The sequence below is a fragment of the Sciurus vulgaris genome (assembly GCF_902686455.1).
Source record: "Sciurus vulgaris genome assembly, chromosome: 2".
Classification (NCBI taxonomy): Eukaryota; Metazoa; Chordata; class Mammalia; order Rodentia; family Sciuridae; genus Sciurus; species Sciurus vulgaris.
Window position 1 is genome coordinate 1,869,992 of NC_136462.1, and position 273,085 is coordinate 2,143,076.

Consider the following 273,085-nt stretch of genomic DNA (forward strand, 5'->3'; position numbering starts at 1 on the left):
TGCCCTGCAAAGGGGCTCCAGCCTTGGAGGGCCCTGAAAGGTCTTCCAGGGGCAGTGGACAACAGTGCCTTCTGCAGTAGGCAGAGCAAGCACCCTGGGAGTCCCCAGATGTAATTTCCTTCCACTATGCGATAGCACACAGTGTGCCCAAGTGCTACTCTCACACACACACACACACACACACACACACACACACACAACAGGTCTTCCATGTATTCAGGTTTATTGAAGGCAGGCGGGGCTACTGAGAGCCCTAGGTGTCTGGGGTAAGGCCTGGCATCTGCTGAACTGGCAGTGGCCCGGCAGGTAGCCAAGGATAGGGTCTCCACAACCTGTTCAGAGAGATGGAATTCCTGAGTACACCTCCCAGCCCTGCCACCCAGCCCCCTGAGTAGTCAGACCTGGGGGACATCTGCATCCTGAGAGGGACACGTTGGATGGGACTAGAGGCAGGACTATACCTGGGTTTACTTGAAAGTGTGGCTTTCCGCTCCACCACGCCCAAAACCTGCAAAAAGACAGAGAGGGTCAACCGGGTGGGGAGGTGAGCAGGTGGGGGTGAGGGGCAGCGACAGCGTACCTTTGGGCCCAAACATGGCCGAGTAGCAGGGGTGGTTGCAGTAGGGCTTGCCTTCATGCTGCAGAGAAAGGGTCTGTGAGGAGCTGCCTCCGGCCCCAGCAGCCCCAGCATGAATCCCCTCGAGCGTACCGCAGCCCGCACCTACCTCGGCGTGGCCCCCGGAAGTCAGCGTCTTTCCACATTTCTCACACTTCAGGCAGGGCCTATGCCAGTCCTTGCCCAGCGAGGTCACCCGCTCCGCTGCCAGGAACACGCCCGCGTGAGACTCCACTCTCAGGCCCCGGCACACCCACCCCTCACACCCCTCCTCCAGTCCACCCACGCTGCGTTCTCAACCTGGCCGCCCACGCTGGTCTCATCGTGCCGGGTGCCTACAAGGGGAACACCTCCAATCCCCGGCACAACCACGCAGAAAGGTGCTGGGCCTGGGCCCGCCCCGAGGGCGGCCTGAGGGCTGGGGTGGAGAAGGCGGCCCGAAGGCCTGGGGTCAGGCTGGCCGGGCGCCGGGGCGGGGTGGAGCCTGCGGGCGCCCTTTTCCGCGGGCGGGGACCGCCCACTCCCTCCCACCCCGCCCCGGGGCGCGCGCGGGGCAGGAGGCGGGCGCTCCGCTGCGAGCGCGCCGGGACCGCGCCCGGGGCGTCGGTTTCCGCGTCTGTTTCTACTTAGCGCTGGGAGGGGAGGCCCCAGCCCCGCGTTCCTTCCGAGCCCTTGGGGACCCCGCCCAAGGCGCGTGGACGGAAGGTGGAGACGCAGCGAGGCCAGGATCACGGAGGCAGGGGTCACCAGGTCAGGGAGACACATGGGGGAGCGGGGGGAGACAGAGACCCTGAATGCGAAGAGATGCCGGGACCGTCCGACGCCGGGGTCCCACCTCGCACCCGGACGATCGCGGGACAAGCGGGCAGGTCGGCTCCGAGGCGGCGCCCAAGACTACCTGAGCGGCCCCCTCCGGGTCCCCGGGGTAACCAGTACGCCCCACCCCCACCCCGCAGGGTCGCCCCCTCGGCCGCTCTTCCGCGTCCGGCCTGCACGGCGCGCGCGGGGAGGCCCCGGTGCAGGACTCGCTCACCGAAGTACACCTCCTTGTCACACTTGGGGCACTTGGGCATGGCGACGCCGAGCACCGACGAGCTCCTAAGGCTGAGAGGGAGCAGGCTGTGGGCGCGAGACTGGGTGGTGCCCGCAGGTCCAGGCCTTTCAGGGACCCCGGCGCCCCGCCTCTTAAGACCGCGCCCCTGGAGTCCCGCCCCCGAGCCAGGGACTTAGACCCCGGGGACCTCTCCACCAGGCGGACCCGCCCAGAAAGATCATCTGGTCCACGCCCGCCTCTGGGCAGGACTCCGCGTGGCCGAGGGTCGAGCAGAGGCGTGGGGTCCCTCTGAGAGGCTAGGCTGCCCCAGCGGGTCCACACCCCACGCCAAGCAGCCCACAGTCCCAGATCTGGGGCAAGGGGCTCTCCACTCCTGGAACACTTGCCCCGCCCCGGGTCGCAACCGGCGGGCACACGCCAAAGCCCCAGATCAGCGGGAGCCAGGAGGGGACGGGTCAACTAGCGTGAAAGATTTCTCCTCGCGTTCTTTGACCTGCCCTCTCCCAGAAAGAGGGCTGGGGACGCATTCCCAGAGTCAGCCTGGTACCTCTCCAGGAACCCCACTCGGATATCGCAACTCCTGCGGAGGCCAGGAGGCTCGCCCCTCCCGGCCCGCGCGGGGCACTCCGGCCTGTGCCAGCTCCCGAAACCCAGCTGCTCTCCGGGAAGTCCACTGGACCACAGTCGGAAGGTCCCTGGGGAACTTGGAAGAGGGGACTCCAGGCCAGGGCAATCCCTCCTCCACAAGGATAGAGGAGCCCAGGCGCGGGGACCCATTGCCTGGGGGGCTGGAGGTCTGGGCGGGTGAAGGAGGGTGCGGCCATTTCCAGGCAGATGACCCGCGCGGGGGCGGGGGGCGGGCCTTATATCTGCGGGAGGCGCCCCAGCACCAAGAGTGGTCCAAGTCCCCGCCTACCACGGGGACCTGCAGAGGACCATCTGACCCAGCCTGTTGAGAATAAGGGCTGGGACTCGGCGCTGGCCTACAGACTCCTGGGCTACGAGGTTGCTTCTGCAGCCTGGCCCAGGTGACACTGCTGGGGCTCCCATCCTGCCTTAGCCCAAGCCTCACCCTGGGTGGGAACCCCTTGGCCCATCCCTCTATGGAACCCTCCGGTGCTGGGTCACTGTCAGCCAGGCCCACCTCTCCCTGGGGCAGAGGGCTGCCCTCTGTAGAACTCCTTCCTGCTGTGGGGCACCCACAGGAAGTATCCAGCCTTGTCTCCATCCTGGCGCAGCACATATGGCCCTTCCTCTTCTTTTACTGCCCCCTCATTATTCACCCTGTTACCAGCATCCCCACCTCCTCTCAGACACCCATCTCAGAAAACAAGGTATCACCCTGGGCCTCTCCAGTCCTGTCCCTGCAGCGGTGCAGGAGGCCATGCTCCCTGACACCCCAGGACCCTGGCCTTGCCCCAGGGCGCTCAGGGAATAGAAGCCATGGTGCCAACATCCCAGGATGCGCCCTACCTGCTCCTCACTGAGCCACAGCTGGTGGCGTGAGGGTTGGAGTTCCCAGGGCTGTGGGATGACCAAGGTCCCACGTGTCCCTTGCAGAGGCCACACTCCAGGGAGTCCCCCATACCTGCAACCCAACGCCGTGTCCTGCCCCTGACAGTGCTCACCGGTTCCCACCTTCCTCCCTGGGACCCCTCTGAGGCCACAGTTCTGCCCAGGGCTGAGGTACTACTGCAAGTGCTGGGGTCCTTAGGACATTCTAAAGCCCCTTGTCAGCTGGGTTTTCCAGAGCGGAGGTGCACACAGACTGCAAATGGTAGGACCCCCAGTCTTCAACCTGAGACCTGGACCACCTTCCTATGTGCCATTGTGTGGTTTCTGGACTGAAGGCCACCAACACAACCATCTTCCTCTCCAACACACCCCTTAGAGTTTCCTTGGCTAGTCTGATACAAGAGGCCAAATCCTGACTTCCTTTACCCGCTGACCTCAGTCCTGAGCACAGCAGGGGCAAGAGAGAGCAGGGGCCAGGAGGGCAACAGGAGCTCAGTGAGGGCAGAAACGGAGCAGAACCAAGCAGTGGTCCTGGCCACAGGAGGGGAGGCCGTGGAGAGCCAGGACAGTCATGGGCAGAGGGCTCTCGCTACTGCAGGCCCCTGGAACCTGACCACATACGTGACACACTCACCTTGCTGTTTCTGGAGAAGGCCAGCCACTACCAATCCTGGGTGTGTGTGGGTGGAGGCCATGAGCACCTGGCACAGCTCTCCCACCTCCACCAGGATGATGTACTGCAGCAGTGGGAGGGACCAGGCGCCTGTGACACACACACACAAGCACGTGTGCGTGTCCGGGGGCCTGCAGACATGGCTGTGTGGGCTGTGTCCATCAGGTGTATCTGGTGTTGTGCACAGGGTCTCTCAGATCACATGGGCACACACATTTCTGTCCTGTCTCCACCCCACCTTTCCCAGGGCTCCTGGGAAGGTGCTCCACAGCTCTCTCCTAAAGAACATTTGCTGGACCAGGTGGAGGCAATGACCTGGTCCTTGTCCCCCTTCCACTGCCCCGCCCCAGGGATGGCTCTTTCTCCCATACCCGGACTCCAACCCTGCCCTGCCCAGGGCGCCACTCCCCCTGGAAACTGGCTCGGCCTTCCCTGCTGTTATTTCCCGTTACCATGTTCACGGGGTGGGGAGAGCCATGGGGCATGCCCCTGGCTGGTACGCAGCAGTTTTTCCAGATGCACACACACACGCAGACCACATCCCTGCAACTCTCCCGGAACTTCAGCCACAGGCTGATGTGGCCTCACCCTTTCTCCTGTGCGCCCCACCCACCCTACTGTGGGGGTGGATACCCCTCATCGGTTGCTGACCACCAGTCCCATCATGCCCATCTCCAGCCGGGGCCCTACAGCCTCCCTGATACGCCAGCCCCCACCTAGGTGTAAGGCCTCTCGCTTCAGTTCACCTAGCCCCTCCTGACCCAGCTTCCTGTGAAAGGGGACCACTGACTAGGTCCAAAGGGTCACCCTGCCTCAGGACCACTGGTCCGGGTAAAGGCCCTGGCAGCTCCAACTCCTGCAACTGCCAGGTGCTACTGGAACGTGTCGCACAAATGGAAGGCAGAGTGGTGGGCAGGACAGGACGCTGAGCTCCCTAGCTGCCTCGCTGGGTGCCTCTGTGCCAGAACATTCTGCCCTGTACCAGGACAGCACGAGGGCACTGAGACCTGGAAGGGTGGGGGTAGATTCCTCCTCCTCTGCCCAGCCTTCTCTCTGCACACGCCCCTGCGCCCTCAGCTGGCCAACCAGAGAAGGCAGGGCCAGGCCCCTTGGGGACTAATGACCGCTGAGGAATCCCGCCACCCACCCCCATCGGGAAAGTTCAGCTCCACAGGGAAGAGCCCTGGTGGCCCCTTCCTTTGCAGACTGTGGCAATGGCCTCCAGCCTCCCCTTCACATCCCTGAAGCCCTCACCCAGCACCTAGCCTTGTGACCAGCTCAGGGTGTAGACAAGTGTGAAGATGTCCCCCAGGGCTGGAGGTGACTGGACCTGCCCTATGTTCTCTGCACCCAGATGCATGCTCTGCCAGCACACGCTGCTGGGAATGATGCTGAGCCCGGGTACAGACCAGGCTCAGGCCGACCCAGGGCCACCCTCCCGCCCCACCCCTCCCTGCAGGCCCAGTCCAGAACATGCACAAGTTCCCAGGCCTATTTTCAGTAGCTTGTCTCCTGGGAAGCCTGCTGGGCCAGAGATCTGACCCCAGGGGGGTCTACTGGGACACACACTGGGGTGGGGGTGGGGAGGGACTGGACACTGTGCTTCCCAGACCAGCTTCCCTGCCCTCCAGGTATCATACCTTGGCCCAAGTGGACAGTTTTTTCCTTTCCTGAAAGTGGTATAGCCATGGGGGTGATGTGGGGGGGGGGGGCTCTGCTTGTGGGGCTGCACCCTCTGCCTGGGGCCCAGAGTCTGACCAGATGGGGTGTCCTGCCCTCCCTTTCCTGTGGCTGTGCTTGATGCCCAGTTGGCTTCCTAGAACCAAAGCCCAAGCAGAACCACCTCAAATTCCAGCCTTACAGCCCAGCAGCTGAGGCCCTGTTTATGGCTCTGAGCCCAACCCCAAGCCAGTCAGGCCCTGGGAAAAAGGGCTGCCCACACCTGGCCACTTTGGTCCCTAGCCAGTTCTGCCCTGTGCTCACTCAACAGCACAGAGCCCAGGGCCCTGGAACATGGTAGTCTCTTGATGCCCAGCCCCCTGGGCTGCAGTCAACAGCCAGTCAGCTGGACCCAGGGGCGGGAAGGAGTCATGCCGCCCCATTCCTTCAGAGGCTGGAAGAAGCTACCCCGAACTGGGATAGGGTCAAGGAGCCAAGAACTGGGAAGACTCTGGGGAGAGGGGTGCCCAGGGTTGATGCCAGGGTCGCTGGCCCAGAGGAAGGTGGGATGAGCCTGGAGGGTAGGCACTGGGAGCCTGGAACTCAGGGGCAGAGGGAGCCTCAGGCTGAGCTTGAGTCAGAGGCAGGAGGAGAGGGTGCAGGCAGGGGCTTGGGGGAGACCTGGCAGGGAAGGCAGCCCTTGGACTGCAGGGTGGGGTGGTGAAGGAGGTCCAGACCCAGCACCGCTCTCCAGGCACAGCTCATTGGGCAGAGTAACCTGGGTATGAGGGTCCAGGTTTCCAAGGTCCTGAAGCAGGAGCGAGGTGGTCAGATGGCATTTTGGAGCAGCCTCACTGCTGCAGTGTGAGTCAGAGGGTGAGTGGAGACCGCAGAGGCAGCCTTTGGGCCGGCGGGAGGAGGGCGCCAGCTCCCAGAGACAAAGGCACCCATTCCCCGCCTCCCGACCATCTTGGGGGCGTCGGAAGCTGGTGCCACTAAAAGGGTGCTTTGGTGGTACAGCGGACACCGCCCAGCAACAAGGCCCAGACAAACAGTAGCTGAACCGCCCGGTTTCCATGACAACCCCCTTGGAAACAAACATGACAGCATCGCCTTCCCGGGCAGGAAACCGGCAGGTCCTGCCCTGCTGAGCCTGGGTGGGGGAGCAGGCCGGCCCCTCAGTCACCGCCACGCCTGGGGCAGGGGGATCTCCTCGCCCCAATATGCCCCCGCCGCGCTCAGGACTCGGGGAAGGCCCCTGCAGTTCCCCGGAGGCTGCGGGGCCTCCAGGAGCCTCGTCCCTGCCGCTGGGCGCCAGAACTCCTCCAGCGGCGGGGCGACAAGAGCCGAAGTGCGGGTCCCAGCTGCGCCTCTGAGCCGAACCTCCTCCGCCTGGGGCGGGGAGCGGCCGCCACCGTGGGCCGCTAGCCGCGCGTCCCGGCAGCAGTCCAGACGCGGGCGGGGGAGACACTGCCAGACACCAGAGCCCGGGGCGGAGGCTGCTCGCAGGACAATGCGCCCGGCTCTGGGCTCAGCCACCCGCTGGCCGATGGCCTGGAGATCGAGCTGAGGACCTGTCCCCGAGGTGACCAGGCCTGGGAGCTGCTGGCTTCTTCAGGAGGGCCGGGTATCTGCGCGGGGTGCGAGGCGGGAGCAGGAGCCGGCAGCGCGGGTTCGGCGGGGACGGGGGCGGGTCCTGCGACGCCCAGAGCGTGGAGCCTGAAGGGCAGGGGCGCCCCCTGGTGGGCCCGGAGGGTGGTAAGTGGAGGGAGCGCAGACTGAACGGGTTTCCCTAGCTGCCCGGGCACCCTGGTTGGAAGGGCATCTGAACCACATGAGGAGGCCAGGGCTCTATCATTGCAAATCCTTTTGGGCAGGGAAGGAGCCCGCGGACCCTCACCTGGAAATGACCACCCTCGTTCTGTCCGTAAGTCACCCTGCACACCCGAGACAGGCCAAATTCATGAAGGTGTCATCCTGCGGATTGCTGCAGGGCAACAGCCGTGCCTGGGTCTGGTCTGACTGCAAACTCGCAGCCCGCCTCTGGGCTGCCTGCTCACTCTGGCCCCTACACACCCCTCTGCCAGGGTTCCTTCTGGCCACCAGTGCCTGTTCCCTCCATTGCTTGTTCTCAAGGCCCACCCCTCCTACACCACCGGTTTCTGATGCCTGCAGCTGTTTCCAGGGTCCAGGTTCAGCCCCAAGGGCACCACCCTTCCCCCAAAACTTCACCACGACCCAGGGCTGCATCCTGCTGAATCCCACGCATCTGCCTCTCACCTGGGCCCCTCCCCAGGAGCTGCCCTCACCTCCACACAGTTCTGCCCCCTCCGCTGCCCACTCCCCCCAAGTGTGCCACCACTGCCCAAGCCAGGTCCCGAAGCTGGGGAGCTTCAGAAACATCTCAACCCCACCAGGAGCCAGGCCCAGGGACACTGGTTGGAAGCGTCTGTGGACGACAAAAGGACTTTGTGCTGGATTCACATCCATCCCACAGCCACAGACGGTGTATGGTCCTGTGATCCTCAAACCTTTTATTGACAGCAAAAGTCTTAGCAGCTAAGTGTAATAGGGGTGAGTGGGCAGTGTGGGAGCCAGGCAGAGGGCTCCTGGCAGGGGTGTGCCCCGCCCTAAGAACATGGTGAGCTTGTGGCCATCACTGGCAAGCTAGAGTATAAATAATACTGGTGGGCAGGGATGGGCAACAGGTAGGGAGCAGCACAGCTTCCTCAGAGCACCAGGGACTGGGGGACACGTGGGGACAGACACACAGAGAATGCTGGGCATGGGGACACACAGGGCAACAGAGGGGGCAGTGAGTAACACATGGACACCACAAGGGTTGGACACACCAAGAATCAGGGCTGGACTTGAGTGCTGCTCTGGGGACGACCTGTGCCCTGCTTCCAACTCGTGCCCTGGGCTGGCAGGCAGGACGCGTTGTCTGCCACAGAGCCAAGAGACCCGGGCAGGGTCAGCAGACGGCAGGCAGGCCCTGCCCCACGAGAGGCTGCGCACCTAGGGCTGAACCGTGCCTTCGGGGTCCCTGTCGTAGATGTAGCTGCCCACAGCCCCAGTGTTCACTCCTGTGGAGAGAGGCCGGGCACCAAGAAGATAGGAGTAGGGGCCTGGGCAGAGGAGGGGCACCCACACCCACAACCCCTGGCCACACTCACCCTTGGGTCCAAACAGTATGCCATAGCAGGGCTTGTGGCAGTAAGGCTGGCCGTCGTGCTGTGGGCAGGGTGACAGGGTGCTGGCACAACCTCCCTCTGCCCCAGGCGGGTCCCTACCGCCTGCAATCTCCTCCCTGGGAGCGCCAAGTCCAGGCCTGCTCGCTTTGGCAGGGTGGGGAACAGCGCCTCCACACCAGCATGTGCAGCATGAGTCTCCACTTGGCCACCAGGGGGCAGCCCTCAGCCTGCAGTGCCCTCCCGGAGGGCCTCTCCCAGGGCTGCGGCCACGGCCCACGGACCCTGCCTGCAGTGCCCCTGCCTACCCTCCACCCGGCCTCTCCAGGGTCAGGTGCTCCTTCCCGCTCCCTCGGGCTCCTGCCCAGTGACCCAGCCCCTGGGTCCTCACTCACAGGGCCCTCCTCACCTCCGCATGCCCACCCGGGGTCAGCGTCTTGGAGCAGCGCTCACAGCGCAGGCAGGGCCGGTGCCAGTCCTTGCCCAGAGATGTCACCTTCTCGGCTGGAAGGGAGAAGAGCCATGGAGCCCAGCGCAGCACAGGACACAGGCTCCCGGCAGGGGCAGGGCTCCGTCACTCACCAAAGTAGACCCTCTTGTTGCAGCGAGGACACGTGTTGGGCTCCCCAGTGAACGTGGTCACGCTGGAGGCTGGAGGGCGTGGGGCCAGGTCAGGGGGGCCGAGGCCACCCACCCGCCCCCCGCCCCCCGCCCCCGGCAGAGCCAGGCCCACCTTTGCTGGGCCCCTTAGGGGGACCGCTGGCCTTCCGCTCCTCAGCTCGGGCCACTGGCACCTGGATGGGGCCCGTGGCCTGTGGGCCCTCGGCCAGGGGCTTCTCATAGATGTAGGAGCCGGCACCCCCGATATTCACGCCTGCGGACGGCAGGCTCGTGGGGCTGTGGCCGTGGCCGTGCCCATCCGCCCTGGCACACGGAGCTTCTCAGAAAGCACCCCTCCCACAGCTCCTGGCTTTCCAGGCCACCTGGGACCCCAGCCCTCCCAGGGGCACGCACCTTTGGGTCCGAACAGCGTGGCGTAGCAGGGTTTGTGGCAGAAGGGCTTCCCGTCGTGCTAGGCAGAGAGGCTGGGTCAGGGCCAGGAGCCAAGACGCTGCCCGCCTCCCCAGGGCTGACCTTACCTCGGCGTGGCCCCCTGGCGTCAGTGTCTTGCTGCAGCGCTCACACTTGAGGCAGAACTTGTGCCAATCCTTGCCCAGGGAGCTCACCTTCTCGGCTGCAGGCGGCAGAGGGTCAGGGCAGTCACCTGCCCTCCCCTTCCTGGCCCGCACCTTCCAGGCCCCGCCTGGATGCCCGCTGCAGGGCTCCAAGTTGAGCAGGCTTCCTGCCCAGGGAAATTCCACCCCTGGGCCAGGCCCTGCTCTCCCTCCAGGTCCCTGTCATCTCTAAGTGGTCCCGAAACAAACACCTTGTAACCCCCTCAATGCCTGTTCTGACTGACCCTGCTTACACCTGACCCTCCCTGAAACACCTGTCTCACACACACACCTGCCTCCCTCACACGTCACCAATCCCCCCACCCCACAAGGTGCTGGAGCTGGCAGAGGCCGGCTGCAGGGGGAGCAGCCCTGGGCCTCCTGTGGGACCCCCAGGCAGGACCCATCTGTCTATATGTGGCTCCATCTTCCTAGGCCCTAACCCCTCCCCCACCCTGTCTCCTGCGGCTGCCACTTTGGCGCCAAAGGTCTGAGACCAGCTGCCGAGGGTCGGGTGCCCACTACCCCCACTCCCGGAGCTCAGGCTGCTGAGCCACCTCCCAATGGGCGGAAGCGTGGGCCTCCCAGTGGACAGAAGTCGGGCCTCCCCTTGGGAGTAAAGCAGGAAAAGGGTGGAGAAGAGGGCAGGAAGGAGGGCTGGAGCAGAGCCGGAATTCCAAAGGGAAGGGGCCAAACAAGAGGTGAGAGGAGGGGTGTCGTGGCACTAGCTCTGGCCCTGCTCAGCGAACTACCGGCAGCTCTTTAGGTTCCCATCTGCAGTGCACGCGGACCGCCAGACCCGGCAAGAGGTGGGAGTGGAGCCCCAGCAGGGCACAGCGTACCCTGAGGCCTGGGGGTATGGCTCTGGGTGCCCCAGATGCCTGGGTACAGAGCCCTGAGTGCTGGTTCTCCAGGGTCCAGGCAGAACCTGCTGAGCATGGCCAGGCCAGGGCCATCCTCCAGGACCACCCACCCCTCCACAGAGGAGTACCTGCTTATCTCCCCTGACACAGACCAGTCAGGGGCCCCACTGTGTCCACCCAAGGCAGATGGGAGCTGGCTGGGTGGAAGGGGGGGCATGGTCCTCACCCAGCCTGGCATCTTTTCCTAGCACTGCGATAAGGAGGTTGTTGAGATGGCCAATGGCAGTTGTGGCAGCTGCAGTCCAGGGCTGCCAGAACCATGCTCCTCTGGCCAGCTCTGGGCCGTGGGCCATGTGGGGGCAGGGAGCTGACCCTCAGACCCACTGGCTGGGTCGATGGCCACATCGACTTGAGTTGGGAACACAGAATCGATTGGGTCTAGCAGCTTGGAAGGGAATGGGCTCCCCACCAGGCCCCATGTGTTCTTGGGGACACAGTCACAACATCCTGAGGTTCCTCTAGCATGTCCTAGCTGGGATCTACTTAGGTGTGGGCTGCTGGGGTGCAGCCAGGTGGTGGAGTGGGTAGGGTTCTGGACCACCCCCCAACCCTGGCCTGGCTTTCTGGCAGGACAGAGCCTACTGGGCTGAGAAGCCTGTTTTATTTGGGCTTCCAAGCAGGCAGAAAGCTTTTCCGGGTTGGCCAAGGCTCCAGAGAGTCCCGAGTTAGGGACTGGGGCAAAGTCATGTACAGTCAGACTGCAAGGGCCCTGGGACTGGCTCCTCACCCTGAGCCTTGAAGGGACAAGCCCTCTTTGGACAGGGACTGAGGGCTGGGCCAGCTCCTGAGGAGGAAGCAGGAAGCCCCTCAGCTCCTGGTCATGCCAGAACACTCCAGGCCAAATCCGGTCCCTCCCCTCTGGGAACAGCAAACAACAGTGTGGCCTCCCCCCCCCCCCCCCCCCCCCCCCCCCGCCCCCCACTCCTCCTCCTGTCGGCTGGGGAAGCCCAGTGGCTTCCTTCACATTCTGGCCTCTGACCACCAGTGGCAGACTAGGGAAGGGATCTTATCTGTCCTACCCTTCTTCTATCCTCATTTCTGATGCTAAGTTGTCCCTCTGTCAATAGGCAGGGACTTTGCTACCCTGGGAAAGTGGGGACTCAATCAGAAGGAGCAGGTCAGGAGAGGCACAAACCTGGGACGTCAGTGATCAGGTCAGGGGGCTGAAATAAGGGACTGCCTGACAGAGACCAGCTCCTCTGCCTAATACTGCCTCCTGCCCTAGCGGTCCTGCCGCCCAAAAGGTTGGGGTCTAGGCCACCCATAACTCTAAGTCCGTGAGGGCCTGCGAGTCACCCCCACCTCCACTCCACCCCACCCACCCCGGTGTGAAACCGCGGGGGTAACTCGCCAAGGAAAGGAGCTCGTTGGGACATGCAGGAGGCGCGGGAGGCCAAGGTCGCCCCCGCTTGGACTGAATCCCGACGCAGCCCAGACCTAGACCAGCGGCCTGGGTAGAAGCGAGTGGGCTCTGGGGTCACTGCTTGGAGCCAAGTGAGCCAGAGCCACGGGTCTGGAAGGGCTGCCGGCCGAGACCCGCGGGTACGACCAGGACCCACAGGAGCGCGCGGGACGCGTCCGGAGAGTGCCGCCCCGCCCGACCCCGCCCCGGGCGGCGCAGCCCGAGACCAGCGATGTGTCCGCGTCCCGAGCGCGCCCAAGACCCTGGCCCGCGGGGGCTCGTTCCCGGAGGGATGGCTTTACCGCTCAGGTTCCCGCGCCCACCGCCCCCACCCGCAGCTCCAGCGCTCGGCGTGGCCGCCCCGGCCCCGCGGCCCCACCCTCCGGCCGCACCCGCGTGGGTCGCTAGGAGAGCCGGGCTCCGGCCGCGCGCCCCGACCCCGGCGCACGGCGGGGCGCGGCTCGGCACCAGGGGCGGGCGGCGGGCCGGAGGCCGGACCGGCACTCACCGAAGTACACGGTCTTGTAGCACTTGGGGCACTTGGAGGCCATGGTCGGTGCGCCGGGTCACTCCGCGCCCTCCGCCCGCGCTCGTCTCCGCGCCGCCGCCCGAGTCCGCCCCGCCCTTCGGCCCCCCGCCCGACTCTCGCCCGCCCCCGGCCCGCCATTGGCTCCGCGGCCGGGCGGGGCCTCGGGAGCCCGCCCCCCCGGGTCGCGGGACGCTGGGGGCGCCGCGGGCGGGGCGCACCTGCCGCCGGCGAAAGGCGAGCCTGCGGGCCACCCTGCCGCCGCCGCGGCCCGCGCGTTCCGCGAGTCCCTGGGGCCCACCCCAGCGTTTCCAAGGCAACAGCGGGGCTCCGGGCCGGCGCGTGCCCCTGCGCTCGCCCCCGGCCCCGGGCCCCCGGCCGAGTCGCGGCGGGAGGGGTCGCGCGCGGGGCGCCGACCCGCCCCCGCCCGCCGCGCGACACCGCCCGCCTTTGTTGCCCGGTTTCCACAGCAACGCTGCGCGGCGCGAGGCGTGGGGCTCGGGCGGGGCACCGCGGTCCTGTCTGTGGTGCTGAAGGCGGGCGGGCGGGGCTCGCAGGGAGGCGCCGCCACTTCCAAAAACAGCGCGAGGCGCGGCTGGAAGGGTGGGGAGCCGGAGGGGGCGGCGGCGCACTGCGCGCACTGGCTCTTCCTCCCCACGCGCTCCCACCCGGAGCAGCGAGCAGCTGTGCGTGCCCCCGAGCCAGGTGCTGCGGCCGACACGCCCATCTGCCGGCTCCTGACACTGTCCTGCCGAGGCCCAGGGCCCCAAAGCGTTCTCTAGGCCCCAGAGATCCTGCCAATCAGATCGTGTCCCCCACCCTGTCAGAACCATCCCTCCTGCACCTGCCTGATCCTTCCAACCTTTCCTTGCCTCCACCCTGGAGCCCAGCAGGATCTGGCTCCAGGAGGAAGGACTCACAGGACGTGGGCAGGACCCTTCTCAGTTTCCTGGTCCCAGCTGGGCCCTAGGCCTGGGGAACAGACAACCCCCACCCTGCTCAACCAAGCCCTGATGACCAAGCCCAGTCTGGGCAGCCACCTCCGGACACACTTCACAGCTCTGTGCCAGACACTGAGGTCCAACCTCATTTCCTCTGCCTGGTGCAACCATCCAGCCTGAAGTCTGGGCCAAGTGGCTTTGTCACCTCCTCCAGGATCCAGGTAATTGGACCTGCCCTGGCTCCTTTCCCCCTTCCTCGCACACACACCAGGCAGTGCTGTTTCCTTGGCAACAGCAGTACCAAAACATGTGCCCCCCCCATGTCCCCCCCCCCCAAGCCTGACTGACCAGCCTGACCAGCTCCCCCTGGGCACCTCGGACCTGTGCCAGGTGAGGTGAGCCATGGGGGCAGGGAGCACTCAGCCAGTGCCTTCTGGGCAGGGTCCTTTCCTTCACTACCTGCCCACTGCTCAGCCTGGGTTCATGTCCCCACTCCCACTTGTTGCCCATGACTGTGCCCTCTAGCTCCTTGCCCAGCTTGGGAGCCATGGGGGAACTTGGGCACCACCTCCTGATGGCACTCCACCTCTGCTGTTTTATGGAAGGTTCCCTGAGGGTGCCCAGCCCTGCCTGCAGAGCAGCCCAGGGCAGAGGCCCTTCTAAAGGGTGGCAGCAAAGGACTGGCACTCAGCACTGGCCAGATGCCCAGGGTGGGGAGGTGGTGGAATGGGGAGAGCAAGGGGAGTCCTGCTCGCTGCTTTCACCCTGCCCACCCCCAGCTGCAGTCCTGGGTTAAGGCCAGAGGCTCCATGGTGTTATGGAGCTATATCCTGGGCCTGAGAGGAAGGGACGTGGGTCAGTGGACACAGAGCAGTAGCCTTGACTTCCACCTCTGAGGCCATGAAGAGCTACAGGCTGAGGCAGTGAGAGGCCTGGTGTGGAGGGCAGGCGGGGGCACCTGCACGAGCTGAGTGGAGGGCGGCAGGTGGCAGAGCAGGGTGTTAGGAGCCTGGGTGACCAGGCCAGATGACCAGCAGTAGGGCAGGTCCCTCCCCTGGGGCCCCAGCAACATAGTGTCCTACCATCCAGTCACCCTGCTGCAGGGAACCCAGGGCTGGGCATGGTGGTGGCTGGGAGACTCCAGAAAGGGTGAACCCTGGGCTGAGTGGCTCTGAGATGGGCCTCAGCTGGAGGCCTCCAGGCCAGCCCCAGGGGATTTCTGCCACCTGGGGATGGCCCCTGCCCCTGTGGGAGATGCCAGCCCTTTGCCCCACTAGTAGTGCCTTGGGAGGACAAGGTAAAGCTGAGAAACCCTCTCCTGGGCCCTCGTTCTGTCCAGCCTGTGCCCACCCTCATCCTTAAGCCCCAGCTCAAACCCCAAGCAGCCCCAAGAAGGTGGGCACACAGCCAAAGCCGCCCAGGGGCAGTGTAGCTGGGATGTCAGGGTGGAGGGACCCCAGGATGTGAGTGGGGACCCAGCTGTCTGCCTGGACCCCACTGGCAGGGCTGGGGTCTCTGCCCCACCGCTGAGCTGATGTGAAGCCCCTCCCCTTCCTCATCATGGTTGCCAAAGGCCCGAGGCTTCTTTCTCAAGGCTTGGCAGGGGACCCGGGGACATGGGCCAAAAGAAGACCAAGATTAGCAGAGGACAGTCAGTGGCCCTGGGAGGACAGGTGGGGTGTACACTGCAGCCATGTCCCCCTGTTGGGCCCCATCACAGGCTCACAGGAGGCCAAGATGCCCCCTTATCTGTCCCCAGGGCAGCAGCAGAAGTGGCTTCTATTTTAACTCCCTGGCTGGGGGTGGGGGAGCAGGAAGCAGAGCCCAGCGGGGAAGGCAGAGCCCACTGCCTCCTGGGGAAGGCCCAGCTGAGCAGGCACGGCCTCCGGGTAGGCCCTAGAGCCAGGGCTCCTCCAGGGCTGGCCCAGCCTGCACCTGTCCCCACGCCTGCAAGGGTGAGGGCATGGGCTGAGGTAAGGTTTCTGAGCAGGGACTTGCTGAAAGCTGAGCAGATTCCCTTTGTGGGGAAGCACACCTGCTGGGCGGCCTGCCAGGACCGGGTTACCCTTGCTGTCCCATGTGGAAGGCGTGGGGGGCAGGGGACTGGATCAGGGCCCTGAAGGTCTCAGGACTGATCTGAGTGGCAGAGTGACCAGCCTAGGGTGCCCCCCAGCCCCAGGAAGTCTGTCTGGGTGGCCTCTGGGACTGCCCTGAGGTGAGCTGGCGGCGTCCCCAGTCACTGCCCTGGGGTCTGATGCTGGGGCTACTGTGGGAGGAGGTGTCCCAGGTCCTGCCCTGCCAAGGGAAGACCTGTGGGGGGTCCTCAGGTACTGAGGGAAGGGAAGGGAAGGCCCCAGGCCCAAGACGGAGAGGGGCTGGGAAGAAAAGACACAGGAAGGGTTGGGCTGGGTTTTTTTTCCTTTTTATGAGATTTTTTTTCTTTGTTTTTGTTTAATATGAAAATTACTTGAAAAGACAAGGGCCAACCCCGCCAGGCAGCTCGGCCACCACTGGCCGCTCCGATCCTAACGTTCCAGGTGTAAGTTACAGAGCTCAAGTTCATCTACAAAAAAAGTAATAAAAATAAAATTTAAAATGGCACCTTCAACAGAACACAACAGAACCTTAGGGCCCGGCCCGGGCAAGAGGCCCACGCGGCGTGCAGGCAGGGCGCTCCTCATCTGCTCCAGCCAGACAGTAAACACAAAGCTAAAAAGGACTCCTGGGCCTCTGGAGTGCGCGAGACCACACTTCCCCGGCCGACAGAGTCCTGCAGGTGAGGGCGGGAGGTGGGCACTACCGAAACGAGGAGGGGCGGGCAGCAGTCTGGCGGGGAGGAGACCGCCGTCTGTGTGGGCCTCGAGGGACACAGGCAAGGGCGGGTGGCCTTAGTCCTCGATGACGATGGGCTCGTCGTTGACCGGGGCAGGCGGGGGTGGCCGCAGCGGCAGAGCCTGGCTCTGGCGCAGGGCAATGGGCTTGTAGGGTCGGCGGGCGGCACGCTTGGTTTCCGAAGATGAGAGCAGCTTTCGGATCTTCCTGTGGGGGAGAGGCAGGCAGGCAGGCTGGTGAGTGCTGGACTGTGTGGCTAAGACCCTGGCCCTGCCCCGGGGAAGGCCCCACCTGGTCTCCTCCGTGGCCATGTAAAACACGTCATCTGGTGCATCGATCCAGTTCATCCGCCGCCTCTTGACGGGCGGCAGTGAGCCCCCGCGAATCAGGCGCACTTTGGTGGGGTATGACTTCCCATTGAGCAGCAGGTTCCGGCTTGGTCCCTGTGCGGGAGAAGAGCCTTGAAGGGCCTGCTAGGGAGCTGATGGGACCCTCCCCTGTAGCCCAGGAGCACTGCTTCCCGGTAGCCAGTCCTCAGCGGAAACCCCTGGACCTGCACGGGGTCCCGGGAGACCTAGATGAGTGTGCTTCACTGCAGCCCCAGCCCAGGTCAGGCAGGGAGCCTGTGAGGGCTGCTCAGTCCCTAAGAGGCCAGCACCACCTCTCTGGTCTCCCCCTTGGCACTGGCAGGGTGGACTGGGCCTCCTCCCAAACAGGCCGCAGCGGTTCCTCTTACCATGTGCCTGGTCTGTCCATGGTTTGCCAGACCTGATGAGAGAAGGACAGAAGGTGAGGCTGGGGCAGAGGGGGGGCGTCCTGCATCCACGCCGCCTGCTGACCACCCTCAGCGAGGCACAGGACACAGGTGGGGGCAAGAGGCGGGAGCTTCCCGGGGTCATCCCTGGAGATACAGCCTGCAGCAGGGGGCTTAGGGGACGTGGGAACTCAGTTCCCTCGGTCCCAGCCTGGCCCAGACATCCGTGAGCTCTTGGGGCCACCTCTGTTCTGGGTTGCAGGCAGGAGGCCAAGGGAGCTGGGGGCTGACAGCTGGCTCCCTGCAGGCAGACCACCCGCCCCGCCTGGGCCCCAACAAGCCAGGCCTGGCATGTGCCACGGCTGTCGTCAGGTCAGCCGCCTCAGAAGCCCCTCTGCAAGGCAGCCTCAGCCCACAGTGGCTTGGTGCCAGCTGCTGAGAGGGGCGCCCAAGGCTCCGGCACGGAGAGTCCCCCAAGGGATGCCACGGGAGGGGGGCTGAGTCCAGACTCCCTGTCACCTGTGCCACCTCACTCAGGGCTGCTGCAGCCTCCTGGCCCTGGCATCAAACGTGAGCGTGTGAACTAGAAGTGGTCTCGGGACAGCCTGTCCCTAGCACTGGCAGGACAGGCTGCCTCGACCCATGATGCCTGGTCAGGTCCTGCTGGCCCCACAGCATCCCTCCCGTCCCGTTTAGGAGTGGAGCAGGCGGGGTGCTCTGGGCCAGCTTTTTCTTATTTTCGAGCAGCGTGCGAGCAGAGTGCGTGCTGACGCACACCCGGGCTGCCTCCCACCCTCGAGGCTGCACACCGCAGGCAGTGGTACTGGTTGTGGCCCAGCTTGCTCAGCCCCCCGGGTGGGACGGGGCTGGGACCCGGCGTCTGGTCTGCAAAGCCTGAGCAGGGACAGCCTGCTTGTGGCCCCTGCAAGAACCCGCCAGTCCTGTGCCCGGGAAGCCACGAGCACCAAAGCTACTTACCCAGGTAAGTGCCTGCCAGGCAACGGGCGGCAGAGGAGGAAGACAGGGCGGTTAGAGCAGCGCATGCGGGGCGGGGCTGTGGGTAGGGGTGCGGCCCACGGGCTGGGCAGGCCCTCGCCCCAAGCTCACACCTTGCCCAGGCTGGACAGAGCGCCCCCCCAAGCCAGCCCGCGGCTCTCGGCCCTACCCAGTGCCCGGTCTGGGCACTCTCTCATGGCCAGCCCCCTGACCTGAGACCTGACCCTGCGGAGTGCAGGCCAGCGTAGTGCCCCACAGGGTTGGACAGGGCTCACCCTGCCTCCTAGGGAGGTGCACACCGCAGGACGCCTCTCAGGAACCACATACTAGCATGGAAAGACGCAGGCTCCAGAACACTCAGTGGGAATAAACAGACTTGACTAACTTGCCTGTGAGCGGCTTCCCACAGGGCCAGAGGCCAGCTCCTAGGACGGCCCTGCCACCAGACAGCCCCGAGGCCCTGTCCAGATGTGTCCCCATGGAAGGAACTGGCCCAGGGGTGAGCTCACCCTGCAGCCCCAGAGCTGCCAGCAGACCCCACAAGGATGTGCCTGCCTGGGTGTCCGGCGGTCTGCAAGGTCCAAGGGCCACCTCAAGGGGGTGTGTCCCTTGAGGTGTGGCTGGATGGCTGCCACCTCCCGGTGAGAGCAGCACTCCAGGCCTGACAGTCTGGGGAGGGGCCTGAGCAGGCCCACGCAGGCGGCCCCTCAGGGTGCCGGGGACACTGGGGTCCTGTGGCCCTGCGCCAACAGAGCCGAGCCTGAGCCCATCCTCCAACGGGAGGTGCCAAGCCTGGGCGTGGCCCAGCTACCCACGGCCTCCAGACACTCGCCCGCCCGTCCCCACCCAGCAGGGTGCGCGAAAGGATGGCAGGCAGCGCGGGCGGCCCAGGGCGGGGCTGAGGGCATGCGAGCAGTCACAGCACGATGGCAACGGGGGCACCAGGGCAACATGTGCAGGACAGTCCACCCAGGGCACGGGCCGGGGGACTCGGGTCAGAGGCCAGGGCTGCAGACTCTCGCAAGTGAAAAGCGAGGCCAAGCGGAGCGTGGGGTCGGGCCAGGGCCCAGGCCGGAGGACTGCCCTGCACACGCCCTGAGCCTCCCGCTGCGCGAGCAGACAGCACACACAGGCACCACACGGGCTCGCCACAGCACTGCAGTGGCCGCCGGCCTTACCCCTACTGGGCATCAAGAGGCGCTTCTTCATATTGCCTGGCCACGCCATGGGCAGGAGAGAGAGGGAGAGAAAACACCGTCAACGGCGTGGTCAGGGGCGCCATGGGGCCAGGCGGCCCGTGCGCAGCCCAGGGCGGTCGCCAGAACCAGACTCACCGTCCACGCCGTTGTGCTGCTCGTAGCTCCTCTTGCCTAGGATGGTGGGGGAGCCGTTGTTGATGACCGGGGCCGACTTGGCAGGGGTCAGGCTGCTGAGTACACTGGAGCTGCTCTTGACGGGGTCAGGCTTGGGAGGGCGGGGGTGGGTCTCTGCGGGAGCAGCAGAGGCCCAGGGTCAGCACCTGGTAGTGACCCCACCCAGCCCCCCACCCTGAGGGCCCATGAGACTTATCAGGTCACCAGGTGGAGACCAGGACCCAGCAAGGCTGGGGCTTCAAACATCCTTGGCAGGCAGGCTGCCCTGCCGGAGGGCCAGCCGCAGCCTTGGGTGCCTGCGGTAAGTGCCAGGGGCTTCCAGAGGACTCAAGACACAGCCCATAAACCCAGCAGACCCATCCAACGGTCTCGGTCTCTAGGTTGTCACCAAAGCTGGTGTCAGGGCTGGCCGCTGGCCAGATGTTGAACTGCTGGCCTAACTAAAGACACACCCCAGTCACTCTTCCACAGGACAACGGTAAGGCCAGCCCTGGGGCCTAGGACCCCAGAGACAGAGCACTGCCAAGCCAGTTTTGTCTGTGCAGAGCACACTTAGCTCATGGTTCCGGAATGTCCTTCCCAGGACAGACACCTCCACCCTGGGAAGACTGACTCATGAGCCCGCCCAAGCCTCACACAAGCGAGGCACCCGCTGCAGGTCCCAGAGCACACTGCTTCTGGCTGGACCAGGGGCATGGCTGGGGTCTTGGGCCTCCCAGCAAGACGCTGGCAGGTGTGAACTTCCTGCCCAACAAGGCCCAAAGGCCTGCATGCTGCCTGTGGAGTGGCTTGGGTCCAGAATTCTCCCTGTGGGCAGCAGGAGGCCCGCAGGCCAGGGTGTGCCCAGTCCAAACCCCAGCAGGGACTCTAAAAGGGATCTGGGTGTGCCTCAGGGAGGCTGGACCCTGCAGCATCTGGGGCTCACTGTGACCCTGGGTCGGGGGCTGCACATAGATCTGCCTGAGTTGGCACAGTGCAAGGTACCCCGGGAGGGCAGTTCCCATGAGCATTAAGGCCTCCAGATGAAGGGGCCGCAGGTGGCACCAGAAGCTACCCTTTGGCAGCTCCCAGGTGACACCCACGTCCCTGGCCACCACTAGCTTACCGAGATACCGAAGCACGGCTTCCAGGGGCTTCCGCACTGCCTGCTTCAGCACCAGGGGGCTCTGGGAGGCCTCGGGCAGCCGGGCAGTGCCTGTGGAGGGATGAGGTGAGTGAGGGGCTGGGCCCAGGTAGCTGAGCCTCACCCATACCCCACTTTGGGTGTTCTCCCCGGGCGGGAACGCTGCTGGCTGGGGGAGCTGCCCAGTGCCCCCGACGGCAACATCAGGAGGAAGACTCACACTCAGCCTTGATGGCGGCGCTGTTGATGGGCACGTATGGGTGCCGCGCAGCGTGCCACGGGCGCAGGATCTCGCGGCACAGGCGCCGGGCGATCCGGGTCAGCTTGGTGGTGTGCAGGTAGAAAGCCTGCCTCGTCTTCATGGCGAACTTGGGGCTCCCGCTGCTCCGGGCTGGGATGCCGTGGGGACTCTGCGGAAGGGGGGCGCACCGCCCCAACACAGCGCCATGACCGAGGGCCGAGGGCCCGTGGCCGGCGCAGCGCGGGGCGGCGGCTCGTCCCGCTTACCATGCTGCTGCGGTTTGGTCCTGGCCTCTCTCCATCTAACCGGGTTGGCATTTTCAAGCCACCATATTTCTTCCAATATGTCCAACAAGATGCGCAGAGGCGACACTGCATGTTAGGGGGACCCCAAGAATACCACTGGTAAGACTGTGTGGCTACGGACAACAAAGTTGGAAATAGACGGATTCTTAAGCAGAACCAACGGTGCACAGCATTCCAGTGTCCCCCGCCGCGCTGCCCCCACCCACCCGGGCACCCCCTGCACGCTCCCAGTCTCCCCACCTCACCCACTGCTGCAGCCCCACCGCTGGCAGGCCACCCAGGCCAGGTCACAGGCCCACCGGGACCCCGTGTGGCGCCACGGCAGCCCCTGCCACCCCAGCAGGTGCCTGGCGGGGCACTTACTGTAGCAGCTCTCGCAGGCCCGGCCAGCCCCAGGGCTCTGGCCTGGCGCCCCCGTGCCGTTCACCGCACTGGCCTTGACGCTGTTGACGCTGATCTGGTTCGGGTTTGGCTTGTTGCTTAAAGGGGGGAAGGAGCAGTCACAGCAGCCCTGCAGGCAGCTGGGGTCCAGACCTCGTGGCATGCCCTGGGCCTTCCTGTTCCAAGGAGTGGCCGCCAGGGAGGCGGCACGGTCCTCCATGCCCCCGGGTGCACAGCACTCAGCCAGCCCCCGGCCTGGGCCTCAGGGCCCACTCCGCCCACCCAGCCCCACAGGGCTTCCCCTCCAGGCCCGTCCTGACTGCCCAGACCATCCAGACTGCAGGCCAGACCTCAGGGACTCCAGAACTTACTAGTTGGGAATATAAACCTGCTTCAACTTGCTCTCTGCTTCAGCGGCTTTCAAGCGTTTCTTAAAGCAAAACAGAGGATCAGAGAGGTCAGCAGGCAGGCTGGGCTGCCTGGGAACCAGAGGGAAAGGGGCCACCACTGCCCCCTGAGCGCTGCCTCCAGGCAAGGCGTGCACAGAACCAGGACAGGACCAGCTCTCTCCGCTGCCCAGCCCAGGCTGCTGGGAAGGCCACTGCCCTCCCTCTGCCCTGCTGTCCCCTGCTCCTCCCTCTCCTCTGGTCGGGACAGTGGCAGGCGAGCCTCACCTGCTGGACGTATCTGTCCGTGGTCTTCCACATGTAGTAGTACTCAATGATGCTGGTGAGTGACTTCCACGGGAGCTGGGGCAGGAAGGGTGCATAAGGTGGGCAGGGACGGGGCCCAGGAGAGGCCCCCAGCTAAACACTGAACACAGCAACCCCTGGACTGACCCTCCCAACCCAAGCTGAGGACGATGGTCACTGGGACCCCGAGGATGGGCCTGGTGGCACCCTCACCAAGGCCTAGAGCAGGAAGGAGGAGCGGGGGCTGCCCTCTGCAGCTCCCTGGCCCTCTGCTTCCCACGCTGGGCGGCCAGCAGGAAGGTCCCGCCTGGCCGCCGTGGAAAGGTGCGACCGTCCCACTTAAACTACCTAGCCTCGGGTCTGCTGAAGGGGCACCCGGGACGAGGCAGGAGAGGCTGGCAGGGTGCCACGGGGCTGTGGCCGCGCCCTGGACCTGGTCCCAGTCAGGACTCCCAATGTCCCGGACACTTCCCTGCGTCAACGCTCGCTCTGGCCCTCCCACTCCTCCCCAGTCTCCCTGTGACCCCTGCGTCTCTGAGAATGGCCACGTGCTCATGTCTGAAGGTCTGAAAGCCGCTCTGCGTAGCGGCCTCAACCCCGGGCTCTATAAGCTGCGGCCTCTCCACCACGCCACCCTGGAGAGTTTGCGGTTGTGTCCCTGACTCCTGCCTCGAGCTGCCCTTAGAGCGGCACCTTCGATCCCCAGCCTATGCCTCCCACCTGCTTCTCATGCTCTGCTGGGGTGGAACCAGGGCCTGCGCCCTGCCCGTGCTCCATGCCGGCCACACCCGGCCCGAGGCTTAGCACCCATGCAGCACCTGGCCTGCAGAGCCTGTGTCTAACGCGCCCAACCTCCTCTGCGCAGATGTACCCAGCGCCCGGGGCCCAGCCCAGCAGCTCCTTCCCCGACCACCCATCTAAGTGTCCTTCCATTCCGTCTCCGAGGTTCTGCTCATGTGTCTGTTTCCCGGCCAAGTCCGGGTGCGTCTTGCCTGGCAGCACCACCCTCTCTGCAGGCTGGTGAGGGATGGCCGGCACCCTCCAGGCACATGTTCTTGCCACCTTCCACTCCCGCCAGGGATCCCCCGTCAGCAGACCCCCACCCCCAGACAGCACAGCATCCTCAGGGCCAGCTGAAGCTGCCCTCCGGGCCCACAGACTCTTCCAGCCTGCAACCCTCCACATGGCAACCTCCTGCCTCTGCCTCCCTGGCTTGGGCTCACTCCTGTTTTGCTGATGCTCCCAGCTGTCCCTGTGTCCTGGCCTGACAGCCCCACCATGCACAATGGGCTCCTCCTCCGTGGAGCCCTATGGGGCTTGGCCACAGAGCAGGGGCTGCTCCTCTTCCAGCAGAATGTAAAGGTATGCAATCCTGGAGCTGAGCTGGGGATCCACAGCAGAGCGCCTCCCTAGCATGTGGGAGGCCCTGGGTTTGAGTCTCAGCACCACATAGAAATAAATAAAATAAAGGTTCACTGACAACTAAAAAAGAAAATTAAAAAAAAAAAAAGAACCCAACAAACCACATTCAGGAGGAAGGGTCAGTGAGTCTGACCCTGGTCCTCAGCACAAGGTGGAGTGTGCACGCATGGCCCAGGCCCACGAGGGGTCCAGTGTCTGCTCAGCACAACACAAGAGGAGGACGGGGTACCCGCAGCTTTCCACGGACACCCCCACAGCCCTGTGGAAGGGCACAGTCGGCTGCTCTCCCTCCCAGGAACTTACGAAATCCTGCTGAATATCCGTGAAGTCTTTCCCGTATTTTTCCAGGGCTTCCTCAAAGAGATTAGCCTCGGACGCAGACCACTCCTCCATCTCATCCCTGCAGAGCACGGGCCCACCCTGTGGCACGAGGGCTGAGATGGCCCTGGAGATGTCATAGATGTTCTTGTGCAGTGTGTCCATGGCGTGGAACTGCAGCAGGACAGCAGGATCACCTGGGTGGCCCAGCACTCCCAGGACCCAGAGCATCCTCCTGCACTGGCACTGTGCCTTAAGGCACTGAACCCTGGCTGCCTGGGTGGAAGCCCTTCCCTGACCCCCTCAGGACACACTGGCCAAGTCTGGGGTGGACCGGGAGAGGCTGAGGTCCAGGAGAAGGGCCACCTTCCCATGCCCTGCATGCCTGAGGCGGGTGCTGCCCCGGCGTGGGGGGCGGGGAGACGGCAGTAGCCCACTTACCAGGGTGATGTCTCGGGAGGCCGCTGCGGCACTCATGTGCAGGCTGGGCTGGCGCACCGAGCTGCTGCAATCCAGGGCCCGGGCAAAGGTTCCCACAGAGCTGCGGAAGGAGGCGCACCGACAGCCAGAGTCAGACAGCAGAGGGGGGCCCCACCCTGCAGGCCAGCAGGGGCCCAGGAGACCAGAGCTCAGCTCCCGACAACCCGGGACAGCAGCCTGCAGGCATCACGGCCAGCCCTGAGCACATGCATCAGGGACAGAGAAAACACATGGAATGCCCCTCCATGCTGGAGGACTGCTGGCCCTGCGCCAGCCTAGCGGAGTGCGGCTTCCAAGCTCAGAGGCATGGGAGCAATGGCTGAGCTGCAGTGCATGCCCCCTCAGGCCGCCACCACACCCCCCTGGCCTGGCAGGCCCACAGTCCAGAACTGCCCTGCTCTAGAGGTGCTGCCCCAGGCTGACTGCTGGCCCCTGGTGTGGACAGTCCTGAGGCCCACAGGTTGGAACCCAGGCCCAGCCCTCAGAGCCACCCCTGCCCGGGGACCCACAGGAACATGGCAGCATCAGGGACACCCAGAGAAGGGCCCCGCTGGGTCTGATGCCCTCTGGGAAGCTGTCAGGAGTCTCAACAGCTAGTGAGGGGCTGGCCATCAGGAGCCCAAGGGCAGTGCTGGGGGCCTCACGTCCACATGTGAGATCTAAGACACCCAGTGCAGGAAGGTTGCAGGCTGAGCCCTCACATCCTGACCCTGGGGTCCAGGTGGCACCTGGCTGCCCTGTGGGTAGCTTACCGGGCCACCACAAGGAACTGGTCGATCTGCTTGTCCACAAGCGGGTTGTGTGCCTCCCACACCTTGGTCTCCAGTTTAGACTGGTCACGGCCATCCTCCTCACCTATGGGGAGAAGTACGGTTTGGTGAGGTCAGAGACGGCTGCTGGAAAGACCCTGGGGGCTTCCACCTCCTCCCCAGGGAGGTGGGGAAGGGCCTCATGACCCTGGAGGCCAGCCTGGTATGCACTCCACACACCTGGGCTGGGAGTGATCGTGACCTCATGGGTGGAGCAGAGTGGGATCAGAACTTGGAAGACCCAGTGAGCACAGGGAGGTACCTGCCCACTGCCCCAGGGTCCCCTGCAGAACAGGAGGTCCTGGCAGCCAGCTTCCACCCAAAGGGGACGAGAAAGGCTCATTTCTAATTTTAATCAAATTTTTAATTCAGAGAAACCAGGTTTCACGCAGTTGTGGGAAGTAGCATGCTCCGTGTGCCTTCAGCTACACGCGGCCTCATCCTGCCACGCCTGCCAGATACTATGGTAAGGGAACAGCAGGGAGCCATGGCTGAGGCACAGGCCCGCCTCCCCAGGACACTCGCCACTCAGTCACTGCTATTCTGGGTGCAGGAGGAGGTTCCTGGTAAAATAACCTTTCACTCACAAGAGCACGCAGCAGCCATGGTAGAGGCCCGGGACTCTTGTCCTGAGCAGGGCAGCCTGACCAGGGAGAGGCAGGGAATCCCACAAGGGCCTTTGTCCAACTCTCCCCAGCGCCACATCTGTAATTAAGTGAGGTATCACGCTTCCCGTTCTGCCAAACATCCACCAGCTTCCCTGGGGCCCTTGCAAGGATGTGCCCTGTGACCAAGGGTGAGGTCTGGGTCAGGACCTAGACCAGCTCCTAGAAGTCTCCAAGACAGATCTCCTGGGCCCTGCCCTGAGAGCAGCAGCCTCCCCACATGTCCAGGGGAGGTTAGGCCTTGTGACTAGACAGCTGGGCAGGTCCCAGAAGGGAAGCCCCGTGCTGCAGATGTGCAGATGGGTCTAGGAGGGGTCACAGTGAGGGCTAAAGGGCTTCTCTGTGCAGCGAGCGAAGCCCAGGCAGTCCTGGTCCGGGGCTGCTCCAGGCCCCAGGGGAACACACAGGGTTTCCCAGGGCTGCGGATGGGTCTTCTGGCACGGCCTCTGCTCTGAAGCCCCTCACCTGGGGTCAGAGGTACATCGTGAGCTGGGGTGCAGGCCAAGATGTGGTCCCCGAGCCCTACCTCCCAGCCCAGAGGGGGCACAGTCACGTCCCCTCTGAAGTCAGGAAGTCAGAAAGAGCAGGGCCACAATGGATGAGAACCGCTGCAGGGCTGGGACCCACGCCTAGTCGCTCTCCCACACCCGGGACAGCAGGGCCCCTGAGCCCTGCTCTCCAAGTCAGGCCCATGGCCAGCACAGGGACCCTGCAGGCTCTTCTGGCTTCCCATCCAGCAAGCACCAGTTAGGAACAGCTGGATTCAGCTAACAGAGGCTCCAGGTGAGGTCCTAACCCTCAGAGCCTCTTCCACAGGATGTGTCCTTGCAGTCTAAGCTCCTGTGGGATCCCACAGCTGAGGCCTCTGCGATACCCCTAGGCCCTCACCCTGGGCACAGACTGCTGCGGAAGAGGCTGCACCAAGTGGCAGCTTGTGGCCGGGTCCAGCTGCTCAGCAGAGGCCCCAGAGTGGCACAGACAGGGTCAAGAGGCTGAGCCACAGGACAGAGCAGAGGGTGGGGGCCTCCTGCCCATGAAGCACAGAGGGAAGTCCCCCCACACCTCGAGGGCCCCACAGGGCAGCCCCCTCAGAAGTGCGCGGCTCAGCAAGTCCAGGTCCCTAGCTGCCCCCTGCTTGGCTTGGCTTGGTGCCTCACACGCTCTCAGATCCAGCCAGCCCCCAAAAGAGCCAAGGAACAACAGAAACAACGAGGCAAGCGGCGGGCACTCAAAGGAAGCTGGGCTGCACACCAGCCGGCCAGCAGGAAGCCTGTGGGGTCTGGGCCAGGTGGAAAAAATTTCAACCCCCTCGGAGAGCCCCACACTCCGAGCACAGGAGGAGACCAGGACCAGAGAAAGGAAGTAGGCTGGATGTCTACAGCATGCTTGGGAAGAACACCAAGCAAAGCTGAGGTCAGCAGCATGGAAGTGAGCATGCAGAAGCATGCCTGGGGCACCTATACCTGACCTGTCTAAACCGAGAGCCAGTGGGCCCCGGCCTCCCAGGAGAGCTCACCAGAAGCCAGCAGAGGAAGACATCAGGCAGCTCCCTAGGACCTTGGGCCCAGCCTGTCAGCAAGGAGTCTGGGGACTCCAGCTTGCCCCTGCCAGGTGCTGACTCTGAGGCTTGGTCACCTCCAGTGTCCATGCAGGGACAACATGAGGTAAGCAGTGGGCAGGGCTACCAGGCCAGGAGGCTGAAGCTCCTCCTGACAAGGTCCCAAGGAGACGGAGGGAAAGTCAGAACCTATTCAGACAGGGCCCAGGAGGCTAGAGAGGCCAGACGCAGAATCCAGGCTGGGCCAGCACCACTCAGGAGACAGTGGAGCTGAGCCGGGGACTGACAGGTGAGGAGAGGGTAGCAGGCGCTTCAGAGTCGGGGACACGCTCAGTCCGTCGGCATGGAGGACAGTTGCGGGGAGGAGAGCAGATCCCCAGCTCCAGGAAAGGCAGCAGCCCCTGCAGAAGCTCCTGGTCCAGAGACAACAGCTGTTCCCTCCCCAGAGTGATCCCTGGAGCCCACGGGTGGCTCAAGCAAACCCCTCACCCGAGAGCCCAGCACAGGCCGCCATTGCACACGTCAGCAAAAAGAGCGCGTGCAAACACCAGAGCTGCACCACCGTCCTCACTCAGACATGTACACGTGCACAAGGGACTCAGAAGCCAGGAGCCCACCACCCATGGTCTCTGAGTCCCAACAGGGCTGCTGAACGGCTGCACGAGATGCCAGAGCCCCACGGTACAGCGGGGCCAGGAGTCCAGGAGCCGTCCGAGCTGCTCCCCTGGAGACGAAGGCCAGGTTCTCAGGGCTGAGGAGCAGGGGCTGCACTGCACTGCCCACATCCCACCAGCACAGGATCAGGCGGCCAAGGGACCCCGGAGCCTCCGGATCGCTGGGCCCAAGCCCACTTCAGGCACCCCAGGCCCGTGGGGGTTCGCCCACACATCAAGCCCACAGAACGCCACTGACTCGCAAGCTTGTCAGAGTGAAAGCTGCTTCTTTTTTTAATTTTTTTTTGGTGATTGTAGATGGACAACATGCCTTCATTGCATCTGCTAACTTTTATGTGGTGCCAAGGATCGAACCCAGTGCCTCGCACGGGCTAAGTGACTGCGCTGCCACTGCGTCCCAGTCCCAGGCCCTGCAAGGGTTTCAAATGTAACAAACACTGCCAAAGGGACACAAATACAGCATGCCAATGACAGGCCTCACGCTCTGCCCTGGGGTCCTGGGCTTCCAAGTCCCTATCCTGACACCTACCAGGGCAAGGGTGCCTGGGGCGCGAGCCTGTGCCCACGCCTGGCACTGTACCTGGCCAGCAACCTGCCACCAGCCCTGGCACGCACACGCCTCACAGCCACGGACACCGTGTCCCAGCCTCCTCAGCAGAGGTGGACACCTTGCAGGCGTTGCTGAGGGCCCTACCCTCTTTCAGTAGGTCGGTGATGTCAGCCTGGTACCGGTTTCCCACACGAATCTCCCCTTTATCAGCCAGCAGGGTCTTCTGCTGTGGGTCGTAGACTAGGGAATAGAAGAAGAAATCCTGAAAAATACCACACACAAGACAGAGGCATCAGAGGACACGCCTGCCTGTGACCCTGGGACGGACACAGGCTACTGCAGCAACAGGAGAAATGCACAGTGAGAATCAGCAGGGACCAGAGACTCCTGCCCAGGATGGTCTTCTGCTTAACAGCTGAAAAGCAATGGCTGAGGAGGCTCAGGCAGGAGGACCCCAAATCAAGACCAGCCTCAGTTAACTAAGCAAGGCCCTGTTTCAAAATTAAAAATAAAAAGGGCTGGAGATGTGACTCAGTGGTAGAGCACCCGAGTTCCATCTCCAGTACCAAAAAAAAGAAAAAAAGTACGTACGAGCAACAAAACAGCAGGGCCATTCTGAACAAGCCCAGCAAGCTGCAGATAGGCCTTCCCCGCGAGTCAGACAGCTGCCCCTGCAGCTAGCTTCGGCCGACCGCTCCTGCTCTGTCCCAGGTCTGTCTTCACCCCAGACAGGGTCACCAGGTCCCCCAGAGCTGGGGCTGGCGTGACACTGACATCTCCGACCCCATGCAGTCCTGCGCCTCATGCCCGAGGTCCTGTGCCTTGGCAGCCCCTGCCTCAGCCTCCGGAGTTGCTGTAGCCCCGCCTGTGCCCTCCTGGCTCCCCTGCTGACCCTAACACACTGCACTCCCGGCCGCCTGTTCTCTCAGCACCAGCTGCACACTTTCTGTACGACTCTCCCTGCTGTGAGGCCATCTCCGTCAGCCTCCTGTCTGGGACCTAGGAGGGGTGCCACCCCTACAGGCAGCTGCTCACACCTGCCAGGCCTCAGGGAGATACCCCAATCCCATCACTGGGTCTCTGGGTGGGGCTGCCCAGCTAACCTGCATGACGGTGAGAAAGGCTGTCCCAGTGCCCGGTGGCTCAACGGCAGCCTGGCCTTCCCACTGTGTGGGAACTGCATGCCTCAGGGACAGGCAAGTGGAAAACAGGAGTCTAGGGCTTTCCTGGCCTCTGCCTGGAGAGGAACAGCCCAGCCCGGCCACGCGCCACCGTGCCTGCCACTCCATCACCAGCCTGTCTGTTCAGAAGACTGTCCGTGGGTACCTCTCTGCAGTGCCACCCAAGCCACCCTGCGGCTGCCAAACTGCAAACAGCACTCTGTGCCCCTCAATGGACAAGTTCCCAAGGAGCTGCTGCACCCTCTGGTGGAGCCCCTCCTCAGGACAGCCTGACACACTGACCCCTGGCACGAGAGCACAGTGGTGGCTGGAGTGTGCCACAGTCCCACATGGCCCTTGCAGGACCTGAGGTCCAGTCAAGGCTGTCTGTTCCTGAGCTGTGTGGCAGGAGTGGGACCTTGGAACATGGTTAACGTCTCCTGCAGGAGTGTGGGCCGAGCTCAGGACACACTTGGCCACCTGGCTCCCACAGCACCTGGGCCTTGATGTCACCTGTTAGGAAGCACAGGGAGGTCTCATCCCTGTCAATCTGCACAGGCAGAGGAGCCGGCTGGACTGGACCTTGAGGGGAGCGTCAGGCCCCAAGGCTACGGCCTGGGCAGCAGAGCCCTGAAGGAGGCCAGGTCCCAAGCTGGGAGACGTGTGAGCCCTTACCTGACCCCAGGTGTTCCCTTAAATTGCCACACAACCTGCACACAACTGACACGTGCCAACAGTTCCAGCCTGTCTGAGCTCAGGGGATCTAATGTCCCCACCGGCCACATCCCACGATATCCTTAGCAATTTGCTCCCCAGGTGGCATTGCCTGGAGACATATATGGGTCACCACGGCCTGGTGGATGGCAGCTGGTGGGCAACACTCCCTATGTAAAACCTCCCTGCTCAAAATGCCAGCAGTGCCAGGGCTGGGCCAGCCTGGGGCCAACCTGGGCTGGGGACAGAGGTGGCCTCGGCAGGATTCCGTCCACTCTCCATATGTGGCCGACCAGGCCTCTTGAGACCCAGGAGGAGAACCCAGCAGAGAAGGCAGGAGGGGATGCCTGCTCTACAGATGGTCAGGCAGTGGGCACCCAGAAGGGAGGGAGCCTAGGAGCTGCTGCCACGAGACACCAGGAAGCGACCATCAACACTAGTCCCAGGACACTGTGGGTAAGGAAGGGCCCAGACCAGGTCCTTCCTGCCAGGCTGGGGGGGTGTGGGGTGGCTCACGGGCAGCCAGGCAGCCGGTGGCTGGGCCTCACCTCACGCTCGAGGTAGGACTTGAGCGACTCAGTCTCGTTGAGCAGGGTGACACTGCACTTGCCCCTGGAAGAGAAGGACGAGCAGGTGGAGGAGAAGCCAGCAGCGGGGCCCCGGGCAGGGGCCACGAGAGCTACCTGATGTGGGTGGCGGGCAGGGACTCCAGCTGCCGGGAGAGGAACAGCTCCCGGTGCCGCAGCTGGTGCTTCAGCTTCTCGGGCAGGTCCACCATCTCCGGGTTCTCCACCTCTTCCTCCACTTCCCCTGAAGGACAAAAAGGCCCCATCAGTGGGGCTGTGCAGACACCGGGCTGCCAGCCCCAGGTTGGACCCACGTGCAGGGTGCCACGTGCAGGAAGGCCGCCTCCCTGCCTGACACATCCCCTGCCCACCCAGTGCAGCCCGGAGCCCTGGACAAAGACCCCAGGGTGCTCCGGCACCCCAAAAGGCCAGTCTCCTGGGCACTAGGAAGAGGAGGAAGACATGGAGTCCAGTGTCAACCTGGAAAGCAGCAGGCCAGAGAGAGGAAGGAGAAAGGGGCGGCTACAACTCGTCTCGGACAGGAAGGCCAGGGCAGAAACCTTCAGCCCTGGACCCGTCCTCTAGTCCCCAGGGCCACCCGGCCCCACAGCCTCTGCAGATCTCCCTGCACCAGCAGGACTCCTCTCGGGGCCAGGGTCACAGCCGAGGTCGAGCTGCAGGCCTGACAAGGGGGAAGCCCCCTCCTCAGCCGGGCTGGCAGGGAACACAGGGGCGGGCATGCAGGCAGCCCGTCTGTCCAGTATGTCCGTCCCTCAGCGGTCGCCCGCCCCCAGCCCCGGGCACAGACACGAGGCCTCCTTGCAGAGGTCGGCTCTTACCTTCCTCGCCGGTGTCCGCCCCCGGTCCGGCTTTATAGCAGACTGACAGGGCTACATAACAGACAGACAGCACCCGGTCGGCAGGTGGGCGCCAGCTAGTTCCCTGCCCAGGGCCCGGACGAGGAGACACGGGGGCCATAGGCCTCCCAGTGAGGGGGCAGAGACCCCCCAGCCTCGGCATCCCACCCAGCCAGCCTCAGCCTCCTGCCAGAGCTCGGGTCCGCTGCCTCCACAATCACGGCCAAAGACCTCCTACAAGTGGCCTCGGCCATCCAGCCAGGTCTCCCCACCTCTGCTCCTCACACAGGGAGCAGGCCCTCCCCAGAAGGGCTGCTCAGACAGGAGGAGCAACAGTCGCTCTCTGAGGCTGCAGAGACCTTGGCCAGCACCTCAGCAACATGGCGGCTGCCCCAACCTGTGCTGGAGAACAAAGCACAGCCTGGCGCAGAGGGGCACACCACAACCCCAGCTACCCGGAGGCGGAGGCAAGAGGGCTCAAGCCTGAGGCCAGCCGGGCAACTCAGCAAGACTGTGCAAAAGGAACAAAAAGACAAAATACTCTGGCCTGTCGCACTCCCCAACGTGGAAGGAGGTGGAGTGGTGCGCCCAGGGGCCCACAACTGCCCAGGGCTGTCCACCTGAGGACACCAATGGTCCCTGTCACCCAGGCCACAGCTCCATCGCCCGGCCAGGCCTGTTGCTTTCTTCTGCCCCCCTGTGGACACTGCAGGAAGTCCAGGCACCTCTGTGCCCTAAGCCCCCACTCTCTCACAGCTCAGAGGCAGGGTGCGGGCCTGAAGTGTCCCCACCGAGCTGCTGGCCACCGTGTCCGTGGAGCAGGCAGGGCTGTGCACAGGAGTGCCTGCCCCAGCAGCCTGGGCCTGTGCTCATGCACCCTGAGCTCAGGACAACAGCAGGGTCCTGAGTCATGACTGCCCCAGCCACAGGCAACACTGGCTTCGGGTCCTCAGAGACTTGTTCACCAGCTCCTGAGCTCTGAGCGGCTCAGAAGTCCCAACCCCTCCAGGCCCTGAAGCAGAGCAAGGCTCCAGGGCAAGATGCTGTTGCAGCCACGTGTACACCTGGGGCCTCCAGCTGGCCCAGGACACCCCCCAGCTGCGACTCCTGGGGCGGGGGCAGTTTCTGCTCTTACCCCAACCCTTTCTCAGAGAAGGACGCTCACCACGGGAGGCAGGCTCTGCCTTCCTGCCCCACCCAGTGTAGTTCCCAAGCCCTGGCCTGGATGTGGAGGGCTCTGGCTGTAAAAGCAATGAGCCCTCCCAGGAAGTCATGGGAAGGGCTGCTGGGCCACAGGACTGAGTGCAGGCGGGCAGGCAGCGGCCTCCCGCCAAAGCCTGGGGCCAGACACCTCTGCCAGGTTGGAAGCTCCGACCTCAGACCTCACTGTGGGGCTTCAGGCCTCCCCAACTGTGCAGGGCCTTCCCAGGACTCCGCCCTCCTGTGAGAAGGGCTCCCCGCTGCAGGGCCAGGGCCATGGCCACAGGGATCTCAAGGCAAACGAGAGAAACACAGGCGCAGCCACAGCCTCGTGGCCTTGGCTCAGCTCTCAGTCAGAGGACGCCGGGCAGCTGGGGCGCTGTGGGTACCTTGGCATGCCGGCACCCAAGAGCTCAGGAGGCCCTGCCCCAGGCCTCCCTCGCCTCTCCCAGAGCCTCCTCCTGTTTCCCCACAGCCACAGGCTATCCTCCCCAGGACATCCTGCCCACTGGGCCCTGGCTCAGCAGCAAGGTCCTGGCCAGAAGCCCCCACAGGTGATGCCCTCTGGCAGGCTGGCCCTGTTCCTTGGGAAGGGACACAGAACAGCCAACATGGAGACAGGCCCCAGGCCTGTAGGAGCAGGACCATGCCAGATGCCAGGACACACAGCGCATGTGCCAGACCCCCAGCCTGTGTCCAAAGGGCACCCAGCACAGGGTACTCTGACAGGGGCAGGAGTGCCCTAAATAACCCATTCCTTTCTGACCACCTTTCCAACCACGGCTGTGGACAAGCACCAGACTGTCCCCCAGGCCACCAGAGCCCCAGGTGGAAAGGTGTGCTCTCACCCCCGGCCGCCCACCCCTGTTGGCACTGGCTCCACGCCCTCACCAAGGCCCAGGGAGGCCCATCCCTGACCCCATCCCAGAGGGGGAGAGGAGGCTGCCAGCCACACATCTGGCCTCTCGGAGGCCCTACAGGGGGCCGGGGCCGCGGTCCTCCCACCTACCCTGCACCACAGGGCTGGGCTCCTGTGGCATCTGGCCTCCTTCCACTGGAACCCTGGGGTGCTACGGGTGGGGTCTCTCTGCCAGCAAGCAACAAGAGACTTGGGGACAACACCTGATGACCTGAGCAGGCCAGTGCCTGCTGCCGGGTGGCGGCACCACCAGCCAGAGCCGCTGTTCCTCACCACAGGAGGACATCACCTGCACTGACCAGGCTCAAGGACCCCAGGCCCAATTCCACCCCAGGTGACCACGTGGCAGCCGTAAGTTGTCCCCACCTCTACCTGCCCTGTACCCACACCCAAGACCTGCACAGGAGGGACCACCTGTGACCACGGTATATGGATCCTGGGACCAGGTTCCACCTCCTCCGCTCCAGATGCACAGGGGCACAAGGTCAAGTGTCCAGCACCCGGCAGCCACCCCTGAGGCTCAGGCAGCCTGGCCCCAAGGTTACAACCCCCAGATCTCACGCCCAGTGTGCGGCGCCTGCTTCAGGGTAAGAGACCAGACCCGAGGATGACTAAGCCAGTTTCCAGGTACCGGGGGATAAATGTGCCTGTCAGTGCTCCTCAGAGTTCAGGAGAGAGGAGTCCTGAAGATGCTATTTCCAACATCCACAGAGCCTCTCAGAAAAGTGCAAATGGTCCTGGGGCGCAGTCCCAGAAGGACCCACTTCCGGCCCATGGAGTCCACGCCAAGACCCTACCTGCCCAGGGCCCTGCAGGCACACCATGGTAGCCCAGCCACAGAAGAGAACAGAGGACAGAGCAGGGGCAGAGGGTGGCTGAGCCGGGCAGCTGGGCCCCCAGCCCTCCCCGGGCACAGGCCGAGACTCACTTGCATGCTTGTCCGCCAAGGCGATGAGGGTGCTGGAGATGTCGCGCCTCCTGTAGAAGCACACCACCTTGGCTTCCACATTCCCATTGGCCGTCTGTAACAGCAAGGCAGAGGCATCTGAGTAGCCAGCTCCACAGAGGGGCTCCGGACACTGGGTTCCACAGCGTGGCCACACCCACCTCTCATGACTCCAGAACACGGACAGGTCCCCAGTGCCCCAAGCAGTAAGCAGGAGGCAGGCATCCCTCTGACCCCCGGCAAGGCCAGCATGGCCAAGGGGACCCAAGGACTCGGTCACATTTCGAACCTCTACTCACCCTTAGTGTGCTGCCAGAGAACATGTGGGAAAAGGCCCTGGGCTGGGCAGGACCTTGGCCAGCTCTGGAAGCCCAGCCCCTCCCCGCACTCCCATGACCCAGCTGGTGGCCTTGAGGAGGTGGGGGCCTGAGCTGCCGAGCCCCACGCAGGCTCTGCTTGCTTGCCCTGGAAATGCTCGAGGACGGCCCTGGCCAGAGTCTAGCCAGATCCTGCTCTGTCTTTGGTGGGAGCAAGTCACCATCCCTCCCTTCTTGAGCCCACCAGGCCCACTAGGAGGGCAGGTGTCAGGGGATGTGGACCACATAAGCAGCAGCATCCACCCTGGCAGGAGCGGGGACCCAGGGTGCACCTGGACCTGGACTGCCCTGTGCAGCGTCTACTCACTGTCAACAACGCTGCATGGGAAAGCAGCCCTGAGTGAACAGGAGCTCATTAGAGACACAGGGTGGTGCAGGGTTGCTGACCCCCACTGTGGAACCGACCAGCGGGACAGCACAGCCCCCACCAGGCGTGGGGTGAGGTCCCCACCCGGGATGGAGAGCCTGCGTAGACTGCTTGGAGTTCTCTCCCCCATTTGTCTGTCCCATCCTCCACATGCCTCAGTGTGGACCAGACAGCTGCTGCACTTACAGCTGGTTCTGGTTTGCAGCTGGAATGGCCCCTGAGAGCTCACGTGCTCAAGGCCTACCCCCAGCTAAGTCAGGTAGGGGCATGGCCTTGAAGGGGGCGCTGGGCCTCAGCCCCTTCCTGCGAACAGGCCCCCTCTGCTCCTGCCCCCATGAACTGCACCACAGGCCAAGACTGACAGCCCAACCAACCAGGGACAGAAACCTTTGAAACCATGAACCAAAATAAGCCTTTTCTCCTTTCAAGTCAATTATCAGTTACTTTGTCACAGCAATGCAAAGCTGACACAGCTAAAATCCACCACTACACCACCCTGTCCATCAAGCTGTCATGCTGTGACCACTGGGAGCTCATGCAGTTGGCTCCCAACTTCTTTCCACCACGGTGGAAAGAAGATGCATTTATCTATAAGTCTGGAGTTTATTAAAGCAACACACAGGCAGTCTGAAATGCCAATCATGTCATGGGATTCGCATGACATGACACACAACAGCCCCTGCCCCAGGGCAGCCCCCATTGTGCCCAGAATTCAGGTCCTAAGTCCACCACCTGTCACTGCAGACCAGCCTTCCCATCCTGACCCAGCCCTGCTCTCAACAGCCCCCGCGACATTGTGATTTTGATGGAACACTTCTGGTGTCTGTGTTCTGATCAGGTGCGTACAACCACACAGACCTGCCGAGCCCCTCCCACACCCCCTTGGCCAGTTGTCTCCTGAGCGCAGTGGTGGCATTTTTCCACCTGCCCCGTGCTGGGTGACTACCATGGACAAACCTGCGGGTCAGAGAGCCCTGGACACACGTCACGTTCTCTCCGTGGAGGTGCCCTGGCTGGGGCACCCTCTGCCTCCTTCCCGTCAGCTGACACAGAGACCAGCCGCACAGAGACCTCCACATGGACACGCCCTCCACCCAGCCCCACGGGGGCCACCGTGCAGCTGGGCCCAGGGTCTGCGGGGCTTACCAGGCCTTGGCCTGCGGACTGCAGAACCTCCTGGAGGGAGAAGAGCACAGCCATGTGCCCCAACACAACCTGCTCTCCTCTGAAACCACCTCATCGCCCACTTTCTGAGTTTTTTTCTTTTTGAGGTGCCGGGGATTGAACTCAGGGGCACTGTACCACTGAGCCACATCCCTAGGCTGTTCTGTATTTTATTTAGAGGCAGGGTCTCGCTGAGTTGCTTAGCGCCTCGCCATTGCTGGCTCTGAACTCAGGATCCTCCTGGCTCAGCCTCCTTAGTTGCTGTGATGAAAGCCTGGGCCTCCATCACAGGACCCGTCTCAGGACCAGGACGCCTCCCTGCCTCCCTTCGGGCAGGGAGCTCCCTCTGACTGCCATCCGTGGACACCGCCTGTGGGACCGGCCCGTGTTCTCAGGCTCCTCCTGGTCCTGCCGCCTCGTCCTCCTGCCAACTCCCTGCACCGCAGCCCTCGCCCGGCCTGCCTTCCTCTGCTCCTTCGCTGAGGACCCCACCGGGCTCCCTCCGCCTTCAGCTTTCTTCTTGCCCCGAATCAGCTAGTCTTCCTCCTACAGTAAAAGCCCTCCCCAGACGCCTCACTCTCCCGCCACCAAAGTTCCGTAAAAGTCGCGAAGCCAGACACGGGGTGCTGCAAAGGGCCGGGTGGGCTGGCACGCTGCGGGAGCTGCGGCTGCCCACGGTGGCGCTCCAGCTGCCCAGGGGGAAGCTCCTCAGGGGTTCCTGGTCCCCGAGTGTGGGCCCCACGGCCTCCGCTGCTCCAGTCCAGGGCAGAGCTCTGCCAGCTGCCTGCCCCTGGACTCCCGAAAGCCCTCATGGCTGGCAGCACTGCCCTGTTGCCGCCTGGACACCGAGAACGACAACGTGGCTGACGTCCAGGGCCATCAGCAGGTCCCCAGCCGCACTGACGTGGCGTCAAGAAGGAAGTGCAGCGGTGCCCTCACAGCTAGTGTGGCACAGCAAGGCAGCAAGGCCCCCGGTAGGCAGCCCTGTGGTGCCATGCTGGTCCGCTGCAGACGCCACACACCCAGGACGGGGCTTCCGACGCCCCAACTGCACACCGCCGTCTGCACATCGTGCTGAAAGGCAAGACCCCCTCCTGACAGAGGCCGCCAGCCTGGGGAGCGTCTCAGCAAGGCACAGGCACCTGCTGGTTGTGCACGGCCACCAGCTCCCCTTCAAGTCCGCTGCTGAGGGCAGGAGGGGACACGGCTGGCCCCGAGCCCCCCAAGCCATGCTCCGTGGCCAGGTGAGTCTGCTCCCTCCCGCCCACATCTGTGTAGGCGGAGGTGTGCAAATGGGGGCCTCCCGTCCCCCATTCCAGCTGAAGACACTGCCACTGCCCCTCGACCTACGCCCATGCCTCCCAAAGTCTACGATGAGGCCCTGCCAGGGCACCGGCTCCAACAGCCTCGGGGTCACTCTGGCCAGCTTGGGGCCCTGCCCCCTTGCCCATCCCCAGGTGGTGGCAGACATCACAGCCAAAGCTCTGCAACCAGCTCAGCCCAATTCTGGACGCCTCTTCCTGGGCACAGCCAAGTCTGAGGCAGAACATCGACCTTCCTGACCCTGCACTGTCCCTGCCAGGGAAACCCAGATCGTCACCACCACCACCAGCCTGCAGTCCAGCGGGGCTTCTTCAGCAGGCCCACGCTGCTCAGTGAGGTTAAGGCCACCCTGATGTCACCGTAGGCTGGCAGGAGATTGGGGGCAGGTCCCTGGAAGGAGGGCAGCTCTGGGCAGACAAGGTCCATGAAATGCCCAGCACTGCCCCTGACCACTCTGTAGAGGGTGGGAGAAGGGTCATGCTGTCTGCCCCAGCAGGTTAGGAAAGTCTAACCAGAAGCCAGCCTGAGCAGGAGAGGGGCCCGGAGTGCATGGTCCATACCTCCAAAGGGTCCACTCCAGCCAACCAGGAGTGGAGGATGCACCTGGACGTGTGCAGAGGGCTCCTGAGCCATCTGCAGTTCTGGCATGACCCCCAACCCCACCTATCCAGCTGCCAGGAGGCAGAGGCCACCAGAGCACCAGGGATAAGCACACTCCTCCCCTCCTGTGCCCCTGGGCCCAGCTCTGGCAGGTTCTGGGTGCTCCCTGAACCTTGGCTTATGGGCACTATCGTGTCCTCTGACCAACTAGCAAGCATCTGCCGAGGACTTTTGGTAGATGTGCCTGAGGTGGAGTCAGACTGTCCAGTGACTGGAGCGGGAGGCCACCAGCCTTCAGCACAGATACCAAGTGACCTCAAGGCTATGGTGGGCAAAGCGGGTGGCCCTGTAGCCCGCAGAGTCCTATGGCCAGAAGCCACTGTGGGCTGACAAGAAGCCAGGTGCAGCGTGAGGAGGCTGCGGCTGAGGGCTGGGGACTGGGGGAGGCGGTGGCAGCCTCCACACCAGGGCTGCCCACCGTGGGACCTGAGGGCAGCTTCCATGGGTCTTTCCTTGCCTGGTCTCCAGAATTGTCCAGCTGGACTTGCTCTGAGCACACTGGCTCTGATCAGGACCAAGCAGACGCCCCTCACCACATCTGCCGGGCAGAGTATCTGGGGTGTGCGAGGCCGCCCTGAGCATGTTCTCTGGAAACCCAGTCCTAACCCCAAAGAAGCCGCCAGGGGCTCACTCGGGCCTCTCCCAGAGGGACCCAGTTCAAGCAGGCGATGTGGCAGGGTCACCCAAAGGTCGTCTCTGAACCCAGAGGTGGGCCACCCAGACTGGACCGGTGCAAACAGGTGAGAGGCAGCTGCCCTGCAGGCCCGGCCCTCCCGGCAGCCCCAGCGCTACCTTGTTGAGCTCCTCAATCCTGCGGATCAGGTACGGGTTGCTGGACGAGTTCTCGAAGTAGACATAGTCTGCAAACAGAAGGAGAGAGCGTCACCTGCGGCACCAACCCTGGAACCCCAGCCCACCGACCTCCCACCTCACAAGGACCCTCTGCCTCGGCACCAGGGCCTCCGCAGCCCGCCCAGGGGAGCCCTGCTCAGCTCCCACAGGGCGAGCACAGGAACAGAAGAGGGCCCAGGCTGCTCAAGGAGGCAGCGTGACGACCTACCCCAGCAGGCAGGCGGTGCAGGGCCAGACTCAGCCAGCGAGGGTCCCTGCGGCCCTGCCGCAACGCCCTCGAGCCCAGGCCCTTCTGAGGAAGGCCAGGGGCCAGGCTGCAGCCTCCCTGCAGGGCCCAGCTTTGGCACTGCCCCAGACACTGCCCAGATGGGTGTGTCCCCTTAGGCCATCTCAGCCCAGTGGGTGCACCGGCCCTGCCCAGCTCCCCCCAAAACGAAAGCAACAACTCTATGGAATGCATGCCAGGGCCTCCCAGGCTGAGGCAGTCACCCCAAGACCACAGCATCAGCCTCACCCAAGCTCAGCATCTGGAGAATGGCAACCCTGAAGGTGGCACTGTGACCGACGGGGTCTCCTGGGACGTCAGGGCGCTCAGGCCTCTCTCCACCCCACAGACAGTGCCCAGGGCAGCCGCAGGCTCGGTTCTTGTGGGAAGTGAGGCTGCCATCCCAGGCGCCCTCTGTGACAAGGATGACCAGGAGGCCACCTCAGGTGGAATCGGCCCAAACGCCCATGAATAGGCAGAAGTGGCAGCTAAGGACCAGCAGACGAGAGCCCGGCCACCCCAGCCACTGGGTGGAAACGGCATGCTGGCACCGTTGGAGGCCCGGGAGTGAGTGCATCCTGCGTGCCAGGTGCTGCCCCAACCCCTGGGCTGGGACCAGGGCACAGCACCACAGTGAACAGCCAACTGGAAATGCAGGCTGCAGGCAGCGAGGAGCAAGGGCAGGAAGGCTGTGGACTCAGACAGGCCCTGCTGGACGCCCTGGAAGGTAACAAGATCCACCCAGTTATGCACTCAGCAGGTGTCCTTGCCCGAACCTTACATCTTGACAGAAGTGGATCTTTAAAAAGGGCGTCAAAGCAATCATCCTTCATTTTTATAAATCGGATACAGAACAGATCATAAACTGAGCAGGAGAGCTCAGGCCTATACTCCTTCTACTTGGCGGCTAAGGTAAGAGGATCACAAGTTCAAGGCCAGACTCAGCAATTTAAGAAGACCCTACCCCAAATAAGAAAATCATTTTAAAAAGAGGGCTGGGTGGTGGAGTGCCCCTGGGTTCAATCCTCGGCACAAGAACAAAAAAGGAGCAAACTGTAAAACTCAGAACCCAAGGCTGTTCCCACCAGCCGAGCACTGGAGGGGTGGGCAGTGCGTGAGGGGGCAGTGCCCACACAGGAAGGCCACTCAGGAAGGCCGTGATGTGTGAGGCACCAGGTGGGGAATGGGGCAGCCCCCATCGTGATGGAGTGATGTCATGGGGCCGGGTAGTGGTGATGTGACCGCGCACTTTGCCAAAGCAGAACCGTGGACACCCACCAACAGTGAGCCACGCCGGGAAGGCGGGAAGACAGGAGGCTGGGTGTAGGACAGAGGGCCACGGAGGAGCTCACAAGGACCAAAGGGCTCGGCCAGCTACTAAGACAGGCAAGAGGACTGCAGACCAGTCCCCAGCAAGCAGGCCACAACCACTGGGCACTCCAGCCAAGCCCGTGACCGCCTGGGGACACCTGCAGGCACCTAGAGGAGAGCCCACACCATTCGGCAGAGGCAGGAGGACACCTGAAAAACCCCACTGTGTGTCTGGGAACCCCAGGGCCTGCGCCAGATGAGCCAGGGGAGATGCTCAGGAAGGAGACGCCCCCTGCACGAGGACAGGGGCCTGGGAGCAGGCAGGAGGGTCCAGGGAGAAGCCAGGCCTGCTTCTGCGAGTTGCTGATAAATACTCAGATACTGCAGACACCTAAAGCGCCATTCGGTGGTGCCAAAAGAAACCAGGCAGGGCTGGGGAGATAGCTCAGCTGGAGTGTCTGCCTCACAAGCACAAGGCCCTGGGTTCAATCCCCAGCACCGCAAAAAAAAAAAAAAAAAGAAAAGAAAAAAACCAGGCAGGCTGGCGCAGAGGCGACCCAGAGCTACCAACATCTCCTCCGAGCTGGGCAGGTGCACCACCTCTGGCTGCGGCCCAACCCTTCCCACTTTATCTTGAGACCGGGTCTCCCTAAGTGTCCCAGGCTCCCCCTGCCTCCACCTCCTGAGTCCTGGGATCACAAGTGGTCACAGTGCCTGGCTTGACCTTAAAGGTCAAAAACTCTGTGCAAAGATGTATATGCTGAAAACCATGAAGTACTGGTGAGAGCAGCAAGAAAAATCCAAATAAATGGTAGCACACGAGGTGTCATGGATTAGAATACAGGGGATGAACTTTTATAAAATACAGAATACAGGTGAGAGACTTGGGCTGCGCCGGCCAAGGCTAAACCAAGGACATGAGGGAGGTGCTAACAGGATGATCTTCCAAAGGCGTTCAATGATGAAATGAAAAATAATGATTACCGTTAGTGCTAATGCTGGGGCTGGGCGGTGGAGCGCCAGCCTAGCTATCAGGCCCCGGGTTCCGCCCTCAGCACCAGTAGAGACAGGACGTGCTAACAAGACCAGAAGTGTCCCGGTGACTCCCTGCCTCACTGTGTGCAGTCAGCACCGTGGCAAGAGCTCCACGGCTCGCTGCCTAGAGGGCTCCCTCAGGCCCAGCCGACACAAAAGTCCACGGCACGTGGTCCCAAGAGAACGTGGCTGCTGTGCGGCTGTCTTCCCAGGACCACCTTAGCAGGTGCAGCAGGACTGGGCTGCCACCACCCTGACCAGGGAGGCAGCCTCGGGTCCTCCGCATGCCTCGATGTACCCGGGCCGCAGGCCATACCCGGTGGTCTGTGCTGCCACAGGACTCACAGTGGGGGGTGACCCATGGGGTAACTGGCTGAGCTCTGGCGGGGCTGCAGACAGTCATGAGCGGTCAGCCTGTAAGCACCCTGGACACCAAGGCTGGCATGTTGCACCCTAGGGAGGGCAGGACCAGCGCCGTCGAGCGACGCTGAGCGGGAGGTCCCCGGCAGCTGGTGCGCTGTGAAACGGAGAGGGCTCCCTTCTCCTGCAGCTAAGCCCAAACCCTGCTGAGCTGCCACCTGAGCCTGTAGACGCTCCTGCTCAACTCTGCGTGGGAACGGGGACCTGCACGAGGCCATCTGCGATTTAACACCCAACAACGCCACACGACTGGACCGCGGTGTCCTTTTAGCAAGCGTTGCACCACTTCAGGACAGCTCCAGGAAGGACCGCCAAGCGCCCAGCACACACCAATTCCCCGAGTGACTCGGGGCTCTGACAACAGTGGTGCCCAGTGCCCGCCTCTGGAAGCCACCCACGCTGGAGCAGGGAGCCACCACGCTCCCACTGCACACAAGGGCCAAGCATGGCAGGACATCCAGCTCCCACTTCGACAGAAGTCCACAGAACTGACTGCCAGGGCCAGGAGGTCTGGCAAATGTTGTGTGGACACGGCTGGTGTGGGGCTCTGGAAGACTCCGCGTACTCAGAGAACCCACCAACAGGCAAAACCGCTGCCCACGGGCTGCCCGCGCTGCACGATGTGCACCAGCCGTCCTCCTCGCGAGCACCAGCTCCATCACCCAGCACACCTTGGCAGGTTCCACCCAGGTCCACTGGGCGAGCTTGGACATGGGGACCGTTCCAGAAGCTCCTGCTCACAGGACCCTTGAATCAACGAGCAGGCAGCCCCAGATGGTCTGCAGCCGTTAGCGGCCCGCGCCGTCCACTCCTGGGGCAGCAGACCAGCTTCCTCCTCACAGCCCCCTTGGCAGCCACCCGGCTGGTGAATGAGTGACCAAGAACAACAGGACTACATTTTCATTTTCTTTTTCTGAAGCGTTCAGTGCTCCAACTTAAGCCTTCTCCCTTTTCTGGTTAGGAACGCTGTGATGTCAAGATACTGTGCTCCTCAGCACAGCGACCCCGTCCTCCAGTAATGGCGCTTTGCTATCAGAGGTGACAACCGATGACACACAGGCCACTGCACCTTAAAACCAGGGTCCCACACCCCCACCCTTCCGCTGACCGCCAGGTGTGCTGGGCACACATCCCAGGGGCACTGCACGTGCTGAGCTGCAGCTGGGCCCACAGGCAGGATCCCAAGTTCAAGCTCAGCCTGGGAAGCTCAGCAGGACCCCATCTCAAAATATAAATTAAGAAAGGGGGATGGGAATGTGGCTCAGTGGTAGAGCGCTTGGCTAGCATGCACAAGGCCCTGCGCTCCGTCCCCAGCACACCAAACAAAGGAAAGAAAAGGAATACACTTTTGGTCTCTGACCCCAGCTTCTGCACACAGCTCCCAAAACCTTTGGGGTCTCCAGAGCCTGCACTACGGCTTGGACCGGAAGGTGGTGGGCCTTAGGAGGTGGGCCCAGTGGTCCTATGGGTGAAGGGGAGGGTGGGACCCCAGTCTCTTCCTTGCTGGGACTCCCAGTCACCCTGGGCGAGTGGTTTTGCTTTGCCACCTGATCCTAACAGAGGAACTGTCTCGCCTCAAGACCAAAAGCAACAAAGAACAGCGGCCCCGGGCTGAGGCCAGAAGTGGGAGCCAGAATAGACCTGTCTACGTGGTCATCCAGGTGTTTGCTAGCAATGGAAACAGTGTGCCAGAGAGGTGTGGCCGCGGGCCTCTGGCCCACCTGCCTGGGCCCAGGGAAGGCAGGGGACTAGGGCTGAGGGCCACCCGGGGCCGGTGCACTGGATCAAGCCTGCACACCAGAACCTCCAGGAAGCCCGGGGCACAGGGCCTGGGTCGGGCAGCTCCCACTGCTGAACACGGGGGTGCGGGGGGGGGGGGGGGGGGGCACAGTAAAGCGGGGGCAGGGCACTCACCCTTCCCGTGGCCCGTATGAACGTTGGGCGTGTCCTCTGCAGTGAACCACCCATGATGGCAGTCCCGAGCTCTGGGAGCCGCACCAGTGACTCATCCCAAGAGGGTCGCGGGAACCCCGCCTGACAGCCCGTCGTCACAGGCACAGGTCACCTTGCAGGGCCTGGCCCTGGACCTGTCACCAGAACCCAGCTTAACTACAGAAGCCCCAGCGGCGTCCCCTGGAAAACTGGCTGGCTGCTGAGAGAGGAGCCCCACTCGCTGCTGACCAGATCTGAAGCTCTGCAGGCCATGCTCGCCAGCTGTGGCTCAAGAGCAGCCGCGGGCACCTGTGCAGGCATCAGTATGGCCCTGTTCCAACAAAACCTTCTTTATGGCACTGAAATCTGAATTTCACGTTCCCTGCACATGTCATGAGGTCTTTCCCTGTTTTTCCTCGAGCACTTAAACATGAACAGGCCATTCTCAGCTCCAGAGCAACACGGGCAGTCCGCCCCTGCTGCGGCTCAGCACGTCCGCGGCGGCCACCCCCACATGTGGCCGCGCGCCAACCAACCACAGCAGGGCAGGCAACACTCGCATGTGAACAGACCCTTAACCCCACCCTCACGCAGAAGGTGCCTTGAAGTGGGTAAGACACTAAAAAGTCAGACTCCGAACCAGGGAATCCCACAGCAGAACACAACGGCCGTGACCTAGGTAAGCAGGCCTCTCAGCTACACAGCACGTGCACGTCGGTCCACTGAAGAAGCATGAAACCCAGAGTACAAAACACTCTCGGGCTGGGGTGGTGCTCAGGTGGAGCCCTTGCTGAGCACACAGGAGCCCTGGTTCAATCCCCTGCACCCAAAAATACGAAAACAACAAAAACAACACTCCGGTTCAAAAAAATTCAGACAGAAGGAAGGATAGAAGCTTCAACCAAGGGACACGGATGGTGAAGACAGATGCTAAGCATCACCCGCCACCAGGAAAGGCAAGCCAGAACTCCACGTGTGCCCTGTGCCCTCCACGACACCTTGCAAAAGAGGGGCGGCCCAGACGGGCCAGGAGCAGTGTCCGGAGCAGCGACCCGCCGGTTCGGGTCCTCTGGACGCCTCCCACTCAGTCCTCAGCCCAGGCGGCACCCAGCAGAAGAGCCACATCCATGCAAAGCTCCAGCAGCCCTGCTCGGAACTGCCCAAAACATTCATGGACTGGCAGGCAGACCCACATCCACACCATGGACGTTGTTGGTGGAGAACAGGGAATCGGCCACAGGGCAGAGGTGACTCTCACCTGCAGCTCAGAGGGCAGGTCCATCCACAGGACACTGTAAGGCACAGCTGCAGGGCTAGAGCACAGAGGAGGGGCCGCAGGCTGGGCGGGCGGACCGCCTAGGACACCAGGGAAAACCTGTGAGGTCACAGAAATGGCGGGAAGGTCTCTGGCATCACCAGATGTTCGCGGACCCAGCTGGGAGTGGTGGTGTGCCCCTCGTCCTAGCTACCCAGGAGGCTGAGGTGGGATCAGTGGAGCCCAGGAGCTCTGGGCCAGCCCGGGCAACACAGCAAGACCACAACACCCGGTCTCAAGCGGGGAGAGCCTGTACACAGGAGGGCTGGCCACAGTAAAGCACAGTGCAGGGCGCCTGCCTTCACACGAGACGCGCTTCTGTCCACCAGGCCACCGAGGCTGACTCATGGACACAGCCCTGCTGCTCCCCAGGAGACGGGCACAGCCCTCAAGCCCCAGGCCCATGTCATCAAGCAATCGCCCATGGCCACACCTTGGGTGTTTCCGTTCAAAGACTCCGTCTCACATGCACCCTTGTTCACAGACACTAAACTCAAGCCGACACCACCTGCAGGTCACGGCACTGCGCACAGGGGCCACTGAAACAAAGCCACCACACAAGGCACAAACGGAGCTGGACAGACTGAGAGCAACCAGTTTACAGGCCCAGGGGGAAGATGACACCTTGTGCACCCTACAGGGAAGAACCACACAGCACTGCCCACGGCACTGTGGTCACAGGTGGACACAGGACTGACCTGGGTCACAGGTGGGTGACTTGGGCTGGGCGGAGCACAGATCCAGCAGGGGAGAGCAAAGCAGTCCTGGGCCGGACACCACGAAGGACAGGAAACACGCACCAGCAACACTGCAGGCCCGCCTTCCACATCCCGCTTCCCACAGCCAGGTCACTGTGCTGCCCCCTGGACAGTCCTGGGGCTCACCTCTCCGTCAGGAGCGTAACTGCCGTGCCTCATTTCCTTAAGACGGCAGGACACGGCTGCCTTCTCACTCCCTTTTTCTGGTACTGGGGACTGAACCCATGGCATATCACCAGAGTCACATCCCCAGCCCATTTTATTTTTTTTTTATTTTGAGACAGCATCTCGCTAAGTTGCTGGACCAAAGGACCCCTCCCAGCCCAGTCACAGCAGCAATCACAGCAGGCCCCTTAGAGACCCTGGGGCCACCAGCCACTCTGCACTGAGCTCCAGGGCTCCTGCTGGGCATGCACACACCTCAGAACCACTTTGGGGATGGCTCAGTGGGGAATACAGGCTCAGCGTGCCACCTGTCCCCGAGAGCAGAGCCAGGCTCCCTAGAAGGGCTGCCTCTCATCACCAGCAACAGCAGAGCCCAAAGGCATGAGGCCAGATTACAGGCGATCTCACGCCCCCATGGTGGAGGCTGCTAAGCGCTTCTAAGCAGAGACGTGAGCAGAGCAGATCTGCTCCTTGGAGAATCATCCCCCCAGGCAGGCCAACGGCCGCACAGCAGGGACTGCCCAGACCACACTCACAGGCAAGGAGGAAAGCCCGAGAGTGTCCTTGCTCTGACACACCAGACCCAGAACTGAGCAGCATTCTGTAGGCGTGCAAGGCCCCCATTGTGGAGGGGCCCTTGGACTCAAGTAAGCAGAGCACACAGGCACTAGAGCTTCCTGCCGAAGCCGGCCCAGAAGGAGGCTGGGGGCCTCACCTGGCCAAAGCCCTTCCCGGGCCCCCTCCAGTGGCAGCAGCCCCGCACACGAGCTGGCACAGGTCCCACAGAAAGCTTCGCCGCTGCCACCAAGGAAGCCCTCTGTCTGTGCCACTCACACACGGGCAGCTCAGGGGATGGAAGACTCAGATAGGGAAGTAAGGAAGGATATTTTCTAGAATCTTCAGTTCCCCAAGAGAAGGACGCTGGGGTATCAGGCAGGACCTAGGCTGAGTCAGGCCAGAGGCCTCACAACAAGTATCTTCTGGGAAGCAGAAGCAAGAGTCCTGGGCAGGACCAGGCCGAAATCCTGACGGGAGCACCCCAAGTTCAGTTGGAGGCAATGCAGAGAGGGATCCTACGCCCCCTCCAGGGCAAGTCATGCCATGACACCCAGCCAGGGGTGGGGGTGCTTGGGGGTCACCGCAGGTGGGCACCGGCCTCCAGGGACCCACAGGCCAGCTCCGAGTGTGGGCGCTGTATCTCTGTATGCTCCTCCTTCCCCAAGCCACAGCGTCCTTTTTATTAAAAGTTGTGTGGCCAAATTCTTCTCTCAAAACAATTAGGAAGACCGAAAGAAGGCACCAGGGTTGCCCCTGGCAGGCCAGGAGTGGTCAGCAGGTAAGGCAGGACCAAGAGCAGACCTCTCGGGGGCTGTGCACCACGCCTGGGCAGCAAAAATCCAGAGCCCTCCCCACAGTGGGAGCAAAAGGCTGCTGGCGCTGGAGGCGGCCCAGGCGTGCCCTCCTTCACCCTCTCCGACGACGCTCTCGGGCCCTGGCTGAGGCTGGGCTCTGGGCCCCCGGCCACAGACAACTGCTCACACCTTCTTGGGTCCTCCCTGCAGCTGTGCTGCCATGCAAGAAGACAGCAGGACCCAAAGGCCTCTCCAGCCCCCACGGCAGTCCTATGCTGGGAAGACCCCAGACCTCAGGACGTGGCACGGCCCAGCAGGCTCGGGCACAGGCACTGCCCTTCGGCGTCTGGAATTTTCATCCCCGGTCATCTGTTAGTCAAAAGTTTAAAACACAGGGCTGGGGAGGTAGCTCAGTTGGTAGAGGGCTTGTGTAGCACGCACAAGGCCCTGGGTTCAATCCCCAGAAACACCAAGAAAAAAAAAAAAAAAAAGTTTAAGACAAAAGACACCAGGGCTGGGGTTGCAGCTCAGTGGCAGAGTGGCTGTCTGGCAGGTGTGAGGCCCTAGGTCCCATCCCCAGCACCACCACAAAAAAATAGAAACAACAAAACCAAAAAAACCAAAGGGTTTCTGACCATGTGATAACATATGTATAGTGACACAATCGGAAAACTCAGGGAGCAAAAGCAGGAGGCTGAGCTCAGGCTGATAAAAGCTGCACGGAGAAGACTCCGCGGGGCTGGGCCAGTCCCACCTCACGCATGGCCCACAGGTCTTTGGTTTTCTGTCACCTTCTACAAGTACAATAAAGCCAAATCAAAAAGCCATCCATAAAGACGGGGTGCTAACTTCTTGTAACCAAAGAAAAAATCCAGAGAAAATGGCAACAGCCCTTCACCTACAAAACCCAGACGGGAGCTGGAGGTGCGGCGGCTGGGGACAGCCACTCTTCCCCGGAGACACCACCCAGGGTTCCGAGCCACATGAGGAGAGGCCTGCAGCTACCCAGGGAGCCTCAGCCTACCGGGTTCTGGAAGCGCCTGGTTCCACGGGAGGAGCAGGCTCAGGAGCAGAGGTCACGCAACCTGACCGCCACACTCAAAGACGCCGACAGAAGGCCTCTGTCAGGCCAGGCCACTTCCCAGGGAAGAAACCGGCCACGTCCTCTCCCAGGCTGACCACTGCGCCCAGCAGTCAGCTGGCATGCAGCTGTGGCTGCCCCACGTCCACCCCGCCCAGTCCACCTGGCAGTGGCTCAGGCTGCCCACCAGGTAGAGTGCCCCATGTGACACTTGGGACACACAGTGGGGCATGGCTGCTACACCTCCATGTGCCCCTCAACATGGAGGTCCCTGAGAAGACACCCAGGGGCAAGCCCTGTCCCAGACTTGGTCCCTGCCAGCTGCTCCCCTAGGCCAAGGCAGGCTGCCCAGATGACAGGAGACAGAACCAATGCGGAGCTCGGGGGGAGACACAGCTTCCTCCCCGCCACAAGGACTCAGGGACTCAGCAAGCAGCACGGGGCAGGTGCCAACCTGCCAATCCCTGCCCACCATGAGCATGAGGCCCCACTGACACCCAGGGGGAGATAACAGGGGTCCTGTCCAGAAACTTGGGGTCCATGTGGTTGCCGCTCCAGGGGCCAACACTGGAGGGGGAGTCCACGGACGTGCCTGGGGAACACAGCACATCGCATAGCAAGGCCAGGGCCACAGTCCGTGGCAGGCAGCTGGAGTATGCAGGGAGGGACAGTGATCCGACCTTTCCCAGCTCCTCAATACAGAAGTCTCACTTCTAGGAACATGGCAAGACAGGACCTGGCTTTGGGCAGCCACACTATGTCCACAGAGGTGCCAGGCATCCCCCAGGGCACCACCACAAGACACAGAAGGATAAAAGACAGACCCTCTCACACCAGGGGGAGATGGAAGCGGAGGCCCATACCCAGTTCACAGGCAGACCAGCCTGAGCACCAAGCAGGCCCACAGCTGTAGGGACGGAGCCGAGGTCCAGGCTGCCTCCCCTGCCTGAGCAGGGGTAGGGAAGCCTCTGCACAGTGGGCCCTGCTGATGCCCCAGGCACAGGCATCTCCCTGCCTAGGGCTGGAGGCTGGCAAAGCCTGGGGCTCCAGGAGCCCAGAGCCCTGCACGGCCTTGACCCCATCCTCCTCTTGCAGGACCCTGGTCCAGGAGCAGTGCCCCTGCCATCAGTCACTCATTCCCGTACCACGTATGATCCAGAACCAAAGACCACAGCAAGTAACGTTAGCTCAGTGGGACAGGGGGCAGAACAGTGGGGCCTTCACAGATGAGGGAGAACCTTCCAGAATGGGGGACTAGAGGCAAGGCTTGAGTGGGAACCCACCAGGGGCCTTATCTCGGGCAGAAAAGGGTCTGCACTGCAAAACGTGGTCCAAAGGGACACATGGGGGGACAGCATCTGGAAGGAGCAGTCACAGGACAGCCAGAAGCCAGGCAGAGCTGGAAGCCACCGCACAGGTAGGAACCTGTGGCCTCAGTGATCAGGTGCTCCTGCCCACTGCCCCTAGGAGGGCAGGCCCCTCCCTCACAGGGCCTAGAAAGCACCATGTAGAGTGCCTGGTCCACCTGTGTCCACTCAGGACCTGGCAGGAAGATGAGGTGTGAGGACAAGCGAGGAGGCAGGCTGACATTCCTGAGAAGGGTAGGGGGACCGAGTTCCTGCTGAGGGTTGGAGACTCATCCTGGTAGGGACAGTGCATGGCTGCTGTGCCCAAGGCCAGAGTGGGCCTGACTGGACCACACTTAGTGGACATGGCAGAAATAGAGCATCCTGGGTACCCAGGGATCAGGCCGATGGGGGGGTATACTGGTTCCAACTTGCTGTCCTGGCTGTGCTACAGGCAGAACCCACTGTGCAGGTGGGAAAGGAGCAGGAACCTGGGGAGGCATAGTCACACTGCCCCATGACCAGGGTAAGGGTCTGAGTCCAGACAGGGACGGGTACCATGGAATAGGTGGAGAGTCAGCGGGGGCCAGGCGTGTGCGAGGCCGCTGCCTCCCTCTTGTGAGAGCACCAGCTGTGGACAAGCCCAGGGCTCCACTCAGCATCTAAGCACACACCCCCACACACTCGCCAGAGCAAGGCCCAAGCCAGAGGCTTCCTGGGGCCCAAGCAGCAGGGGAACTGGCCCCAGGAGGAAGACCCCAAGGCCCCAGCCCAAGGGAGACCTCCTGCCTCTCCCCAAGGCTTGCAAAAACGGGATGGGGCAAGCAGGAAGCAGTGAAGAGTTTGGGGTGACTCAGAGGATACTTGGGATGATGGCCCCCGGCTGATGACCACCCCCCTAGAAAACCCCTCTGGGCAAAGCTCCTGGGGCTAAGATGTAGCAGGGCTCTGGACAGGAATGCGGCCCCCTTCAGTGGGACCCGGGGTCCCAGCACCAGGAGCCGGCTCTGCGCGGCCCCTCGGACACCCCACACGTCCTAGACCCCCAAACTCCTGCTCCCAGGAGGGCGGCCAGCGCCTCCAAGGCCACGTGCTCTGGCCCGGCGGCGGCAGCCGGCCGCAGCCCCGGGCCCGCCGACCCCCGGGACGCTCCTGGTCCCCAGCGCCGGCCCCGAGGGCCACCCGGCCCCCAACAGGTGGGCACGGCCCGCCGCCCGCCCGGCTGGCCAGCGCAGGCCCGGCGGCCGGCCCGCGGACGGGGCCATTTTGGGGCGAGCCGGGCGGGGGCGGCGGCGGGGGAGGGGCGGCGGCGGCGGCGGGCCGCGCGCATGGAGGCCGCGGCGGGGCCTTACCTCCGACCCTGTACATGTTGGCGGCCATGTCCGGGCCGGCGGCGGCGGGGCCGCGGGCGGGCGGGCGCGGGGCGCGGGCGGCCGGGCGGGCGCGGGCCGGGGCCGGGGCCCGGGCCGGGGCGGGGGCGGGCGCGGGGGCCGCCGGCGGGCGTTTTAAAGGGGCCGCGCTGCTCCGCCGCAGCCGCCGCCGCCGCCTCCGAGGCCGCCGAGGCCGCGCAGGGACGGGAGGGCCGCGGCGCGGGCGGGAGAGGAAGAGGAGGAGCGGCCGCGGGCGGCGGGGAGGGGCCTCGGGCGCCGCCGCCCACCGCGCGGGCCGTTATCCGACCCCGCGCCGCGCCGGCCCGCGCGCCCCTGCCCGCCCGGCCTCTCCGCACCCGGGCGGCCGGCCGCGCGCCCCTGCCCCGCGGCCCTCGGCCTCCCCGGGTGGCCGTCCCGCGAAGCGCCTTGGCCGGGCGGGCCCCCTGAACGTCCCCAGGTGGTCTGTGCGCGCGCCCCTGCCCTACGGGCCTCTCGGCGCCCCGGCGTGGCCCTCGCGCGCCCCTGTCCTGGTGGGCCCTCTCCACATCTCTGGGTGTCCCTCCTGAACGCCCTGGGGCCTCTTATGCCCGAGCCCTCCTTGTACCCCCAGTTGGGCCCTCCCCAGGCCCTCCGAGGGTCCTCCGTGACAACCCCGCAGGAGTCCCGGTGCTGCTTGAGCCCTCCAGGCATTCGCAGTCCCGCCCCTGAGTAGCCCACCTATCGTGGAGCACAGCAGTTCAGCCTGACCTCGAGGCCTCCACCCGACACCTTTCCTCCAGGGCTAACCTCTGCCACCCAACTTCGGGTGGTCTGTGTTGCTGCTCTTCATCTTCCAGCCCCCATGGTCATCTCTGGACTTCAGTTACTGTGCCCCCGCCCCCCAGGGGGCATGTTCATGAGCTTGTGCTCAGGACCCCCTGCTGCAGACTCCAGCTGAGGCCGAATCCCAGCAAGGCTAGAGCTCTGGGGGCAGTTCCTCTATATGCAGAGGGGCACTTCGCCCTTCCCAGCACCTCTCAGAATTTTTAGCTGTGTTCATTTTTGAGCATTATTAAAGCTTAGAGTAGATTGCCAGATACCACCCCCAAAAGCTGAGGACAGGGGTTGGTCCCAAATGGCAAGAATCACCTCCCTCCCCAAACCATGTGGGGGAGGTGAGGCAGAGGTATGGGAGGTCCGGGTTGGTCTGAGCAAGCCTGTGGTGCTGCCCAGTTTACTTGGAGAGTGAAGGTCTGTGGCTGCAGAGAGACTGTGTTCAGTTTGAAGGGCAACCCTATGGGATACCCAGGGAAGGGCAGGGTGTCTCTCAGAAGAGAGCCCTGGGTCACCTTGTAGGACCTGGGCAGGTGGTCAGGGGCCCAGGCCAGCACCCTGCACACATTCTCCCTGCATGATGCTGGGGAGCTAGATGGAAAACCAACAGGAGTGCAGGATCAAAGCCAGGAAGGGTCCAAAGAGGGCCAAGGCCACAGTTGTGTGCTAAGAATGGATAGGAGATGCCATTGGTTAGCAATTGGAAGTACCAGACCTTGCTGTGCAGGACTCCCAGGGAGAGTGGAGGTGTGCAGGGTTCCTTGTGTTTGATGGTGATTGGTGCATAGGTGCAGGAGGAGGGCAGGGAGAGTGGAGGTGTGCAGGGTTCCTTGTGTTTGATGGTGATTGGTGCATAGGTGCAGGAGGAGGGCAGGGAGAGTGGAGGTGTGCAGGGTTCCTTTTGTGTAATGATGATTGGTGCCTGGGAACAGGAGGGCAGGTGATGATACACAGGCCACGTCTCCAAAATGGGGCACGGTGGAACGGGGTCTCCCTCCCTCCCCACAGGCCTGCCCCTCACACTCATCCATAGTGTGAGATTTCCTTCTACCAATATCAGACTAATGGACCAACAACGTTAGAACTATCCAACAGTGCCCTAGCAGCTGTCAGCCATGGAGAGAACACGGAGACATCACACCCTGACCTCTGCATTTACCTCCATCCCAAACAGGATAGGCTTCAACAAAACAACCACATCCTACAGGCACCTGCTGAGGAATATGACCCTTTCCTTCTCCCAGTGTGGGGGTGGGCAAGAAATAATGGCTGCCAGATCACAGACCATCAGGGCTCATCTCTTGGGAGGTACCCAAATGAATTCCAAACCAGCTCCACCAGGCCTAGGACACACTCCTCACAGCAGTGATGCTCAGGAAGACTCATGAGAGGCCCAGGCCCCGCTGCTGCAAGCCAACTCACTCTGCCTTCCCCTCTCCAGATGAAAGGTGGACTGAATAATCGCCCTCCTCAACCTAGCTCAGAGGCGGTCAGAAAATATCCAGTGAGTTACAAAAGGGATTAATCCATTTGGAAGCAGAGCAAATAGACATTCAAGAGAGGAGAGAGTGGCTTGTGCAGAAAGCAGGCATGCTGGCTCAGGAGGGGCCCACTGACCACCAGGAAACTGAACAGGAACACTGGAGGGAGGGAGGGGCAGGCAGGTGAAAACCCCGCAGAGCAGAAAGTGCACCTGAAGGGACAGGCTCCAGCACAGGAGTGCTCTACATGTCAGGATCCTAGTGAGAACCTGGGTCCAACAAGGAAGAGCCCAGACGTCTGCTGACCAGAAAGCACGAGAGGGGAAGGTTTAAGAGCCAAGAGACACATCAAGGGCCCACATCACCCCTTCAGCAGAGTAAGTCAGAAGCAGCTAGGGCAAAACATCAGATTGCTAAGGGAAAAAAGTCTCCAGGTCACTTCAGGGCAAGTCAAGCAGTTAAAGCAACTGGCTCAGCTGTTATTTTCCGAACACATACGTTATGCTGCAGACCACTCTAGATGCTGGAAGGTGAGGACACAAAGTCTCAGCCCTGGGGAGTTGACAGTCTAGCAGCAGGCTGGGGGCAATTGGTATATAATGTCATGTGATGCTAAGTGCTTTTGAGACAAAATGGTGAAGGTACAGATTCAGAGCCAGGACAGGGAGGGGCACGCTCCATCTCAGGGGTCAGTGAAGGAGATGTGGGAGGGCCCATGCAGGTAGGCAGAGGCCCACAGGGCACTTGGCAGGGACACATCCCTGTGCAGGACCCTTTGGGGCCTGTAGGATTTGGCCTTTGGCTCTGGTGACCTGAGCTGACCATTGCTCAGAAGGATCCTGGAGGCTGCTGTGTGGTGGGGTTGAGGGAGGAAGCCCAGCACAAGGCACTGGGTTCTGGAGGCAGGGGACGCATTTTCAAAGAGGTGACAAGAAAGTCTCCCTGGAATAACAGCGGAGCCTGCTTAGGAAAGACCACAGCATGTTCCAGAAAATCAGAGTGGCATGATTCACACTGAGGCCTGTCTTGCCTGTTAACTAAACTTCGATGATTAATGGAAGTTTTTTTTTTTTTTTTCCCCCCTTCAGGAAAAGAGTATCACCTACAAGGACAAAAAAAAAAAAAAAAAAAATCAAATTGACCTCTGATTTTCCCAGCAGCATTCAAAGCTCCAATTCACAGTCCTTAGGAAAAGAAAGTAGAACATAAGAATTCTTTCCCCACTTTTGCATGAAAGTACAGACCTCAGGAAAACATTTCAGACATACAAGAATATGAGAAATGCTACTCAGGAAGATCACAAGTTCAAAGTGAACCCAGGCAATTCTGCCAAGATCTGTCTCAAAATAAAAAGGGTTAGGGATGTAGCTCAGTAGGAGAGCACTTGCCTAGCATGTGCAAGGCCCTGGGTTCCATCCCCAGTACTGAAAAAAAAAAAAAAAATTCTTTAAAATTTTAAAGCCATATGCAATAGCACAGTACTGTAATCCCAGCTACTTGGGAGGCTGAAGAAGGAGAATCACAAGTTTGAGGTCAGCCTCAGTGACTTAGTGAGACTCTTAGTGAAAAATAAAAATGGCTGGGGAGAGCTGGGGCTATGGCTCAGTGGCAGAGCACTTGCCCCGCATGTGTAGGGCACTGGGTTTGATCCTCAGCACCACATAAATAAATAAAGGTATCATGTCCATCTATAAATGAAAAAAAAAAAAAATGGCTGGGGATATAGCTCACTGGTAAAGCATTCAATTTCAATCTCCAGTACACAACACACACACAACCTTGACCTTAAGTCTAGCCAATAAAGACCTAAATCAAAAGAGGGAACTCGATGGTCTGGTCCCGGTGGTGAACTCACTGCAGGCATCGAGTGTGCGGAGTGTGCCCAGGCTCAGGGTGGGCTGTGAATACCATGCTCTGGCCAGTATGAAACAGCAGGGTGGGCAGAGAAGCTGGGCAGTTTCGGCAGGTCGTCGCACTCAAAGCCAGACGTCAGCCAGTGCGGTCTAATTAAACCACGCCGTTGAAAAACGGGACGCCCATCTCCTAATGATTCTTCATTCCTAAACATTTTTTAGGAGAATACTTGGAACTTGGGGCGAGAAGCAGTCGTGTGATTTCAGCAATAGTTTTTCTATCTTAACGTTTTAAGTATTTTAAGATGTCCTGGTGGTTTCTCTATGTCCATGTACCCTTCCATCTTGTACCCTAGAAATAGCTGCAGTAACCCCCCCCCAAGGTAACAGCAGTCATTTCATGATAGAATCGTGAGTTTTAAAACAACAGCAGCATAGTCTTTGTTACACTGTTTAACCACCAGCAAGCATTTGCAAAACCAGCGAAGCCATTTCTTCTAACGGCCGTGCGGGCATTGTGTAGGCACTCAGCAGGGCTGCAAACTACATCTCCCAGGCACCCCGACCGTCCTGCGTGCCGCGTGGGGTTGGCTCCCCGATCAGCCGCCGGCGCGAGGCCCCTTCTGCTTCACCGGAGGGGCCGCGCTCGCGCTCCCCATCCGGAGCCAGCGGGTCACAAGCCGAGAAGGGCGCTGGGGACCCAGCGAGGCTCCGCGGCCAACCCCGGGCGAGCATGCGCAGGGAGACCGTCGCCCTCGCAAGCCCGGGGATCCGTTCTGGATGGCTGCCCTGCTCGCGCAGGCGCTCGGCCGCCGGTCGCGACGGGCTGGGGGAGGTGGTCCCCGAACACTCCCGTGAGCCCCAGGGAAAGACAGGGACTGACCTGGCGGCCCAGAAGTGGAGGCAGCCTAGAAGCTTGGTGTTGCAGTGGCTGTGGCAGACCTATGGCACTGCTGCTGGGGACTTCGGTTGTCCCCAAGCACGGCTCCTCGGATCCTTCCCACTCACAAGCAGGCTTCTCCAGCCTCCCCTTGACTGGTGTCCTGAGATCTTTCTGTTCGTCCTAGGACGAGAACCCCCTGTTGCTGTAAACTCCTACTCACCCCAAGGTAGGTCTCCCCCAAGTGAGTGCTGACTCTACAGACACTACTCTGTCCTGGGTTTTCCAGCAGGGCCTCCCCTGTGCACTGGCAAACCTCAAGCAGCATCCTGGCCTCTGCCCACTGCATGCCAGCAGTACCCTGTGGGAGACATCAGGCTCCCCTCCGTAAAGCCCCACTTTTTTTTTTATGTGTGTTGGTTGGGGGGATATGCAGGGATCGAACCCAGGGGTGCTTACCCACTGAGCCTCATCCCCAGCCCTCTTTAAAATGTTTTTAGCTGTAGATGGACACCTTTATTTTATTTATGTATTTGTATGTGGTGCTAAGGATTGAACCCAGTGCTTCAGACATACTGGCGAGCACTGTAACACAGAGCCACAATCCCAGCCCCCCAGCCCTTTTTACTTTATGACACAGAGTCTCGACAAGTTCTTAGTGCCTAAGTTGCCGGAGGCTGGTCTGGAACTTGAGAACTTCTGCCTCAGCCTCCCCAGTTGCTGGGGTTACAGGCATGTGTCATAAAAAAGCCCCTGTCTTAATTTCCAGATAGGGCAAAGGTTTGACCTCAAAACAGGGATCATGGGCTGGGGAGATAGCTCAGTCGGCAGAGTGCTTGCCTTGCAAGCTACAAGGCCCTGGGTTCGATCCCCCAGCACTGCAAAAAAAAAAAAAATCCAGGGATCATCCTGGGTCATCTGGACCCAGTGGAGTCCTTAACCAGGGGCGAGGGGGGCAGGAGAGATGGGGAAGTGGGGGTGAGAGCAGGGCAGAGGCAGAGCAGCTGCAGCAGGCAGCCTCTAGAAGCTGAGAACGCAGGACTCGGTCCCCCAGTGCCTCCAGAGGAGCACGGCCTTGCCCACACCTGGACCCCCAGCAAGACTTCACAGGCGGGATAGTGTGCAGTTTGACAACGTTAATCTTGTAGTAATTTGTTACAGCAAAGGTAAGAAACTACAGGTGGCCCCCTCCCCTGACTGTGGTGACATGTCCAGGCACTGCCACCTCACTCTCCTGGAGGGCCATGCACTCGCTGCTGATCCCCAGTGAGAGACAGATCTCATGTTCACTAAGCAGGGCTGGCTGTGTGGCCATGTCCACCACTAGGGGATGGGTCAGTTCAGCCCCAAGACCCCAAGGCTTCGCTTGTGCTGCCGTGATGGGAAGGAGCCCTGTGGGAGCTCTGAGCCTCAGGGGACCCCCAGGTGAGACTGGAATTGGTAGCATGAGCCCAGGCCGCTCCAGCCATGAGTGAAAACAACAGTCTTAAATTCACTCAGAACTGCTCAGCACGCGACCTCCATGGTGACCTTAGCTCCCACTCTGCACTGTGACAGACCCTCCTGTTTCCTGCCCAGCACAAGGCCGGGCCCAGAGCACCTCCCACATCTTTGTCAGGGGCCTTAGGAAGGGGAGGGATCACGATGGTCCCACCTCTTAGATCCCCTCACCAGCCCCTGTGGCTTCATGGCCGGCCCTCCCCACTCTGGTCGTGATGAACAAAGAGGACAAAAATCACACTGAACTGGGAGGGCTGTGCCCAGCTCCCCTGGAGGAAGAGGACTTCCACTGCACCTTACAGTGAGGGAGGCAGAGAAGAGGAGAGGTGTTCAGGGGCAGCAGGCGCCTCATGGCTACATCTGTCTTACCTTGGGCTCTGGGACAGCACTGCCAGTTTGCCAGTGTGTACAAGGTCCAAGTGGCTGTCACCTCCTCTCAATCCAAAGCCCCTCACCAGCCCTGCCCACGCAGAAGCCCAAGCAGCCCGTAAGTAGGTCACTGAGTCCAGGGCCACCTGCTCACTCTGCATACTGCCAGCCAGCAGGGCTGGGAACCCTCCCTCCTTTCTCTGTCTCTCACCCCTGTCCCCTCCAGCTCCATCTCCTCAAAACACAGCCTGTATCGTCACCCCCAACTCAGAACCCTTCTGCGGGCCCCTAGCCTTGAAACAAGGCAGTTAGGGTTGCAGGCCTTGGGCCTGAGGGCCACCTGTCCAGCCAGCTTCTTAGGGCTACCCTGGACCCTCTGTGCACAATGCCCTCTCAGGCCTCGTCCAACTCCAAGTTCACACCCAGACCTGGGAAGCACCTCCTTAATCAGGAAGCCTCTCTATGTCCAGCACCTCATGTGTGCCTCTGCCCCAGTTGCCCGTACCACAGCAACACTGCTGGGTCCCGTGCCCACCCAGGCTTTAGGGGCAGGACCCAAGGCATAACATGGACACCCCTGCCCCTAGGCACCCACAGTGCTGATCAGCCCCAACAGCCCAGGTGCCCCAGTGCTTCTTTCTTCTGGCAGAGTAGAGGCAGGCCGGGGTTTTCCAGGGAAGGCCCCCTCCGCCCCTCTCCTTCCAGGTCAGGGCAGGCAGGGCAGCAGCCCTCCCCAGGCAGGCCCCAGGCATCAGGCCGGCAGTGCTTTCTAGGCCTGTTTTCTCCTCGGTGCATGGGCACAAGGAGGGCACGAAGGTCTCCCCCAAAGCCTTCCCCAAGGAAAAGCTCTGGAAAACTGAGGACTGAGAGGGCTCCTAGGAGCGGGGTGTTTGCAAGGCCCGGCTCTTCAAAGTCGCAATCTGCCAGAAAGGTGTGCTCCGAGCCGGGACGTCATGGAAGGCCTCAGTGGACCCCCCAGACCTGAGCGGCTGCATAAGGAGCACGTCCTTGACCACGTCCTTGGACACCAGCTCGGCCACCGTCTGTGTGATGTCCTGCAGGCAACGGCGGCATCAGGGCTCGGTGGGAAGGGGAGGCACAGGGCTCTGCCAAGGCAGGCCAGGCACAGGCCCGCCTCCCCGCCCACCACGCACCCTGCCTTGGGAGGGGGCGCCCACGACGTCCTGCCTCTCCTGGGCGCCCAGCACTGCCAGCTGCCGGCGCTCGTCGATGCTGATGCTCCAGTGGCGGCTCGGCCACCTGGGTTCCTGTGGCTCGCACACCTGCAGAGATAGAGCAGGATGGTGCAGGCCACACCTGAGGCCTCCGCTGCCCTTCCCCTCCGCACAGCGAGCTCACTTGGCCCCCTAGCTCCTACGCAGACTCCTCGTGACTCTGTGACTCTGTACCTGGATGAGCCCCAGCGGCTGCCCACCATCTGCAGCGTCTGCCCATAGACTGTGGGAGGCTTCAGTGGTGGCTGCAACATCTCCAGTTCTGAATGGCCTCCCAGAACCCTGGGCGCATTCACTACCCAGGCCCAGGCTGGGCGAGAGACAGGTCAGCCAGCCTATTGTGTACCCCCAGAAATGCTGGACTGAAGACCAACCCCATGCACCCCTCTCCCCGAGTCCCATCCTAGATGATACAGTGGGAGTAGGGGAGGGATACTGCTCATGAATGCAGGAGACAAGGACAAGTGCTGGTGAAGGGCCATCAGTGCTGTGCAGGAGATGATAAGGTAGTGACCAGCAAGCAGGCAGGAAAGGCCAGGGCAGACTGCAGGGAGAGGCCAGAAGAAGTGGGCCAGCAGGATGTCCCCACCTTCCCAAGTGGGCCGGCTGCCCCTGGGCGGTGGGGGTGGGTATCGTCTTCCCTTCTAGAAGGAGGAGACATGCCCTGCTAAAATCAGCGGATGAAACAATTCCGAGCAAAGTCCCCCTCACTTAAAAGATCAAACCTAGAACCCCCACATGATCCAGCCATTCTGCTTGTGGGTATATATCCATGGAATTAAAAGCTGGGACCTGGAAAACGTGTGCACAGCCCTCTTAGCATTACTTGCAGTAGCCAAAATGTGGAAACCCAACTCGGAGACGCCACATTTGGTGAAGCTGACCTCCCACAGGAGGCTGAGGCACAAGAACCACAAAAAGGCGGGGCTTGCATGGTCCCACCTACACGCCAGCCCCAGAACTGTCGAGCTCACAGGCAGAAAGCGGGAGGGCGATAAAGGGCCCCAGGAGCTGGGAACAGGAGCTGCTGCCTGGGAGATTGGTTAGGAGGAGGCCTCGAGACCCAGGTGACATCAGTGCAAACATCCTCATGCAGCTGGGCTGTGCACTTGCACTGGCTAGGATTGCAGGTGCCCAAGGAGAGAGATGTGTTCAGCAAGCACAAGGTCCTGGGGTCAAGCAGACAGAAAGAGCGATGCCAGTATCTGGCGCACACCTGGATTCCAGTAATGGAGGCAGGAGGCTCGTGAGTTCAAAGCCAGAGACCCTCTGTGGAGGGAGGTTGGGGTTCCTCTTGTTTTTGTTTTGGTACTAGGGACTGGACAGAGGGGCACTTTACTGAGCTACATCCCAGTCTTTTTTTCAGATGGGGTGTCGCTAAATTGCTGAGGCTGGCCTGGTACTTGTGGTCCTCCTGCCTCAGCCTCCTGAGCAGGGGGCTGGGGTCGCAGGCCTGCAGCACTGCATCTGGCTGTTGTATCTGTTCTCAACCCTCTTTCTGTAGTGGAACCGTACACCTCCCTTTCACATGTGGTCTCACAGTGCTTCCATGAGAGGTTCTCTTCCTCCCCTGCTTGTGTTACTCCCACAGGGGGCACATGCTCAAAATATGCTGTGTGACATGGGCGGGCCTCCTGTGTTTCTGCCAGGGGCCTGAGAACAGCAGGCCCTGGGAGGATCACCAAGAGGGGAATGCAGAAGACATACAACCCTGCTGTTCTTAGGCCCAGGACCGGAAGTTCACTGTGCATCACTAGAATCATGGAGTTGCTTGTTACAGAGCATGATCACAGCAAATGCTGACTGATACAGGACTGAAAACAAGGAGCAGACTAAGATCTAACAGATCAAAGAAAATGAGGAAGATGGAGAACCATTCTTGTTGGATCAATATCCAACAGACCTTGAAGAGAGACAGAGAAAGTGAACTCACACACACACACAAACATGCACACGTGCTTTTCCCACACTAAGGACAAGGCCCCAGACTGAGGGAGTTCACCCAGGGGAGTGAAAAGAAATAGCCTCACCAGAGGATGTTTCAGGATACTGGCAAGAGAAGGAAATGCGGAAAAGCTTTGAGGGAAACAGCACAGAGCTAGGGATCACAGCCTGTGAAGCACTTGCCTACTGTGCTTCAGGCCCTGGGTTTGATCCCCATCACTAAACAAAAGCAAAAATAAACATGGCACAGAGACTCAGAGGTCCAAAAGTTCAGGGCGTCACATAGCAGCCCTAGAAACCAGAGGTGATGGCACGATTCCCAGAGTCCTGCAGGAAGTCTCTCCCATCAAGCACTCCACCAACCATGCACGTGTGGAGCCGAGCACAGAAGCCTTCGCACCTGCAGACGGATGTCTCAAACCCTGGAGGAAGCTGCCGGGTGGTGTTCTCTGGGAGTGAACGCCAAACAGAAAACCAGGGGCCAAGAACCAGGCTGCTGAGGCAGACGGGAGGGTGGACAGCCAGGGCCTAGGGAGGGCCGATGCCCAGCCAAAGGGAGCTCCCAGCCACACGAGGTGCGCAGCCAGAAAATGAAAAAGAATGAGCAAGCAGGGCCAGAAAGGGAGGAGGGGAGACAGCTGTCACCTCCAAGGAGAACAAGGTGGGACAGTGCTCACCCCACTATAGGGCCTGTGCTGGCAGCTGGCAGGTGTGATCTGAGGGCTGAGGACAGACAAGTGTAGTGGTGGGAGCTGGTGGCTTAGTTCTCCGTGTCCCCGGCAGGAAGGCAACAGAACCTAGAGCTGAGAACTAAGAGCAGCAGCCGTGGGGCAAGCTTACCAGCCAGAGTGAGGCGCGGCTAGGGGCTGCTGCTCCTCAGGTGGACGTGGGCATTTTAAAGTCACACACGTTGTTCAAGTGTTAACCAGAGCGATCTGACAGGAGAACGTGCCCAGAGCCCTTTAACCAGACAACTCACGTGTTTGCCAAATACACGGACTACTCACAAAAGTTGGTCATGATGTAGGCCACAAGCAAACCAGATCCTCCCATGCACACCAGAGGCCCACAACAGTTCCGTGGCTACAGCACAGTACAATTAATTAAAAGTTACTAATAAGCCAGGCACAGTGGCACATGCCTACAATCCCAGTGCTTTGGGAGGCTGAGGCAGGAGGACACCAAGTTCAAGGCCTGTCTCAAAATAAAAAATTAAAAGGGCTGGAGGGTTAGCTCAGTGGTAAAGTGCCCCTGGGTTCAATCTCTGGTAATCCCCCCAAAAAAAAAAAAAAAAAAAAAAAAAACACACACCACTCCTATTGACACAGACATTCCAAAACACCCTTCTGATTGGCCCCAGAGTGAAAAAGAAAATCAAGGCTGAGATACAAATTTATTAGAAAGGAAGAACAAGAAAACAATGAGAGGAGGACACAAAACCCATGAACAGTGGCCACAGATGTCCTCTGAGGACACTCTACAGCTTGAAATGCATCATTAGAAAAAAGTCCAACAATGACCAAACAAACCATTTGAGAATCTAGAAAAAAATTTTACTGAAAGTTTAAAGATTGAATTTAGGGTAGATTAGTAAATAAGTATAAGAAAACATCATGGACAACCATCACAAATGGATTCTTCTCCACACGCTCACCAATCCCACGTCTCTCTCCCTTCGTTTCTGCAGCCTTTTAGGTTCAGTGTCTGCTCAGTTTCTTCCTCGGGAACTGCAGGTTCATCATAGGCTTTGCCCACTCTTCCATCCTGGTTTACTTTGGGGGGTTGCAGGGCTGGGAATGGGGCTTCCCCTGAGCAGAACCACACAGGCACTCTGGGCTTCTCTGCTCGGGATGCCACCGGTCTGCACGCTGTCTGAGCCCAGGGGTGCTTAGCCACCGCACCAGCTGAGCTGTACCCCAAACCCTCTGCTTCTTGCAAGTTTTCTGATAGCTTGCAAGCCTCTCTTTGTAGATTCTGCTGGTAAACACTTGAGTGTTGTAAACTGCAAGTACTTCCTTCCAGAGTGTCCTCTAACATCTTCATGTCCTTGATTTGCCATACTTTAAAAATCTGTCAGGCCCTTCCTCCAAGGGTTGTGTGCTTGGCCTAAGAAAGGTGCTTGTTACCCTAGGATTCTAAACACAGCTCTCAGGTGTCTCTAGTGCCGCTGCAGTTTGGGTTTGTGCTGTGTTTCATGAGAAGTGGGGTGCATTCTACTATGTTTTAGGTGGATGCCAATCATCCCAGTACCACTTACTGAAAAGTCCATTTTCCGCTGCTGTGAGATTCCACACAGATTTATACATGGGTCACTTTTTCTTTGTCCAGTACTAGGGATGGAACCCAGGGCCTTGCACACACAAGGCAAGTGCTCTACAACTGAGCCACCCCCCAGCCCACAAGGGTCACTTTGTGACTCATTTGTCCTATACTGTGCATGTATTTGCCACCTTCTGCCCAATACCACACAGTTTTAATTGCTAGAGTTTAAAGGAGGGAAGGACTTGTTTTTATTTTTCAAAACTATTTTTTTAATATTCTTTTTGGATGTTGATAGACCTTTATTCATTCATTTATTTTTTAATTTTTTGTTGTTGTTGTTGTTGTAGATGGTCACAATACTGTCCTTTATTTGTTTATTTTTATGTGGTGCTAAGGATGGAAGCCAGTGCCTCACACATGCTTGGCAAGCCACTGAGCCACAACCTCAGCCCTATTTTCAAAATTGCTGCACAGGCTGGGTGTGGTGGCACATGCCTGTAATCCCAGTAGCCTGGGAGACTGAGCCAGGAGGACCTTGAGTTCAAAGCTAGCCTCCACAAGAGCAAGGTGCTAAGCAACACAGTGAGACCTTGTCTCTAAATAGAATACAAAATAGGCCTGGGGATGTGGCTCAGTGGCTGAGTGCCCGAGTTCAACCCCCAGTACCCTCTCCCCCAAAAAACTGTTGTATTGCTTCTTTCTTTATAAAGTAAAAAAATTTTAATACCTTTATTTTGTTTATTTAGCTTTTTTTATATGGTGCTGGGAATTGAACCCAGTGCCTCATGCATGAAAAGCAAGAGGAGCTCTACCACTGAGCCACAACCCCAGCCCCCAAAGTAAAAATTTTAAACATATTTATTTTTAAAAATAAAAAATTAGAGTTTAACAAATATATTACCAATACTACTTTTTTTTTTTTTTTTTTTTTTTTTTTTTGGTGGTGCTAGGGATTGAACCCAGGTCAGTAGGTCAGTGTTCTTGCAAGGCAAACACTCTACCAACTGAGCTACATCCCCAGCCCCTTTTCCATGTTTTGAACGCCAAATAAACAGAGCCACCTGCATGCATGATTCTGTCAGTTGCTTCTTTCACTCAAGAACACGCCCATCAGACAGGTCCATCTCCGCATCCAGTATAGCAGCATTCGCACAGGCAGGTTTGCTGAGTTCAACACAAAGTGTGTGGTGAACTGAAGGCTACCTACAGTCCGTCTCCACTACCCTGGGTTCCAACCACACATTGGCATAAACCACACAGGCTTTGGTTGTTTTCAATCCCCACTTTCATTTGCCCAATTAAATGACACATGAGTAACTACGTCTGCTGTCTTGTCTTGGGTGCCTGGTTGTCTCATCTGTTTGAGTGTCTCCCTGGGTCCCCTGTAGTCCACTGTGTGTTGTTCTGTTCTACCTTCCCTCCGCCTGTGGGGACATAGCTCTTTCTGGTCTTCGGTGCAGTCACAGTGTGCATGCGAAGTCAAAGTCTAGTGTTCTCAAATGGCACAGGACCGGAGGCAGCAGTGGGTGGTGCCGGACCCTGAACGGGCCCTGTGACTGACGCAGGCCTGCCATGCCCACCAGTGCTCATTCCAACCTCTCCAAAGACTTCTCTCGTTCTCACCCTCACTCCCAGTCTACTTTACATCTTCTGAGGTCGCATTCTTGCTCTTCGAGGTCTGTCCTCAGAGTTGATATGAGAGTCTGTGGGGAACAAGTTCTTGTTTGCTTACTTGTCATTTTCATTATTTTTCTCATTTTGTGGTGCTGGTGATTGAACCTAGGCCCTCGTGCATGCTAGTCAAATACACTAGTCAAATACTCTACCACCGAACTACACACCTAGACTATTTATTTATTTTTTGCGGTACTGGGGATTGAACTTGCCTGTGCTTGCAAGGCAAGCACTCTACCAACTGAGCTATCTCCCCAGCCCTTTATTTATTTTTTGATACAGGGTCTCCCCAAATTGCTGAGTCTGGCCTTGAACTTGAGATCACCTGCCTCAGTCTCCTGAGTCACTGGGATCACACGTGAGTGTGAAAATGCTCCACATTTACCATCTGAAGTCAAATGATAACTTTGCCTTTTCTGTAGAAGATCCTACGTCAGGCATGGAACTGAAGGCTGATCATTATTTTCTCTGGGGCTCCACCTGGTGCCTTCTCTGTAATAAGCTTCCACAGTTTTTTTAAAGTCCCACTCTATGGCCCAGGCTGACCTCAAACTCTCTATCCTCTTGAGTGGTTCAGGTCACAGATTCCGTGGCTGCTGTCAAGCCTCTCTGCTCCTTCCAAGAGCCTCTGCCTCCCCTCTGCCTACCTCCAGGAGACCGGCCTCTGGAGCCTACAGTTGCACATAACAGCTTGGCTTATGATCCCTTGACTTCCGCTGCTGGGCTCTGCTGGGCCTTCACTGATGCATCTGATCATCACCTGGGATGATCAGCCTCCAGAGCACATCCTAGGACCGGCACCCAGGGTCAGCCTTGTGCTGCTCCTCCCAGGCTCAAGAGGGGTGACCAGGGTGACCAACAGCTGCAGAGATGGGGAGTGCGACTTCCAAGCTCACTGGCAGCAGCCACAGCCGCTTCTGTGTGCACTCACTTTGGGGAAGCGGCCACTGTGTGAAAAGATACACAGCCTGCTGTACCGAGATTCACGTGGGCAGGATCCTCGGCCTCTGCAAACATCCAGCCCTGACCAAGTGAGGGGGCACTGTGGACACAGACTTAGTCCAGCTTTAAGATGGACTCTGGCTCAGACTGACATTTTGACCACAACCTCCTGAGAGACCAAATCAAGGCCACCCAGCTAAGCAGCTCACAAATTCCTGGCCCACAGAAGCCAAGACAAAATATTTATTGTTTTAAGTTGCTAAGTTTTGGGGTTACTTTGCTATTCAAGAATGTATAACTAATATGCTACCAAAACACTATGTGTACCTAGAGTAAAATTTTCAAGATTCATGAAATTTTGTTTGTCCATTTGTCCCAGGGATGGAACCCAGGGATACTTAACCATGGAGCTACACCCCCAGCTCTCTCTATTTTTCGAGACAAGGTCTCACTAAGTTGCTGAGGCTGGCCCTGAATTTGTGATCCTCTGCCTCAGCCTCCTAAGCTGCTGGGATTACAGGTGCGCACCACAATGCTCAGCTTGTTTTTTTAAAAAAAAACTGGGATTGCACTGAATCATTTTTTTTAAACCTGGCAGGTTTAAACCTTAAATATAGAGCCAGGCATGATGGCACCAGCCCATAATCCCAGCAATTTAGGAGGCTGAGGCAGGAGTGTCACTGGCCAGCCTGGACAACTTAGTGAGACCCTGTCTCAAAAAATAAAAGGGCTCAGGGTATAACTCAGTGGTACTCCTCCCATTCTCAGTGCTCCACGCATGCACAAAGTAAGATTAAAACCTAAAAGTAGGGCTGGGGTTGTGGCTCAGGGGTAGAGCGCTTCCTCGTAAGTGAGAGGCACTGGGTTCGATTCTGAGTACTGCATATAAATAAATGAATAAAGGTTCACCACCAACTAAAAAAAACTTAAAAGCACGGCTGTGTTAAGTGTGTCCCCACCAGCTGTCTGCTTTGTTTAGCTATACTCAGTGCTTCTCGCAGAGGTATGAGGCCAGGACTGACTGAGTTCTGCTGTTAGGTAAGCAGGAGTCTTCCCATCCATTTTCAGCCTGTTTTTTTGCAGGTTATTGAAACTAGTTTCCCCTCCATAACAGCTACTCAACCAAGAGTATCTAGTTGTTAATTGGCTAGATAGATAATACACAGTCTCGAGTAGTGGCCATTTCAACTTTCCTACCCTTCCTTTCCTTGAATATGGGAACCGTTTCCATCTGCTGGTAGAAGCTGTTCTGGCCTCTTGTGCTTCTGTGGCCAGTTTGCAAAGCTGAAGGAGGGCAGGTGTTCAGCACTTTAAGTGCAACACACTTATTGTTCAAGGGTGCAGCTCTCTTGCCATCTTCAGGGCTCTGTGATTCTTTGGGGGTGTTTAAAAGTTACCCTCAAGAAGGCTGTGTAGGGGCTGGGTTGTGGTTCAGTGGTAGAGCACTTGCCTAGCATGTGTGAGGCACTGGGTTCAATCCTCAGCACTACATATAAATGAAATAAAGATCCACTGGCAACTTAAAATTTTTTTTTTTTTAAAAAGAAGTTTGTGTACACTTTCTCAATTTATTCCTAGTACCACTGTGAGCTGGCCTTCTTTGCATGTTATCTTCTTGAGCCTGCTATTGTGTCTATAAAGGCAGCTGACTTCCCAACCTCTTGCTGTGTATGGATTCCAGTCAATGCCATTAGACTAACCAGGAAACGGTTTCCGAGCAGGGCTGACTTCACATGCCCAGTGTTGCAAGGCTGGTCTCTCACCACTCGAGGGGAGGAAAGGCAGGCAATGGCATGTGTGCAGAGGGAGGTGTCCTGCTTCTGCTGCCTCCTGCACAACCCACCCAGTGGTAACGAAGGATGACCACCCCCAAACCTGTCTCCAGTCCTGCAGCTCCCAGCTTCCTTACAGCACTGCCACCCACTGCCGGCTCCACCCCTTCTTACCAGCTGTCATTAGGCATAAGCACTACAGTTGGAGCTTCACCCACTGATCTAGGCTGGTGGTCTGCAGACCCTCTGCTGGGGAAGGCCTCCTTGGACCTGGTCTCAGCCCAAGGTCGCCGTCATTGTGAGCATGTTCTGGCACCATGCATGGCCCTGGGGGCTGCAGTCAGGCATAGCAGTGGCAGTGGCTAAAGGGCCAGGCTGGGAAAGGGGAGGGATGAAGGACTTAAGTTAGCCAGGCCAGGGGCTCCCTGGGAGGTGCCACCTAAGAGGAGGCCAATTATGGGAAAATCTGGAAGAAAAACATTCCACATCCAGGGAACAAAGTTAGAGAGGGCAGCCTGGGTGCCTCTCAGCCCATGGCCAGCAGCAAGGGAGGGACAAAGGAACTTTGCACAGGAGCAACCCTGGAAGGGACCTAGGTGTGACAGACACTACAGCAACTCCCTACAGTGTGTAGACCCAATGTCTCCTCCTGACTCTGCCTCTTTTGCAGGATGGGAGCACACACCCACCCCGCCTCCTGTGTGCCTACTGACTAGACTGCCTGTCAGAAGACAGGTCTCACAGAAGCCAGAGGGCCTGGCTGGTCCCTCACACCAGTGGCCCGGCATTGGGTGCACACATAGGGGCCTGGAAGGCCCTGGGTCCTGGAAGAAATACCCAGGAGGGCACAGGTAGTCAATCAAGCAGCTCAGGGAGCCTGCTTTTTTTCCCACTATCTTTGACCTTAGTGAACACATGTGCTAGACACAAACCCAAATGCATGACTCAAAAGGCTCCCTGCACTGTTTAACTGCAGGACCAGCACGTGGCAGCCTGGGAGACCTTTGAGTTCCTATCTTACAGAAGCATGAACCCGTCTGGCCTGGCCTTGAACCTCCCCTAAGCAGAACCACACAGGCACTCTGAATTCCTCTGCTCGGGGAACGCTCACGGGTCTGCACAGCTGTGTCTGTCCTCACTACCGTGTGAACCAAGCACATCCCGGCCCTGGGACCTTGTTCTCCCTCCAAATCAAGACTCTCTTGGCCAGGAGTGAGGGGCACCAAACATCTTCCCGAGCTCGGTTGTCCCTCCACTCTGCCCAGCATAAGGGAGTGAAAAGGGTACAGAGTGGTGGGGACACAGCATATGTCCCCTCTGTCTCCATTCAGACCCCTGCGGTGCATCCCCTGCCTGGTTCCCTCCCCAGCCAACCCACCCAAAACCTGGGTTTCCAAAAGGGGTGTCCCCCTACTTACCCAGTCCTGTGTTTGCAGTCCCTGCTGGTCACTGCTCTGGGAACCTGGCTGGCCCCTGGCCACAGACAGGACCCCTGGGGGAGAGGGCTGCCTGTGCTCTTGGGTGAGCTGCAAGTGCTGTGCCCACAGCTGCCTGCTGTCCATTTTGACCCTCAACAGGTTGTGGGTCTTCACCTCTGAGGCTCTAGAGGAAGGAGCTGGATAGGGTGGGGCAGGGTCCCCCAGGCTCCCAGGGCCCCTCTGTCAGATGGCGGCAAAATTAGGCTGTGCTAGGGCCACCTTCCAGCCACTGACCAGACTGTTGCCCAATGGCTGGCCCTATGCTCCTCACTACTCCTGTGGCCACTGCCCTCCACATCAGCATCCCAGTGGGAAGACTCGCACAGTCTCCTGTCTACAGCCCCGGCTCCTAGCACCCACCAGGGCCAACCTCGCTCCTGTGACCCTGGCTCCACGTTCACACCACACCCAAGGCAGGCCTCAGTCCCCACCGTCTGGGGGTCTGCGCTGAGAGGGAGGGACACTGGAGGTCAGGACCCACGGTGGGGAGGGAAGAAAACGCACGATGGAGAGGGGAGGAATCGGCACAGTGGGGTAGAAGCAGAACAGGGGAGGGGCCGGCACTTAGGGTTCCGAGGGACTGGGACACGGGAAACAGGCGGGCTCCGTGGGGTGCTGGAAGGGAGGGGAATACAGAGTGGTTCGGTAGGGTTCTGCGGGGGTCACAGAGAGGAAGGGCGGGGTCCTGCGGGGTCACAGAGAGGCTCTGCGGGGCCCTGTGGGGGCGGGGCTGGCTCTGCGGGGCCCTGTGGGGGCGGGGCTGGCCTTGCGGGGTCCCGTGGGGGCGGGGCTGGCTCTGCGGGGCCCCGTGGGGGCGGGGCTGGCCTTGCGGGGTCCCGTGGGGGCGGGGCTGGCCTTGCGGGGTCCCGTGGGGGCGGGGCTGGCTCTGCGGGGTCCCGTGGGGGCGGGGCTGGCTCTGCGGGGGTCCCGTGGGGGCGGGGCTGGCCTTGCGGGGTCCCTTGGGGGCGGGGCTGGCCTTGCGGGGTCCCGTGGGGGCGGGGCTGGCCTTGCGGGGTCCCACGGGGGCGGGGCTGGCCTTGCGGGGTCCCGTGGGGGCGGGGCTGGCCCCGCGGGACCCGAGGCGGGGGCGGGCGCACGCACCGCGGTTCCGCAGAGGCGGACTCTCCCCGGAACTTCCGCCTGCAGGCTCCGCCCCATGGGCTTCGCGTTGGCCCGCCGCGCATGCGCCAGCCAGCCCTGGGGTGGTGGCTCCTGCGCGTGTCGGGTCTCTTGTTGGTAGAGAGGAATCACGCAGTTGGGCGGCCGCAGTGCCCTCAGTTTATTAGTGTCGCTTCAGCACCTTAAAGTCGTCCTCATGGTCACATGGGACAGGTTAGCATTTGCGCCTCGAAAAGCTATTTACATTAATTTTGCCTCCCATTAAAAAGGAAAACTAGCAACACGAACACTGTAGAAACCAGTCACAATGAACAGGACGGGATCTGTAGAAACCGGCGGGGCGCCCACCAGCCCAGTCCTCGGCCGCTGGCCCCACCAGGCCCGCACAGGCCGGGGAGGGTTGGGAGCCTGTAGAGTCGCCGGCCTGGCTCTGGAGGAAGTGGCGCGGACGTTTTCATGAGGAAGTCGTTTGGGACGCAAGCCAGAGACGGCCAGGTCTTCGTCCTGTGCAGGTCTCCACCTGCACAGAGGCCCCCCCACCTCGCGTCCAGCTCTGACCCAGCTGCTGCCCGAGGACACTGGCCTGCGTGCCCAGATGAGACAGGGGCAAGGTGACCAACCAGGAGGGGAGGGGTCAGGTCCCCACCTTCAGGGATAAAGGTGGAGCCTGCCCACACCTCAGGCAGCGATGGCCCCGCCTGACAGGGACTAGTGGCTTAGCCTCGGACACTGGTGGGGCTGAGAAATCCCTCGGGGTGCACTTGGGGTGAGGCCTGAGAACGCACACTTCTCACGCACACTCTGCACTGCCCTCATGGCCACACCGACTGAAGACGGATTTGGCTTCCGGTGGTCCTTCAAGGGGACAAAGTGCTTTTCCTTGAATTCTCATAACAGCTCCATGAGGTAGGCAGGGGAAATGTGACCATTCTCTTTAACCAACGGGAAACTGAGGCAGGTGGCGCATGCAGTCCAGGTCTCCATTTGTTCCTTCCTGGCACAGAGCCCACGTGGTGGTGGCAACATGGGTGCTGGACCCAGGGGCCAGCTGCTGAAAAGGCTGTGCCCTGCATGGTGGAGCCTCAGAGCCACATGAGCAAGAGTACCCTGGGGAGGTTTTCCCTAGGAAAGAGCTGCCCACAGCCAGGCAAACTGCACAGCCCCTGTGGTCTCCAGGACAAAAAGTTTTAAGTCATCTCTTCTACCAAGAGTGACCTTGGGAAAGAATGTGGATGGACTTTTGAAGTGACAGCCCTGTGCACTGCAGCAGGGTGCTCTCTGGGGCAGTCCCTGCAGGGCATTCTGCCCACAGGCCAACTCTGAGCCATGGACCCAGGGGCCAAACACAGGTTCTATCATTAGCCCCATGGCCCTTACTCTGGACAAATGGACACTGTTCAGCCCCCGGGAGAGGGGCTGGTAAACAGGTAGCTCACAGGTAAGAAAAATAGGCCATTCTCACCCCAAGGAAGGTGGGTCCTGCATTTGGCACTGTTTTCTGAACAGAGCCTATTGCAGCTCTTGTTCTTGGGGCACCAGTGTCCCTGGGAATGCCACAGCTTCCAAGGGAATGGAGTAGGTGGGCTGTTCCTGTGCAGCCTGCAAGGTTCCCTGTTGGTCTGTGGAGCAGGTACAGCCAGGTGGGTGACCCTGGTTGCCTGTCAGCACACCACTATGCTGCTGCAAGGGAAGGCAGAAAGCAGCGCTGCCTTCCAGGATGAGGCATAAATACACATGCTGCTCCAAGGAGCATGGCCTGGAGGGTGCACAGCCCTGAAGCGGGTGCATGGCCCCTGCAGTGACCTGTGATCAGGCTGGCCCACTAGAGCCTACAATGGTCACTTTGCTGCTGCAGGTGCCACCTGTCCCCCAGTTCACCACGATCCTGAATCTCAACCCAGATACCCACATGGCCAGTTCTGGACACTCTAGGCCAGCAGGCAGAGTAGGGGTGGAAGGGTGTGGTAGCAGGCTAGTGCCTGGGCACTTGGCTTCAACTTCAGACTAACCCCAGCCACAGCTCACCATTTCCCAGGCTGGACACTAGGACATTTGAAGGGAACAGGGCTCAATCTGGGACAGCACAACACGCAGAAGCCTAGCAGTACCTCGGGAATAGCTGAGGACCAGAAGAGGTGAGGGGGTGGGCAGGACCCGTGGCTCTGCAGAGCCCCAAGGGGGCTTCGTGAGAGCAACGTCTGTTTGGCAGCTATGTCGTCACATGTATTTGAGAGCATTAGAAGGATCTCCCCGGCGAGGCTGGAGTTTATTGGGAGCTATGCATGGGTGGTGCTGGGGGTGACACCCCCCAGGAGTCTGAGCATGCCTGTGACCCTCGGCCCCTGGTCACCAAGCTCCAAGGCCTGTGCCTGCCCTGGGCTCCCTGTGGAAGCGGAGTCCTGCCTTCCAGGAAGGAGAGGACATGAAGGCAAGAACCCTTCTTGTTTGTGGGCCCTGGGTGGCTCCTGAGCCCCTGCATGCTGCCCTCCCCTTCCCAGCCTCCCTGCTCCAGACATTCTGGTTAATAAGCACGGCAGTTACTTGGCACCCAGCAAGGAGCTGCCCCTTAGTTTTCAGGCTGTGAGCACACTCATACTTAAGATGGTTTGTGTTTTTGACAGTCTGTCTCTGTGGTAAACTGAAATGTTAACAGAAATGCAGCTGCCCCTCCCGCAGTGGCCACCATGGGGCAGCAGGTAGGCCCCTCGTGTCCCACACCACCCCCTTGGTGGGCAGGGCTAGAAGGTGGCCTTGGAGTGTCCGAAGATGCAGATGGGGAAGTGCTTCACATGGGAGGACCACTGAGCAGCCAACTGGAAGAACTTGACATCGCTGCACTCCACGCCATCGATGAGTACTGTGAGAGAGGGCTGCCTGACCATCTGCCCACCTGGCCTGCCCGCTCACCTAGCAGGGCAGTCACCCAAGAAGGTGGGCTGCTGGCCAGGGTGCAGGTCCAGGATCCCAAAGCTGGAGGCACCAACACCTCCAGGGATCCCCCTTGCCAGGCCCTTTCTGCTCTCTACCCTCCCAGGACACAGAGCCTCTGGGGGTCTCTGAGGAAAAGCCTGGCATGAGCCTCAGCCAGATGCTATTTGTCCACAAGACCTCCTCGCCTCGGGTTCAGCCTGAGACTCTGCAAGCCCCATTATGTCTCCACTTGGCAATCACCATGGGAAGACCAGGGCAGTTCCCACCTGGAGGGCACGGAACTGTGCTCACAGGAAAAAGTCCTGGGAGCTTCACACTGAATCAAACGTTGGCAGAATGCCCTCTGAGAAGCACCTTGAATGTACAAATCAATCTTAAAAACAGAGGAAGGGTTGAGAATTATTTGAACGTGAAGAACTGTCAGGTGCACCCAAGGGCCTCGTCCCCCATGTGGAGAGAACCATGTAATGGGTACATTACAGACCCTCAGTGCCCCCAGGCTCACTGCTGTCTGAGCATCTGGTAGACCCCACTGAAGGCCACCCCCGCGCCCCTTGAGTTTATGGGGCATCCACGTGGGGTGGTGCTGGAGGTGATGGTCCTCACCCCAATTATCACGAGCTGCCCCTTCCGCTGTGCAGCCTGCCCCAACCTCAGCCTTCTGCACAGCAGAACCAACAGCAGCGGTTCCTGTGCTGACTTAAAAAGTCACCCAGGGCTGCACTGCTTTGCCTTCCCGTGTGATAGACAACACCCAAGGGTCCCAGTGGGAGCAATCCCCAGCCACCGCCACCCTGCGAGAGCGAGTCTTACCCCGCAGCATGTTCTGCTGGTGCCTGGCTGTGCAGATCAGGCGGCTGATGCCCTCGATGCACTGGCTTTTGGACTCCACGTCCTTGTCCTTTGTTTTCTTGGGCAAAAACATCACTGGGAGGAAAAGGGCCCTGTTGTCATCCACTGCTCCTTCTGGGCCAGGCTGACCAGAGCCGCCTTGCAGTAAGCAGGACAGGAGAGCAGTGGCCAAAGGGCTGAAGAGGAGTTGAAGGGGCCTGGCTGGCCAGAGCCCTCAGACCCCTGCTTACCTAGGATGCCCAGCTGCCTGCTGTGACCACAGACAGACACCCTCCTTCTGTCCAGGTGGCCTCCACAGGAGGCTCTGGTCAAGGCTGCCAGACCCTCAGTGCTCCCAGGCTCACTGCTGTCTGAGCATCTGGTAGACCCCACTGAAGGCCACCCCCGCGCCCCTTGAGTTTATGGGGCATCCACGTGGGGTGGTGCTGGAGGTGATGGTCCTCACCCCAATTATCATGAGCTGCCCCTCCCGCTGTGCAGCCCTGTGCAGCCTGCCCCAACCTCACCCTTCTTGTTCTTCTCCTTGGTGACCACAGTCATGGACATGGTGGGTGTGGCTGCGGCCTCACCACTGCTGGGCAGCCTGCTGACCTGGAGGGACCGGAAAGTGCACTTGAGCGTGTTTTTGGTGGTGGGCAGGTCCTTCTTCTCGGCGTCCCTCTTCCTGTCTGTGGGCTGTGCTGCCGTCCAGTAGTCCACCTGTAGCCCCATGAGCTCAGCGCCAACGCCCTGGCTGCGAAAGGCAGAGGGAGGTGCTCACACTCAGGCCACGGCCTTGTCCTGGCAACATGCATCACTATCTGCATGGGCAAGGAGGTGTAGCCAGCACCTGTCCCAGTGAGCTGGATGGCAAGACGTTCTGTGGAGCTGTCTGTTCACGGGTCCACTGGGCACCCATTTGTGCCCATGGATCTATACAGTCACCATGCCAGAGAAACCCACCACCAGCTGAGAGCTCAGACCAACCACCCTACAGAGAACTTGAACTGGCAGCTGGAGAAGCCCAGGGAGGGTCTGCTGGAGCACGGAGAAGTGCTGGACCTGAGGCCTGTGCAGTGTGAGCACCCACATCCCACTCAGCTCTGTGGGTGGGTTTGGTTCTGAGAGACCCAGGGTGGCCTGGCAGGACATCGGCTGATCCTGGGTGCATGGTCCGGGAGCACCTCTCCTGCACCTCCTCCCCCAGCTACTCTCTGGAAAGCCTCGCGTGCACAGCCATGTTCATTTGTGGCGTGGTGGCTCCTGTCCTGGTGGTGCTCAGCAGAGAACAGGCACCCCTGATCTGTGGCAGCAGGTGCAAGCTGGGACTGAGCCCTCACACTCCATCGCAGGGTCTTAGCCTCTGCCTGCCCAGAGCGCTGGTGGGACGTGGGGTAGATGCCACCTCAGAACAAGTGGGAAAGGAGCTGTGTGCTTACCTGGGGGAGGACAGGCCTCCGCTCACTGATGGGGAGGACGGCGGGGTGGGCGAGGCCTCCTTGGCCGCAGGAGACGTGGACACAGAGGGTGGGGTGGAAGGGAGCACACTGGAGCCTGAGGGTGCTGCGTCATCAGAGTCGCCTTTGGGAGGAGTCAGGCCAGTGTGAGCCGATGCTCTGCCCAGTGCCCGGGGACTTCAGGCAAGGACGCAGGGAGGCGGCCAGCAGCTCTTGCTTAGCAGAAGCAGCAGGGCTGAGCTGCTCCTCAAAACCAGAGGCAGGTACCCCCTGGGCCAGGACACCACCAGGACCTGGGGCCTGGTCCACTCGCGCGGCCCTGGGGACGGGATTACCTGATGTGGCGGAGGATGGGTCCACAACCCCGACCTTCACAACCTGGAACAAGAAAGGCTGCTGGAGGGTGCTGGGGAAGAGGCAGGAGGCTGCTCCAGACCCACGAACCACAGGACCCTGCCCTAGGCTTGTGCTGCCCAGTCTGGTGGCCACCAGCCATGTGAAGCTGTGTTGGTTAGAGTGGATTACAATTCAAATTCAGGGCCTTGGCTAAATGGTGAAAGGCAAATGCCCAAGAGCACAGGGCACTCTTGTCACTACAGGAAGGCCCCTGGATGGGGTGTATGGATGTAGGGGACAGATCCACCCTAGACCCTTCACTGGGCTGGGAAGACACCTGCCACATACCATGTAGGCACCTCAGTTGGGCAGGCCACACCAGGTGGGAAAGGTGGCAGTGAACAGGCCACTGGGACTCGGGGCTGGGGGAGCACAGGCACCCCTTAGGCCCCTGCAGAGGCAGGAGCATCAGCCTCCAGACGCACGGCCACACAGCCCTCGTGCCTCGGCACTTCTGGACACTGGGTGGGTGCTATCTGACCCCTTGCTGGTGCTCAGGACAGGCTGAGAGCTGGACACTGGTCTAACTGCAACAGGGTCTCTGCTTCTTCACATCCGCTGGGGAAACCAATGATCCCTACGCCCTCTCCCCTCCAAACACACAGGACACAGAGCACTTCAAAGGCATCCCTGTGCTCACACGGTGAAGGTTCTGGAACACGCAAGTTAACATGAAAGCACCGTAAAGTCCCTCTGGCAGCCCGCCATTCCTTGCAGTGGAACTGCAGTACTCACCCCAACGAAGGGAATGAACCTCTGTGAGGACTCTTCGTCGGGGCTGTGAGCGAGACGGACAGTTAGACTCCCTTGGCACAGCCCCAGCCCCGGACCCGCCCACCATCCCAACTCTGCCAGCCAGTGCTTGGATCCCGTCCAGCAGGCTAACACGTGGGAGAGATGAGCAGAGCTCTGCACCCTGGCAGAAAGCCATGCAGAGCCCTGCAGCTGGGGAAGGGGGGACAGAGAGCAGGACTTCAGGGGAGTTCGCTCTTCCATCCCAGGTGCCTGAGGCATGGCACCAGCTCAGCCAGTCCTGCCTGAATGGCTGCCCCCAGCCTCCGCCTGGTTCCCTGTTCAGCTGGTTCCCTGTTCAGCTGGAGTGTCACATATCTGGACCCCAGAACATCAGGGGAACAGTTTGGGCCTTCTCCAGTAACAGGTGACTGCCCCAAAGCAGGCCACATAGTATCATCTCAAGAGGCCAGGCCTCTGGCCCTAGTGCCAGCATGGATGCCAGTTCTAACACCCAAACACAGCTCACACACGTGGTTCCCCAAGGAGCTCACGTGCTCAGCACCTAGGGAAGGGAGCCTGGACTAGGCTCTACACAGCACCCGGCAGACCTACAGCCTTTCGGGGAAGTGTTGGCCACAGCCCATTCACCGTGGAGATGCTGAGGGCTCCAGGGCAGGCACCAAGGCAACGAAAACTGTCTTCTCCTCCCACGCTCGTCCCACCAGAGCAGGCCACGCAGTTCACCTCCTCAGAGGCTCCCTGCCAGCTGATCCCCGTGACCCGACGAGCTCTCCCATGGGGTGTGGCCAGCATGGAGCCACAGCTCTACCCACAGCAGGAAAAGCAGCCCCTCCAGGCAGGGCTGGTCCCAGTGCTCGGTGGGACCAGTCTCCTCCGTGTCCTTCCTGCCTGCCCACCCTTGTAGCTCCCCGGGCTGCACTCAGAGTGTGCCTTCACTGCCCCAAGCGTGTCTTCAGCTGGTGCCATCTCTGGCTGGGTCTTCCAACTCCATTTTATCTGTCGTTTCACAAACTGGAACCAGAAGCCAGCACAGTTCTCCCAGATGGAGACTGCCTGTGCACATGGTTCCAAGAGGCGGCCTAGCACTGGGGGTGGGTGTGGGAAGATTCTTCCTGGATTTCAGGGAACCAGCCAACCTTTCAGGCTGGTGGGTGCCTCAGGGACAGCCCTGCAGCAGAGAGAAGTCTCTGCAAGAAGCAGGCTTGGGGAGGGCATGCGTCCAGCTAGCCACCTGCCCTGGCATTGGCTCCCAGGCACAACAGCCATCTCCCCAGAGCCCAGGGTGGGGTGTCACAAGGTGGACCAGCCCACAACATACAACCAGGGCACTGCCAGCACAGACTGGTTCCAGCAGGAATGCCCCCCACCCAGGCCTTCTACTCCCATCTGTGGGACCCACCCTCCCTCTGCTCCAAAGAAGACCAAGATGCCTTGGAACAAAACCCCTATAGGTTCTGTCCCTCCCACTGAAGACTAAATTCCCAACCTTCCTTTCCCTTCTAAGGAGAAGTGCTGAAAGAGAACCTCCCCCTTGTTCATTTCTAATAATAAATGGTCTACATCTTTGGCCACAGCCTGCTTCTGCCCCATGCAGTGCAGGGCATGTCCTGGTCCTGTGCACCATCAGACACGAGCTCCTGGGCAGCTAGCCACATGGGGGTCCCACCTGTTCTCTGGGGCAGGTCTGCGCTTGGAAATCTTGGTGATACCCAAGTCCTTCTGGGCACAGGAGGTCGCAGAAGTCAGGTGGGTGGTGCGGTCCCCAGTTCATGGGAAGGCTCAGACCCACAACTCCCAGGGCTTCCCACCCACCTCAGGGCCCCCAGGCCTGCGGCAGAGTGGCCTCTCATCCACAGCTGACAAGGGCCACATGTGACCAAGACATGGGAGATGGCACGACACAGGGAAGCTGCCAGAACTCAAAGCCAAGCTGCATCCTGGGCCATGCAGACAACACCAGCACAGGCAGGACAGGGTGACACCGGATCGCCACTGTGGCGCCCTAGGCCTTGGTCAGAGGGGCTGCCAGCACCTCAGCACACATGTGCTCCTGAGGGACAGGGTGACCAGCAGTGCAAAGCCCACACATCTGGTCTGTCCCTGAGACCTGCTACTGTGCAGAGGGCAAGCACCTCGGGCCTGAAGGCCCCTTCCACCCCCACCATTGCGCAGGTTGGGGCTTGTGACAGCAGGGCCCTCCAAGGGGCGACTCCCGTTCCTGGCCAGCCAGCCACACTGTGTGGGCCCGGGGTAGGCAGAAGCCACCCTGAAGAGCTGGTGGGCTACAGCAACTGGCAGACCCCTGGGCTTCTCTGGCCTCATGCTGTACTTGGTACCCACCCCACCTGGGGTACCGGTGCCACCACTGTATCACAGGCAGGAGGCAGGAGGCACGGGGTGGGTGTGGGTTACAGTCTCTTCAAGCCTTGTTTTGCCGTTCAGATGAGCCAATCCCAGGAGTGACAAGAAGCTGCAACTGGGCAAGAGCATGCTGTGCGCTCTGTCCGCCAGGCCACAGGGTCGGGGGCATGAGACAGCTGGTCTTTCTTTAACGTTCGGGGCTTGTTTAGCAGGACTGACATGGACACCTAGAGCCCTCCTGTGCATCCTGCCCATCTGCAGCTTGGGTGGCCCAAAGGCTGCATGTCTGCTACTGTTAACACTCCAAGAAAGGAGGTCCCTGGGACCCAACAACTGTGTCTTGGGGACAAGAGGTGGGAGAAGTTTATGCAGGAGAGTAGCTAGCCTGAGACAGGTGTGGAAGACAGAGGGCGAGGAGAGGGGCAGCTCTAGGGTTCCTGGGACTTCTCGGCTTGACAAGTCCGAGTTTTCAGAGGATAGAGCCATCCCTATGGGTAAAGGCACTCTGCCTCTACTGGGGGGTCTCAGTGGTCTGGCTGCCTCACTGGGCACAAAAGATGCTAGAAAACCCTCTCTGATTGTGGCCTGGGAGCGTAACTCTGCAGTGCAGAAGCCAGCTCCAGGCACGTCGCCCTTGACCTCCCACCTCCCTGTCCCTTGTGTAAGACCAGCAAGGACCCCTCCCTCCTAGGCTGTGTGCAGGTGCCAGGTTACCTGTGTGAAGTGCTCGGAGCCAGGTCAGCATGAGGCAGCCCCAGCATCGGTGCCAGCGACAGGTGTCAGCCTGCTCCTGGCCCTTGCCTCTGCTGTCACCATGCCCCAGAGTCAGGGACCCCTGGGGGCCAGACCTCCCGCAGTCCACACAGGCCTATGCCTTCAGAGCACAGGGCCCTGTGCGAGGGGCCCCAGCTGCCCTGGGCATCGGGGAGAGGGACTTAGGCAGTGGCTCTGCTAAACAAGCCTGAAGACCAGCCTGGGACAGAAGGGGCACCGACCAGAGAGCTGTACCTCAGGGTGAAGTCAAAGTGGAAGTGCCTTTTCCTTTTCAGAAAGCCACCAAAAGAGAAGACAGGCTGTGTTTAGGTGCCTGGGGGGCATGGAGAGCCCTCCATGAGCTTGCAGAGGACCCCATGTGGGGGTGGCTGTCCCCTCCACCAGCAAGCCCTAGGAGTGCTGGGCTCCCCTGGAGTGGGACCAGACATCTCTACTGACCTCCCTGTACCTCCCAGAGTTCAACCTGACTCTCCTGCAGTCTCAGGAAGGTGCTAAATACCCTTTAGAAATCAGGGACTGCTGTATCTGTCCCTGGCCAAGGCTCTGTCCTCTCCTGCTGCTCTTAGACAGGCCCACCAACTGCCTCTGCTCTTCTCATCTGCATGTGGGACAGCCTGTCCAGAGACCTGGCCACAGGGTGGTGTCCATTCTCCTAAAAGCATAGGACAGCCTCTGCTTTTGCCTGTCCAAGGAGCCCTGGCCAGGGCTACCCAGCCCAACGGCTCCTGGTCACTTGGTAGGACCCACACCTGGCCCAGGCTTTTGCCCACAGCTCCTGGGTGCTGTCCTTCTCTGGGCCATGAGAACATGAGCTGACTGCTCCCCAACAGGCTGAGGCCATGCCTCAGGGGCTCCAGCCCGGGTGTCCTAGGCTGCGGGAGGAAGATGTGCCAGGTCTGCAGGCCAGCCACTTGACAGCTGCCACGAGATGCACCGTGGGACACGTCAACGGGCACAGAAATAAAGAGGTTCTGAAAACCCAACCACGACTCTGGTCTGACTTGGGGCCAGTGGAGGCCCCCGCAGTCCAGGCTCATCTGGGGCTGTCCCCCCACACCAAGGCCAGGGCAGGCAGGTAGCCATGGAGGGACGGCGGCTGGCGGCGACCTGTGGTGTGTGGTCAGGGGACCCTTGTGCCCCAGGCCTGGGCCCATCGCGTTACCTCTTCTGCTTGTAGGTCAGCATGGCCTCCGCGATAGGGAGCTGGTGGGCGCAGTTGGCCCCCGCGATGTACTGGGTGATGCGGGATACGATGTCTGGCGTGTCCTGCACTGCAGGAGGAGGCGGCCAGGTTGGTGTGCGGGTGGGGTGGGTCAGGTGGTCAGGATGCAGTCTGGGCAGGGCCACTGGCACTTCTACTTTCCTGCTGGCCACAAGGCCCAAGTGCCCATCCACAGTGGTGTTGGGGCAAGTCCTCCACAAATCCTGGAGGCCTGTTCCTGGGCCTGTACCCTCCCCTCCTGGCAAGCCCGTGGCTGGGGCTGGGGAGAGGGAGCATCCTGGCAGCCCCGCTGCCCCGCCTGAAGCCAAGCCTGAGTAAGAGGCAGGCACACTGGGAGGTCTCCTGGGAAGGGAGGGCTCAGGTGCCAAGGAGCCCCTTCCTCCACTGAGGTGGGCTGTGGGTGCCAGCTCCCCACGGGTACCACGCTGGGCCTCACCAGCACTCTGGGCCTCCAGCTTGTTGAACAGGTCTCTCCAGGCCAGGTCCTGGAAGAAGTTGTGGTAGCGGTAGTCCACGGAGCCCAGGTACCTGGCCACAGGGTGGGAACCTGCATGCCCAGGGCAGGATGGTCACCACGTGGAGCTCAGAGTCCTGGACCCCTCTGGCGGGTGCTATGGAGAGGAGTGTGGCACAGCCACCTCCTGAGGATGCTGGCCCCAGGTGCATGACAGGAGGTGGGGCTCCAGCCCCTGCTGCTGTCACAGCAGGACTGGCACCGCGCTTGGTGGCAGGTGACTCAGTCGAGCTCGCCACGCAGCGGCATGGGCCCTCGGGGCTGAGCACTTAGCCCTGCACTGCTTCTCTGACAAAGAGCCCAGGCTTACACAGAGACCCGGGACAGACCAGGGGGACGCCTGGTGCAGGTCACCTCAGGTGGTGGCTCTGTCGTGCCCCCTTTCAGTGTCACTGAAGTAACACTGACACACATAAACCAAACCATCCCACGAAGACGCTGAAAACGAGACGTGGTGCCAGCACTCGGCACCTGGCCCCGAGTGACCCAAGGGCCCGCGGTGGCCTCACCCAGCGGGATGATGAGGAAGCGCATGTAGCCAAGCCAGTCGGGCGTCTTGTGGGACAGCTGGTCCACGAAGAGCCGCAGGATGGCGCTGAGGTACTGCTGCGCTCCCGCCACGGCGATCTTCACGGGGGGCGGGGGCTGGGGATTGCAGTTGCAGCTGCGACCCCCGGCGGGGCGAAGAGGGGACAGGCCTCAGGGGAGCCGCTAGAGCTGCCCACGGCCCCAGGCCACCCAGCTAAGCCCCAGAGAGCCTGTCCCCGAGCAGCCCTTCCACTGTGACCCCACATCTGGGACCCCCGGTGGGCACTCCCAGCAGGGGGCAGTCTGCCTCCACTTGACCAGATGGAGGACTGACTGGCTGGGCAGCCGCCCTGCCCAGGTCTCAGGAGACCCCTCGCCCTGGAATCAGAGCAAAGTTTGGGCTGGGGACCTGTGGGCAGCAGGTTAGGTGCCAATCATGGCCCCCAGGCAGAGGACACGCCCACCCGGGAACGGCAGCAGGGCGGGATGCAGGGACCCCAGCACAAATCTGGGCAACAGCCCACAGGGCAGACCCCAGGGAAGGGCACAGACTCACTATCTCTGAATCCGAGAGACGATGGTGCTGAAGGCAGCCTGGACGTCAGCTGCGGAGCACGTGCACACCACGGGGAGCGTGTGCCTCTGCAGCACGTCCGACAGGAACTGGGTGGTAAGGCACAGCGTGACCTCGCACAGCGCCTGCACACCCATCCAGCCCTCCCCTCAGGGCCAGAGCCCTGCTGTCCAGGAGAGCCTGACCACAGCACGCACCCGACACACCCCAGTGGGGGCTCTGCACAGCCCCAACTCAGCCGAGTCACACCAAACCCCTGGGGAGGACCAGCCCCGGGGCTGCGGCTCCTACCTGCCCCTGCCAATCAGAGGTGTTGACAAGAATGATGTTCTCCGGGAGCCGGTCATCAGAGATGAGGATGTGGTTCAGCTGGTCATACACGGTCTTCCTGGGGATCTGGAAACACCAAGGCTGTCCACACCCGAGACGTGGCACCAATCCTCTCCCCACCAAGACTGCAGCCTCAGCGCCCTGTGGCCCGAGCAGCGGCAGAGTCTCTGCAGCAGGAGGAGAGGCCCCCACCAGGCTGCCCGTTTGAAGGAGCCGTGCACTCTCTCCTGGTGGCAGGATGGTGGGAACGTGCGGGCTGCCACAGGCTTCCTGACAGGGACCAAGGACTCATTTTTTGTTCTGGCAGGCCCTCTAGGTTGCCCAGCAACCTGGACTTCTAGATTTCTCTCCTGCCCTGCCCTGGCAGAGCCCCCACTGGCACCTGCAGCTGGCTCCGTGTGTCTGGGCAGCGCTCACTATCCAGGCTGTTGGCCCGCTCGTTCTGTGGCCGTGCTGGCTGTCTCTCCTTTAGGGATGTGCTCCGGCCCCGGCGGCCAGCTGGCTTCACCTCGGACCTGCTGGGATCAGAGCAGGCTGGTGGAATGGGACAGGGGCCGGCGGGCAGGGCCAAAGCAGGCCAGCCACATGCTCGTGCAAGTTGCACACTGCTGCTCCAGGCAAGAGTGCCCAGCCAAGGGCAGGGAAGGATGGCCAGTGTCACTGGACAAGCCGCAGAGCCCCAGGCTGTGCAGAGCTGCCAGCCCTGTGAGGGTGGAGCCCTGAGGCCCAGGTGCCCATATGGGACCCAGCACTCAGCTTTGCTTCCTCGTGTGTGTGCGCCTCAACTGGGGACTCAGGGACACCTCCTCTCCTGGGTGAAAGGTAGGTTGGAGCTGGGGGCAGGCCAGCACTAAGCGCCGACTGTCAGGGCAACTGCCCTGGGCCCAACACAGGCTCCCGTGTGTCTCCTGCTGGGTAGATGCCAGTGCCCAGCCTCGCTGCTTCTGAAAGTCTCGAGGGCCAGAGGAAGAAGCAGTGGGGCTTGGGGGAAGGCATGTCTCTGACCCGGGGCCGCTCACTGGCTTAGGGGACACAGCTCCTCCTGGAGGAAAGCCAGAGTGTACGGATGCCGAGTGCTGGCTTCCGTAGATGGCTCTGCCCAAGGTGGTGAGGTGGCTGGGAGCAGGGGTGGTTTGGAAGGGTTACCGTGGAGGCGAGGGTGGGGAGTGCCTCCCCACGGCCCAGGCTGAGTCATGTGCTGACAGGCATGGGATCGTGTCTGTTACGTGCTGATAGACACATCTACCCTGAAGCCACCACAGCCTGGGCACAGTGGTGCTGGCCAGGGGAAAGGCCACATCCCAAGGAAGATTCCAGCAGAGATAAGGGACACTCCATGCTCTGGTGAAGGGTGAGGGCAAGGGGTGCCCCCCCCCCGGGGATGATGGGAGGTGGGTCTGGCATGCCCCAAGCAAGCAGCTTCACGCTGTGCCAGGTGAGACCAAGACGGCCGTGGGGAGCAGGCCATGGTGACCTGTGTTCACCATAATGACAGGCTACTGTGGCAACACCAGCCGCCCCTCAACTGTTCCATGCCTGTGTGTGCCGCAGACTGAGGGTCGGGGTGGGCCAGGACCCACCCTCCCTGGTGCTGCAGTCCTGCCTGCTACTTGTCTCCTCCCCCACCCGCAGACCCCCAATGAGCTGTCACTGTAACCAGCCTCCTCGCGCCCAGCTGCCCGAGGCTTTGCAGCTTGTCCTGAGGCTTGGTGGGTAAGAGTAGGCAGCACGGCGTGGGCATGTGAGCCCCAGGTCACAAGGCAGCCAGCTGTGCTCAGGGTGGGGCCCAAGTCAGGGCTCCTGGAAGGGACCCCAAGGACAGCAGGCCTCTCCCATGATTTCCATCAAGACAACAGCCCCAAGGGGAGCAGGCCAGGGGCACAGGCACCTGGTGGAGGGGATGACCAGCGACTCTGTTTTGGTGATCCTCCCGCTGGGCGGCAGCTGCTCAGTGAACATGTCCAGGGCGGAGGTCTCAGCCTCGGGGCTGTCCTCAGGCTGCCCTGATGGCTCCCGTGTGGCTGGTGCATTCTGCTGGCAGAGAAGGAAGCTGCACACCCTTCCCCAGCCCAGAACTACAAAACACCCACCTGGGGTCCCTCTCAGCTGTGCAGCCCTGGCTTGGGGGAATGGTTAAAGCCACCTTTGACCCTGCGCATCGCAGAACTGCAGGGAGACCACATCAGACCTGCCAGAGGCTCAGCACACCTGCAGCCCAGCATCATTCTAAGACCTTTCCAAGGGCAAACCCACTGCTCTGTTCTCGGGGAAACCCAATGCTTTTGGACCATGAATGTCAAGGAAACTGAGCAGCAGCACCCACCAGCTATCCTGACCACCTGGCAGCCTGGCTACCCCCAAGGGCTGGTGGTGAGAGACTGCTGTAGGTGTGAGGCCTAGGTAGGCTGGATGAGCACGTCTACACCTACTTACAAGGGCCACTGTGTCAGAAACACTGTCACTTGGCTGCTTGCCTCCTAGACACCGCGTCTTCTCCGACACATCAGCCTGGGGTAGAGACAGGAATCAGGCTGTGTTGCAGTAGGTGCTGAGGCAGCCTGACTGTGACAGGAAGAGGCCCAGGGGACACCAGATGGGACTTCCCTGGACTGTGGGCTCAGGGTCATCCCAGGACAGTCTCTTGCCACTGGGCGGGGCCCTGGGCCCAGAACACACCACAATCAGAGACATGCTTGCCAAGTGCTTGTCCAGCATGCCCATGTGACTCACGAAGACAGGAAGGATGAGAACACCTGACTCACCCAAGGGCTCTGTTGCTACACAGTATGGCTCACTCACCGGGCTTGGAGGCTCCTTCTGGCTCCGGACACTGTGGATGCTCCCGATCTCCGTCTGTGAACTGGAGTGTGACAGACCTTCGAAGTACGGCCTGGCTCAGGAAAGGCATGGCTGTTATTCTCCAAGACCCTCCACATACTGCAAGTAAGGCTCTCTGACCACACGTGACGGGGCAGATGGCAGGGAGCCCAGGGCCCACCCTCAGAAAACAGGCGTCCCTGAAACCCTGTCTGCTCATGGCTTTCAACCAGGGCAGGGCTGCCGGGCAATACAGAGGCTGAGGGCAGCTCCATTCTAAAGACCCTGCTGGAGGATGCCTGAGTCGAGAACCTTGGAACTTACAGTCAGCTTGCAGAAAGTAGAACATTCTCTACAGCACAGTGAAGGCACCAGCAGCAAATCCAGGCAAATCCAGGTTAACCAGGCCAATCTAGGCCTGCTCCAGACCAAAGAGGCCAATCTAGACCAACCAGGACATTACAGACCAACCAGGTCAATTGAGACCTACTCCTGACCAACCAGCCAATCGAGGCCTACTCCAGACCAAGCAGCCAGTCCAGGCCTACGCCACACCGACCTGGCCAATCGAGGCCTACTCCTCACCAAGCAGCCAATCGAGGCCTACTCCTCACCAACCTGGCCAAGCCAATCGAGGCCTACTCCACACCAAGCAGCCAATCGAGGCCTACTCTTGACCAAGCAGCCAGTCAAGGCCTACTCCAGACCAAGCAGTCAATTGAGGCTACTGCTGACCAAGCAGGCCAGCCTAGGCCAACCGGGCCATTCTAGATTAGCTGGTTGAACGTGCCCATCCCCAGCATATAAAGTGAAGAAAAAAGAGGGTATATACCCCAAAGATGTGAAAGACACTGCAAACTCGAACAGCGGCAGGGCTCCTGAGAGCCTGAGGTGCCTGCCTGAGAGCCGACACACAGAGACCGACTCTGGCCACCCAGGCTCGCAATCGTGGAACGTCCACGCACACTCTGTTGGAGACATGGGCACCAGCTGGCCAGGGACTCTGCCACCAAGGCTGACGTCACTGAGCTCACAATGGGGAAGAACTCGTGTCTTCCCAGGAGTACAGCAAGCAGAGAACTTGCTCAAGCCGAGGGTGGATGAGGCGGGAGGCCACCACATGAGGGGAGTCGACCCAAGACGCGGGGCGGCCACCAGGTGGTAGGGTGGTCTGTGGCTGCCGGGCCGCACACAGCTGCGCCCCCATCCCGTAGGCTCTGGACTGGGACTCTGCCATGCCTCGCTGGCATGGAGGGTGTCCCCGACTCCTGGTGGGAGCCAGTGGCCAGCATATCAGCCTGGGCGCAGTGAGACTCCAGCACAAATGAGGCAACGCCCAGGATGCTGCCCTCCAGAGCGGGGTCGTGCTCTTTAAAGCCACCACACTGCCTCTCCTGCTGGCCATGGAAAACTGAAGTGCCAAGTGTCGGCAGCATCAGGGTGAGATGGAGCTGCAGGAGCCAGGGTCAGCTGTGGACGGGCCTGATGACACAGGAAGCCCACCTTTCTTGGGTGTCCCTCTCTGTACCACCTAGGTTTAAAAGCTTAAAAGCAAAAGGCCCCAAACTCCCGCCTGCATCTGCCACCTTCAGCAGTCACACAGGCCCACACGCTCCATCCTGTGGGCAGTGCCTCCTGCCCCAGTCGGCCTCAGCCAGCTTTGCCGCCCCAAGAGGTGCCGGCAGGGACCCCCGTGGGCTCCTCTCTCCTCCCCGCTGTGGAGGGCACCATGAAAGCCCGCCAGCACCAGGGAGTACCCCTCCATCCTCACAGCCTGCCCCACATTCCACTTGCCCTACACAGAACGTTCCAGTCCACCCCACCCAAAGGTCTTGCCACTCTGAGAACTACACGGTCCATGGAAAGACACCTGCTGTAGCTTCCTGCCAGCCTCAGGACCCTCTGCTTGATTTCCACAAGCACACCTCTTTCTGAGCCCATGGCGGGAAGTCACCTGGCTCAGGCCACCTGCAACTGCCTGGGACTGGCTGGCCTGCCCCCTCCTGGCTGCCCCTGGTGGTCTGGCCTGTGGGAACCTCCAAGCTTTCAGACAGGTGGCCCTGCCTACAGTGCCAGGTCTCTGTGGCACACAGGTCTGCACTGAGAGCAGCAGCTCTGGGGACATCCTGAGGGTGGCTTGGAAGCCCCTCTGCAGGACTTGTCAACATGGCCATCTGGCCCGGCAGGCTCACCTGAGCTTGGGCTTAGGGGTGCTGAGGACGCTATCATCCTCCTCCATGTCAGGGCCACTGTCACTGGGGTTTTCCATGTCCAGCGTGTCGTACAGAAGGTCCAGGTCCTCCTCCACCTCAGGGACGTGTTCCGCAGGGTCCTGCTCTGAGTCCAGGACCTGTAGCGATGCCAAAGGTGCACAAGGGCCCCACAGAGGCCACACGCCCTGCTGGCTGGCAACAGCCCGAGGGTCATGATGGGTGCTCTGTGGGGTGGGGAGGAGGGCGCCTGGAGCCTCCAAGTGCGCTCCGCTGCAGGCACTTCCCTTCTAGTCATTTCCCAGTTTCTTAGGAACTGAGACCATCTCCCAAGACCTCAGGCCCTTGCACTGGGTGTGGTGCGAAGGCTCCTCGGCCCTCTCAGCCACTGACCAGGAAGTGCTTCCCGCACAGGAAGCGAGCAGGCAGTGCGGGGCAGGGAGCGCTGGCCAAGGCCTGCAGTGCTGCCGATGCCTCATCTGCCCAGGAAGGCACCACCTCCGTCCGGCCTCGCGAGCAGAACCGGGTCAGGAGGACATAGACTGGGCACGGTGTAGGTAGGCCCCTGTCCCTGTCCATACTGTCCCTTTCTGAATGGGAGCAGTTTCTGGGGCTGGCTGTTTCTCCTGCACATAAAGCTGGCAGCATGAGCCTGCAGGTCACCTTGGGGACATGTCCCTGCCTCCTTAGGGCTGACCAGGGGCGGGACTCGGGGTGTCCAGTGATTGCCCTTCACTGGTCCGTTCACGTGTGCCTGTTGTTGGGGGGCAAGTGGTGCCTCCCCTGACAACCAGCCGACCTGATGCCCACTGAGGACAGTCCTCATCAGCCATCTCTAGCTCTTCTCTGGCAAAACATTGATTCGGATCCTTTGCCCACCTTTTAATTGGATAGCACGTGTTTTAGACCAATGACAACCACCACCTTAGGGCAGTTGACAGCTCCTGCAGTGGTGGCTTCGCCCTCCACTCCAGCAACCCAAGGTCTCCTGGTGCCTCCAGAGGACGGGGAGCGGACCTCGCCCCAGGTGTTCCTGGTGCACCTCTGACCCCGCAGCATGGCCCTTCTCCATGTGGCCAGTGAGGGGCACCCTAGCTCTGCGTCCAGTCGCCTTGCCAGTACTTTAGAGCTGGCCCGTTCCTCAGTGACGGGGAGCTGGGAGTGGGTGCTGGGAGCATCTTCCTCAGAAGACAGACACCTGTCTTAGCAGGGCTACTTGAGTTGCATGGATCCTTCGTGTACTCTGAGCACACACTCTTTAGCAGTATCAGAGTTGCAAAGCAGCTCTTTCCCTGGGCTGCTGCTCTCGATGGTATCATTTGGAGGGCAAAGTCCTGACTACTGACTACTGTGATGTTTCAGCTGGTTTTCCTACTGACACCCTGCTTCAGGTGTCAAGTCTAAGAGCCGCTGCCTGCCGAGTGTCCTGAGTGACGTGGTGAGGACGGGTCCACGCCGGTCCTCCCAGCGGCATGTGTTGAGAAGCCTGTGCTCTTGCCTACAGGGTGGGCATGCGAGATCCGTCCTGAGTGCCAGACTCCATTTTGCTGACCTAGGTCTGTCCTGGTGTCAGTACCACGGTCCTGACCACTTCATCTTGGTGATAAGTTTTGAAACCCGGAAGTGTGGATCTTCCGATTTCTTTCTTACTCAGGGCTGTTTTGTGTGGGAAGCCCTTGTATTTACATATTAATGTTAGGATCAACTAGTGGTTTCTGTGCCAAGGCAGCTGGGGACTGGCGAGGGATAGTGTGGACCTGCAGACAAAGCCGCAGATGCTGCCACCTCAGCAGGGTGGCAGACCCTCTTCAGCACCTCCCGTGCTTGCCTCGCCCAGTGGGTGAGTCCCACCCACTCAAACCTTGGGCTGTCTCTCTTACCAGGTCTTGAGAGTTCTTACGCACTTAATAGAATTTTTTTTTTTTTTACGACCTTATTGTGCTGCTTTTAATTATGAAAGATGTAAAATGATGCATTATAAAACTTGGAAGCTACTTTATACAAATTCCAATCTTTAAATATTGTTTAACAATGGGCCCTGGGATCCAGGACACTGGCAGGAAGTCTGATTAGCTGCTATGATGGTCCCATACACAAAGCAATGGGACACACTAGGAACCACCTGTGCATAAATCAGAGGAGCCACAAAGGGTCAGAACCAAAAATGTCTTCAAATACGCGCATGGACCTGGATACACAACATTCCAGTTCAGGCCATACACAGTAGACTTAGGAGACAGGAAATAGGACAAAGGAGAATTTATGCTGATCTTGATCTGACCAAGAAAATTTTCTCCTGACACCCTATGTCCTAAAAACCACAACCATACAGAAAGAAAAAAATGGAAAGATAGGTTTGTAGTACTATGATTTTTAAGTGCTAGTAAATGAGAGCAGTGTGATTAATATCTTGTGACAAAACTAAATATTCAAAAATAGTTTTGTTTTTTTCCTGAAGTCTGTAGCCATTTCCGATGCTAAGGACCAAGACTGGCTTATTACAAAGGCAGCAGTGAGTACAGGCTTACATGCTGAGGGGCAAGCAACACTGCCCCCGGTGTCCCTAATACCATCTAGGCAAGGTGGGCGTTATAATGCCCAGAATCTTTTCACAAGAAAAGACCAGACTGATGGAGCTACGGGCAGATTTAATTCAGTTCTGAACCACATTGTCCTCATTAGCGCCTTTTAATAGGAATTTTTATCAAACACATGATTTACAAGTAGTTTGTCATTCTGTGGCTTGCTTTTCATTCTCTTAGTATTTTTCAGAAGGCAAATTACTACTTTTTTATTATGGCAAAAATATACAACATGGGTCTCGGGCTGTAGCTCAGTGGTAGAGCACTCACCTAGCACGCGTGAGGCCTGGGTGTGACCCCAGTACCACAAAAAATCAGTAAAAACAAAAGAATAAAAATTGGCCAGACTCATAAAATGGTCTACGGTGTGGAAAAACACACCACAACAACACCCACCACACCCTACCCACTCCAAGTGCACAGGCCAGTGGCTCTAAGCGCACTCACAGGGCAGTGCAGCCCTGGTCAAGCAGTCACAGCAGATGCCGGCCCCAGTCCGTCCACTCAGCACTGTGGCCCCGCCCTGTCACTGCTTCCCCCCTGCTGCCGGGATCTGACTGCGCCAGGTCCCTCCCGTGAGTGGGGTCACAGTGTCCATCCTGAGTCTTCTTCCCCTTTATGATACATGCATGCTTGGAGTCCTAACAGATCTTTGCCTAATCCACATTCACAGAGATGTTCCTTTATATTCTAGAACTTTGATAGGATTTAAATTTCTGGTGTCTAAGGTTTAAACCTTAAGTAATTTTTTTTTAGGTTTTAAATTTAGGTATATGATTTCTCTCAGGCTGACTTTTGCAAATAACGAGATTATGTGTTGAGGTTCATTTTCTGCTGAAAAGATCAAGATCATTTTTTTCTCCAATGAACCTGGCACCTTTGTTGAATACCAATTGACTGTGCAGGTGTGTCACTTGCAGGTAACATCGAGAACAGCCTCTGGGCTGAAGCTAGAGGCCCAGGGACACACTGCGCCCATCCTTCTTACACCTGAGGCTCTGTGGCTCTGCTGTGCGTGCTGATCACACACCCTGCAGCGCCTCAGCCTATGTCAGGGGCAGAGGCTCATTCCAGATTTGTGTTCCCTCAGATTCCTGCCGTGACCCAGCCTCCCAAGTAGCGGTGTGAGGAGGTGGGGCTGCCGGGAGGTGATCAGGGATGTGGTGCAGTCTTATGGATGGGGTTAGTGTCCCTGCAAATGGGGCTGGTGCTGCTTAGGAGGCTGAGGCAGAAGGATGGCAAGTTCAAGACCAGGCTGGGCAACTCAGCAAGACCCTATCTCAGAATAAAATAATAGGGATGTAGCTCAGGGGTAAAGCCCACCTGGGTTCAATTCCCAGTACTGAAAAAAGTGGGGCTGTGGGGAAAACCTCTCCTCCCTCTGCCCCCCTGGACACAGTAAAGTCCCTGGGGAACAGACCTTCCAGACTGGGCCTCTATGGGAGCCGAGGTCTCGGATTTCCCGCCCCCAGAACTGCAGGCAGCACATTCTGGTTGCAGCCAGGACGGGAGCAGAGGAGCGCAGCGGTGCCCTGACAGACCCCTGACACGGGGGAGGGCAGAGGCTGGAAGCGGGCTGGGGTGTGCCCGAGAGGAGAGCGAGGAGAGCTGTGGAGAGAGCCACCTCAGGGCTGGGCCTCAGTGGAAACGTGCCCAGCAAAGGCCCGGCAGAGGCAGTCTCAGGAGGGAACGTGTTACTGGAAATTGGAAGAAAGTGGCACTGAGCTTGGCAGAATCACGACTGTGTCCTAGTGTCTGGTGGGAAGTAGAACTTCCGAGAGACAACAGGAGAGAGGAATTCAAACTGTGCACCGAGGGCGCCACATGGCTTCTCTAGACTCACAGCAAGGTGCAGCGAGGGAGACGGATTCAAGCACAAGGCCCCGAGTTCAATCCCCAGTATCGCAAAAAAAAAAAAAAAAAAAAAAAAAAAAAAGAAGGACTTGGGCTGGGCTGGGCCTCAGGGGCAGAGCACTCGCCTGACACGTGTGAGGCACTGGGTTTGATTCTCAGTACCACATAAAAATAAATAAAACATCAACAACTAAAATTATATATATAATTTTTTTTTTAAAGGAAGAACTTAAGGTCTGGGAAATTCTCGGTGGGGGCCGGGCTGCGCAAGAATGAAGAAGTGTTTGCAAGAGAACATCAGGGGAGTGGCCAGTGAGCGTGAGGAGGCCAGTGTGCACAGGACAACAGAGAGTGGCCCGAAGGCACTTCAGAAGTCCTTGGTGCTGTCCTGCCCAGCACAGGCCCAATCTCTGCTCTGCTCCCTGCACTAGGGGGCACTGCTCCTCAGCTATGGCTCCAGTGTGATGGGGGTAGCAGCAGCCACCTCTCCAGGGGGCACGGTGGCAATCCTAGAGGCCCAAAGCCTCTGACCAGTCTTCACAGGATGCCCTGGGCCCAGGCAGAGGACTTCCATGGAGGCAGGGCTCTGGCAGAGAGCCCCCCACTAGGGTAAAGGCTAGTGGGAGTGGGGTGCCCAGCTGCCACAGAGCGGGGAGAGCTGCTCTGTGGCTGCAGCCTGCAGCGCCAGGAGGTGGGGCCGCCTGGGTCTGGGTCTGTGCCAGCCCAGCCCAGTGCCTGAGTATGGAGTATCAGGTCAAAGACGACTGAATTTGCCCTGCCTGGTTTTGACTTACTTGGGACAGCTCCCTCCCTCCTTCCTCTTCTTGGAAGGGGAATGTCCATCCTGTACTGGTCCCACCACTGTACTCTGGAAGCACATCACACTGGTTTCACAAGCTCATAGCTGGAGAGGAGTCTATCTCAGAACAAAACCCGTGGAATCTAACCCACCTCTGATGCAGGTGATAGTCAAATTTTTGTCTTTAAATTCTTTTTCTAAAATATATATATAGGGGCTGGGGAGATAGCTCAGTTGGTAGAGTGCTTGCCTTGTAAGCACAAGGCCCTGGGTTCGATCCCCAGCACCCCCCCAAAAAAAACATATATATACACACATACATATACATTTTCTTTTCTTTTTTTTTTTTTTTTTTTTTTTTTTTAGTTGTCAATGGACCTTTGTTTTACTTATTTATATGTGGTGCTGAGAATTGAACCCAGTGCCTCATGCATGCTAGGCAAGCGCTCTACCACTGAGCCCAGTCTGGTCTTTAAATTCTTGAGGCCAGAATGAGTTAAGATTTTGAGGCTACTAGGATGGAAAGAATGTATTTTGTATGTGAGAAGAACATGGATTTTGTGGGTTAGGGTCTAAATGTGACCCTTAAAATTCAGATGCCAAAGCCTGACCCCCAAGGTGATACACTAAGGGGTGGGGCCTTTGTGAAGTGATTAGTGACGTCATAAAGGAGGCCCGAGGAAGTGTACTCCTCTCTCCTGCTCTGCCATTTGCGGACACATGGACAGCACCCTCTGTGGACACATAGCACCGTCTATGGGGAACAGGCCCCTCCAGACACCTGATCTGCATGAGCCATGACCTGGATGTCCAGTCTTAGGACTGGGAGAACACATTTTGGCTACATCCTAGTTACCCAGACTAAGGTGTTAGTTACAGCAGCAGGAGTGGTCTAGGCAGGCCCGCAGCCAGCAGGAGGCTGCACCGTGCCAAGCTTCTCTTGCCTCTTCCAGGGTTGCTGTGAGGGCCACAGCTGGCAGCGCTGGGAGAGTTCACACTGCCCGAGCACCCAGACTCAGGGACGGAGCTGAGCAAGATGGTCTCGTCCTCACACCAGAGGAGTACAGTGTCAGATAAAGAGATCACATGGCTTGACCAGCCCATATGAATGTTGTATTACCTTGGGAGATTATCCCTAAGAAAAGGACAGTGTCCTTTACCCAAGTACAGTATCTGGGATGTTGGCCAAATTTCCACAATTTGAGCTGAGTTCCAGAAGTCAGAACCAAATCTGTGTAGGCATATCTGGGACTCGGTCCAGGGGCTGGGCAAGTACAAAACCCAAGGGTCAAGACCCAGCTGAGGACACACTTCTCCATCACAGGCACACGGTGAGGTCAGCAGAACCCCAAGCCAGGGGATTTGCCTTGCAAACTGGACTTGGGACTGTTCCCCTGCAAGAAGTGAGCTGAGCACTCGGGGCCTGTCAGCCGTGCTTCCCTAGAGGCAGGCTGCCACGCGGGTCCCAGGAGGGACGCTGGCCCCACGTGGCCAAGCCACACCACTCTCAGCGCTTATGCCTGAGCAGAGCAGCCACTGAATGTGGGTGCTCTGGGAACGCGGCCTCAGGCGGGCCGCGTGGTCAGCACCAGGGGCCTCCTCCACCCAGTCCAGCACCTCACCATGTCCAGCAGCACCAGGAGCCTCTCTTTTGATCATGGAAGTCATGCGAGCTTTACAGAAAATCTGGAAACTAGAGAAATGCTAGAAGAATTAAATCTAAGAAGCCCTGCCGAGCAGGCAGCAAGGGAGGCTGCCTGTGGCGTGGGTGCTGGGAACTCGGTGAACTCTTGCTGGGGTTTTCCGTGGGCCTGAAACAGCTCCCCAAATCCAACCTACCCACAAATGCTAACGAGCACCAGAACCTGGTGTCCCTCTTCCCCGCTGACCTTGACTTGGAGTTCTACAAACATGGAGCAGGTCATCCCTGGCCCTCCAAGGGCACCTCGGGGGCAGCACCACCGGTGCCCAGTCTGGTGGGCAGAGGGCAGTGCCCTGCAGAGGACACGTGCAGAGCCGTAGCTGCACAGAGCTGACCCTCCCAGCAGGCCACTCGGCAGGGAGGCCGGGTCCACTCACCTCCTCAGACACTCTGAACCTCCGCAGCAGCGCCACCACCTTCTGCTTGAAGTTCTGTTGCTGCAAGGCAGGCAGCAGAGTCAGGCGCCCCTGCGGGCCAACCTGGGCCTCCTGCTGCAGCCAGGCCTGAGGAGGCCCAGGTGGAACACACTGCAGCACCCAGATGCAGAGTGGCTCTCACACGAGCCCCCACATCCACCAGCCCAAGGCCACAGCGGAGGCCAGATGGAGCACGCCCAGAGGAGCCGACCATCCCAGACCCTGCCAAGGGGTGCCAGGGAGGGCACGTGCTGGCTTTGCAATTCTTCCAGAAGCCTCCACAACCTGTCCTGGCCTCCCGGCTCCCTCCAGAAGGAGGCTGCAGGGTGCAGCACTCAGCAGGCATGATGGACAAGGTGGCAATGCCCACTCAGTGGACAGTCTGAGCCCCCTGCACCCTGGCTAACCTGAGCTGCAGTGCCTCAGCTCCAGCCACTGGCCACCAGCAAGGGTGTGCCCCCAGCCCCCTGCAAAGGGAGGGCTTGTCCCATCCACCTCCCTTCAGAGGCTGGCCCAGGGCCCTGGAGCTGAGGCTTGGACTGGTGCTAACCGTGGTCCAGGACAACAGTGCTTCCCTGCAGGGAAGCAGCTGGCACAAAAGAGGCACAGCCTCCCTCTCAAATGCTGCCACAAGTGGACAGCACTCGCAAGGACTTCCCTGGCAACCCATGCTGCCGCTCCTGCAGGCGACAGTCCAGCGCTGGGGTCTAAGGATCTCCAGTACCCACCCCAAATTTTCCTCCTAGAGGAAGGCCTGCAGCACCCTGTCAGGCTTCTGTGCCCACCAGGCCAGGCAGGCCAGGCCCCAGGCACAGTGGACAGGCCACACAGCAGGTGTGCAGTGGTGCTAAGGCAGGTGGCAGCGCCCCAGGTCCCTGGAGCCCATGGCAGCAAGAGGCCAGTCCATCTAGCATCACTCCAGACCCTTGGGCCTCATGCATGTGAAGAGGAGTGAGACACAGGCAGGCTGCAGAGGGCAGCGCCTGGCAAGGCTGGCTACTCAGGGGTTGCCACAGGATGCCTTTGCCTGCTCATGCCCTCTTTGACTGACAATGGCCAGGGGCTAATTGCAGAGGACTGCAGCCCAGGGCAAGGCCGCAGCATGGGGTCTGACAGTGCTCCCCAGCTCACACGCCCACGGTACCCGGCCCACAGCCACCCCGCCCCGCCCTGCCCAGCGTGAGTAAAACCAGCTTCCACCAACCCTGGTCATGGACGTCGTTCTTACTATCGATCGCCGCTGCTTCTTGGGCTTTCCCACATCAAAGTCATCCTCGTCCAGGTCCTGTGGGCACATGCATGGCACCTGAGGCCACAAACCACCCAAAAGGCAGGGTCCAGCCCAGCGTGCAGCCACAGGAATCCATCACCAAGGCCATCCTGCAGGCACTCTGGCCACAGCCTCTCCCAGGACCTTCAGAGCTGGCCCTAGGCGTGTGGGAGCCCCAGGGATGGGAGAATCAAGGGTCTGCCCTGAATGTCCCCATCCCAGCCTGCGAATGCCTCTCTGCCAGTTACTGTCACCTGCTCCTGGTGGCCAGCGGGCACCACCCTGTTACCTGCCCTTGCACAGCGTCGTCACTGGCTTCCTGCTCCGAGGAAAAGCTCTCATACTCCTCCTCGGAGTCATTGTCTGTGGAGCAAGCAGAGAGTGCCTCGAGGTCCCACGCATGGCCCTGGCAGCAGGCTGGCCCCTGTGCCGACGGGCCACAAATCCGCAGCCCATGTGGGGTCTGCGCCCCCAGTCTGTGGGACTGGTAGGGGTCAGCAGGGCCACACAACCCTGTTTCGAGCCCCATGTTGCTCCTGGCGCTGCCTCCAGCGCCTTCTGTGCCAGGGATCGGGAGGGACAAGGCCCAGTTCTGAGGGTGGCGGAGCTGGGGCTGCCAGCATTCGCCCCCGCCACGCCCTGAAGGTGTGGAGAGGATACCACAGGCCAACTGGTCTCTGCGAGCCACCGAGGCAGGCCCCAGAGCACCAGGCACACGGGTGGACCCTACAACACCTCCTGGGCACATGTGACGCGGACTTCGGGACCAAGGTGCCCCAGCTAGGGCCCACGTCAGTGCATGCGACCGCGGCAGTCTGGCTGAGGGGCAGCCCCACAGCTCTGCCACCTGCCTGCCAGGGCGGGGAGGCAGGGAGGCAGGGAGGCAGGGAGGCAGGGAGGCAGGAAGGCAGGGCTCCACTTCACTCACCTGCGGCCTTGGCCTTGGGCCCAGCCTGCATGGCGCTGTCCTCGTGGTCGATGGGCTGGCTGGACAGGGAGACGATCCAGATCTCAGCCACCTTGACGGAGGCCTCCTTGAGGTTGCTACAGAGGCTCAGCACTTGGCCGCCCTCGGAGGGGTGCTGCATCACCTGCGGGGATGGTTCCACAGGTACCACGAGGGAAGGGCCCTCCACCTGGGGCAGCCCATGTCTGGCAGTCGGAAGTGCCTGGCTGTGGGCAAGGGAGTCCACAACAGACAGGAGAGGAGGATAGGGTCGGGTGGATGTCCAGGACCCAGGGCCAGGAGCCACGAGGGGGAGCCGAGCCTAAGGCTCAGGTGCCAGGCAGGAGACAGGACCACCTGTAGCCAGCTGGTCTCCAGCATGCCCACTATACCCATGAAGCCACCCAGGCCCCAGTCCCTGCAACAGCCAAGCAACATGCAATAGCAGGGCTGAGGGCCAGCCCTTACAATGTCTGTCCAGGCCCCATGCCCATGGGGGCCAAGGAAGAACAGCCACCAGCAAGCACCAGGTCTGGCTTGTGAGAACATCAAGTTCCAGGGCCAACCGCCACAGGAGAGTCACAAACCAGAGGTGCCAGGGTGCAGCCCACCCCTCAGTTCCTGCCTGCCCCAGCACTGCCCAGCTGGCCGTCAACACAGGCCAGGCCTGGGAGCTCTCAGCAACAGGCCTCACTCTTGTGAAGTCATCTTGGTGGCCATCTGATTGACTCCTGTCAAGGTCTTATACATCAGACTCCACTGCTCTTGCCTTGCACGTCCTAGGCAAGCGCTCTTTCACTGAACTACATCCCCAGCCCCACAGACCAGGTTTGTTTTTGTTTTTTTTTTTTTAATTCTGGGTCCTGATTTGGGGGTGCTAACTCTAATCAGTAAAAAAAAAATAACTCTTAAAAAAAAAAAAAAAACTCTAAGAAAGCTCACATCCTGTCAGAAGCCAAGTCAGGTCAGCTGGCATCCCTGCGCCAAGACTCCCCTGCTCCTGGGCTCTGTACACCCATGTGCAAACAGGGACACAGGTGCCCACACACTCCACCTGAACACATGCAATGTGGAGGCTGCTTCCCTTGCCTGCCCCTGTAGGCACAGCTCCATGCACCTGTCACCTTCCTGGAGTGACCTCAGACTTGGTGTGAATAACTGGCTCAGAAGCCAAAACATCCTCCAGAGTCAGGAACCTGCTCCATCCCAGTGACCCAGACTGAGGGCAGGACCACTGGCTGCTGTGGTGAGCGGTGGCTCAGGTGTGGGTACGCTGGTCCTGCCTGCTTACACCACCTCTGCAGGACTCAGGTGGGTCAGGGCCTCTGCCCAGAAAACCCACTCTGGCCTCCTCCGTGAGGGAGGGGGAGAGGGAGGGTAACAGGCCTCCATGAAAGGCACATTGGCTCTCTCCCTGTGGCCTGCCGATCCTGAGCACACCCTGACCCTGGGCTGCAGGGCTGGTCCTGTGAGGAAGGTCAGGGACCTGTTCCGCACCAGCTGCCGCGGAGGCAGGAGAGTCCCAGGCTGGCGGGCCCACCTCTTCTCTGCCTGGCGCCCAGCCTTCCTCTGCACAGCTCCTTCTTGTCCCCAGGCCCAGAACTCCTGGCCTTCCCTGCACACTCGGGGCCCTGCCAGATTGGCTCAGGGCTGGCTCCTCTTCCCAGCAGCAGCTGGGCTGGCTCTGCAACTGGGAATTCTGCTGGGGGATGCTGGCGGCCAGGGGCTGTCGCGGGCTGACCCTGGCTGCAGTGCACACATGGCACATGCTGCTTGGACCGGCCCCTGGACATGGTGCAAGCTGGAGCTGGCCAGGGCCTTCACCGGCCACTCCACAGGCTCCTGTTTTCACTGTCAAAGACTCAGCCATGGAAGCTGCTCAGGGCCAGGGACATTCCAGGGAACCTCTGGACCGACGTACAATCCTGGACCACGCAGGAGGCAGGCCTGTGGACCTCGATCCTGCCACTCCAGCTACCTGGGTGAGGCTGCGCAGGCGGAGGCCTGGGCCCACCTGGGATATGAGCCTCAAGGGGGCAGAGCTGGGGGCCTCCTTGCACCACGGTGGTGCTCACAGGGTGAGTGGAGGACACGCCCGAGCAAGTCTTGCGAGCCCCAGGGCCTGGGGCAGCACTTTCCTGTTTGGGCCCCTGGCCCTGACAGCCATCCCATATGCACATGAAGGTCCCCGAGACACCTAACTCAGGCCTTTCTGCCTCCCAAGTCCCCTGGACACAGTACATTGTGAGTCAGGGCCAGAGGGACAGCAGGTGGGGCTAAGTACTGCTAGAAGCCCCCGGGCTTCATGGGGAAACCAACCAGCCATCACCTCGTATGTCCATGCACTGGCCTGACCCCTCATCCCACCCTCAGGGATGCTGCCCTCCAGGCAAGTGCCACCCTTGGACAACAGTACCAACCTCAGTGACAGCACCAGCCTGTCCCATATGGCAGCACCTGTGACCACACCAGGTTGGCGCAGGCTCCAGGTGAGCCTAGCACATTGCACCCCCTCCAGGCAGGGCAGAGCTGCCTCCGCCCACCAGTCCAGTGTCACACGTGGTCACAGTGAGGCACAGCCACTGCAGAGCAGCAAGGGTACCAGGCCCCTGGGAAGGCTGGACTGGGCTGGGCTGCGGGATGTGGGGGGAGAGGACAATGCAGTCCTGGAGGAGGGCTGCCAGGAGAGCAGGGGCGGGCACCAAGGCAAGCTCGGCTTCAGGGACAGCAGGTGTGGGGACGGAGCCACAGGGGCAGCGGGCTGTGGGGAGCAGAGATGCAGAGGCCACTCTAGGGACTGGCCCCTTCTCCCAAGAATGGACAGGTCTTAAAGCTGCAGATGCCATGGCCAGGGAGGCCTGTAGAATGATCATTCTAGCACAGCCTAGAGAGCTGGAGGGAGAGCCCAGGGTCTGCGGGCAGGGGCAAGTTCCAGGAGACAGGAGGGGCCAGGCCTCTGCTCAGCACGTGGAGGCAGCTGGGGCCAGGAGACCCAGGTGTGCACTGGCTGGCAGGCACTGGACAGCACAGGAGTTCTGGCAGCCCTGCAGGGTTGGGGTGCCACAGCTTGGCCTGCTGGTTCCCTGCTTGCCCCAGGTGGGCCCAAGACAGCTTCACGTGACCCCAGGACCCTGAATGTAGCCCCAGGGCCCAAGGGACAGGGAGAGCCTAGCTGTTCCTCTTCATAGCCACTGCTGGGGCTCCCAGGGCCCATGAAAGCCTGAGCTCCTCAGCCCGGGGGGGCCTCTGTGCCACAAGCCCCTCCTGTCTGACGGTCCCTGTCCCATGGACCCTCGGAACCCCAGCATCCAGGACAACACAGGCTGCTGGGCGCTCCACCTGCTTCGGCCAGTCCCACATTTGGGGCTGGCAAGGGCCATGCAGGATGCCTAGGAGGAGCCTCCTGTGACGGGCTACAGGACCAGGTCCACCCAGGCCCTTTGCGTGGCTGGCAGGCGTGGAAGAGGGGGGCACAGAGGGCTGCATGCATGGCAGGAGCCAGGCTGAGCAGGCAGGGGGCGCACAGATGGGCTGAGCTCAGCACCACGCAGACCCACCCCTCTGGTCACTGGGGTGAACACCCAGACACACAGGAGTAATCTGCTATGTGTAAATGCTCTGCTGTCCCGAGGACCAGCCCAGGCAGTGCCACACGGGCACAGGGCACTCACCTCAGCCATGTTGACGGAACCCGCAGCCAGTGTTTTGTAGCCCAGGATAGTGCGGTTTTTGTAGCGTTTTCTGCGCTGCAGCATGATCTGAAGCTTGTTGCCTTCTCTCTTCAGGAAGTGTGGGTACTGTGGGCACAAGTGAGCCCCCTGAGGTGCCCAGTGCAGCCTGCCCCATGGGCCAAGAGGTCAGGTCTGCAAGGGGTAACCACTGACGCTGAGATGCTTCCAGGGTTGCTCAGGTCTCCAGACCTTCATCTCCCACCACCCAAGAACAAGCACAGCAGTAAGACCCAATCCCGGAGCAGAGCTGCCTGGTGGAAAGGACTTGCCAAGATATCTGTGCTGGGGCCACGTGCGACTACGGATGCATGAAGGTGACCACTGGCCCTGATCCGGTACACCCTCCAGCTGGGCACCAGAGGGGACACTGACCTGGAGGCCTGCCGTGCCCAAGCAGATGCTCACAGGTTCTTTCTCAGAGTTCACACAGAGAAAGCACCTTGATATTGAGGTGGACAGGCCCCTGCTCTCGGCTGCAGCAGGGCTGCATGCCTGCTCATGCTTCAGAAGCCAACGGCCATGACTCAAAACAGGTGAATCCCATTTGGTAAACTACACCTCCATGAACTGGACACCCCAGAAAGTCACAAACTACAAAACCCAGGGGCATGTTGGTGGGCAGCTCCCTCCCTGCGGCCAGCTCCAGGCAGCCAGCAAGGGAGGCAGTAGGCAAGGCAGGTGGGGCTGGTGGAGTGGTGATGTGGAGGCAGGCGGTGGGAGCCTGCAGGGACCTGGGCATCTAATCAGAGACTCACACATTTAAAAGAAGAAGGGGATTTGTAAGGACTCAGGATGAACTGGTTCGGTGGGTACTGGGCTGGCTCTCCAGATGGGGCAAGGCTCTGGAGAGGACCAGGGAGCTGTCTCCCACTGGTCTTGGGAGGCACCCAGCGGCATCTTAGCTGAGCAGACGGTTCACCACTAAGCACATGTGGATGCACAGGAGATTGACTTCCCTGTATTCCTGCCCATCTTCTCTAAATATGAGAATGAGCTTCACTGGGAATCTGATGTGTGGCCTCATTAATACATTTTTTTGATCATGAGAAAGGAATAAAAACATCATGATACACCAAGAAAATTTTCTAATCGTTTAAGAATAAGCCATTATCAAGAGCAGGTCGAAATAAGAAAGAACACAAGTAGCCCTGGTGAGAGAGTGTCCATCACTGCAGGCACTGACCAGGGCACTAAGAGAGTGCTCCATCACCCTGTGCTGAACTTACCTGCAAAGAGAAGGTCAAGGCCAGATCGGTTTCCACCTGTCCACTGGGGGGCAGCACAATCTCATGAGACCGGAGGACCCGTTTGGAGCCCTGTGAGGACACAGATCTGCTGATGTGAAGGGAATTTTAAAATGAAACCAATGGTAAGGTCACACCATCACTCTTTAACCACTGGGAGGAAAATCCTCCACCTGAACAGGAGGCCAAGGCGCGAAGGCTCCTCAGAGACAGCATGGGACACACGCTGAAGCCGTGAGCACGTCCTTGCCCTTTGTGGTGCCAACCCACGTCTAGGACCTGCCCAGAAGTGTGAGGGTCAAGGACAGTTCCTGCCACGGTGCGCGGTCAACAAAAGACACGTTGCAGCAGGACGCTGACCTTGACCTGATGCCAGCGAGCTGGGCAGCCAGCATTTTAGAAAAGGCAGATGGTGCAGGGCTGACAGCTCTCCGGAGGACATCCAGAGGCCTGGCACTGATGGCACAGAGACACTTGCCAGCAGAGAGGGGAGGCAACAGCTAGAGACAGATGCCAAGTGCACAGACGCTGGAGGCACAGTAAGCGTCGAGTGGCCGCAGTCAGCAAGAGACGCCTGTCAGTGAGTGGAAACTCAGGAGATGAAACTCAACAGGATGCTTACTTCCGCCCTACACCAGACTGCACGCTGGTGGACCACGCAGCTCACCACAGTGCCACCAGAGAAGCTCTGTTCCGCAGAGCGTGGTTCTGCATGCCTGCAAGCCCAGCAACTCAGGAGGCTGAGGCAGGAGGATTGCAAGTTCAAAGTCAGCCTCAGCATCTTAGCAAGGCCCTAAGCAACTTAGCAAGGTCTGCCTCAAAATAAAAGGGCTGGGGATGTGGCTCAGTGGAAAAGTGCCTTTGGGTTCAGTCCCAAGTACCGAGAGAAAAAAAAAAGCATCTATCCTTGTTCCAGCAAGGATAAACCCTAAGGACCATGTACTGAGTGAGATGGCAGAGATGGCCACGTGGGCTGGAAGCCACGCTCCAAGTGTCAGGTGTGGACAGAAAGTGCCAAGGTCTGGGGGTGGGGCAGGCTGAGGGGGAGCCTGGGGATGGGAAGGAAAGGAGGGGGCGTGGAGTCAGCACCCAGGGGCCAGAGCGGGGTCTCTGACCCAGGCATGGGACAGCCTGCGTGGTGGGTGCCAAGGCTCTGCTCAGACGCCAGCTGCCAGCTCTGGCCGGGTGGCAGGGGACCAGGGACCCTCCCACAGCCCTCCGTCCTGGAGGGCCTGGAGAAGGCAGTGCACAGAGAATCGGGGGCCTGGGCACCTCTGAGGGCTCAGGAGAAGGGTCTGGGCTGGGGCAGACGACACACAAGAGGGCCAGGGGCATAGGCTGTGGATGTAAAGAGGGACGTCAAGCCCTGCCCAGCCTCCGACACAGGTGAAGAGCAGGCGAATGGAGACCCAAGCAGGGGAGAGCACCTCAGAAGCAGGTGACCAGTGTCTGCTGGGAGGTCACCATGCACAAGCATGGAGGGTGGACAGCCTGTCCACTGGGGAGCATGCAGAGCTGAAGAGTGGGCACTTCAGAGGGCTCAGCAGTGATGGGTCTGAGGAAGGCACGGGATGAAGCCTGGCGGAGGGACCAAGGAGCAGGTCAGAGCAGGATGGTCAGGTGCAGACGCTTGCCAGTGTGGCTTCCTGCACGCAGGAAGGCTGGGTGGGACCTGCCTCCTCCCTGCCCGAGGCCCCAGCACAGCCTCTTGGTAGTCCCACAGAAGGCTCCTGAGCCCCACGATGGCTGCGTGGGTGCTTGAGCACCGTGGCCATGCTCGGTAGCCTGGGGCCTCCTCAGGTCAGGTCTCCGCGCCCTGGTGCCTTCAGCACAGCCAGACACAGGAGTCGTGCCCGGGTGCCGAAGACCCACAGTGTCTCCAGGGAGGGCAGCTCCTCCAGGCCTTCATTAGAGCCAAAGCCTTTTCCAGGTGGAGGCAACTGGGGGGAAGTCCAGGCAGGTCTCAGGCCTCTTCCAACAGTGAAGAGGAGCAGCTGGCACCAGGCTCCGCACTCCACCCCGAGCCCCAGCATACCAGAGGTCCAACCCAGGGCCCTGGTCACCCCCGTGACACTGTTGAGAGCCTGGGTCTGTCACAGCAGCATCACCCTCCAGGGATGCAGGTCAGGCTCCCCCAGGCGCACAGGCCTCCTCCTGCCCTGGAGGGGCAGAGATCACACCCCTGCAAGGGGCCACCTGCAAAGGCGCCAGGAGGTGCCCTCTGGGAATTCAGTGGTTGAAAGCCACGTCCTGTCCCCAAAGAGTGGACCTGGAGCCTCATGGCCCCCAAAAGGCCAAGGCAGCCAACAGGGGTGGCAGGCAGGCACAGGAGGGTCCAGACTGGACAGGAGATCTTCCCCATTTCTGAAATGCGTCCCTTCAGAAACAGCTGCTCACCCAGCGCCTCCAGTAAACCAAACGGAAGCCTGCCACCAGCTGCACGAAGGAGCGGGGTGTGGAGGCCAGGGAGCTGGCGCCGAGCCTCCTCTGGCCCTCTGCTCCTGGGCCTGCCAACTCCACACTGAGAGGGAGCAGGAGGGACCTTGAGGGGAGGCGGGCTGAGGGGCTCACCTGCATCTTGACTGCGATCACCACTGAGGCCAGCTCCTTCTCCAGCTGCCTGAGGACTGCCAGCTTCTTCACGGTCAGGCTGCACAACCTGTAGGGTGCACGCAACTCAGCCCGGGCGCTGCCCGGGGCTCCTACACCAGCCCAGCTGTCCCACCCCCAGGTGCACGCGGCTCAGCCCGGACGCTGCCAGGGGCTCCCACACCAGCCCGGCTGTCCCACCACCCAGGTGCATGTGGCTCAGCCTGGGCACTGCCCAAGGGTCCCCCACACCTTGCTTCCACTAGCCTGGCTGTCTCACCTCCCAGAAGCTTCTGTAGGTCTGGCCCACTGCAGCCGTGCTCAGGGCCTTGTCCCCACTGGAGACAAAGTGGCACACAGGCAGGAGAGATGGGCTACACAGGGACCCCAAGAGCCCTCCCATATGACCGCAGAACTGAGACCCCCGAAGACCAGGATGCCAGCACCACCCTGCCCTGGAGCAGAGACCCCAGCCCACATGGCAATCCCTCCCTGGCTCCCCCAGCCCACCCAGTGCTTCCTAACCTTCCCACTGCCAAGCCCCTCTTGGGCAACTGTGGGTTCCCACAGGGGACCCCAGGCACGCAAGGGCAGCTTCCTCCCAATAAGACCTCCTGGTGGACTCAGCCCGCCTGGGGAGTACAGGCCAGCAAAGGAGGCTGAAGCCACACAGCGTGGACCCTGCAGGAAGGGCCCCCAGCACAGAGCGGGCAGTGTGGGCCCTCACACCCGACTTGAGCGGATGTACCATCTAAAACATGCGAACTGCTTTTTCTGGAACTGTCCATTTGATATTTTTGGAATGTGGAGAAGTCAAACCACTAAGATCCCAGAGAGCAAAGCCACAGATGAGAGGTGACCAAGAAGTGACGGTGTGCAGGAGGCGAGAGGCAGGCTCCCAACACCCGGTGTCAGTGAGGGGCTCAAGTGAGTGCGAGGAAGCACGGCGCATCAGACAGCGGCCACGGCTGAGCAGCAGCGCAGGGGCTGAGCACCAGGCGCAGGCAGGAAGACAGGCTGCTGGCAGGCAACCCAGGAAGGAGATGCCCACGAAGCAGAAGCAGCCAAAGTGAGAACAAGCCAGAGCAGCACGAGGAAAGCAAGTGCCAGGAGCTGGGTGACGAACGGGCTTCAGAAACCTCCAGAGATCCTCACCGCCAGGAGTGACGGAGAAGTGCGACCCACAGGCAGGAGATCAGGAGCAGCCAACGTCCCTGAGGCCACCAACTACCGAAACCCACCAAGAGGCTGTAACGGGGCTCGTCCCGTCTCCAACCCCCGAGTGGAATCAACAGCTCAAGTGTCCTAGTGTCCTGAAGAAGAGAGCTGCAAGCCGAAGCCGAGTCGGAGCAGAGGGTGAAGTGCTGCTCAGGGAAGGGCGCCCGAAGGCCGTGGCCCTGAGAGCCACGGCCCGCGGGGCCCAGCCCTTCCTCCTCCTGCTTCTCCCTGCCCAGCCATGACTGAGCGGCTCCTCTGCCGGGTGCCCCTGACGATCACAGCTCCTCCTGAGGCTGCTTTACTCAGCACAGCCGCAGTGCTGGAGAGCTGAGGCCTGCGCGCCCAGCACCGTCCCAGCTAAGTCCAGGAGGGTTCTGTCGACACCAACAGACCGACCACGTGTGCAACGGCAAATAAGCCAGAAGAGCCCCAGCCACTTAGAACAGGGAGAAGGAAACAAGCCAGCTCTCGCGCCCGGAAGGGCCGGTCCTGGCTCGGGCTGTGGCAGGCAGGCAGCAGGAAGCTCATCCACCAGACTCCTCCGAACCCAGGACGGCTCTGCAGAGTCACTGCTGGGAACCAGCTATGAGTGGCGGAGAATCTTGGCTGACCGCACATTTACCAAAGGCTTCTACCTGACTAAAGAGGCATTCTCAAAACCCATCAACCTGGAAACAAACGGCTAATAAGCCAGCGAAACAGCACACGCTGATGGCGGGGGCAAGGAGGGTGCTGGGTGCCGCCGCCAGAGCAGCAGGAGACGGGCTGCCACACACAGCTGCTCAGACGGCTCTACGAACTCACAAGACCACGGAAAGGAGGCCCGACTCCACGTGCTGACGAGGAGCAGCAGACCCGAGCCCCCAGGCTGCCTGGTGCCACGTGCAGAGCACCTGGACACACCTTAGGTGCTCTTGCAAAGCCAGGCGCACTGCTGCCTCTTGGAAGGCCTCCCAGTGCAGAAGCCACAGTCCACAGGAAGGACGGCACGCGCCCAGCAGCACCCTCAGGGCCAAGGGCTGCACGTGGGCAGGGGAAGACCTGCAGCCCTGAACAGGCAGCAAGCAGGCCGTGCAACGGTGCAACGGTGGACACACACGGCCACTCAGAGGTATTGTGCCGGGCATGGGCCAGGGCAGCAGGCTGCGCGGTTCTTCCTGCGTTCTGGAAGGGCAATGCAGAGAGCAGAGAGTGCAGAGGCCAGGAGGGGTGTGGCCAGTGTGGGAAACTGTCCAGACCTGAGTGTGTGGTGGGCACGTAATGTGTTAAAACTCAGGGTTGTGCAAAAGGAGGTGCAGAACGGGACATTATTATATGATGGCTTTCTCTTTTCTTTATGGCACTGGAGATGGAACCCAGGGGTGCTCACTACTGAACCATGTCCCCAGCCCTTTTTGTTTTTTGAGACAGGGTCTCACTAAGTTGCTGCAGCTGGCCTCAAGCTTGTGATCCTCCTTCCTTGGCCTCCTGGGTGACGAGGATCACATGTCTGTACCACCCATGCTGGGCTACACAATAACGTTCAGAGGCGAAAAAGAAAAAGAAAAAAAAGCAGGACACATGTCTGTCACCTCAGTGGCTCCAGAGACCAAGGCAGGAGGATCACAGCCAGCCACGGCAACTTAGTGAGGCCCTCGGCAACTGTCTCAAAGTACAAAAGGGCTGGGATGTAGTGTGGTGTGAAGCACCCAGGCTCAACCTCCAGTGCCAGAAAGAAAAGAAGACCTAAGAGACTCAACAGCCTTCTGCTCCCCGAAACCCTATTTGGATCCTGCTTTGTCAGAACTCATTGTAAACACGCGTGCACATCCTTGACACTTACTCAGGGCCAGGGTTTCCAGGTCTCAGCTCCTCATAGTTGATGCTCTGAGAAGCCCTGTTCCTAGAAGTACATGCTCCTGGCACTTCTGACGTGGGAGATTCCGCACTGAGAACAGGAGGCTGTGTGGGACCGTGGCTTCCGCCTTAGGGACACTCTTCTTGGCAGAACCAAGTCCCAGCTCACGGGGCCCTTCCCTGCTGCCCACGGGGTTATGTGCGTTGGGCTTCTTTTCTGGCATGTTGAGATGTGGTCTAGCTGAGGCTACTTATTGCAAACGGCATTAAAAGAGGGATCATTTGATACTTCTGTCTGTCCTCCTCACTTTCTCTATCCTCCTGGCTCTCCACTCTCTCTAGCGCGCGCCCTTTCTTGCCCTTTCTCTTTTCCTCTCATCTTCTCTATTACCCAGCAGGGAGACACTCTGTTTGCTTAATAAACTCCCTTATGTGAAAAAAAAAAAAAAGAGTGATCATTTGCCCAGAGACACTGAGTCCCACAAACAGCTTTTGTCATTTGCTGTTCACCCAAGGTGGGTTTGGAGAGAAAGGACTTGGCTTTGATTAGACAGCAGGACATGAGGGCTCAAGGAAATCAGGAGGAAATCCATCGAATGGTCACACAGCAAGCCTACAAGGACACGTGTCCTGAGCCTGCACCTGGTGCTCACAAGCATCGCGACAGGGACAGTAGAGCCTGGACTGAAGTGAAGTGTACTGTAGGCCAGGCGCAGTGGTGCACATCTCTGATCCCAGCACCTTGGGAGGCCGAGGCGGGAGGATCGCAAGTTCAAGAACAGCCTAGGCAACTTAGTGAGTCCCTGCCTCAAAATAAAAGATAAAATGGGCTGGGAGTGTAGCTCAGTAACAGAGCACCCCGAGTTCCACCCCCAGTGCCCCCCGGAAGTGTATTTTAGGACAAGACCGATATAGAGTACAGGGTACTGTGCTCTCGTCAGAGGTGACCTGCTGAGTGCGCAGTGTGTCTGCCCGGGCAGCCCAGGGTGGCGCCCGGTGAGCCTGCTGCTGTCCAGAAGCCGGCACGGGAAGCAGCAGCCACAGGCTCAGAAGCAGCCCACATCCACCAGTGCAGTCGGCCGGGCTCCGCAGGGCAGAGGCTTCTTAAGGAAACAGGGAAGGCCCACCAACGCCAGTGTGCTCCCCACCACCCTGTCCCCACTGTCCTGAGGAGCTGGCATCCCCATGAGTGCCCAGGCTATTGGCTGTCCCCAGACTCTTGCTCCCTCAGGAGCAAGTCTCTTGTGCTGGTACACAGCAGCTTCCTGCCAGAGTCCAGCCCTACGTCGGGGCAAGGCTGCTAACAAGCAGCCCCGGCAGGTAGGCCTAGCAGAGCAATGGGCACGAATTCCTGGGTGGCAGGAGTTCCTGCTCATTCCTGCCTCCTCACTGCAATAGCAGGGCTATGGCAACCACCGTGGGCCCAGGAGTGGAAGCCAGCCAGCCCAGACCAGAACACCTGGGCGAACAGGTGTTCGCTCTGAGGGGCAGCACAGCACACAATCAGCGGGGCCCCGGTCCAATCTGGCAGCCACCCTCAGGAAAGGACACCTGCCTGCAGGGAGCCATGTGGCCTGGGGCACACTCTCAGGCCAGGGCAGCTCCTGGACACTCTGTCTGGTCCTCCGCCTGTCTTCCTATTGTGTGGCCTTTTCCCATCAATGTCTGGGAACTCTGTATTCTAGACATTGTTGGATTAGCTGAGGATGTCAAGCAATGGTTGTCTGGCCGTCTTACATATCAGGGGTCTAACGACTTACCTCCCAGACGCTTTACCTTTCGCCCCGCCCTCCCCAAGTTTTGCTTCCTCTTTCCCACAGGAGGCGCTTCACCCACTCGGTGTGGTCTGCCGGGTATGAGGCAGTGACCAGCCAATACTTCTTCCCGGTGTGTCCAGGCGCTGCAGGCCGGCATGCTGGCCATGCATTCTAGTTTATACTCTGCAACTCTGAATCGTCCTACTTCATACAGCTCATTCAAATACCTTTATATCTGCCAGGGAAAACCTGGCCTGTTAAGAACAGGATGTTTGTATTCTTCCCAAATTCGTGCTGGAATCCTGACCCCCAGTAGGAGGTGGCTAGGTTCTGCGGGGGTATCTCATGATGAAAGGGACCCAGAGAGCCGCTGCTCCTTCTGCCAGGTGGGGACACAGCAAGAAGGTTGACGGTGAGCCAGGAAGTGGCCTTGCAGGCACCGACGGCCCTGCCCAGCCATGGTGCCTGGCCCAGGGCTGTGAGGAAATGCCCATGCTTACAGCCCAGCACGCACAAGTTCCTGGACTCACCAGACTCCACTTTTCTCTCAAGTTGCTTGTCCACTTCAGAGTCGGCTTCCAAACCATGGAAAGTCCACGTAGAATCTGATGACCATGAGTCTCCATTTCTCCTTACTCCTGTTCGACGTTCTTGAGTGAATGGTTCCAAGGCTCTCCGGGGAGAGTTCTAATCACTTTTAAGAATACGCTTTATTTTCAGATTGACCACTGCAGGCTTTTCGACAACCAGTGGTCCCACGTGCTGACCCATGCCACTCAGACTTCGGGCCTCTTACTGGTTCTAATAACCCTTGTTCTCTCATTCTGCCTGTGAACAACAGGGTCACCTGCAAATGGCAGTTTTCTTTTGGCTCAGTCTACTTTTGTGCCACTGCACAGCCCAGGGCTGCAGGAGCAACAGTACGGTCCTTTACAACTTGGGAGGTAAGGCCCGCGACACCTGCCCCAGCAACGCTTCCACAACGTTCTGCTGAGAGGAGACTGCCGCGCAGCACAGGAATGGGGTAGTCGGCAGCCAGCACCAGCAGGGTTGAGCAAGTTCGGCTGTAAGCAGATGTGCCTGGAAGGTGAGGGCCCGTGGATCCTGGAGGAACCCCAAGTCAAAGCAGTTCCCAGTCCCCACTCCTGAAAACACGCTCCATCTCCTCGGCTGTGTCTCCTGAGTGGCGGGGAACAGCGCCTGAGGCACAGAGCACGCAGCTGGGGAAGCTTCTTGTTCTAGCTCCACCTTGCTCCCCCAGCTCTGAGGCCCTCCCCATCAGCATTCAGCATCCTGTTCTGGAGGGCCCTGTGGGCTTTCACGGCACCACTGTCCCCGAAAGCAGACAGCCCGGCTCCTTCCAGCCTCTCCGATCTCTGGAACATGCCGTGGAGATTTAGTAAAAGCCACCAATGGAGCCACTGGGTGTCCTCTGGGGAGGGCAGGGGCTTGCTTCCTGTTAGCTACTGGGCTCAGGTGGAGTGGCCTTCTCTGAATGCCTGGAGGCAGGAGGACTTGGGATTGGGCTCTTGGAGTAGGAAAACCTTGGGGCTGGGGCCCAGGTTCAGACACAAAACTCATTCATGTTTCAGACACAGACACGCAGAGCCAGATGGAGCGGCACATGGTCATGTACCCAGTCCCAACCTCACCTGAGGTCAGGGTGGGAGTTTCCACTTTGGGCATTCTGGCACTTAAAAAGCGCAGATGTCGGAGCATTCTGGATTTGGGCTGAGAATGTTCGACTGAGAATTCATACTTTTTCTAGAGAATTATTTATCAAGGTTTTCATCTTTGTTGACAACGTTCAGTGCTTTATCTTGCCTTTTTTGGTGGTTCTGGGGAATGAACCAGGGCTGTGAGCGTGCCAGGCAATCTCTCTGCCCACTGAGCTGTGTCCCCCGCTGTGTTCAGGGTCTTAAACTTCTACCCACTCCATTCCTACAATATGTGTGGGCTTCCTTTTCCCACTTAGTTTGGGGGTTTGGAATTGACCCCAGGGATGCCTAACCATTGCACCACACCCCAGCCCTCTGTGTTTTTTATTTTGAGGCAGGGCCTCCCTAGGTTGCCGAGGCTGGCCTCCAACTGCCGATCCTCCTGCCCCGGCCCGCTGGAGTCACTGGGTTGCAGGCTGCACCACCACACACTGCACCCATGACTCACTTTTGCCAGAGGTCTGCTACCTCATCAAGCTTTTCCAGACTATCTGCTTTTGGTTTGTTCTTCTACTTCATTAAGATTTGCCGTTTATAATCTCCATTCTTCCGACTTTGTAAAGTTCACTCTGTTCTTCACAAAACTTGAGTTGGATGCTCCCATGATGAAGTGACAAATCTCTTGTTTTCTAATATATGCAATTGAAATGGTCTTGTGCTGGGACGTGGTGATGCACGTGTGGTCCCAGACACCAGGAGGCTGAGGCAGAGGCCCACTTAGCCGGGGAGGACCAGCCTGGTGATGCAGCGAAATCCCATCTCAAGGAAAAACTACAGAAAAAAACGCTCCAGCGTCAGAGCCCGAGTGTGACGGCGACGTGGGCTGCCCACCTCTGGACCGGCCTTTCTCCTGCTGCACCTGTCCTGCTCCCAGCCCCTGCTGGGTTCCCTGGCCCGGCCTGGCGCCCCGCCTCCCTAGACAGTTTTCACCTGCACAGAGGTGCTGCTGGTGTGTGGGCCACCCGGCGCCTCCGGCCCACACTCACCCACGGGGTCCCATTCGAGGGCCCCAGCGCCTCTGACCCACACTCGCCCACGTGGGGCCATCCAGGGGCCCCAGCGCCTCCCGCCCACACTTGCCCACGCAGGGCGCATCCAGAGCTCCACTGTCGTTTCACAGCAGCTGGTCTTGCTCTGATCCACGCAGCACGTCCCCAAGATCCTGCACAGCAGGGGCCCTGGAGCCAGCGGTGGTCACAGCTGGATACCTGGATGCCCAAGGAAGGAGTTACCTCCATCCTGGGAGCCAACCTGAAGCCGGGCCGGGGCCAGGTGCTGCAGGGACGGGATGCTGAGTCTTCAGCTCGTGCCAGGCCTCCACTAGCCAGGACATTGGGGCTGGCCGGCGCTAGGGAGCACCCAGGGCCTGGTGTAGAGACGAGGGCAGGGCAGAGGGGCCCAGGAAGCATGTGGAGCCGATGTGGGCAGGGCCTCCCCTCCAGGGTCACCACTGCAGGCAGGCAGGCAGGCGGCCAGGGCAAAGCTCTCACCCCAGCAGGGACGGAGGGGTGCCAGGGCCTTGCGCCAGGCAGATCCCATCCAGTCAGCAACACCTGGCAGCAGGGCTCCAAGGGCTGACCCCGCCCAGAGGGTAGGGAGGAAGATGGGATCCTCGCCCCCTCCCCTCTCCTCCCCAAAACAGACCCTTGGCACCTGCCCTCAGCCAGGGTGCACAGGACCCGGCAGCACAGCTCAGAGTGCACTCTGCGCAAACTGAAAACCCCCTCCCAACACTCCTGTGGCTGCATAAGCCAGAGGTGAGGCCCTGCTGCTCCCTGGGTGATGGAAGAGGGCACCTGGCTTCCATGTGTCCTGTGGAACGGGGGCACCACTCCGAGCCGCCACATTCCGATGCCTGGGCCAGCTGGGATTTCCTCGCTCCACCTGCCCTGGGTAGGGGCAGCTCTGAGAGGTCAGGGTCTGGGCACGTCTGTCACTAGGTTGGAAGAATCTTGGGCTGAGCAGGATCCCAGGCAGACCTGGACTGCCAGCGAGAGCCCAGCCAGGCACAGAGAAAAGTTGTGTGTGTGTCTGTATGTGCACACTGAGGACTGAACCTGGGGCATGCTGCCACTGAGCTGCCCTCCAGGCCTTTTTTATTGTTTTAATTATTTTTGAGACAAGTTCTTGCTAAGTCACTGAGGCTGGCCTCAAACTTGTGATCCTCCTGCCTCAGCCTCCTGAGTTGCTAGATTACAGGTGCAGCCACCATGCCTGGCTTCTCTTTTTCTATTGAGTAAGACACACAACATAAAATTGGCCATTTCCCCGCTTGTGAGTGTACAGATCAGTGGCACTGGTGCACTCATGTTCTTATGTGCCATCACCAACCTCCTTCTCAGGGCTCTTCCACCTTGCAAGCGTGAAACCTGCACCATCTGACAGCCAGGCAGCCCCCGTGCCCCTCCTGGCCCGGTGACTCCAACCACTCCAGGGACCTCCCAGTGCAGTCATCAGGATCTGTCCTGTGGCTGGCAGATGGCACTCAGCAAAGTCCCCAAGGACCTGCCTGCTGATGCCCCTCCGAAGGCTGAGCTAGGCTCCACCGTGGGGTGGACACGCTGCCTGTCCCCTCATGTGTCGCCAGGCACATGGGCACCCCCCTCACAGCCGCTGTGCTCGGTGATGCCCCGACCTCCTCTTCCGTGCCAGCTTTCCGGTCTTCCAAGCACGTGCGCAGAAATGGAACTGTGTCCCGCAGCCCAACGCCGAGGCAGCTGCGGCGTCCCTGGCTGCGCTGGCTCACACTGCCGCCCACCACCAGCGGGCGTGGCTTTGGCTCTGCCTGAGTGGCCTGCTGTGGCGGGTGCAGCAGCTCAGGAGGTTGCAAGCGCTGGCTGCCTCCGCGCGTCGCGCGATGAAAACGAAAGGGCGGGGCCCGGCTCCGTAGAGCACCCTGGTTCCCGCCCAGCACCGCAAACAAAGGGCCCTGGCGGCAGGGTCCTCCTGAGGGGTGTCCTCTGGTGAGGAGACTCCTCACCCTGCTGCTGGAGCACAGCAGAGTGTCTACTGGGGCTTGAGTGGAGGGCAGTCTGGCCTCATCCTCTGTTGCCCAGTGTCCCCTGGAGAGTAAGGGTTGGGCCCTCCTTGCTGCCCCTGCCCAGGGCCTCAAACGTGGCTCCGAGGGTAAGCAGAGGTGCTTGTGTGTGAGCAGAACACCACTTTCACCTCTTTTTCTTCACATTTTAATTCTAAAATAAAAAGTTCCAGGCCCCTCTAATGCCTGGCCAGTGGCCTCCTGGCCCTCCAACTCCTGGATGTCCTCGGCCCTGCCCTCTCCACCCAACCTGCCCCTGGGGGACCTTCGAGGCTCTCAGACTGCACACTGTCCCTTCTGGTTGGACCCACCTGCTCACCTGGAGGAACGTGTGGTCCTCGGGGTGCCGGTGACTGATGATAGACCTGAGGCCTGGCTGGGGCCCAGCGCAGGGCCTGGGACCTGCTGCAGAGCGGCACACTCTAAAGCAGCAGGCCAGCCACAGGACTGGTGGCACCACAAGTAAAGGCCAAGCTGGTCCCTAGAGGTGGCTGACACTAAAGCCACCAGTACAGGCTGGGCCCGGAAGGGAAGCCACACCTCAGACCACCGGTGCCAGAGGTCGCTACGGAGACTGCCTCTGGGCGAGGCTTGGCTGGAAGGCCAGCACGGCTGGCCCAACACCAGCAAGGCTGAGCAGCTGGACAGGCAGCTGGCCTTCACCAGTTGCCAGGCAATTTGGGGTGACATGTGGACGCTACTCCTGTCACTGTGGGTCCCAGGAGGGAGCACAGCCTGGCGCGTGGAAGTGATCCCAGGGCACTGGCTCTGGCGGCACTTCCCATAGCCTCCCGAGCAGGGTCAGGACTCTGAGCCAGCACACGGCCACTCAGCAGCCCCTCTGGCCAGCTGGCCTCACCCATCCCTCACTCCCTCCTCTGTTGCCCACCCTCCATGCAGCAGCCCAGCCAGAATCTCTCCTGTTGAACCACACCATGCCGAGTCAAGGAGGGCGTCCTCCCAGGGTGGACCTGGCCACCTCTGCAGCCCTGCGAGGCGAAGCCAGGCCCAACAGCACTGGAGCCTGAGAGCAGGACAGCACTTCATGGATTCCCAAAACACACCTGGCACCCTGCTGGCCTCTGAGAGCAGACTGCCACCCTTCCCCTCGGACTCACGGGAGCACAAATGGTCAAGACCCCCGCCTCGAGTGGGGCTGACGCGTGGGCCCCAAACCTGCCGAGCCTGGGCTTTGCTGTGAGGGAACACTAGGGGACTTTGTTCCCAGGGCTGCCCGTCGGAGCAGGCGTGCCGCGTGGGAGCAGGGCCCGCTGTGGCAGCTGGCAGGAGCCCATGCCCTGCGGCAAAGGAATGCTGCGGCCAGCACCCGAGCAGGCTCCCCACCCAGCAGGCGCCCTCACACAGTCCCCAGAGCTGGGCAAGAGCTGGGTCAGAGAAACTCCCGCGGCTGTGGCACGGACGATGCTCACAGAGCAGACTAGGAAGACACGGAGGCTCACTCACAGCAGGTCTCAGACACCTGGCACCTTCGTGGGGCCCTGGGCAGCTGCCCGCTTGCACTGGCCAAGCTCAGTTCTCTCCAGTGTCCAAGCCTGATCTGGACGTGACTGTGCCTGCCAATGAGGAGAGGTCACTGGTGCCTTCTCAGCGTCCCTGCCAGCCAGCACTCAGGGCTAGGGCAGCTGTGAGGGAAGGCAAGGGTCCACCAGGCTCTGCATGGATGGCCTATGCAGGCAGGACCAGGCTGGTACCCTCCACTGTGCGTACAACACCCCCAGGGGACAGGTGGCAGGTGTTGGTAAAGAGGGCTCGGCCGCACAGCGCCACCACAGTGCCTGCTGGACCACCTCATCCTGTAGCCCTGCGCGTCCAGGGTGGGGAGGTCCCTGAGGGGCCATGCAGCCAGAAGACACACAGGCCTCACAGGTACACTGCCACCATCACCCTCAGGAGGCTCCTGCCCCCAGACCCACCAGGTTTGCGCATTCTGGCCTCTTGGTGGGGGCAGCCTTCTCCCCTCCAGGCTCTCCTGAGGCACGTGAGGCCTGCAGCACCCCAGGGTCCAGCCTCTAGGAGCCTCAACACTCAGCTAACTGGCACTGAGCCTGCAAGGGCTCCCATCCCCAGGTCCTGGGGACTGGCTGGGAGACACTGTCAGGGGAGGCTGGGAGTCACTGTCAAGAGCAGGACACTACGGAGAGCCCTGTAGGCCAAAGGCCACTGCCACGGGATGCACCACGGTAAGAGCAGGCAAGGACCTGGGTGAGAGACCAGCCAGGAGTGAGGCCGAGCCAGGACCAGAGCCCTGATCCCCAAGACTGTCCCCACAGTCTCCACGAGCAGATGTTCATGCTGCCCTCGGCAGTCAAGGCCCAAGAGGACAGCCCTCACAGGAACAGTCCCTGCCTAGGGCCCGGCTTCATGTGAGCCTGGCGCCCTGGACAAGTCTGGGTCTGGGGTGGGGGTTTCAGCAGACGCAGCTCAGACGTGTGCCTAGGTCTTCAGACTGGGCCACCACCCCCAGGCCGTCTGCACTGTGGCTTGGGACCACCACCACAAGAATGGCTGCCAGGCAGGGGAGGGGTCAGGCTGGCTGCTAGCCCTGAGGTCCTCTCGCCTCCTGCTCCTCCCTTGGGGGCCACAGGGCAGAGGGGAGGGGTGGGCTTGGTCCGTAAGTCTGCTCATCCCATGTACATTCCAAGGACATGTGTCATAGGCCCCTCCACAGCTGGACAGTCTGCAAGTCTCCAGGGCCCGTCGGCTGACTGCAGGCAGCCTTGCTCTGTGACGCTACCAAGGCAGTGCCACCAGGAAGCACCTCTGTGGACAGTCTCCTGTGCCCCTGCCCAGGGTAGGCTGAGTACCCCTGTGAGCGGGGCCTGGCATGAGGGCATGCTGGAGTGGCCCAGGAGTCAGAGGACAAGAGTGAACACAGAGGCAGGAGGCAGGAGGCAGGAGGCCGGCGAAGCCGGAGCGGGGTAGGGCCGCACGTTCCACTCCGGTCCTGCTCTCCCTGGCCAGCACACGTCACAGAGGAGGACAGCCCCCAGGCCCAGCAGGTGGGAGGCAGAGGAAGGTGCTGCGAGGCAGGCCTGAAAGCTGGGGGTGTGGTGGGGACTTCTGCCTGCAGAGGGGACGGGCGAGCCTGGGAGTGGAGACCACTGCCCCAGGCCACAGGAAGGAGTGTGCAGCCCACTGGACACTGAACTGCACTCCAGGGAGCTGAAACAAGGCCAGCCCTGCCTGCCACCTTGTGAGCAGCAGAATGTCCAATGGTCCATCTCCAAAACACAGGATCTAGCTTTAAACATAAAGATTACTGGGGAGGACAGAAAGAAAAACAGCCAGAGGGGAAATAAAACAAATGGTTACCAGCAGGTAACACCTGAATGCAACAGATTCACAGCCCTTGGACACATCAGAGGGAGAAGGAAGGTACCTGACCAACAGAGATGGACTGTGCATGTGCCAGCTCAACCCAAGGGGACTTTCCTGCCACAGGAGCACACAGGGAGGTGGGGACAACCAAAGGTACCTCTCTTTAAATAATCCAGTAGGAGGCAGTAAAACCTAGGCGATGTTCCGAAAACTGCACCCCAAGGGATAGAACACTGGATGTACCCAATCTGGGGGTCCCTGACCCGCAGGTACCCGATCTTGCACAACCATCATTAAAGCCCTATAAAAAGCATAAAGTATTTCATTTTACTAAATAGGAGTAATTTTTCTAAATTAGGAAATTTCATAGGGATTATTTCAAAATATGAATTTAAGAAAGGGTCTAAAACTAAAAAGAAAAAAGAGATAAAGTTATAGGTATAAAAATATATTTTAGGGGCTGGGGAGATAGCTCAGTTGGTAGAGTACTTGCCTTGCAAGCACAAGGCCCTGGGTTCAATCCCCAGTACCACAAAAAATTAAATTAAATTAAAATATATATATATATTAATAAAGAAAACTGGAAGGAAAATGTTTCTGGATGAGAAAGTATTTTGTATGATAAAGTCATATTTTTGTGCCAGAGTCGAATATGAAAGAAGAGGGCAGAACCAAGGGTGTGAATGCGTTGTGGGAGGTCCAAGTGAGCTGCAGGGGGTTGTGGGGGGCTGTGGGGGGTTGTGGGAGGTTGTGGGGGGCTGTGGGGGGCAGTGGGGGGCGGCGGGAGGTGGTGGGAGGTTGTGGGAGATCCAGGTGAGTTGCAGGGGGCTGTGGGAGGTGCATCTCAAAAATGTGTGTGTATGTGATTACGTTGGCTGTGATAAAAGTTAGCACAGTCAGTCAAAGTTATTTAAGGAAGCCCTTGCCCTCTAAGGTCAGCGAGGACCCAGGGAACAACAGGACCCCTCAAGGGCCCTGAAACTCAGGTGAGTCACCTGACCTCCTGATCAGGGGACCACGAGGACCCCAGAACACGAGAAGCCAGTCAGTGCACGTTCTGCCAAGAGCAGGGTCATGGGAGAGGAAGGGTCCCTGATGGTCAGCAAGACCCTGACCCATCCTGGCAGATGGCAGGACTGGTAGAGGAAAACTAAAGGAGCCAAGAGGCTTCTCAGAGGTCCCAGGAGCGATCCCTGCGGAATCTCAGCTGATCCTTAGACAGGAACAAGGTCGATTCTGACCACCTTGGTCTTGAACACCTGGCAGGAGAGTACAGCCAAAGCACAGCCACACGTGGGTATTAAAAAAAAATGTTTTTTGTTTAGTTGGTTGGTTTTTGTTTTGTTTTGTTTTGCTTTTTGTTGGTTTGTTTGTACTGAGGATTGAACCCAGGGCCACATATCCAGCCCTTTTCAGTTTAAAAAAAAATTGAAGCTGGGTCCTAAGTTGCTTAGGGTCTTGATAAGTTGCTGAGGATGGTCTCCAACTTGCAGTCCTCCTGCCCTGGCCTCCTGAGTTGCTGGGATTAGGCATGTGCTGCCCAGCCAACAGTTCTTCTGATGTAACCTAAAATGTACATTTGTGTCAGTCCTCCCAGAAGTAAAGGTAAAACTTGGAGATTATAAAGTAAGGGTTTTCTTATAGGAGTACCTAATAAATATCATAAGGGCTCTGTTAGAGACACAAGTTTGTTCTGAGTCAATTTGAGACCTACAAATATTCCCAACATCCTGCACAGGTGGACTTGATCTGTGTTTCTCAGGGGTTTCTGTTTTGCTTTGGTTTTTTGCTTTTGTTTTGTTTTTTGCTGGTCTGATTATCTAGCCCTGTTATTTATTATGAGCTGCAATATGGGCTCTCTTATGTGGGAAAAACTACAGAATTCCCTGCCATGGACACTAAAGGTCAATTTCTAAGAGTATATATACTGACCATATCCTCCACTTTATTACCTTTGCTCGTCAGACTCCTCCTCTGGAGTCTGCAGTTTTTCGCTTCCAGTCTGGTGACTTGGAAAGAAGACAGGCTTCAACGGAGCCGGGAAGGTCCTTTCCAAGTGCTCCTGATCACTGGGACAGCTATCTAAACTGCTAAAAAGGGAACTGAGTACCATGGGTGGTTTCCACCCCAAACAGTTACCATGTCTAGGACAGAGGGCAATACCAAAGGCACAAAAACGAAAATGAAAATGAGACCCAAAGATATAAAAAAAGGGGGGTGGGCTTGTCAGAAATTCAAAGTCTAGTGGTCCATTTTCAGAATATGGTATTTAACCTTAAATGTAAAATTACTAAAGATGTAAGGAAATCAGCTGAAGAAGAAATAGAGCAAATGGTTAGCAGCAATTAACACCCAAGTGTGCCAGATTCACAGCCCCTTGACAAACAGGAGGTTGGTTTATCTCCTAACCAACGGAGATAAACTTTGATTATGCCAAAATGCACTCAATTCCAGAAAGGCCTTCCTACCACTAAGGAAGTTCAAAACCCAACAGGAGACAGGAGACGCCAGGTGGAGTTCAGGAAGACTCTGTGCCCCACAGTACTTAGCCAGCGAGGAACCAGGGAGGGACTGCGCACTCAGGATGCTGACTATAACTGCTCAGCCTGCTGACCACCAGACACCAGTTTGCAGACCGTCATAAAGCTCTGCTTTCCCTGCACCTTTTGTCTCTCAGTTCATCTTCTGGTTTGGGCAGGTGAGCATATTTCTCAACCAGAATCACCTGGGAGAAGATGGGAGATGCCTGGGGCTGGGGTGGGCCTGGGGCTCTGATGGGTGAGCTCATGCCAGCAGATCCAAGGCGGGAGCAGGAGGCCAGGGTGTGACTGGGGATGTACCAGCCGCCCCTCTGGCACTCAGGTCCACAGAGGACCACCCTGAACAGCAGGTGCAGCAGGATGACCCTTTGCCTGTGTGACTTCAGCTGGAAGAGGATGGTTCCATCCCCATCACCGTGAGAGTGCCACTGTCCGTCCCAGCTTCCTTCCCAGCTGCTCCCCCAAGCAGATCTCTGGCTTCCGGTGGACTCCAGCCCCATCCTCCCAGATCTCTGCAGGCATGACTGTGCCTTCAGGTCTGTGCTGCACAAGGGAGGAGTCACTGCCCACCTCCCTGCACATGCAGCAGTGGCTTCCCCTCTCCTGTGCCCAGCTCCCGTGGGCCAGCAACACCAGGCGGCACTGCCTTGGAGGTCCTGTGTGCTTCAACACAGACACTCTCACCTGCTGGCTGGAGCCCAGCAGCCTCCTCTTGGTGAGGTGCAGTGCAACTAGCTGGCTCTGTGGAGGACAGTGCTTTGGGACAACAACCTACTATGACCCCCAGGCTACTTTCCATGAGGGGATGTGCCACGGCCCGCAGGGCCACACCTGCCTGGGTGACCTCAGTGACATGCAAAGATGTGCCATTCTTCTCACTGAGAAGAGGCACCTCTGTTCTTTATTCCTAAAGGGACTGGAAGATGCCACAGAGGAAGTTCACTAGGAACTCCTTGTAAGTGAGTCTAATTAAACAAGTCCTCCCTCCCTCCCAAGGATGGAACCCAGGGATGCTCTACTCTTGAGCCACATCCCCAGTCCTTTTCATTTCTTATTTTGGGATAGGGTCTCACTAAGTGGCTGAAGCTGCCCTTGAATTTGTGATCCTGCCTCTGCCTCCCAAGTCCCAGGGATGGCGAGCGTGACCGCCATGTCTGTCTCAGTCTTTCCTTTCAGTCTTCACACAAACAGCTTCACTGGAAAACAGAGCGGCACGGCCTACGCGCCGTGAGCAGCACCTTCAGCTGAAAGGCTCTGTGCTGCCACGAACCTTCCACAGGGGCTGGAGGAGAAAACGGGGGAGGTCGCCCTCAGGACCCACTCCCTGGCAGCCCCTATTCAGTACAGACCATCGGGGTTTCGACAACCCCAGAGCAGAGCGGCGGCGGTGTCCTTGAGCTGTGCCCAAGCTGTGTGACCCCCAGCAGGTACTGGCCGCTGTCCCATGACTGGTCTGCCAGTCCCCTTGGGCCTCTGGGCCGTGGTGGCTGGTCACACAGCTGAGGCCACACTGCTCCCGACGCCACTGGCTGAAAGGTCCCATGTCTGAGAGCCTTGCTGAACCCGCAAGGCCCGGGGCAGTGGGTGCTGACAAGGCCATCATGCACCTGAGGAGCAAGGAACTGGCCTCCGGGAGGAAGCCTGAGCACACGAAACCGGGCATGGAAGTGACTCCACGGGCACCTCTCAGGTAAGAGCGGAGCCCACGAGCGAGTCCCTCAGGAAGCACGGCTGCAGCAGCAGCTACGGGACCCCCTCCACTCTCCTCTCCGCACCACTGTGGCCACGGGAAGGGGCCCCTCTGGCAGCACCCTGTCCCGTGCAGGGAGGGGACATTCTCTGCTGATGGAGTCAAGGCCCCTGGCAGCCCAACCAACCACAAGGACCTGAACGGCATGGCTGCCGACTTGGGGCATCAGTCCCCCAATTAAAGAAGCCTGAACCTGCAAACTGGAGAGCTGCTGTGAGCCACGTGGAGGCAACCAGGCCACCCTGCCTGCCATGTGCTCCCCAGGCTGCCATGGACTCTGCCTCTGAGGGACTTCCTGTGTTGGCAGCGCCCAATATGGCCTTCTGGTCACAGTGACCCACGCTAACCTCCCTGTCCCATCGTGGCTCTCCTGCAAGGCCATCCCAGCCCCTCCACGGCCTCTCACTCCCGAAGTGAACGACACCCACAAACCAGTCTGCCATCCACTCATGTGGCTGCATCAAGGGACCACACACGGGGCCCCGCGCTCCTGCCAGGGCTGGGAAGGGACAGGAGTGGGGGCCTCAGGCATGCTCCTTTGGTCACGTGGCGGAGCAGCACCTGGGTTAGCAGGAGTCTAGAGCCAGGATGGACACCAGGAGCTGAGTTCCTGGAAGTTCACAGCGTGGGGGGCTCAGGACAGCAGGTGCATGGATTTGGGTGCCGAGCCACAGTGATCCCAGCAGGGGGTGGACAGCAGCACCCTGGCCTCGAGGTGAGCATAGGGCCTGTGGCAGTCACCTGGACACTCAGGTCATGAGGACAGGGCAGGTCTTTGCAGCGAAAACTCCCCAGCAGAGGAGCACTGAGAATGTGGAAGGGTCGCCCACCCCATCCACAGGCCCTGCACGCAGCACCCCAGAGCAGCACCCAGCCCTCCCCCAACACTCCAGTGAAGAAACATTGGCCACGGGCACTCAGCTGACAGCAAGGCATCCAATTCAGTAGGACACCTGCCGATGGAGACACTGGGAATGCCCCACACAAAGCAGCACCTGTGTCTGCTCCAACCCACCTCCAGGGCTAAGGGGACAAGGCTCTGACCCACTCCCACGCCACTCCACCCACCTCCAGTGTGGGGACAACTCAGCTTCTAAATCCATTCACTTGTAATTTGGGGGCCACCTCTCAGTGCCACCATGGAGCTATCCATGGTAGCTGGCCAGGCACTGAGAAGAGTCAGCACTCACACACTTGCACCCGAGACACCAGCCCCCTGACTGGAATGAGCCAGGGTCCAGCACAGTGTGGAGAACAGCAACCTTGACGCTCCCCATACTACCCACTTCCTGCCTGGACCTGAGCACCCCTCCTCTGCCACCAGCAATTCTGGTCACACCACCTGTCTCTTGGGCTCCCAAAATAGCCACCAAGTTCCATTGATGTTGCCCTGCCACCTCCACACAGCCAATGAAATCTCAACTGTTACAAATGACACAGAACAGCTCTCTGGACTGGCCTTCTTACACCCAACTCCTGCCCATGTACACCCTGCTCTTTCAGGAGTCGAAGGAGCAGACAGGACACCAGGCCAATCCTGGGGGCTTCAGGTTGCCTATGCACACACACCACCACTATTCTGAGATCATGAAGTATCCAGTGGGATGCATCCACCGCTTCCTCCCTCGGAACCAGGGGCCACCGCTTCCTCCCTAGGCAACATGACCATCACTTCCTCCCTAGGCACCATGACCACTTCTCCCTCCCTAGGGACCTGGGCCACCACTTCCTCCCTAGGCACCACGGACCACCACTTCCTCCCTAGGGACCTGGGCCACCACTCCCTCCCTAGGCACCATGGACCACCACTTCCCCCCTAGGGACCTGGGCCACCACTTCCTCCCTAGGCACCATGGACCACCACTTCTTCCCTAGGCACCATGGACCACCACTTCCCCCCTAGGGACCTGGACCACCACTTCCTCCCTAGGGACCTGGGCCACCACTTCCTCCCTAGGCACCATGGACCACCACTTCCTCCCTAGGCACCATGGACCACCACTTCCTCCCTAGGCACCATGGACCACCACTTCCTCCCTAGGGACCTGGGCCACCACTTCCTCCCTAGGCACCATGGGCCACCACTTCCTCCCTAGGCACCATGGACCACCACTTCCCCCCTAGGGACCTGGGCCACCACTTCCTCCCTAGGCACCATGGACCACCACTTCCTCCCTAGGCACCATGGACCACCACTTCCTCCCTAGGCACCATGGGCCACCACTTCCTCCCTAGGCACCACGGGCCACTGCCTCCTCCCTAGGGACCTGGGCCACCACTTCCTCCCTAGGCACCATGGACCACCACCTCCTCCCTAGGCACCATGGGCCACCGCTTCCTCCCTAGGGACCTGGGCCACCACTTCCTCCCTAGGCACCATGGACCACCACTTCCCCCCTAGGGACCTGGACCACCACTTCCTCCCTAGGGACCTGGGCCACCACTTCGTCCCTAGGCACCATGGACCACCACTTCCTCCCTAGGCACCATGGACCACCACTTCCTCCCTAGGCACCATGGACCACCACTTCCTCCCTAGGGACCTGGGCCACCACTTCCTCCCTAGGCACCATGGGCCACCACTTCCTCCCTAGGCACCATGGACCACCACTTCCTCCCTAGGCACCATGGACCACCACTTCCCCCCTAGGCACCATGGGCCACCACTTCTTCCCTAGGCACCATGGACCACCACTTCCTCCCTAGGCACCATGGACCACCACTTCCTCCCTAGGGACCTGGGCCACCGCTTCCTCCCTAGGCACCATGGACCACCACTTCCTCCCTAGGGACCTGGACCACCACTTCCTTCCTAGGCACCATGGACCACCACTTCCTCCCTAGGGACCTGGGCCACCGCTTCCTCCCTAGGCACCATGGACCACCACTTCCTCCCTAGGCACCATGGACTACCACTTCCTCCCTAGGGACCTGGACCACCACTTCCTCCCTAGGCACCATGGACCACCACTTCCTCCCTAGGGACCTGGGCCATCGCTTCCTCCCTAGGTGCCATGGGCCACCGCTTCCTCCCTAGGCACCATGGACCACCACTTCCTCCCTAGGGACCTGGACCACCACTTCCTCCCTAGGGACCTGGGCCACCGCTTCCTCCCTAGGCACCATGGACCACCACTTCCTCCCTAGGCACCATGGACCACCACTTCCTCCCTAGGGACCTGGACCACCACTTCCTCCCTAGGCACCATGGACCACCACTTCCTCCCTAGGGACCTGGGCCACCGCTTCCTCCCTAGGTGCCATGGGCCACCGCTTCCTCCCTAGGCACCATGGACCACCACTTCCTCCCTAGGGACCTGGACCACCACTTCCTCCCTAGGCACCATGGACCACCACTTCCTCCCTAGGGACCTGGACCACCACTTTCTCCCTAGGTGCCATGGACCACCACTTCCTCCCTAGGTGCCATGGGCCACCGCCTCCTCCTTAGGCACCAGGGGCCACCGCCTCCTCCTTAGGCACCAGGGGCCATCGCCTCCTCCTTAGGCACCAGGGGCCACCGCCTCCTCCCTGTGGACCTGGGCCACTGCTTCTGCACAAAGCACTTCAGGAAAGCAGGCATTCACAGCATAGGTCCATGGAGGACCACTGCCTGTTTGGGTGCAGAGGGTCCACAGACAGCCCATGGGAAGAGTAGAGAAGCGGTCACAGGCAGTTTTCTAAACCTGTGTCCGAACGGCAGACTCTTGCCCTGTGAGCCATGAAGGGGAAGAGCAGACCGAGCCTGGCCTCTCACAACAGTGGTGCAGTCCTCCTCTAAATCCCAGGGCCTCCAGAGGCAAGAGGCCCTAGCTCCTCCACAGGGATGCTTGCCCGGGAATGCCAAGCCCGCAGGCCAAGACGGCCCAGACAGGACTCCTTCCCTCTCTCCTCCTCTCTCCTCCGCAGGCCCCTCCCTCAGACCGCTGCACTCCTCCCCAGAGGAGCATCTGGGGGAGGGCTGACATGCCACGCGCTGCAGAGGTGAGCCGCGAGAACACAACCAAAGAGAAGGTGGCTGAGACCCTCCAGAACCGGGACCCTCCCGCCCGCGAAGGCAGAAGACCCCAGTGAGCCCAGCGCCCGCTCCACAGGAGAAGCCGTCACAAGGAAGGGGCCACAAAGCCACCACACCCGACCTCCTTCCAGCAGTCCAGGCTGGCAGCAGCCGGCTTCTCCACAGGAAGCCACTAGGCCAGAGCAGCGTGCTGCCCTCACTGTGCACAGCCAGCACACCTGTGGTGACAGAGCAGACAGACAGGCAGCTCCAGACGAAGGAGGAGCAGAGCGGGGAGCTCCAGGCCGGCGAGTGCTGCAGGAGGGCAGGAGCCAGACGGAGAGGTGAGAGGCAGGGAGGCCGCACAGCACGGTCAGCGTCAGCGGCTACTCTCGCTGTAACCCAGGTGCCTAAGATTAGCCTCGAGGGAACAGGAGCGGGGACAACCTCCGCCAGGAGCAGGGGAGACGGCTGAGGCCAAGGGGAAGTGGACAAAAGCCGGCAAGATGCAAAAGCCCAGAACCAAAGAGCGGACGCAGATCCAGCAGCAACCAGCCGGACCGAGGGACCCGCAGGTCAGCCCAAACAAGGACCGGACACGTGCCGGCCAGGCCTGTGATCCCTACTCAGGAGGCTGAGGCAGGAGAGTCACAAGATTGAGGCCAGCCTGGAGACTTAGAGAAACCCTATCTCAAAAAATAAAAAGGACTGGGGGTGTGGCTCAGTGGTAGAGCACCCCTGGGTTCAATCCTCAGGAAACAAAACAAAAAACACATACATACATAAAAACAAGGCGGAAGGTCGGGATGAGCACGGAACGGAGACGCCCTGCATGACCACATGCACTGCCAACACCTAAGGCAGTACAGGGACAGTTCAGAGGAAAACTTAAAAGCACACCAGGGAAGGGCTGGGCTGGGGCTCGGGGCAGAGCGCCCGCCTCCCACGGGTGAGGCACTGGGTTCGATCCTCAGCACCTCATAAAAATAAGTAAAGGAAATAAAAGCGTGCTGTCCAGCTACAGCTTTTTAAGTGTACCAGGCAAATACTACTGTCCAGAAGAAAGCCCACCTCCTCATCAGAGTCGATGTTGAGTCGAAAGCAGCTAGAGATAGAGAGTCACGCATCAAGCGTCCCACACCCCAGAAGGTGCCAAGATCCTACACACCTGTGCCTAATGACAGCTCAGGATGCACAGAGCAGAAGCTGAACCGCAGGAGAAAGCCAATATGCCCTCAGACTAGATTTCAACCTGCTTCTGGGATAGAAACGGACGTGCAGAACACACCTAACGGAAGGCGGCAGACCCTGCACCAGCAGCACCACACACGTGCTGAGTACCACAGAGCACACGTGAAAACTTCTCCTGCACCTCGGAGCAAAGGCCCGCTCTCTCGCTCACCCCTTCTCTGACCACAACAGAACTGAATCAGAAACGAACAGGGAAACCCAAAGTGCTTACCTACCATGTGCAAGGCCCTGGGTTTAACCCCCAGTACCACCAAAAAAAAAAAAAAAAGAAACATGGCCCATTGGTCAGACGGATCCGGAACAGAGGTCCACACGCAGGAATGACCAGTGTAAGAACTACAGGGAGACGGCACCCAGACCCTGAGACACAGAAGACCAGCCCGTCGTAGAAGGTGTCACGCCAGTGAACCTGGGAAGCTGCGAACCAACGAACTCTTAGAATGTGATCCAGAACGGAGAGGGAAACGGCATTCTGTAGCCACGAAACACAGGGGATCCACAGTTAGATTTTCCACAGATAAGGTAGATATTTTACAGGTGAATTCTCCCAGACATCTAGGAACAAACAATTCCACGTGAATCCAGCTGCGCCAGATGCAGCAGAAGGCGCCTGCTCAGCTCAGGGCCAAAAAGGAAGATGACAACCAGACAGAACAGCATGTCAGCTCTCCTTCAGGTAGAACAAAAGGAGGCATGGCCACTATGCAGAGCAGGGACAGCCAGGACAGTGGAGCAAGGGGTCTGAGGGCTGGGAAACCAAGTCTCCATCTGCAGAAGACAAGCACCTAGAAAATGCAAATCGTGCATAGGCAAGCCACGAGGTTAAGAAAGAGTCAGATCACCCCAAGTCCAGGACACACAGTCAGCCTGCGTCACCTGGTGCCCGACCAGTGAACGGTCAGCAGCCGGCGTGACCTGACCCACAGAACGTGGGCAAGACGAGCCTGCCTGTGCTTGCCTGCTGGCTCCTGCCCCTAAGAGCCATGCAGAGGTTTCCGAGGAGCACCCAGGCTCCAGAGGAGGCAGAGGCACGGAAGGACGGAGGCTGAGGGCTCCCTTCCCACCTGAGAGCTGACCGACACCCCAGAGCACACAGAACCTGAATGAGACGTGACTCCTGGCTCCGTCGCTGAGATTTGGGAGTTCAGCTGCCATTTGTGGCTTGTGTTCCTTACCTCGGGTAGGTCACTTATCCTAAGCCTTGGCTGTCATCTGCAGGATGAAGATAACAGTACACACACACACACACACACACACACACACACACACACACACAAAATCAACTAACCATGGGCGTGGTGGCACATGCCTGTGACCCCAGGGGCAGGAGGCTGAGCAGGAGGATCCAAGTTCAAAGCCAGCCTCAGCAACTTATTGAGGCCCTATGCAACTGAGGGAGACCCTGTCTCAAAATAAAATATGAAAAGGGCTGGGGACGTGGTTCAGTGGTTAAGCTCCCCTGGGTTAAAAAAAAAATCAACTGAAGGCCAGCCATGGAGAGAAGCTGGCTCAAAGAAACAAACAACAAAGAGTTTAAATGGTGGCTTTGGGCCCAGGCAGCCCACATAAGCTGGGGGCTGGGGATGTGGCTCAGTGGTGAAGCCCTTGCCCAGCATGCACACATCCCTGAGTCCCAACCCCAGGACTGCAAAAGCAATCAATCAGCTGACTTTCTACACTTCAGCAGTGAGCATGATGAAAAGCTTGATTTTACTAACATGTAAAATGCGAATGTACAGGCGTAGGTCTAACTCAGGATTCTCATGGCCATGGCAGGATCTACGCAGCTCTCAAGAGCCCTGAGGATGGGCACTCTCAGGACAGCAGGGCCATGCCCTCCACCTGCCCTGAGGTCAAGGACCCCACCACAGAACACGGGCAGCTATGTGCAACTCAGTCACTAAAAAGTCACTTGGGCACTTAAAACCCTGCCTCCGGCCATAGTCCCATGAGGCCAAGATGAGTAACACAATCAAACACAAAAGCCAAAGTCATAAAAAGCTTCTAAAAGAAACAGAAAAGCAGTCTTCATGACCTTGAGATTGCTTAGGCAAGACACGGAAACCACTAACTGCAACACTGGACTTTACCAAACCTGCTCATCCACAAAGACCGCACCCCGGTGTGGCTGGCGTGAGCCTGTGGCCCCACTACTGCAGAGGCTGCAGTGGGAGGCCCCTTGAGTCCAGCCTGACACCAGCCTGGGCAGCCCAGTGAGACCCTGTCTCTAAACAAAACCCACAAGGAGGAAGTAAGGGGCAAACCAAGGCCAGGGTAGAGCACAAGTGGTCCAGGCAGCCAACACCACGAGAACCCTCCACCCAAACAGAGGCAAGGTCTCTCCGGCCTCACAAGGAAGAGTCCACAGCCAGGAAGCAGCGCTCAGCCCAGCTCAGCCTGGCTCAGCCCGGCTCGGCCCGCAGCCGCTGACAAGCACCTCACAGCCACCAGAATGGGGGAAATGGGAACACGCAAGTCAGACTGCTGGCAGGAGTGGGAGATGGTCCCCATCTCAGAACTGTGGCTTTCCTAGGGTCAGTCACACCCACCTGCGGCCAGTTGTCACCAAGAAGTAAGAACAGCCATCCACAAAAAACCACAGAGCAATAGCACAGCCAACTGGGAAGAGCCCAGGGCCCACCAACAGGTGCAGCCAGCCCAGGCGGGGTCCCTCTCGCAAGTGAGCTCGGTGACACAGGGACAGGAGGGGCCAGGGCAGCATCGGCCTGCCGCACACGCCTCCTGGACAGCTGGCACTGCTCCTGGGGGCGGGAGGCACAAGGGCTGACCAGGGAGGCACAGGCCCTCCAGCACATACCTTCTCGTGCCCCACAAGCACACCTACCGCTCCCGGCACACGTGAATGCACCTGCAGCACCTTCCCTCAGCGAGCCAGGGAAGCAGGCAGGATCTGCAGAAGCTCACGCATGCTGAAGAAGGCGCATCCCAGGAGCATGAAGTCCAGAGATTGATCAGTGACCTCGACGGGAAAGGGAAGCGAGTGGGCAGTGAAGTGCAAGGGCCCAAGACGGGGAGACGGCTGGAGGCGGGTGGGGACGCGAACCGCACGGGCCACCGGGCACTCGGGGGACCCCAGCAGGGGCAGGGAGGCTCCGAGAGGCAGGCGCCCACTGCCCGCATGCCACAGCACACCCCCGGAGGAGGCACGACGGCAATGCAGTCGCCTGGACAAACACCTGGACACCGGGCCCTCCCTCCCATCACAGCCTCTAGGTCCCTGGCACAAAGATCCCTGGGGACAAAGACTTCCCCTGCTACCTCTGGGAAGGAAGGAGACCTGAAACAACAGCAGCACAAGCCAACACAGGACGCGGCCCCGCCGGCCCCAGAGGCACACCTGCGGCAGGCAGGAAGACCCTGAAATGAGCAGGAATCCCACTGACAAGGACACAAAATGGCCTAGATTCATAATCAAAGAAATTAAAATTAAAATCGAAAGATGGTCGCGTAGCACCGTGGCACACGCCTGTAATCCCAGCAACATGGGAGGTTGAGGCAGGAGGATCACACATTCGAGGCCAGCCTCAGGAACTTAGCAAGACCCTATCTCAAAATAAAATAAAAATAAAAATAAAAAAAAAAAGGACTGAGATATTCAGCAATAAAGCACCCTGGGTTCATTTCCAGTACTGCAATAAAACAAAACAAAAGCCAGATGTGTGTTGGCAAGACTGCAGAGCCATGGGGAGTCTCACCCACTGCTGGGGGTGGAGCTGACAGCTCTGGGGAGCCCTGGGCAGGACCTCTTGGCATGCACATGCCCCACACCTCTAAAGCCTACCACCGAGAGACCCACACTGGAGCAGGTCTGCAGGAAGAGAACCATGCAGGACACAGGCTCAAGAACATCCACAGCAGCAGGGACATAATCAACCCCAAACTGAAAACAAGCCAAAGGTAAAGGGAGGGAAGCAAAATCAGGGCGTCATTCTGGTGAATACTATGCAGCAATGAACACATCCACAATCACCAGCACAGGTGCAGCTCAGAAAGCCAAAGACTGGGTCAAAGCCAGAAGTGAGAAGGACCGGCAGAAAGTGCCCAGAAGCTATCCAGGATGTGTGCACAGGGGTGCAAGCACAACCCACTGGACAGTGCACAAGTCAGGAGTGTGCACCATCTGCTGTGCCCACCCAGCCCCCTCAGCTGCACACTGCAGAGGCAGCCCAGTACCAGGCTGCCCGCACCAGCCATCCCCACTCTGCCCAGCTACCCCGTGCCCATCCTACTCAGCATCCTCTGCCCTGACTCCACAGCTTCCCCTCTCAAGGGCAGCTTTCTAAGCCAGGCGCAGTGGCACACACCTGTAATCCCAGTGGTTGAGGAGGGTGAAGCAGGAGGACCACAAGTTCAAAGCCAGCCTCAGCAAAAGTGAGATGCTAAGCAACTCGGTGAGACCCTGTCTCTAAATAAAATACAAAATAGGGCTGGGGATGTGGCTCAGTGTCAAGTGCCGTACCCTGAGTTCAATCCCCTGTAACCAGGAAGAAAAAAAAAAAAAAAAACCCACAACGTTCTAGACCTCAAGAACAGAGCCCAGCTCCCCAGTGGTCCCTACACCACACACTTGCTTCAGTACTAGCAGGCATGGTGGTGTGCACCTGTAGTCCCAGCTACTCAGAAGGCCGAGGCAGGATGGCTTGAGCTCAGGAGTTCAACAACAGCCTGAGCAACAGAGCAAGACCACAGCTCAAAAACTAGGCAGGCAGGGGCTAGGGGTATAGCTCAGTGGTAGAACACTTTCCCCAAATGTTCAAGGCCTGGATCCAGTCCCCAGCACCACGAAATGCACACATACATTTCTGCACACATACTTTGCTCCTCTTTTGGGGAGCCTGGGAGGCTACTGAAGAGGCACAGCAAATCTGTGCCCTGCCTGTGATGCACTCGGGGTGCTCAGCAGAGTGGGGAATGGCTCAGGGAGAGCCAACAACCAGCACAGCAGGCCCATGGGCTGGGGGTGACAGCAATGAGGCAGTCGGGGGAGTGGGGGGATGAGAAGGTTCAGCATGGCCCCTGGGTGTGGAGCTTGATGCCAGGGCAAGGTGGCCCCAGAGTCACTGCAGAGTGTAGTCTGAGGCCAATGCTGATCTTCAGGTCTCCCATGGAAACCAAGCCCTCCAGGAGCCTCACCAGGTGCAGAAATCCTGCTAAGCATCTTTCCACAGGGGAACAAAGTCCCGAGGCCATAACACCAAGAGGCAAACTGTGCCCTCTGCATCCTCAACACGGGGTTCAGAAAGACCTGTTGAAGGAGCCAAAGCAGAGTGCAGCAGGCCTGCCTGAAGCCCACCTGCAGAACACAGCTCCACAGAAGCAAGCCCTATTGGCTTCTGGGGTCTCCTCCACGGCACACTGGCCATATCCCATGCCCAATGGCACTCCTGAGGTGCCCGCTGAGAGGTTCACTCACCCTCACCTGTCCCGAGGAGAAGCCTCACCCCACACTCAGACTAGGGACTGCCCTTGGGGAAAGCTCTGTGCCCCCTCAGCCTGGGAGCTCCCTGAGCAAACCACGTAGAAGTCACAAAAGTTTCAAGCTGTGCGGGAGAAAACAGGGAGCGGGTGGTTGCAAGTCCACGGAAGTGTGGCTGGCCCCAGCACTGGCCCCTGGGTAAACCTTGTCCAGTCCTCACCACAGGCCGAGTGGGCGGTCGCCTACCGTGAGGAGGGCAGCAAGCCTTTTGCAATGGCAAAATTAACAACTCCAGGCAAAGAGCAGTATTGATTCAGGAGATGTCTCTGCAAGACCAGGCACACGGCCACACAGGTAGGAAGAGGGCGGACTGCCCGTCCGCCCGCCCCGCCCCACGAAGCTGGAGACCCTCCGCACAGGGGCTACGTCGTGGTCCCAAGTTGGCGCGGCCTCGGGACACTGCGCCTGACGGTCCCTCCCAGGCCGCTGAGGTTTGACAGTGCCGCGGGACGCGACGGGAAATCTGAGGTGCCCGGAGGGGCGGGCGAGCACCCCAAGTCCACTCCACCGGCCCGCACCAGGAGGCAGGTGTCAAGGCGCAGCAAGCTGGGCGCGAGCCAGGCGAGCAGCGGGGCCGGGCAGCGCCGCCCGGGCAGCGGCCCCACAACCCGCCCGGCGCCCGCTGGGGGCGCGGGGTCCCGGCCGGGCTGCAGGCCCCGGCGCGGGCAGGTGCGCGCGGACAAAGCGCGGCGCGCGCGGGCGGCGTACCTGGGCACGCAGCTGGGGCTGGAGCCGTCCACCTCCCAGGTGGCGAACAGGTTCATGGGCACCGGCGTGTTGAGCGCGCCGGGCGCGCCGGGGAGGCCGAGGCGGCCCCGCTCGGCCATGGCGCCGGCCCCGCCGTCCCTCGGCGGCCTGGGGCTGCGCCGGCCGCGGGCGCGCGGCAGCGGGCGGGCCGGGCGCGCGGAGGGCGGCGGCGCGGTCACATGGCTGCCGGCGGGGCCGGCGGGCAGCGGCAGGCCCGCGGGCGGCGTCCAGGCTGCGGCCGCGCCCGCCCCGCCGCGCGCCTCCGCCGATTGGCCAAGCCGGCCGGGCTCGCGCCCCGCGCCCAATCGCCGCCCGCCGGAAGTGAGGTGCCGCGCGCGCCCGCCGCCCGCCGCGGGAGCGCGCGCCTGTGCACAAGCCCCGCCCGGCGCGCGCCCGCTCCGCTCCCTGGCACGCTGGGGACCCGGGTGGCGGAGTCCGCGGGGTCCGCGCGCTGTCCTGCTGGGCTGCCGCGCTGCGGCGTCCCGCAGGACGCTCATTGTCCCCGGCCGGACCCCGTGCCCGCAGCACCGGGCCTCGGCGCAGCCCCACCACTGCGCACCCCAGTGCCCCGCTAGTTGCCTCCGGAGTGCTGCCGCCACGCGTGTCCCCGCACAGAGCTCCAGAGCGCTGGGTCCCCTTCATGATCTGAAGACGCCACCCACCCGCCTGTGTCCCTTGTGCGCCCCGCACTGTGCTGTGGTCGCAGGGCTGTGGCAGGGCCCAGGCGTGGATGGCGGTTGCTGCCAGCCCACTCGCGACACCCGGGCGGGCTCGGCACGGACTGTCCTCCCAGGTCCCCTCTGCAGCGTTCTGCCCCTGTCCAGCCTCCTCGCATTCAGCAGTGCTGTTCTGGTTGGATCATGAGAGCAAGTCTCTATGCGAGGGCAGAGCCCCTTCTGACTGGAGATGTCAGTGCCATTAGAAGGCAACCTCCAGAGCTGCCCACCCAGGCCCAGCAGGCTAGGGACCATGGACATGGCCTGTGGACAGGACACCTAGGTTCAGGGGCATCCCTTCCCCTTCTGGGGTCCTTTTGGTGGTGTCTGTGGTCAAAGTCAACAGACAGGAAAAGCTCTTCCCTCCTGTCTTGTTTCTTTGTATCCACAGCTTCTCCTGCTCCTGTGGCTGGGCTGTGTTGCTGGCTACCGTCGTTTTATTGAAACAATCCGGCCGGGCCCAAGCCAATCGGCTTTGAACCAGCTGTCTTTCCCTGTCCTTGGGGTTTACCACAGCAGTCCTACTGTTAGCATTTTCTCCAGCAAAAGCTGGTGCTGCTGGCTCCCTCTGCAACTCCAGGATCTGAGCTGCAAACAGCTGCGAGAGCTTGAAGCCAGGGTCCCACTTTGGAAAGAACAAGGGACCTGTGTTTCCCACATGTTCCCGGCTCCTTCAGGGTGGTACAGCTGAAAGCCACGAGGGTCTGTCTGTCTGTGGCCAGCTGACGGGGGTATTGTCTTACACTGCAGCCCTCTGGGGCCAGCAGAGCGCCTGTGGGACTCGTACCTAAGAGGTTGGGGGGCTGTGTTCAGAGAGGCTCAGTGGCCCCAGTGAGGACAGGCTGCCTTTGATGTGAGGGCAGAGGACAGGCATCCACTGACTTCAGCACTTGGCATGCAGTGTGGGGACGGGATGAGGGTGCAATTGCAAGCACATGAATGGGCCGCCTGACGCGTTGTGTCTGTGTGAGCCAGGCAAGCAGTACAGCCAGGGTCAAGGGAGGAAATGTGGGGTGACTAAGCCGTGCACATCAGGGCTTGCCACCGTTGAGCTGTGCCCCTCCCCTGTGCCAGGCAGGGTTGGGAGTCCTCAGTGCCCATCCCCATTTTACAGAGGAGGAAACTGAGGCACTTGAGGTTCTGCAACAACCAAGGGAAGGAGGCAGGGCTAGCATTGCCCAAGTAATTGCTATGGTGGAAATGTTTAAATTCTTCTCCAGGGCAGGGAGGCAGCCCAGAAAGCCCATGCATGCACCACTGAGTCTGTAGATGTTGAGGCAGGCCGTAGGGACACCCAACCCCCGTGGGTTTCCAAGTGGGCAGTAGTACATGGAACCAGAGTAACTGACATAACTGTTGTTGGCACTGTCATCTTGTGCACTCGAATATGAGGCTGTGTTCAGACTCCTGTGCACAGTGAGTTCAAGATGAGTGTTGTGGAAGGCAGAGGCACCCCTCTGTGAGCCAGCCATATGTGACCCAATGCTCAGGAGGAGACTCTGTTCAACTGGGGCAGCTGGGCATGGTGGAAGATGAGACCCAAGGAGAGGGTCCTTCATGGCCTTTGGCTCTAAGAGAACAGCCTGAGGACCCCTGCTGAGGACCTACAGTCTGCCCACCAGTGCTATAACACTGAGCAACAACCCAGCCCATTTTCAAAGTTCTGTGGTTTTGTTTTTGTTTTTGTTTTTTAATTTTTGAGGCAGGGCCATGCTAACTTGCCCAGGTTGGCCTTGAATTTGCAGTCCTCCTCCTGCCTTTGCTCCCAAGTAGCTGAGATTACAGGCAAATGCCACTAGTGAATCATTTGTTTGCTTTTTGGTACTGGGGATTGAACCCAAGGGTGCTTTACCACTGAGCTACATCCCCAATTCATTTTTTTTGGGGGGGGGACAGAGTCTCACTAAGTTGCTGCCCAGGTTGTGCCACTGTGTCCTGATGTTCTTAGTGTAAGGTTCCAAGTGGACACGGGATTGCATCAGGGATAAGGAGAAGAAAGTCCCAACCCTGGGCGATGGGACTAGGCAGAGGCACCAGCTCCTCCCCTGCAGTCCCACCCTCAGCCTGCACACCAGGACTCAGGTGTTTCTAACTGGGTGCTGCGGCCTGTGGGCTCCTTGGAAACTCATTCATCATCAGTCTAAGACAAGATGACACAAACTCATCATGCATGCAGCACGGGGCAGGTGTGGTCCCTGTCGAAAGGGACTTCCTTTGGGGCACAGGGACCTCGGGAACCTCAATGTACCTCTGAGAGTGGCAGGAGCACACAGGCCAGGGCACACATAGTAAGAGGACTCTTGCTGGCCCCGGGGCTTCTGCTGCCCTCCTATGGGAAGGCCCTTGCACTTCTCCACTGTTTCTTTTGGAGCAGCTGTGTAACTCTTGGACGGGACTTCTATGGTGTCCTGTCCCGTGGGTGGAGCCCATGGCAAGACTAGCCACCATCACTGAGGCAAGAATGGAAGCTCCTCACACTGAGGGCACGGAAGTCACGCAGAGTGGCTAGAGACGCACTCCTCTCTCAGGAAAAGGAATGTTGTGACCAGAAATTCGGGCGTCCTCCTGGGGTAGAACAGGTGCATAGGGACAGGCCACAGGCGGGAAGGCTGAGACCCAGAACCATGGCGTTGCAGGCCACGGCCTGTGAGAGAGGACCAGGAATGTGGCATTCGGGACAAGAACTGCTTGTGGTTGGAAGACTGCCTTTGGGCAGGAAGTTCCTGCCTTTGGGAGGCTGGAACTTCACAGACACTTGCCATGTGGTCTGCAGCCTGATTTCACACCTGTCGGCCCCACCCAAACAGAGCCTGAGCTTCACAGTGGACAGCTTCCCCATGGATGCCCCTCTGAGAGGCGAGCACAGCGCAGGCCCTAGAGCATGGATGCTAACTGCCACAGAAGCCAGGGGCTTATAGGCGCTGCCCCTTGAAAACAACCCAGACAATCTTGCAGACGTATTGTGTTAAAGGAACAAACTTTTGTCAAGCCAATTTCAAGCCCTGGGGATGCAGGAAAGAAAAGCCAGACACAGTGCTTGCCCTCACAGAGCAGACTTCCTCCTGAGAGACGGACAGGCACCTAAGGGGCACGCAGGGTGCTGGCGGACGGTGTGCTCCGGGGGGTGGGGAAGGGTGGGGCCAGGAGGAAAACACCTACCCTTGTCCAGCGGCCCCTGGGCCAAGACACCAATCCAGAGAGCCCAGGTCAGGAGGACAGACCCTCCCGGGTGGGGAGACTGCGCAGGATGTCTGTAGAGATCAGGTGCTCGCAGAGGGCGAACAAAAGAGTGAGGCCTGAAGGGTGAAGCAAGTACTTTTGTTTTTCTTTTGAAATCTGGATTAAGGAATACGTACTCTGTTTGTCTCCATCTACATGTGAACATTCTGCCAAATCTTTAAACTTTTTCTGGAGTGTAGTTGAAATGGTCCTTTGGTATCCCATAATATGAAAGCCATTGTACTTTTTTTTTGTGGTACTGGGGATTGAACCCAGGGCTTTGTGCTTGCAAGGCAAGCACTCTACCGACTGAGCTATCTCCCCAGCCTGGTACCCCATAATATGGATGCACTGTAACGGGCTTACCCTTCGAACATTTAGACCAACATCAGGCATGTGGTAAAACAACAGGGCATTCCCTCAAAATGGTCAGCCAAACCTTAAGACACTGTGAGAATGAAGGGATGCAGGTCATCTTACCTTTGTCAATAGAACCTGGTAGTAACCAGGAAGACGCAAGGGAGACCTGGGAACGTGCTGAGCAGTTAGAGTGCTCTCCATCACAGGCAGGGGGAGGGGTCCCTCCCCAACCACACACAGGTCAGCAAGATGCCTCGCCTGGCAGGCATGAGTCTGTGCTTCCATGACCAAGTGCCACAGCAAGGGCTGACACACAACAGGAACGTGTGTTCCAGTTCTGGAGGCAGCAAGTCCAAGACCATGGTTTTATTATTATCTTGGTGCCAGGGATGGAACCCAGGGCCTCATGCATGCTAGGCGAGCACTCTACCACTGAGCCACACCCCAGTCCTGGAAGTTCAAGGTCAAAGTTCTATCAGATTAAGTGTCCAGGCTCTAATTCCAATAATGAGGGGCTCCCAAACACTCCACTTCCTAACACCACCTCCAGGGACAGGGTCTCAATATGAATTGGGAAGACATGTTCAGTCCACAGCATCCAACATAGTGGGTAGGCTCAACATCCTTTCTCTCATCTTCCCTGGACACAGAGCTCCCAGTTGGGGGTGGGGCATGTCCCCCCGAGAAGGGAGACCAACTTCAGTACCTTTCACCAGCATCTGCAGGGACCTGTGATAGATCACGTAGCAAATTCAAACGCATGGCCAGCCACACTGTGTTCTCTGAGGGGACACTGAGGAAGTGCCCAGCACTCCCAGAACCTTACAAGGTTCAACCAGACAATGTGGGGACTCCAGAGCCATGCTAAAACTCATCTGGGAGAGCCCGAGTCTTCTTGCCCCACCGGCACTGCCGCTTCTGCCCCCATGCCAGGTCAGAGGCACAGCTGGGCTGGTGTCTGGGTGCAGTATCACCATCAGCACTGCCAGCGTGCTTTGAAGGAGGGGGCATTATCCTGACAGGTGTTTAAGTGTCTCACAGGACAACTGAAGCCACGAGGAGTCTTTTCAGGTATCTGAAAAGAGATCCTCAGCCCTGAACAGTGTGGAGGTGTGGGCAGAGGGAGGCCATGAGTCTCTGGGGAGGCACCACCTCTTCTAAAGACTGCATTGCATGGAACACCAGACGAGACCCAGATGTGTGACTAGTAAAGATGAAAGGTGCTGAGCAGGAGGAGGCTGCCACTGGCCGTGTGGGGGAAGAGCCAGCACAAGTCGGCCACTCGACAACGTCAAACGTCTCTGCAGTGAGGCCACCACTGGCAAAGTTGAAAGGCAAGGGGGGGACATCTCTCCCACCTGCGTCACCAGCCAGGATTGCTCCCACTGATGCATCAGGGCCCCTACAGACAGACAGGGAAGACCTGCACTCAGAGACAGGCAAAACACGGCCAACCTGACGGGAGTCACGGGTGAAGTCCCACGTGGAGACGCTCATTTCACCTGCCAGATTCCCAGGTGGAACGCAGAGCCGTGTTGGTGCACTGCGGGAGGCAACCCAGGGCTTCTCAGGGACATGCGGGTGACTCCTACAGTCACCCTCAGACCACCCCTGCTCCTCAGAGTGAAAACTTAGAATCAACTCCAGGGACATGGAGTGGGACACAGTTAAGTCAGCCATGATGGAACCTGATAGAACATTCTACAGCTGTCAGACACTATTAGTGTAACAGGCTGTGGTTGTGCATGCCTGTCAACCCAGCTGCTGGGAAGGCTGTGGTAGGAAGAGCTCAAGTTCAAGGCCAGCCTGGGTAACTTAGCAAGACCCTGTTTCAAAATAAAATATTAAGGACTGAGGATGCAGCTCAGTAGGGCACTTGCCTAGCATGTGCAAGGTCCTGGGGTCAATCCTCAGTATGTCCCCCAAGACACGAAGTTAAAACCTTGCCAAAAATTGCAGGCATAACATGATCCTATTTGTTGATAACAGTATGGGTGTGTAAATGCATGAATGTATAAAATAATGTTTACATGTAAGTGATTATGCAGGTCAAATATCTATTTTCAGAAAGTATCCAGAGCACAGGCATTAACCCAAAACGATAAAAAAAATTCTCTGTGTGGTAAGAATTTAGTTGTTTCATTTTTCTTCTTTGCTTATCTGTCTTTCATGTTTTCCTCTATAATGAAATGTACTAATTGTGCAGAGAAAATAATGCGTGCTCTGTGGTCACACATCAGGACTGACTGAATGCCAGGCGCCCTCTGGCTGGGCCTTTGCCCAGCCCTGGAGACAGGAGATGAACAAAAGCAGGCCTCCAGCCCTCCCTCTGCAACCGAGGACCAGCTCTGCAGAATCCCTGTTTCACTAGGTGAAATTCTTAATAGCAAGGGGAATCATACACATCCGGAAAGCCATTAAAAAGCGCCAGTGTGAAACACTCGAGTAGTGGCAGAGGAGTCACCAAGGAATGAATGAGGCCGTTTTCTCTGTTGCCATGACGATGGGGAAATAAGATCAACATTTCGCCTGTCTCCTTAGAACTGACTGATGCCAACAGGGCCTGCTACCATCTTGTTTCCTAGTGAGTATTTTGTTTGGTGCCCACCCCTGTGTCCCTCTCTAAGCAGGCGAGGCTCAGGTCTGGCTCCCTTGCCCCGCACCTTGGGGGGAACCTGGAGCAGACCTCACAGTGGCTTGGCAGTGGTCATTGGCACCCTGCCACAGGAATACAGGAGCAGGTGTCACTTCAAATGGCAAAGCTTGGGGGGAGGAATGTCTGATGAGAAGGAAGTGACAACAGCAGGCAGGTCACGTCCACACCTTGGGATGCGAATTAGCCAGCAAAGGGAATGCTCATGCAGCGCTGAAAACGAGGAAAACCATGGGGGTGTGGGGGTCACCACGTGGAAAGCTCACCATGCCAAGCACTCCGGGCTCAGAGCAGTGTCAGAAGGAGGACCGATAAGCAGTCCTGCTAGCCTGTCCACAGTGGTCATCATGGGCCCTGAGAATAAGAGGGGACTTTGTGTTCAGACTCTAACGCTTATCTGTATCTCCCACAGTGGAAATAATGTCACAGTAACTGAGAACATAAGTTAAATATCAGAAAGTTCCAGGGTCCTGATACTGTGCAGAAACCAACCCATGACATTCATGGATAATTCACAAGTCACAATACCACTGACGAAATGTATAAGTCGATTTTCAACCTCATTGCCACTAGAGTAAACGTAGGAATAATTTCTGTTTTTTCTTAGGGTTTCTTTTTTATATAAACAATTAGCAAAAATGATTCTGGCAATCTGAAAGCAACATTATTTCTTAAATCAAAGACCATTTCTTAGTCCATAACTGCTATTGTAACAAAAACCTTAGCCTGGTTCCATTTATAAACTATGGAATTTTTTTCTTACAGTTCTGGAGGCCAGGAAGTCCACAATCAAGATGCCCCAGATTCAGGGTTTCCGAAGACTGCTCTCTGCTTCATAAATGGCACCTCTCGCTGTGTCCTCCTGGTGGAGAGGCAAGGCAGCTCCCTTCAGCCTCCTTCACAAGGGCACTAACCCATTTACAAGGACAAAGCCATCACTTCCCCAAAGGCCTCATCTCCTAATACTAGCACATCAGGAATTAGGTTCCAACGTGGATACCGGAAGTCCCTGACCTTAGACCACAACAGACCAGATGGAGTGGGGTCTTATTGCAAGTCTCATCCTGGAGCAAGCAAAGATAAGTGGGAGGGAGTCAGGTTTTTGAGGACATTCTTTAAAAGAACATTTTTGTGAGGGAGAGAAGTATGGAGTGCCTCCTGGCCACAGAGAGAAAAGCTGCAGGAAGGACCAACCCTCCCTTGTCCTTATCCTGTAGTAGAGAGGAAGGATGGGGATGAGGAGGCAGATATGGCACAACTTGGTGACCACATGGCTGGGGAAGAGGAGGAGAAAGGAGTAAAAACAAGCTCAGTCCAGGTGCAGTGGCACACGCCTATAATTCTGAGGGAGTCTGAGGCAAGAGGATCACAAATTCCAAGCCAGCCTGGACGACTTAGCAAGGCCTTGCTCAAAATGAAAAATAGAGGGCTGGGGAAGTAGCTCAGTGGTACAGCACTGCTGGGTTCAATCGCCAGCACCAAACACCAATGATAACAAAAGCCCTGCTCGGGTTTGGAAAAGAGCCCCTCAAGGGAAAGAGGGACACCATTGCCAAGGAACACTGACTTCTGACTCCCAGGTAGACATTTCCCAGATACCGGAAACCAAGGGCCACCCATGCACATTTGCTAAGGGGCAACTTTCACTGTAGTGGAAGGACGTGAACTGGAGGGACAGCTGTCAGGGGAGAGCTTCCGGACTGTGATGGAAGGAGCTCTCTCTGGGAGAGCCTCAGGGAGGGCTCAGGTGCTCTTGAGCAGGGAAAAAGCTTTCCCCAGCCACAGGTCACCAATGTGGACATCTGACCCTGTTGATGGGGAAGATGTCCATGTGTGTACCCAATATGAAATTTTGTAATAGGCTGAAAGTTTGCAAATAGGTTCAGCTACTCTACTGACTCTGGGTTGAGTATTGAAATACGGTGTGCTTTTGTCAAGCTCTTCCAGCAGTCTTGGAAGATGTGAGCATTTCACTATGTTATGGGCTAAGTTGGTTCTCCCCAAAACTCATGTTGAAATCCCAACACCCAGAACCTCAGAGTGTGCCTGCCTTTGGAGATAGGGCCCTTAGGTGATTAAGCTAGGCATGGTGGCGCACACCTGCAATCCCAGCAACTCAGGAAGCTGAGGCAGGTGACTTAGTGAGAGCCTAAGCAACTTAGCAAGACCGTCTCAAAATAAAAAATAAGGCCAGGAACAGCGGCGCACACCTGTAATCCCAGTGGTTCAAGAGGCTGAGGCAGGAGGGTCATGAGTTCAAAGCCAGACTCAGCAATTTAGTGAGGTCCCAGTCAACTCAGTGAGACCCCATCTCTAAATAGAATATGAAAAAGGTCTGGGGATGTGGCTCAGAGGTAAAGCACTCTGGGTTCAATCCCTGGTACCAAAATAGATGGTTAAGGTAAAACAAGGCCACTAGGGTGGGTCCTAAAACAATATGATGAGTGTCCTTATGAGAAGTTGGGATCAGGACTCAGACACACACAGAGGGAGGACCCTGTGAAGACACAGAGAGAAGGTGGCTGTCTATAAACCAAGGAGAGAGGCCTCAGGGGTGACCAGCCTGCCCACACCTTGATCCCAGACTTCCAGCCTCCAGATCGTGAGAGAGTAAAGTTCTGCTCAAGCCACCCTGTTGCGATGCTTTGTTATGGCAGACTCAGTGAAGGAGTACAGGCTGTGTGCACATTTTTTTTCCCCAAGACTGCATTTTGATTCATTGTATACAATGAGGTCCATCTTTTCATTTCTATGGTTGTGCACGGTGTAGATTTGTACCATTCGTGTAATCATCATACATGAACATAGGGTAATGATGTCTGTCTCATTGCATGCACGTTTTTTATTTTTAAATATATATATATATATATATTTTTTTTTTTTTTTTTTTTTTTTGCAGTGCTGGGGATTGAACCCAGGGCCTTGTGCTTGCAAGGCAAGCACTCTACCCACTGAGCTATATCTCCAGCCCCTGCGTGCACGTTCTTTAAGAGCAAATCAGTGCTGAGCTCTAGCTGAGGCAGCGCAGGCAGACATTTTTCCAGGGCGATGGCCTGAGGGCTGTGCCTGACGTGGACAGCAATCAGAGGCTGATGGTCGATAGAGGTTGGAGAGAGGAGTGGACCAAAGCGATGGGGCGAGATGCTCCTTGGAGAATCTGTGGGGGTGCAGAGGCCTTGCAGCCCCTCGCTTCCACTTTGCTGTATGCAGAGTGTCAGGAGGACTTCCTGCAGGCATGCGAGGCCCCAGTTCCAGGCTGTGCTCTTCCTCTCCTGGGGGTGGTGGAGGGAGAGGGATGGGACCCAGCACCTGCTAGCTTTCTCAGCCAGGCCAGGTACAGCCAGACCCTCCCTGCTGCCGTGATAGAGGTGGGTGGAGGGGGAGCCCGAAGGACCAGGAGATGGACGGTAGCGGGAGGGGAGCTGGACGCATCCCGTGGCCTGGGCAGGAGCAGCCTGTCCTCCCTCCAAGTAACAGGACATGTTCAGCCAGTCTCTGCCAGTCCTTCCTGACCTGCCAGTCATTTCCTCCCTGACTAACTGGGGTCATGTGAGGTACAGAGACACCTGTGGTCACATGTTCTGTGAGGAGGTCCAGAGGACCTTGGTCCTTAGCTTAGGAACCCTGCCTGAGGTCGCCCTGCACACACAAACCAGGTGCTTCTGTGGGTGTCCCAGTCAAGTCTTCTGGAGCCTTGTGTGATGGCTGGTGGGGCCCCTCAGGGTGACCTAGCAGGGGACCAGGCAGCTGCAGGGCCCTGAGCACTTTCATTTTATCCTTAGAGGACCTGGCACATATTGACTTATCTTCTTCCTCCTCCCCCCCTTCTTCTCTTTTGCACACGGTAATTCCTCCCTTGCTAGCTTGTAAACAGTCAACCTTTGGCTCTCTTGCCCACCTGGTGCACCCCAGGTGAACATCAGATGAGGTGAGTTCCCTGAGCTGATGGAACTAGAGAAAGTCTCTGTCCCAAAAGAGCAGGAACCCTGGTTCTCCCCCAGAACAAGGCTGCCTGTGTCTCAGAACAATCCAGATGCCCCAAGTTCAGGGACTTTTTCAGTGGACTGCAGAGTTTCAGCCTAGAAGGAGCTATAGAAAGGGCTCAGGACTCCCTCCTCCCTGTCCAGGGAGCTGTTGGCCAGGAAGGTGACATCTGAGCAGCTGACCTGTTGCCCAAAGGAATCTTCTTCCTGCCTTTTGCCTACAGGGGAGCATAAGTCCATGCCCTCCCAGGCGGGAGAACACACAGACTCTGGCCCTTGACTTCTAAAGGTGGACAGGGGACGGGGAGAGACAGGAACGGGGCTTGCGTTCTGAGCCACCCAACTGCCCTTGGTGTGCCCTTGGTATTTCCTCTGGTGCCTACCATGACACAGCTCTCCCTGTTATGCAGGGGAGGAAAGAAAACTTGCAGAAAGTAAGGGACTTGCCCTGGCCCAGCAGCAGGCAGGAAGGCTGCTCTGGTTTCCCCTGGACATGGGGACCTGTAGCATTATCAAGTGACATAGGGCTGACTGGAGTCAGGTGTGGTTGGTGACAGCCGCAGAGATAGCTGCCTGGCAAGAAGTTTCTTGCTGGTGGGTTTTAGAGGAGGAAACTGCTGTGAGGGCAGGGCCATGTGGGGAAGCGCCAGGCCAGCTAGGAGAGAGAGGGGCACGGGGGTGTGGGTGTCTCACTGGAGGTTCCCGGGCAAAGCAGGCAGGCCACCCATGGAGGCTGAACAAGGGCATTTCAGAGCTCTGGGCTCCAGGTGACACCCAGTGTCTGGGCCTTGCCCCTGGGATGATTTAGGGCAGGGGCTGGTGTCCTGGCTACAGGAGCCTGAAGGAGGCCAGTGGGGATGGATTCGGAAAGACTGGTCTGCACATCCCAGGCACCTTGCAGGCATGTGGTGTGATGTCTCTAGGAGTTAGCAAGCCTGGGGTGGTTCCTCCCTGATTTCAGGAGACCCCAACATGCCAACGTGAAACAGGGGTCCACTTTAGGCTTTGAATGTAGCCCTAGCTGCTCTGCCACTGCAACTTATTTTTAAAACGACAGGTTTCCTTCTTTTCTTCTCTCCCTGCTCCTCCCTGCTCCTCCCTGCTCTCTTCCCCTCCCTACCCTCAGGGGAACAGGATTACCCTCCTTCCCCATCCTTGGCAGATTTCTCTGTCCTGAGCACACACCCACCATAGGAAGGCAGTCTTCCAGATTTTGAGGATGGCACCAGAAGATCTCAGAAGTGACTGTCTCCCAAATCAACAAGCGAATTAAAACTCCAAAGAGAACAAGTGGAATATAGCCTTTGAGGCTTCTCTTTAAATGCCCCGTTCCTGCTGAGGGGCAGAATCACAGCCTTTGGGACAGGAGTCCCTGTGTTTCTCCTTTGCTAGCAAAGCAGTAAACACTCTCTTTCCTTTTTCTTAAAACCATGTCCTTGATATTGGTTGGCACTGGGGACAAGGACCAAGCTTTTGGCAACAAACACATCTGACGTATAGACTATGAAAGAAGCTCGATGAATCCTGAGAGCCACCAGAAGTGAGCAGTTCTGGGGTTCAGGCGCTTTCTCCAGGTCTGGCTCTGCTGGCGAGGTCATCTTTCCCAGGCCCGAGGGAAGGAAGAACCTCTGATCTGAGTTTCTCGTTCACCTTAGAAGAAAGCTGTTCTCTGTTCCCGACACTCCTGCTCCTCTCCAGCCCTGTGGGTCCCCTTGGAGGGACATCTGTGCTGGGCCTGGCCCACCCTACCTGCTGCTGCGTCCGTCCAGGTTGGTTGAGAAAAAACCCAAGCTCCTATCCTACAGTTAGAATGAGATGACCTTGAGCCTTCTGGCTTCCTCCTCTGCGAGGTGCAGGTGAGTGTCCTTCCCACAGGACAGAGAGGAGAGGCTCAGGAGCACAGGGAATCTGCTCACGTTGGGTGTCCACTGTAGGGGCGCAGGGGTGTTGCACCTTCTCCCCATGTTGGGTTCACATCTGTCGGTCCGTCCTAAGCATCTCCTGCATGCTACACAGAGACTCAAAGACAGAGAGGGCAGGGGGAGAGCCGGGGGCAGCAGCAGCTCGCCCAGCTCCTTCCCTCCTCTCCAGCTGCTCTGCCTTCAGGGCTCTATCCTGGTTCCCCTTTATTTGTGGCAAGTCTTCCTCCAGCTTCCTCCCACACTGGGGCAGGCAGTGTCATGCTTTCAAGGGCCTTTTCTCTCACCCTGACTGGGGGGCCTGCTGACCTCATCTCCCAGGAGTCTGCTTTCTCTTCTGTGGCCAGAGCATCGGTGCTGTAGAGCATCGTCAGGGTGGGATGAAGTGACTGGGTGTGGACACTTTCAACTCCCTCCAGGAGGTGCAGCTGACTGTGCACCCTTGAGTGAGGCTGGACATGGTGACATGAGAGTGTGGGGGAAGAGGGAGATGGCAAGTCATGGAGGCACTGCTGATCGATCACAGGCTCTGGGGAAGGCTAGCTGCCATGTTGGGAAGATACTCAAGCCGCCATACAGAAGGCCCCACCTTGAGAAGTAGAGGCCTCCCACCAATAGCCACATTCCTGGGATTAAAAGTGGACTCCCACGGGGCCTATTTCCATATCCTTCACTCTCTCCTGGAGTTTATCCATCTCTGTGTTCCAGGAGTTCAGTTTCTGCGGTGTGGTACAGAAAACGAAACTCAGATTTGTGAGGTACTGGAAACCTTCAGGACACTATGAATCTACAGGGTAGAAACTGTACTACCTCAGATCCCCATGGCTAGATGGGAAGACACAAACAAAATGAAAAAAAAAAAAAAAGGAAATAAAGCACTCCAAACAAACCAGGATGGTCCAATTATAGACTCCATTGACAAACCAGTAGAAGGAATGTCAGAGAAGTTGTTCATAATTTACTTAGTAAAACTGCTTTACGACTTTAAGGAGGATATAAAGAGTGAAATCTGAGCTATGTTTCAGGAGAAGGAAGATAACTTAAATAAAGAGATAAAGATCCTGAAAAGAAATCTAGAAGAAATCTTTGAAATGAAGGAATCAATAAACCAAAATAAAAATTCAATGGAAAGTAGCACCAACAGAGGAGACCACTTGGAAGACAGAACATCAGGCAATGAAGACAAAATATATAATTTTGAAAATAAAGGTGACCACACAGAGAAGATGATAAATTGCGTGACGTTCCCTCACCCAGACACAATGTCGGAACAGCAGCTGCTGAAGCCAATAGAGTGGAGCTACTGTGACTACTTCTGGGCTGATAAGAAAGACCCCCAAGGCAATGGCACCGTGGCGGGGTTCGAACTGCTGCTCCAAAAGCAACTGAAGGGCAAACAAATGCAGAAAGAAATGTCTGAATTGGTCTGAAAGAGGATAAAGACTGAAGAAGAATATGCAAAGAACTTGGCTAAGCTCTTTCAGAAGTCATTGGCTGGACAGGAGGAAGGCTCCCTGGGAGAAGCATGGGCTCAGGTGAAGAAGAGCCTGGCAGATGAAGCAGAAGTTCATCTCAAGTTCTCCGCCAAGCTTCACAGTGAGACAGAGAAGCCTCTAATGAACTTTTGTGAGAACTTCAAGAAAGACATGAAAAAGTGTGACCACCATATCACTGACCTCCACAAGCAACTCACCAGCCGCTATGCATAGGTGGAGAAGGCCCGGAAAGCCCTCACAGAGCGGCAGAGAGACCTGGAGATGAAGACCCAGTAGCTGGAGATCAAGTTGAGCAACAAGACGGAGGAGGACATCAAGAAGGCATGGAGGAAGTCCACACAGGCTGGGGATGATCTCATGTGCTGTGTGGACCTCTACAACCAGGCCCAGTCCATGTGGTTTGAAGAGATGGTGACCACCACTTTGGAGTTGGAGTGGCTGGAAGTGGAGAGGGTGAAGATGATCTGGCAACATTTGTGCCAGTACACACAGCTGTGGCACAAGATGGACATGTTCAACCAAAGCACAGTTGAGCCTATGGACCAAATGCTTCGAAAAATGGACCTGGCCAAAGACAGAGAGCTGTGGGTCAGAGAGCACAAAACAGGCAACATTTGCCCTGTGGACATGGAGATCTAGACACACCTGTATGGCCCCGGGGGTCCTGCCCAGGAGAGGGCCTGAGTGTCCCACGGAGAGAAGATGGTGTCTCCTGCTGGGTGAAGCTGCCCTTCCACCCACTCTCCTGTCCACTGAGGAGAGAGGAGAGTGATTCCAGAAGGGTGATCTGGATGTCCCAGCTGAGGGATCCCAAATATTCCCAGGTCAAGAAGACAGACCCGCAACCCTGCTCTGTCTCCAAGGCAGAAGCCCCCAAACCCCATGCCATGCTTGTTGCTCTGAGAACAAACTGAGGCTGGAGCTTTGTAGTCCCTGCTGAGTTCCACAGGGGTGGCCGTCACACGCTTGTGCCCTTGGGTGCCTGAAAGCCCATCCTCCAACTGGTCCCTTTATCTCCTTAGAGACTTTGGAAGATCAGGGGAGGGCCGCCTCTGCCTCCAAGCCAATGTCAGGATCAGACTCATGAATAGAAGGTGCCATCAGCTCAGCCTGCACCTAGAATCCTTTACAGCCCTATTTTTCTCATTATATTCTGGGAGCCCAAATCTAGCTTTTCTTGGCCACTTTTCATCCCCATGAGTCTTGGGAAGGCCTGGTTTCTGTCTTCCCAGACCAACCCTGCCTAGAGAGGTCAGGATGGAACTACCTCATTCGTCAAATTAGCCCCAAGTCGGAGCATTGAATCATGGTTCCTATCAGACCAGCCATCGTCCCTCAGTCTCTGGAAATCCCAATCCATCCACTCCTCAGCTGCTTTCTCAAGGCAGTCCCCACCCTGCCACCCCTGCCCAGTCTCACTGGAGGGACTTTCCAAGGTTCTCAGCCAGCAAGACCTCCTTCAGCTCTGTGCATGTCCAAAGGCTTTGAGGGATGGAGATACCAGCTCACCTCAGAAACCAGATGGGGTCTGTCTGCCATGGTGTCCTGTCCAACACTGGGCTACCTTGACCACCCCTCTCCCAGACTGCCCACCATGGACTCCATGGGGCTGGGTCAGTCCCACATGGGAGAGAGGTTAGGGTAAGTCCCTCTGTCACTCCCATATGGCTCCATCTGCTTATGCATGATGGGGTTTGGACTGCTGTCCCTTGTATGGACACTGCAGACTTTCATAGGAGTTCTTTGCTATCCAGGTGTGTCCCGCCACCTGGGCCTCCAGCTCTTCTGAACTTTCCAGAGCCATATGCCAAGCCCTCCCTTGGTGCCAGCACCTCCTTTCCCTCTGTCCATCTTCCCTGGAGGAGCCTGGGCCAAGTGTGATCCGGGAAGCTTTTCAACACTGCCACTGGGTTCAGCCCATCACTTCCTTTCTCTATCACAGCAAGCATGATCTCCACCATATTAATCTGGAGAATCAGCCTGAGGGGACTGGAAGAAAAAATGACATTGTGAGCAAGGAACAAGTTCTAGCCAGAAACCCGTGCTCTGAGGGTCCATCTTTCTTCATCTTTCCATCAGTGGCTTTGGATTGACCCTTCCATCCCCCATGGGGGCAGAATTCTATGAGCACGATTCACTGATCTTTCCCTCAGTTTTACATGCTAATAGTGGATAACATTAATCTTGAATCTCTCTGCATCTCTCCCTTTAAATTGGAATTGCTTTCTCATAGTTTATATTAGAAAGATGTCCAAAATACTAAAGCAAAAATAAAATAAAATAAAATAAAAGTGGACTCCCCAATTCCATTCACATCTTCAGGAGCCCTGGCTGACAAATCAACCAGTCTCTAGAGAGACCCCAGTGTCGTTTGGATCTGGAGTGTCCTCCACAAGCCTATGTGCTGAAGGCTTGGTCACCAGCCTGTGCCACCAGAAGGTGGTAGAGCTTTTAGGAGTGGGGCTCAGAGGGAGGAAATTAGACCATTGGGGATATCCTTGTCAGGACCCACCCTTCCCTGTCTTTGCTCCTGGGGTGCTATGAGTGAGCAGCTCTGCTCCACCACATGCTCCCCATGACCTTCTGCTTCCCCACAGGACCAAAAGCAGCAGAGCCAACCAACCCTGGCCTGAAACCTCTGAAACCCTGAGTCAAAATAAATCTTTCTTTCAGGTATTTGTGGTAGTGACAGAAAGCTGACTGACACAGACCCTAAGCCAGGACCACTCAGTCAAGCACCTCCCAGGTCCCTGGCTCCAGCAATTGTGTGAGATGATCCATGATGATGCTCTGAGATGCTCGCTTTTGGTGTAACTTGTTTTGCAGCAACAGATAACTAATTTGCCAACAGATAACCAAGTTGCCGAGGCTGGCCTTGAATTTGCAATCCTCCTGCCTCAGCCTACTGAGTAGCTGGGATTACAGGCAGGTGCCACTGCACCTTGCCTGCGTATGGCTTGAAACACAATGTAAAACAAAATGTACAGATGGCCCTCCATGTCCATGAGTTCTGCTCCTTGGGTTCAAACAACCAAGATTCCATTTACCCTTTCTTTTCTTTTTTCTTTCATTCCTCTCTCTCTCTCTCTCTCTCTCTCTCTCTCGCTCATTTCTCTTTTTTCCCCTCCCCCCCTTTCTCTTCTCTTTCACACCAGGGATTGAAGCCAGGGGTGCTTGACCACTGAGTCACATCCCCTGTCCCTTTTACTTTTTATTTAGAGACAGGGTCTCACTAAGTTACTCAGGCCTCCCTAAGTTGCTGAAGCTGGTTTTGAACTTGTCATCCTGCTGTCTCAGCCTCCCCAAAGGCTGGGATTACTGGCAATGCCACTGGGTACCCTTTCTTTTTGCACTTGGAAGTTCCACTGCTATTGAAGAACCTATATTGTTCTCATTGATTTGTGGGTCCTAAAGTTCCTGTATACTTGTGTTTGCTTCTGGATTCTTAGATTGTTTCTCCACAAATACAATGTTGCCTTCGTGGATAATTTGATATAGCTTTTAAATACAGAAGGGGCATTCTCCTGCTTGAACTTTCCCCTGCCCCCACCGCCTTCCTTCTTTCTGAACTTCCTTGACTATTCTTGAGGATTATCTCTTCTAGATGACTTTAGGATCAGCTTATCAAGTTTTTTGAAAAATCCTGTTGACATTTCTATTGGGCTCAAACTTACTGGTGAAGGGTATATATTTCTGTATCTGGGAATGGATGTTTTTCTGGTTTAATTTGAGCTCCTGTCATGCCCTACAATCAAGGTTTGGAGTTTTAAAAAATGTGGTCTTACACATTTATTTTCAGGTTTCCTCTCAGAGATCCCTGGGTGCATCTGCGGACCTCTGAGGGCTGCTTCTTGCTCAGGTTCCACCGTAGGCGGGGCCACCGAAACGAGACTGTCACTGTCAGAAAGTGGGGAGTCCTGGGGGGCACAGACAACAGGGGTCTGATGTGCAGAGCGCGAGGCAGGGTGGCGGGTCCCGGTCTCCACCTAGACCTGAGCGTCCTGGTCCCAGAGGGCGGCTCCTCGGTCCCGCCCACCGTTCCAGGAGCGGTCCGCACCTCCACGCAGCGCTCCAGTCCGGTCTCGGCCCCGCCCACAGTTCCTGGTCCTGTCCCAAGCTTCGATCCCCGCTCGGGGCCCGCCCACTCCCCCCTCAAGTCCCGCCCACAGCACGCCCTGGTACTGTCCGAGGTCGCGCTCGCCTCCCGGCCCCGCCCACAACCCTGGTCCTGTCCGAAGTCGCGCTCACGGCCACGGCTCCGCCCACCACCGCAAAGCCCCGCCCACAGACTGTGGTCCCTTCGGAAGCCGGCTAACCGCCGGAGCCCCGCTCGCCGCCCCGGCCCCGCCCACAGCCCGGGGTGCCGGCCCGGCCCCGCCCCCCTCGGGCCCCGCCCCGCCCCGCCCCCGCCGCCGGCGCGCCGCTCGGGAGGCCTGCTCGCCCGCGGTGTAGAGGTCCGGCGGCGGCGTCCCGTCCGGAGGTCGTCGGTTCGAGTCCTCGTCCGCGTCGCGGCCCCGGTGCCCGATCTGGTCCCGCGGGCTCGGCCGTTGCGGGCCGCGCGGCCCGGCGTTCGTGGCGAATCTGCCGCCGCGAATCGGCTGGCCCGGCGCCGGCGGCCTCGCGAGAGTGCGGCGCGCACGGACGCGGGCGGCGGGCCTGGCGGGCTGAGGGCCGCGGGCTGAGGGCCGGGTGGCGCGGGCGGGCCAGGGCGGGCCCCGCGGCCGCACCATGACGGGCCGCGTGTGCCGCGGCTGCGGCGGCACGGACATCGAGCTGGACGCGGCGCGCGGCGACGCGGTGTGCACGGGGTGCGGCTCGGTGCTCGAGGACAACATCATCGTGTCCGAGGTGCAGTTCGTGGAGAACAGCGGCGGCGGCTCGTCGGCCGTGGGCCAGTTCGTGTCGCTCGACGGTGGGTCAGGGGCCAGGCAGGAGTGGGGGCCGAAGTCGTCCAGGGGCAGGGGCAGGGGCAGGGGTCCGGGTAGGGGTAGGGGCAGGCGCAGGCGCTGGCGCTGGAGTGGGTGCAGGGCCCGGGCAGGGGTCCCGGCAGGGGCAAGGGCAGGGGCAGGAGCTGGAGTGGGTGCAGGGCCCGGGCAGGGGTCCCGGCAGGGGCAAGGGCAGGGGCAGGAGCTGGAGTGGGTGCAGGGCCCGGGCAGGGGTCGCGGCGCGTGCCTTTCCCTCCCCTGATTCTGGGACTCGCGCCTCCCCTTAGGCGTCCTCGGTTGTGTGTGTGAGTTGCTCCGCAGAAGTTCGGTTTTTCCAGAGTTCAGGGTTTGATGCTCACCAATTGATATTTTGTTTCTAGATTAGTTTTGGTGTTCCCTCTAAGATGTTTTTGTCAACCCTGAGGTGGATGTTTGTCTCCAAAAAGTTTTTGTTTTTAAAAATGTTTTGCGTTTACTTTTATGTAGTGTTTTTATTTTCCCGGTGCTGGAGGTTGGACCCAGGGCTTCAGGCTGCTAAGCCTGTGCTGCCACTGAGCCTCGGGTTTGCATTTAGATCTCTGCTCCGTTTTGCCGTAAGCTTTGTAGAAGGCGTGATGATGTGTGGGTTGAGGTTCACTTTCTGCTGCGAATTTCTCACCTTCCGCAGTGTATGTTGACCTCCTGCCCTTTCTTCACGGGGATGCTCTTGCTCCTTTGGTACAGATCACTGAGTCCCTTCCTGGTACGTGCTTTTCTGGGCTCTGTTCCGTTTCCATTATCACCACCACACTGTTTCCTTTATTGCGTGTTTGTTTGTTTTTACTGTTTGGGGATTAAATTCGGGTACTGGGGATTAAACTCAGGGCATTGGACTTGGTTTATTGTATGTTTTACGTTGACTTTTAATCAGTTATTGCGTGTCCTCTAACTTTGTTCTTCCTTTTCAAAATCGTTCCTTTTGTAGTCATTTCCCCCTTTCCTTTGCTTTTACAGGTTTTTATTTATCTACAAAAGTCCTGCTTGGGTTTTTAAGAGAATTGCATAAAATCTCTTGATAAACGTAGGGGGATATGACATTTTTTTACTGTCTTGAGTCTGCCAGTCCACGAACACAATGTGTCTCTCCATTCATTTAGGTTTTCTTTGGAATCTTCCATCAGCCTTTCCTGGTCTCATAGCTTCTCTACATATATTAGATATATTCCTAAGATCTGCTGGAGCTATTGTGAATGGGATCTCTTTTTTTTTTGGGGGGGGGGGGTACTGGGGATTGAACTCAGGGGCACTTGACCACTGAGTCACATTCCTGGCCCTATTTTGTATTTTATTTAGAGACAGGATCTCACTGAGTTGCTTAGCTCCTCACTCTTGCTGAGGCTGGCTGGCTTTTTATTTATTTATTTATTTTTTTTTTGTGGTGCTGGGGATCGAACCCAGGCCTTGTGCTTGCAAGGCAAGCACTCTACCAACTGAGCTATCTCCCCAGCCCTGAGGCTGGCTTTGAACTTGAGATCTTCCTGTCTGAGACTCCCAAGCTGCTGGGATTACAGGCGTGTGCCACCCCGCCTGACATGAATAGGATTTCTTTTAATATTCAGTTTGCATTGATTCGTTGATAGTAGTGTGAAATATATTTAAGATAGTGTTTAGAAATATGGTTGATTTACCTTTTTTTATCATCATCATCATATCATTATCAAATCCAGGGCCTCTTGCATTCTAGGAAAGAGCTCTACCACTGAGCTACACCCCTAATCCAACACAATAACATGATTGATTTCTGTGTGTTGGCCTGTTCTGTAACCTTGCTTAGCTTACTTGTTCCCGGTTTCTTATGGACTTCCTGGGATTTTCTGAGTACATAGTTATGTTGTCTATAAATACAGAATTATTTGTTTCTTCTTTTTGTTTTTCTTGTTTTGCCTTGTAAGAGACATTTTTGCCTTGTTCTGATCTTAGAAGGAAACTTTGTTTCTTCTGTTCAGTGGGACGCTAGCTATAGTTTTTTGATTTCTGTACATTATCAATAAAGCTGAAATTCCCTTTCTACTCCTAGTTTGCTGTTTTTTTATGAATAGATGTTGAATTTAAAAAAAAATTTGTTTCAGTTGTTAATGGATCTTTATTTATTTTTATGGGTGCTGAGGATCGAACCCAGTGCCTCACACATGCTAGGCAAGCGCTCTACCACTGAACCACAACCCCAGCCCTAGATGTTGAATTTTGTCAGATGCTTTTTCTACACCAACTGATACTGTCAAATGTTTTTCTTTTGTCTGTCAGAGTGACCGATTTTTTTAATTTTTAAAATTTATCTATTTGTTTTAGTACTAGGGTTTAAACCCAGGGTTGCTTACCCACTAAGCTGCATCCCCAGCCCTTTAAACATTTTTTTTTTTTTTTTAGAGTTGCTTAGGGCCTCACTAAGTTGCTGAGGCTGGTTTTGAACTCACAATCCTCTTGCCTCAGCCTCCCAAGCCACTGGGATTACAGACATGAGCCTCCACATCCAGCCTCTGATTTATTTATTTATTTTTGTTGTGCTGAGACTGGAACCCAGGGCACTGTGGATGTTTTAAGAAAGTGCTCTGCCACTGAGCTGGACCCTCAGGCCTTGACATTTGAACACTCAGCCTGCCTTGAGTTTCTGGGGTAAGCTACTTGGTTATGGAATATTGTTCTTTTTGTGTGTTTCTGGGTTAAGTTTGCTAATGTTTTGTTTGAGGACTTTTGTTCATGTGGGATAGTTTCCTTCAGTGTCCTTGTCTGCGTTCTGTATTAAGGTGCTGTGCCTCAGGCAACGAGTGGGAGATGGTGCCTCTCTTATTTTCTGGGAAGGATTGCATAGAATTCATGCTATTTTCCTTAGGTGTTTGGTAGAGTTCACCAGGGTAGCCTTCCGGGCCTGAAGGTTTCATCTTCAGAGAGTTTCCAGTTATAAATTCAGCTTCTTTGACAGTGGAGTTTGTTGTTAGGTTTTGGATCATTTCACCTTGGGCTGGTTTTGGTCATTTGTTCTTGGATTAATTTTTGGATTAGTTGATCTGGTGGTTCAATTTATGTGCCTAGAGTTATTGGTGGCATTCCTGTGTCCTGTGATGTCTGCAGGATCTATATGACATCCTTCTTCTTTGCCAATGTTGGTGTCTTGTGTCTTCTTTGTCTTTCTTGCCTGAAGTTTATCAGTGTTGTTGGTCTTTCCAGCTGGCTTTGGGTTTGGGTTTTTTCTGCAGCTCTTCCCTTCCTGTGGTCTGTTTCACTCATCACACAAGCCTTTGTTCTTGTGGGTGACTTCCCAAGGGAGTCTTCCAATTGCTGGAACAGTGGCTGTGTGGCGGATTGTCTGCAATCTTGTCACAGTTGCCAGGACATTGATGGCTGCTGGGGTGATAACAGCAGTAATGAAACAAATCATGGTGGTGGCAGACAGAGGGCTTTCTGTGGGAAGACACTGTACCAGGTGGGCCCCATGGCCTGGTGAGAGCCGGTTGTCCTCACTGCATCCTGGGGGGTAAGGGAATGTGGTGTGGAGCAGATTTGGGGTGAGCTCCCACCCATGCCTACTGGGAAATCTGTCATAGGGCCCTTGAGCAGAAGGTCACACATGCTCTTAGGAGGCACCAAAATACCTCTCCAGGGAGAGGCAGCCCTGGCAACCAACGGTTGAAGCTCTTGGGGAGGACCTTGGGGAGGTGCTGTGGGGCTGTGGTTCTTAGCTCCAGGGGGTGGGGGTGGTGCAGGCTCCGTCTGAGTGGGAGGGCATGATGCTCAGGGCATTCTCTTCATCTCCCAGGTGCCCACCTGGCAACCCCCCCTTCCCCATTAGTGTGATTACACAGTCACAGAAACTGGTGACCTGTCAGTGTTGAGCACTTGAGCGGGACCCCAGAGCCCTTTTGCCCAGCTTGTCCTTCCTCTAGCCTCATCCTGAAAGCTGAGCTTTGCTCTCCGGATAGGCTGTTTCCTAGGTCTCAGGCCCCTGTCTTGCTTATTGAGACTAAGCTGGACACTTCGCAGGCTCCTCTGGAACACGTAGCTGTCAGGGTAGGGTGGAAGACCTGCCACAGGAGGGCCTGCTGGGAACCCACTGTGTCTGTGCTCTGCGTCCACAGCCCATGCAGAGGGGTGGGAGGGTGCAGGACTGTAGGCCCTGAGTGACCGAGTACAAGGCTGTGGGCAGGCCAAAGAAGGCTGTGCCACTCCATGGGGGTCTGTGCGCACTCCCATGTGTAAGGAGTGTGGGGCAAAATAGGACTTCCCAGAAGCACACACCCAGTGTCCCGTGCACACCCAGGCCTGCTTCTGTCACCGTGTGGTGTGCACTCGTTCCTGCTGTTATGGTCATTCCTGAGGATGCTGGTGCAGAGGGAGCTCCCACACCAGGCAACCTGTGACTCCTGTTGCCTCCTTGGGGTCCTCTTCCCCTTCTGCTGGAAGCAGCAAACCTTCGGTGTCACCAAAACACATGGGGGTGAGTTGGGGGCATCTCTGTGCTTCCTATAATCAGAATTCTTTTTTCCCTTTTTTTGCGGTGCTGGGGATGAAACTGAGGGCCTCACATATGTTGGGCAAGTACTCTTAAGAAGTCCTGTCACTAGAACTTTTAATGGCTGGACACTTGTGCTTTACATCAAGGTGTCTGTAAGTGCTGGTGCTTTTACCCTTTACCCTTTTGTGACAGTTGCTCCATTGCTGAAAATGGGAAAGGCTCACTGCTGCAGCCATGGAGAGGGCCCAGGAGGTAGAGCCACTCTTGCCTGCTGGGGCGCTCTGCCCTGAGGAAGGGTGCATCTGTCCAACCCTCTATCTGTGACATGTGGTGGGAACTGAGTGTGGGGCTGGCAGGGTCCTGTCCCCAGGTTGAAAGACTTGGGGTCTATTTGTATTCTGTGACTGTTGAGAGTCCTGCCACGTCCCGGCCAAAGGTACCTGCTCTCAGAAAATGCTGGCTGAATTCCACCCTGGAGGCACCTGGATGTGGGAAGTCTGGTCCACTTGTTGGCCTTCCTGTCCCACGCTTTCTGTCTCCATGGTCAGGTTGTGATCTCGGAAGATGAGCTCTTGGGGCATGGCCTTTTGAAGAGGGTTATCTGCAGTGTTCTCACACCGCAGCGGCTCTGCAGCGGCCATTGGAAAGCAGTTTCTGGGCGTTGTGTGGTCTTCATCCACAACGCTTTAGGTCTCTGTGGTCCCGTGGCACCTCCTGTGGCTGCTCACATTGGTGACAAGTTCATCAGTAAGACCAGCTGAGTTCCTTTCCCTGCTGTGCCACCCAGGGTGGTCTCAGATAGATGTCTCCCCTTAAAAGGAGTGGCACTGCAGTAGCAGGAACTCTTGGTTGGTGACATTGACACAGTTCATGAGCATTTTCCCATGTTGAAAGAGTCTGGAGAGGAACAGAGGAAGTGCTGTGTGTGGGCCTTTTGGGCCCCTTGGCTCCATTTCTTGCTGTGGTCCAGGATGTGGGTGTGGCTGGCCAGTGACCTGCCCATGCAGGCCATCCTGGGGAGCGCCCTTAGACCCCTTTGCTGCACAAAGGGGGTCTTCAAGAGGACTGGAATTCCAGGTCGCTCCCCCGCTTCCACAAGGGGGCGATCTCGCCCAGGCCTGGCTCCATGGTACTTCCTGCCTGAATTTTTTGTTATAAAACTTATAGAAATACTAAATGGTTTTACAAGCAGAGTGTAATTGAAGGATGGACATTCACAGTTGGCAATTTGGGCCAGAGGTCATACTTGGCCTCCCCAAAAGATGAAAGAAGAAAGCCCAAGTGTGACCCTGTGCCTTAGCATGCTGAGGTCTGCTGCAATCCCAGATGATCAGCATCTTTCCTAATGAATGCAGTATTACTTGACTTTTATTAAAAGCACATGTCCAAGGACTGGTTGTGGCTCAGTGGTAGAGAGCTTGCCTGGCATGTGTGAATCACTGGGTTCGATTCTCAGCATGGCATATAGAAAAAAACAAATGAAAGTTTGTCAACAACTAAAAATATGTATAAAAATTAAAAAAAGAATACATGACCATTTATGTTAGAGCTACAGAGACTTTTTTCTTTTTTGAAAATAAAGGTTGGGGGGTGTATGTGTGTTGGAAGCAAGTGTGCTGAGGTGTATTGTTCTGGTCTACAGATGACCTGCAGATAATTGAAGGTTTCCTTTTTTTCTTAAAGATTTCGAATGTAAAAATTCTAGAGTTTAGAAAAACACTGTCACAAAAGAAAGGTAGGGAACACAGGCAGTGAGACCTGTGTTGGATTTCTACAGATCCAAGTTGATACATCGGTGTTTGAAGCCCCCTTTTCTCCTGGCCCACCAGGCCCCCGCCCCCGGCTCCCCTGGTCCCTGTGTCAGGGCTCCCTAGCCCATGCACTCCGCACTGAACTTCTTGTGGGGTTTGTAGAGACTCGTGTCAATCAGAACGTTTCTGGGGCAGAACATGCTCTGTTGGAGAAGGTTGCCCGCTCTTGCTTGGGGCTGTTCCTCTTTCCCCTGCTGAACTGGCTGGCCCTGTGGCTATGTGGAAACCTAGGAGGCAGCAGGCAGCAGGGCTCAGGTGGCTGTGACCTCACTGAACACTGGTGCTCTTAGACTGTTGCACTCTGTGGGAGGGTGGTGTACAATTGGGTAAAGGCCCAGCAGCTCCAGGGCCACTTAGGATATGATCCCTGTGCTCCAGGACCTGCAGTGCGGTGGGCAGTCACATGCAGGTGTAGCGTCTGCGAGTGACTGACCTGTGGAGAAGGACACAAAGACCCAGCCCACACTGTGCAGGCACCCCAGGCTGCAGGGGGACAGTGCTTTGCTCATCCAGCAGCTAGAGGACAGAAGTTCACTGGGACTCATTGTGTTAGGAACATGGTTGGAACATGCAAATAGGGATGGTCTACCCTCAGGGCCTCTGGGTTGAGGCCATGCCTATCGGCTAGTGGAACAGAGGAGCCTCTCTGTGGACCGTGCTTTGTTCTGCATGCAGTGAAGGGGCAGTGGGTCTTTGCCATCAGGCTGTGGCTAACCTATTTCCTCTGTGTTTCCAGGTGCTGGCAAGACCCCAACCCTGGGCGGTGGCTTCCATGTGAACCTGGGGAAGGAGTCCAGAGCGCAGACCCTACAGAATGGTATTGCCCTTGTGGATGTTGCCAACAGGGGGGTGGGGACCAGGAGGTGGAGTCACAGTGCTGGGATGAAGATGGGGCAGACAGGCTGGCTGCTGCCTCAGGTGCTGTGTTGCCACCCACTCCCCTCCATCTGTGGCCTGTTATGGCCTGCCACTCTCCAAGCCAGGGCTGCTTGCACTTCTGGGAAGAACTGTGCCTTGAGTCCCCTCCCCTGCCATCAGGGCCGCTCAGAAGGAAGTGCCTGGATGGTTCCTGGTCTTAGTCAAGATGAATATAGCAACAGCAAGTTTATAGTAATTTGCCATGGCAGTAATATTTCCCTTATGTTTTATAGCAGTGCCAGTCTTTGACAACCTGGAGAATCGTCCTTTCTACCCCTTGACCAGCCCATGTTGGCCAGTTGCTGAGGGGTGGAGTGTTGGGACCTTCATTCACAGCAAGGATGCGTCTCAGCTTCCTATTGTGCCATTGGCTCTGGCCTTGTGGACTTACGCATAGACTGGTAGTTAGCTCTTTTCCTACTGATTTCTGGGTTGATTACTCTCTGGCCAGATGTGAGGTTCTGTAGAATTTCAGCCTTTGAACAAAGGTCTCCAGGCTTGCACCATGGCCCAGCTATTGGTCAGTTTGGTTCCTTTTCCTGCAGGAGGAGGGAATAGCACTCTGGGCTTACCCTCGTGGACTTTGATTCTGTTTGTTCTGCTGACAGCAAGAGGGCGGGAAAGCCTCCTGCCTGGCTGGTTGTGCGCCTGCAGGAGAATCTGTGCACTTTTGCCCGTCTCGGCACTCCTAATTGGGGTGCACACACACGGGGACCTTCAGTGCTAGCAACACACACTCATGGTCTTCTCACCCACTCTGGCATGGCCCACCTGTGCTTCTGGTCTTTGCCCCAATTATCTCCATTTTTGCTCCTGTTGACTTTAACTTTGTTCCTAATAGTGCATGGGCATTTCCAGAAGCCTGCTGTTTATTAGAGCAACACACGCAGACCCAGCTGAGGGCCGAATGGCGTTAGTGCAGACACATTCATCGCCATGAAATCAGAAACTAAACAGGAGATAATCCATCTGACTTGTAAACACTCCTTCATACACCCTTGCCTTGCTTTAAGTAGGAAATCTGTGCAGTATCTGTGCAGTATCTGTGCAGCTATGGGTGTCAGTGGAGGCAGGAGGCAGGCAGGTTTGGGGCCCCTTGGTGTCCATTCTTCACGTGGGAGTCCTGCACCCTAGGCGAGTTACCATTTGGTTCTAAGAGCCCTCAGCGGTCACCCTCTGGAGAGCACTCTCCTGAGGCTTTCCCCTGAAATCCTGGGTGGCTGCCTGCAGCGGGAGCTGTGTCTCGCTCCCACTCTGCACGCAGACTCCCTCATCACCTGCCTGGTTGGGTGCTCCTGCCTCCAGCTTGCTTTTCCCACTGGGCCCTGGTGCAGATGGCCTATTCCTGGCCTCTGCCTGCCAGCGGGGACCTTTTGCCCGCTCCTGTGAGTTCATGCCAACTTTATCTTCTTTATGTCATCTGGTACAGCTTGGGTAGGTGTCTAACGGGGCAGATTTCAGCATGCTTTCCAGAAGCCTCTAGAAACCCAAGGGCACTCTGGCCCCCCTGTGGTGACTGCATTTCTGATGCATTGGGGTTCTGCCTGCCTCTTTTTTTTTTTTTTGGCACTAGGATTTGAATCCAGGGATGGTTAGCCACTGAGCCGCATCCCCAACCATTTTCATTTTATTATTTTGAGACAGGGTCTTGCTAAGTTGCCTTGGGCCTCACTAAGTTGCTGAGGCTGGCTTTGAACTTGTATCCTCCTGCCTCAGCCTCCCAAGCTGCTGGGATTACAGGTGTGCACCACTGTGCCCAGCTCACTTCTTTGTGTTTGTCTTCCTTTGTAAGATGCTTTGCTGCCTTTTGCTGGTTTGACCATGGTTTCCGTGGCTTTTTATTCTGCTTATTCCGTGCTCCTTACCTCCTCCCACCCTGTGGACTGGAAGCTATACATTGTGGGACAGTTCTTGAGTGGCTACCCTAACTTTTTAGCAGAGGCACCCTTTCAGTGACTGTCGTTCCTGTTGGAGCAGAGCTCAGCTCATGCAGCCATTCCCCCAACTCCAGCCTGCTGGGTTTGCTTGGAATCTGTGAATTTGGCTTTAGAATACTGCTGTCTGTGTTAAGGCTTGATTGCCTTTCTTAAAAAACAGTAAAGATGGATGCAAATGAGCAACTGCTCCTGCCACCGTGAGGGCTGCTGTGTCCACCTCACTTGCCTCCTGCACTGTACTCTTCCCTGGACTGCACTTTGAATTTGCTGGGCATGTGCCGTGTGATGCTGGAGAAGGGTTCTGGGGAGGAGAATCTCTTGACCACCTGTTTGAATGAGTTTGTCTTCCCACTGGGATGGCTGTTAGCATAGTTTCAGGCTCAGAGAAAACTTGAGCAGAAAGCACAGAGATGCCCCCTGTACCCAACCCCACTTGCACAGCTTCCCACCCTGGCCTTGTTACCATGGATGAGCCCATGGTCTGCACTGGGGTCACTCTTAACGTGGACATGCTGTGGGCTGGGACAGTGTGCTTGGCTCGTATCCACCATTGTCCTGTCCAGGGGTAGCCGCCCTGCCTGGCTCTTTGTGCTGTCTCCAGTTTTGCCCTTTCCAGGAGGGTACAGAGTTGGACTCACCTGGAACGCAGTCTTGTCAGACTGGCTGCTTTCATGTGGTGATGTGCCTTCAGTTTCCTCCTCGTCTTCTCGTGGCTCGGTAGCTTGTCTGTGTTCCACTGTCTGGATGGACCCCAGTTTTTCTTTTCCTTGGTTGCTGGGGTTCAAACCTGATCTCGTGAGCATGCTGAGCATCGCCTCTACTGCCGAGCCACACCGTCACCTGCTGCAGGCCCTTCGGTTACTACCAAGTTCTAGTGGTGGTGAATAAAGTTGCTGTAAGCGTCTCTGTGCAGGTGGACACGCAGTATGACTGCTGTGTCCCAGGGAGAGAGCATGTTTGGTTCTGAGCAAAGCTGCCGTGGCTGCATTCCCACCAGCGGTGAGGGAGTGTTTCCAGGGCTCCGATCCTCAGCATGGCTGGCTGTTGTCAGTGTTTGGTTTTGACCATTCCGGAACGCGCTTTCTTTAAGTGTGTAGGTAGACCTTTTATTGTTGTGTAGTATTTTAGATGTGGATATGCTGTAGTTAGTCTTGTTTCCTTGGAAGGGACGTGCAGTCTCCTCTCTTGGCTGTTCCTGTCAAGCTGCTGTCACGTCCCTGTCACATCCTTGGTGGAAGCAGGACTAGCTTCTCTTGGGAGCATGCCTGTGGATGAGGCTTTTGGTTGTAGTGTACGTGTGTGTTTATCTTTATTGAACAGGGCCAGAAGCTTTTCCACAGCGACTGGGCACCTTGCCCTGCACAGCAAGTGGAGTGTGGAGTGCAGGGTGTGCATGGAGCACCCCCTGAGTCTGACTGACGACCTTTGCTTATGCTTTTGGCCATCTGGACCTTTTTGTTAGTGAAGTTCAGCTGTGAACACCATGACAGCCTGTTTGTTCTTATTAGAGAAATCAGGCAGCCAGTACTTAACTTTCTGCAGGTGGAGTGGAGGTGGTCTGGGGGCCAGGGGACCCTGGTGGGACTGGAGGTCTCTGGGGTGGCAGTTCTTCTTGCTGTCCCAACCTTGCCCTACCCACACATGCCCACACTGTAGGCCTGAGGCCTGCGTAGGGCTGACCTCAGGACCCTCTGCTGCTGGCCTCTGGGCCTCTGCGTTTTCATGGATGTGTCGGAGCCTCCTGCCTCTCCTGCCATGAGGCGGTGCTCTCTTCCCTTTCTCTTAGCCCATAGCTTTCATGGAAGCTCTGCTCCAGAGAGGTGTGTGGCCGTGGTTGTCACCAGAGCAGCTCCCTGAGCCCTGTGGCCCTCAGTGCTGCCATGTGCCTCATCATGGCTCCCTCCCTTTGTAGTGTGGAGGGACGGCTTGTTGGGCCGTCCTTCCTCTGTTCCCTCCTCTGGCCAGGCAGCCAGCTCTCGGAGGGGAGTCTGTCTGGGGCTAGACTTGCTGCGCAGTGGGGTGGAGATGGTGCTTGGGCATATGGCTTGGGAGTAGGGGCATTTCCACCTGGGGGATGGGCAGCCAAGAAATAGCACCAGGCTGAACCAGCACAGTGCCCAGAGAGCCTCCCGGAGAGGCACATGCGTCCTTGTCACAGCTACCACTCAGGGCTGGAAACAGGATGTCCCTTTTCACTGACCATATATAAAAATTGATTGGACATATACACATAAAGGAAAAGGGCAAATCTTGTTTTTACGCCTAAATTTTTAAAGAGGTTATGTGAGGCTTCTTTTTAATGAGCGCTGTTTTGAGTGACAGCATCCCGGTAAATTACTCCTCTTGTGTCCTAGGGAGGCGCCACATCCACCACCTGGGGAGCCAGCTGCAGCTGAACCAGCACTGCCTGGACACAGCCTTCAACTTCTTCAAGATGGCCGTGAGCAAGCACTTGACCCGAGGCCGGAAGATGGCCCACGTGATTGCGGCCTGCCTCTACTTGGTTTGCCGGACAGAGGGCACGCCACGTATCCTTTGTTCAGGGAGCCCCTCAGAGGACTCCATCTTGGTTCGTGGCTGATTTCTTCAGAGGTTGATTTGGTGGTTGCGAGCACTCAGTCTCTGTTAAGCCTGGGCTTTCTCTCACTGGTGGAGGGCGTGAGAAGCACGGTGCCCCTTCTGTCACAGCTTGCATCAGGGAAGCCAGGGTTTTGCTGCCTCCTGGGAATCATGCCCTGGATTGTCTTCAGATCTTGAACTGACTTGTACCTGGGTGCCATTTTTGGTGTCCTCCTCTGGTTTAAGGAGGTGGGGTGTTGCTGCCAAGGCAGATGTAGCAGACTGGGCTTGGTATCCCTGTAGATTTGGGGGTGGAGGAGGAAGGGGGTGGCCTGCAGTGCCTGCCAGCCTTGCTCCTGCCCTCACAGCTTTGTTTCTCTAGCACCTCAGGCACCTGGTCCTGACCTCTTCTGATGCACACATGCATTGGGAATTCTGTCCGTTGGACTTAAAGAAACCAGGGCAACTCAGCCCCCATCCTGCACTGTCTGCTACGCATGTGCCTTTTGGAGTTTCTTTTCCTCTTTCCTTGGGTCCTCTGGTCATGTTCTCCTCATTTTTGGGGTCATCTTCTCTAAAGGCTTCCTGAGAAAGGATCTGCTTTGAGCTCTGAGCATGTGAAAATGGTGGAGTACAGATTTTCCGTTACAGGTCTGTTCCACAGGCCACAAGGCGATGCAAGTCGCCTTTCTCCAGCACTCCGAGTGCGCTGGTGCCCCGCTGAGCCCGGACTCTTGGTGAGACTGTTGTGCTTCTCCCTGCAGGCCTGGGCATCTTCTGCTTGTGGGCAGAGGTACGACCTGGGGGCGCCTCCCTCTGGCAGCCTCTGGGCCTGGACTTGCCTCAGGTCTTCCTGTGCACACAGCGCCTCCCCACTGCGGGCTGCAGAGGTCTTGCCTCTTCTCTTCCCCTTAAGCTTTGTTTTGCTTTGGGGTGGTGGCTAGGTGTCGCCTTCTGACAGCGATACTGCTGTTTACTGGTGACGAGTCCTTCCTCAGGTGTTGAAGTATAACATTAGAGAAGCTTGCCAAGGCAAGCATATGAAGCAGGTTTCATTTTTTCATTTAAAGGTAAAAATACAGATTTCTCCCAGGAGGGAGAAGGGGACCACGGCTGATGTTTTAAAGTTCCAAGAAGTGAGCGCACTCTACATCTTTTATAGGCTCAGGTCTCTTTTGCTCTCCAGTTCTCTCCCCGCTTATCTCTCCTTCCTGCCTACCTGACTAGGCCTAGTTTTGAAGGTGAGATACAAAAAGTGAGAAGCAGATAGGCAGGGGCAGGCCAAAGTGATTCAGGCAGGTAAGGACCCGGGGGGCATTAATCAGCAGCTCCTGGCCCTAGTCCCTGAGAAGGGCAGGCAGATTTGGTAATCAGTAGGCTCCAGAGATCCTTGACATTCCATTCTCCGAGGGGCAGTCTCCAACTTCCAGAGGCAGATGGCTTTCATGTTCTCCATTTCCTCGATTTGACCCAGTCCCCTATTTCTACACTAACTGCCTGTCCCCAGTTCTGGCTTCAGCAGCCTCTGTGTCTCTTGCTTCCAGGAGCTCTGCGCCGTGAGCAGCCTTTTCCAGCCTGTGCTCCATAGGTGGCATCTTCTCACCGTTTCGGAGGTGCTGTGGTCCTCCAGGCTGCTCCTCTCAGTTTGTCAGAGGCTGTCGCCAGGTCTGTCCTGTGTGAGGGTGCAGGCTGGTACACAAGGTACCCTGCTGGTGGACTTGTGGCTTGTTTCTGGTGGGCAAACTTCACTTTTAGAATCTTGTTTTTTTTTTTTTTTTTTTTGCCCCGGTACTAGGGATTGAACCCCGAGACACTCTACCACTGAGCTATATCCACAGCCTTTTTATTTTTTTGTTTTGAGACAGGTCTTGCTAAGTTGCCTAGTCTGGCTTAGAACTTGTAATCCTCCTGCCTCAGCCTCCTGATTTGTTGGGATTATAGGCTTCCACAACCACACCCAGCAATTTTCAGAATCTGTCATTAAAATGTCCCTTTAAAAGCTAAAAATTTATCATTTTAGCACCCAAGGATATTGCTGCAATCTGCAGGTCTGACTCTTAGAAACTGGAGAGGGACAATGGGGGATTAAGAAAGACAGACACTTATGAGAGAGAAAACTGGGACCAGGTGGGACATCGTCCTCTGATGGAGGAACAGTGACCCAGAGCTAGCTCAGCATGTTTATTATATAGGTCTTATCATTAGAAGTGTTTCTGTGAAAAAGTTTCTTCAAAGCAGGCAAGGCTTGAAGGTCAAAGCACTGGCAAGCAGTTATAATTATCTAGTTGTGCTCCTAATTCTCTGTCCCTGGCAGCTGGTGTCTGAACTCAGGGTCAAGACTGATAGTTCCATGCCTTGCACAGAACTTCCTCAAGCAGGGCGTCACCATTGCAACTGGGCAGTCTTGTCCTGTACCTTGCACAGGAAGTTCCCAGCACAAGGGCATCTGCAGCCAAGAGGCAGTCAGAGACCATGATCCAAGTCACTGTTCTCCAGAGTGTATAAAGTGTAATTGCTTTAAGACAGTCCCCGCACACTTTAGGAGGAGGGCCCAGTCCGCATGACAGCCCTGCCTCTGCCAGGAGTTCCCGCACCTCTTCCACCCTTTGAGCTCCTCTGTGGATGCTGCACTGAGAAGTCTCCCTGCCTGGAGTCGGGAGCAGCAGCACCATTGTGCAGAGTCTGGGGAGCAGGACCCCAGTGTGGCCTGGACATCTGTGGAAGCCTGGGGGGCTCGAGGTATGTTGTCTGTGCCAGCCTCCTGTGCAGAAGGAGCATGCTTGACTGCCCTGCACGCGAGGAGTGTAGAGTGAGATGATAAAGATAAGGAGGACAGGCAGGTGTGCTCTGGCCTGAGCTTGAGGTGTGGCTCTGCGCCTGGTGTGCTGCTGGTGGGAGGAGCAATGACAGCGCAGGGGAGAGCCGTGTCTCCCGAGGTCCCATTACTTCCGGCCACTCCTGGGTGCTGCTTGAGAAGCGGGAGCCTGTGTCTGCACAGCGCTCCTGCCCTGGTGTTGGCAGCAGCCAAGAGCTGGGAGTGCCCCAAGTGTTCGCCTCTTGGTGAACGATCAGCCAGGTGTATCTGAGCAGGGAGGGGTGTCATGAGCCACGGAGATGAGCTACGGAATGAACTGTGGGGACATGTCCAGCAGGGTGATGGGCACACGGCTCTGCAAGTGAAGTAACAGCCACGCACAGCGGGTATTGCTTTTGCCTCACGACCCTGCTGAAGACGACATTGTGCTGCGGGCTGGGCTTTGGAGTGAGGCCAGCGCTCCAGCCTGTCTGGGCTGCAGGTGGCCTAGGGGGGCTCCACCTCCAGCCTTGCTCTCCTCAGTGTCTCAGGCAGCTGTGTCTGGCGGCTTTATCTCTCATTTCCAAGTTTACCTGGCCCTGGCAGTGCTTGTGGGGAAGGTAGGGGACAGATGTGACAAGCTTCTCTGTTCCCCTTCAGGTTGATGGTAGCACCCTTGCCTACCCGGCCTGCTTGTCCTGCTGCCTCTGTCTGCCACCTCTCTGCTTTCTCCCTTCCTGCTGCACTACTGTGGCCGTCTGGCCAGGCTCACAGTCTGTCCCAGCTCCTCCGAGTCCCACTCTGCTTCCACCTGAGAGCTGTACCCTGGGAGGGTGTGTGGAGCCAGGCCCTGCCCCCAGCCGGCCTGCTCTGGTGGCAGCCCTCCTTGCCCTGCCCTCTCACACTGCCACAGGGCACCTGGACTTCTAGGACATGCTCCTCATAGCAGGGGCAGCAGCACCTTCCACCCCAAACTACCACCCTGCCACCATCAGTGGGGCCTGAGCAGTCCTGTGCTGTAAGCTCCTTGTGCGGGGTAGGGGTGCCCTGGAGTTGCACTTTGGGATTTTCCTGTGACCCCATCCAGGCTGTGGGCAGGAGTGGGTTGCCACGGGAAGACACAGGAAATTCTTGTTCAGGAAGAAAAAGGGCAGGATGGAGGCTTTCCCGCTCATTCCTTCCCCTTCCGCCTGCCTTTTGTTCTTGCCTTGCACACATGGCCCGTCCCTCTGCTCCCACAACCTGCTGGCCCCTGCTACCAGTCCCTGGTCCCCAGAGGAGCCAAGACCCATTCGGGACCAGCCAGGCTGGGCTCACCCTGGGCCCAAGTCTGCCCCTGATTCTCCCTCCATGTGGACTGCGGGAGGCAGTAGGGGAACAGGGTTGTCAAGGACGTGCTGTCCAGACCTGCTTCCAGGTGGCATTTGGATGTGACGGGCACTGTGGGTGCAGAGATACCTCTACCTTTGTTGTGCAGGTAACTTGTGTTGGTGTTTGTGCTGTGCTGTGTCTGGATGTTAACCCAGCTCTGTGTGTAGACACATTTCTGGGAAGCCAGCATGGTCAGGACAGGCAGTGGCCCTGGCAGTGGGTTTAAGTGGTTGGCTCCAAGGGGGAGGGTGGTCTGAACACATAAATCCACGTGCCGTCCTTTCCTCTTGCACACCTGGCTTCGTGGCTTCACAGGGACCAGACTTTATGCCTGAACAGTTCAAGGGTTGGCGAGTGCCATGCAGGGAGTTAGTGTGCACAGGGTGGGTTCACGTGAGTTGCTTAACCCTGAGTCTGGCTGGTTTGGATGGCCCTGAATTCCAGGTTTTGTCTTGCCCTGCCCTGTGAGACTAGGTGTGTGAATACTGGGCTGCTGCTCTTCTGGTGGCGCACTGCCCTGGGGAGTAGCAGAGGGGCAGCGCCCGCCAGACTGAGCACGTGGAACCTGGGAGGCCAAGGCTGCAAAGTGCATTTGACTCAACGTGGCTTGCCCCTCACGGCCCTCAGGGTGTGGAATCCAGGTCTGTGGGTGTCATGGCAAGTGTGGGGCCGCCTGAGGGTCAAGAGGCAGTAGGGTACAGAATGGGCCCTGTAATTGCACCCTGAGCTCCCTGCCTCCCCAGGGGCCAGTGGCAGAGCCCTGCACCTGCTGGTGGCATGCTCTGAGTGGGATCTGGTCTGGGCTCTTCCTGCACCACTCCCGGCAGGAGGGGCGTGTGCTGGGCATCTCTGAATCTGGTGGCCTGGCCGCGTGGAAGGAGGTTCATTGTTCAGAACAGAGGCTTTGAGAAGGCACTTCACAGATGTCGTGTTCACAGTGATGTGCTGGATTATATAAAGGGTGCCTTGTGGTGGGTTGCCGTAGCTGGGCCCTCGAATCTGATGCACTGGCTGGGTGGACAGTGAAGTGACGACACACTGGCCCTTCCATGGGGATGCAGCATGGGCCAGGGAGGGGCACCACTGTCCCAGACACCTGCTCTCCATTGTGGCTTGGGGCTGTCAGGAAGGTGACCCTAGGCAGTGTGCAGGGGCAGGGCTGTCATGACCTGGCAGTGGGTCCTCGTGAGGCCTGTCCGTGGGTACTAGAGCCTGCTCTGGAGAGAGACTGTGTTCAGGATCTGTCAGAGCCTGGCCCAGGCTGTTTTGGGGCCTAAGAATGCCCTCTCTGCCCAACAGGTTCTGTTTCAGAAAACTTAGAGTGGAGGCTCTGAGTCATAACCCTACTTCTTTCTTTTTTTTTTGATACTGGGGATTGAACCCCGGGGCGTTTTACTGAGCTACATCCAATCTTTTTATTTTGAGACAGGGTCTTGCTAAGTTGCCCAGGCTGGCCTCAACTTGTAATCCTCCTGCCTCAGCCTCCCAGGTCACTGAGATCACAAGCTTGTGCCACCATGTCTTTCCTGCTGCTTTGACAGTCTGAAACATTACACCCAGCTGAATACTTTTGCAAGGATCTGTGGAGTGTGGGGTGCTCAAGGGAAGCTGGTTTTGGAGCCTGTGCCAACTGCACTATCCACTTGGGTGGGGCAGGAAGAACGGTTTTTGGAATCCTGAGAGGCTGTTTCTGCTTCACCTTCTGGTGAGGGGTTGGGCCTAGACTGGAGCAGGAGTGGGAGCCAGATGTGCACACTTGTGGTCCCAACTCCTCAGGAGACAGAAGCAGGAGGATCACAAACTGGAGGCCAGCCTGGGCAACTTAGGCTTGGCAACCCGTCTTAAAGTAGAAATGAAAGGAGCTGGGAATGCAGCTTAGTGGGAGAACACCTCTGGGTTCGGTCCCCAGTAGTGGTGGTGGTGAGGTGGTGCAAGAACAGCAGCCAGCCTCTGGGTTTGGTACCTTGGTTCTTAGCTTCAGTTGCCATTGCAGGAAAATGGGGAAGGACAGTCTCAATGCCCCCTGGCACGTTGCTAGAGAGCAGGGGCCATGGTTGTATAGACAGTGGGTGTCAGGATTGTGCAGAGAGTTGCACCAGTGTTGTGTAGACAGTGTCAGTATCGTGCAGTGGGCTTCAGGGCTGTGTAGACAGCGAGTGTCAGGGTTGTGCAGGCAGTGCTGTCTGGAGCCCCTGTGCCTCCTGTCACGGTGCCTGCACAGCCAGTGAGGGTGGGCTACTGAGTGCCAGGACCTTTGCCCAGTGGGAGCATCCTGGGTTCTGCTCTAGAGTGTGCTGTGGGCTGGGCCTGGATTCAGAACAGTAGGGACCTACAGAAGCGTAGAAGCTGGGCTGTCCTCTTCTTTGGTCAGGTGGTGGTCCCACTCCTCCGTCCTGAGGCATGTGGTTGCCTCCAATACCCTCTCTTGTCCTCTGGGGCCTGAAAATGGTAGTGTCGGGTCCTCCCTTGCATATCTGAGTCCCCAGGACTTTCTGTGAACAGCTGCTCTGGGCTAGACTCGGCACTGTGTGGGTTTTTTTTAAAAGCTATTTCTTGAACAGACAGCAAAGGTTGAATGGCATTATTATTTTCTTATATGGTGCTGGGGATGGAACCCAGGGCCTTGTACCTGTTAAACCCAGTTTACCACTGAACTAATCCCCAGCCTGTGCCTACCTCTCAGGAGTCTGCATGTACTGGTGCAGGGCACTGCTTGGCACCCAGCAGGCACTCAGCAAGTGCTTGAGGAGTGGAGCACCAGGTGATGGGCACCTGAGTGGGCAGGTGCACAGGAGCTGCTCCGTGCAGACCCTGTGCTCTCGAGGATCACACTGAAGCCCCTCCCACTTCTGGTTCCCCTGACCAGGCTCCACACCCCCTCTTGAAGCCCCTTGTCCTCCTTCAGCACCTGGGGGTTGTCAGGTTCTGATAGGCCTGATGTTCACCTTAGCCTCCCTGATCAGGTGCTGAGCTTAGGTGTGGCAGACAAGGCTTGGCTCCTGGGGTGCAGTTCTGATAGGTTCTGTGAAGACGCTCCTTAACTCTGGCTGCAGACATGCTCCTGGACCTCAGCGACCTGCTCCAGGTAGACCACTTTCCCCAGCGGAAGGGGAGATGGGCACGGCCTGCACCTCCCCATGTGTGGAGGTGTCTGTGCTGCCTGTTGCAGCAGGAAGCCTCCAGCTGCAGGGTGGAGAGGCTCAGGTGCCGCAGGCTGGCTCTGCAGGGGTGGGAGAGGGCTGCAGGGCTGTCCTGGTATCGTTCAGGGCTCAGATGACTCAGCATGAGAACTGCTGGAGAGAACCATGTGAACTTTGGTCTTAGAAAATGGAGCTTCCTTAAAAACAAAAAAATTGGACCCCCATGTATGTCTTAAACTATGGAAAAATCCCATACTTAAAAGTCATGTGCGCTTTCTGGGCTCAGAGAAAGCAATTTTTGTTGGATTGCTTGTTTCCAAACAAATGCACATTGTGGGAAGACCCTCCCAGGGATGCTCACAGTGTGGGCAGGCACCAAGACACCACACTGTCTCCACTGATGGATTTCTGGGTCTGGCTGGGGACTGACTCAAACCCTTAGCCCGTGGCCTGGATTGTGGCAGGGCCCTCAGGCCCATGGTGATCACTGCTGAGGACTGAGAAAGAGAGGCGTCAATAACAGTGAAGCCAATGGCACTGTGAGGATGCCACACTAAAGAGACATCTTCTGTCCAGATCTGGGTGCCCCCAGGGGTGTCAGATGGCGCTTTGTATTTTTGTCCCCTCAGCTGTCTTTATAGATGGCATGTCTTAGCAGTTACTGCTGAGGTACTATGTGGTAAGACTGAACATAACCTGTTGGAATTGTGATGATACAGTGGCTCCACATTTCAAACATGCTGTGCTCAGATCAGGGCAAGGCTGTGATGCTGCTTCACACTGGTGACTTCCTAGTAGGAGAGATGGCCATCAGGGCCAGACAGCTACAGACGTGACTTGGGCACTGCTTGAATGCAGTAAGGTGCACTACTTGTTGGCCCTGGCTTCACAGCCTGTAAGGTGGGAAAACAGCCAGCCTGATAGGACAGAAAGTGGGTGGTGACAGCTGAGGTCCCTGTGCTGGCCCAGGAGTCACATGGCCACAGTGGACAGAGACTGTTTGACCTTTAACATTTCAGGGGCAAAACTAAGTGCAAGGTCTGGCAGCTGCAGGAAGTTGGGCCATGTGGCCGCTTGGTTGGTGTTAGGGGCCAGCAGGAGGAGGCTGGCAAGGTGGACCCTTTGCTGGGGAGGTCCACAGCTTGTACCTTTGTTTCTCTGAGATTCCCCTGTTCCCAGGGGCCAGGATGGGACTGGCATTCAAGAAACAGGTATAAATGCACTTGCCTGGGTCAATGGAGACCTCACCCAGAGGATTCACCTCCTGCAAGGGCTGACTGCTTTGAGGAAAGGAGTACAGGAAGTTGAGAGACCACCTTGAGTTTAGATGTCATTTTAGTTCTTGATTCATATGCATCCTAAAATTCAAACCTTTCCCTAGTGTACAGCGAAGGCCAGTGACCCCCAGCTGGGATGGTGTGAAGGGACCTGTGCAGGAAGCACTCTGGGTACTCTTGTGGGCCTGTGAGGAACTCTGGGTCCCTTCCTGTCGCAGACAAAGGTTGCCACTTGCCCAGATGCACAGCCACTCAGGTAGAGCCAAGGTCCATGAGAGGGTCTGCATGCAGAAGGCCACTGCCAGCCTGGAGATGAACAGGAGGGCCAGTCAGCTGTGTCCAGCCTGAATGTCATCACAAGTGCAGGAGAGTGAACTGTTAAGACTTGTTAGTGGGACAGTTTCTAACAAGCAGCACTCAGAAACAGCAGAGTGGACCCAAGGATTGCTCCAGCCCAGACTTTAAGACCAACATGGAGAGAAGGCTCTCTGGGAAGAGCTGTGTACATGTACACGAGCGTGACTTTTTGTTCATTTTTTTGTGGCACCGGAATTGATCCCCAGCTCCCAGCCATTTTTGTTTTGAGACAGGGTCTTGCTACGTTGCTGGACTGGCCTTGAGCTTGTAATCCTCCTGCCTCAGCCTTCTGAGTAGCTTAAGTAGCTGAGATGACGAATGTGTGCCTCCATGCTGAGCCATATGTAGCTCTTAAAATCTTTTGACTTCCAATCAAAGCCCCTTCAGAGGCTTTGCATTATTCAGGTCTCGTCAGCTAACCCTGTGTCTATCTGGGATTATGAAATAGACAGGTAGAGATCAGCCAAGGATATTCTTGCAGAGGATGGAAGTGACTTATTGGAATCCTGGTGGGGTCCAGAACAAGGGCAGGAATCCTCTTGTCAAGAGTATGCCCACACTGCTGCCAATACCTTGGTCACACTGTGTGTGCACATCCCACACTGTGTGCATGTGCTCACATCAGGCACATGCACCCACACCGTCATGCACACCTACACTTGCCACATGCCCACACACCACTGTTTGGTGGACAGACCCTGGAAACAGATGGTGGAGCTCTTTCAGAAGGAATTCTGCAAGCTGCCAGTCCTTAGGCTGGAGGGCACTTTGGACTACTGCACCTAGCCAGGGCTGGAGGTGACCAGTAACAGTCACCCGCTGCCTGGATGTGGAAGCCAAGTCCTGGCCTTCCCAACTAGACAAACTCCCTGAGCTGACACGTCCCAAGCACTCCCTCCAGTTCCTGCCCCTAATGTAGACACCTTGCTTTTGCCCTTGGGAGTTTGTAAGCCCCTGGGGGGCTTTGTGCAGGAAAAGGGTCCTTGTTCAGAACTGGGCTTGATCAGGCAAGGAATTTCTTTGGGGAGGCCTGTGAAGCCTGAGAATAGGAGTCACAGGCTCAGGCTGAGACACTAAAGCCCTCGCATGGGCCTAGGGTGGGCACTAGGCTTTCCCTGCCCTGCGTGTTGTTTAAGCTACCCAACCTGAAAGACTGGCCACCCTCTGACCCTACTTAGAAGCATCTTTGCCACGGCCTGCCTGTGGTTAACACCTGGCTCCCAGAGCAGCCAGCTGCACCCAGGTGCTGAGCCATGTGCTTGGAGGTTGTACATACAGTCAGGTCCCTGCTTTTCTGACAAGTGATGGTGCTCCCACCACCACCAGGCAGCCCTCAGGACAGCCCTGCTCCTGTGACTCCTTCCCCACTGTGGCAAGAAGAGAGCAATGGCTGGGGATAAGATCAGGGCAGCAGGCCTTGAGGTAGGAACAGATCAGGATCCCAAAAGAAATTCAAGACCAGGGTGGATCACTGGGCCCTGGAAGTGTGGGGTGGAGGTGGTGTGGCTGGTCCAAGTGCCAACAGCAGGTCTTGGTTCTGAGTAGTGCACCATGCACTGCTCAGGCACCCTCCAGGTGGGCTTTCTAAGCAGATGCAGGACGCAGTCATTGGCAAGACAGTGGAGTGGAGCCTAGGCAGTTACCTAGGAGGAAGGTGGTCTCCAGGACCTGGGGGTCAGTGGAGACAGCTAGCTCTGAGGCATGGCTGGTGGTGTTCTCCACTGGCCAGCTGGGAGCTCAGATAGTGGATTCTTAAATGACTGAGAAAGAAAACAAACAAGCATTTCCTTAAACACTAATGCATTTCTGGCTGTGCTCTTGCTGCCACAGGTGAATGTGTACGTGCTGGGGAAGACGTTTCTGCTCTTGGCGAGGGAGCTCTGCATCAACGCGCCAGCCATAGGTATGCGGGGCCTGGGCAGGTGACTGCAGGGCCTCTGGGACCAGGGGAGGGATGCCACGGCAGAAGTGCAAGACTCTTAAAATCTGCCAGGAGCACAGCCGGGCTTTACTGCTGGTGCAGCACTAGAGGGCACACCACCGTGCCTGCCAGTGTACATGGAGGAAAATGCACATGGTGCTGCGTGCTGGGAGCCTGTCTTGTATGAACAGGGTTTGAGGAACACACCTGGCCACCAGGTACCTTTAAGAAGGCAGAATTTTCTCACAGATGGGATGAGAGGCAGCTCCTGGAGGCAGGTGCTCTCAAAGCACTTTTCTCTTTCCCAAAAGTGGTTTCCTTGGCTTGCCCATCAGCAGCATCTGGCATTGTCGTCTTATGATGAAGAGGCACCACCTGGGCCAGGGCAGAGGGCTGGGCCCCTGGTGCTGGGCCAGTGGGACACAGTTAAATGCACACGGGGCTGAACCCACACCCTGCACCAAAGGCCACTGCACTGCCCATGGGGCTGCCCCTCCCTTTGGAGGTCAAGCAAGTACCATGGAGTACTGGCACAGGAGGACAAAGGCCAGGGCCTGGAGTCAGCTCCACCATGGTACGCCCTGCGGTGGGCAACAGTGGCCCACCATCAAATCTGCCTTCTGTGGAGGGTCTGTCTGAGGTGCTAGTGATGCTGTGGGAAGCAGAAATAGCCAGAGTTGACCTCAGAACCCTGGCCACAACCAAGGAGGGAAAGCCAGTCCAGACACAGGGCCCTGAGGGGACAGATGGGTTCCCTGGGTAAGCACTCAGCATGGCTCAGCAGCACAGGCTTTCTCCCCACAAGGCCAGCTGTGTGAGTGAACCCAGCTCACAGCTCCTGCAGTCACTTGTCTACACTTGGCTCTTGTTTCGTGAAACCTTTATTATGAAAATCCACTTAAATAGATGAACTATTTTAAGTGACTTTTCGGTAGTTTTGGATTTGAAAGGGAAGATCTCAAGGTAAGCTTGGAGCCCTGTGGAATCCAAAAGGGAGGGAAGAACATCCAAGCACCCAAAGCTTGAGTGCCACTGTGGGAATGTGGCCAGGGCCCTCTGCCTGCAGTGTGCACCCCGTGCACAGAAGACACCGGAGACTCTGCCTCCAGGCTCAGGCAGCATGGAAGAAGCGCCCGCTTCCCACACCTGGGCTGAGTAAGAAAGGGAAGCCCTTAATGTCAGGCCCTGGGCAGCATCCCACACGGTCTCCAGGTGCCTCCTAATCTCAGGCATAGAAGATGAGCTCTGGGATCTGCCCGCCCTGCACCCCTGTCCCATTGGTGCTGTCTGAGGAGCACTGGAACTGGAAGGCCACCTTCCCACACTGCACTTCTGTCATCCCCTCCTGCCCAAAGTAGCTAAGCTCGCTGCCATCCAAGACAGCACTGGCAGTGTAAAAGGTGTCCTGCTCAACCTGCACTGGGTGTTCAAACCAGACCGGGAAGGTGTTACTGGATCCATCTGACACAAATTTGGTCAGGTTCTGAGCCAGGACCATCCCCAGCCGCTTAAGTTCAATTTTAACACTGTACTCAGCCTTCCCAGAGCTGGACCCATACAAGCCCAGACCCGCTATAAACACCCTCCTGTCCACAGCAAACTGGATGCTGTCACAGCGCCCCCGGTACCGCCACTGGTTGCTGCGATAGGCAGAAGACTGGAAGCGGTGGCACCTCTGCGGAGCAAGGCCCTTCCTCTTGGTCAGGGGAAAGTCAAGGAGAGGCTTGTTGGCAGCCGTGTACCACAGGAAGATGTTGTGGGTCTCCTCCAGGGTCAGGATGTCCGACTGGGCAGCACCATTGGCAAACTCCTCCAGAGTCATGGTTGGGATCCGGACCAGATAGAGGGCTCGCCCCAACACATGCCTCTTATTGTGGGGGGTGGCTGGCAGGCCCTGCCTTTTGCACTCTGCCTCAGCCCAGTTCAGGACAGCCTCAAAGACCACTGCCTCCTTAGTGTTGAGGGCCTCACGGGTCACAATGATCTCCAGCGTCTGCCGGTCAATTTCACAGAAGCCTTCAGACCGAAGGGCCATCTCAGCCTGTGCATCAATGACCTCCCAGCAGCGCTGGGTCAGCTCTGGTTCCTCGAACAGCCGGCTCTGGGACAGCAGGACGCATGCATTTTTGGCTTCCAGGCTTGTCTCCAGAAAGGTGACACAAGCTTTTGCCAGCGCAGGCACAATGTACTTCTTAGCAGCATACAGAGTGGCCAGCACCGTGTCAGCCTCCAACTCGATCTCATCACTGTACATGTACCTGGGCAGGGCAGGGACCTGCGTCGGGGGAGGAGGCCTGCTCTGGCTGGCCTGGGTGATAAGCCTATGGGTTCCTGTGCACATGCCCTCCCGGGGAACTTCGGAAATGAACCACCCCATCCTTCTAGCCCGTCAAGAGGAGCACTTACTTTAACAAAACCAGGAACGCTGCTGGCTCCACGTCAGGAATGTGGATTTCTGACTTGACCTCTGCAAGGTCCCCATAGAACATAGCATAGAAGACAGAGCTGCCTACAGCCAAGACGTACTGTGGGTGGAAAAGAATCGCGTGAGCCACAGGGCAGTAAGGAAGGCCTGGGAAGGCCAGCCCTGGGACAGCTGTACCAATACCCACCTTATGAGCGGGCACCCGCCTGGCCGCCCCCAGCGGCCCCACGATGAAGTGGACATCGGCCATGAGCTCGTTGTTGAACATCAGCGCGTTCCTGCAAGAGCAGAGGCACAGGGCTTGCACTGGGCGCGCGCCGAGCCACGGGCCGGCCAGGCCGACGAGCGGGCGGCTCACCTCTCGCGCAGCGTCGGGTGGAAGGACTGCCAGTTGGGACTCTCGGGGTTGTTGTTGTCGGGCGCGGGCGGCGCGGGCGCGGGCGGCGGCGGGACGGGCGCCGGGCGGGGCGGGCTGCGCGGGCTGGCTTTTCTGCCCGCGGCCGCGCCGGCGGCGTTGCTGTTGGCGATGTCGGTGGCGGTGGCGGCGGCCGCGGCCGCTCCGGCTGCCGGGTACAGCTCCGCGGCCATCTTCGCGCGCAGGGCGTGGGGGGCGGCCTCCGCGCTCGTCGGCGCCGCGCCGCGCGTCCTCGCGCCGCGCCGGGGCCTGGGGGGCGGCTCTGCGAGCACCAGCAGGGAGGTCAGGCACTGCGCCACCCGCCCGTGCAGGCAGGCCAGCGGCAGCAGCATGGGGCCGCGCGGCGGCGGGCGCTCCTGCCCTCGCCGCGGCCCTCCCCGAGGCCTCGGCCCGCCCCGGCACCCGCGGCCCGCAAGGGGCCCGCCCGCCCGGCGCCCGCGGCCCGGCCGCAGGGGGCGCCGTCCCGCCCGCCCGGCCGTCCGCCCTCGTCCGTACCCGCCGCGGCGCCTAGGCGTCTCGGTGCGTCGCTGTGCGTCACGGCGCGCGCCCGCGGCCCCGCCCCCAGGACGCGAGCCCCGCCCCTCTCCCCAAAGGTTCGGCCCCGCCCCCGGGGGGCGGGGCTTCCAGGCCGGCCCCAGTCGGGCGGCGGCAGCGCGATGTCCGGCTGCCTCCCCTACTGCCCCTGCGATCCCTGCTGAGCGGCGGTACACGCCTGTCACCTGAATGCTGCACTCCCTCCCGCCTTACGTCGCACGCTTTTTGTCACCCAGAAATGAGATGCTAGAAGCTCAGGTGTTGCAGAAAAACCGGACGCCGCTGATTCCGCTTCTCACTAGAGCAGCTTGGCGACGCCCCGAGGTCCCCTGCCACACCGCGACTTGCTGCCGGGGCGCCCTGCAGTCCCCGCCCTCCACCCGCCTCCGTGAGGACTTGGTGGCGCAGGACGCACCCACCTCTCTTGCTCCCCGAGGCTGCGAGGCAACCACCTGGGACCGTGCTTCAGCAGCCCCTCTCGGGGAAGTTGGTGGTGGCTTGCTGGTTTTGTTTTATAAAGGTATCAGAGGTGAAATGCTGTCTCAGAGGACTGTTTACTTAGGGGCTTTTAGGAGCGGGGGTTGCAACTCATCGTGCCCCAGCCAGTTTGTTGTGCCCCCTCCAGAAGTGAGGGGTCCCGCAGCCTTGTTAATAGTCCACTTTATTTCCAGTTGTTAATTCACGGGAATTTATATCCTATTGTCTTCGTTTGCGTTTCTTTAATTATGAGTACAGTTGAACATCGTTTTGCGTTTATTGCCCATTTGTATTTTGTTCTGTATTTTGTTCTTGTGCTTTACCAGTGTTTTAAATAGATTGTCAGTAGTGTTTGTACTTTGTTTGAACAGGTTCGGTAATTTATATCATTGCAGACTGGAAGTAACCACTCATTGATGGCCCTTTCCACTCTGCCCTGAGTGCTTTGTGTAGGGAGGAGGCAGAACTGGCATTCTCCTTGTGGGAACAGGCACAGAGGAGTTAGTAATGTGCTCAGGATCCCTCAGCAAGTGGTGGGAAACAGGGTTGGTCTTAGGCACGCCCCGCTGGGGACTCTCCTACCCTCTGGGACTGTCCAGTGTGATCCCCCCTCTTGCCTAGCGGTGGTTCCAGCTGGCAGTGCTCAGCAGATGTCAGCAGGCCCAGCGTGAGGGTCTCCAGCACCCTCCATGCTGCTTGTTGGTAGCTTTGTACTGAGCCTCAGTAGTTGGTGACACCTGGCACACCCAGGCCAAAGAATGGAGCACGTTTTCTGTTTCTTCCGTGGTTATCTGTCTGTCTGAGTGTTCAGCTTCCTCAATTGGGAGAACATTATTTTCAGAAGTTAGCTCCCATATTCCTAACGAGGGCCTACCCAGAATGCAAGTCAGGTTGAAAAAGACCAACAACCCAGTACTTAAAAATGGGCAGAGATGCGAACAGACAGTACCCAAAAGGAAGTGAGCTCATGGACAGTGCACACATGGTGCGTTGGCAGGGGTGACACCGCTGAGTCCCCCAGGTGGGAACTCAGAAGACTGAGAATGCCAAGTGTAACTCGTACAGCTGGTGTTTTGGAAAGCTGCTTCAGATAATCCCAAGAGAAAGCGTACACGTGCCCACCTTGGATACAGAAGCCACAGCAGCGTCTCACAACTTCAGAGCCCACTCAGTGTTGTGCTGGCCACTGTGTCAGTGGTTCTGTCCCAACCATCCATTCTCAGAGAAATGATAAAGGCCTTGAACAATTTTTAACAAAAAATACAAATGACCAGAATGGAGACAGTCCTCATGTCTATCAACAGAAAGGGTGAAGGAATTATGGTATGTTCATGCAGTGGACACAGTGGGAATGAGCTGTGGCAGACACACCAGTCCTGAGCAGACAGCCGCCTGGGGGTAGTAGACAGCATCCTGACCAGAGGGTAATAGGAATGTGAACATCTGAAAACTCATATTTCAGTAAAAAGTCATCCCTTCCAGCTCGAGTCTTAAATGTGTTAATGGTATGCATGGTATTCACTTGATTTCTAAAAATCTCTACCTTGGTATTCAGTTCTTTTATAGTCCTTTTATAATTCCTAAACATGTTTCTTGATTACACTTGGTGGAGATTTGTATGTTGTTCATTGATCCTTGTAAAGTAGATTTTACTTATTCTTTATTGTAATCAAACATATTTGCTCCCAACTTTTTAAGTTTTTGCAGTGCTAAATCCATGGCCATGGCTGGGCTGTGGCTCGGGGGGAGCACTCACCTAGCATAAGTGAGGCCCTGGGTTCTATCCTCAGCACCACATATAAATAAGAAAGGTATGTGTCCATCTGCAACTAAAACAAAATATTTTTAAAAAATCAGTCAATCCATGGCCATGTGCATGGTAGGCAGGCACTTCACCTTGAGCTCGATACCGCAGGCCTCTCCCCTAGGCAGCGTGGTATCCTTAGCTCTGAGCACATGGTCGCACAGCACCTCATAGAATGTACTCGCCTTGCATGGTGAAACTCTGTTGAACAAATCCGCCCATTTCCCCATCTCCCAGCTCCCGTGGACCACTGCTCTCCTGTCTGTCTCTGTGATGACTCTAGGGACTGCGTGTAAATGGGATTATACACTATTTGTCTTTTTGTGTCTGGCGTACTCCACTGAGCCTAATATCCTAAAAGTCCATCAGTGTTGTAATGTATCTTTCCTTCCACTGTAAGGCTGAGTGATATTCCGCAGTGATTTACGCCTTCATCCACTGATGAACTCTTGGTTGCTTCCATGTTTGAACTATCGTTTTGTATTGCTGCGACGGTGGGAGTGCAAATGTCCCTTGGAGACCCTGCTTTCAGTTTTGGGTTTCTACCCAGAAGTATAGTGCTGGGGCACATGGTAGGCACTGTGATTAGTTTTCATTTCGTTTTCTGGTGCTAGGGATCGAACCCAAGGGTGCTTAGCCACTGAGCCACCCCCGGCCCTTTTTATTTTTTATTTTGAAACAGGGCCTTGATAAGTTGCTGAGTCTGGCCTGGAACTTGCAACACTCTTGCCTCAGCCTTCCAGTGGCTGGGATAATTGGGCTGCTGTGCCCAGCTGTGTCGTAAGGAAATGTCACAGTGGCTTCCTGCGTGGCTGCACCGTTTTACATTCGCAGCAAAAGTGTGCAGACTTCCCACGTTCTCTGCAGCCTTGCCAACACTTTCTACAGCCTTGCTTCTTGGTGGCAGCCATGCTAAGGGTGTGAGGTGGCATCTTGTGGTTTTGGTTTGTCTTCCTGATGATAGTTTTGCGGAGCATCTTTTTTGTGTTCTTTGTGTGTGTGTTTGTGGTCTAGGGATTGAACCCAGGGGTGCTCTCTACTGAGCTACATCCCAGCCCTTTTATTTTGAGACAGGGCCTCACTAAGTTGCTGAGAATGGTCTTGAACTTGGGATCCTCCTGCCTCAGCCTCTGGAACTGCTGGGATCACAGGTGTGCCTTCCACAGCCAGCCTGCACATCTTTGGTGAAGTGTCACCTCGAGTCCTTTGCCCATCTTCTGATCAGCTTGTTTGTTTTCCCTTGTTATTGAGGTATCCGAGTTCTTTCCACATTCTGGGTATTAACCCATGATCAAGTATGTGGTTTGCAAACATTTCTCTCCCATTACATACATCAGGCGAGAGGCTCCTTTGCTTGGTGCAGAGACCTTTGCAGCTGAAGTAGTCCTGTTTGTCTGCTTCTGCTCTTATGGCCCTTGTTCTTGGTGCCATGTCCAAGAAATTGCTGCCAAGAACAGTGCCGCAGAACTTTTTCTGATATGTTCTTTTAGTGGTTTTGTATTTTCAGGTTTTTTGCTTAGATAATTTGTTTTGTTTTCTTTTTTTTTTTAAACAATGTAACTTTAAAAAAAATTTTTTAACATGTTGATAGACTTTTATTTTATTCATTTATTTATAACTGCTGTGAATCGAACCCAGTGCCTCACACATGCTAGGCAAGTGCTTCACCCCAGCCCTTGGTTTCATTTTTGATTTTGCAGTGCTGGGTTGAACCCAGGGCCTCGTGCACACTAGACCAGCACTGTACTGAGCTGCATCCCCAATCCTTTTAGTCTGTTTAGAGTTAGTCTTTGTACATGTTGTAAGTAAGGGACTGTCTTCACTGTTCTGCCTGTGGAAATCTAATTTTCCCTGCACCATGTTCAAGAGATCATCCTTCTTCCATTGTCTTCTCAGTGCCTTGTCAAAGATCTTTTGACCATGAATGCAGGGTTTATTTCTGGGCTCTCTGTTTTGTTCTATTAGTCTATGAGTTTGTCTTTATGGTTTTATTTATTTGCTTTCTCTATTAGTTTTTTTCCTACTTTTTTTTGTTTGTTTGTTTGTTTTGGTGGTCTGGTGATTGGACTCAGGGGTTCTCTACCACAGAGCTACATCCTCAGCCAGCCCTTTTTTATTTTTTATTTTGAGACAGGGTGTCACTGTGTTGTGCAGGCTGGCCTGGAAGTTGTGATCCTCCTGCCTCAGCCTCCGTAGTACCTGGAATTACAGGCCTGTGCCTCCATGCCCACCCCCTTTGCCTAGGTTTAGGGATTTACTCTTGTTTATTTTTGGCTTCCTGTTGTTTAACTGTGTGACTTACTTTCTTCTCTGTCTCCTCCTTATTCCTGGAAGCACCTAGGTCTGTAAGAGCCTGGAGGGTGGCCTGGCTTCCTGCTGGAGAGGGGCTGGTGCTCCTCTTGGTTTTGTGCAGGGTGGTCAGAGGCATCTGCTCTGAACTGTATTAAATGTAGGTTTCTTTGTTCCTTAATACACGGCCATTGGTGTAACTGCTCCGGACTTTGGGGAAAGGATTGCTCTGTAGGTATGGAATTTAACCCTGGTTGCTAGTGGAGTCCACAATGGTGTCTGGCTCCCTGTTGGTCTTTGTCCCTGAGGCAGTCTCACGTTTGAGAGAGCTGTTACAGGCACCCGTGGTTGGGGTGGCTGTGAGGTCCGTTTCCAGTGGTGCTTGCTCACTATACTCTTCTCGCCCTGTGCCTAGGGACTTGTGGCTGTCTTTCCCTCACACAGTGCTCACCTCTGTCCCTTTCGATGCCCTCTTGCCTGTCACCCAGTTGGCTGGGCCAGCACGGCTGTCCAGGGGCCCCAACCCAACCTCTGCCCTTCATCTTTTTGCAGTATTTTTTGGTGCCTTTTTATCTAAGCTGATGAGGGATTTAGTGGATGTCATGTGATTCACATCTAGGTTCGTTTTATCTCACGTGGTTTTCTTCCTTTTCTAGTTGAGGGTCCCATGCCCTACCTGGCGTCCTGACTTACTTGTCTTGAAATTTTTACCGTATTTCTTAAGCAGCATTTCAAGGATTAACATCGGAGTCCCACCCAGATCAGAATGAGATCTTTGGCACACCTCTGATCTCTAGTTCTGATGGCTTGTGTTATTGAAAACAGTTATAAATCTTGATTATTTTAAAGGGTCTCTCATTTTTCTCTGAATAATATCTTTTTAGCAACTATATTGCCAAAAATCAAAGAAAGAATAGTGGGAGTGGGCAGTAGCTGTGGACTCCCACCTGAGTCCAGCCTTGCTAGGTAGCCTCGTGGTCTCAGGCAGTCTGCACAGACTCTGCCCTTGGCTCCCACCCCTGTCCACAGCTGCCTGGATCGGGTTCCTGGGGAGGGCTACTGGGATCCTGGGTCAGCCTGGTGATGGTCGCAGCTGCAGGCTGTCAGTGGGATGTGGTTGAGGTCCACTCCTGGGCTTGCGTTGCTCTTGCCTCAGCCTCCTGAGTAGATGGGCGGGCAAGGCGTCCCTGTGCTCGGCTCCTTCCTGGTCTTTCTGTTGGCCGGTGATGGAGCTCCTTAGAGGACCTCGTGTGGCTTCAGGGACCAGAGTCCGCTTTACGTGGAAGAGAACGGTGGCCTTGGGGCACAGCTGTGCTCCTGTCTTCCTCCTCTGCCTGCTTGTCTCCACAATGGCCCTGCCCTCCTCTGCTGCCTGAGCGGCTCTGTCCCAGCCTCTCCTCCGCAGGCTCCGCCCTGTGACCTCTCTTCAACAAGGATTTGCTGGACAGCCTCCCTGGTGTGGTCCTTCAGTGCACTTAGATGTGCCCACGGGCCAAGATCAGATGCCCTGGTTCTTCTCAGGCACCTATTGCCAGCTCCACTTCTGTGCCGGGCGCTAAGGAGAGCCCCACTGACCTGCCGCCGGCCTGCTCTCAGCGGCCATGTGTGCAGACCCACGCCTGTCTGCTGGCTTCCCGGCTCCCTCTGAGCCCCGGAGACCATTGGGGCGTGGCTGCGCTGCATGGTCCAGAGGCTCCCACCTGGCCGCGGGAGGGCAGCCGCTGTGCACTCTGTACAGCGGACACAGGGCTCCCACTGAGGACCAGAGGCCGCGTCTCAGGGGTGGGGTCTTGGGAAGCCCGAGAGCACAGGAGGTGGAAAACGGTCACTGCAGTGCAGGGACACCACTTGCCCTGAGCTGCCCGTCCTGCCTGTCACCGACTGTGCGTGCACACTGAGGTTCTTCTGCCTTAGACCCCTGCCTGTACATCCCACGCTTTGCTCACCTGCTGGAGTTCGGGGAGAAGAACCACGAGGTGTCCATGACAGCCTTGAGGCTCTTGCAGAGGATGAAGAGGGACTGGATGCACACAGGCCGGCGCCCCTCCGGCCTCTGTGGAGCAGGTACAGGCTCTGGGCTGGCCACCTCGATCTTGCAGTCCCACTGGCTGGGCATGCAGACACAGTTGGCATCTCCTGTCCTGACCCTGGTGTGTGTGTGTGTGTAGCTGGGGTTGGAGTGAGGGTCCCAGCGCCAAGCCTGCAAGGCAAGTGCCCCTAGCCTCGGCCTTGTCCCTTGTGCACCGAGCCCACAGGTTGTGGATGTTGTTGCCAGAGTGAGCCTTGCCACAGGGTCCTCAGCCCTTAAGGACTTCCAGTAGCTTCCCCGTTGCCCTCTTCACCTCCTGAGATAAGGGAGAGGAACTCAGAGGCCAGAGGCCCTGCTGGACACCTTGGCCTTGACCCTGGGTTTTCCACTCAAGGTGGATTGCTTGTGCTGTTGGTGAGGTTAACAGGGCGGTCCTTGCTGCTGAGGTTGCCCCTGGGCAGTTGTCCTGTGAGTGCCTCGGGGCTGTGGCTGCTGCAGACAGTCCCCATGCTTTGCTCTAGGTGCCTGGACAGGGTTGGACTGACGGGCCTGGGCCCAGGTTCCCTGCCCAGGAGCCCTTGCTTGGCAGAGCCCTGTCCTTCTCTAGCACCCGCAGTTTTGTCTCCTCCTTAGAAGGCCAGGGGCCAGCTTCTGCAATCAGCTAGTGTGGGCCTAATGCCAGAGACCACACTGGTACTGCAGATTGTGGGCCCCTGGGTCCACCATGGCCTTGGTTAACAGGCTGGCCAGCACCTGTGGCTGCATCCTTATCCTTCCCAGCCTGGCGTCACTGTTCCAGTCCTTACCCTTCCCAGCCTGGGTGTCACTCTACCAGTCCTTACCCTTCCTAGCCTGGGTGTCACTCTGCCAGTCCTTACCCTTCCTAGCCTGGGTGTCACTCTGCCAGTCCTTACCCTTCCTAGCCTGGGTGTCACTCTGCCAGTCCTTACCCTTCCTAGCCTAGGTGTCACTCTGCCAGTTTTTACCCTTCCTAGCCTGGGTGTCACTCTGCCAGTTTTTACCCTTCCTAGCCTAGGTGTCACTCTGCCAGTCCTTACCCTTCCTAGCCTAGGTGTCACTCTGCCAGTTTTTACCCTTCCTAGCCTAGGTGTCACTCTGCCAGTCCTTATCCTTCCTAGCCTAGGTGTCACTCTGCCAGTTTTTACCCTTCCTAGCCTAGGTGTCACTCTGCCAGTCCTTATCCTTCCTAGCCTGGGTGTCACTCTGCCAGTCCTTACCCTTCCTAGCCTAGGTGTCACTCTGCCAGTTTTTACCCTTCCTAGCCTGGGTGTCACTCTGCCAGTTTTTACCCTTCCTAGCCTAGGTGTCACTCTGCCAGTCCTTATCCTTCCTAGCCTAGGTGTCACTCTGCCAGTCCTTACCCTTCCTAGCCTAGGTGTCACTCTGCCAGTCCTTATCCTTCCTAGCCTAGGTGTCACTCTGCCAGTTTTTACCCTTCCTAGCCTGGGTGTCACTCTGCCAGTTTTTACCCTTCCTAGCCTAGGTGTCACTCTGCCAGTTTTTACCCTTCCTAGCCTAGGTGTCACTCTGCCAGTCCTTACCCTGGGAATCCTCAGCATTTCACATACAAGCCATTGCCAAGTCAGCTCATTCTCAGTATTTCTATTTTAATCCTTGCTTTTAAAAGTGGCATGTGATACAGCCACAACCCAGAATGAGGTAGGAACTCTCACTGCCCAGGAGTTCCCTGCATAGCACGAGGGAAGGTGGGACCTGCCCTGCCCCCTTGCTCAACTGGAGGAGCCATGTCAGGGGTGTGTGTTACTGCCCTGGCTGTCCCTGTCCCTTTCCCAGGCAACAGCAGACGAGCTTTGATTTCTCAGCTCCCGATCCTGGCTGAGTTTTCTGAGGCCCTCTTTTTCTTTTTTAGCACTTCTGGTTGCAGCCAGAATGCACGATTTCCGGAGAACAGTCAAAGAAGTCATCAGTGTGGTCAAAGTGTGTGAATCCACGCTACGGAAGAGGTAGGCTCTTCAGTGGGAGCTGGGCTGCCTGTTGGAGCTGCTGCTGCCCTCTGGGGTCTCCCTGCTTGGTGGAACACCGTCTTCAGTCCCAGAATCTGCTAGGTGAAGTCTTGCTTGAACTTGGTTTGCAGAGGGGCCCTGTCTTCCGCCCCAGTCCTCGGTCGAGTTCAAGTGAAGCATGGTTTGTGGAGGTGCCCTGAGTCACAGGTGCCAGGAAGCTGGCAGAGAAGCTGCTCTGGTCTTCCTGTTCAGGGTGGTCTGTTCTGGCCCAAGTGCCTGCAAGGCGTCTCCCCGTGGGAAGTCAAAAGCCACCCCATTATTCACCCCGTGACACATCCAGCAGGTGACATGGGTAGGGGCCTCACACTTCTGCGATGGTGGTATTGAGGCTGCTCACAGCTCTGGCCTCGATGCTGGCAGGCACAAAACTGCTGCTGTGTGTATCACAAGTCTCACACTCTTGATGCTGTGCTTTGGGTGAGATAATCCCCACAGCAGTTTCCAGAAGCAGGGGAAATCATCTCGCCTCAAGTAGTCAACTTCTAATTCTCTTCAAAAACTACTTTGTTGAACGTTTTGAAGATGGTAGAAAATGTTTAAGAGTTAAGCATTAGCCAGCCACGGAAGTGCAGCATCCCCACCTGAGACCCTGGGCACATGGAGACTCTGACCCAGTGCCCCTTCTTGCTCAGCACCCGGGGCATATGCATGGCAGCAACGAGGGCACCCCGGCCTTCTCTCAGGGACCTGGCAGGGACTCGGACGCTGTGGCCGGGGACTGGCCTGTGCATGTGGCAGTGCAACCAGGGCCTGTGGCAGCTCTTCTGTAGACTGTGTTTCAAATGGGCCTTCAGAGCATTGACTATCTCACTTCCCCGTTCCAGGCTCACGGAATTTGAAGACACCCCTACCAGTCAGCTGACCATCGACGAGTTTATGAAGATCGACTTGGAGGAAGAATGTGACCCCCCCTCTTATACAGCGGGACAGAGGAAGCTGCGCATGAAGCAGGTAGCCCAGTCCTGCTGCTTCCCACAGCGCTGGGGCCTGGAGAGCATGTGCGCTCTGCCAGCTCCTCCACTGGTCGGCCAGACACCTGTGTGGCTGTCTAGCTGCACTTGGTCTGCGACCTGGAGAGGCTCACTCTGTGCGGCATGCTCCTGTGAGCAGACCTCCTCCCTCAGCTGGGCTTTGGGGGCTGCGTCCGCGGCCTGGAGAGGCTCACTCTGTGTGTGCGGAGCCTCCCTGAGCTGGGCTTTGGGGGCTGCCTCCATGGTAATGCCTGGAGTGCACCAGAGCCTGAGGCACCACCTGCGACAGACCTCGCCATTCTGGACCTTCTGTGCCTGTCTTTCTCCTGCGCCAGGCTAGGCGTAGGGGTAGGCGTGAGCACAGGCGGCTGAGCCTGGCAGTGTGCAGTGGGCGCACCTGCCTGGAGGCAGACCTGACCCCTCCCGTTGGGCCTGGCTTTGGCAGGCCCCATTCCCAGTCGCCAGGAGGGCTGTGTTTTGGGGCCAGCTGTAATGTGATTCTGCCCTCCCCCCGGGGTTGGCACCATGAGATGGTTCCCCTGGCCTGGTGGCCAGCGAGGCTCACCAGCATTTGACTCTTTTCTTTCAGCTTGAACAGGTCCTATCAAAAAAACTGGAGGAAGTTGAAGGTAACTGTTTAGACTTCCCATGTGTGTTTCATCTTTGTTGGAAAAAAATGCCTTGTGTTTACCTTTTGCTTGTAATTAACTCCTATAGGTGAAATATCCAGTTACCAGGATGCCATTGAGATTGAACTAGAAAATAGCCGGCCAAAGGCAAAGGGGGCACTCGCCAACCTGTCAAAAGATGGTGAGTCCCACCCTCTCTCCTTTTCCCGGAAGACTCCAGGCTGACACCCCGAAGACCTCTTCCTCTTGCTAACCCTGGATCCCATTCCTCCTGCTACCCCTTCCGTGGTCCTTCTCCCACCCAAGGCTGCTGGTCCCCTGGTCCTGACACTGCTGAGTGCCAGCTGCTTTCTAGACTCCCGTCAGCAGCCCTGTCCCCCAGCAGTTCCTCCCAGCCAGCCTCCTGCTCCTGCGCCTCAACTTCCCTGCAGCCCCTCAGGTCACTGTTCTCTCTCTTGGTGCAGCAGTGCCTCTGAGAGGGACGTGGCCCTGCGGGGTGGCCCAGCCCTGCATCTGCCTCCTGGCTCCTCCCTGCTACCCACTCGGGCCTCCCGTGCTTTGCTAAAGACTGACTGTGGCGTGGTTGCTGTTTGGTGCCCGTCCCCTCCTGCCATGCCCTGGCCCTCCGGTCTCCTGATCAGGGGCTGTCCGGAGCTGCCTCGGTGTTCGTGTTGCTTGGTGGGCCCCTCTCCCAGGCTGGGCAGAGGTGGAGGAGTGCTTGGCTGCCCTCCGCAGCATCTGGTCCTCAGTGGGTCTTGCAATGCCTTTTGTCCCCATGCTGCCTTCTGTGCCTTGGGCTGGGGCTTGTGGTGTCCCTTGCGCCAGCAAGGCCAGGTCTCTGTACTCTTGGGGATCTCTGCTTGTTGAAGCCAGCACCACGCGTGGCTTGGAGACTACCTTGCCATGTGTGTGGGATCCGGGAGGAAGGTGGGCGTGCCCGCAGGTCCCCGGTGTACGAGCTCCACTTTGTCATAGCCTCCTGAGAGCAGGCATCTCTTCCCTCTGGCCCTCTGCGCGTGTGACATCTTCATCCAGGCCTTCTGTCTCGTCTGGCTGCCCTCAGTGGCCTCCCCCTCGTTTCCACGAGTGCGCGCTGCTTATAAACAGTGCCCACTTCTGGGTGCTTGCTTTGTGCTGCTCTGTGATAGGAATTCTGTAGTTGCTTTTAGTTGTTTTCCAGTTATCGTTGGGTTTTCTAAGTAGTTAATCACATCGAAACCTACACACAGCAATCCTTCTGCTGTTCTTTACTAGTATTTCTTTCTCACATCTGGTCTGTTGCCTGGCCCTGCGGCACCTTGCTGAATCTCGGCGGCAGGAGCAGGCCTGTCCCCACCGCCAGCTTCGCGGACCAGGGTGTACGCTTCCAGCAGGGTTCTGTCTTGCCCATCATGCTGAGGGAATGGCCACCCGTGAGCCTCCGTGTTCCTACCTGGGGGCAAGTGCGTGTTTCACATCGCAGGTTGGCGGAAGTGTTTCTCTGATGGCGATGCCTGCCCTTCCTGGCCTGGCGCACTGCCTGGCATGGTGGTCGCCCGTGAGCCTCCCAGGGCTCCCGCCGCGGCGCTTGCGGAGTCAGGCACAGCTGTGTCTTTGTCCCCGGGTTTTCTTTCGCCGCTTCCTACTCCATCCCATGTTCCGCGTGCTTTCCTGGAGCCGGCCTTTGCGGTGCTTCCGGGTGCACTGCCTGTGCGCCGTGCTGTGGCTGTTGCGTTACCCCTTCCTTCCTTCCAGCTGCCCCGCACTGCCCTGTCCACCCACTGCTGACTGGCCTGCTGTGGTCTGGGGATGCTGCGGGCTTCCCAGCTCGGGTGGCTCGTTCTGGAGCGTGGAGGGAGCTTCCGAGGCCTCGGGTGGGCGTCCTCTGGCCTTGGTGTGACGGCTGTTTTCCTGGCACCTTAGCCAGGCGTGTTGCTGCTGCAGTGTCTGTGGTGCAGGGTCCAGGCACGTGGCAGCCGTAGTCACGAGGGAGGCAGGCACCCGACATCCTGGCTGGGAGGCCAGCTGACCCTGTGTGTGGTTACTGTCCATGCACCCTTGAGCTACCTGGGCCTCTGGGCTGGGCCTCACTGTCATCTGCTGGGTGTCCTCTCACACACAGAGGTGGCCACTGCTTGCTGCCGCTGCTGTGACATGTCTTCTGCCCATGGCACCTGGCCCTGCCCAGGTTGGAGGCCAGTCCCGGGGGCCATGGTCACTCTGTCTCGCTTGTCCTTCTCTGCCACTCTGCCCACCTGGGGGTCCCCCTTACACTGTGGAGACCTGGTGTGACTGTTGGCTCCAACCTGAGGGGCCTGATTTCTGCCGACAGTGGGTAACCCTTTCCACGTGCTGCTCTCTGAGCTCAGTCTGGGTTTCTGCTCCTGTGTTTTCTTTACCTAGTGTCTCCATTTAGGGCAGCGTCTGATCAATTTGCCTGATAAAAAGGCGTGTTCCTCCCGCCTTGCCACAGCTGTTTGCTTCCCGCGGGGCACCGTGGGAGGCCGGTGAGGCTAGAGACAGAGCACGGGGTCCTGAGTCAGGCCCTGCGGGACTGTGGTTTCTACGGTCGAAGGGGCCTGAGAGCAGAGGTGGTGGGGACAGGGTGAGGGGTCCTCCTGCCATGTGTGGTGCAGCTGTGGCTCTCAGCGCACACCCAGGCGCCCTAACACGGGCGCCTTCAGGGAGATGCTGTGGGGCAGGCGGAGGCGTGATGGGGACACCGCAGCTGCACGTCCAGTGCTTAGCCATTGGCCTTCGAGCCCCAACACCTGCACAGGCTGAGGCTGCAGCGTGGGCAGGTCACAGACGCAGCAGAGCAGGAGTGCTCCCAGGCCTGGCCAGCAGCTCCCCTCCCTGGCAGGCCACCGGCTGCTCAGCCACCAGCTTACTCGGGTTTTCTGGACTCACCCTCAAGTCTTTCACATACATAGGGCCCTCTTTTTTTCCCTCTCACTTTTCCCTTTAGTGTAATTTTCTGAGCGATCCACTGAATCTGTTCTTTTTTGTGTGGTGTAATAGGCGTGGACATACTGAGGGTGTTCGTTCATCTGTCTGTTGAAGGACTCTTGGGTCATTTTTTGTTCTGGACAATTAAAAAATAAAGCTCTTGGGCTGCGGCTGGGGCCACGCCTGGAACTCCAGCCTGGAACTCCAGTGACTTGGGAGGCTGTTCTCTTGAAATGGAAAGGGGTGGGGGTGTAGCTCGGTGGTGAGGCACCCCTGGGTCCCGTCCCACACTAAGAGGACAAAACCACGCCACCATGAGCCAGCCATGTGAACACTCAGCAGTTGGTGTGGACATTGCTGTCCTGTCGTGGGCAAGGGGCACATGGCTGTTTCTGTGGCAGGCCCAGTCTGAGTCTCTGGGACGTGGCCAGCGCCGTCCCTAGCACTGCACTGTGGCTTGCCCAGCAGCAGTGTGTGCGGGCTTCAGGGACTTTGTCTCCCTGACACCCATGTCTTGTCTGGTCAGTCGCGTCCTAGTTGTGCTGATGGACGCTTCGGTGTTGTGGCGGCTCCCTCTAGCTCAGCTTGTGTCCTGGTGCTGTCACCCTGACCCCCAGGCCCTGCCTGCTGGAGTCCCCATCTTGCTCCTGTGCCTGCTTCTCGCTCAGACTGTGCTTCTCGTGGCATTTGGGACTCTGTGCCTGGACATGCTGCCTGTGTCCTTGCGGCGGCTCTGTGGAGAGGCCTGTGGGTGTCTTGCCTGGTGGTGTCTTTCAGAGGACAGACACCTCATGCTTCCGGCCCACTTCTGAGGCGGTTTTCCCCGACCACGGTGCAGGCGGTAGTTGTTTTTCTGAAACGTTCTGCTGTGGGTGCTCACTGTGGGCCCATAGCCCATTTCCAGTGAGCTTTTTTGCATGAAGTGCTGACACATGGGCGTCCCAGGCACTGTTTGCTGGCAGGACCCTGCTTCCTCTGTGGCAGAAAAAGGCATGTTTTTGGGTGTTTGTTTTTTCGGTTGTCCTAACCACTTGGCAAAGGTGTCACAGTGGGGCTCTCTGGCCTTTGCCTGGCCGACAGGTTGCATGTGGCTCGTGTCCCTAGGCTCTGTCGAGGACACCGCATCCAGCCTGCTTGGGGAGGAGGACGTCGAGGATGAGGAGCTGGAGGCGGCGGCTAGCCACATGAACCAGGACTTCTACAGGGAGCTCCTGGGTAGTGGCAGCGGCAGTGCGGAGGCCGCAGAGAGCCCCGAGGGGGGCAGCAGGGCCCTGGCCTTGGAGTCACTCCTTGGCCCCCTGCCCACAGCGGCCAGCCTGGGCATCTCAGATTCCATCCGCGAGTGTATCTCTGCCCCGGGCCGGGACCCTGGTGAGTGCCCTGGGGGGGCTGGAGGGTTTCCAGTCCGCCTGCCCCTTCCATGGAGTGAGTGAGAAGCCTCTGCGGTCTGTCGGGGAGGAGCAGTATTCCGGAAGGGTGGGCTTGGGAGGGGCGCTGCCAGCCTGTGGGCAGGACCGTGGGGGTCAGTGGCTCGAGGGGAGGAGTTGGGCGTGTGCTGACCCCCACAGCCTAGCAAACCCTGTGGCCATCTCTGCCACCCTCCCTCGGCCGCAGCCTCTCTGCCCCATGACCAGGGCCCTGGCTTGAATGGCTGCCGTGTGACAAGGGCGTTGGCAGGGGCCGGTGTCACCCGCCCCTCCTTTCTTGTTTCCATGGTGGGAAAGCCCCGCCTGGGTGGTGGGCCTCACCGTCAGGAGCATTGCCTGTTGAGTGTGAGCAGGACAGTAATGAGGCACCCGAGCCCTCTGCCCAGGGCTCCTGGTCCCTGTGGCTCCTTCCCCTTCTATTCTGTAAAACATCTGCACAGTCGGCTGTGAGGAGGGACTGGGGTGCTGGTGGCCTGGGAGGGCTGGCTGGTCCCGGCCCCATTCTCTGCAGGACACCACTCAGTCAGGAGGGCTGGGGTACAGAAGGACTCTGTAGCAGGGACAGCATGTGAGGGAGCCCGGGCAGGTCATAGCACCAGGCAGAGGGCATGTACAAAGGCCCTGAGGCAGCTGGGGCTCATGATCTAGAGCAAGAAAAGGCTGTTCTAATGGAGCGAGGGAGCAAGGGAGCAGACCAGACCAGAGGCCTCAAGGGCTGGCCTGAGCACCGAGAGCACCTCATATGGCTGACGGTGTGGCCGGAGTTGACAGCCTCCTTGGGGGATACTGGGCAAGGGGCTGACTGCCAGGTGGTGTAGACTGCCTTGACCATGCTGGACTCGTGTCTGTCCTCAGTCCTGCTGACCCAGCTAAGGGGCACCAGCATGCCCAGCCCACCTCCTGCCCCACTTGGTCCTGGTGCTGGGCAGAGATCCAGTGTCCCCATCAGAAGCATTCCTCTGACACCACGATGCGGACTTGCTGTGCAGCCTCGGGTGTCCTTCTTTCCTAGTTAGCCCTCTGACGTGAGCACCTTCCCCGTAGCACTTAGACAGGATGGATGTGCAAGGGCTGTGGCCTCCGGAACAAAGAGGTGGGGCTCCGAGAGGCTCCTTGGTCAGGCCCCAAGTCCCAGACCAGCCCAGGTTGTGTCTTGCCACCTTGAGAGAAACTGACATGACGCTTCCCTCCAGAAGACACCTCGGGGGACGGTGAGCTGGACCTCAGCGGCATTGATGACCTGGAGATCGACAGAGTGAGCCTCTGCTCCCCTGGGCTGCGGGGGGCTGGTGGGCTCTGTGGGAGGCCGAGGCGGGGTTGGGCCCAGGGCCTAGGGCATGCCGCCTGCCTTTCCCTGGGCCTGTGGTTTCCCTGGGTATCCTTAGACACTCCCTGGTGGAGGGTGCTCTCAGGCAGTGCCCAGGCCCAAGGTCCTGCCCCCAGACTCCCTGCTCCCCTCCTGCTCCAGCCTCAGTCACCACATGCCCTCCTTCTGGAAACCAGGGCCCTGAGCTCTGCCTCTGTGCCTGGCTGCTTGGTCATCCTGTTGGGTAGCCTTCAGTCCAGGAGGGCCCCTGGGTGCACGCATGTCATACACCTCCCATCCCAAAACCCGGGCCTGGGCGTGTGCACCACTCTGGTATGTACCACTCAGTGGTACCCATCCTCGATATTTCCCCCGATACTATTGCCACGTAGTACCTGAGACTGTCCATTTGTTCCTGTGCTGGGGTTGTACACTCTCAGCTCAATCCCTTCCTGGGTCCTGGGGCCTACACTCTGGAGCCAGCAGGGCTACAGACCTTAAAGTCTGGGAGCCCTGGACCCTGCTTCGTGGCCAGTGTGTGGTTTTGGAAAGGGTAGAGGAATGACAGACGGCGTCCATGCTGAGTAGAGCCCACTGTGTGCTCCCTCCCTGTGACGATGCAAACCCACAAAGGGAAGCGGGCTCCTTGCAAGAGATCCTGGAGTGCTCTCAGTGTGGGGCCGCAGCTGAGTCCCTTCACTGCTCTGCGCAGTACATTCTGAATGAGTCAGAGGCCCGAGTGAAGGCTGAGCTGTGGATGCGGGAGAACGCCGAGTACCTGCAAGAGCAGCGGGGTAAGCGCCCCCTGCCCGCCTGCCCCCTGCCCGCCTGCCGGGCCCTGGGCCTCACTGATGCCAGCCACTCTATTTGGCTTGTAGAGAAAGAAGCGAGGATAGCCAAGGAGAAGGAGCTCGGCATCTACAAGGAGCACAAGGTAGGCCCCCGAGTGGGCCTAGGACCCAAGGCTTCTATTGAAGAAACAGCTCCATGGGCATGGCCTCCTCGGCACAGGACCGGGGCCTGGGGCAGGCGGCGGCAGCTGGGTGCCAGTGTGCTCTGTGTCCACCACACTTGCTGGTCTGTGGCTCCACTGTGGGTGGATGGGCCACTCAGCTTTGGGGTGAGGTCCCTAGAGCACTGCCCCATGTCGAGGACATCTCTTCCCTTCGATGCCCTGGGAGGTTGACCGATGCCCGGCGTGCTGGCGCTGTGGTGACGTGGCTCCACTGCTCCCCCAGGGCTCGGCAATGGCTCTGCCTCCACTTGGTGACTTTGGAGGGGGTTCAGCCTCTTGAGTGTCTGAGCAAGAGGGAGGATGTGAGTCCAGGCTCTTGCTGGCCAGACTCAACTCCTCGGGACCCAGAGGACAGGAGAGGACCACTGGAGCTCGGGTTGGGAAGTGGGGGCCGCTGGGCTCCTGTGTTCTGCTGGGCGCTTCCCTTTTCCTCCAGAAGGGGCGACCACCGCAGGGAGGGCCTGGTGGCAGGGGCATGGGTTGGGCGTGCCCAAGCATCCCCGGGTCATAGGACAGGACAGCAGGATGCAGGACAGCGACCCACAGGAGGCGTCACTTTCCTGTTTCACTCAAGCCCAAGAAGTCTTGCAAACGGCGGGAGCCAATCCAGGCCAGCACGGCGGGGGAGGCCATTGAGAAGATGCTAGAGCAGAAGAAGATCTCCAGCAAGATCAACTACAGCGTGCTTCGGGACCTCAACAGCAAGGGCGGGGGCAGCCCGCAGAGGGAAGGGACCCGGCCCGCAGAGAGGGCCAGCTCCAGGAGGCTGTCGCGGAGGAGAACCCCAGCCAGCAGGAACGGGGCCGACCCTGGGGCCTGTGTGGGCAAGAGGTACCCTCCTGTCCCTTGGGACTGCAGTGTGCCAGCCCAGGCCACAGGAGGGCCCCGGAGCTGCACCTGTCCTGCTGTGTGCCGGGAACTGGCGTGCTGCCTCCTGCTGCCGGGGGTACTGTCCCGGCCCCCTTGCCTGTGGGTCCTGAGCCGAGCAGGCACCGCAGCGTCAAGGTCTGTGCTGTCTGGTCTGCACATGGTCCCACCATGCAGGGGTCTCCTGACAAGGAGGCAGGCGGGTCCAGTGCAGCCATGTCTGCTGCTCCAGGCCTCCGTGTGGGTTGCCTCTGCCCTGTCTCTGCTCCTCTTAATGGTGCTCTTGAGGAGGAATGGAGTCTGAAGGTGCTTCCTCCCCTCCCCTCTTCCTGCCTGCTACATGCCTTCCCTCTTGCTGGCAAAGCATTTCTGTTTACCCGTCCATTCGTTTGACAGCTTCTGGGGTTGATATCGTGTCCAGAAAGGCCTCTTGCGTGTCCACATTGTGAGGAAATCTCTTTTGGGGCTTATTTTTTGTGTCCTAAGTTTCTGATCCATCTGGAGCTTATTTGGACTCAAGGATGGGGGTGCAGCCCACGAGACTGGGTGGCTGGCTGTGATGGAGGCGCTCTTCCCAGTGTCGGCTGGCTGTCTTGGCCGTGTGGGTACCAGCGGCCTTCCTCAGCACGTTTACCCAGCTGGGGTTCTGCTGTGCACTGCCAGGTGGTATTTGGTGGGTCCACCTCAGAGAGTTGTGCCTTGTGGCCTGTTTATTTTTTTCTGCAACTGCAAAGCAGTGTCTGGACCTGGCCTTTTCCTGCTGGCAATCTGACCATTTTGTTGGGGATGTTCTGTGGCCTCTGTCTCCCCCAGCTGGGGAGTCCCAGGCCCACACTTATGTCTCCTGACATGGCTCCTGCCATTGCTGCATGTGGGAAACCTCCCAAGCCTCTGGTGCCCCCAGCAGCCCCATTGGTCTATAGATTAGAGGGACTTTCCATGGCCTCTGAGTCCCAGGTGCAGCTCCGACCCCCGCCAGGCTGGTGTCTGCATGGCAGGAGCTTCTTGAATTTTCTCAGCGACCTTTCAGCTCAGTGTGGTTATGTGATCGCTCACCTTCAGGTCGCCAGGCATCGAGTCTTGAGCATGGCTTCCCAGTGTGGCCCTCTGTAAGTGCAGCAGGCTGGGACTGGGTGGGGACAGGGGCGGAGGCCCAGGCCTGTCCTCATTGCCACTCTCTGTGGCCTCAACTTTGGTCTCCTGTCTTGTTGCTGTTGCTTTGACAGTGCTGGAGATTGAACAGCTGCAGCTGGGCAGCAGGGGTACAGAGAGGCTGTGGGCCCTGCCTGAGCCTCCCACAAGCCAGGCCAGGCCTGTGGGTACCAGAGAGACACCTGTTCTAGTGCGTGATTCCTGCGCCAGTTGCAAGCTGTCTGACACTGGCTTGAGGGGCCCCAGGTCCCTGTGCACTCGCTGCTTCCTGAGTGTCCAGGACCAGAGTGAATGAGTATCTAATGTCCACACCTGCCTGCACCCCTGCCCACTGGTGGCTGCATAGCTCAGGCAGCTCTCACAGGGCAGGGAGGATGCCACAGGCCCTGGGGGTGCCAACGCATCAGCCCATGGCGCTTTGCCCTCCATGCTGAGCATTGAGGAGAGAGTTCACCAGCTCTGGCTGAGGGCTGGGCCAGGGGCTGTAGGGCTGCAGCAGCTGCACATGGGGCCCTGCTTCCTGCCAAGTGTTGGCCCCCCATGCCCACCAGCACTGGCCTCACCGCAGGGCCAGCAGGAACCTGGTAGTTCCCCCTGCAGGGCTGCTATGCTCAGTTACTTGGTCACGAGGTCTGGACTGCTAGGGGCTTCTGGGTAGGGTGGGGAGGGGCCCAGAAGAATAGATGGTCTAGGAGGAGGCCTCACCTGCAGGGCCCTGCAACAGGCCTCCCACTGGTTGTCGAACTGAGGGTGCTTTACCAGGGAGCGGCATGCAGAAGAGGCTCCAGACGGGAGGCTCCATCTTCCCCAGTAATCTGCTGCTTAGCCAGGCAACTCCTGCCTCCGGCCCTGATGGCAGTGCTGTGGCCGCCCTGCCTGCCACGGTGTGGTCAGCTGCTCCCAGTCCTGGGCTGGTGTGTGCTCCCCCCTGCTGAGCCCATCGGGCGATGGGCGTCCCTGAGTGGGGCTGCTTTGACCTGCAGGCCTCCTTCCTGCCCAGGCAGGTCAGTCTGCCTCAGGTCCAGGCTTTTGCTGGGGCCTAGAGCCCCTGCCTGAGGCATTCACCTCTCCAGGGCAGGCCAGATGGGGGCACTCTCCCCCTCAAAGGTGGGCCAGCAGCCATGCCATCCTGCCCACAGGTTCAGGCCAGGCTTCAGTGGAGCCAGTGTGGTATCGGCCCCCATCCCTGCAGATGTCAGCTGGGAGGTGCCCCAGGCCAGCACACAGCAGCTGCTGGGTGGGTGGGCTTGGTTGTCACCCTGGATGATGCTGTGTTTGGGGAATTCACTGTGGCATTTGTTGTTGAGGCTGAGAAGTTGCCAGCTGAAGCACTCGTGGGTTTGGGGGCCGCCATGTGCTGGTGACCCCAGTCCCTGGGACCCTGACTAAGGACCAACTTGGTCGAAGGGAATGCTGGGCAGGACCTTGTTCTCCAGGTGCTTATAAACCCTCCTGTGAGGCCTGGCTGGCAAGCTTGATTCCATGGATCACACCGATGGCTACTGGGTGGTTTTTCATGATGTCCACCTGTTCCAGGACCCCTTCCCAGTGTCCCCTGATTCATCCAGTATGTCATAGCTCCCAGGGAAGGCCTCAGAGGGCCAACAGCAGACGGGGTGGCTTCAGACCTCTGCCTCCCACATGGCTGTGTTCACCTCTCCCTGAGCCCACGTGTGCCAGCCCAGATGGCACTGTGTGGCTTCCTTTCCTGGGGGGACCCCATCTTTCCCTGCAAGCAGCCTTGACCTGATGGTGTCGTGCGAGCTTCGGTGTCGAAGTTGCCTTTATGTTGGGAGGGTTTGAGGACAGCGGGCCTCCAGGGTGCGCACCCGTGGGCCACTGCTGTAGGCCACGTGGGGGACACGGGGATCTTAGAGTCCCTCCCTCTCCTTCCTCCTCATCGTCTTCCTCTTCCGTGTCACCACTCGGCCTCCTTCAAAGACTGGTGATCAACCAGGGGAGGTCACAGGGAGGAATGGGCAAGGGCCACGTGGCTACTGCCCATGGCTCTCACGTATTTCTCCATGACCACGCAGAGCCCTGGCCCCTTGCAGTCAGGAAGGGGAGTGGTCTGTGGCTCACGTTTCGTTGACCTGTGCATGGTTCACTCGTTGATTAATGCAGACACACCACGGTCCAGTCGTAGGACTGACACAGCTGGACTTCTAGGACAGCAGTAAGGCTGGAGCACCTTGAGGAAGCAAGGGAAGAGCAGGGGTCCCAGGTCAGCAGGGGGCTAGGGTAGGAAGAGAGATTTGAGGAGGGCCAGAACGGATGTGCCAGAGTGGACAGCCTCCCCAGAGCTGGCAGAGAGCCGTGCAAGGCCAGCTGTGTTGCTGGAGGCACGTTCCAGAGGGAGCAGCTCCAACCAGGGCCACAGGCAGGACCGCTGGGGTGGTCCTGGCACACCGAGTGGGTGCCAAGCCCACGTTCTCCCCAGCGTGGTGGGGGTGGTGGGGGCGTCCATCCGAGGCAGTGAGAGCCCAGAAGGCAGACGGGCTGAGACTGCGTGCCATCTCTCTTTCAGGTTGAGGCCTCTGGTGTCTACACAGACAGCTAAGAAGGCAGCCATGGGAGAGGTGCGTTCTTCTGCCTAGCCAGGGCACGGCCTCGGGAGTAGCTCACCCATGACCAGGCCTGATGGGAAAGGGCCTGGTGGCTGCTGCTGCAACACTGGCCTGGCATGGACAGAGGATCCTGAGCTCAGGGGTGCGCAGGAGCGGAGCAGGAGGGAGGCAAGGACCAGGCACAGAGCTGCTGCTCGGGGCCAGGGCCAAGGCTGTGCTGGCCCCCACTGGACAGTGGATGGCAGCAGTCAGGGCAGACCAAGGGACCCTCTCTCCTGGGCCCTGCTGCTTCTCCTGAGACCTGCCATGTGGCTTCTGGGGGCCTGGTGTGAGGTCTCTCTCACCAGAGGTAGCCTGGGTGGGGTTCTTGGGCAAGGTGTCCCTGTAGGGCAGCCTGTTGTACACCCAGGAGATCAGAAGGGGCTTGTGGGTGCTGGGAGCTGACAGACCTCTGCAAGCTCAAGTAGGGTGCTGGGCACTGGGGCCCGTCCAGGGCCATCCTGAGAGAGCCCGAGGTCTCTCCTGTGTCTGTCTCTCCACTCCCGTCCCAGAGCCTGACCCTCTCCTTCCAGGCTGTGCTCCCAAGTCCTCCTGCCCTGGGAGCCGAGCTGGTCAGGCCAGCAGCGGTCCTGGTGGAGAGCGGCCCTGTGTCATACCACCCCGAGGAGGACGCAGACGAGGAGGAGGCCGACGAGGAGGATGGGGAGCCCTGCGTCAGCGCCCTGCAGATGCTGGGTGGCAACGGTGGGTGTGCTGCACGGGCCCGTGGGCCTCCAGAGAGAGGCACAGGCCATCTGCCTCATGCTCCCTGCACGTGCCTCTGTCCTCACACTGAATTTCCCTGAAAGGAAGGAGATTTACACTAAGTGTAAACTAGCCGTATTGATTCTGAGGCCCTGGGGCATGTTGGAAGAGCTGGCCAGGGCCTAAGAGGCCAGTTCCATGGGGATAGCAGAGCACCTGCTGGGAAGGCCATGATCTGGGCCTGAGTGTAGTCACTGGGGACACTGCCCAGACAGCAGTGGGGGTTCCAGGCCTGATGTGTGGAGAGACCTGTGCACTCGAGGGTGGGAGGTGAGGATGGCATATTGCTGACACCTGGCCAGCCAGGAACTGAGGCTCCCCCACCGGGCACACCAGCCCCCGCGGTCCCAGGAGAATCAGGGTTGGGGCCCCAGGGGGTGGTCCCTGCCAGTGGCGGGATGGCCGGCATCCTCGAGGGAGCAGCTCCTGAGGGCAGCAAGGGGCGTGGCTTCCACCGTCATCCTTTGTGCTCTGCAGATTATGGCTGTGACGGTGATGATGACGAAGGCTACTGAGTGTGACCTCAAGGCCAGGCAGCACCCAGGTTCTGGACCCTGATGTGTCTTGTGGGATTGGATGCCCTCTGGGGCCACCGCCTGTGGGCGTGAGTGCCGAGACCAGGGACCCGCGCAACACTGCCCTGCTTGCTTCAGAGCCTCACCCATGGCCACACGCAGCTTCCATGGGACTTACTGTTGGGATCATGTTTTGAGCAAAGTAAGGAATACTTCTACCCAGCAAGGGGAACCAGACCGACGGTCTGCGTGTGTCTGATTGGACGTGGTTGGGAGTGTCCAGGGTTCATGTCCCATAGCATATCCCAGATTCCCAGCCATTGGCCACCCAAGAGACCTCAAAAGCGGGCACTGCGTGTCCCTGTTGTAAGGAAACCAAGGCACAAGGAGGCCTCGCCATTCGTCAGCCAGTGGAGGGCCAGGTGGCTCCAGCCCTGTGGCTCTAGCACCCTGCTCTTGGCTGGTGGCCTGAGTGCTCTGCCCTACTCTTCTCCCCAAGAGGCACTCTGCTCAGACCCCCGCGGAGCTCGGTGTTCTGCTTGGGACGGCAGCCAGCAGGCAGCTGTGGCTGCTCCTCCCATGCCCAGAGGCCCCCAGCCTCCCCAAGGTGCAGGAGTGCCCACCACCTGGCCAGCAAGGCACCAGTGCACTGGGACCCTGGGCTTATGGGGTCTGCACCACTGCCAGAGGGCGACCAGTGGAGCTGGTCTCGCCGTGCGGGCCTCTTCTGTATGCCGTCTGGGGCGCAGGCTGGGCTCCCCGTCACATGCAGGGCCAAGCACCTCCTGCCTGAGTCAGAACCGGGTTCAGGCAGGGAGTCGCAGGCGGCCCCGTGGGGGCCCAGGTCTCTTTGTGAACTCCTGTCTCAGGCCTTGCTTTCCCAGATGTGGCCCTGGGATGGAGGGTGGGCAGGTGCTTCTGCCCCAGCATAGGACCCTGAGGAGAGTGTGACTGTATTAGTAGAACCATGGCGTACTGCCCTCCCTGGCCACCTTCTACCTCCACACGGGGTGGGCTGGCTGTCTAGCGCAGGGTCCAGACCCCAAATTAGCACAGAGACAGTGTGTTGGGGCCTTTGCAGCCTCCTGCCGCCCCTCTGCCTGCAGCCAGTCTGGCCCCAGAACCTCTAGAAGTCTGGGGAACTGATTTGGGAAGAAAGACAGACCTGTTACCTGAGAGATTTGGCTGAAGCTGCTGTTTGTGATTCTACAACCTGCGCTGCTGTTACGGGGTGGCCTGCAGGGAGCAGGCTGGGAACAAGCTTCTGCCAGCGTCCAGGCTCAGTGTGCCGGCCCTGCTATTGCCATGCTCCGTGGGGACCCTGTGGGCATGTTCTCAGTGCTGGCTGTTCTTGCTTCATAGCCACCTCTGCCACAGGAAGTCCCCCACCTCTCAGGCCCAAGGTCCTCGAGTCTTGCTCCCTGGGCTCAGGTCAACAGCTGGGGAGAGCTCAGGTGCCTAGCCACTCAAGTGGCCTATCCTGGCCCTTGGCTGGGGAGGAAGCCCCTGGAAGCCCCCAGGCTGCCTGAACTGGGGGAAGAGTGTCTGGGTTACACAGTCTAAGAACCGTCCTCAGACTGGCAGTTATAAATGTGTGCGTTGTGTGTGCGGGGCCTGGACAGGATGGGTGAGGTCCCCCTGTGGGCTTCCAGTGGAGTGCAGAGCCAGAGAGCACTCGAAAGAGGGTGCACAGGAATGCACGAGAGGGGACGGCATGTAGGCCGGAACTCGGAGGAGCACCTGGAAACACCTGTGGGGCAGAGCAGCTGGGCAGGACGGGCAGACTCCAAGGCAGGGAAGGGCTCGCTGTGCTTGCCTTACAGGGAACAGGTGGCTGTTGTGGGCAGGCCAGAGATGACAGAGCTGGGCTCAGCTACAGACGGGTGGAGGGCTGGTGTGGGAGTTCGGGGGAAGTTGGTGCAGTGCTATGGACACTGTATGAGGGGTGTGGAAACCAGAATGGCCCTTCTGGGGTTGTGGCTTGAGCTGCAGGAGCTGGGGCCTGGGGAACATCAGAGTTTGGCTTCTGCATGGGCAGCTGGGCATTGGAAGTGGGCTTCCAGAGAGCCATGGCTAGCTCTCTGGAAGGCCGGAGCTCTGGAGGCCAGGCGGGAGTGGAGCAGGGGAAAGCCTGGCTTGGCAGGGGTGTTGTGGGGAGGGCTTGGTGCTGGGCAGGAGAACTGCCCCCAGGAGTGGGTGAGGGGCACAGGTCAGGGTCCTGGAATACAGACTCCGGTGACCAAGACCCTAAGAGGCAGACCCCGGTGGGATAACTGTGACTCTGCTGTGGCCAGAGCCCAGTGCTTGGGCCCATCTGCCTGCCTCCTGAGGGGGGGTTGCCACAGACTGAGGAAGGGTCTGGCGGCTATTTGGGCCCCTGCGTTGGATCTGCTCAGCCTGTGGGGCAGTGCCTCCTTCAGGCCTCTGCACTTGGCTCTTCCTGTGGTCCCTGGACCACACAGTGGCAGTCTCAGAGGAGTGGCCTTACTGACCCCTTGTCTGACTGTTTCCATCTCTGCCAGCAGCCTTTTTGGGTGCTGCATTCAAGGCTGGGGCCCTGCCAGGTGTACACACCTGAGATGGGTCTTGCTCTTTCTACCCCTACTCCCTCCTGCTGCCTGCCTGGAGGAGGCAACGTCCCAAGACTTACCAGCTGACTGAGCTGATGCTTGGTAGCTGCCACTATGCCCAGACATTGGGCTACAGCCAGGGAAGGACTTAGTACTAGCTGGGAACCTGGTGGCCCGAGGTGTCTGGGGCTTTGCATATGCTCAGTTTCGAGGTGCCTAGGAGTTGCTTGGAGGAGCTGGACACTACAGTAGACCAAGCTTTTTGCCCCAGCATGCAAGACAAGACAAAGTGGGGTTCTGGGGCACTGGTCCTTGTCCCTGCTCCCTCCTAGACTGCTGGGCCAGAGGACTTGTGCAGCCTGCCCCAATCTATCTTCCTGGACAGTCGAGCCATGCCTAGCTGGCTTCACCCTGGGAGCTGGGGTGAGGAGTCATCTTAGAGGCAGGCAGGGGTCACCTTCTACATGTAGTTAAGAGGCTGAGGGGAAGCTCTGGCCCTTCACCTCCTCCAGGCTCCTTGGCCGTGTGCGTACGTTAGCTCAGGGTGAGCTCAGGACTAGTGGTGTCACCTGCCAGCCCTGCACCTTGCCCTTGAGGAACTCCCTTGCAGCAGAGGTGGAGACACCTCCTGCCACTGACCTGCTCTGCTTTGTGGACATGAGCACAGGGACCCAGCTGGACAGAGGGAGCAAGCATAGGCCCTTTGCATCCTCCTGCCCTGCCCACCTGGCTTTCTTCTGGCACTTGGCTGGGCAGCAGGAGCCTTGCAGGAGACAAAGTCAGAGATCCGACCCCGCTGGAGGGCACTGCTCTAAGGAAGCATGGTCCCTGTGTCTAGCAACACCCCAGAAATGTCCCCGCCACACGGCCTCCGTGGCACTCTCCTCCAGGCTGAAGGATAGGCAGTGCCTCCTGGTCCTCAGGAGGCGGTGATCCCAGTTCCCTAGCGTGTCTCAGAGGGCTCTGAGCTGTTTGCCTGTGGTCGGGACCAGGCTTCTCTCTCTGGACGCCACAGCTTGGGGAGTCGTCCTGGAGGGAGACCTGTGGCTGTACCACTGAAGTAGCTTGCATGTCTTGGGCCTCCTGGGTATGGAGGGGCTCTGTGGCCACTGTGCAGGACACCTGGTCAGCCTCCCACAGCTGGCCCTGCTGCCTGGGAGCTGATGGGGTCAGAGCAGCAGTGGATGCCACAAGACCTGTGGGAGGCCAGACCCCCAGCCCACAGGTCAGAGGTCCTCTGATGGCAGGTGGGCTTGCCTGAAGTGTGGCAGATCCGCATAGGCTGGGGGTGCATCTGGTCTGCCATGGGGCGAGGGCCTGAGTACTGGTGGCCAGCATGAGCCCAGCCAGGACTGTGCACACCCCCTCACAGGCACACAGTGCACAGCCACGTGCCACCGGCACATAGACCCATGCAGCAGCAGCTGCCGCCTGTGTGGGCGCGAGCACACCCACACACCCACTGCACGCACGTGTCCTCGAGCACCTCCAACCACTCAGCAATGCGCAGGCTGCACTCCCAGGTCCACCGCCCCTGCAGGCTCTTTTGTCCCCTGGCCACTGTCCTGGGTGCGCTGCTGGGCCTGGAAGCCTGCAGTGTGGGCTCTCTAGTCATTAGTCTGGGCCTGGGCCTGCTGCCAGGGTGAGCCTGCCTCCCCCTCCCCACCCGACCGCACGCCCAGTTGGGGGCCGTGTGGTGGGGTGCAACTCCAGGTTCCTGCAAGAGGCCCACGGGGACCCTGAACAGGCTGACTGTCCTCAAGGGCTCGGATGCACGAGTGGATGGGGCCGGGTGAGAGTCCATGCCTCCTGGTGGCCACAGGCAGCAGCACACTGTCGGGTGGGGTGGACGGGGGTGGGGTCATGATCTTTGCCCCTTGGGATACTGCCAGCCTGCAGTCAGGGCAGGTTGTGGGCACCTTCTCTACCTCACCATGATAAGACCCACTTGTGCCGTGGCCCAGGCTGCCCAGGGGCCTCTGCACCCCTGCCCTGGAGCCTGAGAATATGCCAGGGGGCGTTGTGAGGGTCCTGACCTCCATGGCAGCTGGCCCTGGCGGTCCTTTTCAGGACTGCAGACACTGGTGACACTGTTCTCACCACCGACCCTGGGCCAGCAGGGGGCGCTCCAGGACCAGCTGGGCTTGTGGGGGCGGGGCAGCCCTCTGTCACCTAGTCCTGTGAGGTCAGAGGAGCTCTCCTGGCCTTGGACTCTGGGCTCTACCTCTTCACCAGTCTGAGGCACCTGCCCCATGGCCAACACCCTCTCCAGCCTTTTTAGTGGTCACAGCCACCTGCAGAGTTGTGCTATCTTTGGGGGGACGCAGAGGGACCAGGTGGTTCCCTAGGTGGTGGTCTGCTGGGCAGGGTCTTGAGCTCTGCATGCTGGCCAAGCTTGGCACTGGGGAGCCACCGCCTCCCTATGGCCAGCATCTGTCCCTGAGTCCCATACTACGTGCCTGGAAGGCTAGCTTGTCCCAGGGGAGGCCTGGGTGGAACCAGACTGGCAAGGGGTGGGGCCCAGGGTCAGTGGAGACTGTAGTCAGGGCCTGAGGCCTGCCCACGCCTTCAAAGGGGCCTTGGGCGGTGGCAAAGGGCAGGCTCTTTATGGTTTTCCTGTGGGAAGAGGAACCTAGCTCAGGAAGCCATTGTCCCCACACAATGGGCCTGGCCGAAACCCACAAGGGCAAGAGCCCCAGGCTGCTGAGACCCAACCCTGATCTCAACCATGGCCCCAACTTCAGTCTTCATTCTGACCCTGACCTAGACCCTGACCTGGCCCATCTCTGATCCTCATTCTACAGTGCCCTTGGTTACCACCACCCCAGCTGACCGGAGCCGGGGGGAGTCACTAGCAGCTGGGTTTTGGGTGCTCCCAGAGCAGCTCCAACGGGCCTTGATGGAGGAGGCACCCTGCAGCCAGGGCCAATCCAAAGGTGAAGAGGGTGGGGGACTCTCAGTGTCCACTGGGCAGCCATTGGACTGGGGCTCTACACTTGCCCCACCACTCAGTCCTGGCAGACCCAAGAAGTCTCTAGCTGGATCCAGGTTGGGGCAGAGGCTATGGCCAGGCAGGCCTGGCCTTGCTTAGTGGGCTGGCGGCAGTGTTCACCCTGCAGGTAAGGTGGGTACACACCTGTCCGTGGCTGAGAGGTCTTTACATCAGCCCAGAGGAGTAACTGTTTCCCCAGTTTGAGGACAGCATTGTGTGCCTGCTGTGGCACAGACCATGTGGTCACCTAGCATGCCCCAGGGGACGGCCACGTGACTTCGGCCCTCAGAACCTGGTGGAGCCAAACCAAGCACTGCCGGGCTGCCGTGGTGGGTGGGTGCAGGTGTGTGCTGGGGACCGGAGCGTGGGCAGGGTCACATGATCATCCACAGGGAGGCAAGGCCAGAGCGGTCTGCCCTCTGAAGTGGCTGGATGTTTGCACTAAGGGAAGTGTTGAGCTACTTCTAGTTCCTGAAAAGCCGCTGAAGGTCGCCATTACCATCGTGCCACGTGCAGCCATTTTCTGTGACAAGCCCCTGGGAGCACTTCCCTTAGCTGCGTGGCCTCTGAAGTCGATGGTGAAAACAAGGAACAGAAAGCAGGGGAGCCAGAGCGTCCACTTGTGCTTCCCCCGGCTCAGGCGCACGTGCAGATGGCCTGTGTGTCCACATCGGCGAGCACAGGATGGTGGAAAAGGGACCTGTCCTTTACAGTGTATGGACTCTGGCCTGGGGGCGGGGCTGGGCTGGGCTGCCATCCTCCCCAGGTCACCCAAGTTCACCACCTCCATCCAAGTTACCCTCTCCTGAAACCCTGAACAGAGCATTCCCTCCAACCCCAAGTGCCACGGGCCTCTGGAAAACACAAGTTCCCCATCAGTTTCGTGATCCAGTCAGCAAGTGACAAAACCCTGGGACACCGGCTCAGAGGCTAGTGCAGCAGGGAGCAGCCGGCCCTGGCTCCGGGCTCGCCCCACACCTGAGCCGAGGTAGCCCTGGGACGACTGCGGGAGGACCCAGCAGTGGCAGAGGAGCGGCATTGCTGAGCAGCTGGAGCAGGACCTGGACCTGGCAGAGAGGCATGCTTGCTGGGTTCCCTGGGTTCTACAAAGCCACAGCAGGTGGCTGCAGAGGGGTGGAGGCTGGGAGTGCCTCACGTGGGCTCAGGAGGCGGCTGAGGCTGGCTCCTGGCCAAGAACCTGGGTTGGGGGCTGTAGATGGAAGAGTGGGACGGTGAAGGCCAGCCAGCAGACAAAGAACTGGAGGCCACCCGTGGCTGATGCCTGGCCCTGACTGCTATTTAGGGACAAGACAGGGACCCTGGAACAGGGAGGTCATAGGACCCAGGCCTCACAGGCTTCTGTCCTGGAGGCCTAGCAGACTCGGAGGGGAACTTGATCCTGACCATTGGGTAGCACTTCAGGACAGTTGGGTGGAGGTGGCAACCTGAGCAGCCTCTTGTGTCTTTTATTTATTTGGTACTAAGAACTGAACCCATGGGTGCTTAACCACTGAGCCACATCCCCAGCTTTTTTTATATTTTGAAACAGGGTCTCACTTAAGTTGCCTTAGGGCCTCACTAAATTGCTTGAGCGTGTGATCCTCCTGCCTCAGCCTCCTGAGCTGCTGGAATTATAGGCATGGACCACCATAGCCTGAGCCTCTTGCAGGTTTTACGTATGTGGGCTGGGGGCTACACAGCCTGCACCAACCCTACTCAAGAGGGAGGGATGTCTCCTTTAGGCAGGAACCCACCCAGATGGGTGTTCACTGCTTACCTGGGGGTCACGGGCACAGGGAGGGGCATCCTGCACTACTAAATCGAGGGCCAGCCTCCCTGGGGCCGTCTCTGCCCCTTCTCAAGTTCAGGTCCCATCTTTAAGGGTGAATGTCCCCAGGAGTGCTGGGTGGGGTGGAGGGTCAGTCCTGCCAGTGGGCAGCATTCTCTGGGTTCCTGCTGACAACCCAGTAAAGCTCAGGGACCACTCCCGTGGAGGGGCAGCACCTCCACTTAAAGGTCCCTGAAACCCCAGGGTGGGTGTTAGGTTGGGCCAGGAAGGGTCGCAGGTGAGGAGGAGGAGCCCAGACGGGACACAGGCAGTCTGGGGTAGAGCAGAGGCAGGGCCCTCCTGCCCGGGGCCCCGGCGATGGCTGGGAGAGGGGCAGGGCTGATGGAGCTCTGGGAGGAGGCCAGACAGGCAGGAGGAGAGGAGGGGCCGGCCCCGGCCCTGGGTGGGGAGCCAGCTCCTGGCTGCAGAGCTGGAGCTGTGTGCTCAGCGATGAGGGCCTTGTGGTCCTGGGGAACGAGCAAGCAGGTGCAGGTGCCTCGGTCCTGCCAGCTGGGTGGGAGCAGGGGCTGGGGCTGCCTGAGAGGGCAACCGAGCGGCACCCTGAGTGGAGGGTGGAGCACGGTTGGAGGGCAGAGGGGTGGGGCCAGACTGCAAAGGTGCAGAGGCACGCATGGGCTGGGGCGTCCCCGTGCCGGGCCCTGGGTGAGTCACTGCTGACCCGGTGTCCCGGCGCCACGGGGCCCAGGCCACGCTTGCCACAGGAAGCAGTGAGGGCTGATAAAAGGCGGGAGTCGGAAGCTGCCTGGCCTCCCACTTCCTGTGACCAGAGTTCTGAGGCTGGGCACTGGCGGGCATCTGCTTTGTAGACCCAGGTGTCCACAGCCCAGCCCGGATGGTTCACAAGACAGGACACAAAGGTGCCCCGGGGCCTGTCTGGCTGTGCCCTCGGAAGGCATAGCAGGAGGTGTTCCAGTGGGCACGAAAAGCCCCAGGTGGCTGCTGGTGGACGTGCCCACGTAGTCAGGCCACAGAGGAGTCCGCAGGCACCCAGGAGATGGGTGCACACAGGAGGGCACTCGCCCACCTAGGCAGGCCACAGAGGAGTCCGCAGGCACCCAGGAGATGGGTGCACACAGGAGGGCACTGGCTCCCTGGATGATGTGACTCCAGATGGGGCAACCTTGCTGAGAGGCTCCCTGAATCATGTGGGCAGCCTGTATTGGGGGCTACAACCCAGCCTGCCAGCAGGGCCGCAGCAAGCACACACTCACCCGGACTATGCCCCAGGTACCATCTACCAAGTATCACCATTACCATAGTCGCCCACCCGCCTCAGCTCCTGGGACCCTGACAGCTGGTCACCATGTGGGCAGGCTTCCTGCCAAGGCTGGCCTCCTCACCTGGCTGCCACTTTCTTCGCCACTTTCTTCACCACCATCTCCACCACCGTGAGCCTCAAGCAGCAGAAAGAACAGGCGAGGTTGCCCTGCTGAGCCTCCTGCCTGGATGGAGGCCGTCAGCACTGCCTCCAGCATCCCTGGGCTGCACCTGTGCTTGCCTTCCCCCGACACCGGCTCTTCCATCTCTAGTCTGTGCCCCTGGCAAGTACAACACAAACTTCCCTCCTCCGAGAGGTCCCTTGCCATCCCCTGCCTCTGGAGGGGGAGTCAAAGCCTCTGCCAGGCCCCTGCAGTCTGCCAGGGTCCCCCTCCTGCAGCTGTGGACTCTATCATGCCTGTCCTTGAGGAAGGAGTCTACCCGAACAGGAAATGGGCTGGGACCACCTCGTCCTGCTCAGGAAGAGTGGTCTGCCTCAGTTTCCCCAACCCTTTAGTTCTTGCCCCTTGCCCAAAGCTCTCTAAGCCAGGGGTTGACAGGTGCTGGGCACTTCTAGGAAACCCCAACATAGGCCCTGTCACTTGTCCCAATTACTGCACTGCAGATCTCACTCAAAGCCTGTCCAGGTTAGGGTGGGGAGATTGATGTACCTGGGTCCTCCAGAGCCTGCTCAGAGCTGACCCTTGACCTGGCTCTGGAGTGCAGACTGGGGAAGGGCAGCCCCAACTCCTCTGAAGCCTGATCTTGTGGTCCAGTCTCCATGCAGTAAGCTGCTCAGAAGGAGGAGCAGTCCCAAGGAGGATCAATACGGCCTGTCAGCAGCCCCTTGGAGGCTGTGGGACGGTGCTACACAGCCCAGGGGCAACAGGAATGCCCTGCCCTGACACCGGGCAGAGATTACTTGTTGAGGGCAGAGCCTCCCCAGGGCATGGTCTCCTGCTAGGCATGCAGATGCGAGGTCCAGGTTGTCCCTGCGGGCATATCCAGCTGCTGGCGACCCTACCCTCCCAGGAAGCCAAGCGAAGCTGCCGGCCACGCGGGAGGCCATTGCACCCAAAACAATGAGAAGGAAGCACAGCAGGGCATTGAAGTTCTCAGCATCAGGATGGACCGATGCTAGGGGAAGGTGGCGGCGAAATACCAAGTATCACGCCCTTTCCAGTCACAGTGACCAGGGTAGCGGCGGTCGACGGTCGAGCGCAGGGAAGGTGCACTGCGGGCTCAGTTGGCCCCAGGGGCGAGCCTGGCTCCTGTGCGCTCCCGGGATTGGTCCGTGAGCGGCCGGTCAGGGCGCGCCGGATCCTCATTGACCTCGTTGGGTTGTGCTCTGTTGTGCCTCACGGTGGTGCCGGGCCCCCCGACCTGCGGAGACCCACGGCCAGAGGGGACTTGGGCGCCTGGCTCGCCCCTGCTCTGGGTCCACCGGCAGAGTCTTATCAGTGCAGGCAGCTGGAGGCCCGTCCCTGCGCTAGCTCTCTGGCTAATTCAATGGCCATTGTCCGCCGGCCTCTTTGTTCAGGAGGTGGCCACTTCCTGCAGGACTGAGATGGGGGCTGGCGGCAGGAAATCCAGACACGGAGGCCGACCCGGCCAGGGGTCCTGCCCCGGGGGCTTGGCTGGGCCCACCGCCTGCTGCGGGTGTGGGTGAGCTGGAATGTCCCCTCCCAGGGAAGCAACGGTGGGGCCTGGGCTTGTGAGATCAGATCCTGTAGAGCTGGGGGAGGGGGCAGAGGAAGGTGGAGGAGAGCCCTCAGACTGGAGTGCCCTCCAGTTCTGCTGCCTCCCTGATCCCTGGCAGGGGCTGCCTGGCTCAAAAAGGTTAAGAACCACATCATGTGAAATGGGTCAGGCTGGGGACACCGACCGGGGGGGAGGGACTGTGAGGTGGGAGTGAGGTTTCCCATGCCACCTCCCTCTCCTGGGCCTGTGGCACCTCTGGTCTGCTTTCTGGGGTCCTGCTGACCTGGCACAGGACACCTGTCTGGCCCACACATCTGGCCCATGGGTCATTCCAGCCCAGAACTCTGGCAAGGGCTTCAGCCACATGTTGACCCACAGTGGGAGAGGTGTCTGGCCCACTGGTCCTCATGCTAGCACCCAAGGCCAGCTGGCAGTAGAGGCAGAGCAGGTCACAACCCATGCCCACGGGTGCAGCCTCCAACCCTCCCTCTTGCCCCGGATGCCTGCCCTGCACTCTCCCACTTCATGCAGTCCGACTCCGTGAGAAAACAGAAACCACAACAGATATCTCAAATAGGAACTGAATTTGAGGAGTGGTCTTGGACAGGTGGGTGGAGCCTGCAGAGCCAGGCAACCAGAAAGGAGCTGCACCTCAGGCTGTTGCGACAGCCTGTGGTGCAGAGGTCAGCAAAGGCAGTGGGAGCTGCTACCCAGGCCCAGGGCTGCCGTGTTCCAGCTGTGTCACTGGGCAGGGAGAGCCTCCTCTTGGTCACTGCCGTCATGGCTGCCATGGGGCCTGTCCCCACTGTTGCTGCCACCACCATGGCTGGCCAAGGCTTACAGAAGCTGGACAGACCTGGCCGCCTCCTTCTCCTGCCCAGGCCCTCACAGGAGCCTGTGACGGGGCAAGCCAACAAGGGGGCTGGGACTTGGAGGGGCCGAGTAGGAGCTCTTCTGCACCCCAGCTCAAGAGGCAGGGCGCAGTTGGGACTTGCCAGAATCTGTGTGCAGGGTCCTAACCCAGGTCCTCCCTGGGAGCCCAGAAGGCTCAGGGTGAGCACATGGCCCCAGCCTGGCTTCTTGTCCCTCGGGCACATTTTCCTATCTCTGAGCCTCGTTAACTCATCCACAGCGTGGGGTTTGTGCAGATGAAAGGAGGTGTCAGTTGGACAGTACCTGCAAGGCACTGAGCCTGGGGCTGCTGACAAACAGCTGTGGGCGCTTGCAGAGGACCTGGCCCCTCCAGGGAGAGACAGGGAGCTGCACCATGCTGGTGCCTGTGAGCCAGGCAAGGAAGCTTGGCATGAGCTGATGAAGGTCACAAGGCCAGGAGAGGGCAGTGGGGGCCTGAACTGGAATCTCCTGTGTCCTGAGAAACTAGCCACCTTGGTCCCATGTAGAAGAGGTGGGAGGAGCAGGGAGAGTCCCGACCTCAGGGGAGGAGAGAGGACTGGCTGGGAAAGCCTGGCCCCAGGCCGCCAGCCCCCAGGCATGGTGAGGGGCCAGAGTTCACTGGGCCACTGCAGCGGATCAAGTGGGCACCTGGGCAGCTGCCCTTGTGCGGTGATGCCAGAAGTATGGAGGAGTGGGGAGGGGGGAAAGAGTGAGCCCAGGCAAGGACCCAGAGGGAGGCAGGGAGGCAGGGCTGGTCCAAGGCCGAGGGGGGGAGTGGGCTGGAGGTGGTCCAGGGGCTGCTTTACAGGCAGCATGCGCCCTTCAGCCCAGGGACTAAAGCAAGGTTGAAACAGAGAGCTGGGGAGGTGGCCTGACGGGCCAGGTGCTGCCGAGGAGGGAGTCAGCAAGGCCGTCTCCTGGGAGACGGGTGGCAGGGCGGCAGTGTGCAGAGCTGCAGAGGTTGGATGAGGGTCACTGGCATTATCACACAGGTCCACCTCTGCCACGAGGGACCGTCGCTGCCCTCTGCACAGTCACACATCCTCTGGACTGACCACCTGGGCTGCGCCAACGAAGCCTGGCGTCTGACCTTTGCTGTGGCCCCTGAATGAAGGCCCTCATCAGCTGTCACCACTCGCCTCCCACGTCCACCCTGTTCACACTCAAGCCCCCGCTGCCCCTCCTGGACCTTGTGACCTTCAGCTGCTCTGGCCGAGAGCTGTGCAGGCCCTTTGCTGCCACAGCCCTGGGACCACAGCCTACACTTTCCATGGGCCCCTGGCTGGCCAAGAACAAAGCCCTTGGCGCCAGGCCTTCTCCAGGAAGCCCCACGCCATCTGCCAGTGCAGGTGACGCCTGTGTGGCTGCTGCAGCACAGAGGGCTGGGGCTCTGGGGTGGCAGAGGGTCCTCACCCTGCACCCTTCGCCGAGGGCCTCAGAAATGGGAAGGGCTCCAGGGCCCCGCCGTGGGCTGGCAGACCGTCCCTCCGTGACCACCCTCAGTGAAGGCACAAATGCAGGAAACTCCATTCTGTCACTGTTTTCTCTGCGGTGAGAGCTGGCCACGCGAGCCGTTGTTTGTGGCTGGTGCTTTCCGGGTGGGCTCACTCTGGATGGGCTGAGCGGCTTCCCCTCGGGCCCAAGGGCACCCGGAGGTTGGGAACATGGGGTCTTGGTCCAGTCACCAGTCCTGGGAGACACTGCACAGCCACAGGACCAGTGCCCTCAGGAAGTGGGGGCTGACCTGCCCAGCCCTCGGCTCTGCTGGACTCAGGCTTACATAAGCCCCTCCAGTCAGACTGGGCTCCGTGGACGTGAGGGGCAGGCAGCCCTCCTGTGACCCCAGAGTCCCCCCAGGGCCCACAGTGACATGGCATCCCACAAGGGCAGGTGGCAAGGGCAGTGATGTGACTCCACTTGGGCTCACCTGAACCAGGCGGCCTCCCCACGTGCTTGGGGCAGTGCAGGTTGGGGTGGTGAGGGGGTCAAGTGGGCAGGCTCCTTGCTCCGGTACCCCTGCCAGCCGGGCCTGGGTGTCAGGGTGTGGGGCATGCTGCATGTTCCCCCTTCGGCCACTTAGTCTCTGAGTTCTGCTACCCAGAATTGCCTGGCATTCAGGGCTCCAGAAGCTGGCCACCCTGCCAGATGGCTATGGCCCCTAAGTGCTCCTGGCCCACAAAGGCCCACGGGCCCTGTCCCCCACAGGCAGTCACATTCCTCTGGCGTCCTCAGACCTCCCTGAAATGACACACAGATGACAGACCAACAGAGGAGATCAGACCAGGCGAGAACTGTTCACAAGCACGGGAGATGCGGGCAGGCAGGTGGGCAGACAGCAGCCGGTGCCTGGACCCCCGGAAGCTGCTGCCCCTGGAGACCTTGAGGGCCACAGCACCTCAGCGGTATCCAGCGAGAGGTGGCTGGCTGTGGGACCCCAGCTGGAGCAGCCCACTGTCCCCTAAAGACACAGCAGGGAAAGGGGGCCTGCCCGTGTCTCCAGAACAGCAGTGCAGGAGGGTGAAGGTCAGCAAGATGCCACCGAGACTGGCAGAGCCCAGCAGTGGCTGCGCACTCAGGCACTCAGCCTCCTGAAGATCTGTCCTGAGAAATAGAACACAGCGGTCAGCAGCTACAGCCCTCCATGGAGCCAGGGCTGCGATGCGCTGTCGGCCTCTTGAGTCCGGGCGTCACCCAGAGCTCCAGCATGTCTCTCCAACAACTCTCCCAGAAACTGCAGCAAGGGACCACAGCAAGGGTGCTGACAGAGAACACAGGTCATTTTCCAGTCCCTCACGAGGCCCCGATTGGCTTGAGAGTGTGAGCAGCCCCGGGAAGCGCTCTCCATCAGAGCTCTTACCCAGCCCAGCCTCCGACCCAGCACGAGGCGAACAAAGATTCCCAGACAGCCAGCGAGCTCCAAGCGAGTCTTCCACACATCGACTCCCGCTGCTATGGGCATGTGCTCCTTTACACTGGGACAGAACCCAGGCCAACAGACCTGAGGGCCCAATGTGGGAGCGGGGAGGCCGTCCTCAGGGACTGATGGACGGAGGTGTCTGGAGCCTGTGTGTGCCGGTGGGAGTGGCCACCAGACTCCAGTGTGGCACAGGGATAGTACCTGGGGGGTGCTGAGGATGCTGTTTCCCCCAGGGGACCATTCTGACATGCCTGGCATGCAGGAGGACTGAGGCTGGGCCTCTTAAAGCCAGCACTGCAGAGCAGCCCGCAGCCTGCCCGATGCCTGCCCGATGCCTGGATGTGGGGTCTATGTGCCAAGTCCCCGGGCTCTTCAGCTTCTGACTTCCATGCTTCCCACCCCCCTTCGTCAGCAGGTCCTCGTGCTGGCCACTCCCAGGGTGGCATGCTGGATTCTCCAGATCCACAGCCTGCCAGTTGCCCCACTGCCAGGAATCCAGTGTCTACTTCCTTACCTGACAGGCTGTGGACATTGCCCAAAAGCTGCCTCTAGAGGCCCTGCCCACCAGGCCTCCAGGTTCCCTTGCCTCTGCCTACTCTGCCCGGGACAACTCTGAATCCGTCCTTCCCTCCCATCTCATCCCTGGCAGGGGACCTTGCCCTGCTCCCCTTACAGAGAAAGGAAGGCACTGGCCTGCAGATCTGCAGATCCTGGACCCTCAGACCTAGGACTCTGCCCAGTGTGGGCCTGCTGGGTATCCACACCCGATCCCAGAACCTGTGGGTCTGGGACCTCACGTGGCAAAAGGGACTTTGCAGATGGGATGAAGTGAGGAACCTGAGATGGGGTGACCCTGGGTTATGAGGATCCTAAATGTGATCGCAAGTGTCCTTGGAAGAGGGAGTCAAGATAAGGGAGTGGAAGCAGCAGAGCAGAGGCACTTGCTACTGCTGGCTTTGAACAGGAAGGGGCCACGCGTGTCAGGAGTGGGGGTGCTTCTAGAAGCTGCAGAAGCCAAGGGATGCCACCTCCCTGGGGCACCAGACAGGATCAGCCCTGCCAACACCCTACCCAGGAAGACTGTGGGATCTAGCTCTCCAGAGCTTGAGCTCTGAGCCATGGTGGGTGCAGAGGTCTGTCTCACAGTCAGCGGCCACAGGGAACCACAGAGGGTCCTCTGGCCCATCCCACATGCTGTCTCTGCCTCTGAACATGCCCTGGACAGGGTCACCAAAGCCCCCGTGATGCCAAGCCCAGAGTGACTTTTCAGAGGTTTCCCTCTTGGCTTGGCCACAGTCCCCATAGTGTCCCCTCTCCTCCCTCTCCCCCATGGGGTCTCCTCCTCTTGTGTCACTCCTGTGGAACTGCAGCCACCACTCCGGAAATGGCCAAAGCCCTTAAGTCGTGTGCTGGCAGCCCCTGCCTTGATCCTTCCAAGGCTCCGGCTGCACCCTCCAGCCACAAGCAAGCCTGCTCAGCTGGTTAGCAGGTATGCTACCCCCGCCCTGCCCCGCCCCGGGAGGAAGACAGACAGCAGGGCTCGGTGGAGTTGAGGCTCAGGCGAGCGGGCCAGGGCAGGTGGCTGAGCAGGTGGCCGCTCATGAGACAAGGCCTTCTGCCTCCAGCCTTGGCCTGAGCTGCAGCTGGAAGCTCAGTGATTGTTCCCAGGACCCAAGCAACCCCAGGCAGGAAGTGAGTGAGACTCACCTGTGCCTCTGCAGTAGGAAGGGGCCTACCTGGCCATTGGCTGGGTGGGTCAGCTTCTGGGAGGGGCTCACTGATGAGTGGTCTCTCTGGCCTCCAGAACCCTAGGCTGGACAGGCCAAAGCTGGAAAGAACAGTCCTTTACAGTTATGGGTGGTGAGGGCTAGTCTCAGAGGACAGCTCTGTGAATCACACATCCCACTTTGTGACATTCCCTTCCCTTGGAAAGGTGGTGGCCCAGGATTTTCTTTCTGACCTATGGGATGCAGTGAGACTGACTCTATGTGACACTGGACACCAAGTCATAGAAGTCTAACAGCTCTGCCTGGCCTGATAAACATGTGCCAGGGGAAGCCAGCTGCCATGGAGAATCCGTGCACAGCAAGGAAACCCAAACTAGCCATGGGAAAGGTCACATGCCATCTACCTGAAGGCCAGACACTAGGTAAAGAAGCCATCCTGGATGGCCCACCCGGGACTAACCTTCAGAAGACTCCAGATCCAGCTGTCGCCTGGTTGCAACTGCAGAGACCCCAAGCAGAGCTGCCTAGGTGAGCTGTGGCAATTCACAGACTGGGAGAGATACAGTGCTTTAAGTTTTGAAGTTCTGAACTTGCTATTGTACAGCAATAGTTAACAGGGACCTGGGAGTCAATCTCAAGTCCACACGCCAGGACATGGTTCAGAGAGCAGGTGCAGGTCAGGGCTCCATAGCAAAGGTCTTCAGCTCCACCACACAGCAGTTTTCACCTGCCCCTGGGAAGGCAGTGGTGGCACGTGGTCTGTCCAAAGAAGAATTTCAGCTGCCTGGGGCCTTTCCACCGTCCAGGAGGCTGTCCGAAGCGCAGGACTTCTTGGGTCAGAGAACAGCAGCTGGCCCATGACAGAGAGCTGGCCCCAAAGCTAGATCGAAATCAGCAGCTCCTCCCCCAAGTGGCAGGCGGATTGTTCAGACCAGGCCAGTTCCTTTTTGTGGGAATCAGGAGGAGAGACGCCGACTCTGCGTGGGCCCCCTACCCCACCCCAGTCCCTTCCCCTCTCCTGCAGACCCCCCTCGCCCCCAGTTCTCCTTCCGACTGGCTGAGCGGTGTCTACACTCTTCCCCCACTGCGCTCATTCCTGGTCCTCCCCGCTGGCTCCAGGGCGCCCAGACCTCAGGCTCCTGCAACTCCCCGCCAGGGTCCAGCATTCCGCCCGTGGACTGCCACCCCTGCTCCGCCCTGGAACGACTTAATCGTGGGGCTGTCACAGACCGCAGGGGGCAGGCATCCCTGGGCTCACCTCCCCCCAGAGTTCAGGTCTTTGGCTCCCTCCCTTTCTCCCCCAAAACTTACCACCTGAGCGCCGCGCCCCGGCCGGCCCGGCCCACTCCCACCCAGCAGCCAGGGCCGGCTGGCAGTCCCTCCTGAGCCCACACCCTCTCCGCGACGCCCACGTCCCCGCGGGGCTCACGCAGTACCCGGGACCAGTGCCCCGCCCGCTTGCGGCACTTGGTTGGTGCTACCTGGGCGCCACGGCCCGCCCCGCGCGCACTGAGCATGCCCAGAGCCGCAGGCACGCGCCCGCCAGCTCGTGTCCGGGGAGCACCCTGCCCCGGAAGCCAGGGCGGACTGCCTCGCGCCGCCATGGAGCGCATCGAGGAGGTGGCCGTGGGCCGCTGCGCCAGCTCGCCCTACCTGCGGCCGCTCACGCTGTACTACCGCCAGGTGAGTCCGCCTCGCCCGCGCCTCCGCGGCCCGCGCCGGCTCACTCCGCGCGGCCCGCTCGCCCCGCCCCGTCCCCGTCGAAGCCACGCCCCTATGTCCACGCCCCGCGCTCGCACTCCGGGGCGCCGGAGGCCACGCCTCCGGCCAGCGCCAGGACTCCGCCCGAGCCCCGCCTCGGTACTGCACCGTGGGCGCCGGTTCGCAGATCCGTGAACATAGGCCCCGCCCGGCCCAGGGAGGACGTCTGAGGAGGACCGCTCATCCCTCAAGGGAGCCTGGCCACCCAGTCAATGAGTCATTGGTTGCTCTAGGGATCAGGGGAGGCTTCCTGGAGTTGGTGGCCCTCCTGCTAAGACTGGAAGGAGGAGATAACTGGGCAGAGGAGGAAGGAACATGGAGCACCAAAGCCCATAGGGAGGAGGCAGAAGAGGGAGCCTCTTAAGGGGGTTTCCAGGGGTCTTCACAGGGAAGGCGCCGCTGCCCTCGGCAACATCACCCAGTACAGCATGGCCGCAGCTGCTGCTCTTAACACATAGTAGGCTCACACTTGTTGGGCGGATGAGTAGCCCATGCCCTCGTCTTCCCTAACCCAGTCCTGCCACCTTCCTCCAATCGTCGGCCAATGCCTGGCCCCTTCCAGGTGGGCCCTGTGTGTGCCTGCTCGCCCTCCCTGCTACCCTGTACTAGGTCCTTTGTGCCACTGGGTCCTCCAGCCACAGCCAGTACCACCCCTTTCTGAGCCACAGCCAGGCCAGGCAGCCCAAGACCTTGGTGCCCCTCTGCCTGGCCCATGGACTAGCACCATGCGCCTCCCATCACACCCGGTGGCTGCTCTTGTCAGCCCTGTGCAACCTTCCGGCTGACCCAGCTGAGAGGCCCCAGCCCTCCCCTCACTGCCTGATGGTCCTGCTCCAGAGGACAGGGAATTCTGTTTCTCTGATTGGAGCCAAGGGCACTGCCAGTCTGGGGGAGCAGCTGGGGCCAGTCAAGGGACAAGGGTGGGGACATGGGTTTCTGTCCTTTTCCCTTTTGCTGGCCTGGAGCAGGGAGGCTGGTGGACGTGAGGATGCTTGGTGTGGCTGCTTGGCCTCCAAGGGCCTGGGCCCTGGTGGGTAGTGGGTGGGGGCAGGGTGGCCTAGGCATGGTCCAGCTGTGGCTGGTGCCCGTAACTTTTCCCCTACTTCCCAGGAAAAGTCGTAGGGTGGCCCCTGGAGGGCCGCCCATCAGCATATTCCTACGGATTGTCTGGTGACTGAAGCGACGTGAGCTGGGGCAGGCTGTGAACTGATGCAGGGGACCGGGTAGCCCTCCCTCAGAGACCAGGGAACACCATGGGGCATCTGCACCTGTGGTTGTTTGCTGCACCTGGGTGGGGGAGGCCTGGTGGACAGACAAGTGGACCAGAAGCCAGGGAAACCTTTGGCCCTGAACAGGATGTGGCTACCTCTATACCCTAGGCCTGTCCCTCCCTCCCAGGACCTCAGGGGTCTCTCTGGGCCTTCCCTTGCACCTTGCTGGATGTAAGGGTCTGACCAAGTTTTGATCTTGAGCCGAGAAGGTCCCTGAGACCTATACAGGGCAGCATTTATCCAGAGGGAGGCCATGACTGGGGTGGGCACTGAAGGCTCATTGTAGGCTGCATGGGGCCCTCCCTGGAGCCTGCCCTGGGTGGCCAGACATTGGGCAGGCCTGGGCTTGCCTGTGGGGTGGTGCCTCAACCACCTCTGGGGCAGCCTGACCTGCACAGGACGCAGGCCCTCGCCTCTCCTTGGAAGCCTGGCTGCCACACCCCTCCCGGCCACCTCTGTCTGTAGGCTAGGCTTCAGCTGATCTTCCTGACTCCTCTGGGCCTCCATCTATGATACTCCCTGAGCTGGAGTGCCCGCTCCCTCTCTGCCTCCTCCAGGAAGTCCTCAGGATTGCTCCTCCTCTTCTGCAGCCCTGGCTTCAGGCTGCATATATTTCAAAGCTGGGGTGGAGCTCCAGCATCTGTCATGGGCTGGCCAGGGCCGTGGGGCTGACCCAGAGGCTGAGTGGCAGGTGGGCCAAGCAGACCAAGGATGGACAGGCAGGGTTTAGGCCTGTCCCCATCAGCAGGGATCCATGGTGAGGAACGGACACTGCCGGCCCAGCTTCCAGATGGAGCCCACCAGGAGCTGGTGTAGCAGCTCTGTGTGGCCTTGGCTCCCAGGGCCTCCACACATGCTGACGGACACCTGGCCCTCCTGACTGCAGCCCTGCCTCTTTCAGAATGGTGTCCGGAAGTCGTGGGACTTCATGAAGACCCATGACAGGTGAGGGTCTCGCCTGGTAACTGGGAAGCCCTGGACACACCAGAACCCTGCCGTGGGGCCCATCCAGCCCCTAGATTTGCTCCCCTTCTGGTCTTCAGTTGCCCTTTCCTGCCTTTGGCTGCTGTGTCGCTGAGGGGTCAGCCTGAGGCCTGGCATCTGGGTTGGGTCCTGGCTCAGACCACCTGGATCATGGCAGCAGGCTGCCCTCTTAGAGCTGGGAGGCTGTCCTGGTGTCCTTGTCCCCAGCACTGGGGCACAGGCTGGATGGAGATGTGGCCTGAGGCATGCAGCACTTGTGCAGCTGGCTAGCAGGGGCCAAGTGTCCTGTCAGTTACCTGGCCTCCACTACCCCACCCTGACACAGCCAGCTGTTCAGCATGTCCTACTCATTTTCCTGCTAGCTGGAATACGTAGGTTCAGGTCCTGGCCTGACCATGTATCCCTAGCAAGCTCTGGTCCTGCTGGGCCTCAGTCTCCTCATCTGAGCAAGGAGCCAACTTTCCTGGGCTGCTGGGAAGAGGGAGAATGAAGCATGCTGGGAACAGGAGGATGGGAACCAGGGTCCCCAGCAAGGGGAGGTGGGGCCACTCTGTGCTGAGCTCCCCTGACCCCCACACAGCGTGACCATTCTCCTGTTCAACTCTTCTCAGAAGAGCCTGGTGTTGGTGAAGCAGTTCCGGCCAGGTAAGGCCAGACGGGTGTGGGGTGGGGTAGGGAGGAGGGATCTGCAGGGCACTTCCAGTTGAGGGGCTGCATGCAGGTGTGGGGGCTTCCAGGAGACACTGAGGCCTGGAGAGAAGGTCTGGCCCAGAGCAGTCACTGGGAGGTACACTGTCCCCCAGCTGTGTATGCAGGTGAGATGGAGCGCTGTTTCCCAGGGTCTCTGGCTGCTGTGGACCAGGACCGGCCCCGGGAGCTGCAGCCAGCACTGCCTGGCTCCGCAGGGGTGATGGTGGAGCTGTGTGCCGGCCTCCTGGACCAGCCTGGGCTCTCGCTGGAGGAAGTGGTGTGTAAGGAGGCATGGGAGGAGTGTGGCTATCGCCTGGCGCCCTCCGATCTGCACCGGGTGACCACGTACAGGTGAGGGGCCAGGGGCAGGGCATTGGCTGTCCTCTGGGGGAAGAGGTGTGTGTGGGTGGGGCAGATTCCTCCTTGGCTTTCCTTGTGGACGTAGCTCAGATTCTCAGCAAGGCCACAGCCCCGGGTTCTTGGGGCTCGCCTGGAGCATGCTTGGTCCCTGACCCCACCCTGCAGCCCCAGCCATGTGGGGCCAGGCTCCGGTGGCAGCTGCTGCTGACAGATGCCTTCACTTCCTGTGGGATTAAGCACCGGGGCACTGGGGGTGGGGTGAGTCACAGCTCTGTTCTCAGATGGAGGCTCAGGAATGAGGAGAGGCCAGTCCTGGACCCAAGGGGACAGCTCTCAGGGAGGGAAACCCTGAGCTTCAGCACCCATGCCAGCAAAGCCCAGACGTCCTTCTCTTCCTCCGCGAGACAGGCTGGCTTCCCAGACAGGATGCTGGGATGAGGCTCCCCGACTCCAGCTGAGGCCCGGGAGCAGGAGGAGGGTCCCTCAGCCACCTCTCAGCCTGGCATGTGGCCACTCCATTTTGGGCCCCAGGACCTCGCCACGGGGCAGGGGTTCCACACAAGGCAGGATTTTCCAGGCCCAAGGGTTGCGGGTTGTGAGTGAAGGGCTGGCTAGCTCATCTGCAGATGTCCTCCCTGGGGCCCTGAGCTCTCTAGCCTGGGGTGGTGGGGCAGGGAGAATCCAGGGGCCTGGTCTTGCTTAGGGGATTGGCCAGTGGGTGGGACAGTGGACCAGGCAGGGACAGAGGGGAGGTGGGAGGTTCCCCGGGGGGGTGCTTCTGGAGAAGGTGCACTGGGTGGGTCCTGGCAAGGTTTCAAGGGCATGAAGACAGGTAGTTCCACAGACGGGTACTGGCTGGGGCCTGATTCTGAAGGTGCTGGCGGCCATGAGGGGCACTGGGTAGGGGGACATCTGGCTGAGACCTGCACTCGGAGAGGAGGGTGGGACCATGAGGAAGGGAGCTGAGTGGAGGTCAGCACAGAGGTCCTTGTGGCCTGCAGAGGCTGGACAGACAGCAGAGCCTACCAGAGGTAGGGCACTCACCTGCTGGACACAGGTAGCAAAGCCCAGGAGAGCCAGTGACCAGCTACGGAGTGAGGGAAAGTGGAACCTGCCTGTGGACGGGCAGCCCCGACTGGGCCGCAGACGGGCCGCCTCCTCCACAAGCCAGTGGAAGCAGGCTGGAGACGCCACCCAGGGCACAGGCTGTGGCTCTGGGCAGGAGCCCATCAGGGAGGGTCTGTGGGGTGGGAGTGGGGGCACAGAACAACCTAGGGGTTTGGTCTGGGGCCCCCTTTGTGGGGCTGGGGGCCCTGGGAGTCCCCCAGCTCTGCAGGGCCGGCTCCACCCTGAGGGCCCTCGTTGCGCCCTCCTGGGTGAGCAGGGCCTTCCCCAGCCCGACATCACCCGGACACCCCTGGGCGCACACCTGGTTCCCGCCTGTTCTCGAGTTCTGCCTGGCCCCTGGCCACCCCATCCTCACAGTTCCCAGTCACCACTGCCCCTGGGACCCTGTCCATGCCAGTCTGGGCTACTGACCACTGACCACTGAGGGAGTAACTCCTCCCCCATGTCCAGCCTAGGGCAATGGGCCAGTCCTGGAGGCTTTGCTGCCAGCCCATCCCACACTCTGGCCGCGCTGGCCCACGCTGACCTCACCTGGAACTCAGACCTGCACCATGGGGCCTGCTGGGTTCGTCCCTCTTCCCGTCAGCCCAGAGTCTGGGTGCAGACAGGTCTGGCAGAGACCTCAGCCACCAAAGGAGGGGGCTGCAGACGGGGCCAGCAGGGGAGAGGCCCTGGCTGGACAACCGGAGGGCAGGGCAGGGAGCTGCAGAAGGTGGCTTCTCGAGAGTGGCCTGCGGTGCGCCTGGTGGTGCTGGCAGCACCCCTCACACCCTCACTGTTTCTGGGGCTCCCAAGTCGAGTCCAAGGCCGGGTCCTGCTTGGTCTCCCCAGGCTGCAGGCAGGGTGTCAGCTGGTCTGCAGACGCCTCAGGTACGGGTCTTCCCAGCCCATGGTTGTGGCGGAATTCAGTTCCTCGTGGCCACAGGACAGGCCATGTTTCTTTGATGGCTGTTGGCTGAGGACTACTCTCAACTCCTGCAGGTTCCTGCCACAAGTTTGTCCTCAGGGCCAGAGAGACAGTATCTCTCTCATGTTCTCCACCTCTGACCTAGAAAACCTACTCTTGAGAGTCGCCTGATTAGGCCAGGCCCACCAGGATGACTCCTCTGTGGCAGACTCAGATCAGCCACATAGGGTCTGGAATCACATTGGCAGAACCCTTACTGCTGACATTAACTTGGGCTGGTCATGGAAAGCATGCCCCAACATGTGCCCAGGTGCCCCACTCAAAGCCCTGTTGTGTCAGAATATGCTTCTTGGGTGGGAATCTAGGGAGGGGTGGGGCAACCCAGAATCTCACCCACAAGGGGTCAGAAGGAACAGAGCAGAGAGCACCGGGTGACTCAGGGCCACCATGGTGGCTCAGCAGGCCTGTCTCAACCCACAGGTCTGGAGTAGGACTGACTGGCTCTAGCCAGACCATGTTCTATGCAGAGGTGACAGATGCCCAGCGAGGCGGGCCAGGAGGGGGCCTGGCAGAGGAGGGTGAGCTCATTGAGGTTGTGCACCTGCCTCTGGACAGCGCCCAGGCCTTCGTGGACAACGTGGACATTCCCAAGACCCTTGGTGTTGTCTTTGGCATCTCTTGGTTCCTCAGCCAGGTGGCTCCCCGCCTAGGTCTCCAGTGCGACTCTGGGGTGGAGTCTCAACAGAGGCTGGTAGACCTGGCCACTCACCGTCCTACCCTGCAGACCCAATAAAGCTTGTGCGGTTGTAGCTCATGGCCACTGGCACTGTGTTCTGTGACGGGCAGGGAGGAGAGGACCGGGTGGGGCGGGAGCTGTGAATTGTCCTGGGTGGGTCTGGGTGGGCGAGGAAGACTCCGTGAGCCCCTCAGCTCCCTCAGCTGCAGGCTGTGTGATGGCAAAGGGCTGGGGCCACTCTGTGCTCCTCTGGGCAGGGGCAGAAAGTCCAGGGCATGGCCAGGCTGGGTGCTCAGGGAGTGCAGGTCACAGGCCCGAGTGGGCCTCCTAGTCACTGCTGTGGGACAGACTGTGTCCACAGGACCGGGGGCTGAGCCAGTCCTTGAAGGCCTGTTGGAAGGGGTCAGCACTGCTACACCTTCCAGAGAGTGTGTACTCCCTGCCCCTGAGGCAAGCAAAGAGCTGGGCTACTGTCCCCCAGGAGCCTGTGGGCAGCGCTGCCCCTCATGGCCCATGGGCTCTGTGTCTGTGAGGGACCCTCTGTCAGTCTGCAGGGTCTGAGGAATGTCTGCAGGCCTGCCCCATCATGGGGACCCAGGGCAGTAATCTCGGCATGGACCCCTGGGCTTCAGCTGGGCCTAGGACCTTGCTGGTCTGTTGCTATGCCTGCAAACCCCCGTGCCCTGGCCCACATGCCACTCGCCTTGCTTTCTGGCCGGAGACTCCAGCCAAGTGAGATGGGCACAGCTCAGAGCTGGTCTCCAGAGCATCTGGGGTGGTGGGCTGAAGTCACCTAGGCAGCGTCCACGTGACTAATGCTGTTGCTGGCCCTGGAGATGCTAAGTGATCCATCGGGCATGGAGGTGAGACTGAGGGTCGGGTGGCTGTCTAAGGAAAGCCACGCCTGACCCTTTCTGAAGGTGGTCACCTGGCTCAGTCCTCTCCAGCCTCAGTCGCTCTAGTGAGCTGCTGGGCCACAGCCCATGGACCTGAGTAGGAGGTGCCAGGGAGCGCTGTCCCCACAGGCAGCTTGGAATGGGAGCTGGAGTGACCAGGAGGTCGGCTGTGAGCCCAACTTGCTGCTCTGTGCCCATGTCCCCTTGGTCCAGCCCTGACCTGGAGGGATGGAGCCTGCTAGCAAGAGCTGAGGCAGGGCTGGGGCCCTCCTGCCTCCCACCCTCTGCCCTGCCCTAGGCCCAGCCAGACAGGCAAGCAGGAGACGTGGAGTGTGCAGGGCATGGAAGCCCTCCCCTCCGGCTCGCCTGCCAGCCATGCTGGGGACACCTGCAGCACATTGCGGAATGGCCTTGGGAAGCCTGGTCGAGGCTGTCCTGAGGAAGCTGTGCTGAGGGGCCACTCGGGCAACACCACCTATATGCAAATTTGGGCTACCGCCAGGTGGGACTGGTGGAAACCCAGCCAGGCAAGTGACAAGCTGCCAGGAGGAGCAAAATGGGCTGGGCTGCAGCGGGGTCCTGGCCTGCCAGCCGCCCCTGCCCAGAGGAAGCCCAGAGGAAGCCCAGAGGATTCCCAGGAAGGAGCCCTCTTCAGGCCCCAGCCACCCCACCCTGTCTCCCTCACTTCCAGCTCCTCGTGGCCCCTGGGCACCTGGATTTGGGTACAGTTCATCCCCTCAATCTGTCCTGCAGCCTGGTGGGCAGGTCAGCAGGCGCGGCTGCCTGGCCTAATGGAGTTGGCATCAATTTCCCGGCACTGTTGGGGGGGGGGGCTGTAACCGGAAACTCCCCTCCCTGGCCGATGGCTATATTTAGCACCATAGGACGCTGGCGGAAGCACAGTTCACTCCTGAGCCCAGCCAGCTCTGTCTAAACCGCCTGGTCCCAGCCTGGTCTCCAGCAATGCCCTCTGGGACCTGAAGGCCCTGGCAAAGCCAAGTGCTGCCCCCACCCCCTGCCTTGTCCGGCACAAGCTAGGCATTGGAGAGGGGCCCCCGGGCGGGGGTGGGGTGAAGCTGGGGGACAGTGGGCCTCAGCAGAACCAGGGAGGCTTCCTGGAAGGGGCCGAACAACCTGGCTGGGCCCGAGGGTGGTCAGGGGCCTCCAACCCCTAAGCCCTGCAAAGCCCAGCACAGGGGTCAAATGCACTCCAAAATCCGTTACTGCTGTTGACTTGGAAATCTCTTCTTGGAGGGAACCCCAAGAAGAAATCCCCTTTATAATGCCCAGCCCCTCCCTGAGGGCATGTATAGCCACCTTCTCGACCTGCGGCCTCTCCTGGCCACCATCAGGTCCAGGCTGTGGCTCCCAGCAGGCAGGAGAGGAAGGTGAACTTGGGGAGGGGGAGGGGCATCTGTACCTAGCAGGTGGCATCCTGGGCAGGAAGGCAGGGACTGACCCCTGGTTCTGCCCTGATGCTCACTAGCTGCCCTGGCCACAGAGAGTCCCAGAGGACCTGGAAGGAGGCAGGAGGGGCCAGATCACCATGTCCCTGATCTTCAAAAGGTAGGACAGCAGGCGGGCCCCAGGGATGCTGCCTCCCTGCTGGGAAGCCTGCCTCCTGAGAGGCTGAGCATCCCTCCTGGGAGGCCTGCTGACGGGTCTGCACAGGGGCCCCACAGCACACACTGTGCCCACTGCCTAAGAGCAGGAAATCAGGGCAGTGGATGAAGAGGGTTCAGGGTTCAGGTTTATCCCCTGAATTCTGTCTTGCTCATGGTGGGATTCTCTCCCCCAGCCCCTATGCTGCCAGGTGCTGGCTGGCCACCAGCCCCTCTCACCTGCACTGTGGCAGTGCCCTGACCTTGCCCCTGTGCCCCTCTCCTGTCTGCAACCAGGGCTCTTGGTGAAAATGAAAGCTGCCTGCTGCCCAGCTCAGCTGCTCGAAGGCTTCCCCTTGGTTGCAGCAGGAAGACTACAGTCTCCATAGTGGCTTGACCTAGTTGCCACTGTCACAGAGGCCCTTGCCAGCTCAAGCTTCTATGGCCCCAGGGCCTTGACACATGCTGTTCCCACCCCTCACCCGATGGCCCCTGCCCTCCATCTGGTTCTCAACAGAGCTTCTGGTCTGGTTTTGGTCATCTGCCAAATGGTTTATTGCTCTACATTATTTGTCTAAGTCCCTGTCCACCCCTAAATGGAAAGTTCCTTGACAGTGGACAGGGGCTATGACTGCCTATTTATCACTTGGTCAAGTTCCCTGTAGGGACATCCCAGGTCTCCCTGGGTAGCAGGGCAGAGGGCATGGGCAGGGATGGAGATGGGACCCCCTCTCCAGGTGGGCGAAGGGTAGGAGGCATCCCCACTGGGAGCTTCCTTTTGCAGGAAGTGACTGAAAGGCTCTGGACACAACTTGGATTCCCAGGGGTCTCTGTGTGGCAAGGCCTGGCTTGTGTCTTGCTCCCTACCCAGACTACTCACCTATAGACTGGAGACTTAGGTGAGGGTGGAGTCTCTGACAGCAGAAACAGAGGCTGTGGTCATGGGGCACTCTGGCCCTCTCCTTCAGGGACCCCGCTGGGGCAGGAGGGGCAGGTGGATGGGTTGTGGGGGGCATTCCCAGGTGCTGGTTCCCCAGGGCAGGCTGCTAGGAACAGCCTAGTGAGGGAGGGCAGCACCTCTGTACCCACTTTCCTCTTGACAGCCCAGCCCCTGAATCTGACTGGCATCAGTGCTTCCAAGTCTCCTGCTCCAGGAAGCCCCCTGGCTGGCAGTGACTTGGTCCAGGCAAGGGGCAGCACCATCAACACCCATCCCAGGGCCCAGATATTTGGGGAGCAGTCAGGGGAAGAGGACAGCTCAGCTGTGGGTGTGGGACCAGGGAGGTTCCTCGGTATGGGGATATCCAACGACTGCAATGACCACAGCCTCTGGAAGGGGTTCTGATCAGTGGAGGAGAGGCTGTTTGGAGACAAGGAGCCCTTGGTGTTGATCTTGTGTAGAAGGAGCAGAGAGGTCACCCAGGGAGAGTGCAAGGAGGTGATGGCAGAGGGGTGGGACACAGGGCTCCGCAACGGGGCAGCAAGAGGATACTCTTCAGACAGCCCTCTGGACGTGAACCCCCGGCCTTTGTTCCCGTTTCCCGCCTCCCAAGCCAGGACCTCTGGTCTGGACGTTCCTCGAGGGCATGGCCTGACGACCCCACGCCAGTGCGGAGCTGGGCACATAGCCTGCGCTCAGAAGCGTTTATGAACTGGCTGCTCCACCCGCGTGCCTCGCGGAGGGGAGGGCCGGGCGTCGGAAGGGAGCAGCGCCCTCTGCAGCCGGCATGGAGAAGGCAGGAGGGATGAGCGGGGTAAGATTCCCTGGGGAAGGGGGTGCACAGCCGGGGCCGCGCCCGCCCCGCGTGGAGGCCGAGAGGATTTGCGCAGCAGGCGGCATCTCCTCTGAGACCCGCAATAGCTCGGCGGCGGCGCACTGATGGGAGGGGACCACGGCGGTGACCTCAGGGGGCGCCCCACCTCCTGCCTCCTGACCCTAGGGGGAACTCAAGCGCAGCCGAGACTGCCTTGCTGTGCTGACCCCTCCTCGCTGGGTCGGGGCAGAGGCAAGGGCGCAGCCCCGCCGCCCCGCTGTCCCGCTGTCCAGCAGCCCGCCGCCCGGAGAGCAGGCCGCGCCCTCCTCGCCTTTAAAGCCCTGGGAGCCCCCCAGCCCCCCCGGCCCCACCCCACAGCGCGGCCCCGCCCCCTCATGCATATGCAGGTGCGCGGGTGACGAATGGGCGAGCGAGCTGTCAGTCTCGTCCCGAACTTGTTGGCTGCGGTGCCGGGAGCGCGGGCGCGCAGAGCCCAGGCCGGGACCCGCCGCCGCCGCCGCCGCCGCCGCCGCCGGGTGGAAGCCGGGCCGGCCGCCGGAGCGCGGCCGCAGCGAGCCGGAGCCGCCGCCGCCCCTGCACGCCCGCCCGCAGCCCGCGCTCCCGGCGCTGCGCTCGACCCCGCCCGCACCGCCGCCTGTGCCGCTGCCGCCGCCGGCGCTTGGAGGGCGGGCGGGCAGGCGCTGGAGGCCGGCGCGGCGCCGGAGCGGGCGCGGGCGGCGGCGGCGGCGGGGCCGCAGGCGGGGTCGAGGCGGCGATGCGGGGCCCGGGGCGCCTGCCCCGGCGGCTGCTGCTGCTGCTGGCACTCTGGGTGCAGGTGAGCCGGGCGCGCGGTGGCGAGGGGCGCGGACAGGACGCACCGGGCCGCCCCTCGGGGCCCGGAGGGCGCCTCGGGGCCGCAGCGGTTCGGAAGCCCTCGGGGCTGCGCGCGGCGGCCGGGGTGGGGGCGGGGCTGCCCCCCACCGGGCGCCTGGAGGGCCGACCCCGGCCCGCGCCTCCCTCGGCTCCTCTCGCCGCCTTATTTTTAGGCGGCGTGGCCCATGGGCTATTTCGAGCTGCAGCTGAGCGCGCTGCGGAACGTGAACGGGGAGCTGCTGAGCGGCGCCTGCTGTGACGGCGACGGCCGGACGACGCGCGCGGGGGGCTGCGGCCACGACGAGTGCGACACGTACGTGCGCGTGTGCCTGAAGGAGTACCAGGCCAAGGTGACGCCCACGGGGCCCTGCAGCTACGGCCACGGCGCCACGCCCGTACTGGGCGGCAACTCCTTCTACCTGCCGCCGGCGGGCGCTGCGGGGGACCGAGCACGCGCGCGGGCCCGGGCTGGTGGCGACCAGGAGCCGGGGCTCGTCGTCATCCCCTTCCAGTTCGCGTGGCCGGTAGGTGCGCCCCTTCCCCACGCCCTGCTCTCCCGGCTCGGCGCTCTGCGCCCGGCACGGCGCTCCAGCACCTGCGGCCCCGCGGGGTACGGGCCGCTTGCGCCCAGACGGGGCGGGGCCGGTAGGGGGCGCCCCGCGGTGGGGCGTCCCTAGGCGCGTGCTCTGCGGGCCGGTCCGCGCCTGGCCACGTGGGCGCGCAGGGGCCGCGGGGCCGACGAGCGCGGGCGCGGGCGCGGGGTCGCGGCGGGCGGAGCGTCCCGCGTGCGCGGCGGCCCTCGGCGTGTGCCTGCGTCGCCCCGCGCGTGTCTGTCTGGGTGGGGAGGCGTGAGGCGCCCCAGGCCCGGGCAGGCGGCGGAGGCATGTGCGCTGCGCGTGCTGGGGCCGGTCTGGGGCAGGCCCTGGCGGAGCCGCCCCGGGCCTGTGGCCAGCCTGCTGCCGCCCTGCAGTTTCCTGGATGCCCGGGGGCACAGGCGGGCGCCTGGGACCTGGGTCGGGAGGGCCTAATGCATGTGTGTTGGCGGAAGTCCTGCTGATGGGATAGAGATCCCCAGGAGAAGAGTCCTGGGGTCCCAGTGCTGTGACCCTCCCTGGTGCCTCTGTTTGTGGGTGTTTTGATTTTATTGTTTTGGAGGGTGGGAAGCTGAGGCTAGGGGGCGTCCTGTCTTTGGGGTTGGCCAGAGAGGCAGGAACCCCCGGCCTGGGCATCGTGGGCATGCTTGGTGGAGGATGTGGGGATATTCCGCTTTGGTGGGAGACGGGCCCTTGCCTATGGCTTCCTTGGGCGGTGGGGTGCAGAGGGCTGAGGCAGGGAGACTTCTGGTGCTTGACTTTGTTCCATTTCTGGCACCGGAACTTGTAGGTTCTTATCTGCTTGTTTGCCGTCTGCAGGCCTGGAATTGACTGGGGTCAGGAACTGAATGGTTGTGAATAGGCCTTTGCTGTGGAGGAACAGAGCCTGGGGCAGCTGGGGCCTGTGATTAGGGAATGGATGAAGCAGGTGCCCTGTGACTCAAAGGCCTTTGCTGACTGTGGACTTCTGGCTGGCCCAGCCATGGGGAGGCACAGGAGTGTGTCCACCTGATGTCCTGGTCTTGGCTCTCCACCCTGCCCGGGTGGTGCCCTGGTAGCATCTTCTTGCCTCCATCTTCACCCTTCCTTCTCCCCCCACACCGGGAGTGCCTGCCTGCACAGCCCCTCTAGCTCTTCCCTGCCCCTCAGCACCCCTGGTGTTCCTTGACCCAAGGCCCTCAGGATGGGAAACGTGTCCCCAAGATGGAAAAGGTCAGGGGCAGGCATGGGCAGGGCCCCGGCTGTTACCACCAGCCCAGCCCCCCTCGCCCCCACAGTGCGCACCAGGCAGGTCTGAGCAGGGCCCGCAGCCTGTCATCTGTGCTTGGGCTGGGGCCAGCACCGCTCCAGATCGCTACCTGAGGATGTGTTTTCTGCTGGAGTTGGCAGCAGTGGCGTGGGGGCAGGGAGGCCCTGGAGGAATGTGACGGGCCAACGCGTGTCCCTGTGGCTCTTTGCCCCACCAGGCGGCCAGTCTGTGTGGGATGGGATGGGCAAGCCCTTGCCTTCCCTGGGGTCTGGGCCTGGGTCTCAGGCCCATCTCTCCTCCTGTCCTACTGCTCCCAGCTGGTTCCCTCAGTGCCCAGGAGGGCCAGGGCCATGGGGTAGTGGTGTGCTTGGAGGCAGCTCTGCTCTCCCCTCTCCCCTCCTGCCGTGCGACCTGGCCGCCAGGCCTGGAGCTGGTGTGGTGATGCCAGCACCCTGGTATTTCCGCTCAGCCAGCAGCAGCCCTGCGGCTACGCTTCTCCAGCTTGCCACAAGTTCAGCTCTGTCCCGTGAACTGGGGTGCACTTGGAATCGAGGTGGCCGCTGGAGCAACTGGCTCTGAGTAGGCAGAGCAAGGACTGTCTAGGATCCCAGGGACTGAGGCAGGCACTTCAGCCTGGAGGATGAGCTAAGGTCCTACCTAAGACCAGTGGAGACCCCTGGGGTCCCGGGAGGAGTGGGCGTGAGGTTGGCCTCTTGAGAAATGAGACAGTGGTGGAGGGTGCCCGGGAGCTGCTTTGGACGCTGCCGGTGGCCTTGCTTGGTGCTGTCTGTGGCCTTGGCTCTGCAGTGGTCTCAGGCTCAGCCTCCTCAAGTGGGTGGGCCCAGGTTCTTGGATGTGGAAAGGTGTGACCACCCCCAGCTGGGTGTCCGTGTGTGGGGGTTGTCCAGCCTCTCTTGGCCCTGCCCCAGATGCCCCTCAGCGTTTGGTATCACCCTGGCTTGGCCTGGCCTGTGGCTGTCAGGTGGGGCCAGGCTCATTCACAGGTGTGGGTGTGTGCTCTGAGTGTGGCAGTGGCCAGAAGAGGGTGTGAAGAGGAGCAGGAGGTTTCCTGTTCGGCCTGGTGGGTGGTGGGATGGGACTGGCACCTGTTGGCTGAGGAAGGTACAGGGTAGTTAGTAGTTGGCTATGACCTGGGCAGCCAGGGCCCCACCCTGCAGAGGGCCGGCAAGGGAGAAGCCTTGGCTAGCCTACCTTTTGGGCCCAAGACCCCTGTCCAGAGCGAGACCCTGTTCCCCAGTCTGCTTCTTTGGAAGAGGACCCCTCCTGGGGTGTGTACTGCGGGTCCCAGAGGGCAGCTGCATCTGGTGGCGTGGTAGATTGTGGACACCAGGCAGGTCTGGGGTTGTAGGGAGAGCCAGGGAGGCAAGGACCCTGCAGACGCCTAGGAGGGCCTGGGGCCCAGTGTTCTGTGGACTCAAGGAGCTGAGATTTGGGGTCGTGAGCAGTTTGGGTCTGGCTGTCCTCACCAGAGGCAGATGCAGATGCAGCAGTGCTTTCTACTAGGACCTTAGGAAGGGCACCCAACTTGGGCACTGCTGCAGCCCCTGGCCTGGCTCCCCAGCCCTTCCCTCCTCCACTGGCTATTCAAAGAAAGCCCAAGAGCCATGGTGTGCTTAGGAGTGGGAGGGGAGGACTCCGCAGGGTTGTCCCATGTAGTGGGGAGGGGCTTTGTGGCCTGTAGGGGCCATGAATGCCAGGGGCAGGGCTGGTGGGTGTGAACACAGGGCCCAGCCCCACTGCATCCAGCTGCCATGGAGGCCTAGCCTTCTGAGCCCTGAGCAGGCCTGTGCTGGGAGGTGCACCTGGGCAGCCCTTGGCAGGTGTAAGGTCCAGGCCGCCCTTTGCCTTGCCTGAAGTTAGGGGCTGGTGCACCACGGGCCTCTTCCTCACCCTGTCCACCTTGAGGGCCTTCTCTGCACACAGGAATGGGGGGGTGGAGGGGCACTGCCTTGTCCCTCCTGTACCTCCTCGGCTGAGGCCAGGAGCCCTGGTCAAGGGGAACCCAGGGATGGCCGAGCACTGCTTTGCACCTGGGCGGGGGAAGGGCTGCCCAGTCAGTAGGGTTTTGCAAATGACTGGGGCCTTTCTCTGTGCTTGAGGGAGCAGGTGGGTTGCCATAGATGGGTGTGCAGGAAGGGTTTGTTGGGAGGGATCATGGCTCTCAGGGGGCTTCCCGACTGCTCCGTGGTGTCTGGACTAAGTGGGGCATGGGCTGGGCCAGTGTGGGGTCCTGGAGAAGCCAAGCCAGGGCCTAAGCTGAAGGTGGTGGTACTGACAGAGATCCCTAATCACCAGCCTTAGCTGGTCCCCAACCCCAAATGGTCCCTGTCCCCATGCTCAGCCTGAATTGGGCCACCTCCCTCCTCATAGCAAGTATCTGGGACTTGGGGGTGTGAGGGGCACCCAGGGAAGGCTTGGGTGGGTCTTTGGAGCCTGGGGTGGGGGGTTGCCCCTCCCCCCTCCCTTGGGTGACAATGGCCCGGGAGGCCTGAGTCTCTCCAAAGCTCGGGTTTCAGGAAATGTATCTGCTGAGAGCTCCTGGCGCCGGCACCTAGTGCTGTACTCTGGGGGCCAGTGGGGATGCGGAGAGAACCAGGTGGAGGCTTGGACCCGGGCTGTGAGCCTGGAGGCCATGCTGGCCTGGTGCCTCTGGCCATGGCCTCTGGTGACACATCTGACCCCATGTCTGCCTCTACCCCACTAGCCCATGCGTGGGCCTCGTCAGGCCAGCCCACGGGGATAGGTGAGGCAGGGCCATCAGGCATGAAATGCTCCAACTGGGTGAACTCTGGAGGCTGGGTTGGGAGGATGCTCTGGGTTCTTCCTGCTTGTTGGGGAAACTGGGCAGGTGAGGTCTCAGACCTGTGCCCAGCCCACCCAACCCCCATTCCCTGCTGGTCCTGAGTCCCCATGGGTCCCTAGCACAGCAGGAACTCAACACCTCTGTCCAGTGCCATTGTCCCTTCTGTCCTGTAGGGTTTGGTGTTGACAAAACCCAGCCCAGGCCACGGGCTGCTGGCTGGAAGCACGGGAATGAGAGGTTGTCATTTGCAGGGAAGGAAACTGAGTCCTGGAGGCAGGCGGGCGGGTGGGGGCCAGGAGCTGGGAGGGCCCAGCAGGGCCTGGCAGGTGGGCTGAGGTGCAGGTGCTGCCCCGCCTGCCGGCTCAGGTTCTCCCTGGATGACTTCCTGCCGCCCAGGTGTAGGGAGCCCAGCTGGCGGGCGGTGGGGCCCTCTCGGACGGCGGGCGGGCAGGCGGGCGGGCGCATGTCCCTGTGGGAGTGTGTAACTGGAGCCCCAGGCTCATGCGAAGGTGGCAGTAATCCTACCTGGGCGACTGGCGTGGGTTTCCTGGGAGCTGGGAGGAGTTCCCTGCTCACCCTGCAGCCCAGGTGTGGCCGGAGCAGCTGAGCCCTGGCTATGGGCTTGGCCCGCTTGGGTGGTCTGTGGCCCTGTCCTCTTGGCCTTGATGACTGCCAGTCCTGCCCAGTGACTAGAGCAGCTCTCCAGCCATTGGTCTCAGACCCCCGTTTTGCTGAGTGTTGGTGACAAAGTCTGCAGTAGACCCGAGGCCCTCCGTGTATGGCATGCTGCTGGACACCCGCAGCCCTGCTGTGTCCTGCTCACAGCAGTCCCCGTCCCCAGGCCCCCCAGCCTGCCTGGCCCTGCAGATAGTCTTTGCCCCTGGCCCTGTGCTCCGACCTCCAGGACAGGAATTGTCACTGGTGTTGGACTGGACTGGCCTGTCCTTCACGTGAATGAGCGCAGGGGACAGCAAAGCGTGGAGGACCTGTCCCTGGAGGTAGACAGGACTGGCCAGGCAGAGGCCCCACCAAGGCGGGTGGTGGCGCCTGGGGACTGCCAGAGTCCTGTGGGGGCCGGAGGCCTGTGGCTATAGGGAACCCTGTGAGAAGGGCGACTGCCGGTGCCTGGCCTGGGCGGGGGGCTGGCCTGTGGGAGGGTTTAGAAAGACTAAAATGTAGGACAGGGACCTAAGCTTCCTGGGGCCAGGGAAGTTTCTAGAAGGCCAGGTGGTCCCTGCTTCTGGCCTTGCTCCCAGATGTTTGTGGGTCTGGTGCTGGTGGAGGCAGGTGCAGGGTGGGCACCAGTGCAGGTGTGGTCAAGTGAAGCGTGAGGTGTCATGTTGGAGGTGGCACCCGGCAGGGCTCCCCAAGTCCGGGCTGGGTGATGGAGGCTGAGTGCGATTTGGTCTGGTGGGCAGTGACTTTGGTGGGCTACGTTCTTGAGTGCCAGGCAGGTGGGTGTGGGTGGCAGACTTGGGGTCAGCGTCAGTGGGAGGGTGCAGGGGGAGTAGGGTGTGTGGCTCCCCCAGGACAGACAGGCTGCAGGGAGAGGGGCGTCTCCCCAGATGCCTGATGCAGTGTCCCTTTGGTGGCAGACCTGCCACCCTGGGGGCCCTGGCCCAGTGGAGCCAGGTTGGCCCTGGGGTTGCCCTGAGGTCCTGACTGGGTGGTGTGGATGCAGCCAGAGGGCAGCGCAGCGGAGCAGGGCGGGTTCCCCCTGCAGGGCCAGGGCTGCTGTTGCCAGGGTGACTGACAGCAGCTGCACCCATGGCTGGGCAGGAGGGCCAGATGCTGGGGCAGCTGTGGTCCTGTCTGAGTCTGTGCCGGGTAGACCCAGGGCCTCTTGGGCCTCAGTTTCCTCATCTGTACCTGCCCAGACCTGGAGTGGGTTCTGCCTGTTTGCCGTGAAGCTGCCGCTTGCCAGGGCAGCACCTGAATGTGGGTCTTAGGGATAGCAGGGTGGGCACAGCACTACCTCGGGCGTCTGGTAGTGGAACCTTGAGTGTCTGGCTGCCGGGGTGTCTCCACGTGGAGCTCTCCTGTCTTGGCTGCCTGCTGGACCAGCCTGTGCCACTGCAGCTGGTCCCCTCCCTCACATCAGCTCAGGGTGGGCTGGGCATGGGCCTTGGGGGCCCCAAGAGCAAGGAGCCTGAGCTGGTGTGACCAGGAGGGGTCTCTTCTTCAAGCTGAGATGGGGTCTGAGGGTGCTGGGCAAGGGGCTTCTCGGCTGGGGAGGAGGCCTGGGCCTGATGGGGCGCATGCTACCCTGTGGCCAGCAGGCGGCTGACGGCCCCTCTGTCTGCAGCGCTCCTTCACCCTCATCGTGGAGGCCTGGGACTGGGACAACGACACCACGCCAGATGGTGAGTGAGCTGCCGGGCGGGCCTCAGCCGTGGGGAGGCCCTTGTCTGTCAGGACAGAGGCTGGTGCTCCTGGAGGACCTGTGTGCGGTTTCCTTTTCTCGCTCAGCCTGCCAGGAAGCTCTGCCGCCTTTGTGCTGTGGTAGAGCTGTGTGTGCACTGTTCTCCCCGCCCTGGCTTCTTCAGCACCGTTCTGTTGGACGTGTCCTTTTGGGGCACTTGTCAGGGATGTGGTGCAGTGGAGCACCCTCAAGCAGCTCCCTCTGGTTTCTTGGCCCTCTGTCCAGGAACATGGGACCAATGGCTGTCTCCTCAGGGTGGCACATGAGGGTCTTGGCCCTGTGGTATGAACAAGAGCCTCACAGGCGGAGGGCCAGCAGGCCCGAGAGCTGGAGGTGGGATGGCACCTGGCATCAGAGCAGCCATGCAGGGTCCCCGTGGTTGGGGATGGCAGGGTTGCAAGGCCAGGCTCCAGCCTTTGCCTGGTGCTGCAGGGCTCAGGCTGTCCCGAGAGGATAGGCAAGGCAGGCAGGGCCAGGTGCGGCCAGGCTGTGGGCTGGAGGAAGGGGCTGTGGGTTGGGCAGGCCTGCGGAGGGAGGGCCAGAGACTGGTGCAGTTTGGACATTCTGCACTGGAGGACTTGCAGGCAGTGCTGTGTGGGCAGCTGGGTGCCCAGCCAGGCCAAGCCCCAGGGCCCACACTGATGATACTGGGGTCGTGTGGAGGCTAGGATCTCAGGTCTGGGGTGGGTGGAGGCTCAGGCAAGTTTATCGGGGTCCTTGACAAGGCTGGCTGGGCTCAGGGTTCGAGGCCTGGCTGGGGTGAACTGGCCAGGGGACTGATGAATTCAGGGCTCTCTTGAGGGCCAGCTGGGTTCTGCAGGGTCCTTGATGCAACCTGGTACGAAGACATAGGGAGAGTGTCATGGAGCCGTGTGCTGCCCCCACCAGCTCAGGGTGCCCCCGCCCCTGCAGCTCCCTCTAACGCGAGACCCAGCTGTGGGCTCCTGGCTCCCTGTGTCTGGTCCGACACAGGCTGTTCTAAGTGGCAGTTCTGGGGTAGGAGAGAGGCCGGGGCTGGACGCAGTGCCAGTGGGTACTGGCACTGGGGCAGTGGGGCTCAGGTGTAGGCCCCTGGGCTCCTCGTGGCCTTAGCCGCTGTCCTGGCAGGCCCCACCCCTTGGGTGTGTGCTGCATGTCCAGAGGCCACAGGAGTGCGGGGGTTGGCTGGGACCAGGCAGACGCTCCGGCAGCGAGCTTCCTGCCTGACTGGGAGTGTCCCCAGCTGTGGCACATCTGCGGCTTCCTCTGTGCCCCAGCACCTCCAAGGCCAGGAGCTGGTTGGGCCCTTTGCGCTTTCCATGGGGTGGGAAGGGCGAGGCACAGCCGGCTGACTCTGCTGCCCCCCAAGAGGAGCTGCTGATTGAGCGGGTGTCTCACGCGGGCATGATCAACCCCGAGGACCGCTGGAAGAGCCTGCACTTCAGCGGCCATGTGGCGCACCTGGAGCTGCAGATCCGCGTGCGCTGCGACGACAACTACTACAGCGCCACCTGCAACAAGTTCTGCCGGCCCCGCAACGACTTCTTCGGCCACTACACCTGCGACCAGTACGGCAACAAGGCCTGCATGGACGGCTGGATGGGCAAGGAGTGCAAGGAAGGTGAGGGCCCCGGGCAGGGTGTGGGGCGGGCTGCTGGGCGGGCCACTGCAGCTGTGCCCTGCTCCTCTGTCCGCAGCCGTGTGCAAGCAAGGATGTAACCTGCTCCACGGGGGATGTGCTGTGCCTGGGGAGTGCAGGTGAGCCCCGCCGGCCCTTCCCGGTGACCGCCCAGCCGCCCCCCGGAGCGCACTTGGGCTGGGCTCAGGCACCTACTGCCAAGATGGGCCATCCCACCCTGCGAGGTGTGTGGCCGTCCAGGGCCTGCGGAGTGTCTGGTGGTGGCCCTGTGGGACAGCAGGGGCCTGGGGAGAACAGCCAGATGGTCATGCCACCAAGGGCCAGAGGCCTCAGAGCCACCCACAGACCAGCAGCCTGCAGCAAAGAAGGAGCACCGTGGGCCAGACCTGGGTAGGGACCGCCAGCGAGGCCGGGGAGATGGAGGGGCCGGCATGACAGAGCCGGAGGCCTAGGAGGCTGTGAGGGTCAGGCTGCTGCGGATTGTGGCCAGGGGTGGCGGTGGGGTCACGGCCAGGGAAGGTGACGGGGCAGGCCAGGTCTGCAGACTTCCCAAGGGCCCCCATTTGGAGGTGGGTTTGGTGTGCCCATGTGGGTGGGTGGAGTCAAGAAGGACCCCCAGCCTTGTGGCCTGAGCCCGGCAGGGGCGACTGGGCAGAAAAGGCTGCAGAGGAGCAGTGGCGAAGGGAGGGCTAAGGAGAGGCCTTCCCCGGAAACGGTGCCCAGGCTGTGGTCCTGGGGCTGGAGGTGCAGGCAGAGGCCAGCAGCATGGAGGCGTGTGTGCCAGGGCTGGTGTCAGGTGCGGGCTGCAGGGGCGTGACTGGGCGAGGGGCGCGCTCTTTGGCCACTCTCACCCGGGTGCTGGAGGAGGCCCTGGGGGGCTGTTGGAGTGGAGGGGCTGCAGGTTGGTGGGAGGCTGTGGAGTGGGGCTCCAGACCTCCTTGGAAGAGCTCCCCCTAAGGGTGGGGTGCACCTCAGGCCAGGGCGCCGAAGCAGGAACGGAAGGCACCTGAGGTCACTCTGACTTTGCAGGGGGGAGCTGGGGGCTTGGAGCTGGGCTGGGGGTGGGGACGTGGTTGCCTTGGCCTGGAAGGTGGAGTGGGGCCCCGCCCAGTCCCAGGGAGGGGCGCCAGGCTAGGGCTGTCCCTTGCACACACTGAGGGTTCTAACCAGCTAGTGGTCTCAAGGCCCTGCAGGGAATACAAGGGGCCCTGGCCCAGAGGGAGCTGGCGTCCTGTGAGGGGCACAGGGGCCACACCCTGGGTGGAGGAGGACAGTGTGGGGCAGGGAGTGGCCTCTTGGCTCGGCCTTGTGACCTGTGATGGAGGTGGGTGGGGACTCTGGGTCAGAGCCTGGGCTTGGCCTTGCACTCCTTCTGGGCCCGGGGTGCAGCGCTGCACCTCGACGCCTCTACCAGTGTCCCTGGGTGGTTGGTAGCTGCAAGGCCTGAGCGCCCCCGCTGGGACGGGGAGGAGGAAGAGCGGCCCGTCCCCTCACCACCACAGCATCGGGGCCAGTAGGTGAGCCCCACCCACCCTCTCGCTGGCCCGTGGGTGAGGCAGCTGCTTCCAGCAGCCCAGGGCTCAGGTTTCAGCAGAAGACACTCCTCTCCCCAGCCGGATGCTGCGGAGATGGCTGAGCCTTCCTGCCGCCTCCCCAGGCCCTGGAGCTGCTGGCGGGAAGCAGCCGTGGCGTGGGCTGCCCCGCCCAGGCTGAGAGCTGAGAGCGTGCCCTTGGGACCCGCGCGGTCTGGGCTCTGAGCCGGGCCCTGCGCTCCCTGGCGGGTGAACCAGCCACGTCATGGCCCCACCCTGAGCCTCATCTCCCAGTGTCACCTGGAGGGAGGACGCCGGGTGGAGCCCAAGGCCCCATCGCCTGCCATTGCATACGGGGCTGGGCCCTGGAGCCCCTGCTTCCAGCCTCAGTTTCCCAGCCGGGAGCCTGGTGAGCCGGGCCATGCCCTCCGTGCTGGAGGGCAGCTCAGGAAGGGCTGTGGTCTTTCCTTTTATAAAAATAACTCCTGGCGGGTGCCGGCGTGGAAGTGACGTGACCTGGACGTCATTCCCATCCCACAGGACGTGAGTGTTGTAGGAAGGGGCCCTGGAGTCCCGCGGGGGCCTGGAGAGCAGCCCACTGGGACCTGGGGCGTCTGCTGTAGGACACTGGGCACTCGGACCTGGTGGCTCTGTGCCGCCCACTCACCTTCTGAAGGGCTCACGGAGGGGCAGTGGTGGGCAGCAAGGGCAGAGCCTGGCCTTGGCATCCTACTCTCAGAACCAAGGACCCCGTGGGGCCGTGGTTGGAACTCCTCTTCGGCCAGCAGCCGTCCCAGTGAGGGCTCCAGCAGGGCCGCCCGGGCACCTGTGGGCCTCGGTACTCCAGAGCTGCGCTTTATGGGCTTGGCTGAGGGACAGGCTCCTGCCCTTGGGTAGCAGCAAGGTCACGTGCAGTGCCCAGGGTCACACAGCCAGGGTGGGCAGAGCCCTCTCCTGATGCCTGGCCAGCCTGCCAGGCCCCAGTTGCTGCCGCCAGCCCTGACACACCTGGTGAGTGGGAGCTGTGCGTGTGCCCGGCCTGCAAGGCCTTCCTTTGCCGGCGCCTGTGCCGGGGGCTGGCTCAGGGTTGAGTCCCAAAATAGCTCGGGGAGGAGTGACGGGACAGCTGGGGGCTGAGTGTCCATGACCAGCAGCCGGGAGTGCCTGTGGCAGTGGCTGGCCTGCGGGTCCCTAACCCCTGCCTGGCTTGGAGCCGCTCTGGTTCAGAAGCCAAGACCGCTGTCCCCAGGGTGGCCTGCATGACTGTCCACTTCTCAACCACTCTCAGCCGTCGCTCATGGGACTCACGCCTTGGCCTCCCAGGTGCAGCTACGGCTGGCAGGGGAGGTTCTGTGACGAGTGTGTCCCCTACCCTGGCTGTGTGCATGGCAGCTGCGTGGAGCCCTGGCACTGTGACTGCGAGACCAACTGGGGTGGCCTGCTCTGCGACAAAGGTAGCCTGGGGTGGCTAGGGGCGGAAGCCAGGCCCCAGCTGAAGGTGGGAACCCGGAGTCTGTCCCTGAGGACCTGCCCTTGTCCCCAGACCTGAACTACTGTGGCAACCACCACCCCTGTGTCAACGGGGGCACCTGCATCAATGCTGAGCCTGACCAGTACCACTGCGCCTGCCCTGATGGCTACTCTGGCAAGAACTGCGAGCGGGGTAGGCTGGGGGGCAGCCACGAGCTCGGGCCAGGCTTGGGGCTGGCCCCTGGGGAGCACTCCTTGGGCTTGGGCTTTGTGGGCCTGGGGAGGAGCCCTCGGCAGTGGTGGGGCCTGGGTGCCACCTCCCAACCCCACTTTGATCCTGCAGCTGAGCACGCCTGTGCCTCCAACCCCTGTGCCAACGGGGGCTCTTGCCATGAGGTGCCATCCGGCTTCGAGTGCCACTGCCCGTCAGGCTGGAGTGGGCCCACCTGTGCACTGGGTGAGTGCCATGGGTGTGTTTGGGCTCCAGTCTGGCCCCCAGGGGCCTGGGGAGAGGACAGCACCCTGGAATGGGGGCAGAACGAGTGGGTCCACACACGTGGACGCGGATGCCATGGCCGGGGGACCCGGTGGCAGAAGACCCAGGCATGTAGCCCTGCTTCCCGCCAGGGGCCCCACCTCCCCACACAGACCGTGCCACACGCCCCGCCTCTCCACCTCCGCAGATATCGACGAGTGTGCCTCAAACCCGTGTGCAGCAGGTGGCACTTGCGTGGACCAGGTGGATGGCTTCGAGTGCATCTGCCCTGAGCAGTGGGTGGGGGCCACCTGCCAGCTGGGTAAGGGCTGCCCGGGGCCACATGCGCATGGACGTCAGGCTGTGCATGTGGCTGCTGCTGCTGCTGCTGCTGCTGGGCTGCGGGCGCTGGGTGCAGGGCGCGGCGAGCAGGTGGGGCCCAAGCCCCACGGCTCCCTTCTCGTTCACAGATGCCAACGAGTGTGAAGGGAAGCCGTGCCTTAATGCTTTTTCTTGCAAAAACCTGATTGGCGGCTATTACTGTGATTGCATCCCGGGCTGGAAGGGCATCAACTGCCACATCAGTCAGTATGGGTGGGCGGCGCAGGTGGGTGGGACTGGGGAGTACAGGGCCCCCGACCCTGACCCTGACCCTCTGCCCCTAGATGTCAACGACTGTCGCGGGCAGTGTCAGCATGGAGGCACCTGCAAGGTAGGGCACTGTGCCAGCTGCCTCCGGGAGGCGGATTGCGGCCTGGGCGGGAGGGCTGTGAGGCACTGGCCTCATCACCCTGCCTGCTCCGCCCAGGACCTGGTGGACGGGTACCAGTGCCTGTGTCCCCGTGGCTTCGGAGGCCGGCACTGTGAGCTGGAGCGTGACGAGTGTGCCAGTAGCCCCTGCCGTGGGGGTGGCATCTGCGAGGACCTGGTGGACGGCTTCCGCTGCCACTGTCCCAAGGGCTTGTCCGGGCTGTTCTGCGAGGTGAGGCCTGCTGCTGGCCAAGCTGCTGGCCGTGCTGCCCGGGGTAGGAGAGCTGCCTGAGTGATCTGCAGGGTCTGCCTTGGGAGCTCCCCAGAGTGGCCTGTTTCCTGTGCTCCTGAGAGCCTGGCAGGGTGGGGTTGGCCTTAAAGGGTCAGTGAGGTTGGGCTCCTTTGGTGCTTGTCTGACCCATGAGCCTCTTCCTGCAGGCGGCCCAGGAGCCCCATCTGATGGGAGAGCAGCCTGAGAGAGGGTTCCAGGTCAGGGTAGGGTGCTGGGTGGGAGGGGTGTCATGGGTGCAGCGGGCCCTGAGCAGGAGTCACTGTCCCCTGGAGCCCTCGCCCTGGCCATACCTGCCTCTGCTCTGGCCTTTGTAAAGAGGCTGAGCCTTCTGCCCAGCAAAGGCCTGGCCTACGTCAGCAAGCATGGAGGTGACCTGCTGTATTGGCTCTGAGGGCGCCTGGCATGTGGGGTCAGGAGCTGGCCTTCCTGCCAGCAGGAGGAGCGGAGGCCGGATGCCGTCTGTGGGAGGCAGAGGAAGCTGGGGCTGTGGAGGCGAGGGGCTGGGAGGGGCCTTGGGACCCACAGGTGTTTCCGTCCAGCTGACCGCCAGTGTGGTCTCAAGCAGGCGGCCTCCCTTTAGGCTCTGGCCAGCACTGCTCAACCTGGGGCTGTCTGGTCATTCAGGTGGAGCAGTGGCCTGGCCTTGGGGCTCCTAGGGATCTGTCTTCAGGCGAGCATAGGCCTGGCTGTGCCCCAGTTGGGCTGAGGTTTCACACCGCCCTACCCCGGTCGCAGGTGGACGTGGACCTCTGCCAGCCAAGCCCTTGTCTGAATGGTGCCCGCTGCTACAACTTGGAGGGTGACTACTACTGCTCCTGCCCTGAGGACTTTGGCGGCAAGAACTGCTCGGTGCCCAGGGTCCCCTGCCCTGGTGGAGGCTGCAGAGGTGCAGGGCAGCAGCCTGCAGGCCCAGCGGGGTCAGGAAGGGGCGAGCCTGGGCATGGCTGGCCTGACTGCTGTCCCTCTGCCACAGTGATTGATGGCTGCGGCTTTGAGGCAGGGTCCCGGGTGCCTGGCTCCAGGCCCTCTGGTGTGTGCGGCCCCCACGGGCACTGTGTCAGCCAGCCCGCAGGCAACTTCTCCTGTGTCTGCGACAGCGGCTTCACGGGCACCTACTGCCACGAGAGTGAGTGCCCCCTAGGGCTGGGCCGCGCAGGGCGGGCTGGGCCCCGGCGCGGGGCTCACGCGCCCTCTCCCACAGACATCGACGACTGCCTGGGCCAGCCCTGCCGCAACGGGGGCACCTGCATCGACGAGGTGGACTCCTTCCGCTGCTTCTGCCCCAGCGGCTGGGAGGGCGAGCTGTGCGACACCAGTGAGTGCGGCCCCGCCCCGCCAGGCCTGGCCCCGCCCCCAGGCCCCGCAAGCCCACGCCCCGCCCCGGCAGGCGGGCCGGGTCCTCGCCCGCTCTCAGCCCCTCCCCAGCGCCGGTGCTCCCCGCTGACCGGCGTCCTCGCCTCCAGATTCCAACGACTGCCTCCCCGACCCCTGCCACAGCCGCGGCCGCTGCCACGACCTGGTCAACGACTTCTACTGCGCCTGTGATGGCGGCTGGAAGGGCAAGACCTGCCACTCGCGTGAGTGCGCGGCCGCGGCTGCCCGCGGGGACCCTGCCCTGGCCAGGCCTGCCTGTTGAGCCGCCGTGTGCCCGCAGGCGAGTTCCAGTGTGACGCCTACACTTGCAGCAACGGCGGCACCTGCTACGACAGCGGGGACACCTTCCGCTGTGCGTGTCCCCCCGGCTGGAAGGGCAGCACCTGCACCATTGGTGAGGAGCCTCGCTTGTACCGTGTGCACAGCCGCCCAGCGCCCGCTGCCCCACCTCGGCTGGGGTCTGAGCAGGCCCCGCCTCCCTCCCCACAGCCGAGAACAGCAGCTGCCTGCCCAACCCCTGCCTGAATGGGGGCACCTGTGTGGGCAGTGGGGACTCCTTCTCCTGCATCTGCCGGGACGGCTGGGAGGGCCGCACCTGCACGCACAGTGAGCTGCGGCCCCGGGGTAGTGAGGGACGCTTGCCTGTCCGGTGGGGCGGGCCCATGGAGGGGGGCCCACGTGTCTCCACCAGGCTCCCAGCCCTGCCCCCACTCGCTCCTCCAGCCCTCTGCCCACACCCCAGGCCCTTCTCCAGAGCTGCTACCTCCCCCTGCAGCTCAGGGCTCCTGCTCACAGGCCCCCTTACTCCACCTCCTTGGTGACCCTGCCTGGACTTCTGACTCCTCCAAGACTCTCCTGCCCCACAGCCTGGGGGGGCTGGTGTGGACAGTATCTGTCTGCCCTTGAGCCCGGGCCCCCAGGCCTGGCGTGGAGGCGTGCTGGGCAGGTGGGTGCTGGACCAACGATCTTCTCTCTTTCCTCAAAACCAGACACCAATGACTGCAACCCTCTGCCCTGGTGAGTGGCAGCCCCAGAGGTGGGTTGGGGGCTTCAAGGGTAGGACACCCTGATGCCCACCCTCTTCCTGCAGCTACAACGGCGGCCTCTGCGTAGATGGGGTCAACTGGTTCCGCTGCGAGTGTGCGCCTGGTTTCGCGGGCCCTGACTGTCGCATCAGTGAGCAGCTTGGGGTGGCCGGGGTGGGCGCAGGGCATGGGCTGCAACCCTGGGAGCCTCTCAGCCAGCTCGGGTGTCATGATTGGAGACCTAGATGTCCACATCCTGCTTCTCCTGAGCCACTTGTGTGTCCTACCTGGTCCAAGGGCATGCCCTCTGAGTGCCGAAGGGTGGCCCCACCGTGGACCAGTGGAGGGTCGCGGGAGGCGGGGGCCATCAGGGCATAGCACAGCCTGCTGCTGTTCAGCTATGGCCCAGAGCTGTTGTCCACTGGGGTCCATGCTGGTGGTGGGGTACCCTAGGAAGGGATGGAGTCTGGGGGCTCCTGTGCACCCCGTGGCAGAGGTAGATGGGGGACTGTGGGTGTGGGAAGGCCTTAGATGGGCGCATGACAGTGGCAGCCCCTGTCCCGGCCAGGCTGCTACAGGCAGGTGCCCCAGGGCTGCTCCCCTGGACCCTCCCTAGGTCCCAGGCCCTGCTTGGGTACCAGCCTGTTGCCCCTGAGTGCCAGCCTCTTTCTTTGCAGACATCGACGAGTGCCAGTCCTCGCCCTGTGCCTACGGGGCCACATGTGTGGATGAGATCGATGGATATCGCTGCAGCTGCCCGCCTGGCCGAACTGGCCCGCGGTGCCAGGAAGGTAGGCCTGGTGGGGCTCTGCTGCACAGGGCCGGGCCCGGACACCCCTGTGACCCTGCCCCTCTCCTGCAGTGATTGGATTTGGGAGGTCCTGCTGGTCCCGGGGCACACCGTTCCCACACGGGAGCTCCTGGCTGGAAGACTGCAACAGCTGCCGCTGCCTGGATGGCCACCGGGACTGCAGCAAGGTGGGACCCTGCTGGGAGTCTTAGGCCTCCTGCCCTGCGTCCTGTGGGTCTGCTGAGATGCTGACCCTGGGCACCCTCAATCCCAGGGCTTACTCTTAAGACGCCAGGAGGCTGCACTGGGGTGGGTGGAGGCCTGATTGCACCTTACTCTGAGACAGGCCCCTGGGTGGAGGCCTGATTGCACCTTACTCTGAGACAGCCCTCCTCTCACAACTCAGGAAACAGGCTTAGCCTGGCCCCACCAGGCCGCCTGCACCAGTGGACGGCTTTCTGAACTACAGTGGAGTTCAGCCTGCCTCCCTGGGGCCTGGGTGGTGGGGCAAGGCCACATGGTAGACCTGCTGACCAGCCATCTGTTCCTGTCCCTGTGGTGTCAATGCCTGCCCCAGGTGTGGTGTGGGTGGAAGCCCTGTCTGCTGTCTGGCCAATCTGCCACCCTGAGTGCCCAGTGCCCACCTGGGCAGCAGTGCCGAGAGAAGGCCCCAGGCCAGTGCCTGCAGCCACCCTGCGAGTCCTGGGGGGAATGTGTTGCGGGGGAGCCCCTGCCACCCAGCACACCCTGCCTGCCACGCTCCGGCCACCTGGACAACAACTGTGCGCGCCTTACTCTGCGCTTCAACGGTGACCAGGTGCCCCGGGTGAGTGTGCTCAGCCCAGGGGCTGCCTCTGCTCCCGAAGGGCAGGGAAGCCATGGCTTCCACGTAGCTGCCTGTGGGCTCAGGTGAGGGGCCACGGCTCAGGGGAGGCTGGGAGAGTGGGTCTAGGCTGGGCTTCCTGTTTGCCCAGCTGTCTGGGTCCTGGACCACAGGTCGTGGTGGGCTGCACCGGTCTGGTTGTTGCCTGTAGTTTTGTGGATAGTTCTCCTTCCTGCTGAGGTCCTGCCCTAGTCATCCGGGTGCCTGGAGCTGACCTGCCCATCCCCTCAAGCCCTCCTCCCCTCCCCCCTCCCTCCCCCCGGGTCTACTGGTGGAGTGACTGCCCCAGGACAGGGTGGGGGGGCAGGGTGGTGCCTCCTCTTGTCTGCTCTGCTCCCCCTGGTGGGTTGCAAGGTATGTCCCACCATGAGCCGGTGGCCAGCTGAGGGACAAGCAGCCTCAGGTCCTGGGCTCCCAGACCCTGCTCACCTGCTGCCCATATTCCCAGGGCACCACTGTGGGCGCCATCTGCTCTGGGATCCGCTCTCTGCCTGCCACAAGGGCAGTGGCCCACGACCGCTTGCTCCTGCTGCTTTGTGACCGGGCCTCCTCAGGGCCCAGTGCAGTGGAGGTGGCCATGGTGAGTGCCTCCTGTACAGGCCCAAGCCCCAGGGGGACCTGGGACATGCCACAGTCCCATAGAACCAGGCAGACTTGAGGGCAGAGCAGTGGGGACTCAGCCTGGGGCTGGACGGGCATCCACCTGGGGCCATCCACCTGGGGAATGGTGGGAGGGCAGAGGTCGGAGGGAGTGAGGTAGGACCAGGATGTCCAGGATCGGAGTCACTGGAGTGGCCAATGACTGAGGGAGCCATGGGGTCAGCTTCTAGGGGGCCAGAAAGCAAGGGTGTGGGCTGTGGTCTCTGATGTGAGGGAGAGGTCCAGAGCAGAGGTCCACCTGAGGGGTCCACAGGGGCTTGTCTGTGGGTTTGGAGGGGGTCACTCTGGTGGCATGGAGGGAGTGAACAGTCTCTGACTGGCACAGGGCTGGGCCTGGGCTGCAGAGGCTGTGCTGGGTGGAAATGGGCTGGGGGCTGGGTCAGCAGGTAGCAGGCTGGGCCAGCTCTGGGAGGGGCAGCATGGGCAGTGATGGCCAGCACCCCTGGCTCAGATGGGCAGCAGAAGTCCTTTCCTGAGTCTGCTGTCTGAAGTCATGGAGGTTAGGGCTGTTGGGCAGAGGGCCCTGGTGGGGGGCATGTCCTGGGAGAAGTGGCCTTCAACTGGCAGTCAGATTGGCCAAGAGGAGGTATCACAGGCAGGGGACACCAGACAAACGTGGGTAGCCTTGGTGCTTGGTGGAGGGACAGTGGTTAGGGAGAGGGCATGGTGGAAAGTGTCTTGAGGTGCAGGCTGGGTGCCAGGGTGGTGTGTGGGCAGAGGTCAAGGCCTGGGGACTCTGCTGGTTTGCAGAGCACATGGGGGGCGTGGCCAGCAGGGCGGAATTGGGGGCTGGGAGTGGATTGGAGGGCCACCCCTCCCCGTGCAGAATGCAGGGACAGTAAAGGGCTAGCCCAGGCCACACCCTGCCAAACCTGCCCAGTGGGTATGTCCCCACCTTAGCACCTTTTCCCATGAGCCCCCCACAGGGGAAGCCTTGGGCCCCAGGTTCCCCACCCCTCACCATGTGCTGCACAGCCCTGGTCATGGCGCCTCCTGCAGCAGCCCAGGCATAGGCCGGCTGGGGCAGGCTTCAGGGACAAGAGCAGTGTGCCCTCAGCCGCCCCCACGGGCCGTCTTATGCTGCAGTCCTTCAGCCCTGCGCGGGACCTGGCCGACAGCAGCCTCATCCAGAGCGCTGCCCACGCCCTAGTGGCTGCTATCACTCAGCGGGGCAATAGTTCACTGCTACTGGCGGTCACCGAGGTCAAGGTGGAGACGGTCGTCATGGGTGGCTCTTCCACAGGTGAGCAGGACCCCCAGGCCCTTGGGAATCCTCCAGGCAGACCCGCTCAGAGGCCGGGCGGGCTGTGGAGCCCCCGCCCTCTCCGGCAGAGCCTGCCCGAGCAGCGGCCGGCTGCGGCTCCTCAGCCCCTCCCTCGCCCAGGTCTGCTGGTGCCCGTGCTGTGCAGCGTGTTCAGCGTGCTGTGGCTAGCCTGCGTGGTCATCTGTGTGTGGTGGACACGGAAGCGCAGGAAAGAGCGGGAGAGGAGCCGGCTGCCCCGGGACGAGAGCACCAACAACCAGTGGGCCCCGCTCAACCCCATCCGGAACCCCATCGAGCGGCCCGGCGGGGGCCCTGGTGGCGGGGGCCACAAGGACGTGCTCTACCGGTGCAAGAACTTCACACCGCCACGCAGGGCGGGAGAGGCACTGCCCGGTCCCGCAGGCCCTGGGGACGAGGAGGAGGATGAGGAGCTGGGCCACGGAGAGGAGGACTCCCTGGAGGCGGGGAAGTTCCTCTCAAGTAAACTCACCAAAGACCCCGGCGGCTCGCTGGGGGGGCCGGCCCTCTGGGCCTCAGGCCCCAAAGTGGACAACCGGGCCGTCAGGAGTGTCACGGACGTGCCCCGTGCTGGCAAGGAGTAGGGCGTACCGCCCGCTGGGCCGGGACCCAGGACCCTTGCCGGAGCCCTGCCACCTGCCGGACCATGGGAGGCCAAGACCATGTGCATAGTTTCTTTATTTTGTGTAAAAAAAACCACCAAAACCAAAAAAATGTTTATTTTCTACGTTTCTTTAACCTTGTATAAATTATTCGATAACCGTCAGGCAGAAAACAACGGAGTATTCTCAGATAGTCGCTATTTTTGTAAAGTGCGTCGCTCGCTGTGTAGCGGGAGAGCGCAGGGCGTGTCCCCCAGGTGGGTGGCCTTTGTCACCAGAGGCTGTGCGCTGTTTACAGGACCTTCTTTTTTATTCCTCACTTGGGTTTCTCTGTGGCTCCAAGCCAAAGAGCCTGAGACCCGTGGCTGACAGTGTGGCCCCTGGCTGTCCTTGGGACCCATGGCCAACAGTGTGGCCCCTGGCTGTCCCTGGGACCCATGGCCAACAGTGTGGCCTCTGGCTGTGTGGCTCCCGGCTGTCACTGGGACCTGTGGCTGTTGGTGGCGGAGGCCAGTGGGCAGAGCTGCCGCGCTGTGGCCAGCCGTCTGCCCACCGTCCCTGCCTCCCTGCCCCCCTGCCCGTGCTGCCCAGCGACCCTGCACTGTGCTTTCAGAAGTGCCCTTCCCCGCTGCTCGGTTTCCCCTCCTGGGACGTGGCAGCACTGACGCTTGTGACAAGTGCCTTCACACAGACCCCCGCAACTGTCAGCGTTCGCTGTGGGCGCCAGGCCGCTGCCCACCTGCTGGCCCTGCCCCCTTGTGAAAGTGCATTTCTGTACATATGTACATATTAAATGAATCACTCTGTATATTTGATTTAATAACTTAAACGTTTTGGCCTCCCCGTTCTTTGGGTGCTGTTGTTTTTTTATTCGGAGTCGAGGCAGAGAGGCCCAGGAAGGTGGGGTGTGGGCGGGGTGTCAGGCTAGGCGGCCCTGCTGGCCTCGGGTCCTATGGGTGGCCCTGGCCTGGGGCACCTTGGTGCCCTGTGGTGGTTGGCGCAGGCCTGGTGGAGCACTCCTGGAGGGTCTGGGTGCCTGGCATCTCATCTCCTGAACAACCAAGAAAGGCTGTACGAAAGTGTTTGGAATCTAGCAATGAAGAAGCATTCGAGTCCTAATGAATGTCTGTGCCAAGTCCGACGGAAGGAAAGCCCAAGGGAGATGCAGCAGGTGACGGTTGCTAAGTGTTGGGCTGACCCAGGGCATTGCCCAGGTGTGCACAAGCCGTTCTGCCCCCTGCAAGGGGCAGAGGCTGGTGGAAGGTGAGAAGCAAAGCCAAGAGCCATGGCCAAGGAAGGAGGAAGCCCACAGGAGCCTGGGAGAGGGATTTCTCGGTATGAGTTGTCGGGTGACCTGACCTGCTGGTGCCGTTAGGGTGATTCTGGACGTCTGTCCTTGGGCCATTTCCCTGAATTCTTCAGTGATCCATGCTCACACACGTGCTGGCCTGTGTCCTGCCCGCCTCTTCACTGCAGCGAGGCCAGGTGTGCAGGGACAGGTATGGGAGCTGGTGGGGGGCCTTGCTCACTAATGGCTGGACCCAAGCTAAGCCCTCCTCCTCTCTTGTCCCCAGGGCGACCGGGCAGCCCAGGTGGGAAGTCTGCGCCCGAGGAGTTGTGGTCTATGCCATGATGTGCACATGAGACCTACTTGCCCACCACCAGATTGGCCCCAAATCCCCCAAGCCTGGAGTTTCCTTGTAAACAGTGTTTACCTAACTTGGGGTCTGCTAGGTGCCTGGTAGAAAGAAGCATGACCTGTCCTAGGCTCTGCACACTTCCCTCCTAAGTGACTTCAAGGTCATTGAGCAGATCACAGCGGACCCCAGCACTGGGGAGCCTGGCCCATGACAAGGAGCCCCAAGGGGCTTGTGGAGGCAGGGGGCATGCGTGCAGGGGCTGGGGCTTGTGGGACCACCGACGCAGATCAGAGGGTGGGTGTGGCTCATGGTGGAGCACTTGCCTAGCATGGTGAGGCCCTGGGCTTCATCTTAGCACTGGGAAAAAAAGGCAGATTATAAACAAGCATGCTATCTGCACTCACAGAAAACAGTGTTGGAAGTATTGACAGGTCAAGTAGAAACCGTTAAGCGGGTTTGAGAAAACAAGTGGGGTGTCTAGAAATGAACAATGCCCCAACCTAACCCTCCAAGAGCAGTTAAGCAACTACTCCTAGACACTGCAGGAGAGTGGACTTGTGAACTGGAAGATCTGTCAGGAGAAGTCGTACAGAAAGCAGCCTAGAGGGACAGATGGACGGCTGTCCTGAGGCTCATCACTGAGGGGCACCTATGCGGACAGTGTGGGGGGCAGGCCGGGGCCTCTGCAGCTGCCTGCTGTGCACGTAGGTGCTCGGGTCTGCCGCTCCCTCAGCCTGCTGCCCAGCATCCTAAGCCCATCTGGGTGCTCCACACCCCCTGCCCAGGCCTGGCCTGGTCAGCTGTTGAGGGGTGCAACCCTGCCCGGGTGACCTGATGCCAGCAGCAGGATAGGAATGAGCTGTCACGTGCCTTTTCTGGCCTGGCCGCGGCCAGCACGTGCTGATGGCCACAGTGAGGCAGCCTGGGCATGGGGCCTGGCACACTCCACGCTGGCCTGAGCTCAGGTCCCTCCTGGGCAGGGCTCACCTTCACGTCCAGCGCTGCCGCACTCTTGGTGGGGCTCTGAAGACTGACCCTGTGACAGGCCCAGCTCCGCTCCTCAGCCCCGCGTGCGGCCGCCTGCTCCGACTTGTCCCTGCCGGCGTGAAGCCCAACCACGTGTTCCTCCTGGGTGGGGAGCTCACCTCAGAGGGGCCCTCGGGGCCAGCAAGTCCCACCGAGGACAGCTCGCTCAGCCCCGCAGGCTGCGCACTGCCACTGAGGGCGCTGCTGGCCCAGGGTTCACCTGGCCAAGCAAGAAAGTGGTGGTGGGAAGTGTTGGTGCCCAAGGCCACCTGAGTTGGCCTGTGCCCCTCCTGCATCCCTGCTGCCCAGACAGGGAAGGACAAGACATTGGGAGCAGTTGGGGCTCCAGGGGGGAGGTCTGGGTGCCATGCAGGGAGTCACAGAGACCCTGGGGTGGGCACCTGCTGGGGCCTGGGCAGCAGGTGGGCAGTCCTCAGCCAGAGGACACAGACCCTCCCACCATGTCCCACCACTGCAACCAGAAGAGTGACCTGTGCTCAGTGGCCAACACTGCCATTCCAATCCAATGGCAGGGCAGGGCCACCCCCCCAGGATAACTGCCATGTCTGTCCCCTGTGTCAGGGCAGGGGACAGTGATGGAGAGGCTCTGCTGGCCTGCTGTGCTGCGGGCAGTTCTGAGGCCCCGCAGCAGCACCTCTCGCACCCACTGTCTAGAGGGCTGCCCACCTGGCTCCCAGGCTGGCTGCTTCCTTGGTGCCTGGCCCCAGGGACCATGCCAGCTGGTTCTGCTTGGCGACAGCTCTGCCTGCCCTTGTCTCCGAAGAAACCGGCTCAGGGGGCAGAGAGGAGATCCACAGAGGAGCCCTGTTCCAGGAGGGCCAGGTCCATTAACCCCTGCAGGCCAGGCCACAGGCAGCTGGCATTGGCCCTGTGGTGGCCATAGGCCCAAGTCCAGCTACCCAAGTCCCAGCTGGGCCCACCCCTTTCTCATCAGACCCCCAGGCCCAGGTCACCCAAGAAACCTGGGTCAGCAGGGATCAGGGAGCGTCTCAGATTCAGAGCAGTGGGGGTCAGAGACCACTACTCCAAACGGGCCTTCGCCTGGGAGGAAGGGATACACACGCGCACCCTGGCCTCTGGGTCTCAGAAGCTCCCTGCAGAGGTGGCCCAGGTGTGGCCTTGGGAGAGGATCTGGGGGGTGGGGGGCGATCTCCCAGGGGAGGGCAGTGGGCAGGGGGTGCAGGTTAGGGAAGGCCTGATTCTCCAGCAGTGGACCTTCAGAGGCCACAGATGGGCTCTCCTTCCTGGGGGTCACAGCTCGCTTGAGGCTGGAGGGTGTGACCCTCAGGGGTCACTTCTTCGCGCAGGTTTTCCGCCTGGTGCTGACCCAGGAGGGAAGCTTCTGCAGAGCAGCCCGGGTGGTGGTGCCCACGTAAGATGGCCCGGAGCTTCCGCCGACCCGAGGCTCCTGAAAGTCGGCTCAGTGTTCTGATGGATGGGCCCAGGACACTCCCTTTCCCAGCAAAAAGTCTGCAGGTGGTCCGGGAGCCCTGACCCAAGGCTGGCTCTGGACGAGGTTGGGAGATGGGCCTGAGCAGGGCCCAGCTGTGTCACAGGTGTGGAATCCCTTGCATTTGGTCCAGTGAGTTCTGAGGGACAGCATCCTGCCACCAACAGCACTCCCTGATCTGCTGGCCACGCCACCCACAGCTGCACCCAGACCTCAGCACAAGTAAAAATACCTGCCTGCAGGGACAGGCCACCTCTCAATCTGGTCCTCTCTGCCTCCTTCCAGGTCCCCAACAAGGGGCCTGTCCTCCCTCTCACCTAGGGGCCCTGCTGAGCAGGGAACTCCTGCAGCCTCAGGGCTTGAAGATCCTGGAGCCCAACGAAGATGGCAATGGTCCTCGGGGGGCTCAGTGGCTAGAGAGGTCTGGCCAGGACCCCACGGTGCCCGTGACACGTAACATGCAGGAACATTTGTGTACACACGCACGCACACACACACACACACCCTCTGGGTGTGTACCAGGGAGCCAGCGTCCAGTGGTGGAACGCCACCCTCCCTCCGGGGCACACGCCTTCACCCTCCCCGAAGCTCGGGGCCAGTCGCCTCTTCAAGGCTACAGCTCTGCTGGCCCACTTGGCCCTGTCTATGCTTTCCTGATGACAGATGAGGCAGAACAACTTCAGATGAGTGTTTGCTGGGATTACAGGCCGGCTCCCCAAGCCCAGCTCTCTTGCTTTTATTTATTTTAATTTTAATTTTTTATTTTTTAAATTTATTTTTATTGTAAACAAATGGGATACATGTTGCTTCAGTTTGTACATGGAGTAACAGCAAACCATTTGCATATTCATACATTTACATAGGGTAATGATGTTTGATTCATTCTATTTTTTCCTTCCCCCCCACCCCTCCCACCCTTCTTTTCCCTCTATACAGTCCCTCCTTCCTCCATTCTTGCCCCCCTCCCACCTCACATTATGTGTCATCATCCGCTTATCAGCGGGATCATTTGTCCTTTGGTTTTTTGAGATTGGCTTATCTCACTTAGCATGATATTCTCCAATTTCATCCATTTGCCTACAAATGCCATAATTTTATTATTTTTTTTTTTTTTTTTTTTTTTTTTTTTTGCGGTGCTGGGGATTGAACCCAGGGCTTTGTGTTTGCAAGGCAAGCACTCTACCGACTGAGCTATCTCCCCAGCCCAATTTTATTATTCTTTATAGCTGAGTAATATTCCATTGTGTGTGTGTGTATGTGTGTGTGTGTGTGTGTGTGTGTGTATATATATGTATATCACAGTTTCTTTATCCACTCATCAACTAAAGGACATCTAGGTTAGTTCCACAATCTGGCTATTGTGAATTGAGCAGCTATGAACATTGATGTGGCTGTATCTCTGTAGTATGCTGATTTTAGATCCTTTGGGTATAGGCCAAGGAGTGGGATAGCTGAGTCAAATGGTGGGTCCATTCCAAGTTTTCTAAGGAATCTCCACACTGCACTAATTTGCAACCCCACCAGCAATGTATGAGTGTACCTTTCTCCCCACATCCTCGCCAACACCTGTTGTTGCTTGCATTCTTGATAATCGCCATTCTAATTGGGGTGAGATGGAATCTTAGTGTAGTTTTGATTTGCATTTCTCTTATTACTAAAGATGGTGAACACTTTTTCATATATCTGTTGATTGCTTGTAGATCTTCTTCTGTGAAGCGTCTGTTCATATCCTTAGCCTATTTGTTGATTGGGTTATTTGTATTCTTGGTGTAGAGTTTTTTGAGTTCTTTACAGATTCTGGAGATTAGTGATCTATCTGAAGTATGAGTGGCAAAGATATTCTCCCACTCTGTAGGCTCTCTCTTCACATTGCTGATAGTTTCCTTTGCTGAGAGAAAGCTTTTCAGTTTGAATCTATCCCAGTTACTGATTCTTGCTTTTATTTCTTGTGCTATGGGAGTCCTGTTAAGGAAGTCTGATCCTAAGCCAACAAGGTGAAGATTTGGACCTACTTTTTCTTCTATAAGATGTAGGGTCTCTGGTTTGATTCCGAGGTCCTTGATCCATTGTGAGTTGAGTTTTGTGCAGGGTGAGAGATATGGGTTTAGTTTCATTCTGCTGCATATGGATTTCCAGTTTTCCCAGCACCATTTGTTGAAGAGGCTATCTTTTCTCCATTGCATATTTTTGGCACCTTTGTCTAGTATGAGAAAATTGTATTTATTTGGGTTTGTGTTTGTGTCCTCTATTCTGTACCACTGATCTACTTGTCTATTTTGGTGCCAATACCATGCTGTTTTTGTTACTATTGCTTTGTAGTAGAGTTGAAGTTCTGGTATTTCGGTACCCCCAGCTTCATTCTTCCTGCTAAGGATTGCTTTAGCTAATCTGGGTTTCTTATTCTTCCAGATGAATTTCATGATTGCTTGCTCTATTTCTGTAAGGTACATAATTGGGATTTTAATTGGAATTGCATTGAATCTGTATAGCACTTTTGGAAGTATGGCCATTTTGACAATAATAATTCTTCCTATCCAAGAACATGGGAGATCTTTCCATCTTCTAAGGTCTTCCTCAATTTCTTTCTTCAATGTTTTGTAGTTTTCATTGTAGAGATCTTTTACCTCTTTGGTTAGATTGATTCCCAAGTTTTTTTTTTTTTCTTTTTAAGGCTATTGCAAATGGAGTTGTTTTCCTCATTTCCCTTTCAGATGTTTCATTGCTTGTATATAAAAATGCTTTAGATTTATGCGTGTTGATTTTATAGCCTGCTATTTTGCTAAATTCATTGATGAGGTCTAGAAGTTTTCTGGAGGAGGTTTTTGGATCCTCTAAATATAGAATTATGTCATTAGCAAATAGTGACAGCTTAAGTTCCTCTTTTCCTATTCATATCTCTTTAATTTCTTTGGTCTGTCTAATTGCTCTGGCTAGAGTTTTGAGGACAATGTTGAATAGAAGTGGTGAAAGAGGACATCCCCGTCTTGTTCCCATTTTTAAAGGGAATGGTTTCAGTTTTTCTCCACTAAGAATGATGTTGAGCAACTGGGGAGATAGCTCAGTTGGTAGAGTGCTTGCCTCGCAAGCACAAGGTCCTGGGTTCAATCCCCAGCACTGCAAAAAAAAAAAAAAAAGAAAGAAAAGAAAAAAAAAAAAAAAAGAATGATGTTGGCCGTGGGCTTAGAATAAATAGCCTTTGCAATGTTCAGGTATGTTCCTACTATCCCTATTTTTTCTAGTGTTTTCAGCATGAAGGGATGTTGTATTTTGTCAAACGCTTTTTCTGCATCAACGGAAATAACCATATGATTCTTTTTTTTTTTTTTGGGGGGGTGCTGGGGATTGAACCCAGGGCCTTATGCTTACAAGGCAAGCACTCTACCAACTGAGCTATCTCCCCAGCCCCACCATATGATTCTTATCCTTAAGTCTATTGACATGAAGGATTACATTTATTGATTTACGAATGTTGAACCATCCTTGCATTCCAGGGATGAACCCCATTTGATAGTGGTGCACAATTTTCTTAATATGTTTTTGGATACGGTTTGCCAATATTTTGTTAAGGATCTTTGCATCTATATTCATCAAGGATATTGGTCTAAAATTTTCTTTCCTTGATGTGTCTTTGCCTGGTTTGGGTATGAGGGTGATATTAGCTTCATAGAATGAGTTCAGTAGTGTACCCTCCTTTTCTATTTCCTGGAATACTTTGAGAAGTATTGAGTTCTTCTTGAACATCTTGTAGAACTCGGCTGAGAATCTGTCTGGTCCTGGGCTTTTCTTGGATGGTAGGTTTTTAATGGCTTCTTCTATTTCATTGCTTGATATATAATTTTTTTATTGTAAACAAATGGGATACATGTTGTTTCTGTTTGTACATGGCGTAAAGGCATACCATTTGTGTAATCATAAATTTACATAGGGTAATGTTGTTTGATTCATTCTGTTATTTTTTCCCTTCCCCCCACCCCTCCCCTCTTTTCCCTCTATACAGTCCTTCCTTCCTCCATTCTTGCCCCCCTCCCTAACCCTAACTCTAACCCTAACACTAACCCTTCCTTCCCCCCTTTATGTGTCCTCATCCACTTATTAGCGATATCATTCGACCTTTGGTTTTTTGAGATTGGCTTATCTCACTTAGCATGATATTCTCCAATTTCATCCATTTGCCTGCAAATGCCGTAATTTTATTATTCTTTATGGCTGAGTAATATTCCATTGTATATATGTACCTCAGTTTCTTTATCCATTCATCGATTGAAGGGCATCTAGGTTGGTTCCACAATCTGGCTATTGTGAATTGAGCAGCTATGAACATTGATGTGGCTGTATCTCTGTAGTATGCTGATTTTAAGTCCTTTGGGTATAGGCCAAGGAGTGGGATAGCTGGGTCAAATGGTGGGTCCATTCCAAGTTTTCTAAGGAATCTCCACACTGCTTTCCAGAGTGGCTGCACTAATTTGCAGCCCCACCAGCAATGTATGAGTGTACCTTTCTCCCCACATCCTCACCAACACCTGTTGTTGCTTGTATTCTTGATAATCGCCATTCTAATTGGGGTGAGATGGAATCTTAGGGTGGTTTTGATTTGCATTTCTCTTATTACTAGAGATGTTGAACATTTTTCCATATGTTTGTTGATTGCTTGTACATCTTCTTCTGTGAACTGTCTATTCATTTCCTTAGCCCATTTGTTGCCTGGATTATTTGCATTCTTGGTGTAGAGTTTTTTGAGTTCTTTACAGATTCTGGAGATTAGTGCTCTATCTGATTTGCAAAGATTTTCTCCCACTCTGTAGGCTCTTTCTTCGCATTGATGATAGTTTCCTTTGCTGAGAGAAAGCTTTTTAGTTTGAATCTATCCCAGTTATTGATTCTTGCTTTTATTTCTTGTACTATGGGAGTCCTGTTGAGGAAGTCTGGTCCTAAGCCGACGTGTTGAAGATTTGGACCTACTTTTTCTTCTATAACATTCAGGGTCTCTGGTCTGATTCCGAGGTCCTTGATCCATTTTGAGTTGAGTTTTGTGCAGGGTGAGAGATAGGGGTTTAATTTCATTCTGTTGCATATGGATTTCCAGTTTTCCCAGTACCATTTGTTGAAGAGGCTATCTTTTCTCCATTGCATATTTTTGGCACCTTTGTCTAGTATGAGAAAATTGTATTTATTTGGGTTTGTGTCCGTGTCCTCTATTCTGTACCATTGATCTACCTGCCTATTTTGGTGCCAATACCATGCTGTTTTTGTTACTATTGCTTTGTAGTAGAGTTGAAGATCTGGTATTGCGATACCCCCTGTTTCACTCTTCCTGCTAAGGATTGCTTTAGTTATTCTGGGTTTCTTATTCTTCCAGATGAATTTCATGATTGCTTGCTCTATTTCTGTAAGGTACGTCATTGAGATTTTAATTGGAATTGCATTGAATCTGTATAGCACTTTAGGTAGTATGGCCATTTTGTCAATATTAATTCTTCCTATCCAAGAACATGGGAGATCTTTCCATCTTCTAAGGTTTTCTTTAATTTCTTTCTTTAGTTTTCTGTAGTTCTCATTGTAGAGGTCTTTCACCTCTTTTGTGAGATTGATTCCCAAGTATTTTATTTTTTTCGAGGCTATTGTGAATGGGGTAGTTTTCCTAATTATTCTTTCCAAAGATTCATCACTTATGTATAAAAATGCATTTGATTTGTGTGCATTGATCTTATATCCCGCTACTTTACTGAATTCACTTATGAGATCTAAAAGTTTTCTGGTGGAATTTCCTGGTTCCTCTAAGTATATAATCATGTCATCAGCGAACAGGGATAGTTTGAGTTCTTCTTTCCCAATTCATATCCCTTTAATGTCTTTGGTTTGTCTAATTGCTCTGGCCAGAGTCTCAAGAACGATGTTGAATAGAAGTGGTGAAAGAGGGCATCCCTGCCTTGTTCCAGTTTTTAGGGGGAATGCTTTCAGTTTTTCACCATTTAGAATGATATTGGCCATGGGCTTAGCATAAATGGCCTTTACAATGTTAAGGAATGTTCCCACTATCCCTATTTTTTCTAGTGTTTTGAGCATGAAGGGGTGCTGTATTTTATCAAATGCTTTTTCTGCATCTATTGAAATAATCATGTGATTCTTGACTTTAAGTCTATTGATATTGTGAATTAAATTTATTGATTTCCTGATGTTGAACCAACCTTGCATCCCTGGGATGAAACCCACTTGATCATGGTGCACTATCTTTTTAATATGTTTTTGTATGCGATTTGCTAAAATTTTATTGGAATTTTTGCATCGATGTTCATTAAGGATATTGGTCTGAAATTTTCTTTCCTCGATGTGTCTCTGTCTGGTTTCGGTATCAGGGTGATATTGGCTTCATAGAATGAGTTTGGGAGGGTTCCCTCCTCTTCTATTTTATGGAATACTTTGAGAAGTATTGGAATGAGCTCTTCTTTAAAGGTTTTGTAGAACTCAGCTGAGAATCCATCTGGTCCTGGGCTTTTCTTGGATGGTAGATTTTTAATGGCTTCTTCTATTTCATTGCTTGATGTTTAAATCGTGTATGTCCTCCTGGTTCGGTTTGGGAGGAGCATATGTCTCTAGAAATTTGTCAATGTCTTCGGTACTTTCTATTTTGTTGGAATACAGATTTTCAGAGTAGCTTCTCGTTATGTTATGTATCTCAGTGGTGTCTGTCATGATATTTCCTTTTTCATCATGAATTTTAGTAATTTGAGTTTTCTCTCTTCTTCTCTTTGTTAGTGTGGCTAAGGGTTTGTCTATTTTGTTTACTTTCTCAAAGAACCAACTTTATGTTTCGTCAATTTTTTGAATTGTTTCTTTTGTTTCAATTTCATTGATTTCAGCTCTGATTTTAATTATTTCCTGTCTTCTACTTCTTTTGCTGTTATTCTGTTATTCTGTTCTTCTTATTCTAAGGCTTTGAGCTGTAAAGTTAGGTTATTTAGTTGTTGACTTTTCATTCTTCTCTGGAATGCGCTCCATGCAATGAATTTTCCTCTTAGTACTGCTTTCACAGTGTCCCAGAGATTTTGATATGTTGTATCATCATTCTCATTGACCTCTAAGAATTTTTTTTATCTCCTCCCTGATGTGTTCTGTTATCCATGTTTCGTTCAATAGCATATTATTTAGTCTCCAGGTGTTGGAGTAATTTCTGTTTTTTATTTTGTCATTTATTTCTACTCTCATTCCATCATGATCTGATAGAAGGCACACAATATCTCTATTTTTTTGCATTTCCTAAGGGCTGCTTTGTGGCATAACATGGTCTATTGTCGAGAAGTTTGCATGTGCTGCTGAGAAGAAAGTGAATTCGCTCATTGATGGATGGAATATTCTACATATGTCTATTAAGTCTAGGTTATTGATTGTGTTATTGATTTCTATGGTTTCTTTGGTTGGATTTTGTTTGGAAGATCTATCTAGTGGTGACAGCGGTGCGTTAAAGTCGCCCAGAATTATTGTGTTGTGGTCTATGTGATTCCTGAAATTGAGAAGGATTTGTTTGATGTACAGGGATGCACCATTGTTTGGGGCATAAATCTTTACCATTGTTATGTCTTCCTGATTTATGGTTCCCTTAAGCAGTATGAAATGTCCTTCTTTATCCCTTCTGACGAACTTTGGCTTGAAGTCCACTTTATCTGAAATAAGGATGGAAACCCCGCTTTTTTACTGAGTCCATGTGCGTGGTAGGTTTTTTCCCATCCTTTCACCTTTAGTCTGTGGATGTCTTTTTCTATGAGATGAGTCTCTTGCATGCAGCATATTGTTGGGTCTTTCTTTTTAATCCATTCTGCCAGTCTATGTCTTTTGATTGATGAGTTTAGGCCATTAACGTTCAGGGTTATTATTGAGATATGATTTGTATTCCCAATCATTTGGGCTAATTTTTGGTTTTTAACTTGGCTTGGCTTCTCCTTTGAGTGGTTTTTCTCTAAGGTAGTTCCTCCCTTTGCTGACCTACATTGTTGTTTTTCATTTCCTCCTCATGGAATATTTTGTTGAGAACATTCTGTAGTGCAGGCTTTCTATTTGTAAATTCTTTTAACTTTTGTTTATCATGGAAGGATTTTATTTCATCTTCAAATCTGAAGGTTAGTTTTGCTGGGTATAGGATTCTTGGTTGGCAACCCTGTTGTTTCAGAGCGTGAAATATGTTGGTCCAGGCCCTTCTAGCTTTTAGAGTCTGGGTTGAGAAGTCGGCTGCTATCCGTATTGGTCTCCCCCTATATGTAATCTGATGCTTTTCTCTCACAGCCTTCAAAATCCTATCTTTATTTTGAATGTTAGGCATTTTTATTATAATGTGCCTTGGTGTGGACCTGTTGTGATTCTGTGCATTTGGTGTTCTGTAAGCCTCTTGTATTTGATTTTCCATTTCATTCTTCAGATTTGGGAAATTTTCTGATATTATTTCATTGAATAGGTTGTTCATTCCTTTGGTTTGTGTCTCTGTGCCTTCCTCAATCCCAATAATTCTTAAATTTGGTCTTTTCATGATGTCCCATAGTTCGTGGAGATTCTGTTCATGATTTCTTACCATCTTCTCTGTTTGGGCAACTTCTTTTTCAAGATTAAATATTTTGTCTTCATTGTCTGAGGTTCTGTCTTCCAAGTGGTCTAATCTGTTGGTGATGCTTTCCATTGAGTTTTTTATTTGGTTTATTGTTTCCTTCATTTCAAGGATTTCCATTTTTTTTTTTTTTTTGAGAATCTCTATCTCTTTGTTGAAATGATCTTTTGCTTCCTGCACTTGCTCTTTCAACTGCTTATTGGTATGATCATTCATTGCCTGCATTTGCTCTCTTATCTCATCCTTTGCTTCACGAATCATCTTAATCATGTATAATCTGAAGCCCTTTTCTGACATTTCTTCTACCATACTGTCATCGGATTCTATTAATATAGAATCTAGATTTGTTTGGATCATTTTCTTCCCTTGTTTTTTCATGTTGTTCATGTATCTTCCCCTCTAGCAGTGCAGATCTGGGGTATTGCAGATTTCCCCCTATAGGCTTATAGTGGCCCTACAGGTGTCCAAAACCCTTTCTTTAAGGGGAGATCAATATTAGCAATTCAGACACTAAGCAATCCTAGACCAAATAGCCCCTATGAGGACATTAACAATATTGTCATAATAAACAGAATGAGTTCAAATATTATCTTTGGTAAAACAAATAGGTTTGCAATAAGGTCTGCAGTTTCTAATGGAGGACAAAGAGGATGCAGAGGGATGTAGAATGTGGCTGTTGATGGGATAAGAAAAGAATATACACAAGTTCTAGATAATAGAAAGTGTGAGAGTGTAGTCAAAAGAAATTGGATGTTAGCATGCAAAAAAGGGAGAAAGAGACTCTGTGGGAACAGGTAAACAAAAGGAAAAGAGAGCAAAAAAAGTAAAGAAATAAAAACTTAAAATTGTTCAATAAGGAGAAGAAAGAAAATCTACTGTATAACAGTCATATAGTAATGAAAACTCCCAGAGTTCAGTAGCCTGATGCATGAGAGGTACCTGACAATGAGCTTCAAGCCTCCACCAGGCGTCGAAGGGTGGGATTTGCCCCACCTAAAGATCGGAGCTACTGCTTCCAGGATTATCCAAGATGGCCACTCTGGCTTCAAAATGTGTTGGCAAATGGGGAGCTGCCTCTCAGGGGTGGACGTGGTCAGCTGGAGGTCCTGGATACGGGATGCAGTTGGTCAGGCAGGGGTCCTGGAGGTCAGGTGTGTTTGGTGTGGTTGTGGGATCCTGGATGCCAGGTGCAATCAGTCGGTCTGGGGTCCCGGTGATAGGGCACAGTCAGTTGGTCTGGGGGTCCTGGCAGCAGGGAGCAGTCAGTTGATGTGAGGGCCCCAGAGGCAGGGAGTGATCGGTCAGGCTGAGGGATCCTGGAGATGGGGCTCAGTCAGTCCGGCCAGGGGTCCTATGGGACCTGGCTGTTGTCTCAAAATGGCGGCAGCCACGTGTAATCAAACCTGCAGGTACTGTGATAGTGAACTTCCAGGCAACAGCAGGCAGCTGGCGCTCCACTGGCAGTCTGCGGTCAGTTTGCTGGCAGCTATCGGGCGATCAGGAGGTGAACTTCGGGTGGTGTGTGATGGGTAGGCATAAGGCAGGTGATGGACAGGCAAGAGGCAGGCAAATGGCGGATGGTAGACGCCTGACAGTGAGCAATCTGCACTCAAAAAAGGCGTCGATATGCTGGTCTACTGTAGGTGATTACAGTAGACAAATTGGGTAAACAGCAAGGGATTAATAAGCAGCAAAAACTGCCTCACCAAGAAACAGATATCCTCTGCTTGAAACTGGAGTCACGAAACAACAAGGAACGCAGCCTCCCTCTAGTCCGCCATCTTGGATCCTCTCTCTTGCTTTTAGTTAGAAATTATTGTTGTTTTTTGGTTTACCTTTCAGGCTACGATTCATTTTGAGTTGGTATTGCATACGGTTAGTGATATGGACTGAAGGTCTTTTTATGCGCGTGGATACTCACTTGTTGTGGGCTGTGTGTTAGAAGGCTCCTTCCTTCACTCTGTACATTTACACACTTGTTAGAAGTCATGCATTCTGCCAGGCATGGTGGCACCCGCCGGTAATCCCGCTGGATTAGGAGGCTGAGGCTGAAGGATCGCCAGTTCAAAGCCAGCCTCAGCAATTTAGTGAGGCTCTAAGCAACCTAGCAACACCTTGTCTGTAAACAAAATATAAAAAAAAGATTGGGGATGTTGCTCAGTGGTTAAGCCCCCCTGGGTTCAATCCTTGGTACCAAAAAAAAGTCACATGATTTTTATGTCTTTGGGCCAAAACCACAATATTCTGATTACTGTAGCTTTATCGTGTCTTGATGTAATTTTTTTTTCTTCTTTTTTTTATTTTTAATTTTGAGACAGGGGCTCACTAAGTCGCTGAGGCTGGCCTTGAACTTGCTCCGCCTTCCAAGTCTCTGGGATCACAGCGACTCCCACAATTTTGAAATCAGATTCTGTGTTCTTTTCCAGGGCTGTTCAGGCCACTCTGGGTCCTTTGTATCGCTACGTGAATTTTAGAGTCAGCTTGCTAATTTGTGCCCAAGAAAACTACTGAGATTTGGTTTGTTTTTCAGTTTTTAATTTTGAAACAACTTGTGCGGCCACTACGCTGCCCTCCTGTGGGGTGTGCACAGCCCCCTGGGTTCAATCCCTGGTATGCATGACTGACAAGAGGAAGTGGCTGCGCAGACTGACCAGCTTTGGTGGTCCTTGTCCTCGGGGTGTGCCGTGCAGGATTCTGTGGTGTTCAACACACAGGCAGAGCTGTAAACCACCCCATGGCCAAGACTGATGCAGAGGAGCAAGACGCCCCCCCGGGACTCCCAAGGCCCTGAAGTATGGTGCCTCCACCCTCCGCGCCATCCGGCCTCTACTCTGTCCTAGACGTTTACAGTCTTGCCATTTCAGCAGCCACGCTGAGTTCCACAACGGGCTGCCCCTTGAGACTGGCTGCCTCCCCAAGTCCTCGCCATCTGGTTACTGTGAGCATCAATAGTTCACCCCTTTTCTGGGCGTGCTCCAGTCTGTTTAGCCACACGCCCACCGAGTTCTGGTCTGGGGCTACTACCAATAAAGCTGCAGTAGGGCCGTGATGCGACTCGGGGTAGAGCGCTCGCCCAGCACACGCAAGGCCCGGGGTTCTGTTCCCAGAGCCACAGAACGAGACCAAACCCATCAACAAACAAAGCCCTACCCATGTCGGTGTGTGGGTGTTGGTGTAAATGTACATTTTCGCCTCTGCAGGGTAAAGACCCGGGTTGCAAGTGCAGGGTTGTCTGGGAAGTGTAGGTCCAAGTCTTAACAAGTAAGACTTGTTTAGATTCACAGTGAGCTTGGACTTCAGGATCAGAACTCCCGGAGCCCCTGCCCGCGCCCCCACCTCTGCTCTGCACCTGCCGGGTGGTGCCTTGTGACGGCTTGTGAGGGCTTGTGGCGGCTGAGTTAGGGAGCACCTCACCACCCAGAGCCACCCTCTGCTTACACCCCATCACTGGGGGCAGGTGCCCAGGGACGTGTGCCCGTATTGCAGCGTCCGTCAGAATCGGCTGGCTGCCTCCAAGGCCTCTGTGCCACGCCTGTCTTTCCTCCTGGCCATCCTCCTGCCTCTGGCCAGAGCCATTCATCTTTTTCCTGTGTTGCTTTTTCCAGAAGCTCATGAAGTGGGAATGGTGCAGGAGGCAGCCCTTCCCCATCACCTTTCACTCGCCTCTGGATGCACGGTCTGGACAAACCACTACTGAATCTCCCCTCGCCGGCATCGTGGCTGCTTCCTAGCCTGCGCAATGATAAACAAAGCCAGCGTCGGTGTGCAGATTCTGTGTGGCATGTGTTCAGTTTGGGCATTCTTCTGTCAGAAATATCGGGGGGCTGCAAGGAATCAAGCCCGTGCGGGAAAGTCTCTCAGCAAGGCAGACCTCACGGCTGCGGAAGGTGCAGCTGCAGAGCCTGGCTCACAAGCACAGCTGGGTGGGCAGTGTACCTGCTTTATCCCCAAGGCTGCGCTGCCCCTTGCTCTGATAGGAGGAGCTGGGGCTACAATGTACACAATTGGCTAATTTTAAAATTGGGGCGGGAAAAGGGAAGGGCTATGGTCAGCGCATCAGTTGGATCTTACTTCACAGCAAAGGCACCTGCTATACTCCAAAAATGGACCACTGGATTTCTCTTTCTCACACGTCCCCCTTTTCCTTTTTACGCCTTTCAGTCTCAGCTTCATTGTTTCTTGTAGCCTTCGCTATTGCCCTCCACCCTGGACATATTAACTTTTTGAGGTGGAAGTTGCCCACAGAGTTCTCCCTGTTTTAGTGAGTCAGATAGCTGTCCGGTGACTGGGAGCACTTGGTAAGGTCCTTTCCAGCATTGAAACCAAGTCGCCAGGCTGGAAGTGATGAACTGTGAACTGCAGAGGAGTCTGAGTAGCAGCTCTCAATAATCATACCAGCAGAAACAAAGAAGCACACAGCTTTCAAACTGACTCGGGACAAACTCGTGCCTCTGACAACATTCTGTGATGCTGATCAGGCCTGGCTGTATGGAAACCCCTCCTTGATCACCTCCCGGTTATACTGACTTTCGGGAGGTCCGGCACAAATGTACCTCTCAAGGAGAAGAACTGCTGTCTCTTCTTTTAAATGCCCACGTGTGGCTGTGCTTTGGCTGTACTCTCCTGCCAGGTGTTCAAGACCAAGGTGGTCAGAATCGACCTTGTTCCTGTCTAAGGATCAGCTGAGATTCCGCAGGGATCGCTCCTGGGACCTCTGAGAAGCCTCTTGGCTCCTTTAGTTTTCCTCTACCAGTCCTGCCATCTGCCAGGATGGGTCAGGGTCTTGCTGACCATCAGGGACCCTTCCTCTCCCATGACCCTGCTCTTGGCAGAACGTGCACTGACTGGCTTCTCGTGTTCTGGGGTCCTCGTGGTCCCCTGATCAGGAGGTCAGGTGACTCACCTGAGTTTCAGGGCCCTTGAGGGGTCCTGTTGTTCCCTGGGTCCTCGCTGACCTTAGAGGGCAAGGGCCAAAATATTGCCCTTTTTCTTCCCTGACTTCGGCTCTGGGTTTTGGGTTTCCACATCCAGCAGGCCAGTTTCTTAGTCTTGAGCAGGAGTACTGGGTTTTCACGTCAATGTCTCTAACTAGTTGGCGTCAGTGTCAGAGCTGGGAGTTAGCATCACATCCTACTGTCCCGCAGGTGATAGCTCACTGTCTCACATTAACTCAGGTGGTTCTGTTGAAGCAATGCGTTTGCAAAACACTAACTGGCAGCATTTAAAAAGTTTTACAAGGAAAATCCAAAATCGAATTAACTAGAACAAAAATAATCAGTTTTTATAATAGCTATGCACCAAGAAACATAATTTTTATAATACATTATGTTACCTAGTAATGTATTATAGCCACTGTTTATTTTGAGATCACAGAGATTGTTATAACCGCCCCCCCCAAAAAAAACAAAAAACAAAAAACCTGTCTTTCACTCCAGGCTGCTTTGGAGCCATCCTCACGCAGAGGAGGGCAAGAGGCAGAGCGAGCCTGGTCTCAGGGGAGGCCCAGCCCTTGACAATTCTCAGGTAAAGTGCTTGATTTCTGAAGTTGGTCTTTGCCTCTTAAATATCATTTTACAAAGTTCTCCTGTATTATTTCCTGAGTCTATCTGAATATCAGTTGACACAACACAACATTACATCTGAAACAGGAATCAAACAGAAAGGCTAAGAGAGCTCTTAAACAAATCAGACTCTCCTTATTACTTCCAAAAATATATTTAAATTCCCATCCCAGAGCAAAGAGTGATAACAGGTTACATCATTCAAATACAAAACATTAAATGGCATAGTTAATCGAGTAAATTGATTATTTCTCTATAAATCTGAAAGAAACTATTGCTGCAGACATTTTAGTCTGGAGAACACCAACGTGGTAAAATGCTGTCCTAAGCTTTACCTTTTAAAACTCAAAGAACGCAGTACTTCTAATACACAGAGAAGCCCGTAGTGATTAGGGTTACAATTACACAGATGTTAACTAAGTTCAGTTTTTACTTTAAAAACTTAGAGAAGGCTTGAACAGTTCTCAGATGTATACTTAACAGTTGTTTATGTAACAGTTACAAAGTAAGCATTTAAGAGACCAAAACCAATATGAACCCTGGTCCCTTAGGACTTACTGTCCCTCAGTAATAAGACCTAACATGCAGGAAGGGGTCTTGCTAGACAAGAGCAGGGTCATGCTTTAAGGACCCTCGTTGTTTCTAAACAGAGAATTTGAACGGTGAAGGTAAACCTTAGAAAAAACCTTGGATGACTCACTGCCCACACCTGGTGGTGGCCCCTAGGGAGAGGGAAGGGGCACTTCCTCGCCATCCAGGTGCCGTGAGGAGCGGCTTTCCCCGTGCCCTCTTGCTGTCCCCCCATCGGCAAGGCTTCTGTGGGGTCCCTCCCTTGGCGGACACCTGGGGGGGTGAGTGGCAAGGGCTCTTGTGTTGGAGGCCGGTGCTCCATCGCAGTGTCTTCTGCAAGTCCCTGGGCCTGTGGCTGGCTGCCCCTCCCCAGCCGGGTCTTTCCACTTTCCAGGTGCTCGGGGTCTGTGGTTTGGAGTCCCAGGCTGGCCAGGGATTTTCTCCTGCTTCTGCTGCTGCCTGGGCCCCTTTCGGTCCTCCTCCTCTGTCACGCCCACTGCGTGTGAGGCCTTTGGCAGCTGCCCTCCGCTGCCGGGCACCCTGCCCTGGTCCTTTCTCCTGGCCTCCGTGTCTGCTGTCCCACGCTGGTGCAGCCCCTTCCTGGGCAGTCTGCAGCCCAGCCGCCGTGGGCCCCTGCCGTCTGTCTCGAGCTCCTTCATGTGGGCTCTCCGGACGCCTCTGCACCCTCGCCTGTTCCTGTGGGCTGCTGCCCCGTCCCTTAGCGACCTCGGTCTCTCCACCATGGCTGCCAAGGTCTGGACTGACGGCTGCGATGCTCCTGCGTGGACATTAGCCCTCCTGGCCATGTGCTTTGCTGTCTCTGCATGTGTCATTTTTGCAAAGCTGGATGTGGCCGTCAAAGACTCTCCCACCCTGGGCACTCAGTGGCGTGTGCAGAGGCAGAAGGCAGGGCAGCGTCCCCGTGCCAGCGCGGGCCTCTGGCTTCTCATGGTCGCCCCGGCATGGGGACCTGGGCCGGGCCCCTTGCTGGTCAGGTCGCTCTAGGCAGCTGCAGGTCCCATCTGAAGCGCCTCCTTAGGAAGAGTAGGCGCTCTGGCTGCCTCAGATGGCTGCTCCCCTGCGCCTGCAGGAAGTCCAGGGCATTTCCCCAGCGCTCACGTGGGAACCCGGCCAGCTCCTGGAGGGGCTGCAAGGGGCTGCGAGCGGCTGGCGGGGGTGGGCATGTGGTCCTGGGTGTGGCCGGCTCCCTGTGCCCAGCCCTGACTGTGCAGCAAGCCTCCAGCAGCAGGCTGTCCATCGCCAAGGGTCTCCTTTCCTGCCCGGCGACCCCAGAGCTCTGCTCCAAGTCCTGCTTCTCTGTACCTGACAGCGGTCACTCTGGCATCTTACTTGCTGTGAGGGCGGAGGGGCCATCCTGAGCTCCTCGCCAGCTGGACCAGGAGCTGCGGTTCCTGTTTGACGGGCACTCTGGCTGAGATGTGGGGTACAGAGAGACACCCGGGAGGAACCAGCCTCTGCCCTGGACAGGGCACGCCTTTGCATGAACTTAGGGAGGCCGCTCAGTGACACTCCGTTGCTGATTTTAATTTTTACTTACGTATTCATTTACTGTCCTGGGGATTGAATCCAGTGGCATTTTACCCCAGCCATGTCCCCCACCCTTTTATTTTTGATTTTGAGACAAAATCTTGTTGACAAGTCTGGCCTCAAATTTGGAATCCTCCTACCTCGGCCTCCCAGGACTTCAGGTGTGCACCACTGCAGCTGGTTAATTTTTTTTTCTTCCCATGCTGGGAATCAGACCCAGGGCCTCGTGCATGTTAGGCAAGCCCTCTGCCACTGTGTTTTATTTTTGAATTAATTACTTTTTCCGACTATGAAGTAAGACTTGTTTGTCAGGGAGCATTTTGAAAGGCAGAGGCACCGGGTGGCGAGAGAAGCCACTGAGCAGCCAGGCTGGCCTTGGGTTTGGAGCACGATTTCTGTGCCCTCATTCCTGTGAGTCCTCACCCAGGTCCCCTGGCGTCACCCGTGGTGCCCTCGCACCAGGTCCCAGCAGTCGGTGCCCTGGGCCTCAGCTAGCAGGCTGGCCTGTCCTTTGTCAGGTCTACCCTCAGTACCTCCTGCTTCAGATGCCTTTGTGGGTGGTCTTTCACTTCCGTTTCCCTTTGTTTCTTGCAGTGTGAGTGCCATGGTCTTTGCTGACCGTCTTATGTCCCACAGACTCACCGAGCCCCTCATCACTCCCCGCTTCCCTCCTGGAAAGGCGCGGAGCTGCTGGCCATGACGTCCAGCACTCTCTGTTCGTTCCCCAACGAGAGCTTGCAG

The 273,085-nt window shown here is 58.5% G+C and overlaps 9 protein-coding genes and 3 long non-coding RNA genes across 39 annotated transcripts; 5 read left to right on the forward strand and 7 right to left on the reverse strand.

Moving 5' to 3' along the window:
• Positions 1-206: 206 nt before the first annotated feature.
• Positions 207-1,811, reverse strand: LOC306653524 (cysteine-rich protein 1). 2 transcript variants are annotated; one of them, XM_079126543.1, is made up of 5 exons: positions 1,650-1,811; positions 726-820; positions 581-638; positions 462-508; positions 207-332 (listed from the first exon to the last, which is right to left on the reverse strand). In XM_079126543.1, exons 1-4 carry the CDS (start codon positions 1,687-1,689, stop codon positions 468-470), a joined length of 234 nt encoding a protein of 77 aa, XP_078982669.1. In that variant the 5' UTR covers positions 1,690-1,811; the 3' UTR covers positions 207-332; positions 462-467. The 2 variants fall into 2 exon arrangements, with proteins under 2 accessions (XP_078982669.1, XP_078982668.1); XM_079126542.1 differs by having other exon boundaries at positions 1,515-1,779.
• Positions 1,812-8,031: 6,220 nt separating this feature from the next.
• CRIP2 (cysteine rich protein 2) lies at positions 8,032-12,818 on the reverse strand. The gene is made up of 8 exons (XM_079126541.1): positions 12,756-12,818; positions 9,848-9,942; positions 9,723-9,780; positions 9,442-9,582; positions 9,291-9,359; positions 9,118-9,212; positions 8,694-8,751; positions 8,032-8,603 (listed from the first exon to the last, which is right to left on the reverse strand). The coding sequence occupies exons 1-8, from the start codon at positions 12,796-12,798 to the stop codon at positions 8,536-8,538; spliced, it is 627 nt and encodes a 208-aa protein (XP_078982667.1). The 5' UTR covers positions 12,799-12,818; the 3' UTR covers positions 8,032-8,535.
• A 3,302-nt stretch (positions 12,819-16,120) lies between these two features.
• On the reverse strand, positions 16,121-52,634 carry MTA1 (metastasis associated 1). 3 transcript variants are annotated; one of them, XM_079127444.1, is made up of 21 exons: positions 52,325-52,634; positions 39,933-40,000; positions 35,232-35,325; positions 32,167-32,217; positions 31,445-31,571; positions 31,310-31,373; positions 29,032-29,149; positions 25,384-25,486; positions 24,593-24,692; positions 24,137-24,325; positions 22,394-22,468; positions 22,091-22,149; positions 21,702-21,817; positions 21,300-21,451; positions 21,013-21,202; positions 20,775-20,864; positions 19,631-19,783; positions 19,475-19,510; positions 17,283-17,314; positions 16,838-16,989; positions 16,121-16,753 (listed from the first exon to the last, which is right to left on the reverse strand). In XM_079127444.1, the coding sequence occupies exons 1-21, from the start codon at positions 52,350-52,352 to the stop codon at positions 16,603-16,605; spliced, it is 2,148 nt and encodes a 715-aa protein (XP_078983570.1). In that variant the 5' UTR covers positions 52,353-52,634; the 3' UTR covers positions 16,121-16,602. The 3 variants fall into 3 exon arrangements, 2 of the variants coding, with proteins under 2 accessions (XP_078983570.1, XP_078983571.1); XM_079127445.1 differs by lacking the exon at positions 32,167-32,217; XR_013761887.1 differs by lacking the exons at positions 16,121-16,753; positions 16,838-16,989; positions 17,283-17,314; positions 19,475-19,510 and having other exon boundaries at positions 19,734-19,783; positions 21,300-21,404.
• Positions 52,635-56,773: 4,139 nt separating this feature from the next.
• LOC306651871 lies at positions 56,774-68,808 on the forward strand. The gene is made up of 2 exons (XR_013761227.1): positions 56,774-57,598; positions 66,636-68,808. It is a non-coding gene; the product is annotated as an uncharacterized lncRNA (long non-coding RNA).
• Positions 58,490-71,209, reverse strand: TEX22 (testis expressed 22). 4 transcript variants are annotated; one of them, XM_079124737.1, is made up of 3 exons: positions 70,486-71,209; positions 60,393-60,521; positions 58,490-60,293 (listed from the first exon to the last, which is right to left on the reverse strand). In XM_079124737.1, exons 1-3 carry the CDS (start codon positions 70,627-70,629, stop codon positions 60,114-60,116), a joined length of 453 nt encoding a protein of 150 aa, XP_078980863.1. In that variant the 5' UTR covers positions 70,630-71,209; the 3' UTR covers positions 58,490-60,113. The 4 variants fall into 4 exon arrangements, 1 of the variants encoding a protein (XP_078980863.1); XR_013761223.1 differs by lacking the exons at positions 58,490-60,293; positions 60,393-60,521 and adding exons at positions 65,896-66,382; positions 69,242-69,442 and having other exon boundaries at positions 70,486-70,624; XR_013761224.1 differs by lacking the exons at positions 58,490-60,293; positions 60,393-60,521 and adding exons at positions 65,896-66,382; positions 68,996-69,442 and having other exon boundaries at positions 70,486-70,624.
• A 591-nt stretch (positions 71,210-71,800) lies between these two features.
• On the reverse strand, positions 71,801-135,379 carry PACS2 (phosphofurin acidic cluster sorting protein 2). 15 transcript variants are annotated; one of them, XM_079127440.1, is made up of 25 exons: positions 135,147-135,377; positions 106,481-106,568; positions 103,892-103,981; positions 102,606-102,752; positions 98,917-99,079; positions 98,278-98,351; positions 97,947-98,003; positions 96,680-96,739; positions 89,348-89,505; positions 87,138-87,228; positions 86,772-86,846; positions 86,227-86,372; positions 84,721-84,856; positions 84,300-84,404; positions 83,991-84,097; positions 83,416-83,570; positions 82,829-82,939; positions 82,333-82,441; positions 81,405-81,437; positions 78,015-78,057; positions 77,219-77,261; positions 76,866-77,007; positions 75,954-76,180; positions 75,409-75,522; positions 71,801-74,521 (listed from the first exon to the last, which is right to left on the reverse strand). In XM_079127440.1, the coding sequence occupies exons 1-25, from the start codon at positions 135,263-135,265 to the stop codon at positions 74,403-74,405; spliced, it is 2,712 nt and encodes a 903-aa protein (XP_078983566.1). In that variant the 5' UTR covers positions 135,266-135,377; the 3' UTR covers positions 71,801-74,402. The 15 variants fall into 15 exon arrangements, with proteins under 15 accessions (XP_078983566.1, XP_078983555.1, XP_078983562.1 ...); XM_079127429.1 differs by having other exon boundaries at positions 97,923-98,003; positions 135,147-135,375; XM_079127436.1 differs by having other exon boundaries at positions 86,227-86,369; positions 97,923-98,003; positions 135,147-135,374.
• LOC306654156 lies at positions 133,539-144,373 on the forward strand. The gene is made up of 3 exons (XR_013761890.1): positions 133,539-134,732; positions 141,687-142,064; positions 142,899-144,373. It is a non-coding gene; the product is annotated as an uncharacterized lncRNA (long non-coding RNA).
• A 9,557-nt stretch (positions 144,374-153,930) lies between these two features.
• Positions 153,931-204,380, forward strand: BRF1 (BRF1 general transcription factor IIIB subunit). 2 transcript variants are annotated; one of them, XM_079127447.1, is made up of 18 exons: positions 153,931-154,443; positions 161,493-161,573; positions 165,966-166,139; positions 173,389-173,420; positions 176,940-177,012; positions 186,889-187,038; positions 188,895-188,988; positions 189,873-189,999; positions 190,609-190,648; positions 190,737-190,829; positions 194,681-194,947; positions 196,200-196,258; positions 197,022-197,103; positions 197,188-197,243; positions 197,899-198,155; positions 201,871-201,922; positions 202,483-202,654; positions 203,192-204,380. In XM_079127447.1, exons 1-18 carry the CDS (start codon positions 154,260-154,262, stop codon positions 203,227-203,229), a joined length of 2,031 nt encoding a protein of 676 aa, XP_078983573.1. In that variant the 5' UTR covers positions 153,931-154,259; the 3' UTR covers positions 203,230-204,380. The 2 variants fall into 2 exon arrangements, with proteins under 2 accessions (XP_078983573.1, XP_078983572.1); XM_079127446.1 differs by having other exon boundaries at positions 153,932-154,443; positions 196,197-196,258.
• BTBD6 (BTB domain containing 6) lies at positions 178,235-180,390 on the reverse strand. 2 transcript variants are annotated; one of them, XM_079127450.1, is made up of 5 exons: positions 180,304-180,322; positions 179,814-179,906; positions 179,643-179,733; positions 179,437-179,555; positions 178,235-179,288 (listed from the first exon to the last, which is right to left on the reverse strand). In XM_079127450.1, the coding sequence occupies exons 3-5, from the start codon at positions 179,721-179,723 to the stop codon at positions 178,256-178,258; spliced, it is 1,233 nt and encodes a 410-aa protein (XP_078983576.1). In that variant the 5' UTR covers positions 179,724-179,733; positions 179,814-179,906; positions 180,304-180,322; the 3' UTR covers positions 178,235-178,255. The 2 variants fall into 2 exon arrangements, with proteins under 2 accessions (XP_078983576.1, XP_078983575.1); XM_079127449.1 differs by having other exon boundaries at positions 179,814-180,390.
• A 7,284-nt stretch (positions 204,381-211,664) lies between the features above and the next one.
• On the reverse strand, positions 211,665-220,108 carry LOC306654155. 2 transcript variants are annotated; one of them, XR_013761888.1, is made up of 3 exons: positions 219,597-220,108; positions 219,117-219,237; positions 211,665-213,632 (listed from the first exon to the last, which is right to left on the reverse strand). It is a non-coding gene; the product is annotated as an uncharacterized lncRNA (long non-coding RNA). The 2 variants fall into 2 exon arrangements; XR_013761889.1 differs by lacking the exon at positions 211,665-213,632 and adding an exon at positions 216,504-217,093.
• A 272-nt stretch (positions 220,109-220,380) lies between these two features.
• On the forward strand, positions 220,381-227,046 carry NUDT14 (nudix hydrolase 14). 3 transcript variants are annotated; one of them, XM_079127451.1, is made up of 6 exons: positions 220,381-220,819; positions 223,070-223,113; positions 223,733-223,797; positions 223,956-224,193; positions 226,162-226,311; positions 226,718-227,046. In XM_079127451.1, exons 1-6 carry the CDS (start codon positions 220,652-220,654, stop codon positions 227,028-227,030), a joined length of 978 nt encoding a protein of 325 aa, XP_078983577.1. In that variant the 5' UTR covers positions 220,381-220,651; the 3' UTR covers positions 227,031-227,046. The 3 variants fall into 3 exon arrangements, with proteins under 3 accessions (XP_078983577.1, XP_078983578.1, XP_078983579.1); XM_079127452.1 differs by having other exon boundaries at positions 220,396-220,819; positions 226,162-226,200; XM_079127453.1 differs by lacking the exon at positions 226,162-226,311 and having other exon boundaries at positions 220,447-220,819.
• A 4,807-nt stretch (positions 227,047-231,853) lies between these two features.
• Positions 231,854-252,785, forward strand: JAG2 (jagged canonical Notch ligand 2). 3 transcript variants are annotated; one of them, XM_079127428.1, is made up of 27 exons: positions 231,854-232,059; positions 232,271-232,621; positions 239,069-239,126; positions 240,534-240,785; positions 240,862-240,922; positions 243,659-243,789; positions 243,879-243,998; positions 244,149-244,262; positions 244,489-244,602; positions 244,751-244,864; positions 244,946-244,992; positions 245,089-245,262; positions 245,469-245,519; positions 246,058-246,208; positions 246,296-246,448; positions 246,524-246,637; positions 246,786-246,899; positions 246,977-247,090; positions 247,186-247,302; positions 247,686-247,713; positions 247,787-247,872; positions 248,399-248,512; positions 248,584-248,699; positions 249,089-249,337; positions 249,843-249,974; positions 251,141-251,297; positions 251,439-252,785. In XM_079127428.1, the coding sequence occupies exons 1-27, from the start codon at positions 232,000-232,002 to the stop codon at positions 251,918-251,920; spliced, it is 3,774 nt and encodes a 1,257-aa protein (XP_078983554.1). In that variant the 5' UTR covers positions 231,854-231,999; the 3' UTR covers positions 251,921-252,785. The 3 variants fall into 3 exon arrangements, with proteins under 3 accessions (XP_078983554.1, XP_078983552.1, XP_078983553.1); XM_079127426.1 differs by lacking the exon at positions 245,469-245,519; XM_079127427.1 differs by lacking the exons at positions 244,751-244,864; positions 245,469-245,519 and having other exon boundaries at positions 231,938-232,059.
• Positions 252,786-273,085: the final 20,300 nt, after the last annotated feature.

Bases quoted from the DNA above. Each gene is read 5' to 3' on its own strand.
- MTA1 (XM_079127444.1), bottom strand. From the start codon at position 52,352: ATGGCCGCCAACATGTACAGGGTCGGAG. The intron at 31,572-32,166 runs GTAAGAGCCGAC...TTTGTCCTTCAG, and splicing joins GGCGGACACCGGCGAGGAAG to GGGAAGTGGAGGAAGAGGTG. The intron at 16,990-17,282 runs GTAAGAGGAACC...TCTCCCGCACAG, and splicing joins ATGGACAGACCAGGCACATG to GGACCAAGCCGGAACCTGCT.
- TEX22 (XM_079124737.1), bottom strand. From the start codon at position 70,629: ATGGACAGCAGGCAGCTGTGGGCACAGCACTTGCAGCTCACCCAAGAG. The intron at 60,522-70,485 runs GTAAGTAGGGGG...CTATCTCTGCAG, and splicing joins GACTGCAAACACAGGACTGG to GTGTGCGAGCCACAGGAACC. The intron at 60,294-60,392 runs GTGCGTGGTGGG...CGTTGCCTGCAG, and splicing joins GCGCCCCCTCCCAAGGCAGG to GACATCACACAGACGGTGGC.
- BRF1 (XM_079127446.1), top strand. From the start codon at position 154,260: ATGACGGGCCGCGTGTGCCGCGGCTGCGGCGGCACGGACATCGAGCTG. The intron at 161,574-165,965 runs GTATTGCCCTTG...CTTGTGTCCTAG, and splicing joins AGCGCAGACCCTACAGAATG to GGAGGCGCCACATCCACCAC. The intron at 197,104-197,187 runs GTAAGCGCCCCC...TTTGGCTTGTAG, and splicing joins GTACCTGCAAGAGCAGCGGG to AGAAAGAAGCGAGGATAGCC.
- JAG2 (XM_079127428.1), top strand. From the start codon at position 232,000: ATGCGGGGCCCGGGGCGCCTGCCCCGGCGGCTGCTGCTGCTGCTGGCA. The intron at 244,603-244,750 runs GTAAGGGCTGCC...TCTCGTTCACAG, and splicing joins GGGGGCCACCTGCCAGCTGG to ATGCCAACGAGTGTGAAGGG. The intron at 246,209-246,295 runs GTGCAGGGCAGC...CCTCTGCCACAG, and splicing joins CCCTGGTGGAGGCTGCAGAG to TGATTGATGGCTGCGGCTTT.
- CRIP2 (XM_079126541.1), bottom strand. From the start codon at position 12,798: ATGGCCTCCAAGTGCCCCAAGTGCTACAAGACCGTGTACTTCG. The intron at 9,583-9,722 runs GTGCGTGCCCCT...TGCCGTCCGCAG, and splicing joins CACGCTGTTCGGACCCAAAG to GCGTGAATATCGGGGGTGCC. The intron at 8,604-8,693 runs GTGAGTGTGGCC...CTCTCTCCACAG, and splicing joins CATACTGTTTGGACCCAAGG to GAGTGAACACTGGGGCTGTG.
- BTBD6 (XM_079127449.1), bottom strand. From the start codon at position 180,202: ATGCTGCTGCCGCTGGCCTGCCTGCACGGGCGGGTGGCGCAGTGCCTG. The intron at 179,734-179,813 runs GTGAGCCGCCCG...CTGCTCTTGCAG, and splicing joins CACCCGACGCTGCGCGAGAG to GAACGCGCTGATGTTCAACA. The intron at 179,289-179,436 runs GTAAGTGCTCCT...TGCCCTGCCCAG, and splicing joins GCGTTCCTGGTTTTGTTAAA to GTACATGTACAGTGATGAGA.
- NUDT14 (XM_079127451.1), top strand. From the start codon at position 220,652: ATGCCCAGAGCCGCAGGCACGCGCCCGCCAGCTCGTGTCCGGGGAGCA. The intron at 223,114-223,732 runs GTGAGGGTCTCG...ACCCCCACACAG, and splicing joins TTCATGAAGACCCATGACAG to CGTGACCATTCTCCTGTTCA. The intron at 223,798-223,955 runs GTAAGGCCAGAC...ACTGTCCCCCAG, and splicing joins GGTGAAGCAGTTCCGGCCAG to CTGTGTATGCAGGTGAGATG.
- PACS2 (XM_079127429.1), bottom strand. From the start codon at position 135,265: ATGGCCGAGCGGGGCCGCCTCGGCCTCCCCGGCGCGCCCGGCGCGCTC. The intron at 86,847-87,137 runs GTGAGTGAGCCA...TCTCTACCCCAG, and splicing joins AGAAGGAGCCTCCAAGCCCG to GCTGATGTGTCGGAGAAGAC. The intron at 77,008-77,218 runs GTAATCCCGTCC...CTCCTCCCAAAG, and splicing joins CCCATCCTCCGCCACATCAG to GCGACTCTGATGACGCAGCA.
- LOC306653524 (XM_079126542.1), bottom strand. From the start codon at position 1,689: ATGCCCAAGTGCCCCAAGTGTGACAAGGAGGTGTACTTCGGTGAGCGA. The intron at 821-1,514 runs GTAGTCTTGGGC...TGTTCCTGGCAG, and splicing joins ACCCGGAGGGGGCCGCTCAG to CGGAGCGGGTGACCTCGCTG. The intron at 509-580 runs GTACGCTGTCGC...GTCTTTTTGCAG, and splicing joins GGCCATGTTTGGGCCCAAAG to GTTTTGGGCGTGGTGGAGCG.